Source organism: Thamnophis elegans, chromosome 17, assembly GCF_009769535.1.
Source record: "Thamnophis elegans isolate rThaEle1 chromosome 17, rThaEle1.pri, whole genome shotgun sequence".
Classification (NCBI taxonomy): Eukaryota; Metazoa; Chordata; class Lepidosauria; order Squamata; family Colubridae; genus Thamnophis; species Thamnophis elegans.
In genome coordinates this window covers 10,653,329-10,933,881 of record NC_045557.1, presented here as the reverse complement: position 1 = coordinate 10,933,881, position 280,553 = coordinate 10,653,329, and the positions used below count along the sequence as shown (strand labels likewise).

At 46.2% G+C, this 280,553-nt stretch overlaps 15 protein-coding genes across 21 annotated transcripts in view; 6 read left to right on the top strand and 9 right to left on the bottom strand.

Annotated features, from left to right (window-relative positions):
• Positions 1–3,843: 3,843 nt before the first annotated feature.
• LOC116520215 (cystatin-like) lies at positions 3,844–5,272 on the top strand. Its single transcript, XM_032234362.1, has 3 exons — positions 3,844–4,068; positions 4,477–4,602; positions 4,992–5,272. Exons 1-3 carry the CDS (start codon positions 3,844–3,846, stop codon positions 5,067–5,069), a joined length of 429 nt encoding a protein of 142 aa, XP_032090253.1. The 3' UTR covers positions 5,070–5,272.
• Positions 5,273–6,582: 1,310 nt separating this feature from the next.
• On the top strand, positions 6,583–11,456 carry LOC116520039 (cystatin-like). Its single transcript, XM_032234178.1, has 3 exons — positions 6,583–6,855; positions 7,264–7,389; positions 11,077–11,456. The coding sequence occupies exons 1-3, from the start codon at positions 6,631–6,633 to the stop codon at positions 11,152–11,154; spliced, it is 429 nt and encodes a 142-aa protein (XP_032090069.1). The 5' UTR covers positions 6,583–6,630; the 3' UTR covers positions 11,155–11,456.
• A 5,033-nt stretch (positions 11,457–16,489) lies between these two features.
• Positions 16,490–20,491, bottom strand: LOC116519975. The gene is made up of 2 exons (XM_032234098.1): positions 20,325–20,491; positions 16,490–18,376 (listed from the first exon to the last, which is right to left on the bottom strand). Exon 2 carries the CDS (start codon positions 18,344–18,346, stop codon positions 16,592–16,594), a length of 1,755 nt encoding a protein of 584 aa, XP_032089989.1. The 5' UTR covers positions 18,347–18,376; positions 20,325–20,491; the 3' UTR covers positions 16,490–16,591.
• Positions 20,492–21,110: 619 nt separating this feature from the next.
• On the top strand, positions 21,111–40,172 carry FRMD8 (FERM domain containing 8). The gene is made up of 11 exons (XM_032234192.1): positions 21,111–21,164; positions 23,714–23,795; positions 24,766–24,933; positions 27,041–27,142; positions 29,081–29,139; positions 31,516–31,682; positions 33,796–34,017; positions 34,442–34,565; positions 35,725–35,868; positions 37,178–37,364; positions 38,923–40,172. The coding sequence occupies exons 2-11, from the start codon at positions 23,714–23,716 to the stop codon at positions 39,039–39,041; spliced, it is 1,374 nt and encodes a 457-aa protein (XP_032090083.1). The 5' UTR covers positions 21,111–21,164; the 3' UTR covers positions 39,042–40,172.
• Positions 40,173–45,502: 5,330 nt separating this feature from the next.
• On the bottom strand, positions 45,503–54,464 carry LOC116520010. 5 transcript variants are annotated; one of them, XM_032234140.1, is made up of 3 exons: positions 54,343–54,464; positions 51,698–51,947; positions 45,503–48,207 (listed from the first exon to the last, which is right to left on the bottom strand). In XM_032234140.1, the coding sequence occupies exon 3, from the start codon at positions 48,164–48,166 to the stop codon at positions 46,445–46,447; it is 1,722 nt and encodes a 573-aa protein (XP_032090031.1). In that variant the 5' UTR covers positions 48,167–48,207; positions 51,698–51,947; positions 54,343–54,464; the 3' UTR covers positions 45,503–46,444. The 5 variants fall into 5 exon arrangements, with proteins under 5 accessions (XP_032090031.1, XP_032090026.1, XP_032090027.1 ...); XM_032234135.1 differs by lacking the exons at positions 51,698–51,947; positions 54,343–54,464 and adding exons at positions 48,350–48,555; positions 49,393–49,662; XM_032234136.1 differs by lacking the exons at positions 51,698–51,947; positions 54,343–54,464 and adding exons at positions 48,350–48,555; positions 49,495–49,662.
• Positions 54,465–67,878: 13,414 nt separating this feature from the next.
• On the bottom strand, positions 67,879–85,147 carry PRRC1 (proline rich coiled-coil 1). Of its 2 annotated transcripts, XM_032234153.1 has the most exons (10): positions 85,044–85,147; positions 83,432–83,494; positions 81,677–81,796; positions 79,753–80,148; positions 78,200–78,354; positions 75,682–75,784; positions 74,402–74,565; positions 73,625–73,728; positions 73,411–73,513; positions 67,879–69,308 (listed from the first exon to the last, which is right to left on the bottom strand). In XM_032234153.1, exons 3-10 carry the CDS (start codon positions 81,771–81,773, stop codon positions 69,099–69,101), a joined length of 1,332 nt encoding a protein of 443 aa, XP_032090044.1. In that variant the 5' UTR covers positions 81,774–81,796; positions 83,432–83,494; positions 85,044–85,147; the 3' UTR covers positions 67,879–69,098. The 2 variants fall into 2 exon arrangements, with proteins under 2 accessions (XP_032090044.1, XP_032090045.1); XM_032234154.1 differs by lacking the exon at positions 83,432–83,494 and having other exon boundaries at positions 85,044–85,146.
• Positions 85,148–88,014: 2,867 nt separating this feature from the next.
• Positions 88,015–96,210, bottom strand: RBM8A (RNA binding motif protein 8A). Its single transcript, XM_032233771.1, has 6 exons — positions 96,065–96,210; positions 94,258–94,317; positions 91,925–92,002; positions 91,671–91,807; positions 88,960–89,096; positions 88,015–88,417 (listed from the first exon to the last, which is right to left on the bottom strand). Exons 1-6 carry the CDS (start codon positions 96,129–96,131, stop codon positions 88,372–88,374), a joined length of 525 nt encoding a protein of 174 aa, XP_032089662.1. The 5' UTR covers positions 96,132–96,210; the 3' UTR covers positions 88,015–88,371.
• Positions 96,211–99,469: 3,259 nt separating this feature from the next.
• Positions 99,470–113,139, bottom strand: LIX1L (limb and CNS expressed 1 like). The gene is made up of 6 exons (XM_032233915.1): positions 112,682–113,139; positions 106,239–106,402; positions 105,245–105,385; positions 103,710–103,805; positions 102,523–102,600; positions 99,470–100,084 (listed from the first exon to the last, which is right to left on the bottom strand). The coding sequence occupies exons 1-6, from the start codon at positions 113,004–113,006 to the stop codon at positions 99,842–99,844; spliced, it is 1,047 nt and encodes a 348-aa protein (XP_032089806.1). The 5' UTR covers positions 113,007–113,139; the 3' UTR covers positions 99,470–99,841.
• A 196-nt stretch (positions 113,140–113,335) lies between these two features.
• On the top strand, positions 113,336–119,479 carry PEX11B (peroxisomal biogenesis factor 11 beta). The gene is made up of 4 exons (XM_032233917.1): positions 113,336–113,500; positions 117,143–117,258; positions 117,531–117,732; positions 118,794–119,479. The coding sequence occupies exons 1-4, from the start codon at positions 113,445–113,447 to the stop codon at positions 119,170–119,172; spliced, it is 753 nt and encodes a 250-aa protein (XP_032089808.1). The 5' UTR covers positions 113,336–113,444; the 3' UTR covers positions 119,173–119,479.
• A 1,871-nt stretch (positions 119,480–121,350) lies between these two features.
• Positions 121,351–135,167, bottom strand: NUDT17 (nudix hydrolase 17). Its single transcript, XM_032233755.1, has 8 exons — positions 134,912–135,167; positions 132,573–132,695; positions 131,568–131,751; positions 130,785–130,810; positions 129,144–129,239; positions 124,896–124,994; positions 123,264–123,403; positions 121,351–122,023 (listed from the first exon to the last, which is right to left on the bottom strand). The coding sequence occupies exons 1-8, from the start codon at positions 134,984–134,986 to the stop codon at positions 121,876–121,878; spliced, it is 891 nt and encodes a 296-aa protein (XP_032089646.1). The 5' UTR covers positions 134,987–135,167; the 3' UTR covers positions 121,351–121,875.
• Positions 135,168–136,628: 1,461 nt separating this feature from the next.
• On the bottom strand, positions 136,629–154,337 carry POLR3C (RNA polymerase III subunit C). Of its 2 annotated transcripts, XM_032234441.1 has the most exons (15): positions 153,917–154,336; positions 152,559–152,832; positions 150,700–150,955; positions 149,887–150,072; positions 148,587–148,675; positions 147,813–147,917; positions 146,657–146,749; positions 146,272–146,352; positions 146,092–146,143; positions 145,223–145,283; positions 142,586–142,736; positions 140,954–141,055; positions 139,930–139,979; positions 138,120–138,269; positions 136,629–137,068 (listed from the first exon to the last, which is right to left on the bottom strand). In XM_032234441.1, exons 2-15 carry the CDS (start codon positions 152,703–152,705, stop codon positions 136,990–136,992), a joined length of 1,602 nt encoding a protein of 533 aa, XP_032090332.1. In that variant the 5' UTR covers positions 152,706–152,832; positions 153,917–154,336; the 3' UTR covers positions 136,629–136,989. The 2 variants fall into 2 exon arrangements, with proteins under 2 accessions (XP_032090332.1, XP_032090333.1); XM_032234442.1 differs by lacking the exon at positions 140,954–141,055 and having other exon boundaries at positions 153,917–154,337.
• A 52-nt stretch (positions 154,338–154,389) lies between these two features.
• On the top strand, positions 154,390–175,572 carry RNF115 (ring finger protein 115). Its single transcript, XM_032234212.1, has 9 exons — positions 154,390–154,610; positions 159,866–159,924; positions 162,204–162,261; positions 166,036–166,232; positions 167,835–167,909; positions 169,519–169,600; positions 172,441–172,534; positions 173,614–173,729; positions 174,680–175,572. The coding sequence occupies exons 1-9, from the start codon at positions 154,515–154,517 to the stop codon at positions 174,809–174,811; spliced, it is 909 nt and encodes a 302-aa protein (XP_032090103.1). The 5' UTR covers positions 154,390–154,514; the 3' UTR covers positions 174,812–175,572.
• A 1,080-nt stretch (positions 175,573–176,652) lies between these two features.
• ITGA10 (integrin subunit alpha 10) lies at positions 176,653–224,684 on the bottom strand. Its single transcript, XM_032234324.1, is given in 34 exon segments — positions 176,653–177,362; positions 178,853–178,966; positions 180,148–180,246; positions 181,781–181,894; positions 183,187–183,279; positions 184,089–184,202; positions 184,623–184,707; positions 188,585–188,674; positions 190,120–190,196; positions 191,343–191,435; positions 195,024–195,165; positions 196,271–196,355; positions 199,316–199,433; positions 201,192–201,303; positions 202,131–202,272; positions 202,597–202,678; positions 202,680–202,764; positions 204,348–204,488; positions 205,451–205,499; positions 205,502–205,537; positions 205,540–205,642; positions 206,561–206,704; positions 207,887–208,035; positions 209,879–209,960; positions 209,963–210,025; positions 211,396–211,466; positions 212,948–213,052; positions 213,055–213,188; positions 216,367–216,515; positions 217,795–217,922; positions 219,381–219,418; positions 219,420–219,442; positions 222,649–222,737; positions 224,608–224,684. Coding segments are annotated over 33 exon segments (3,195 nt in total). The 5' UTR covers positions 222,733–222,737; positions 224,608–224,684; the 3' UTR covers positions 176,653–177,311.
• A 28,055-nt stretch (positions 224,685–252,739) lies between these two features.
• LOC116520280 (toll-like receptor 2) lies at positions 252,740–268,497 on the bottom strand. Its single transcript, XM_032234440.1, has 2 exons — positions 268,246–268,497; positions 252,740–255,776 (listed from the first exon to the last, which is right to left on the bottom strand). Exon 2 carries the CDS (start codon positions 255,742–255,744, stop codon positions 253,231–253,233), a length of 2,514 nt encoding a protein of 837 aa, XP_032090331.1. The 5' UTR covers positions 255,745–255,776; positions 268,246–268,497; the 3' UTR covers positions 252,740–253,230.
• A 10,918-nt stretch (positions 268,498–279,415) lies between these two features.
• Positions 279,416–280,553, top strand: part of LOC116519997 (ras-related and estrogen-regulated growth inhibitor-like protein) — a 6,381-nt gene continuing 5,243 nt past the window's right edge. Inside the window, exon 1 of the mRNA XM_032234123.1 lies at positions 279,416–279,852. Within this exon, the coding sequence (XP_032090014.1) occupies positions 279,738–279,852 (115 nt within the window). The 5' untranslated portion in view covers positions 279,416–279,737. The remainder of the gene's footprint in view (positions 279,853–280,553) is intronic.

Below are 280,553 nucleotides of genomic sequence, written 5' to 3'. Positions count from 1 at the left end.
GCTCTGAAATGCAGAATGCCTTTAATAAATGCTTCAAGCCATTCCTGACAGGGTGGAAGAACATCAGATGCTTCCTTTTGGAAGAATTTAGATGCAAGCCTTTTTTGCATTATAGCAATAGCAGTTAGACTTATATACCGCTTCATAGGGCTTTCAGCCCTCTCTAAGAGGTTTACAGAGTCAGCATATTGCCCCCAACAACAATCCGGGTCCTTATCTTGGTTGAAGATGCAAATTGACTAGAGTGATCTCACAATGTTTTATGATTCAGTTATTCTCTTTACAGGAACATGGTGGCTCAGGGGCTAAGACACTGGGCTTGTCGATCAGGAAAGGTCGGCAGTTCAGCAGTTCGAATCCCCAGCGCCGCCTAACAGAGTGAGCTCCTGTGACTGGTGCCAGTTTCTGCCAACCTAGCAGTTCGGAAGCAGGTAAAAAACGCAAGTAGAAAAATAGGATCCTTCTTTTCATTAAACTAAAAATTCCCAATTCCTGCAACCGTTCATTGTATGTTTTACCCTCCAGTCTCCTACCCATCCTGGTTGCTCTTCTCGGCACTCTTTTGTAGAGTCTCCACATCTTATTTGTAATGTGGTGCAAAGCTCAAGGAGAATAGGATGTGGAAATAAAGTTATTCTGCACAGCGAGAACATTATTCCTGCTGGCTGAAATATCCGCTTGGCACCTCATGCTAAGATGTGGGTTTCTGAATTAATCTCAACCAGCTACAATAATTGGCTCGATCACTTTATTAGCATGGCTTTCTAGCCTAACCACGTTTCACTGTATTAATCCACTCCAACCACACAGCTGTAAACCATGGTTTGCGAAGAAAAATGCCTGGGTTCAAACAAACCATGGTCCAGTTTCATGTGAAGGCTTCTCGCGGCCAAGAGAGGCAGGATTTCGATCTGAAAACCATAAAGAAGACACAGAAGTCCCAATGGTAAAATGGGTGTTACCCGTTGGCTAAGGCGGCCCAGGTGTACCATGGCAGCTGCAGGTGAGGTTGGCCTTTGCAAAAACAAGAACCATGATTATCCTGAGGAAGGCCACACCTGGAATGCTGCATCCAGTTTTGGTCCCCACGTTGCAAAAAAGAGGTTGAGGCTTTGGAAAAAGTGCAGAGAAGAGCAACTGAGATGATCAAAGGCCTGGAGACCAAAACATACGAGGAAGGGCTGCAGGATTCGGATCTGGCCAATCGAGGGAAAAGAAGGACTAGGGGAGGACATGATAACAGTGTTCCAGTATTTGAGGGGCTGCCACAAGGAAGAGGGGTTGTCAAATCATTCTCCAAAGCACCAGAGGACAAGAAACAATGGTTGGAAACTAATCAAGGAGAGATTCAACCTGGAATGAAGGAGGAACTTCCTAAGAGTCAGAACAATGAACCAGTGGAACAGCTTGGCACCAAAAATCGTGGGCCCTCCATCACTGGAGGTTTTTAAGAAGAGATTGGGCAGTTGTTTCTCTGAAATGGTATATGGTCTCCTGCTTGAGTAGGGGGCTGGACTAGAAGACCTCCAAAGTCCCTTCCAGCGCTGTTCTGATTGATTTCTTAGCCTGCCTAGTCATGCTTTTCAAGAGTAGCTTTTCCTCTTCTCCTTTTCTTTCCCTTCCTGGAACAACCAACCAACCAACCAGAATAGAGCTGAAAGGGAACTTGGAGGTCTTCTAGTCCAGCCCCCTGCTCACTACTGTGAATTAGTATAAGCACTACCATGGATTATTCTATGTGTTACGTTGGATTGTTGTAAAGTGTAAACCCTGCGGAATCAGAGGTGGGATACTCCGGGTTCGTTCCAGTTCAGCTGAACTGGTAGTGGGGGCGGCGGGAGGCCCCGCCCACCCACCCGGACGCCCCTCCCCATGCGCAGAAGCGTTGCACATGAGTGGGCAGGCGAGCACCAGCGAACCGGTAGTGAATTGGCTGGCAACTCGGTGCAGAATGGTTAGTCTAATCTCAGTTAAATTTAAATTGTAAATTGTAAATTTAATGAATTTATATGCCGCCCAATCCCGAAGGACTCCAAAATACAGGACTAAAAAGATAAAAAGTTAAAAATAAAGAAAGAAAAAAACAGATTTAAAAAGCAACACATCATACACTCAATCTAAGTGGGGCTGGACCTCATTTATGAGGTCAACACCCCGAGGCCTGCCGGAATAGCCAGGTTTTTGTGGCCTTTTGGAAGGCCGAGAGAGTGGGAAGGATCCGGATCTCTGGGGGAAGATCGTTCCACAGGGCCGGAGCAGCTACAGAGAAGGCCCTCCCCGGAGGAGTCGCCAGCTGGCATTGTCCGGTCGACAGCACCCGGAGAAGGCCCATCCTGTGAGATCTTATCAGACGTTGGGAGGTATGTGGCAGAAGATGGTCTTGCAGATATCCGAGTCCTAAGCCATGTAGGGCTTTAAAGGTGATAACCAGCACCTTGAAGCGTGTTCGTTTTCGGAGACCGATAGGGAGCTAGTGCAGCTCGCAGAGGATAGGTGTGACATGGGTGTATCTAGGTGTATCTAGGTATACCCGATATCGCTCACGCGGCTGCATTCTGGACCAATTGTAGTCTCCGAACACTTTTCAGGGGCAGCCCCATGTAGAGCGTGTTACAGTAATCAAGCCTTGAGGTGACGAGGGCGTGAGTGACCATTTGAAGTGCCTCCCAGTCCAGGTAGGGCCGCAACTGGTGCACCAGGCGAACCTGGGCAAAAGCCCCCCTGGTCACAGCTGACAGATGATGTTCTAGTGTCAGCTGCGAGTCCAGGAGGACACCCAAGTTGCGGGCCTTCTCTGAGGGGTGTAAGATTTCACCCCCCAGGTTAAAGGATGGAATATCTGGACTATCCTTGGGAGGCAGCATCAATAGCTACTCGGTCTTGTCAGGATGGAATGCAAGCTTGTTCACTCCCATCCAGGCCCTGACAGCCTCCAAGCACTGGCACATCACTTCCACTGCTACACTGAGTTGGCACGGGGCGGAGAGATACAACTGGGTATCATCCACGTATTGGTGGTATTTAATCCCTTGCTGGCGAATGATCTCACCCAGTGGCTTCATGTAGATATTAAATAGGAGGGGGGACAAGACCGAGCCCTGCAGCACCCCATATTTAAGGGTCCTAGGGTTCGACCTCTGTCCTCCAACCAACTCTGACTGCGACCTGCCCGAGAGGTAAGAGGAGAACCACCATATAATGGTGCCTCCCACTCCCACGTCTTCCAGCCGTCACAGAAGGATACCATGGTCGATGGTATCGAAGGCCGCTGAGAGGTCAAGGAGCACCAGGATAGAGGAGTGTCCTCTATCCCTGGCCCGCCAGAGATCATCGGTCAGCGCGACCAAAGCAGTTTCGGTGCAGTAACAAGGCCTGAAACCAGACTGAAAAGGGTCTAGATAATCTGCTTCATCCAAGGTCCGTTGGAGTTGAAAGGCCACCACCTTCTCAACAACCTTCCCTACAAAAGGGAGGTTGGAGACTGTTCGGTAGTTTTTAAGGATAGCTGGGTCCAGAGAAGGCTTCTTAAGGAGTTAAGGCAGCAAACGAGGCGGAATGGGGTTAAGTCCTGGGTGTGTTGGCTATCTCAGGGTTGGATCAGCAGGTCATGTGAACGCAGCTCTTATCTCCCCGTTATTGACAATAATTCACATTTGATCTCTGGGCAAATCTTGATGGGCAAATAAGCAGCAGATAAGGATCTGCAAACGTTACCAGGCTTCGCTGCCCTCCCTGGACTATATCTGTCCCCACCGTGCCAGGTTCGGTTCAGTGCGACTGTCGGGGTAGGCTGATTGCTCTGCTTGTGCCCTTGCCAGTCTCTCTCTCTCTCTCACCAGCCTCATGGCGTGCTCCCAGATGTCTTGCCCTCTCTTCCTCCTCTGCTCCCTCCTGCTGCTGCCCTCGGTGCTGCTGCAGGAGGTGGGAATGCCTGGGGGCGTTGTCGAAGTACCTGTCACAGGTGAGGGGGTGAAGGAAGCCGCTGCTTTCGCCGTGGAACAATACAACAAGGACAGCAAAAACGCCAACTATTTCAAGGAGCTGAGAATTGTGAATGCAAAGTCCCAGGTATGTGTGTGAGAGACCATCAGGGAAGGTGGGCAAACTCTGTTTAGTAAAGGATTATTTCCTGACAAACTGATCTTCTTGCTCTCAAACTACCAGACTTCCCCGAAAATAAGACAGGGCCTTCTTTTCTTTTGACCCCCAAAAGAAGCACTTGGCCTTATTTTTTTGGAGGTCTTATTCTTTTTGAGGTGCAGGAGGCAGTGAGCATGGTCACCTCATGGCTGCTGCTGTGCTCCAATATTTTCGGGGAGGGCTTATTATGTGGGGAGGGCTTATTTTCGGGAAAACAGGGAATATAATCCTTCCAGGGTTGCAAGTGGTGAAATTAAGCACGGTTCGTAAGGTATGTATCCTTCCTATTTTTGCTGCAATTACCTAATTCTCGTGGTACCTATTTTTTAAATCCAGGTGGTTGCAGGTGTGAAATACTATCTTACGGTGGAAGTGGGGAAAACCGTGTGTGAAAAGAGCAATGGGCCAATGACATTCAGCGAGATCCAGGAATGTGAACTGGCTCCACAAGATCAGCGAGAGGTGAGATTAGATGCCATTTCAGGAGTGTGAAGATCTGTCCGTGAATCTCAGAGACTCTGTGCCCAGACTTTCTTTGCATAGCACCTCATTTGGAAAACATTTACATGTCTGCTTTCCAAGCTAGATAAGGTCTGTGGTCATAAATACTCCTTTGAAAGACTGTTTACCAGGCCTTTGCTGATGGTGAATGAGGGGAATTCACATTCATTTAACAAAAGGGATTTTGTCGGGACCAGGACTCTGTCTGGGGCTTTTTGGGGAAGTCTAGGTCAGAACAGCATTTTTGTCAGCACATTTAATTTGTTTCCAAGAATTTTACCAGAGTTGATACACCCCAAATCTACTTTAAGCACTGACCCTCTGGGTATTTCTCTTTTGTTCCCTTCCAGAAACTGACCTGCGACTTTCAGGTCTGGTCCCGTCCTTGGCTGAAGGAGACACAGGTGGTAGGCTCGAGCTGTTTGTAATCTGGATGACCGAGGTGGACCTCACGGGCTGAGAACAACGCAGGCAAATTATTCTGCCAAGTGACCTCTTGGGCGCAGCCTGGTTTCTTCCAAAGAAGATCCCATGAGTGGCCATTCGCAAATCATGAATGAAATGATTCGTTGAAGTCCAAATTCACCTTTTCTGAGTTTCTGGAATTGTTCCATGACATACATGGGGGACCGTTTTCCCGCTCCTCAATTCCATCCCCTTTTCTATCCTCTTTGGGAAGACGAATCAAGATTTTGTTAATTCGGTTAGTCTTAATAAAGCTATCATCATGATGTCCAGGCGTGTGTTCCTTTCTTGTCCAAATCCCATCCAGCCTTCCTATTTTCACACCCACAGAACGATGACACTACGGCTTGGTCAAGAAAACAGGAGTGCAGAGAAGAGCAAGGAAGAAGATTAGGGGACTGGAGGCTAAAACATCGGAAGAACAGTTGCAGGAACTGGGGTGTGTGTAGTTTAATGAAAAGAAGGACCAGGGGAGACAGGATAGCAGTCTTCCAATATCTCAGGGGCTGCCCCAAAGAAGAGGGAGTCAAGCTATTCTCCAAGGCACCTGAAGGCAGGACAAGAAGCAATGGGTGGAAACTAATCAAGGAGAGAAGCAACTTAGAACTGAGGACAAATTTCCTGAAAGTGAGAACAATTAATCAGTAGAACAATTTGCCACCAGAAGTTGTGAATGCTGCACATCTTGATTAAGTCATGCTTTTCAAGAGTAGCTTTTCCTCTTCTCCTTTTCTTTCCCTTCCTGGAACAACCAACCAACCAGAATAGAGCTGGAAGGGAGCTTGGAGGTCTTCTAGTCCAACCCCCTGCTCACTACTGTGAATTAGTATAAGCACTACCATGGATTATTCTATGTGTTACGTTGGATTGTTGTAAAGTGTAGACCATGCGGAATCAGAGGTGGGATGCTCCTAGTTCATTCCAGTTCAGCCGAACCGGTAGTGGGGGTGGCGGGAGGCCCCGCCCACCCGCCCGGACGCCCCTCCCCATGCGCAGAAGCGTTGCACATGAGTGGGCAGGCGAGCACTAGCGAACCGGTAGTGAATTGGCTGGCAACTCGGTGCAGAATGGTTAATCGAATCTCAGTTAAGGCAGCAAACGAGGCGGAATGGGGTTAAGTCCTGGGTGTGTTGGCTATCTCAGGGTGGGATCAGCAGGTCATGTGAACGCAGCTCTTATCTCCCCGTTATTGACAATAATTCACACTTAACCTCTGGGCAAATCTTGATGGGCAAATAAGAGGCAGATATCTCCCCATTATTGACAATAATTCACACTTGACTTCTGGGCAAATAAGAGGCAGATATCTCCCCATTATTGACGATAATTCACACTTGACCTCTGGGCAAATCTTGATGGGCAAATAAGAGGCAGATAAGGATCTGCAAACGTTCCCAGGATTTGCTGCCCTCCCTGGACTATATCTGTCCCCACCGTGCCAGGTTCGGTTCAGTGCGACTGTCGGGGTAGGCTGATTGCTCTGCTTGCGCCCTTGCCAGTCTCTCTCTCTCTCTCACCAGCCTCATGGCGCGCTCCCAGATGTCTTGCCCTCTCTTCCTCCTCTGCTCCCTCCTGCTGCTGCCCTCGGTGCTGCTGCAGGAGACGGTAGTACCTGGGGGCATTATCAAAATACCCGTCACAAATGAGGGGGTGAAGGAAGCCGCCGCTTTCGCCGTGGAGCAATACAACAAGGGCAGCCAAAACGCCAATTATTTCAAGGAGCTGAGAATTGTGAAGGCAAAGTCCCAGGTATGTGTGTGAGAGACCATCAGGGAAGGTGGGCAAACTCTGTTTAGTAAAGGAATATTTCCTGACAAACTGATCTTCTTGCTCTGAAACTATCTTACTTCCCCGAAAATAAGACAGGGTCTTCTTTTCTTTCGACCCCCGAAAGAAGCACTTGGTCTTATTTTTGGGGAGGTCTTATTCTTTTTGAGGTGCAGGAAGCAGTGAGCGTGGTCACCTCATGGCTGCTGCTGTGCTCCAATATTTTTGGGGAGGGCTTATTATGCAGGGAGGTCTTATTTTCGGGAAAACAGGGAATATAATCCTTCCAGGGTTGCAAGTAGTGAAATTAAGCACGGTTCGTAAGGTATGTATCCTTCCTATTTTTGCTGCAATTACCTAATTCTCGTGGTACCTATTTTTTAAATCCAGGTGGTTGCAGGTGTGAAATACATTCTTACGGTGGAAGTGGGGAAAACCGTGTGTGAAAAGAGCATTGGGCCAATGACATTCAGCGAGATCCAGAAATGTGAACTGGCTCCACAAGATCAGAGAGAGGTGAGATTAGATGCCAAAATGCTGGTTATATTTTTGCAGCTGGATTGATGAAATCTGCCTCATCTCAGCTTAGCAACCACTTCTCTAAACCAAGTTTTAATGCTTAGCATGGATGATTTCTATTCATTTGTTGTTGTTAGTTGCAAAGTGGTGTCCGACTCATCGCCAGCGTTCCCTCTAAGCTGCGCGCGTGAGCGGCCGCGCAGGTAACAAAGAAACACCGCGCACAAGTTTCAAAGTGCAGCGCAGTGTTTTTTAATATCTTTAAATGTGACTGGAAATATCCCCCTTCCCTCCTTTCTGAACTCTGATTTCTGATTGGTGAAATCAAGGAAAACTCTGCCCGGAGACCGATGACGCTGCAGAAGGGAGAATTCCCATTGGTCCCCCACGTGTCCACTCAATTCCCTAACCAACTGCGCATGCGCATGTCACACACACACGCGCACACACACACACACAAAACGCACGGTCTTCCTCTCCCCAAAGACTTTCCTGAAGCCGGGGGGGGGGGGGGGCAGAAACAGCCTCCCCGCCCTCCTAGATGCCCTCTGGAAGTCAGAGACAGATCATGTCCGAACTTGCAGGTGGCCCTTTGGGGGCGTTTCTTGCCCCCTGCAGCCTCCGGGGGCTTCCCTGGAGCCACGTCCGGCTTCTCCGGGAGGCCGTGGGTGCTTCCGGAGACGGTGGTGGTGAGCCTCGGGGGTCCCGGGCGGCCGATGTGCGCAGGGCGCTGGGCTGGTTCCAGCTGCAGAATGTCAGAAATCTCCCCGTTCTGCCAGGCGGCTGCCAAAGGGAAGGGAGGGTTGGGGCGCTTCTCCCAACAGCCCAGGGCCGGCTCCTCTGCCTTCCTCGGCGGTTGGGAGAGCGCTGCGCCCCTTTCAGTCTCCCTGGGAGCCGCCAGGGCTGCTGCGGCTGGAGACGAGGCTGCTGGGGAGAAGTCAGCGGGGGGAAGGGGAGGAGAAGGGAAACTTCTGCTCGGGACGCCTTTTCCCTCCTCGCCCCCGGATCTCCCCGCGGCAGCAAAGGGTCCGTGTGTCACGGGGGCTGCCTGGCACCGATCAGCTGAGAGGCTGGCAAAGAAGCGGCTCTCGGAGGAAGAAGGCAGGGATGCTGGCTGGCATTCGCTTCCCTTCCTGTTCGCCGCTGCCTGCAGCCCTGGCCCCGCCTACACTGTAGGCTCTCCGGCTTGGGGAGGGGAGGGGTTGGACTACATGACCTCTAAGGTCTCTTCCAACTCTGATTCACTTAACAAGCGTGTTACTAATTTGAAAACTGCAGTGATTCACTTAACAACCCTGTTACCAATTTAAAAACTTGTGATTCACTTAACAACTGCATTACTAATTTAAAAACTGCAGTGATTCACTTAACAACTGTGTTAATAATTTAAAAACTAGTGATTCACTTAACAACCCTGCTACTAATTTAAAAACTAGTGATTCACTTAACAACCATGTTGATTTATAAATTAGTGATTCACTTAACAACTGCATTATTTAAAAACTGCAGTGATTCACTTAACAACCCTGTTACTAATTTAAAAACTAGTGATTCACTTAACAACCGTGTTACTAATTTATAAATTAGTGATTCACTTAACAAGCGTGTTACTAATTTAAAAACTGCAATGATTCACTTAACAACCATGTTACTAATTTAAAACCTGTAATGATTCACTTAACAACCATGTTTCTACTTTAAAAAGTGCAGTGATTTACTTAACAACCACATTACTAATTTAAAAACTGCAGCAATTCACTTAACAACCGTGTTAGTAATTTAAATACTAGTGATTCACTTAACAACCGTGTTACTAATTTAAAAACTTCAATGATTCACTTAACAACAGCATTACTAATTTAAAAACTGCAGCAATTCAGTTAACAACCATGTTACTAATTTAAGAACTAGTGATTCACTTAACAACCGTGTTACTAATTTAAAAACTGCAGCCATTCATTTAACAACCGTGATCCTAATTTAAAAACTGCAGTAATTCACTTAACAACCGTGTTAATAATTTGAAAACTGCAGCGATACACTTAACAACCGTGTTACAAATGTAAAAACTGCAGTGATTCACTTAACAACCGTGTTACTAATTTAAAAATGGCAGTGATTCACTTAACAACTGCATTACTAATTTAAAAACTGCAGCAATTCACTTAACAACCACGTTGCTAATGGAAGCGGAAGCGCAACAGCCAATGTTGGGGAAGGGGAAGGGGTGGCACTCGCCTGTTCTCGCCACCGCCACCCCTTTGCCCCTGGTAACGGCGACCGTTGTGCTGCTGCTTCCAGACGGGACGCTGGAGGAGCTGCTGGCGGGCAGGTGAGATCCCCGCCTAAAGACGCCGCCGAGGGCCTGGCAGAATATATCCCGCTGGAAGTGGCAGCGCTCTGGACCACGGATCCCCAGGAGAGATGCCGGCTGGAGCTGTGCAAGAAGCCCGCTTGGGTGGGGAGGGTGGGCAGCCCTTGCCCATCCTGGCCACCGCCGTCCCCTCGTCCTGGGCGGCTGTCACAGCACCCTCTCTAGCTGGTGTGGGGGTGGCTTCAGGCTGTTCCTGCCCTTCCCCTTTTGGCTGCCACTGCTTTTCTGCGGTGCCCAAGCTGGCCCAGCCCTGACTCGCTGCCCTAAACTCAGGGAGACCCTCTGCAGTCCCTCTCGTCTGGTTGGGATGCCAGCGAGAGTGTGTTGGGCTGAAGGAAGGAGGGATACTCTCTCTCTCTCTCTCTCCCTCCCTCCCTCCCTCCCTCTCTCCCTCTCTCTCTCCCCCCCCACCTCTCTCTCTAGAAACATATATCATGTTTGCAATAATTTACCTTTTTTTCTAAATAGGCACAGTTCCCTTACCGGAACCCTCGCTCACTCACTCAAACACACACACACAACCATTTTCCTCCATTCCAATTCGGATCCTATAAATCAATTGCTCTGTGAAACATCTGTGAAAAAAATTCAGGTGCTCAGACATGAAAATGTGCCGCTCAAACACTATACTTTTCCGCACACACTGAAAAAAAATTAGAGGGAACATTGCTCATCGCGACCCCATGGACAATGTTCCTTCAGGCCTTCCTGTCCTCTACCTTCCTCTGGAGTCCATTGAAGCTCTGGCTGACTGCTTAGGTGACTCCATCCATCCCCCTCCTTCTCTGCCGTTCCCTTCTTCTTCTTTTGCCCTCCATCATTCCCAGCATGAGGCTCTTCTCCAGGGAGTCCTTCTTCCTTCTCATCAGGTGGCCAAAGCTTTTGAGTTTCCTCTTCAGGATCTGGCCTTCTAAAGAGCAGCCAGGGTTGATCTCCTCTAGGACTGACCAGTTGGATGGCCTTGCCATGCAAGGGACTTGCAGGAGTCTTCTCCTGTACCAGAGTTCAAAGGCCTCCATTCTTCGGTGCTCAGCACTTCCTTATGGTCCAACAATTCATTAGTTCATTTCAGGAGTGTGAAGATCTGTCCATGAATCTCAGAGACTCTGTGCCCAGACTTTACTTGCACAGCACCTCATTTGGAAAACATTTACATGTCAGCTTTCCTCGTGCTTTTGGGGGAAGCCTGGCTCAGAACAACATGTTGTCAGCACATGTAATTTGATTCCAAAAATTTTAACAGAGTTGATACACCCTAAATCTACTTTAAGCACTGACCCTCTGGGTATTTCTCTTTTGTTCCCTTCCAGAAAGTGACCTGCAACTTTCAGGTCTGGTCCCGTCCTTGGCTGAAGGAGACACAGGTGGTAGGCTCGAGCTGTTTGTAATCTGGATGACCGAGGTGGACCTCACGGGCCGAGAACAACGCAGGCAAATCATTCTGCCAAGTGACCTCTTGGGCGCAGCCTGGTTTCTTCCAAAGAAGATCCCATGAGTGGCCATTCGCAAATCATGAATGAAATGATTCGTTGAAGTCCAAATTCACCTTTTCTGAGTTTCTGGAATTGTCCCATGACATACATGGGGGACCTTTTTCCCGCTCCTCAATTCCATCCCCTTTTCTATCCTCTTTGGGAAGACGAATCAAGATTTTGTTAATCCGGTTAGTCTTAATAAAGCTATCATCATGATGTCCAGGCGTGTGTTCCTTTCTTGTCCAAATCCCATCCAGCCTTCCTATTTTCACACCCACAGCACGATGACACTATGGGTTCTTCAAGAAAACAGGAGTGCAGAGAAGAGCAACAAAGAGGATTAGGGGACTGGAGGCTAAAACATATCAAGATCGGTTGCAGGAACTGGGTATATGTCTAGTTTAATGAAAAGAAGGACCAGGGGAGACATGATAGCAATCTTCCAATATCTCAGGGGCTGCCCCAAAGAAGAGGGAGTCCAGCTATTCTCCAAAGCAGCTGAGGGTAGAACAAGAAGCAATGGGTGGAAACTAATCAAGGAGAGAAACAACTTAGAACTAAGAAATTTCCTGACAGTTAGAACAATTAACCCATGGAACAATTTGCCTCCAGAAGTTGTGAATGCTGCAACACTGGAGGTTTTTAAGAATATGTTGGATAGCCATTTGTCTGAAGTGGTGTAGGGTTTCCTGCCTAAGCAGGGGGTTGGACTAGAAGACCTCCAAGGTCCCTTCCAACTCTGTTATTTTATATTCTAAAGCTTCTCACTAGAAAGACTTGCTTTGTCCAGCTGGGGGAAATCGAGGTCTTCCATGGGCTTTTGCTCTTCCATCTGTCATGGCTTCATCTCTCCTATTCAAGCGTCATCAGCTGACAGCCTGACATTAGCAACTGGGGAGGGGAAGACTGGAGTCTCAGGAAGGAGGAGGGGGATGGAAGCCCAGCTGAGCCTTGTGAGAAGTTCCGGACAGCCAAGTTAAACCATGATATGCAGAACTGGGAACCGAGCCCCTGTTTCCTAAACAATATACAAACCCCTGATTGGACATTTGCAGATAACTGGGGATGGCCGGGAGGGAAAAGGGAATTGTCCTTTGTGTTGTTTGCACAAGAAGAGCCCAGATTCAGCTTTGCTTCTTCTGCAACCATTTAAGCTTCCGTACTCTTGGCAAAAACAAACGGCCAGGAGTCTTTCTCTGCTAGGTGACGGAGTGGGACCGTTGACATCATGTGGTCCTTTTCGACTCATTGATGAAAGAAATGTCCTTCTGGGTTCGGCTCCAAGTGGGGAAAAAGACACTGGAGACATGGAGGCTGCTTGGAAAAATGGTTTATTGGTGGACGGGGCCACATGGCTTGAGCCCTGAACAGAAAAGGTGATCGCATGCTTCAATGTTGGTGGCGAAGAAGAGAAGGGCTGAGGGAGGGGCTTGCTAGGCTTTTTATAACCTGTTCAGTCCCACCTCTCTGTTTCCTGTTCCTGTGTAAGAAATGCATTCTGATTGGTTGTCAGACTCCCTTGGGGCATTGCAGGGGCAACTCTCTAGGCTGTGTTTTGAATTCAGGTTTGGTTGAGTTCTCAGATGCCATGTGGTCAGTTGGGGCCAATATTATCATGCTTTAATCCCAAACCGCCTGTAGCTGAAGTGGAGAAGCCTTTATTATGTAAAGTGGACTAGCTTGGCCTTCTTAAGTGGGGATGGGCAGGAAGCTACAGGCAGCTATTCTGTCTTTTAAAACATGTTTCTTTCTTTTCACATCCAGAGAAATATTCTGCCTTTTCAATATTTCCTAGGATATTTCATTTTTCTGGGAGAGGGCTGGGTGATAACTTCCTACACCATGACGGTCCCACCTTCGAGGAAGAGAAAAATATGTGAAACGAGGAAACGATTTGGTTTGAGTTTTTAAAAGATGTAGACCTTTTCATAAGTATCTCTTTTTGTAAATATTGTATTTATAATTTTTAAAATGTTTTGCCACGTTAAGGGAGTGAATTTAATTCCAGCAATTAAAATGTTGTTTTATCAACTAATGTAGTTTAGCAATAAGACATTTCTCCCTTGCTAAAGAAAGATTAAAAGATCAGTTTTTAAAATCTACCATTAAGGTGCTGGCAACTTTTAGCTATCAAATAGATTTTCTGCAGCTGGACCTCTTTCTAATCTGATCCTTCATTATACCTATAAATGCCACTTAGCCAATATATAGTTTTAGTTCAGGAAAGGGCAAATAATTACAAAACGGGGTAAACAATCCATGCAAATAATTCATCGATAGTCAATATTTACATTTGTACTTAAAAGAAGAGAGGAGAAAACCAGCCAGGCCTCACAAGCAAACTTTCCAATCTTTTTTTTAAAAAAAATAATCATTGTTTTGTTAACTTTGAGCTTAACCACAAAGTAATTAAAGTTGTACCCCTGCCAATATTTCTGAAGTAGTTGTGTTTGGAAAGGATAAAAATCTCGGTGCCTGCCCTGATCAGCCTTAAAAACCACTGGAAAATGAATTCCAGGCTATTACTTCGTAACAAAATCCTACAAGAAAAGTAAAAGTGAATTAAAATTCTTCATCAGTACAAATAGGACACTAGGAATCTCTCATACGATTGGCAGGGAAAGAAACAAAATATATTTGTGGGTTCTTTCTTTGAACCATTCCAAAGTTTCTCTGCAAACTCCCCCTAAATGCAGTTTAGCACAAATTTGGGGCTCAATTGTGGTCGTAACTTGAGGACTACATGTATATTTCTGTTTCTTTTCACATTGAAAAGAAGTCCCTCTGAGCTGAAGTGAACTTTTGCACACAAAAATGCACAATCTTGGCTCTTCAGAAGCAGCAATTACTGCAAAAGCAGATTTCTCTCTCTTTGGATCCAAAGTGGAAGATGGATCTCATATATTTTTAGCTCTCTTATTTACTTTACAGATGTGGGGGGGTTGAGTAAAGACATTGCTATTCCTCAAAAGGAATCTTTTTGTAAAATAAAATAAAAAGTTGCATGGACGGAAATCGGACAAAAGAAATCATTTTCTTCTGTGATTTCCATTAAAGTGTACCCAACTTCTGCTAAAATTTGCCTTAAGCGATTTGAGATGGTTAACTATCTCCCAAAAAATTGGCAACCTTGGGTCATCTCAAATTACTGGGAACAAACATTTCCCGATATATTCCTTCAGTTTCAATGAATAGCTAGGGCTGCAAGGAAAAATTACACATATTACATAACATTTAGCCCTCAATCTTGCTTCACCATATTCTCAAGTGTTCTTTATAGGCTCTGTAAAGGCTCTAGAGCAGTGTTTCTCAACCTTGGCGACTTTAAGTCCTGTGGATTTCAACTCCCAGAATCCCCCAGCCAGCATAGCTGGCTGGGGAATTCTGGGAGTTGAAGTCCATAGGACTTAAAAGTCGCTACGGTCGAGAAACACTGCTCTAGAGATTCACCACTTCGTTTTGTTGACCCTGATGTGCCCAATGCATGAATTTTCATCTCTATTGGTCTTAAGTTTACATCAACTTCATTTTTTATCTCCTCCTCTCCAAACTGTGTCACCATGAGCAAGAATTTTACAATTAAGCCAATTCTCTTTCGTTAATTTTACTGACTTTTTGAGTTAGGCGTGGTTGTTAACTTTGTCACACTCCTGTTTTGGGTGTGTGTGTGTGTGTTAAAGATCTGGCATAGGACAGAAAGACTACCCATCTTAACTTCTTACCAAACGTAAGTGCAACTCCTCGACTTTGAGTTTTTCAGACCTTCGTTAATAACAAATTAGCAAATTAAGTCAGGAATTCATTCATCTTGTTTAGTGTGTTTGGCTCAGGATACAAGAAATAAATAGATTTTGACTTTTGGGAATGCAAACAAACCACATTTGCAATGTCCCTGCAAAAGAAGACATATTTGCAAAACAATCTGCATGTTTTGTCTGTAATATTTGTATAATTTACATCTGCGTTTTGGTAACGACCCTATCATCTAACAACCTCAGCCTACAAAGCATCTTCACTTTTTACAATTTTGTGCTTTAAATTGTGGGCAATACATTCATTCAAACCTTTTATTCTACCTGTATAGCAAAAAATACAAAAGGATTCCGTGGCGGCTAACAGGTGTTGTGGGCCAGCAGGAGCCGTTGGAGCTGCCACCGGATTCCGACAGCGAGGGGCCCTATGAGTCGGCTCTGGAGGATGTGGAGGACCATGGACAGGGTTCCGACTCCGAGCAGGGCACAGAGAGACTGGTTGGCCACCAGGAAGCGCCTGAGCCTTGGACCAGTGGGGAGGAGACAAGGGAGTGTGTTCCTGACGTCAGCAGTGAGTTGTTCCTGGATGCCTGGCACCGAAGAGCTAATAGGCGTCAGGAACAGTTGCGCAAGTACAGGAGGTAATTGCACTCAGCTGGTGGTCATTAGGCTCCTCTCCAGACTATAAAAAGACTGCTTGTGCACACGCCCTTTTGCAGAAATCAACGCAGGAACTAATGTCGGAGAACATTATTGTGAGCTTGGTAGACTGGATTGCTGCCACGGCTTATCTGTGCCGGTTTGCTGCCAAGGACCTGTCTGTCTGTTAATTAAATGCCGTAACTTAGCTTTGGCTCGGAGTGTGTGTTGGTGTGGGACGAGGGGGGTCAGAACAAGAAAGTATAGAGCCCAAAACACAATAGGCAGGAACAGGTTTTTTAAAAAAAATACATGTGATTTTTTTTAAATATATCACACAATAAAGCATTATGCAAATTCCCAAATACTGTAAAATAAATAATAAAAAAAAAACACTACCCCAATATTTTTCTGTTTCTTCTCAGTAGATACATATGTATTTCTTGTTAGAACAAACATTTCTCGTTAGAGGAAACACCTCTTTCCAACGGGTCTCTAAAATTTACCGTGGCACGACAAAACCGCGGTCCACTAAAGCGCGCCCGATTAAAGCGCATCGCTGACGTCATCAGCAGCGCGACAACAGCGACCACGGAGAAAAAAGGGCGCTTTAAAAAGCGCTTTGAAAGCAAGCCGATTCACGTTAAGGTAAGGGTTAGGGTTAGGTTTAGGGTTAGGTTAAGCGTTAGGGTTAGGTTAAGGGTTAGCGTTAGGTTTAACGTTAGGTTAAGGGTTAGGTTTAGGGTTAGGTTTAGGTTAAGGGTTAGGGTTAGGTTTAGGGTTAGGTTTAGGTTAAGGGTTAGGTTTAGGGGTTAATTTTAGCTTTAGTGCTCACAGCGTGCTTTTTTCGTCGCGCTGTGATGACATCAGGTACGCAGTTTCATCGAGCGCGCTTTAGTCGACTGCGGTTTTGTGGTGGAACCAAATTTACTTTTAGGGACAGAAATTGGCACCGTTGTCTACGGGAGTTCCATCTGGCAGAAGAAGTGCTCAGTATTTAGACTGCAGGAGGGAATTGAAAAAAAAACCTGCACAATTTTTAACAGTTCTGAGTAGCATTCGACGCCGTTGACATTCAGAAAATACTTGGTCCATTTCTCGTGGGAAAGCAGATGCTGGAACTCTTCGTCGTCTCTGGAAGCGTCCACAAATTGTTTCAGGTTGTTGAACTGGATGAAGCACTTCCTACTGTCAATTCCCAGACCCTTTACACGCAAGTACGATATGCACGCTTCCACGTCACCCCAGCTGGGTGTGTCACTCAGGGCCATCCAGGTGAAGCAGGAAAACTCTTGCAGAGATGCCATCCACATCTCCAGGTAGTCGATGCAGTGACTGTAGAGGCGACGCACGGCCTCGGAGAAGGCATCACATCCGGCCTCCAGGCCCTCCTTGCGCTTGTCGGCAAGCATCCCCTTCACCGTCAGGGACATGAAGTTCTGGGCTCGACGGTCAAGCAGGATGGTGTGCACAGAGTCCAGCGTCTTCATCACCTCCACCAGGGAGTTATTTTCCCGCTCCATCTCCTCAATGTGCAAATGGAAGGCGTTCATCAGCGAGTGCATGTGCCAAAGGTAGAGCTCCCCGAACTCGTGCTCAAAGAAGCTCTTGAGCACGGCGGGCGGGTTGCTCTGGCCCAAGAAGAAGGACTTCAGGGCCGAATGCATCTGGAGCAGCTTCGTGATGCCCGGGAACAAGGAGAGCCAGCGGGTCCTGACGTGGGAGAGCAGCTGCTTGTATTCCACCTCCACAAAGTCACAGTATTCTTGCAGGGGCTCCGTCCGCACCGCATAGATGTGGAAGTACTGGTAGATCTTGAGGATGATGTTCTCAACGTCCACCTCGAGGGCGTCTGCTCCGTGGTGGATGCAGTTGTGCAAAACGTGGGCAGGGCAGTGCACCCCGATCAACGTCTCTCTCTGGAGGGATTTCTTCAGCCTGGTGAACACGGCCCTCGCCTCCTCCTCTTGCCCAATGTCACCAAACATGGTGTTGCAGTTGTCCCCCGCGAACGCCACACACTTCTGAAGCAACCTGTGTTTCTTAAGAGCTTTGACCAGAGAGTCTGAAAGATCCATCTCAGTGGGACTTTCCTGGAGTTCCAGGAGTTTGGTCTTCAAGCCACCGTTCCTGTAGTCGTAATATTGGATGAGTACCGGGACCATTTTCAGGGCCCTGTGGCTGCTGTCATCTATAGCCACCCCGCAGAAAGGGATGCCATGTTCCTCCAGGGCCTTCAGGTCAAGGCTCACTGGACGTTGGGCAAGCATGCAATGTTGAATCCCTTCTCTTTTGCTTTGGACATTGGGAAATTTTTGAGCTAGCTCTGCCTCCGAAAACAACTTTCTCAGCAAGTCCGAATTGTCACCCACTGATTTGTCAGCGTCATGATTCATGACAGCGCGGAATGCTAACTTGCTGTCGCTTGCAGTGACGGCCTCCTCCGTTTCGCTGTCCGGATCCACAAAGAAGTCTGTTTTGGCACACCAATTGTCCCGCCGTATGGCTTTGTTGCGCTTGTATGCTTTGAGTGCTTTCTTGTGTTTGTCGGAGGACATGTGATACTCCAGGTCCCCGGGACCTTTGTGTGCGACGGACACAAAGGTGCCAGGTTTGCAGACCAAACACTCCGCTTCATAGTCATCTCTACCTTTGCGGAAATCGGGATAATTGCGCCTGGTTTTCTCCGTAAAGAGGCATTTTCTTTTGGACATGGTTTTATCTTCGGGATGCGCCTTGGAATCCTGCAGGAAACAAAGCGCAGAGACAGGTTCAAGCTTGGAAGGAACGCAATATTGAATCTGTTAGGTAAGCTCCCCGTTGGGAGAGCAAGTGCGTTCAGAGAAGCGTTGTGAGAGTTGTGTTGGAGAACACACATACCAGCATACAGAGACACTGCAGTTTAAATAGGCTTTTACTTTCGTGGAAATAGAGGCATCAGAGTCCATCAAACATCCAAGTCATACACAGATAAGACAGTCAGTCATCAATGTCTTTCAGTTAAGGGATAATCCAAATAACATAGTCCAGTATCATACAATCAGTTCAGTACTCAAAGCTAGCAGTTGCAAAACTTACAATAGCTCACGGCACTTTCTAACAGCCAGCTTCCAAAACACTCAGATCAGATCAGCATCTAACAAACAGAGAGCTAACAGTCATTCTGGCTCCCTCTTATGGCCGATTGAGGAAAAACAGCAACCAATCACATTTTACAGTATGATTTAAAGAAACAGGTATAGCATTGTTACATGATTTATATATTGCCAACCCAACCGTTAGATTATATTCCTAACAGAATCATTGGGCTTGAAGTGACCACAGGGGTCTTCTAATCCAACCGCCCACCTGATTATCCAGTCTTATCTTTAAAAACCTCCAGTGATGGAGCATCCACAATTGTTGAGGATTACCTGTACAATACATTTCACTATAAGGATGGGCACAAGGAGTGAGCCTACAGGGGGAGCTCTCGTCTCACAATCAGGAGGTAGACCTTCTACCACTGCATCATAGAGTATTTTAACTTGCTGCCCCTGTGTCTGGTTTGCCAATTGCACAGTGGCAGATAGAGGACAGTGCTCTGGAGGGACACCGTCATGGCCCAGAGGATCACTGGTTGTGCTCTCCCCTCCTTGGGAGAGGTTTATAGCTCCTGCTGCCTTGAGAAAGTTCAAAACATCCTTAAAGATCCATCTCATCCTGCACACCCTTTTTTCGAACTATTACCCTCCGGCTGTTGGTACAGGACAATAAAAACAACAGCAAATCAACAGCTTCTATCCCAGTAACTATATTGAATTCTACTGTACAGTGTTATATTAATGCAATTTCAGGGGTTTTTAATTCAATTGTGTAGAATGTGAAGGGGGTGTGATTGTGTTTTATTTTTATAGTTTTACTGTACACTGAAGAGTTCATTGTACGAGGTGCAATGACAATAAACTAACCTAAACTAAACTGTGAGTTCAATCCTAGGGAGAGGCAGGTATTTCTCTCTCTGGGCACACTGAGGATGTATCTGCTGAACAGAACTCCGCATTGGCGACAGGAAAGGCATCCGGCCATTAAAACACTCTGCTAGCTTCATTCAGTTGCCCAGACGCTACCTCGATGCCAGGGATAATTATGAGAATGTTAAATGAAGAAGACGGTAAGAACTAGCACATGCATTCTCAAAAGTTTGCTCCTTTTAACCTTGGTTGCAAACCATCCAATAATAAATAAATAGTCATATTCTGAAAGCCCATTCATTCATTCATTCATTCATTCATTCATTCTCTCTCCCTCTCTCTCTCTCCCTCCCTCCCTCTTTGGCTCTGCACAATTGAGGTCACCCAAAAAAGCTTTTGCTTAGTTCAATGGTGTCCAAACGTGGGAACTTTAACTTGTGGACTTCAACTCCCAGAATTCCCTGGACACCCCTGCTTAGTTTATGGTTCAGGTTGTTTGATGAACCCAGCTTGGCGGATTGAATACAAGGCTAGTTTAAAAACAAAAAAAGGAGCCTTTATCTCTGTTTCTTGGAGGTCTGTTTGCATAAGCCCGGATGGGGTCACCAAGTGACAGCGGAGCTTTACCTGGTGGATTCCCCCTGCAGAAAAAGGGGCAATTCAGACACTGGGTTTCACGTGTTGTGGGAATGCAGGCCAGTCCGGGCAAGCGTGGGCTCATGAAACGAGCTCAACGTACCTTTTAGGACACCGATCCTCCCGGGAACCTGCAAAAGCCCAGAGGAAAGGCGGGCAGCTCAGCCGCTCACTGGCAACGCGCCGTCTACGAGAGCATCTTTTTTCCCCTTTTGGGTCTCCAACCTGGGCGACTTTACGGTTTGTTGGACTTCAGCTCCCAGAATCCCTCAGCCTTGTTGGTGACGGGGCTCCCTATGGCCACCTGCTGGCCGAGGAATTCTGGGAGTTGAAGTCCAACGACTTGTACAGTCGCCGAGCGGCTTTTCCAAATCCCCGCCCCGGAAGCTGCATGAATGCAAGGAGGGAGGGCCCGGACCAGCGCATGCGCGCTGACCGGCATCGGCTCCTAGTTTTTGCGCTGAATGGATGACGTCAATATAGTTCCGTTGAGGGGCAGAGCAAACCAACGCGTTGATTCTCAGGTCGCCGGGGAGGGGAGGTGGGCAGTTCTTCAATATAACAAATAAAGATAAATCATAACTAAAGGGTAGATGTTAAAGGGTCTCCAACCGTAGCCGCTTTAAGACTTGTGGACTTCAACTCCCAGAATTCCTCAGCCAGCAGGTTGCCATAGGAACCCGGTCTCCAGCGAGGCTGAGGGATTCTGGGAGTTGAAGTCCACAAAGTCTTCCAAGTTCCCTGTAGAAGTAAAACTTCCTGTTTCTGCACGGCTCTTCCTCCCTAAGTCCCGCCCAAAATGTCGTCATTGGGCGGAGGAGAAGGGGGGGAGGAGAGCAAGGAGCGCAGCCAATGATTTAACCGGGAAAAGGGTGACGTCACGTTGGGTAGGGAGGTGCCCATGGATAACTTCAAAAAAAGCTAAGAAGGAAGCGCGGAGGAGGTAGGAAAAGTTTGGCTTTTGTTCCTGGGGGGTCTTTGGTGGTTTTCTTGCAGGCGTTTCATGACCTAACTAGGGAACATCATCAGGGCTAGAAGGGAGGAGGAAGAGGAGGAAAAAAAGATCAAGGGTAGAAGACAGTGGGGTTTGTGGAGAGGAGGAGGAGGAGAAGAAAATGATGATCGGGACTAGAAGGGAGTGGGGTTTGTGGAGGAGGAGGAAGGAGGAGGAGGAGGAAGAAGAAGAAAAAAGAAGAAGGAGAAGAAGCAGCAGCTAGATAGGGAGGTTGAAGGGAGGAAGAAGGAGAAGGAGGAGGAGAGGGAGGAGGAGGAGGAAGAAGAAGAAGAGAAGGCAGCTAGATAGGGAAGTTGAAGAAGGAGAAGAAGAAGAAAGGAGGAGGAGAAGAAGATGATAATCAGGGCTAGAAGGGAGTGGGGTTTGTGGAGAGGAGGAGGAAGAGAAGAAGAGGAAGAAAGAAGAAGAAGAAGAAGAAGAAGAAGCAGCTAGATAGGGAAGTTGAAGGGAGGAAGAAGGAGGAGGAGGAGGAGAAGGATAAGGAGAAGAAGAGGACGGCTAGATAGGGAAGTTGAAGAAGGAGGAGAAGAAGAAGAGGATGATCAGAGCTAGAAGGGAGTGGGATTTGTAGAGAGGAGGAGGAAGAAAAAGGAAGAAAAAGAAGGCTGCTAGATAGGGAAGTTGAAGAAGGAGGAGAAGAAAGGAGAAGAAGAAGAGGATGATCAGAGCTAGAAGGGAGTGAGGTTTGTGGAGAGGAAAAAGGAGAGGAGGAGGAGGAGGAGGCGTCCTTGGTGACCTCTGAGTTTGGTGGTTTTCTGGCAGACATTTCATGACCCAGCTATGCAACACCATCAGTGCTAGTAGGGTTTTTCTTCCATCTGGTTTCATTCTCCCCTTTTCTTAGGATGAAACCTTTATTGCCATTCAACATTTTTATTTGATCCCAATATATGTGGGAAATACTTTCCTTGATTCCTTAATTAGTTTGCCTTGCCTTACAGCCCCCACTTAGTCTTGCTGCATCATGGGTATTCCCTTGCTGTTAATACAGGTAGCCCTCAACTTACGACCACAACGGAGGCCAACATTTCTGTGGCTAAGCGAGACGGTCGTTAAGTGAGTCTGGCCCCAATTTTACCGCCTTTCTGGCCACCGTTGTTAACGGAATCACTGTGGTTGATAAGTGAGGACCGTGGTTGTTAAGTGAACCTGGCTTCCCTTGTGGAGTTTGGTCGCAAAAAGGGATCACATGACCCCGGGACACTCTGACCGTCATAAATAGGAGTCCAAATCTCGGGGGAATGCTTCCACAGTCCTAGGTGTGAAAAATGGTCATAACTCGCTTTTTTTCAATCCTGTGATAACTTTGGTCACTGAATGAACTGTTCCAAGTCAAGAACTATCTAGAGTTGGAATTGTGGGCAATGCAGCCCTTGTTGTATCAGGTGGCATAGGTTTTCACACCACAATGTCCTGTTAAGTCATGTTCTGTTAATACCCATTTGAGCGTGGCACAAAACCTTCTGCCCTTGGCTGGGCTTAGAAACGAATACGTGCATGTGTTTAATTTTGTTCTCAAGCATGCAGTTTCTTTTTCTTATCTTTAATTTTTTTTACAGTTTTCATTTAAAAAAACAGTTTTTATTGAACATTTTATCTTTTAAAAACAGAAACACACAAACATGAAAAAAACAAGACAAACATAACAATATAAAATAGCTATGCAGCCTCTGCCAAAAAAGCCAACACAGTTCTAGGCTGCATCAACAGAGGGATAGAATCAAAATCACGTCAAGTGTTGATACCGCTTTATAAGGCCTTGGTAAGGCCACACTTGGAATACTGCATTCAGTTTTGGTCGCCATGATGTAGAAAAGATGTGGAGACTCTAGAAAGAGTGCAGAGAAGAGCAACCAAGAGGATTAGGGGACTGGAGACTAAAACATATGAAGAACGGTTGCAGGAACTGGGGATGTCTAGTTTAATTAAAAGAAGGACTAGGGGAGATGTGATAGCAGTCTTCCAATATCTCATGGGCTGCCCCAAAGAAGAGGGAGTCGAGCTATTCTCCAAAGCATCTGAAGGCAGGACAAGAAACAATGGATGGAAACTAATCAAGGAGGGAAGCAACTTAGAACTGAGGACAAATTTCCTGACAGGGAGAACAATTAATCAGCAGAACAGAAGTTGCCTCCAGAAGTTGTGAATGCCCCAACACTGGAAGTCTTTAAGAAGATGTTGGATAACCATTTGTCTGTAACGGTATAGGGTTTCCTGCCTAGGCAGGGGGTTGGACTAGAAGACCTCCAAGGTCCCTTCCAACTCTACTGTTGTATTGTATTGGAGTGAGCCTCCTGTATCAGCATTCATGTTTAGCCTTTGTAGTTCTCCCATTCTCCATTGCCTTCCTATCGGTTTTCACTTCTTGCAATAGTGTAATAACAGTTGTACTAACACTTACAATCATATTAATTGTTCCTATCACCATTTTATTTTCATTGTGGTCAATATTTTTTTTCTTTTCTTTTGGGTTACAGATGGAGGCGGACAAACTTATGGTCCCCCACATTGGGGACCAAGGCTCTCAGAGGAGTAGCGTCTCTTCCACCGGTCCTCGCGGTGAGTGAAAAGAAAATGCCCCCCAGCTCCCCCCCAAAGGATGTATGAGTAAAAATGAACATGTTCCTAAATGCACTTATTATATGGCATATTCATACATGGATGAGCAATATATGTTACCATTTGACTTAGATTAATAAAACACAAAGCGTGTTAAAAAAAGATCTATATTCAAAATCCAATGTCTAGGCCTGCGTGCCGGCTGCGGCCCGTGATGTGGTTGGATGCGGCCCAAGGGCCGTCCCGGGCTACCTGCGTTGCTTCGGTCCAGTCTACCCAGTGTGAAGAGGAAACATGCCAGCAGTTGTAATTAGAATGAATAGAATAGAATAAGAAAATTCAGAACAGAATAGAATAAAATAGAATTGGAACTGGGATTCAGAATAGAATAGAATTGTGATTAGAATGAATAGAATAGAATAAGAACATTCAGAATAGAATAGAATTGGAACTGGAATTGGAATGGGATTGGAATGGAATTGAATTCAGAATAGAATAGAGTTAGAATTAAAATTAATAGAATGGAATAGAATAAGAAAATTCAGAATAGAATAGAAAAGAATTGGAACTGGAATTGGAATGGAATGGGATTCAGAATAGAATTGGAATTAGAATGAATAGAATAGAATAGAATAAGAAAATTCAGAATAGAATAGAAAAGAAAATAGAGACTAGAATTAAAATAGAATAGGAATGGAATTGGAATGGGATTCAGAATAGAATTAGAATGAATAGAATAGAATTAGAATGAATAGAATAGAATAGAATAGAATAACAGAGTTGGAAGGGACCTTGGAGGTCTTCTAGTCCAACACTTCAAAGAGTGGTTCATTTTTAGTGATAGATGGATTTGTTGTTCTGTTGTTGTTGAAGGAATTGTGTGAAAATTAGGAAATTAAATCGGGTTGTCATGCTGTGTGAACACCGCAGCAACTGTCCTTTTTTCACTCTTCCTTTCTCTCCACTTTAGCCCAGGACGTCCTGGTTTACCTGGTGGATGACACTGTGGTGCGCCTGACGATGGACAACCTGCCCTCCGTCACAGCTCACGAGTTGCAGCGCATGGTCCTGGATGTGCTGAAGCTGCCCGAAAGCGCCCAAGAGATCTTTTCCTTGTGGCTCGTCTCCCCCTTCCTTGGTAAGAAGACTACGAAGACCACCCCCTGCCCCTCCCTTCCCGGAGCTTCACCCTCAGCGGAGCTTCAGCAGCCTTGCTGGTTGAGATGGCTTTGTGGTGTGTGCTCGCCTTGGAGGTCATCTAGTCCAACCCCCCGGCCAAGCAGGAGACCCAAGTCAGATCTGCGTGGCGTTTCTTTCGTGAGCTTCTGTATCCCTGCAAACGATGAAACAGAAGGTCACGAAAGAAAAAGAATCGGACCTCTTGTCGCGCTGCCGGTGTTGGGAGGCCAAGCGGCCTCGTGTCTCTGGTGCGCATGTGTGCATGCGTGTGTTCACGCATGTCTGTGCAAGTGCGTATATCCTTGCGTGCCTGTGAACGCTCGTGCGCGAGTGCACCTTTCAGTTTGGGCACTCGGTGTCTAAATGGAGAGCCCACAACTTCTGGTGGCAAGCGGTTCCACTGGTTCAGTGTTTCTCAACCTTGGTGACTTAAAGTCCCGTGGACTTCAACTCCCAGAATTCCCCCAGCCAGCTCTGCTGGCTGGGGGATTCTGGGAGTTGAAGTCCACGGGACTTCAAGTCACCAAGGTTGAGAAACACTGCACTGGTTAATTGTCCTCACTGTTAGGAAGTCTCTCCTTAATTCCAGGTGGCTTCTCTCCTTGGTTAGTTTCCATCCAATTTCTTGCCTTGCCTTCTCGTGCTTTGGAGAATAGGTTGAAACCCCCCCCTCCCCAACCTCTTCTTTATGGCAGCCCCTCAAATACTGGAATAGTGTTATCATGTCCCCCGCTAGTCCTCCTTTTCTCTAGACTAGCCAGACCCAAATCCTGCAGCCTTCAGTTCTTCGTATGTTTTAGCCTCCAGTCCCCTAATCCTCTTTGTTGCTCTTCTCTGCACTATGCTCAAAATAAAATTGAGCATAATTAGTCTGTTGCTTTTTCCAAAGTCTCATTTTTTTTTAATAATGTGGTGACTGTTGTGGCCCGCCAGTGAGCAGCAGAGCTGGCAGTAGATTCGGACAGTGAGGAGGGTTGGGGAGGAACTTGGGCCAGTCCTGGAGTCTGGGGAAGGCTCGGACAAGGGCTCTCTGTCGGAGGCAGAGAGGGGGCCAGGGCCGTATGCCAGTGATCAGCTGCCTTCAGAGTTAGACAGCAGTGAAGCAGAAGAACAGCTGAAGCCTGTTCCCAGTGTGCGCATGCGCAGAGCTGCCAGAAGAAAAGAACAACTCAGAAATCAGGGTTGACTTGGGAGTAAGGCCATAGGTGGACAGTGATTGGCCCCTCCCATAGGACATAAAAGAGGAGCGAAAGGGGAGTGGGCTTTTGCAGGATACAATTCCTTCGTTTGGTCGTTAGATTCCTTTCAGGAGTGTGAAGATCTGTCAGTGAATCTCAGAGACTCTGTGCCCAGAGTCTTTCCTTGCACAGCACCTCATTTGGGAAAATATTGACATGGCAGCTTTCCAAGCTAGATAAGGTCTGTGGTCATAAATACGCCTTTGAAAGACTGTTTGCCAGGCCTTGGCTGAATGGGAATGAGAGGAATTCCCATTCCTTTAATAAACGGGGTTTTGACTCTGCCTCCTGCTTTTTGGGGAAGCCTGGGTCAGAACAGTGACCAAAATTGGATGCAGAATTCCAGGTGTGGAAGCCTTACTAAGGCTTTATGAAGCACTACTCATACTTCATGTGACCTTGATGCTGTGCCTTTGTTTATAGCAATAGCAATAGCAGTTAGATTTATATACCGCTTCATAGGGCTTTCAGCCCTCTCTAAGCGGTTTACAGAGTCAGCAACTTGCCCCCACAGTCTGGGTCCTCATTTCACCCACCTTGGAAGGATGGAAGGCTGAGTCAACCTTGAGCCGGTGAGATTTGAACCGCCGAACTGCAGATAGCAGTCAGCTGAAGTGGCTGCAGTACTGCACTCTAACCACTGCGCCACCTCGGCTCTGTTTATACAACCAAGGATTGCAAGAGCTTTTGGGGCTGCTGCTGCCGCACACGGCTGGCTCACGTTTCAGCGATGATCGTCCCCCAGGATTCCTTGTGCGCTGCAAACTGGTTTGGGGGGCCAATGGAAGGGCGTGGTTATAAGCCCCCTCCTCTCTTTCTGTGTTGCAGGGGTTCAGCTGAAACCCAAACACCAACCGTACAAGATCTGCCGGCAGTGGCAGGAGCTGCTCTTACGGTTCACCAGCTGCCCCGTGGATGAGATCGTGGAAGGTACTTGCGGGGTCTCCCTGGGCAAAAGTGATGCGTGCAGAAGGCCCGGCTCTAATCCTTCTTTGGAAAAAGACAGAGAGCTTTCGCGCCGCTCTGCACCTACAAGCCCAGAGCAGGGGGCTCGGGCGCGATTTCATTGAGGGCCGCCTCAGGGTTGTGTTTGACCTCGGGAGGTGGGAGGGGCGTGGCCGGGAGTTCAATATCACCCATGTCGGGGGCACCTGTGGTGGTCAAGTGCTAAGGCAAGATTTTCCTCAGACCCTCCCTCCCTTCCCTCCTTCCTTCCTCCTTTCCTCCCTCCCTTCCTTCTTTTCCTTCCTTCCAACCTATCTCTCCTTCCGTCCCTTCCTTCCTTTCTTCCTTCCACCTTTCCTTCCTTCCACCCTATCTCTCATTCCTTCCAATCTATCTCTCCTTCCTTCCTCCTTCCCTTCCTTCCAACCTATCTCTCCTTCCTTCCTTCCTTCCTTCCTTCCTTCCTTCCTTCCTTCCTTCCTTCCTTCCTTCCTTCCTTCCTTCCTTCCACCTTCCCTTCCTTCCACCCTATCTCTCATTCCTTCCAATCTATCTCTCCTTCCTTCCTCCTTCCCTTCCTTCCAACCTATCTCTCATTTCTTCCAATCTCTCTCATTCCTTCCTCCTTCCCTTCCTTCCAACCTACCTCTCCTTCCTTCCTTCCTTCCTTCTTTCCTCCCTCCCTTCCTTCTTTTCCTTCCTTCCAACCTATATCTCCTTCCTTCCTTCCTCCCTCCCTTCCTTCTTTTCCTTCCTTCTAACCTATATCTCCTTCTTTCCTTCCTTCTTTCCTCCCTCCCTTCCTTCTTTTCCTTCCTTCCAACCTATCTCTTCTTCCTTCCTTCTTTCCTCTCTCCCTTCTTTTCCTTCCAACCTATCTCTTCTTCCTTCCTTCTTTCCTCTCTTCCTTCTTTTTCTTCCTTCCACCCTATCACTCATTCCTTCCAACCTATCCCTCCTTCCTTCCTTCTTTCCTCCCTTCCTTCCTCCTTCCCTTCCTTCTAACATGTATTTTCTTCCTTCCTTCCTTCCTTCCTTCTTTCCTCCCTCCCTTCCTTCTCTTCCTTCCAACTTATCTCTCCTTCCTTCCTTCCTTCCTTCCTTATTTTTCCTTCCTTGCTCTCCTTTCTTCTTTCTTCTCCTTTCTTCTTCCTTCCCTTCTTTCCTTATTTTTCCTTCCTTGCTCTCTTCAGAGCGGGGTTCCTACCGGTTTGGACCGATTCAGCCGAACTGATGGTGGTTTTCTGGCCTGGGTCGCCAGAACTGGAGTGATCCAGGCCTACCACGCCTCCGAACCGGTCCTCCGGTCAGCACAACATGTTTTTCTTCCCCTTTTTTATGTTCTACGCATGCACAGATCTATTTTTTGGTAACTGTGTACCCACTCACCATCCGTCCATCCGTCTGTCCATCCATCTGTCCATCCATCCATCCCACCCACCCACTCCCCATCCTTCTGTCCATTTATCCATCCATCTATCCATAAGGGGATCCCAGGACACTGGAACAGTCATAAATATGAGTCAATTGCCAAGCATCCTAATTCTGACCCTGGGGATGCGGCAACGGTTGTAAGTGCGGAAAGCGGTCACGGATCCATTTTCCAGGGACATTGGAACGTCACACTGTCACAAAATGAATGGTTGCACAGTTAAGTCAAGGATTACCTGTGGCTGATACGGTTGGAGGTTTATGGAGCATATTTACAGATAGTCCTTGACTTACAACAACAAAGTTTCTGGGGCCCTCGCTTGTCCGAAGATCACATGACACACACACACACACCCTTGCCAAGACACGACAACTGTCATAAATACCGGTCAGTTGCCAAGGGTCTAAGTTTTGATCACATGACCATGGGGATGCTGCAGTGGCTTTAAATCACAGCCTGTCCCATTTTTTTTCTCCCCGACTTTCTCGTAGACGAACCCTCACTTCAATTCCGCAGAAATATCTTTTTTTTGAGAAGGAAGGAGCTGCAGGTGAGTTCAAAGCGAGTCCGGCTGATCCTTACAAAATCCATTTATGGGTTTAGGGCAGGATGTGCCCCCCCCAACCCTTACAATATACCAACACCCCATAGGTTGAGCAGTTGTCAGTTCGAACGACTGTACAGTTTCCTAACGATGCCGTAACTGATTCATAAAAATTGAGCCAATGTTTTAATACAAAACCCAGTGATTTATTAACAGCTTCAGTAGGCAAGATTTATTCGCAGCCATTTCTTTTGCTTTGTCTATCTGCTTCTGAACTTCGCCCCTGTTCCTTTCCTCCCCTCACTCTGTGTCATAAATCACGTTACCCAATAGATACACCCATCTCAAACCAGCTACTGTAATCTGAGATCCGGCTCCGCAGACGGTAGGTGTGGAATGTCAACACAGAGAGTTGACATTTACAGCAGAAAATGTCAATGCTTCATTTCAGAAACCCAAATATCGTTTTAATCCTTGCTGAATAGAGCTTCATTTTCTTTGCTCTTAGAAGTCTTTTATTTATTTTAAAGAGTTTTATTATCTTTCAATTGCAAAAATAAATACTCCATCTTTCCTTAGGCAGTGCCTCGTCTGGGAACAAACACCTCTGTGCAACATCGTTCCTCTTTTGCCACACATTAACATTATTTCTCTAAGTTTAGTATTATAATATATTGAGCATTTAAACGTTATAGAACTCTCCATTTTTCTTTTTTCTGTCTTCTAATAATAGTATATCAACGTTGATCATTATTCTCATCATACACATACTAACAGTTTTATATCTTTATCTCAGTGTATTGTCTAATTTTTTAGCTTTCATTTCCAAACTCTTTTTTTTCTCCAACCATTGGTAAAATACTTCCCAAATCATATAATATGCAGTTTGCTCTTTCTCCTTAATTGCTAATGTTAATCTGTTCATTTCTGCACATGCTAATATTTTCCTTATCACCTTCTCATCAGTAGGGATCACTACACTTTTCCAATGTTGTGCAAATACAATTCTAGCTGCGGTTAATACATGAATGATTAATTTTTTTTAAAAAAAAGTCTTTTTAAAAAACCAGGTATGGTATGGTTAAAGGAGGCGGTGGCTCAGTGGCTAAGATGCTGAGCTTGTCGATCAGAAAAGATCGGCAGCTCAGAGGTTCGAATCCCTAGTGCCGCGTAATGAAGTGAGCTCCCGTGACTTGTCCCAGCTTCTGCAACCTAGCAGTTCGGAAGCAGGTAAAAAATGCAAGTAGGAAAATAGGAACCACCTTTGGTGGGAAGGCAACAGCTCTCCGTGCACCTTTGGCGATGAGTCATGCTGGCCACCTGACCACGGAGACGTCTTTGGACAACGCTGGCTCTTCGGCTTTGAAACTGATATGAGCACCTCCCCCTAGAGTCAGGAACGACTAGCACAAATCTGCAAGGGGAATCTTTATCTTTACCTAAGAGATATGGGGATTTTGGTTATTCCAAAAATTGGGGATTTTTCTACCCAAATCCTTGTTTGTTTTGGGGGTGCAGAGGGGTGTGGGTGACAGGGTAAATAAAACTCAGGGTTGTATAACTTTGGATTGTCTTTTTGCCATTATGGAATCATTAAAAAACCTAAATTTCACGATTCTTTGTATGACAAGAATGCAGGAAAGGGATGAATGGATACGTAATAGCAATAGCAATAGCAGTTAGACTTATATACCGCTTCATAGGGCTTTCAGCCCTCTCTAAGCGGTTTACAGAGTCAGCATATCGCCCCCACAGTCTGGGTCCTCATTTCACCCACCTCAGAAGGATGGAAGGCTGAGTCAACCTTTGAGCCGGTGAGATTTGAACCGCCGAACTGCAGAACTGCAGTCAGCTGAAGTAGCCTGCAGTGCTGCATTTAACCACTGCGCCACCTCGGCTCTTAAACACGTAAATTAAGGATATGTAGATATATCATTCACTTTGGATTGAACACAATTCATCCTGCGTTTAAAAGGTAAAGTTCCCCTCACACATACGTGCTAGTTGTTCCCGACTCTAGGGGGCGGAACTGTAACTTTGGACAGTCGCTAAACGAACTGTTGTAGGTCGAGGACTACCTGTGTTCACCTGGCGTGATGTTGCTAAGAGCCAAGGTGGCGCAGTGGTTAAATGCAGCACTGCAGATCAGCAGTTCAGCGGTTCAAATCTCACCGGCTCAGGGTTGACTCAGCCTTCCATCCTTCCGAGGTGGGTAAAATGAGGACCCAGATTGTTGGGGGCAATATGCTGACTCTCTGTAAACCGCTTAGAGAGGCCTGAAAGGCCTATGAAGCGGTATATAAGTCTACTGCTATTGCTATTGCTATTGCTATTGCTAGCTGATAACTTTTAAGGTTCTGTATTGATTTCCCCCCCCTCCAGATTCAGGATGAAGACGTTCTGCGGCTCTTGTACGAAGAGGCCAAGCACAACGTCCTGGAAGGGAGGTTTCCGGGTGATCTGGCCGATTGTGACGCATTGGGAGCCCTGGTTTGCCGAATCAACTTAGGCCCCTACAACCCGGAGCAGCACACGGCTTCGTTCCTGAAGTAGGTGGAACCCAAACGGCAAGTCAATTCTGTGTTTCTCAATAAAAGTTTCTTTGAAGCAGACTGGTGAAAAATTAAGTTTAGTTTAGTTTACTTTACACTTTACTTTACTTTTTACTTTACTTTATTTTTTACTTTACTTTATTTTTTATTTTACTTTATTTTACTTTTTACTTTATTTTACTTTTTACTTTTTTACTTTACTTTTTTCAGCCTGTTTGCCCTTGTTCTTATTGTCCTGTACCGGCTGCCAGAAGGTAATAGTTCAAAAAAAAAAAAAGGTGCCCAGGATGAGATGGATCCTTCAGAAATCTTTAAGAGTTAGAAATAATGGTGAAAAACATGTTCAGGCAGTCCTTGACTTACAACAGTTCATTTAGTGACCATTCAAAGTTACAGTGGCACTAGATAAAGTGACTTAGGACCATTGTCCACAGTTAGGGCCGTTCCAGCATCCTCATGGTCGTGTGATCAAAATCCAGATGTTCAGCAACTGACTCCTCTTTATGACAGTTGCTGGGTCCCGGGATCACGTGATCCCCTTTTGCAACCTTCTGACCAGCAAAGTCAATAGGAAAGCTGGATTCACTTAGCAACCATGTTGCTGTGGTGGTGCAGTGGTTAGAATGCAGCACTGCAGGGCTGCCTGCCAGCTGCCTGAAATTTGGCAGATTGAATCTCGCCAGCCTCAAGGTTGACTCAGCCTTCCGTCCTTCCGAGGTTGGTAAAACGAGGACCCAGATTGTTGGGGGAGCGAAGACGCTGGCTCTGTAAACCCCTTAGAGAGGGCTGGAAAGCACTGTGAAGCGGTACATAAGTCTAAGCGGTATTGCTATTGCCCTTCCTTCCTTCCTTCCTTCCCTCCTTCCTCTTTCTTTCCATCCTCCCTCCCTCCGGGTTAGAATGCAAGATTGCACGCTAATTCTGCCCACAGCCAGGAGTTCAATCCTGACCAGTTCAAGGTTGACTCAGCCTTCCATCCTTCTGAGGTTGGTAAAACGAGGACCCAGATTGTTGGGGGAGCGAAGACGCTGGCTCTGTAAACCCTTTAGAGAGGGCTGGAAAGCACTGTGAAGCAGTACATAAGTCTAAGCGGTATTGCTATTGCCCTTCCTTCCTTCCTTCCTTCCGTCCTTTCCTTCCTTCCTCTTTCTTTTCATCCTCCCTCCCTCCGGGTTAGAATGCAGGATTGCACGCTAATTCTGCCCACAACCAGGAGTTCAATCCTGACTGGTTCAAGGTTGACTCAGCCTTCCATCCTTCTGAGGTTGGTAAAACGAGGACCCAGATTGTTGGGGGGGGGGCCGAAGACGCTGGCTCTGTGAACCCCTTAGAGAGGGCTGGAAAGCACTGTGAAGCGGTTCATAACACTAAGCGGTATTGCTATTCCCCTTCCTTCCTTCCTTCCTTCCCTTCCTCTTTCTTTCCTTCCTCCCTCCCTCTGGGTCAGAATGCAGGATTGTAGGCTAATTCTGCCCACAGCCAGGAGTTCAATCCTGATCGGTTCAAGGTTGACTAAGCCTTCCGTCCTTCCGAGGTTGGTAAAACGAGGACCCAGATCGTTGGGGACAAGAAGCTGACTCTGTAAATGGCTGTAAAGCACCGTAAAGTGGTATATAAGTCTAAGTGCAATTGCTATCTTCCCTTCCTATCTATCTACCTACCTGCACAGTAGTTGGAATGCAGGATTGCAGGGTAATTCTGCCCATTGCCAGCAGTTCGATCCTGACCAGCTCACTCAGCCATCCATCCTTCCCAGATCAGTAAAATGAGGTCCCAGATTGTTGGGGACAATAGGCTGACTCTGTAAACCGCTTAGAGAGGGCTAGAAAGCACCGTGAAGTGGGATATAAGTCTAAGTGCTGTTGCTAACAACTGCAGTGATTCACTCAACAACGGAGGCAAGAAAGATCATAAAATGGGGCAAAATTCATTAAACAACTGTCTGACTAAACAACAGACATGTTGGGCTCAGCTGTGGTCGTAAGCCGAGGACTACCTCTATCGATTCTGTTCTCTTCTGAAAGCAGGGAGGGGGAGCAAGGACTGGGAACCGCTGGCCGAGGGGGAACTTCTGTTCTTTCATTTTGGTTTTTCCTTCCTTCCTTCCTAGAGAGAAGCTGGATTGCTTCCTGCCCTCCCACCTTTGCCACCGAGGCCACAAGCTCTTTGCCAGCCTTCGCAAACGGACCGGCTCCCATCCGCCCGTCAGTGAGCAGGGTCTCCTGCGGGCCTTTCGCGAGGTCCCAGAGGCTGGGGCTTGCGAAGAACACGCCACTCTGCTCAGGTTGTACCACGCCTACCTGCAAAAGTGCCACGAGCTTCCTTATTACGGGTAGGTTTGGGTGGCTGCGTGGAACCAGGAAGCCCAGGAGAAGTTTGGCAAGGGGTCAGTCACAGATCACGACTGACGCTCTTTTGTCCGTCTCTCTCTCTTTTTTCCTCTCTCTCTCTTTCTCTCGTTCTCCTTTCTTTCTCTTTCGTCTTTCTCTATTTCTTTTTCTCTTTCTCCCTTCTTTCTCTGTCCCTTTTGTTTTCTCTCCCTTTCTCTCGCTCTTTCTCTTTTTCTCTTTCTCTTTCTCCTGTATCTCTCTTCCTTTCTCTTTCCCTCCTCTTTCTTTCTCTCTTTCCTCTCCTTTTCTCTTTCTTCCTCTTTCCCTTCTTTCTCTTTCTCTCCCTTTCTCTCCTTTTTTTCTTTCTCTTCTTTCTTTCTCTCTCTCCTCTCTTTTTCTCTCTCTCCCCCTCCCCTCTCTCTGCAGCTGTGCCTTCTTCTTTGGGGAAATAGACAAGCCGGTTCAGGGATTGCTACATCGGGCTGGCCGCAAAGCCGTGACGGTGGCCATTAGCCTGGAAGGCGTCTATGTCATGGACACCAAAGAGAAGGTAAACTGGGAAGGGCTGTGTGGGGGTTGGCTGAGCCATTTGGGGGTCTTCGCCCTTTTTATTGATTTGACTTACCAGGTAGATGAGATGACCTGTTATTAGATTAGATTAACAGAGTTGGAAGGGGCCTTGTAGGTCATCTAGTCCAACCCCACTTCCAAGCAGGAGACCCTACACCATTTCTGACAGATGGCAGTCCAGTCTCTTCTTGAAAGCCTCCAGGGATGAAACTCCCACAACTTCTGAAGACAACTTCTCTTCCATGGGTTGATCTCACTTATTCAGTACAGGAGGCTCCTCGACTTACAACCCGTTCATTTAGTGATCAATGTTACAACAGCACTGAGAAAAGTGAGGACCGTTTTTCACACTTATGGCATCTCCATGATCGAAATTCAGACGCTTGGCAACCGACTCATATTTATGATGGTGGCTGGGTCCCCGGGGTCATGTGGTCCTCTTTTGCCACCTTCAAACAAGCCAAGTCAGTGAGGAAACCCGATTCACTTAATGACCCTGCTACTAACTTAACAACTGCAGTAATTTGCTTAACAACTGTGGCAAGAGAGGTCGTAAAACGGGGGCAAAACTCAATGAACAAATGTCTCACTTAAGAACCAAATTTTTTTAGTTAGTTTATTGTCGTTGCACCTCGTGCAACGAAACTAAATGCTCTCTTCAGTGTACATTACAACAGTAAAAATAAAACACAAACACATCCTCTTCCCATTCTATACAATTGAAATGAAAACCCCTGATATTGCCTTAATATTGCACTATACCGTAGAATTCAACATAGCTTCAGCTCTGGGATAGAAGCCGTTTTTCAACCTATTTGTCCTGGTTTCTATTGTCCTGTACCGGCTGCCAGATGGTAATAATTGAAAAAAAAAAAGGGTGCCCAGGATGAGATGGATTTTTAAGGATGTTTTGAACTTTCTTAAGGAGCGGGAACAATAAAGCTCTTCCAAAGAGGGGAGAGGACAACCACTAAACAAATGTCTCGCTCAAGAACTGAAATTCTGGGCTCAACAGTGGTCGTAGGTCGAGGACTACCTGGAAGGGTTTTCTTTTACATTTGGATGGCTACCAAGGCTCAGATCCTAGATGGGACAAAGTTGATGAAAGGCCCTTCTCTCGTTTCTGCCTTTTTCTGTAGTATGTCCTGCTGGGCCTGAGGTTCCAGCAGTTATCGTGGGATCACACAGTTCCAAACGAGGAGGAACCTATCCTGTGGTTGGAATTCGATGGGGAAAATGAAGGCCAGCAAGTGAACAAGTTGCTCAAGATTTACTCTAAGCAAGTATGTGTATGCTGGGGGAGCTATTTGAACTTTAATGGGTGTGTTTGTGTTTCCCATAGTAATTTACATTACAATTACCGTATTTTTCAGAGTATAAGATGCACCTTCCCCCCCCTAAAAAGGGTGAGAATTTGGGTGCGCCTTATACACTGAATGTAGCACCACCCACTGCCCCCCCCTTTTGGCCTCTGCCTCCCAGCAATTTACCTCCTTGCAGCAAACGGGGGAAATGGGGCTTACGGAGGCTGCAATAGGCCATAGCAATCCCGGCAGCCTGAAACAGCTGGTGAGAGGGGGGCCCCTGCTGAAACTGAAAGTGAAACTGGGAGGCAGAGGCAGATTTTTTTTTCTTGTGCTAATCAGGCTGTTTGCTGCAAGGAGGTAAGTCAAGAACTACAAATGCCTATAGAATGTTCAAATTATTAAGACTTGTTTTGTAAAGACTGCTTTATTATTGCTCTAGACAGCTTAACAAAATGAAGAAGCTTTTTAAAATAAATGCTCGATCTGAAGAGAGGCCCAGTGCTCCTGCATCTTCTTTTAAATAGCAGAGAATAACTGGACTTCCAGAAAGCCACATCAATTTTAACAGCATCTGTACAAGTATAGTCTGAAATGTAACACTACAAAGAGTGTATCTCGTCTGCACTGTTTGTTGCAAGGAGGCAAATTGCTGGGAGGCAGAGGCAGCTTTTTTCCCCCCTTGTTTTCCTCCCCAAAAACCCGATGCATCTTATACTTCGGAGCGTCTTATACTCCAAAAAATATGGTAAACCTATTTCCTGGGCTCAGTTGTCATCGCAATTTGAGGACTGCCTCTATCCTTTTTCCTTTCTCCTTTCTGGCATTCCACTTTTCTTCACTGTTCTCCAGCAGAGTGCTAGAATATACAGGCAGTCCTTGACTTACAACAGTTCGTTTAGTGATCGTTCCAAGTTACAGCGGCACTGAAAAATGTGATTTAACGACCATTTTTCGGGCTTACGACCGTTGCAGTCTTCCCGGGGTCACATGATCAAAATTTAGGTGCTTGAAGGCCGACTTGTATTTATGACGTTAGCAGCGTCTTGGGGGTCACGTGATCCCCTTTTTTTGCGACCTCCTAACACGCAAAGTCAATGGGGAAGCCAGATTCACTTAACAGCCGGGTGACTAATTTAACAGCTTGCAGTGATTCGCTTAACAACTCTGGCGACAAAAGTTGCAAAGTGGGGCAAAACCCACTTAACTGATGTCTCGCATGGCAACATAAAATGTTGGGCTCAATTGTGGTCGTAAGTTGAAGGCTACCTGCCATCTCTCTTTACAGGCCGAGCTGATGAGTAGCTTAATCGAATATTGTATTGAGCTGAACACATCTGCCAGGGGGCTGGATTCGGAGCCCGCCACGGCCGCAGTGCCCACGTCTGATCAGCAGCCGCCCAAAATTCAGCGACAGAGCAGTGTGCTCTGTAGCCGGATCCAGCGCTTAGCCACCATAGACTACGTTGAGGAAGGTAAGCTGGGGAAACTGTGGGTAGCTGTGAGAGGGATCTTGCAGTCTTAGTGGACAACCAGCTCAATAGGAGTCAGTTGTGTGCGGCGGCAGCCAAAAAAGCCAATGAAATCCTAAGCTGCATTAACAGAGGGATAAAATCAAGATCAAGGGAGGTGCTAATACCACTCTATAAAGCCTTAGTAAGGCCACACCTAGAATCCTTTATCCAGTTTTGGTCACCACACTATGAAAAAGAGGTTGAGACTCTAGAAAGAGGGCAGAGAAGAGCAACCAGGATGATGAGGGGACTGGAGGCTAAAACATACGATGAACGGTTGCAGGAACTGGGCCTGGCTAGTCTAGGAAAGAGAAGGACCAGGGGAGACAGGAGAGCATCTTCCAATAGTTGAGGGGCTGCCACAGAGAGGAGGAAGGAGACGAGCTATTTTCCAAAGCACCTGAAGGCCAGACAAGGAATAATATGGATGGAAACTGACCAAGGAGAGATTCAACCTGGAAATAAGGAGAAATTTCCTGACAGTGAGAACAATCAACCCATGGAACAGAATTTGCCTTCGGAGGTTGTCGGAGCTTCATCCCTGGAGGCTTTCAAGAAGAGACTGGACTGCGACCTGTCAGAAATGGTGTAGGGTCTCCTGCTTGGGCGGGGGGTTGGACTAGATGACCTACAAGGTCCCTTCCGACTCTGTTAAATCTGAATTTAAAAAAAAATGGAAACCAAATTTGTAAATAGGCTGTCTAAAATCCCAGTGTGCTCACGGGGCTAAAAAAAATTATTTGGCGATTGCCTGATTCCTGCCAATAGGATTTGTAAATTATAGTTCCCAGCTTTGCGCACCAACCGATATGTGGTCAACAAACCCTGGTTAGGCTGTGATGTATGAACCCAGACACTGATTGTTGTAGGGTTGGTATATGGCGTGGTGGCACAGTGCCTAGAATGCAGCATTGCAGGCTACTTCTGCTGACTGCCGGCAGTTCAGTTCTCACTGGCTCAAGATTGGCTCAGTCTGCCGTCCTCCGAGGTCGGTAAAATGAGGACCCAGATGGTTGGGGGCAAGAGGTTGACTCTGTAAACTGTTTACAGAGAGGGTTGTAAATCACCATGAAGTGGTATATAAGTCTTAAGTTCTATTGCTTATTGTTCTGCTATGGTATTCCTGCCACGGTGTCATAGTGGTTAGAATGCAGTATTGCAGACTAATTCTGCCCACTGCCAGCAGTTCGATTCTGACCGGATCAGCCTTTCATCCTTCTGAGGTCAGTAAAATGAGGGCCCAGGTTGTTGCGGCAATATGCTGCTTCTGTAAACCCCTTAGAGAGTGCTGTGTTGCAGACTAATTCTACCTACTGCCAGCAGTTCGATTCTGACCAAATCAAGGTTGACTCAGCCTTCCATCCTTCCGAGGTCCCAGGTTGTTGTGGGCGATGTGCTGACTATGTAAACCGCTTATAGAGGCTGTCAACACATTCTGAAGTGGTATATAAGTCTTAAGTGCTATTGCTTCGTGCTCTTATCTCTACTTATATGTGTCTCTGCTTCTTCCTTGCTCCAGGGAAAGAGATCAAGCGGGTGAAACCTCGTCGTACGACATCCTTCTTTGGCCGCCAGCTGTCGAATGCCCCTACCTCCTACTCAGCGGTACGGGCAGCTGAGAACTTAGAACAGGGCTGATCCCCATTTTTGTTCCTGGGGTAGAAAGGGGACCAGATCACTTTGGGGGCAAGTTGACTCAAAGGCCAGCAGCCTTGACTCCAGGTTGTACTTGCTGCTCTACCTCCAACTCCCCGTGTAGATTTCCTTACAGTGTCTGACTTCATTCCTGCGCTCAGTCTTACAAGGGTTGGGGCCATCAAGAATCTACCAAGCTACCTTAAATCCAGATGTTTGAGTTTGTTCCTAGTATTACAGCAGAGCTGCCGTAAGAGATCCGTTCTCCTTGCTTGCATAAGTGCCACGGTTACATTTCCCCCCTCCAAACTCATTTGGGCACGAGTCGTAATTCTCAATTGCTGATTTCTTCCTGCTTCTGTATGATTGGGGGGGGGGGGAGATTATCTCACAATCCCCATCTTGTGTGTGAATCAGAGTTGTTTGTAGCTCAAACCTTTGGAATGAGACTCTGTTTGAGGGAAGGGGAGGCATTTTGAGGTGGTGTGGGGGGCAGAATGATAAAATGACCCCTTTTCTTTTTTTTGCAATGGACTGTATATTTGAGGAGGGTCTCTTTCCTCTGTGCCTGGAAATTTCTGCGCTGTTTTGGGGGCTACTGGCTTCTCTTTTGTCCAACACCAAGAGAAATGCATCTGGGTGATCGCTGGTTTGTATCCCCCTCTGAATTTCTGTTTGGAAAAAAGAGTACCCCCCCCCCTTTAAAACAAACACCATTTCAGGCTCTTGTTTGTCCACCTGTTGACTTTTACCTAGGGAGGTGTTGCAATAAAAACAAGAATTAAAAAAACACACCTGCGTGACATTCCTTTGAATTGATTAGTTTCCCCGAGTGCTGGCACTAATTAAATTCATGTTTGGCTAAGCCACAATTAATTCTGGCTGCTCAGATTAGCAGAAAGGGTGTTTTAAAGGCTGATGGTGTGATGTGACCTTCCATTGCAGTCACGGGAAGTGGATAGGTCTACATTAACAAAATAGGATGTCTGTGTTTGGACATGTAGTAAGTTACAATTGGGGCGGGGGGAAGCATCACACAGCCAATATGCGTGTGTGTAATATCTCCACAGGGACGCAGGGGCTTGGTGGCTAAGACACTGAGGTCTATCAGAAAGGTCGGCAATTTGGCGATTCGAATCCCTAGCGCCACGTAACAGAGTGAGCTCCTGTTCCTTGTCCCAGCTTCTGCCAAGCTAGCCATTCGAAAGCATGTTAAAAATGCAAGATGAAAAGTAGGCGCCACCTTTGGTGGGAAGGGAACAGCGTTCCGTGGGCCTTCGGCATTGAGTCATGCCAGCCACATGACCATGGAGACGTCTTCGGACAGCGCTGGCTCTTTGGCTTTGAAACGGAGATGAGCACCGCCCCCTAGAGTCAGGAACGACTAGCACATATGTATGAGGGGAGCCTTTACCTCAATATCTCCATCCCACCCAAAATTAGAATGATAAAATAATGAGCAAAATTTCTACAAGCAGTGAAGTGTTTCAGAAAATGGCTGAGTTTCTATAACATGCTTACCATACTAAACCTAGACTTTGGTTTTCCACAATGTGCAGCATATATGAATTATGCAGGTAGTCCTCGACTTACAAGTTCATTTAGCGACTGTTCAAAGTTGCAATGGTACTGAAAAAAATGACTTATCCCATTGCAGCATCCTCGTCGTTATGTGAGTTACATTTGGATGCTTGACAACTGACTCACTTTTATTTGGGTTTGCAGTGTCCTGGGGCCATGTGATCCACTTTTACGACCTGAGAAGCAAAGTCCATGGGTTGTGAGGACAATTCATTGGAACAGTTATAGGGGCTTCCATCCCTGGAAGTTTTTAAGAATAGACTAGACAGCCACCTGTCTGAAATGGTCTAGGGTGTCCTGCTTAAGGGGCGGGAGTGGGTTGGACTAGAAGACCTCCAAGGTCCCTTCCAGCTCTATTCTGATTCATCCTTTTGCGCAGGAACTTTAGTTCTAGCCTCCTCTCACTGCTACCAATAACCATTTGTAAAAGAACTTCTTGTCACTTCAACCAAATGGAATCGAGGGTCTTTCTTTTCTAGTGACTCAGCTGGGGCAGGTCTGACACCGATTTTGAAAAGGATAAGGAATCATGCCCCGAAGGGGCAGCTGTGATTGGCATTACCAGGCATGCTGCAACTGTTTACAAACACTTGATGGGTGAGGATCCTTGTTGCTGTTCCCAAACTGGTCCACCAGAGGGGGGTGAGCAGCTGCTACAAATTTCTAGACTCTGCTAAAAGGCCATAAACCTCTGGAGTTTGCAGTCCTCAGGGTTGCCAAGCCTTCCGTTTAATGCTTAAGACAAGTTTGAAAAAAAGACTAGTATTGCTTTGGGAAATCCGCCTATAACCTGTGGACTTCGTGAAAGCAAAGATGGTTGAGGCTTTGGAAAAAGTGCAAAGAAGAGCAACTAAGTCGATTAAGGGCTTGGAGACAAAAAACTATGAAGAACGGCTGCAGGAATTTAAAGAATTCCTAGTTTAAAGAAAAGAAAGACTGGGGGGGGGGACACACGTGATAGCAGTGTCCCAGTATTTGAGGGGCTGCCCCAAAGAAGAGGGGTGGGGGTGGGGGTCAACTTATTCTCCAAAGCACCAGAAGGCAGGACAAGAAGCAATGGATGGAAACTAATCAAGGAGGGAAGCAGCCTGGGATTAAGGAGAAACTTCTTTGTAGTGAGAACAATTAGCCAGTGGAACAGGTTGCCACCAGAGGTTGTGGGTGCTCCATTATTGGAGATTTTCAAGAAGAGACCGGACAGTCACTTGTCTGGAATGGTGGTCTGCTTGAGCAGCGGGATGGACTAGAAGACCTCCGAGGTCCTTTCCCTCTCGATTATGATTAACCTTTTGCGCAGGAAGGCAGAGCTGAAGAACATCTGGGATGAGAAACGAAACATCTTCAAAGAAAAACCGGAAAGTCCAGTTGCCTCTTCAAAAAGCACAGCAGAGTTTGCGAAGCTCAGTTTAGGGGAGGGATGCAGACGTGGCAAAGATAATTGTGTTCTTCCTGCTTTGTGGAGCCCAGCTGCAGCCAGTAGCTCAAGGTATGGTGTGCAGGATGGACAGTCATCACTTCTGCAGATCACTTTGTGGTGACTCACCCAGAGGATGCAGAGCACGGGGCAGCATGCCTGATCTCTGCTGAAGGTGACGTGACCATAATTCACCTCCCAGTTTGCACGTCTTTCTGTCTGTAGATGATAAAGATGATTGGGGTGTGACAAGAGAGCTAGAATGGGTAGGATGTTGGAGGCGGCTGCCCAAACGTTAACAGAAGCAGGATTTCCCCTCCCAAGTTACTGGTTTACCTTGACAAAGATAGGTTTGCTCATCACTAGGTTAGTCCAATAGGGGCGTGGTGGCTCAGTGGCTAAGACGCTGAGCTTGTCAATCAGAAGGTTGGCAGTTTGGCGGTTCGAATCCCTAGCGCCGCATAACAGAGTGAGCTCCCATTGCTTGTCCCAGCTTCTGTCAACCTAGCAGTTCGAAAGCACGTAAAAAATGCAAGTAGAAAAATAACCACCTTTGGTGGAAAGGGAACAGCATTCCATGCGCCTTTGGTGTTTAGTCATGCCATCCACATGACCACGGAGTCGTCTTCGGACAGCGCTGGCTCTTCGGCTTTGAAACAGAGATGAGCACCGCCCCCTAGAGTCAGGAACGACTAGCACATATGTGCAAGGGAGGAACCTTTACCTAGGTTAGTCCAAGACCTAAAAAGCTGCATTCACAGGTCAGGCTAATCCTCCCCCGTTTTAACCAGGATTAGGTTGAGTGTATAATCTGCAACCAGCTCAGTCCAGTTTGTATTGGGCAAAACCAGAAAATGATGTAACACAGGAACAAAGTTGGATGTGTTATAGGAACTTAACCCGTGAATCAGAAATGAATTTTCTACAATTTTGTGTAGCTCATTTGCCAGAGGTACTTTCTACACAGAAGAAATTAGACTAGATTAGCATCAGAGGTTGGTATTCAGCAGGTTCTGAAGAACCGGGAGTGGAAATTTTGAGTAGTTCTGAGAACGGGTAAATGCCACCTCTGACTGGCCCTGCCCCCTCCTGAGTCTCAGCTGATTGGGAGGGAATGGGGATTCTGCATGGGCACCTTTCCCTGCCACACCCATAGAACCAGTAGTAAAAAAAATTGAATTGCACCACTGGATAGCATAATGCAGTGTTTCTCAACCTTGGCAACTTGAAGATGTCTGGACTTCAACTCCCAGAATTCCCCAGCCAGCATTCGCTGGCTGGGGTATTCTGGGAGTTGAAGTCCAGTCATCTTCAAGTTGCCAAGGTTGAGAAACACTGGCATCATGGTCTCTTCTATGGTTCTCTTTAAAATAAGATTGCATCATTTTTGGTCCAGTATATTGTAGGAACAAGTTCTCAATACAGGTAGTCCTCGACTTATGACCTCAATTAAGCCCGACATTTATGTTACTGAGAAATTTGCTAAGAGAGCTTAATCCCGTTTTACGACACGTTTCTTAAGTGAACCACTGCAGTTGTTAGTCACAATGGCTGTTAATTGAATCTGGCTGCCTTGTTGACTTTGTCAGGTTACAAAAGGGGATCACCTCTTCCTGGCACACCGCATGTGTCACCTGAGTCAGTTGGCAAGCCTCTGAATTTTGATCACGTGACCAGGGGATGCTGCAATAGTCATGTGAAAAGGGCTCCTATGTCACTTTTTTCAGTGCTGTTTTAAAACCGTGAACGGTCAGTAAGTGAACTGTTGTTAAGTCGAGAACTACCTGTATTTTAAGTCAGTATGTTATTTACCTGGGACATGACATGTTCTGGGAACAGAAGCAGCGCTGCATTTCCAGCCACCTGGATTTCGAAGTTAGGATATTGTATGAATCCATCCATTACCTGAAGCCAAGCAGGAGAAACCAGTCAGGGATTGAACAGCGTTTGTTGTTTCCATTCAGCACACACCACTTCCTGTTGGACTGTGTCACAGGCAGGCGGGATCCGAGTCCCAAATAGCATCAGAAGCAGCAGGTCTGGCCTCATCATAGAGGCCCCTGGGGAGCCCGTGACTCATCCCCCGGATCAGCCTTGCAGCTCCCAGCTCAGGGATACAAAATGTGCTTCCCCCCCCCCACCCTGGCTTCATCCTTTTGTATGATGTTTGGTGTGGAAACAACATCAGCTGTAAAGGATTTTAACACAAAGGGCTAGCATGTCGGCTTTTCAGCTTGCTCTTCCTTCTCCCCTTCCCTCCCTCTTTGGATTCGTAGGAAGAGAAGTCATCTTAAGCAGAAATGATCAAATGTATTTATTGTAAGGGCTCAAACCAGCTTGCAAGTCCAACTGACGCCTGAGTCAGCTACCTTGTGATCATAAACATCCATAAAACTTGGTATAGGTATTTGTTCCCTGCTTGTACAATGCATTTAACCCAATAGTATAGCCTTTATCGTCATTGTATATCATGGATACAATGGAATTGGGTTGTTTTGTTTTTTAAAATGAGATTAGATTAGAAATCTAATCTCCAATCAGATTAGAGTAGGGATTCATTGGTTAAACTTGGGAGCACTTTTTATGGTTTCCTGTTTATTTTCTATAAAGCCACATAAATAGGTTTAGTCAATAACTGAGCTAGGAAAATTGTACACACACGACATACGAGAAAAAATGCAGAAAGGATTCACCACCCCTTTATATTATGGGCTTAAAACACAGTGATGTGTGTTCACCAGACTCTTTAACTAATACACAATCTTTAACAGCCCCGCCCACTGCCTTCCAAATGTATAACTCCCATGGCCAGAGGAGCAAGGACAGAATCTTCTATCTATCTAAAAATGGCTGTGTGTATGCGTGTGTGTGTGTACACCAGCATAACTCTGGAACACCTCGAACAAATTTCAACCACACTTGGTACACAGATGACTTACTCTCTGGAAACAAATACTATGGGGGGTAAGATACCCCTAACACCCCTTTGGTGTGTGTGGGTGTGTGTGTGTTTCAGCATTACTTTGACTTGACACTACGGATGTAATTAATTCCTTTTCCTATCTAATGCAGGATTAGCATAAATAAATACCTGGGTTATCAGCTAGTACAGAACAGAATATCACAATTGGAAGGGACCTTGGACGTCTTCTAGTCCAACTCCCTACTCAAGCAGGAGACCCGACACAAATGCGAGACAAATAAATGGCTGCCCAATCTCTTCTTAAAATCCTCCAAAGATGGAGCGCCCACAACTTCTGAAGGCAATCCGTTCCAACTGGTTAATTGTTCTCACTGTCAGGAAATTCCTCCTTAGTTCTAAGTTGGATCTCCTTCTTGACAAGTTTCCACCTGTTATTTCTCCTGCCTTCAGATGCTTTGGAGAAAAGGTTGACTCCCTCTCCTTTGTAACTACGCCTCAGATATTGGAAGGTTGCTATCATGTCACCCCAGTCCTTCTTTTCAATAGGCTACCCAGTTCCTGAAACCGTTCCCCTAATCATCTTGGTTGCTCTTATAAATAAGCTATTTATAATAGCTTATACATAAGCTATTATCCGGGCTTATTATATCCCCGGATAATAAGCCCAATAAGCTTATTATCCGGAGAGGTCTTATTTTCAGGGAAACAGGGTAGCATGTCCACTTTATCCATCAGTGCAGCTATTAAGAAGTGAAAGAGCTATTAAGCTTGGAAATGAAGTCTCAGCTCCTAAAAGACTGCTGCTTTTCAGATGTTATTGAACCTTTACAGCAGAGCTCAGGGAGAAGATTCCAGATTGCAGAACATCTTGTTCTGCACTACCCTGTGAGGCTGCCAACTTCGTGACATCGCAAAACTGCCTTCGAAAGTAAAAATAACTTGAGAAAAAGAGTTCCCCCCCTTCAAATTTGCTATCCATCCCAAACCTGGTTCAATGGAAAGATGTATGAATCAGTAAAGAGGTTAAAGGCCACGACTAACAACAGAAACAGAACAACTATTACGGATACTTCTAATTATAGATGATATTCTAAGCAGGAATCTTCAAACCCCCCCCCCCCAATCCATGGAATGGCATCGGTCTGGGCAACACAATCAAGGAAAGCCCCATCCACGGGATGTAGGCAGCATGTGAAACCATACCCACTTCAGTCCACAGAAAAACCATTCTCCCCGGAACTGGTCCCTGAAGCCTCCAGGATGGGGGCTCAGCCAGGTTCACTTCAGGTTCCGTGGAACGCCGACACCCAAAAAGGTTGGGGGGCTGCTGCCCTAAAACTCTACTGTGCACAGACGGTACACCCCAAAAGACACATAGCCTTTCTCTTTAGAGCAAAGCATGCACAAAAAAATGTTTCCAACAGTTATTTTTAAAATTAAATGGTGGGCCGTTTGAACAGGCCCTTTCCTTGCCCCACAGGTCTCGTATCAATGAAAAGAAGTGCTCCATTCCATATTTATACTGTGGGAGGGAATTGCGAAGAAGAACTGGGCAATTTTTAACAGTTCTGAATACCATTCGATGGCTTTGGCCTTCAGGAAGTATTTGGTCCACTTTTGATGTGAAAGCAGATGCTGGAACTCCTCTTCATCGCTGGAAGCTTCCACAAATTTTTTCAGGTTGTTGAACTGATCAAAACACCTGATGTCATCAATCTCGACGCCTTTATCAATCAAATACGTGATACACGCTTCCACGTCACTCCAGCTGGGTGTGTCACTCAGGGCCATCCAGGCGAAGCAGGAAAACTCTTGCAGAGATGCCATCCACATCTCCAGGTAGTCAATGCAGTGACTGTAGAGGCGACGCACGGCCTCGGAGAAGGCATCACATCCGGCCTCCAGGCCCTCCTTGCGCTTGTCGGCAAGCATCCCCTTCACCGTCAGGGACATGAAGTTCTGGGCTCGACGGTCAAGCAGGATGGTGTGCACAGAATCCAGCGTCTTCATCACCTCCACCAGGGAGTTATTTTCCCGCTCCATCTCCTCAATGTGCAAATGGAAGGCGTTCATCAGCGAATGCATGTGCCAAAGGTAGAGCTCGCCGAACTCATGCTCAAAGAAGCTCTTGAGCACGGCGGGCGGGTTGCTCTGGCCCAAGAAGAAGGACTTCAGGGCCGAATGCATCTGGAGCAGCTTCGTGATGCCCGGGAACAAGGAGAGCCAGCGGGTCCTGACGTGGGAGAGCAGCCGCTTGTATTCCACCTCCACAAAGTCACAGTATTCTTGCAGGGGCTCCGTCCGCACCGCGTAGATGTGGAAGTACTGGTAGATCTTGAGGATGATGTTCTCAACGTCCACCTCGAGGGCGTCTGCTCCATGGTGGATGCAGTTGTGCAAAACGTGGGCAGGGCAGTGCACCCCGATCAACGTCTCTCTCTGGAGGGATTTCTTCAGCCTGGTGAACACGACCCTCGCCTCTTCCTCTTGCCCAACGTCACCAAACATGGTGTTGCAGTTGTCCCCCGCGAACGCCACACACTTCTGAAGCAACCTGTGTTTCTTAAGAGCTTTGACCAGAGAGTCTGAAAGATCCATCTCAGTGGGACTTTCCTGGAGTTCCAGGAGTTTGGTCTTCAAGCCACCGTTCCTGTAGTCGTAATATTGGATGAGTACCGGGACCATTTTCAGGGCCCTGTGGCTGCTGTCATCTATAGCCACCCCGCAGAAAGGGATGCCATGTTCCTCCAAGGCCTTCAGATCAAGGCTCACTGCATGTTGGGCAAGCACAGAGTTCTCGAGACTATCTGTCCTGGTCCAGGTGTTGGAAAATTTCTGCGCTATCTCTGTGTCAGGAAATATTTTTCTGAACAATTCAGACGTGCGGCCTGTTGTTTTGTAACTGTTGCAACTTGGGATGGTGTGCAAGGGTAGCATGCTGTCCGCTGCAGCAAGAGCATCCTCAGCTTTCGTGCCTGGAGTCCCCAGAAATTCGGTCAGCTTTGCAGACCAACTATCTCCTCCAAGAGCTTTCTTGTGCTTTTCGGAGGACATGTGGTAGTCCAGGTCACTGGCACCTTTATGTGCAACTGACACAAACGTGCCAGCTTTGCAGACCAAGCACTCCGCTTCATAGTCATCTCTACCTTTGCGGAAATGAGGATATTTCTGCTTCAGTTTGTCAGTAAAGACGCATTTTCGTTTAGGCATTTTCTATGTTGGGTGTGGCTCCCAAATCCAGCCTGGGAACACTGTAGCAACAAAGTACAAGAGCAAAGTCAGGATAAACGCTAACAATCAATACATTCAATCGATATATTCTATTTTGTATTAAATATTTATTCTACACACATTTAGTATGTTTATAATTAGAAATATATTTTTTTTGCTTACCAAAACTGATTTAGGCTGAAGGATGACACTTATTGAAGGTTAAGTCTAGCAGCTGTCTTAATTTTGATATTCAATGTCCAGAGAGTCATTCTTGAGACATTGTGCTCCTTAGCTTATTCTGATCAGTTTCAATTTTGAAGAAACGTCTTTTTGTTGTTCTTATTGTCACTTAAATAGTTACAAACAGCAACAAACATTTCACATATCTAGGGGAATAGAAGACAGATCAGATTCTCTAGTAACAGGAAGTGTTTCTGGCCTTGATCTTAGCACTTCCTAACTCTAGGATCTGGCTGGAAACTGACTTAAGATTCTCTGCTCCAAAACTGCAGACCTGCACCAAGCCACCCCGTCCTCCCACTCTTATGCTAGATATAAGATCCCACCTTTTTATTGCTAACATGGCCGTGGGCACAAGCAGATACTGCACTGCACGTGTAGCCATGGAGAAAAACGTGTATTTAAAGCCTGGACCTTCCTCTGCCAAATGCCTATTTCCCTAATGGGTACGCCTTGATGTGATCATCTTTATTACGATTTATTGTCTGCTTCTTTACAGGGGGAAGAAACAGTACTTGTAGTTACTTAGGTAACAATATTCAATGAAGCACAGTATGCATCGGCTCCCTTAAAGTTTGTTCCATGCCTTCAACCCTCCCTATCACGTTCCTTCTGTCCTGGCCTCTTTTCTGCTTTGTGATCCTTGGGGCTGACTGAATTCTTTCGCGTTGATCGTGGGGCCATCAAAGAGCTTTTGAGATGTTTTATGACAGTATTATTGCTAGACTCTCGAACGACAATGAATTAACGCAACACCGGACAACCACGCCAAATAGAAAAAGAGGTAAAGGAAAGGGTGCAAAGCCGTATCTGAGTGCAAACTCCAGACCATGGAACAAGGACACAGGGCTTTCTGTATTCCGTTTGCTGGCCACTTAGTGGCTGTCTGGATTCTTGCAAGCTAGCTAGGGCAGTCCCACAGATCCAGGCACTCCTAAAGAGGGTGTCCCTCTAGCCAACCCCCTTGCGCCTGTTAATCTCACCTCATAAAAGGCAGGCACACAGAGAAAGCTCTGGGTACCTTCTTTCCTTTCGGTGCCCTCCAAAAATCCTGGAATTGAACTCTCACGCATCCACACACTCACCCCACGCACAAGCCTGGATGGAGGAAAATTCCATGCAGCTCCAGGGAGGTGATGGTGATGGGGGGGGGAGGGGGGGAAGAGGAAGTAAAACAAGATCCGGCTGCTGATTCGCCATTTTGCAGATCCTCCCCCTCCAAGCCACCACAAATAGCCGCATCGTACAGAATTCAATCAAAAGGTGGGGGGGGGGAGCTGCCACCCTTAGGGTGAGTTTGCACATTTATATAATTCTGCGGTTGCTGTTCTGTTTGGAAAACCAACACATGCGCACACAGGATTGTTTTTTCCCCCCTGGATATATACAACACAGCGAATCTGGAACAAAGGGCGAGAGGCTGGATTTCTAAATCCCTCTAAATAAACAAAGAACAAAATATTGACTGTGTTTCTTTTTTACTTCTTACTTGACTCGGTCTTCCAGATGCCTTGTGCAACAGGTCACAGTCACAGAAACTGCACGCCCCACATCAATTAAGCATGGCCTTTAACCCTAGCCTGTGTATTATGTTTAGGCACCTGACGCCATTGTTTGTGCACAATGACACAAATACACATTTGTGCAGGCATACTGATTTGTAAGCCACGATTTAGGGCACACAGGAACATAGCTTCACTATTTGTTTAACAGACCTGGATAAAAACACTTGACGGCTTAATTCAGAATGCGATGCAGTATCTGGATTTAGATACCGTGTGTCCCACTATGGTTCACTTGGTTTTAGTTCGGTATTTTGGAAGCCGTGGCTCCTGGCTGAGTGTAGTATAATTTATCAAGGGAGGTGTGGTGAAGTTTTGTGCAGACTCAGAATTGTCAGCAACGTCATGGCCCACACGCCAGCCTCCTTAAACGTCTGCAAATTCAATCATCTCCAGGAACCTCCATCTGACATGGCTGCCCTTTTCTTCTTAGGACTCAGACTGCTGAAAAGGCAGAGCTTTCCATGACAGTGGAAAAGCACAAGCAATGAGTCATTATTTTCTGCGGCCATTTCTTTACAGCTAATTATCACCAAGAAATTAAAAGAGGCTTGCTCGTAGGGAGGAAAGTAATGGCAAATCTAGACAGCCTACTAAAAAGCAGAGGCATCACCCTGCCAACAAAAGTGCGCCTATTCAAGGCGATGGTTTTCCCAGTTGCCATGGATGTCTGTGAAGGTTGGACCATAAGGAAGGCTGAGACCAAATAATGGAGGCCTTTGAACTCTGGTGCTGGAGAAGACTCCTGCATTGAGTCCCTTGGACTGCAAGGCCATCCAACCGGTCAGTCCTAGAGGAGATCCACCCTGACTGCTCTATCATCTATCTATCTGTTTATCTATCTATCTATCTATCTATCTATCTATCTATCTATCTATCTATCTATCATCTATCTATCTATCTATCTATCTATCATCTATCTATCTATCTATCTATCTATCTATCTATCTATCTATCTATCTATCATCTATCTATCTACCTACCTACCTACCTACCTACCTACCTACCTACCTACCGCCTGTGAGTCCATTGGACTGCAAGGCCATCCAACTGATCTCCTAGAGGAGATCAACTCTGACTGCTCTTTAGAAGGCCAGTCCTGAAGAGGAAACTCAATGAGAGTTGAATGAGCCATCAAATGAGAAGGAAGGACTCCCTGAAGAAGAGCCTCATGCTGGGAACAATGGAGGGCAAAAGAAGAAGGGGACGGCAGAGAGTGATGTGGCTGGATGGAGTCATTGAAGAAGTCGGGGTGAGCTTCAATGGAGTCCAGAGGATGGTAGAGGACTGGAAGGCCTGGGGGAATGTTGTCCATGGGGTCACGATGGGTTGGATACGACTTCGCAACTAACAACACAAATTACCACCTCTGAGCTGCAATTGTCACAGAATATAAAACTGGATAAAATAATAAATGATAAAACTGAAGACAGAAAACATAAAGAAGTAAAATCATCCAAGTGAGAAAACTCATTGGCACCAATCCAATCAATCTCATAAACATCTGGGAAGGGAATTGAGATTTCTAAGGGAGGCCATTCCAACAGATGGAGGCCACCTCACAAAACTCTACCCCCTTCTTACTCTCCCAAGTGGAGGGGACTAAAAGGATCTCCAATAATAGCCAGTATTTGCAAACAGTGGTCTGAAAATACTTATGGAGCCTAATCTAATGAGTGGCTCTAAAAGGTCAAAACAGCATTCTGAATTGAAGCCCGAAACCTACCGACAGGCAATGGAGCACCCACAACATGGGTGTCTGAAGCAGCATCCAAGTAGCCATGTTTCTGTGTAATCTTCAGTGGCACATGGTGGCGATCTGATCAGGTGGTCATAAGGTCCAGCTCTGCACCAGGCAGAGTTGGGCATAGGACTCCTGCCATGGCCTCCATCGTCCATCCAGAAGGATTTCCATTTTGAGGACTTGCTGACAACGACACCCCATCTGAAGTTAAGGCTGGAGCACACAGGTGGTCCTTAAACAAAACGTACATCTGGTTAATATTTACCTTCATCCCATAGAAATCCTATCTGGCTTCTACAGCATACCTGGCCCCATGCAGATGGAAATTTTGATATTGATGTCCCAAAGGTGCTTTTTCAGGAAGGCAACTGGACTTTCTTGCCTCCTGAAAAAACACCTTTGAGAAAACCATGACCTGGATGACTGAGAATCTCCATAGAGATTGCTATTGATGGTAATGGTCCTCAAAGCAACTGCTATCCTGTTAAAATAGGGGTGAGGGAATTGACTCTTCAGGACCCCCCCCCCAAATGAGCTATTAGGGCAATCTCTTCTCACCTTCCTCACCCCCACCCCACAAATACCACACAGTAAGGGAAGAACAGTGAGAGCAATTAACCCATGGGACAGAAGTTGTGAAAGTTTCAACACTGGAAGCCTTCAAGAAGAGACTGGACAAGATCCCTTCCAACTCTGTTAATCTGTAACAAACCTTCTACCAAGACGCTGTGCCTAATCTCCAACTGTCATGTAAGAACAAGTACATCGTGGTATATGGTGTCAAAAACTATTCCGGACTCCTCCAATTCCTGTTCTAGATCCCAATGAAGGCCATCCACCTTCATTGGAGAAGAAGGAATCAGAAGAACAACAAAAAACTGGGAAATGCACCAGCTGAAGTGAAGAAGGAAAAGACATCAAACCTCATCATCCCGTTGTATTTCTTCGGGGCCGTCTAGATCAGTGATGGCAGACGGAGGGGCCAAACTGCAACCCAAAACCCGCTTATTTATCATAAAGTGCCAATACAGCAATTTAACCTGAATAATGAGGTTTTACTACCTAAAATAATGATAAAGGCAGCAGTTCAGCTAATTGTTCTAAGGAAAACGTGATAAATGCACTTTTATGCCCCTTCATTTTTTTCCTGCTTTTGAATTATGTTTAGGAACAATAAAAAAGAATTTTTTGTAACATCATTTATCTTCCCCTCCCTCTTTCCTCCCTTTCTCTTTCCCTCCATTTCTCTTCCCCTCCCACTTTCCTCATCTCCGTTTCTCTCCCCTCCCTTTCTCTTTCCCTCCCACTCTTTCTCTTCCCCCTTTCCCACCTCCTTTTTCTCTCTTCTCCCCTTTCTCTTTTTCCCTCCCTCTTTTTCTTCCCCCACTTTTCTCATCTCCATTTGTTTCTCTTTCCCTCCCTATCTTCCCCCCTTTCCCTCCGTTTCTTTCCCTTCCTCCCTCTTTCCGTGTTTCTTTCCCTCTTTCTCTTTTTCCCTTTCCCTCCCTCTCTTCCCCCACTTTCTCTCATCTCCCTTTGTTTCTTTCTTTCCCTCCCTATCTTCCCCCCCTTTCCCTTTGTTTCTTTCCCTCCCCCCACGTTTCTTTCCCTCCCTCTTTCTCCTCTCCCCTTTCTCTTTCCCTCTCTCTCTTTCCCCACTCTCTCTCATCTCCGTGTTTCTGTCTTTCTCTCCCCCTCGCTATCTCTTCCCCCCCTTTCCCTCCATCTCTCTTTCCCTTGTTTCTCTTTCCCTCCCTCTCTCTAGACTCTCTATAGATCCTTCCAAAAGGCCTACCATGAAGCATCAGAGATCTCAACCAAAGAAACAAGAATTTACATCACTGGGAGAATGATACAAGCAGGGAATAATAATAACAGAATAGCAGGAGTTGAAAGGGACCTTGTAGGTCATCTAGTCCACCCCACCCCCCAAAGCAGGAGACCCTACTGGAGTTAAAAGAAAATGCTGTTACAACCAAACGAAGGTGCTTGTGAGAACTGGGGTGCATTGACCCATAAGAAGAAAGATTGCCTAGAGTAGTGGTACCCAACCTGGGGCCCATGCCCCACAGGGAAGGGGGGGCAATTTGATTTTTAATGGGGCCAGTTTGAACCTTGTTTAAACCAACTTAATGGCCTTTTAGGCTTCACTTTTTAAGTAAATTAAGAATTATATGTCACACGTGGGTGGGGGCATCAGGATTTGAAAGATGCTTACCACCGGGCCTAGAAAAAAGTTGGGAGCAGGGGGTTGGATTAGATGACCTCCAAGGTCCCTTGCAACCTATCCCAATTCCGGACAAACGGCTGTCCAGTCTCTTCTAAAATCACTTCCAGCCCTTCGCCCGTTTTTTTTTTTAATCCCTTCCTCTTCTCCGGGTCAACTAAAGAGCTTTCGGTCACCCAAGTGCGAAGACTACAAAATGGGCGGTGAATACAGTCACCAGGTTCTCTTATGTCGTGTGTTTACATAACCCGAGAAGTCACCCGGGCTAACGGAGATATACCAGCCCCGCTTGAAATACGTAACAAACATTATTCCCTCATATATTGTGACTAAAGTTAAAAAGTGCAAAAAAAAAAAAAAATCTCCTCAGAAAAGGCCCGGAGCGGGGGGGGGGGCGTACCAGAGTTGCGCATGCGCGCTGCGGCCCTGCGGCATCCGGAACCTTCTCGCCTGCCAGAACTGGTTTGAACCGGTTAGAACCGCCCGCTCCTGCTCCCCCCTCCCTTCGCCTGGGTTCTGCTGCGACACAATCACCCCTTGTCCATTCACCGTCTTTCGCTCAGGGTTATCCCTCCGCGCCGCGTCAGCCCCGCCCTCCTTCCCCCCCCCATCTCGACGTTAAGATGGCGTCGGCGCCGACGGCCGAACACAAAATGGCCGCCGAGCTGTGTCGTCTCTACTGCTGCGGGATCGGGGAGGGGCTTCCTTTTGGTTCCCCCCCCCCGCCCCGCCTTCCCCTTCCCGGATTGGATTTCCATGCTTGCTATTGCATGAAGTTAAAATGCAACCAGGAGTCCAACAGGCTTTGAAGGATAATGGAGCTAAAAGAATTTAAGCACCTGCCATTGCAAACCCATAGGATTTAATGCATGGGTGTTCAAACTTGGGAACTTTTAAGACTTGTGGACTTCAACTCCCAGAATTCCCCAGCCAGCTCAGCTGCTCGGGGAATTCTGGGAGTTGAAGTCCACAAGTCCACATGTTGCTCGGTGGGGGAAAGATGTGTTAAGTGAGCTTTGCCTCACTTTACGACCTTTCTTGCCGCCGTTGTTAAGTGAATCACTGCAGTTAGCAACCTGGTTTTTGGTTGAATCCATTTGCCTGTGTTTGTAGGTTGCCAAAGTGACCCCCTGGGGGCATTGTGACCGTCGTAAATGTGAATCAGTGGCCAAGCATCCGAATGTCAGTCACATGACTCTGGGGATGCCGCAATGGTCATAAGTGTGAAAAACGGCCATGTCACTTTTAGTAACTTCGAACTGTCACTAAATGAACTAGTATGCATTAAAATGATCTGTTGGGGCCAAATTATCGGAACAATCTTGCATAAGGTTTCCTAAATTGTTTTGTACTCAAAAGATTCCGCAAATTGTGGTGGGAGGGGGCACAGCCAACACAAGAAACAGTATGAAAAATTTGTAACAATGTTTTGGGCAACTTGTATTAGTTTGGGAGGAAATAACGAATTAACAAACGAATCAACAAGTCCTCGCCAGTAGAGGGCCTTTGTACAGGGCGGGGCATAACCTTTTCCTAGGGGGTCACAGCAACACTTGTAATAACAACACAAATAATTCATACACCATTCGAAAGCCCATCAAAAACTGAGTTTATTGACACGATTTAATAGTCAGTATGACCACCATTAGCCCTTCGAACAGCATTCAAACGAGGTGGATAAGAACACAACAAATCTTCAAACAGTTCCGTTCGATTTTCCAGATTTTTCAACACAGTTTCCAAATTCATTCTCAAAGTTTCAACCGAATATCGATTTTGACCTTGCTCCTGAATCATCAGAGCTTCCACTTCATCCTTAATTATGGCCCCAATGTTCTCTGCCGGATTGAGATCTGGCGAATTTCCCGGCCAGACGTCATTGCCCCAAAATTCGACATTGTTGTCCTTTAACAATTGCTGAGTCGCATTTGCACGCATGCAAGGAGCTTTGTCATGAAGAAAGACAGCCTCACCAACCACCAAGACATTGTCTGGATCACTGAGAAATGGAATGACATTCTCCAATAAAATTTTCTCACAGAAATAACTGCCATCCCAGGATTCCCCTTTATCCTTCAAAACCCAATGCAGTTTCTTGGCTGTGAAAATGACGAAAATCCCGATGCAAGTCGGATTGCGAACGATTTGTCGATATCGTTCATGTTTGGCGATGTCGTCGACGTCTTTAGCCCAAATTCGATCGTTCTGGAAATTCGGTTTTCGAATGGCATAAACGAAGAATTCGTCAGATGGCGCCAAATGAAGAAAATCTTCCTCGGTCCATTCAGACAACCAATCGCACAACCAAAGCCGATCTTGAACGTGTGTTTGAGTTTTCAATGGTTTGCAAATGACGTGGAATGGCTTCAAACCTTCTCGTTCTCGATATCGGCCGATTGTCCTTTGATCAACTCGTTTTCCACGAATTTGAAGGATTTCTTGGGCCACTTTTCGGTTTCCTTTTCATTGTTTGCGACTGCCAGTTGCAATGATGGCTTTGCTTTCTTGGGACAGTTGCAGAGGACGCCCTTCTCCAAATTTTGTGAAACATTCTTGGGCTGTTTTGTTCCAATTATCAGTAACCCAATCCGGATGACGTTTCAATTTGTTTGCAATCCATTTTCGATTGATAAACGTCGCTCCAGCATCGCGAGCCTCTCGAAAGGCAATGCATTTTATTCTGTCAATGATCCTTTGTTCTTCCGAATCGAATTTTCCAGCCATTCTTAAAGCAAATTTAACATTTAATAGCTCATTCAATTCAGTTTTTTATGGGCTTTAAAATGAGGTGTCGCGGAAGTTGTAAACTGCTGTCGATCTTGCTGTGACCCCCTAGGAAAAGGTTATGCCCCGCCCTGTATGCAAGGGACTATTTTTTCTGAGGTAGGCAGTGGAAGGAGCTGCAAATTCCAGGATGTGAGATGTCCACCTATAAATAGTGGCTCGAGGCGTTCCGTTGTCAGAGCTGCAGGGAGGCTAGGACAGAGAGGAGGGAGGTTTTTTGCTGAGGGGATAACTAGACTTTAAAAAGGAAACTAAAACAGCCTAAAATCCTTTAAAAGGGATAGCTAAGGTTTTTTTAAAAAAAGCAACTGAGGCTTTTCTTCGATTAAAATACTCAGATACTTAGAGCTTAAAAAGAATAGGCAACCTAGGTAATTCTAAATTAAACCAGAAAATAGAAGAAGATGGAATAGAATTGAAGATTTCTTTTAAAATCCGAGGGACAAATTCCTGTAAAAGGGCTTTTATTTAAAAAAAAACCAAAACCAAACTCCCTCGAATCTGAAATGAAGGCAAACTGAAAAGATAAGAAGGCTTTGAAAGATCAAGAAAATTGAAGATAGAAAACAAGATATAATGGAAAACGGTAGAAAATTTAAAAAAAATACACCGTTCGACGTTTCAGCTTTAGAAGTTAAAATTAGCCATAGAGGAGGTAAAAAAAGAAAAGAGCATGGATGATGCGAAGTCTGCTTCAAGCAGAGTTGACCAAAAGGAAAGAGGAAAAAAAATGGAGGGTTTCTTTCAAAGAAGTGGCAACAAAGGTAACTATAAAAAAAAGGTGAGCGCCTTGTTGCTGAAGTAGGAAAAAACAAGACTTGAAGATTTTCTACAGAGGCAAGACTTAGAAGAGAGAATTTAGAAGATGAAGAGAGAAGGAAAAAAAGACGGGTAGGGAAAAAAAGAAGCAAAAATCCAGGCTAAAGAAGTAGAAAATTAGCGAAGAGGAAGGCAAAGGGAACAAAAAGGACTTTAAAAGTAGTATAAACAACCCTCTTGCTTGTTTAGTTTTGAGCTAAAGCCCTGCTGGTGAACCAAAAGCCTTTTCCAAGGGGGCATTGGTTTAAATTTTGCTTGCAAAGCTTTATATTGGTCAGGATGCTATTTAAAAGCAGTTTTGAAGATAGACGCCAAAAAAAAAGACTTTTTAAAAGCTGTTTTCTCAACTGGCGTGAAAACGAAGCTAGGAAGGCGGTAGACCCCCAAGAAAGGAAGCCAAAACCCATTGGTGAAGCAGGGAAGGAAAAGCAGGAAAAGCAAAGTAGAAGAGAGGGCATGGGAAGATCCCTTTAGAGATGCTTCTAGAACAAGCCAAGAATATCCTCTGTTAGGGGACCCATGACGAAGACCCGTAAAAGGCCTCGTGCGTTGTGTATCGTAGTTGGTAACCGCCTCATCTTATTGGCAACGTCTTTTTATTTAGGGCTGCGCTGGTCGTAAATTGGGTTTGTCCGTAAATTTGGGGGTTTATTCTCGGAGCTGCGGGGGGAGGCGGGGCTGTTGGTCTCTCTCTTTACAGGTGTACCGTAATGTCCTTAGTCGGCTGTTTGCTGGGAAGCTATTGGGCGGTCTTCGCAAGCCAACCAAGCCAGCAGTTCCTGTGCTTAAAAAGTAGCCATTGTTTCTGCTTGTTCCCTCTTCTCCCCCCCTTTCCTCCACAAGAAAATAGCTAGAATCCTTGAGGCTGTGTGTAAACCACCCTCCCCAGAATGGGTGAGTTGAAATCCCCTGGTGGGAACGACAGGATTTTGCAGGTAGAGTTATAAAAAGGGTGAAAAATTGTACTTGATTTGTAGCCATTTGCCGGGTGGATAGCTATTCTGGGTGGAGGGGTGGGCATTTGCAATGTTGTGTTGAGATTTTGTCCCTTCAGGTGTATGTAGAGCCAGAGGAATCCACAAAAAGTCCCCCGTGTGTTTCATAAGGAAAAAAAATGCCAAGGAAGTGACTTGAGGATGACTTGAATAACTCCAGTGTAAACAAGCAAAGGAAGGAACATAATGAAACCAGGCGTGGCGATGCAAACTTTTAACTCCTAGGAGGAAATGGCTCCTTGGCATCTGTAGTGGGGGAGGAACTGCGCAGGACCATAAGTCCCAACCTCTTGGTTGTAACCACCCTTTTTTTATTCCCTACAAGAGGGTTAAGTATATAGATGTTTATAGACAGCAAACATTTCATCTGGGAGTGTGTTCTGGGGGGGTGAGGGGTGGGGAGGATAAATGCCAGCTTCTCTCTAGCTTCTCTGCAGGTACTATAGCATCCTCTGGTGGCTTGACTTAGAAGTTGCTTGCTGCTCTTATGGCAAAGACCACCACCCTCCCTCTGAGGCTGGACCTCACTTTCCTGGGAAGAAAGGACAGACAGTGCCTAGAATTGGAAGTTGTTGTGGAATTGTGATCCATTTACGCAGCATTTGCAGAAGAGCTGAGAAGTTGAAAGCTAAGTTCTTAAGAGAAAAAAAAACAGTGTTTGATATGAAGTAGAGGGGGATTTTTAATTAACCAGTATTGGGGTGGGGAAGGGGAGAGAATAATTTTCTGTGTTTTTCTTAGATTATTTCTCCAGGATATCCATAATTTTTAGGTCTGGAAAAATAGCCTAGTCTGGCAAGTAATTTTCTGCAGTAGAAATTGAGACAATTGGAGGAGATTGGCCTTTAATGGCAAATGCTTATACATTTCCAGCTAAAAAAGCTGTGTTATGACTGAGCTGTAAAAAAATAGATCCAACTCCTACATTTCCTATTAAGGGGAGGAGAGAAGGAAAGCCCCTGAGGAATATACAGATGTGGATTTTTCTGAAAGGAGGAAGGCTTGGATATTTATAAAATCTGGGGCTGCAATGCCCAGGTAGGAAACTGAGAAGTGAAAGAGGAAATCATAATCTTTAGATATAGTAGTTTGTGGTTCTCTTTTGGCATCTTTTCCAGGTACTTAATATCTCTTAAAAGAGACTTCAGGGAGGAAAGACAACTGAATGATCTGATCCTGTGTGTGTATTCGTTCCGGGGTAGTTTGTATAATTTTTGCAAGTAAGATTCTGCTTTTGATTGTTTCCCTTTTTTTGTAATTCAAATCATTGGTTCTAAGAATGAGTTGCATTAATTCTGTTAAGAGCTTGAAAAAAAAAAGAATGATTAGTGATTATTGTAGACTTTTGAGTACCTAATTAATACAACAGTAATCATAACCTCCGTTGACTGCTCATAGCTCATGATGTATCTTGTCTTGTATTGGGGGTGGGGTGGCCTGGGGAACAACTCTTGTCTAGACCTTTTTCAGATCCGTCCTCAACATTAACCTGCTGAAAAAAAGCCTTGGCATCATAAAAAGCAGAGGGAGCAACATCGTTGCGAATGATAAAAGGCAGAAATACCCTAGATGGAAAAAGGTCCCAGATGTTTTAACAGGTGAAAAAGCCAGAATCTCTGCCAACAGGGGAAAAAAAGATCCACAAAGCTATAAGCAGTGAAGCAGGCAAATTTGAAGTGTATGAAATCAAATGTGAAATTTCTAACCTTATGGAAATGAGGAGCACAACACATTAAAACCCAGTGCATGAAGGCCTGTGTCTACAAATGCAAATATTAACCAATTAAGAGAATCTTCAGGGGAAACAAAATGGCAAAGGTGCTTTCTCCACCCAGCTGGCTTCAAAATATTTGATGTGTGAATGATTTCCTAAATCTTAAAATGGAATTGAAGAGAATAATGGAAAAAAAAGCATGGTAGAATTGGATCAATCTTCTTTGGGACTGGAGAGCAGGTGATTTGTGTTGGTTGTTTTGCCTCAGCAAAGGTTTGCTTCGTGTTCCGTCTGGGAGCTGAACTGGTAACAGATAAGTTTGACCATTTCTAAAAGAATTGCATATTGGGGGAAAAAGTGAGTTAAATGTTTATTTTCAGGGCTTTGGGAATGAAATCTTGGAATTCATAATGCATTATAATATACCCCTTCAGGTTTTAAGATGCTTCCTGGGTTGCCTGTGGCCCCCAGATACCTTCTACAAGAGCTACTACTCAGTTTATAAAGTCTCTTTTATCATATTCCTTGGCCTCGACTGCCTTGCCTCCTTGTGCTATAGAGGCCACTTCAAGTGGCCCTTAATTGCTGGTCCTTGCACGCAAAGGAAGGCATTTTGTGTAGCCCTTGAGTACCTGTATAAAGTCTTCAACATATCAAAATATTTGTACAGTAATGAAAATGTTCAGTGTTTGCCAAAGGGCTAGGAAGTTGTAATCTTTTTCACTGTTCAAATAAAACATGCTGTTTCTGGGTTCATTTTTAATTGTTACTGTGTGAATAGTTGGCATTTGGTGTGGGTGGGTGCGGGGTATTCTTCTTGATCTTTCAGAATCTTTCTCCTCCGTGAAACACCATCTGATCTCTATTGGACAAGAACAGGAAAATAGAGCTGAAGACTCTAAATCAGGCAGGAGGTTTTCTTTGCACAATGTTTTCCTCTCTTCTCTCCATCCTTGAGAAAAAGTAGAAAATCCAGGCGCTTGGCTATGCTATGTAGTCCTCTCCTAAGTAAGTGGTCTTCTCTGGGACGATTTCTAAAATACTTAAAAAACTAGACAAGTTGGGGAAAAATACTTAGAGGTTTTGGGGTAAGTAACAATATTCCTTTAACATATGTATGCTAACTTTTAGGAAGCTCCTTTCTATCCAAGTTTTTATCCTTTGCTCAGCTAAATTGGGTGACCTAAATTCATAAGGATCAAGTTTGTGCTTTAACAGTATGAATAACACAAGCTTCTATATTTAGAAATCTGCATGCCACTTAAATCTGCTTGCATCAGTCTCTTGTAACACTAGTGACATCTGTTCCAATTCCACCCATGGAAGGGTTTGGGGGGGGGATAGGGGCAACCATTTGTTTGGTGTTATGTTTCAGAGGCTTCTATTTGCGAAGTTCTCCAGGGTGCTATGTACACAACTCTTGCTCCCACCCTGTATGCAGTGCTTCCTGTGAAGGCTTGGCAGTGAGTTAACTCATGTAATCATGGCACAACTTTTTGGTGGCAGCTTGGTGCTTGTATGGGGGGAGGGCGGGCTCACTGTTTTGTTCCAGTTCTTTTTTTCAGACTCCACCAAGAGAAAACACTCTCTGTGATGCCCGTCTGTTCAGTTGGCAAGTAATGTGATGCGCAGTGTGCTTGATCTGCTTGTGTAGAGCATATGAACCCGGCTTTTCTTGGGCAGAGTAATAATACTAGTTGAAAGAGAGAATCCAGTTGATGAGTGACAGAAAAAAAAATGCCTGTGGTTTGAAAGGAGATTTCTGAGCATCCCATACAATCCTGCAGTGTAGCCAGTTCTTGTTTGGCTGAGAGACGAGTGGCGGTACTGCTTTTTAGGTAACCTGTGCAACTTTTTCTTCCGGGGGAGGGCTTGGGGGTGGGTACTGAAGCCTTTAGTTTTTTTCCAGATGCACCTTAGGCTCTAATTGACACAAGAAATCACAGCTCCAGGAAGCTTAACTGGCAAGTCACCTTCACATTTGTACCCAATTCCTGACCCGAAGTGGAATGTTTTGTTGTGTGGGTTTCTTCCTGTTGTATTTTCTTAACAGTTTTGATTCAAGAACACACAACACTCCAAAAAAATAACCCCAGCTCCTCATGAGGCGGCACAGAAGCCACTCCAGTAAGAATAGCCTTCCTGAAAACCCATTTTTTCTCTCTCTCCTTACGTGATGGGATTAATGGGGGGGAGCTGTTGGGGGCACCCTTGAAGGGGGGGGAGTTTAGATTGCTTTTCACAGATCAGTAGAAGGAACCTCCTCCTCCAGACAGGACTCTCACACTGCAGTGGACAGAAATAAAACAGGTGAACATATTTTTCTTTTCCATGCTGTGATATTACAAAGAGAGGAAAAAACAGGAGATGTTAACTGATCTCCATTCTGCCTCTGTAGTTTGTAACCCAGCTTCATGCTGCTGATCGGAGGGCATCTATCTTAAGACTGGTTCTGTAAGAATCCCATCCTTTGGGTGCTGAGGTATGAGAACCTGGTGTACTTAAAAGTCTCCGGTATCCTCATCAACAGGTGCTCCTTAAATGGACCCTGTAACAATATTACAACAGAGGCAGATGTTTTAAAATTACAAAAAATAAATAAATGGAATGAGACCGGCTTGTTTGGAATAATCACCAAACTTGTGCAGAAAAGATGTCTCAGAACCAGCCACCTTGCAGTTAAATGCAACAGGTTGTCCTCCTTTGATTGCCCCCAAATGCCTAACATTCCTTTAAAACCATGGTAGTAATTGCCAGTCTTATAGGGTGAAGGAGGGTAGGGGGCTGTACTGCAACCAGGTTTTTTTTGCTAAGAATTTTCCAGGAACAAGCTGTTCAACATGTAGCTCAAATCACCACAAAAAAACAAAAACACAGTTGACTTCATGCTAAAACTTGGATCCTGCCCAGGGCTGCTGTTCACAAGGTAATCTGTTAAAAACATATTTGAAAACCTCAGAGCAAATGTTGCCTGTAACTTGTAAAGTTGGAAGCCAACAGCACCCAGTTCAAGGAAGGTAAATTTTGTTTTTTACACTTTTCCTACGATGTTCATTGTGCCAGGCACAAATCGAGTAAAATCTCTATAAAGTGTGTTAGCAACAAAGAAAGTAACGAAGAAATGCCGTACCTTTTGAAACCGTAGCAACGAAGCCATCAATGTTTCCTGTCTTTGAGGGACATAATGTGGGTGGTGGTAGGGAGCCTGTTGGCCGACCTAGGACTTAGGCAGTGTAGGTGGCTATGGGTGGGGAGGGAGGGTGTTTGCAATTCTGCTAAGACTCTTTCAGGTCGTGGTACGTACGTGGTCAGAAGTGGAAGCAAGAAAAAAAAACACAAAAAAAGGTTTTTCTTTTCCTGAGAGAACAAATTGTGTTTTCTCAGGTTTTGCTTTTCACCTTGCTGCATGGCCCAAACCAAAAAAAAAAGCAAAAGGCATTGGTGGTTGGCACTCCTGGAGTCCAGGACGGGGTTCGAGTCCCTGCGATGCCCTTGCTTTAATCCAAATGCAGTAGGGTGTGTGTTTTGGGGTCCTTTTTTGTACGCTTTTGAAGTAAAAGATTCACTTCAGTTCTCATCGGAAGCCTCACGCAAGAGTTTCCAGTTGCATCTTGAACGCCAGCAAAAGAAACACCTGTTGGAACGGGATTGGCCGGCCTAATTCATCCCTGGGAGGAGATTTTGGCAAAGTTTGCCACAAGAGCAATGATGTGGCCTGAGGTTTTTTTTTTGGGGGGGGGGAGGTGGATTAGCTGCAGAACTTTTGAAGCAACACTTGAAAAGAGTCCCATTAGCATGGCCTCATCATGCTTGGTCCAATAATGCCATCCGCCTGCAGTGATATTCTTCTGTAATGTATTATTAATCTTATTTTATTAAATTGGTTGGAAAGGGAAGAAATTGAAACTGGACTGTAAAAGTTTGCTTGCTTTGCTTAGCTATTCTTTTGTTTTAGGAAATACAGGTAGCCCTTGACTTATGACCACAATTGAGCCCAAAATGTATTTTGCTAAGGGGGGGGGGAGGTTTGTGTTGTTAAGGGAGGTTTGCCCCATTTTTATAATCTCTCTTGCCTCAGGTGTAAATCACTGCAGTTGTTAAATTAGTCACACAGTTAAGTGAATCTGGCCTCTCCATTGATTGTCAGAAGGTCGCAAAAGAGGATCATGGGACATTGCAACTGTCATAAATACGAATCAGTTGCCAAGTGTCTGAATTGTGATCCTGGGGGATGCCAAAATGGTCGTAAATGAAAACAACATTGTAATTTCATACAAGTGAGTTAAAAAACTGACCCATCCAGTCAGAGGAGGCGTGGTCATCAATTACATAACTCAGTCTCCAGGCTAATGGACAAAGTTAACCCATGCTTGGATTCCCCAAGCAGCGCACATAGAAGGACCGTTCAGGTAAGTCGACGGTTGTTTCAGTCCCCGTTGTAACTTCAAGCAAGTCACTAAGTGAACTGTTGTAAGTTGACTACCTGTATAGCCTTTTTCTCAGCTTGGTCAGCCCCAGGTACGGGATAAAATAAAAAAACTGCAGGAAAATTGGGCAACGGGAAAATAATTTGCCTCCCAGAGTTGGGTGCTCCATCATTGGAGGTTTTCAAGAAAAGATTGGACAAGTATTTGTCACAATGATATACGGCCTTGTGCCTTGGGTTGGACTAGAAGACCTCTAAGGTCCCTTCCAGCCTTAGGATTCCATGCAATAACTCCAAAACCTGGATTGCAATGGCATTTTAACCCCATTTTCTAATAGTTGGGAGGAGTGGGAATCCTTCCACGTGCAATTTCAGAAGGCTTGCCGTAATACTTGTGTTCATTAAATTAACTTTAACTAAATTAACTAAAATTAAGTTTGCTTTTTGTGGGTCTTGTTAGGATACTTGGATCCCCATAATCTCATGTCTTACATTTGGATGCTGAACAACTGACTCACATTTATGACGGTCGCTGTGTCCCAAGGTCATGGGATCACAAGCCCGATTCACTTAACAACCAATGTGGAGAGAAAAGTCGTAAAGGAGCAAAACGGACTTAACAAATTTCTCACTTGGCATTGTATATTTGGGGCTGAATTGTGGTCATAAGATGAGGACCACCAATCAGTTTTTGGTTACTGTATTGAATTTAAAGCTATTTTTAAAAATTATAAAAAAAATATGTTTTCAGATATAGTTCTTTTTGTAATCCTTTGGTCAATGAAAGTCCACATTCACATGCTTTTATTAAACTTGGTGTTTAACTCTGGATTAAATGAATTCAGCCTCTTTTGTTAGTGCCGGATTGAATAATTTCTGTGTGCCCCAGAGACGGTCTCCTTTAATAAAGTTAAGTGTGTTGCCTAAACACAACCAGTGAGTGAAAGGAATATCTTGTTCGAAGTGAAAAGGGGGGCAGCATTCAGGTTTCCTAAATTATCATTTGGTCATTTCAAGATTTGTCCACGGGCAAAGAAGAGACTAAAAACTCTGGTATTAACACGACGTTTCTTTGACCCGATGCTAGTTTATGATTCACTAGGCCAGTGATGGGCAACCTTTTTGGCGTGGTGTGTCAAAAATCGGCAAAAAATCGAGCATAACTCGCGTTGTGTGTCACTTCGACAAAAACATAATTTGGGGCAATTTATAGTTTAAACTACAAAAATGTATAATTGCAATATATAATTGTATTTAATAAACCAAAAACAAATTATTTAACATACCTGCTTAGTAACTTCTTTGTTCATCAGTCGATTTCGTATGTTGCCCTTGATATTATTGAACTTGTTTGGGGTGCCATGAACCAGGGCTGTGGAGTCGGCTGCTTCCAGCTCCACGTCCTCATCAACATGCCGCTCCAGCCCGCCCCTGCTATGAATATTCCTAGTGACGCGAGGGCGAAGAATATGAATATTCATAGCGGGGGCGGGCCGGAGCGGCATGTTGATGAGGACGTGGAGCTGGAAGCAGCAGACTCCACAGCCCTGCTGTGAACTGAGATAAGTGTGGTGCGGTCGTAACCGACAGTCCCAGGAGTAGACTCTCTGTGCTGGCCTGACTGGAGAGAGGCGTGCACTGTTCCTGCGCTCCTCTCCTGCGGGTCCTCCCTCGCCGCACTGATGACGTGTGTGCGCACGGCACGCACGCCTTACCAGCAGCCCCTGCGCTCAGAAAGGGGCGGCGGCGATACAGTAAGTGAGTGTGGGCGGGGGAGATCACACGTCCCGCCCCCCCCCCGTTCCTCCAGCACAGATTCTTTCATCCTCGGCGGCCGTGCAGGAGCCGAGGATGAATCGCATGAAATCCTGTGCGTGTCACCCCAAATGGCTACGCGTGTCAGCACTGACACGCGTGTCATAGGTTCGCCATCACTGCACTGGGCGATAACCCGGCATTGCCCAAATATTTATAGGGGGGAATGTAATTTCTAATGTTGGCTTTTCCCCCTTACCAGTGGGAGCCTCCTTGTGGAGTACTGTGAAGCTGTTACCATGGCAACTCCACTGCTGTACAGTAGAAACCATTTTATGGCAGTACAGTACATTTGAAGGCACAACAGGCTGTATCTTAACAGAACACATACCCCAAGGGGTGTTTCCAGAGAGTAAGTCATTTGTGTATTGAAATTGTTCAAGGCTTTCCAGAATTATGCTGCAACACACACACACACAGCATTATGAAAGATATGAAGTTGTGACATCAGTTACTCCTTGACTTACAACAGTTCATTTAGTGACCAGTTGCAACAGACACTGAAAAATAATTTATGACCATTATTCACACAATCCCCATGCTCACGTGTTTTACTTGACAACTGGTTCCTATTTATGACGATTGCAGCGTCCCAGGGTTATATGACCATCTTTTGTGACCTGACAAGCAAAGTCAATGGGGAAGTCACTTAACTTATGTTGCCAATTTAACAACTGCCGTGACTCGTTTAACAAATATGGTAAGAAAAGTCAAAGTTTGTGGACAATCACTTAAACTTGAGCCAACTGTGCGGTAACAGCCCAAAAGCTAATGCAATCCTTGATTGTATACAGAGAGGCACAGAATCAAAATCACCCGAAATAAAACCTTAGTAAGGCCACACCTGGAATATTGCTTCCAGTTTTGGTCACGTTACAAAAACAAATTGTTGAGACTGAGAAAACTGCAGAGAAGAGGCAACTATGATGATTCAAGTGGAGACTAAAACAAGAACGGTTGCAGGATTTGGATTTGGCCATTCCAGACTAGGGGGGACATGATAGCAGTATTCCAATATTTGAAGGGTGTCGCAAAGAAGTGGCGGTCAATTTATTTTTCAAAGCACCAGAAGGCAAATCAAGAAACAACAGGTGGAAATTAATCAAGGACAAAAGCAATCTGGAATTTAAGATGAAACTTCCTAACTTGAGTACAATTAACCAGTGGAACAGCTTGCCACCAGAAGTTGTGGTTGCTCACTCAGTGGAGATTTTAAAGAAGAGACTCGACAGCCGATATATCTGAAATCTTATAAGGTCTCCTGCTTGAGCAGGAGGATGGACTAGAAGACCTCCAAGGTCCCTTCCAGCTGTCTTCTGATTGATAGATTATCTGCTGAAGATGCTTAAATGCTTTAAGGGGAAAAACAAACAACAGTTCTACTTGGAGCAGTATTGATTTAATTCTGATTTACATCAAAACAAGTAACATTCTTGGGAAAATATTAAGAAACTGGCTGGCTAGGTATTCTATATAAAATTGTATTTTGAAAGCCTCTAGAAAAAAGAGAAAAGATTAAGCAGTATAAATTTGAGAAGCTGGTACTAAATGTTATCAAAATATCATCTTAGCAGTTTATAAATAGGAATTGAGAGCATCAAAGTACAGAAATATGAGATAGAGAACAGAGACAGAAAAGGGATAAGAATTGGCTTTTTCAGAAGTCGCAATTATATCTAACTGCCAACAAAATGCAGTTTATCTGCTTGTATTAACAGTTGGCCCTACATCATCAGGAGATTGTTTTTCTTGAATGGACACTTAACACATAATGATTTATACTAACCGTCTGATAAGACGATTCTGAAATCTGATGGGAAGGCAATTCCCCTGAATAGATTTGCTGGAAGCAAAATGCTGAAAAGTTAAACCAAAACAAAACCTCTGGATCAAATTCGACCAAACAGTTCAATTGTTTTGAAAACAGCATTTTAAATTCCATGATTTGAACTGTAGGTCTGAACTAAATCAGTTTAAAAGGCCTTTGCGTAAAATGAACGATTTAAACTGGGGTCTCGTATAAAACTCACCTTTAAAAATAAAATCAAATAGTAAAGAACCCTGAATTACAACTATTCCGTAATGCCCTATTTTTGGAAGATCCCAAGAATGTTGCTGGATCGCTGTTAACTTTTTGCAAAATGTAGACAAATCTTGGTTGCATCCCTGTGATGAAGACAAGATGGGTACAAAATTTAAAAAGGGGGGTTATTTCACAAAGGCCAAATATTTATACCTGACTGTCGTCCATCCTTACAAACATCAAAACACCAAGAAATGGGATTTTCAGATTTTGGATTTCCAATTATTCCAAGTGGAATAATTCTCCGGCCCCAAATTACAAGACTTAATATATCAGCAGCTTTACTGTTTTAACTTGAAATGTGCACCTCTTTGAAAATGTTATTTTAGTGAATGCAACTTTCTCCAACCTGGTGCTTTTCCAAAATTGCTGGTCTGCAAACATGGAAATTCCAGCTCAACGCACTACAGGGTAGCACCAGGGTGGGAAACGGAGAGTAAACAGTGCCCCCCCCTGCCAAAACCATGCTTGTTGCTTCCATGGGTTCTCTTCAGGCTTGGGGAAGTTTCTGATTTTCCTTTCAAGCGGTCCTTGGGGGTAAACGCTGCTTGTACATCCCTGCGATGGCTTTGGCTGCGCTGTAGATCATCTGTTGGCGCGACATGCCGGTGAATGCCGCGTGCCAGTCGGTGCGGCTGACGTGCGGCAAGTTCCTGGCGATCACCTCGCCCACCGTCACCAACAGCCCCGACCACCGGAGGTTGTAGTCCGCGGGAGTCAAACTCTGCGCCTGCAAAAAGGAAGGAAGACGAAGGGTTAGTGGAGAAGCACGATGAGAGCTGCGGGCCTTGGGGTTCCTCCGTGTGCTTTACTCTGCGACGGTATTTGTGGGAGCTGGGAATGAGCAGAGAACCTGTTGGTTAGAGGGGAATGTTCTTAGGAGTACAGGAAATGCTCCATTCACAACCACAATTGAGCCCAAATGTTGTGTTGTTCAGTGAGACATTTGTCAAGTGAGTTTTGCCCCGGTTTACGATTTTTATTGGCACAATTGTTAAGTGAATCCCTGCAGTTGGTAAGTTAGTAAGGTAAAGGTAAAATGTTCCCCCTCGCACATATGTGCTAGTCGTTCCCGACTCTAGGGGGCAGTACTTATCTCCGTTTCAAAGCTGAAGAGCCAGCACTGTCTGAAGACGTCTCCGTGGTCATGTGGCCGGCATGACTCAATGCCAAAGGCGCATGGAACGCTCTTCCCTTCCCACCAAAGGTGGTTCCTATTTTTCTACTTGCATTTTGTTACGTGCTTTCGAACTGCTAGGTTGGCAGAATAGCAATAGCAATAGCAGTTAGACTTATATACCGCTTCATAGGGCTTTCAGCCCTCTCTAAGCGGTTTACAGAGTCAGCATATTGCCCCCAACAATCCGGGTCCTCATTTTACCCACCTCGGAAGGATGGAAGGCTGAGTCAACCCTGAGCCGGTGAGATTTGAACAGCCGAACTGCAGAACTGCAGTCAGCTGAAGTAGCCTGCAGTGCTGCATTTAACCACTGCACCACCACGGCTCTAAGAAACTGGGACAAGTCACGGGAGCTCACTCTGTTATGCGGCGCTAGGGATTCAAACCACTGAACTGCTGACTTTTCTGATCGACAAGCTCAGCGTCTTAGCCCCTGAGCCACTTGCTAAGTTAGCAACCTGGCTGTTAAATGAATCTGGCTTCCCCCATTGACTTTGCTTGTCAGAAGGTCGCAAAAAGGGATCAGATGATCCACACAGCAAAGGTCATAAATAGGAATCATTTGCCAAGCTTCTGAATTTTGATCATGCAACCATGGGGATGCTGCCACGATTGTTAAGTGTGAAATATTCGTCATAACTCACTTTTCCCTGCCGGGGTAACTTTGAACAGTCACTAAATGAACTATTGTAAGTCGGAGGACTATCTGTCTTGAAACGTGGGAGCAGACAGAGAATTTGGTTTATAAGAAACAGCCTGAAGTCGCTACCCGACCAAGTCTTCACTGCTGTGGTGGCTACACAGAACGTGTTGTTAAGTTACATCAGGGCTAACAACTGAAGGCAACATGGTGGCGTGGAATTGTCCAGTTGGGGAGTGGGATAACAAGGAGAGGTGTGTGTGTGTGTGTATGTGTGTCCGCGCTCAGTAGTTTTGGGTGTGGCCAAAGTCACAAAGACTCCTGACCAAACCATGTGTTGCAGCCACCCAAAAAACCAACACAGGTTGCATTATTACAGGAGTAGAATTAAAATCACCAGGTGATTGGGGCACTTTATATTGGACTGGTGAGGCCAAACGTGGAATAATAGTGTCCATAATACTAGAAAGATGTTGGGAAAACAGGAAAGGAAATATTAAACATATAAGTTAAAGAGCGAGACATAAAGAGGGGGGGAACATAGTTAGGATTAGATTAGGGAAGGAAATAAGAAATCATACCAAATTATATCTGGGTTTGCGGAAATACCATCCCAAGGAAACATAAACTGAGTTTTGAAATATGCCCCAACAACAATAGAATAAGAAAGGGAGAGAGGAGGAGAGAATGAAAGGAACACGTGGGAAAGAAGAAAGAGGTAAGGAGAGGAGGATGGAAGGGAGAGGAAGAGAAGGAGAGAGGATAGGAAGGGGAAGAGGAAGAGGAAGAGCAGGAGAGAGGTAAGGGGAGAAGGAAGGGGAAGGAGAGGAGAAAGGAAGAAAGTAGAGAAGGGAGGGAGGGAGGGAGGGAGAAAAGGGAGAGACAGAGGAGGAGAGAATGAAGACGGGAGAAAGAAGAAAGAGGTAAGGAGAGGAGGATGGAAGGGAGAGGAAGAGAAGGAGAGAGGGAAGGAAGGGGAAGTGGAAGAGCAGGAGAAAGGTAAGGGAAGAAGGAAGGGGAAGCAGAGGAGGGAAGAAAGTAGAGAAGGGAGGGAGGGAGAAAAGGGAGAGAGGAGGAATGAAAGGAAGACGTGGGAAAGAAGAAAGGTAAGGAGAGGAGGATGGGAGGAAGAGAAGGAGAGAGGATAGGAAAGGGAAGAGCAGGAGAAAGGTAAGGGAAGAAGGGAAAGGAGAAGAGGAAGGAAGGAAGTAGAGAAGGGAGGGAGGGAGAAAAGAAAGGGAAAATAAGGTGGCGTTACAACAGGAGGAAGGGATGGTAAATAAAGCAACCCAAACTGTATATTATAACCTATGACATGAAATAAATGTAAAGAATAATAATAATAATTATGTGAATATACACTTAAAATGGTATGTAAGAGAACAAAAAATAAAAATAATTCTGGAAAAAAATATGAAAAAGATGTGGAGACTCTGGAAAGGGTGCAGAGAAGAGCAAGAAAGGGGATTAGGGGACTGGAGGCTCAAACAGATGATGTGGGAACCAGGCATGTCTACACTTGGGAAGGGAAGGATTTAGGGGTGACATGATAGCAGTCGTCCGAGTGGTGCGGTGGCCTAGAGGCAGAGCTCTCGCCTCACAATCAAGAGGCTGAGAGTTCGATCCTAGGTAGAGGCAGATATTTCTCTCTCTGGGCACAATGAGAATATATCAGCTGAAAAAAAAACCCCTCCAGATTAGCAACAGGAAGGGCATCCGGCCAGGAAACACTCAATTCTATTGAGTTGCCCAAACTCCAGCCTGAAACAAGGAAAGACGCCACCTAGGACTAAGGAGGAACTTCCTAACAATGAGGACAAGTGGAACAGCTTGCCACCAGAAACTGGTTGCTTCTTCACTGGGGATTTTAAAGAAGAGATTAGACGGCCATTTGTCTAGAATGGTATATAGCATCTCCTCCTTCAGCAGAGGGTTCTTGGTCAAAGAAGCCACAACTGGCTGGTTCTCACGTAATATTAAACCATAGGTGATGGATGTACACCAGGGAACAAACCAGGTTTGACAATGTGGGCAGACCTTCCTAAGGAGTCCACTTTTACAGGCTGTTTTGACATTTTATTCACTAAGGAAAGAATGCAAACCAGAAGAGCAAAATCACATATTACAGATTTAACAGGGTTGGAAGGGACCTTATAGGTCATCTAGTCCAACCCCCCTCCAAGCAGGAGACCCTACGCCATTTATTAACAGATTAACAGGGTTGGAAGGGACCTTGGAGGTCATCTAGTCCAAACCCCCTCCAAGCAGGAGACCCTACGCCATTTATTAACAGATTAACAGGGTTGGAAGGGACCTTGGAGGTCATCTAGTCCAACCCCCCTCCAAGCAGGAGACCCTACGCCATTTATTAACAGATTAACAGGGTTGGAAGGGACCTTATAGGTCATCTAGTCCAACCCCCTTCCAAGCAGGAGACCCTACGCCATTTATTAACAGATTAACAGGGTTGGAAGGGACCTTGGAGGTCATCTAGTCCAAACCCCCTCCAAGCAGGAGACCCTACGCCATTTATTAACAGATTAACAGGGTTGGAAGGGACCTTGGAGGTCATCTAGTGCAATCACCTGCCCAAGCAGGAGACCCTATACCATTTCTGACAGATGGCAGTTCAATCTCTTCTTGAAGGCCTCCAGGAATGAAGCTCCCACAACTTCTGTCCCATGGGTTGATTGTTCTCCCTATCAAAAAATCCCTCCTTATTTCTATAATAGAAGCCCGTATTTTTTTTCTCCTTTAATTTATTCCAACGGATGCATTTTCCCCCCCAATTCTGAAAAGGACTGAATGAACCCTCTTTAGAATAACAGTCGCTTTTTAAAATTTCTTGCCTCACAAAAAAAAACAAAAAAAAAACAGCATTCCTTGTTAGAACCTGGTGTCAAAGTTGAATTTGCCGAAAAGCAAATAAAATAAAATAAAATAAAAATAGTTTTGAAATGGTCATCCCTGGGATGATCTGACTTTCCTGCTTGGGGGAAGAGAAAGACTCACCTGTTGTATGTATTCCACAGGTATGGGTGTGGCTTGTGTAAAGCTTTGCAGATGAATCCCGTGGACTGGATCCTCCAGGATCAGGCAGCCAATATCAAACCATCTGTAAGGATTTTTTTGGGGGGGGGGGGGGGAAGGGGGGGAAGATTTTAGATTTGGCTCCATCGTCTAACTCCCAATGATTCCCAGCTGCGTTTGAAGCCCTGCATCTTACTTGTCAGGGAGCAGTTCTGCAATGAAGCTCTCCACGGACACAGCTGGCTGCTTCTGGTGGATAACTCCGGTCCTCCGTAAACCATCCAGCCTCTCTTGGGCCCCCTAGAAGTCAAGGAAAATACCAAATCAAGGCAGAGCTGGCCACTTACTTCAACCACATCCATTAAACCAGAAACAAGGATTGGAAGACACCAAACCAAATGGCGATCCTGTTATGCGCTGCCCCAGGACCGAAACTGCCCAGCCAACCACTGGGTTTATTTCCATTCGGCGTATTTTGTACAATTTAAGCTTTATAGAAGACACCCAAGGATCAGGCAGAATGGATGTCCACGGAGATGCTCAGTCCTCCAACTTATGCTTGTCCCAAAGGTGTTTTTTTTTTCAGGAGGAAACTGGACTTTCTGGTTTTTCTCTGAAGAGGTTTCGCTTCTCATCCAAGAAGCTTCTTCAGTTCTGACTGGATGGTGGGGAAGGGAAGGATTGATCCTCCTTGCAGACAGCTGATCATTTGCATCCTTTGAGACAGTCATTGAGGCCACTTGGAGGTTTCTTCTATTCTATCCCTATTCAGAATTTTTCCATTCTATTCCTAATTCTAATTCATTCTTTCTATTCTATTCCTTTCTATTCAGAATTCTTCTATCCTATCCCTATTCAGAATTTTTCCATTCTATTCCTAATTCTAATTCATTCTAATTCTATGCTATTCTAATGGTAATCTTCTATTCTTCCCCAAATCTTTGGAAATTCCACCCTTTCCCAAACCACTCACTTTCAATCCAGCTGCGTAGCCCACAGGCTGGGGGGCTATGTTGGAGTGGCCATCTTCCCCCGTTACGGTAGCCATGCCAAAGACATCCTGGAATGCTTGTCTCACTGCAGCGACCTTGATCTCCTTCAGGGAAGTGACCACGATGTCCACCTCTCCTCCAGATTCTAAAAAGCAGAAACACCCAAAATTACATTGGTGCCCAAGACAAGGCCGAAACATTCTGGCCACACCGTAACTTAAGAAAATAGCCTTTAACGGAAAACACACTTGAAAACCTTGCCAAGAAAGGTCCCTTGAGTCAAAGCTATGGTTTTCCCAGGAATAATGGGTGGCTGTGAGTGTTGGACCAGAAGGAAGGCTGAGTGCCAAGAATGGATGCTTCCAAATTGTGCTGCTGCAGAAGACAATTCCTTAAACTAAGGGCCTCCAACCTTGGTTACTTTAAGATTTGTGGACTTCAACTCCCAGAATTCCTCAGTCAGCCATGCTGGCTGGGGAATTCTGGAAGTTGGAATCTAGAAGTCTTAAAGTTGCCAGGTTTTCTAGCTAGGGAATTCTGGGAGTTGAAGTCCAGAAGTCTTAAAACTGCCAGGTTTTCTAGCTAGGGAATTCTGGGAGTTGAAGTCCAGAAGTCTTAAAACTGCCAGGTTTTCTAGCTAAGGAATTCTGGGAGTTGAAGTCCACAAGTCTTAAAACTGCCAGGTTTTCTAGCTAAGGAATTCTGGGAGTTGAAGTCCAGAAGTCTTAAAACTGCCAGGTTTTCTAGCTAAGGAATTCTGGGAGTTGAAGTCCAGAAGTCTTAAAACTGCCAGGTTTTCTAGCTAAGGAATTCTGGGAGTTGAAGTCCAGAAGTCTTAAAAGTTGCCAGGTTTGCCGGCTGTGGAATTCTGGGAGTTGAAGTCCACAAGTCTGAAAGCTGCCAGGTTTGTTGGCTACAACCAGCAACTTTTAGTAAAAGAACCTATCACTTCACCTAAATTGGGGTCCCAACCCCTAGTCCATGGACCAGCACCGGTCTGCGGCATGCCAGAAACTGGGCCGCACAACAAGGGAAGCCCCATCCGTGGGATGCAGCCCACGTGTGAAACCACACCCCTCCAGTCCATGGAAAAAGCTCTCTCCACGCAACCACACCCTGTTGCCCAAAAGGTTGGGGTCCACTGAACTAAATGTAGTCGAGAGTCTTTCTTTCCTAAGGGACTTGACTGGGGCAGGACTGACAGTGAAGAGCCGGCAAAGTCCTGGTTCAGGGGGACACAATAAGTTGCAGCTTCCCTTACTGATATACGGGGCCATGCCAGGATCCAGCGTTGTGATCACAGTTTCCACCGAGTGTTTGGTTTTATCCAGCACCGACTTGACCACAGGATTGCCAGCCACGCCCTGGGGGGGGGGGGGAACAAATCTGGAAGTCACCAAACTTGGCTTGTCTGCCAGGCTAACATGAGCCCCCGAACATACCGTATTTTTCGGAATATAAGACGCTCCGAAGTATAAGCTTTTGGGGAGGAAAACAAAGAGAAAAAATCTGCCTCTGCCTCCCAACAATTTGCCTCCTTGCAACAAAACAGCAAACAGCAGACAAGATACGCTGTTTGCTGTGTTACATTTCAGACTATACTTGTACAGATGCTGTTAAAATTGATGTGGCTTTTTGGAAGTCTACGTTATTCTCTGCTATTTGAAAGAAGATACAGGAGCACTGGGCCTCTCTTCAGATCGAGCATTTATTTTAAAAAGCTTCTTCATTTTGTTAAGCTGTCTAGATCAACAATAAAGCAGTCTTTAAGAAATAAGTCTGATAATTTGAACATTCTATAGGCATTTGTAGTTATTGACTTCCCTCCTTGCAGCAAACAGCCTGATGAGCACAAGAAAAAAAAATCTGTCTCTGCCTCCCAGCAATTTACCTTCTGGAGCAAACAGGAAGTTTCACTTTCAGTTTCAGCATGGGCCTCCCCATCAGCCATTTCAGGCTGCAGGGATTGCTATAGTATAGCCCAGTGTTTCTCAACCTTGGCAACTTGAAGATGTCCGGACTTCAACTCCCAGAATTCCCCAGCCAGCATTCGCTGGCTGGGGAATTCTGGGAGTTGAAGTCCGGACATCTTCAAGTTGCCAAGGTTGAGAAACACTGGTATAGCCTATTGTAGCCTCAGCAACCCCCATTTTCCCCTTTGCTGCAAGGAGGCAAATTGCTGGGAGGCAGAGGGCAAAGGGTGGGGGCCGGTGGGTGGGTGGGGCTACATTCAGTGTATAAGACGCACCCAAATTTTCACCCCTCTTTTAGCGGGGGGAAAGGTGCGTCTTATACTCCCAAAAATATGGCAGTTGCATCTGTCCTTTGCTAGCATTCTAGATGGTTATTTGGGGGAAGAAATGGGATCTTCATCATCTCCTGAACCAGTAACAGCAGGATAGATTGGCCAGTGTTTCTCTGTCCTGCCCACTTAAATCAGTATGCAATTCAGGGGTGGGTTCCTGCCAGTTCTAACCTCTTCTATAGAAGAGGTTCCACAAATATACAGTGCCATTTAGAACCGGTTCCAGCTCCCTCCCCCCGTCCGTCTGCACATCATCAAGATGAAGAGCGAGAGGAGGAATTCTGGGAGTTGAAGTCCACAAGTCTTAAAGCTGTCAAGTTTGAACACCCCTGGTTTTTTATTTTTCTAAAGAGTTAGGGGTGCAAAGGTCTTGTAACTTTAAGCTTTAAGACTTGCATGGTTCAAATGCCAGAGTTCCTGAGCCAACATTTTGGTGGCTAAGCAAGAGCGTTGTTAAGTGAGTTTCACCACATTTTACAAGTTGGCCTTGCCCACCCAGTCACATGACTGGCAAGCCACTCCCACCCGGTCACATGGCTGGAAAGCCACTCCCATCCAGTCACATGGCTGGCAAGCCACTCCCACAAAGCAGGCCACACCCACAGAAGAGATTCTAAAATATTTGAAACCCACCACTGATGCAATTGCAAAAATTCCAACCCCCAGTACTGGTAGTCCTCGACGTACGACCACAAGGGAGACCCAACATTTAGGTTGTGAAGGGAGACATTTGTCAAGTGAGTTCTGCTCCACTTTACGACCTTTCTTGCCACGCTCTTAAGGGAATCACTGCAGTTGGGTTTAGTTAGTACACTTTTTCTCAACCTTGGCGACTTTAAGTCCTGTGGACTTCAACTCCCAGGATTCTGGGAGTTGAAGTCCACAGGACTTAAAGTCGCCAAGGTTGAGAAACACTGAGTTAGTAGCTTAGTTAAGTAAATCTGGCTTCCCCATTGACTTTGCTGCTCAAAAGTCGCAAGAGGGAATCACATGACCCCCAGACCCAGCGACGGTCATAAATAGGAACCCGAGGCCAAGAGACTGAATTTTGAACAGGTGACCATGGGGAGGCTAGAAATGTAGCTGGGAAAAACCGTCATGTCACTTTTTTCCCAGTGCCGTTTCAACTGAACAGTTGCTAAATGGGTTGTCATAAGTCGAGGACTAGTAGTATGAGTTGGACAGGCTGGCTGGGGAATTCCGGAAGTTAAAAGCCCACCTTTCTTAAAGTGTGCAAGTTTGAGAAACACGGGGTTAATCCTTGTAGTAACCCTGGCAAGTTGTTCGCTTGCCAGGGTTTATAGTACAGGCGTGGTAGTCCTTGACTTACAGCGGTTCATGTGCTGAGCTGCGCACGCATGCGCTGGCCTGCCCCTCATGCAGCTCTATTCCCCTCGCTTCCCTCCAGCCGGCCACCAAGCCGCAAAACTTGGGGACCACTGCATTACGTGGTCGCTAGAAAAGCACCGCTTACTTTTATGAAGCCCCAAAGTCCTCCCGCAGACGCTTCATTGTGCACCCCGATGTTTTGGGGGTCTCCATGATCCTCTGGAAAAGTGATGGAAGAGCCGCTGGGTAAGGTGGAGGTAGACAGAGGGACCGGCTGTGACAGAGGGCTTGCCAAAGGACCTGAAAATCAGAAGATATGCATGTTAAGCCATGATCTCCAATGTCTGCAGTGATTCTCAGCCATCCTGGTTGTCCCAAAAGTGCTTATTTCAGGAGACTACTGGATTTTCTGGTTTTTTCTTTTGAAGATGTTTCGCTTCTCATCCAAGAAGCTTCTTCAGCTCTGGCCAGATGGTGAGGAATGGACAGATTTATACTCCTTGCAGGGAGCTGGTCATTTGCATCCTTTTAGAAGATCGTTGAGGCCACTTGGAGGCTTATTTGTGTCTTCTTTAAAGACTTTTCGCTTATCATCCAAGAAGCTTCTTCAGCTCTGGCTGGATGGTGAGGAATGGAAGGATTGATCCTCCTTGCAGACAGCTGGTCATTTGCATCCTTTTAGAGGGTCGTTGAGGCCACTTGGAGATTTATTTGTGTCTTCTTTAAAGACGTTTCCCTTCTCATCCAAGAAGCTTCTTTAGCTCTGACTGGATGGTGGAGAATGGAAGGATTGATCCTCCTTGCAGGCGGCTGGTCAATGACCAGCATCCACCATCCGGTCAGAACTGAAGAAGCTTCTTGGATGAGAAGCGAAACGCCTTCAAAAGAAAAAAACAAGAAAGTGCAGTTGGGTCTTGAAAAAAGCACCTTTGGGACAACCAGGATGACTTGAGAATCTCTACAGACTGTTAGCTATGCAATTTGGGATGGACACCCTTGGAATGGGGTGGGAGTAGGAATGGATTTCCAGAGGGGGAAAATTGCAGACTACAGGAACCATTTGCACCACTCGGGTGACCCTGAGGATACAGCTAAGCCTCCAAGTGGCCTCAATGACCCTCTAAAAAGGATGCAAATGACCAGCTGTCTGCAAGGAGTGTAAATCCTTCCCTTTCGCACCATCCAGCCAGAGCTGAAGAAGCTTCTTGAATGAGAAGCGAAAGGTCTTTAAAGAAGACACAGATAAACCTCCAAGTGACCTCAATGACCCTCTAAAAAGGATGCAAATGACCAGCTGTCTGCAAGGAGTGTCAATCCTTCCCTTCCCCACCATCCAGCCAGAGCTGAAGAAGCTTCTTGGATGAGGTGAAATGTCTTTAAAGAAGACACAAATAAACCTCCAAGTGGCCTCAATGACCCTCTAAAAGGATGCAAATGACCAGCTGCCTGCAAGGAGGATCAATCCTTCCCTTCCCCACCATCCCATCAGAGCTGAAGAAGCTTCTTGGGTGAGAAGTGAAACATCTTCAAAAGGAAAATAAAAACCAAGAAAGTCCAGTTGTCTCCTGAAAAAAGCACCTTTGGGACATGACACCCCATGGTTTGAGCCAGGCACGGGTGTTTAGAACCCAGAAGGCCAAATAAGGCATTTCTTCAATTTCCATCCTCTTTGGGAGCAGGGAAAGCTTTTCTGCTTACCTGTGACAGGTAGAGCCGTGTAGGAGGGCATCAGAGGTGTCTGGGGCGCTCGTCCCGCATGGCCTTTCGTGATGTCATAGCTGGAAGTCATGGAAAAGCCAGAGATCGGAGGCCCAGCGGGAGGCACGGAAAACCCCGGCGGCCCGGGAGCACAGCTCGGCGGAGGCAAAGCTGCTGGAAACTGAGTCACGGGGGGACCAAAACCGGAGGTCATCGGAGCAGCGACGGGGGGCAGGCCGACGGGCCCAGGAGCGGGGTTTGTGCAAATGGCTGCCGGAGGCAAAAGGGAAGTGGGGGGTGCAGAAGGAAGGGAGGAGACCAGAGGGGTTGCGGCGGGAGAGAAGACGGAAGAGGGAAAAGGGGACGTAGGGGGGTCCTTTGGGACAGGGAGCGGGGCTGCAGTGAGGAGAGAAGAAACAGACAAAGGAAGGGTATTAAAATCATCTCCGGGAGACCCTTCCTTGAAGGGAATATAGAAATGGGAAATAGGGGCAGTCCTCGGGTTACGGCCACAATGTATGTTACTAAGTGAAACATTCGTTGAGTTTCGCCCCATTTTACAACTTGGCTTGCCACCGTTCTAATTTAAATCCACTGCATTTAAGATAGCAACGCGGTTGTTAAGGGAATTTGGCTTCCCCATTGACTTGGCTTGCCAGAAGGTGGCAAAAAAATTGATTTTTGTTATCCTGTACTCTTATTAATGTATTTGATCTCTTTTGCTAGTTTTCATTGTTTTAAATGTGGTTTTAAGAAGCGTTTCACTTAGCACAACATAAATTTGGGGCTCCATTGTGGTCCTAACTCGAGGACTATCTATATGTCAAATTCCCGCAGCGAGTCTCTCCTGTGTGTATGGAGATGGAAAGACTTATAAGATTCCCACAACGAAGGAATGGATGGGCCAGGATGGTGAAATTAAATTACCGTATTTTTCGGATTATAAGACACACCATAAAAGAGGGTGAAAATTTGGGCGTGTCTTACATACCAAATGTAGCCCCGCCCACCCACCGCCCCCCAACTTTCAGCCTCCAGGCGTCGCATTTTAAGGACACTGGACAGTTGAATACCGATGGATGCTGGAAGGTGTTGTGGCCCACCAGCAGAGCTGGCAGCCGAGTCGGAGAGTGAGGAGGTTGGGGAGGAAGATGGGCCAGTCCTGGAGTCTGGGGAAGGCTCTGAGGAGGGCTCTGTGTCAGAGGCAGAGAGGGGGCCAGGGCCGTCTGACAGTTATCAGCTGCCTTCGGAGTCAGACATCAGTGGGGCAGAAGAACAGCTGGAGCCTGTTCACAGTGTGCGCATGCGCAGAGTTGCCAGACGAAGAGAAGAGCTAAAGAACAGGGGTCGACTTGGGAGTAAGGCCACAGGTGAACGATGAAGGGCCTCACCCAGAGGAAATAAAGAGGAGCAAAAGGGGAGTGGAGTTTGCAGGAGACAATTAGTTTGTTTAATTGGTTGGTGACTCTCCGAGACTCCTGGCCAAGTTCTGCAGAGATCGGCCTGGCAGCTCTCCAAGCCAGAGAAGGTCTGTGACTGTAAATCCTCCTTTGAAAGACTTTGCTGGATGTGAATGAGCAGAATTCACAGCCGATTAATAAAAGGGGTTTTTGTCAGGACAAAGAGTTTCCTTCTGGCTCTCGGGAAGCCTCGCTCAGAACACCAGGGTTGAGATAGAATTTTTTTTTTCTTATTTTCCTCCCAAAAAACTAAGGTGTGTCTTATACTCCAGAGCATTTTATCCTCCAAAAAATATGGTACCTTGCTGAAAATAATGAAGTTGTCTAGGGTGGGTGGTGTGACCCACAATTGTTCAACCACCCTACCCCAACACACGTCGTTTGCAACTTTTGCTTTGCAGGGAAATCGGGAAATGTCTGGGTACCAACATGGAGAAGATGGGACACGGTCGGAGAAGGGATACCTCGTGAGACTGGGGGTGCAGGAGGAGAAGCAGCCCAGGTTGTGGTGGGTGGGGGGGTCGTGGGGGGCGTTGTCTCTATCCCGCTCTCTTCCATCATGGTTTTATTTCAGGAACACAATCCTGGGGGGAAAGGAATATCATAGTCAAAATAAGGAGAATCACAGAATCCAACAAGGCACAACCAAATCAATCGATAAACAAGGTACAGAACAGGAAGTCCTCGACTTACGACAGCTCACTTAGTGACTTGGAAGTTACGATGTCAATGAAAAAAGCAACGTTTTCATGACTGTAGCTGTGTCCCGAGGTCACCCTTTTGCAACCATAGGATAAGCTGAGTCGATGGGGAAGACAGATTCACTTAACAACCGGCTGACTGACTTCCCGGCGGCGGGGATTCACTTAACAATCGTGGCAAGAAAGTGGTAAAACAGGGAGAAATTCCCATCCAAAAATTTCTCATCCAAAAATTTAGCATCAAAAATTCAGGGACCACTCAAAGTTACATCATCACTGAAAAAAGCGACTGATTACCGTTTTTCACAGTTACAACTATTATAGCATCCCCGTGGTCATGTGATCAAAATTCAGATACTTGGCCACTGGCTCATATTTACGACGGTTGCAGTGCTTCGGGATCAAGTTTTGACAAAGGGTCAGAAGCAAATGGAGAAGCCAGATTCACTTTACAAGCCTGTTACTAACTTAGTAACTTCAGTGGTTATTTAACAACCATGTCAAGGAAGGTTGTAAAATGGAGAAAAACTCACTTAACAATTGTCTCACTTAGCAGCAGTAATGATGGTCATAAGTCATTATTCTTTACAAGATGGTCTGCTTTTAATCCTGGAGACTCTGCAGATAGTCCTTGAGTTACGACCATAACACATTAACAGAGTTGGAAGGGACCTTGTAGGTCATCTAGTCCAACCCCCTGCTCAAGCAGGAGACCCTACACCATTTCTGACAGTTGGCAATCCAGTCTCTTCTTGAGAGCCTCCAGGGATGAAGCTCCCACAACTTCTGAAGGCAACTTCTGTTACGTGAGCTGATTATTCTCACTGTCAGGAAAATCCTCCTTATTTCTAGGTTGAATCTCTCCTTGGTCAGTTTCCATCCATTCTTCCTTCTCTGGCCTTCAGGGGCTTTGGAGAATAGCTTGACCCCCTTCCTCCTCTCTGTGGCAGCCCCTCAAATATTGGAAGATGCTCTCCTGTCTCCCCTGGTCCTTCTCTTCCCTAGACTAGCCAGGCCCAGTTCCTGCAACCGTTCTTCATATGTTTTAGTCTCATAGACCATCCACAACTGTGAAAAGTCACACAACCAACACAATTTTACATGGCTTTTGTTTTGCAGCGGTTCATTAAATGAATGCTATGGTCATTAAGTGAATCCATTGCTCCCCTTGGCATAGTTATGCCCAAAAATTGGATGTGCCTGGGCTTGTGGTCATTGGAAGTGACCACATGACACTCCTAATGGCTGAAAATGTGGTTGTGTTGCCAAGGGCCCAAAATCCAGTCACATGAGTGAGAGGGGAGGGGATGGCAGTTGGAATGCATAGTATAACAGAGTTGGAAGGGACATTGGAGGTCATCCAGTCAAACCCCCTGCTCAAGCAGGAAAGGCTAATGCATTTCGGAATTCTGGATCTGGAAAAAAAGTCCCCTTTTTTTCCAGGTAGGTTTTAATTTCAACTGATCACAAAGTGAGTAAGTGAAGGACGACCTGGACTTAACTGGAAGGATCCCTCACCTGCCCTCCTGCTGGTTTCCCTGTTCACAGGATGACACCTTCCATTGTGCTTCAAAATTTGTCCTGGAGGAGAGGAAAAGAAAAAAGAGGGATAGCAAATCATCCTCTTTTAACCACCCCATAATCCCTTGGGGGGTGGAATCTGGGCAACTGAATGGAGCTGAGTATTTACTGGCCAGATGCCTTTCCTGTCGCCAATGCGGAGGTTTTTTTTTAGCAGATATATTCTCAAGGTGCCCAGAGAGAGAGAAAAATCAGCCTCTATCTAAGGATTGAACTCACAGCCTCCTGATTGTGAGGAGAGAGCTCCACCTCTAAGCCACCTCACCACTCAAGTCATCTTTTAGGCTTGCAGATGCAGACTAAAGTAGGACTAGAACTCAGGTCTCCCAGGGTTTTTTTTTTAGCCTTCTGATGCTTTAACTACTAGACCTGATGGTGGGACAACTAAAATACAGACACCCCACCACTTACTGGATACCAAAAATAACTCCTGCACTTCTGGCAAATAGTGAAATTATAAAAGAAAGAAAGAAAGAAAGAAAGAAAGAAAGAAAGAAAGAAAGAAAGAAAGAAAGAAAGAAAGAAAGAAAGAAAGAAAGAAAGAAAGAAAGAAAGAAAGAAAGAAAGAAGAGGAAGAGAGGAAGAGAGAGAGAAAGAGGAAAGAGAGAGGAAGGGAAGGAAAGTAAGAGAGAGAAAGAGAAAAAGAAAGTGAAAGAGAGAAAGGGAGGAAAAGTAAGAGAGAGAGAGAGAAGAATTAAGAGAGAGAGAGTGAAAAGAGAGAGAGAGGAAGGAAGGGAGGGAAAGTAAGAGAGAGAAAAAGAGAAAAAGAAAGAGAAAAGAGTGAAGGAGAGAAGGAGAGGAAGGGAGGGAAAGTAAGAGAGAAAGAGAAATTAAGAGAGAGAAATAAATGAAGAAAGACATGGAGTGGAAGGGAGGGAGGGAGAGAAAGAAAGAGATAAAAAGAGAGTGAGTGAGAATTAGGCCAGAGAAGGAGGGGGAAAAACCAGCAAAGAAAAAAAGAAAAAGGAAAGGTGGAAGAAATAAAGAGAATGAGCCCCAAAGAAAGAAAACATGAAAAGGCAAAAGAGGAAAAGAGAAGAAGAAAAAAAAAAAAAACGAAGGGAAGCCACAGAAAGTTGCAGGCCGCCCAAGAGAACTACGACTCCCGACATGCCACGGGGTACGGGAGGGGTGTGGGGGGAGGAACGGCTGTTCAGGCGGTCTTTGCCCCCGTGTGCGCACGCGCGCCGCCCGGCATTGCCACGTCTCGGCGATCTGCTCCGCCGCCCGGCGTCTGTACGTGAGCGTGCCTTCCCCCTCCCCCACCCGACTCCCCTCCCTCCCTCCCACCGCGGCGCTGAGGCCCCCAGGCGCGCGCTCGCGTGAAACGGGCGGGCACGAGGGGCGACACGAGCCCCCCGTGAGGGGAATTGCGGGAGAGGGAAGGGAGCGGCCGTGATGAGCCTCCCTCCCGCCCCCCCTCAAAGTTAAAACCAGACACGACCCTCACCCATAATAAAAACCATGTATCATAATGTGTGTTTCCCCCCCTCAGAGAAGATTCTTCCCCCAACCCCCCTGTGAAGGGAAGCCCCCCGCGCCGCCTCACCTCAGCCTCCCGCTCTGCGCCCGGTGCAAAATGGAGGGGCGGGAAGGCTCGGCCGGGGGGCCGCCTCCGCCGGCTGCCACGTTCGCTCGCCCCGCCACGAGGAGGAGGAGCCGCCGCCGCGGCCACGCCTCGATGCCTTCCCACGTTCAGGGAGAGAGAGGGAGGGAGACGCGCGTCAGGAGGCTGAAGAGAGAGAGGGAGGGAGGGAGGGGGAAGAAGACGCCACAGGACGCGTAGTCCTCGATTTACGTCCGCCATGGAGAGCCCCCCCCCCCATGTGTTATAACAGACCAGAGTTGGAAGCGACCTTGGAGGTTATCTAGTTCAACCCCATGCTCACGCAGGAGATCCTTACAGAATAACAGAGTTGGAAGGGACCTTGGAGGTCTTCTAGTCCAGCCCCCTTTGCTCAAGCAGGAAACCCTTACAGAATAACAGAGTTGGAAGGGACCTTGGAGGTCTTCTAGTCCAACCCCCTTTGCTCAAGCAGGAAACCCTTACAGAATAACAGTTGGAAGGGACCTTGGAGGTCTTCTAGTCCAGCCCCCTTTACTCAAGCAGGAGACCCTTACAGAATAACAGAGTTGGAAGGGACCTTGGAGGTCTTCTAGTCCAACCCCCTTGCTTAAGCAGGAGATCCTTCCAGAATAACAGAGCTGGGACCTTGGAGGTCATCTAGTTCAACCCCATGCTCAAGCAGGAGACCAATGGTTGTCCGGTCTCGTCTTGAAAGCTTCCAGTGATAACCTCATAACCTCTGGTGGCAAGCTGTTCCATTGGTTAATTGTTCTTACTGTTGGGGAATTTCAATAAATAAAATGTGTTCCATGGCCATTTTGAGCTCCCCTAAAATTAAGAAATGGGAAATATGTACTGAAATGAATAAAAGCAACACACACATGCAGCTGGTCAGCCTCAGCTGGTCCCCATTGGCCCACCTCGCAGGACTGTTGCGTTGCTATAGAAGACATTTGTTAGGGGAGTTTGGCCTTTTGGACAACCTTTCTTGCCCCCGTCATTAAAGGAATAGCTGGAATTGATAAAATAGGACTGCGGATGTTAAGCGAATCTGGCTTCCCCCTTTTCATTTTGCTTGTTAGAAAGTCACAAGAGGGGAGTATGTGACACCCCCCCCCCCCAGGAGACTGCAATGGCCATAATTATGAGTCAGTTTTCAAGTATCTGAAAATTGATCACGTGAGGGGATGTTCCAATGGTCGTTAAGTGTGAAAAATAGTCATAAGCAATAGCACTTATATACCATTTACAGTGCTTTCTCTAAGCGGCTTACAGGGTCAGCCTATTGAACCCAATAATCTGGATTCTCATTTTACCAAACCTCAGAAGGACGGAAGGCTGAGTCAACCTTGAGCCAGTCAGGATCGAACTCCTGACCGTGGCCCGAGTTTGCTTGCAATCCTGCATTCTAACCACTGGGAGGGAAGGAAGGAAGGAAGGAAGGAAGGAATAGCACTTAGACTTATATCCTGCTTTACAGTGCTTTATAGCCCTCTCTAAGCAGTTTACAGTCAGCCTCTTGCCCCCAACAATCTGGGTCCTCTTTTTACCCACCTCGGAAGGATGGAAGGCTGAGTTAACCTTGAGCCGGTCAGGATCGAACTGCCAGCAGTCGGCAGTCAGCAGAAGTAGCTGCAGCATTGCATTCTAAGCACTGTGCCACAAAGTGGGGAAAAGTCGTAAGTTGCTATTTTCAGTGCCATTGTAATTATGAATGTTCACTAAATGAACCGTTGTTAACTATCTGTCACCACAAGCAAAATTGAAGGAGCACCCCAAATTGCCAGAGGGAGACAGCCTTCCCATGATCAGCTGCACCCAAGTTGGCCCAACATGGCTTGCTCCATGGCCACTGATGTGCGATGATGGGCCGATTCCCACGACACTGGAACCCTGAGTCTCCAAGCAGAGTCTGTTCAGAGAAGCTCCTTACAATCCCAGGCAGGGAAGTACAGGTAGACCTTAAGTGCAGGGATTCACTTAAGAAATGGGGGAAGAAGTCGTAAAACGGGGCGAAACAACAAATGTTTCACTTAACAACATACATTTTGGGCTCAATTTGTGGCCATACACATGGCACATGGTAGACGTTTGAAATGGGCTCGTGAACAAGGAGTGGTACGTGTAAATCATGTTTATGCCATTTAGGGATTTATAATAATAAGGATGCTTTTGGCCTTTAGTCATGCCGGCCACATGACCATGGAGATGTTTTTCGACGGCGTTGGCTTCTCGGCTGAAACAGAGATGAGCACCGCCCCCTAGAGTCGGGAAGGACTAGCACATATGTGCGAGGGGAACCTTTACCTAATAATAAAGGCCAAGGAATTAAAAGAGGCTTGCTCCTGGGGAGGAAAGCGATGGCAAATCTAGTCAAGGCTGTGGTTTTCCCAGTTGCAATGGATGGCTGTGAAGGTTGGACCACAAGGAAGGCTGAAGAATGGAGGCCTTTGAACTCTGGTGCCGGAGAAGACTCCTGCATTGAGTCCCTTGGACTGCAAGGCCATCCAACCGGTCAGTCCTAGAGGAGATCAACCCGGACTGCTCTTTAGAAGGCCAGATCCTGAAGAGGAAACTCAAAGACTTTGGCCACCTGATGAGAAGGAAGGACTCCCTGGAGAAGAGCCTCATGCTGGGAACGATGGAGGGCAGAAGAAGAAGAAGGGGACGACGGAGAAGGAGGGGGCTGGATGGAGTCACCGAAGCAGTCGGCCTGAGCTTCAATGGACTCCAAGGGATAATAGAGGACAGGAAGGCCCGGAGGAACGTTCTCCATGGGGTCGCGATGAGTTGGACATGACTTTGCAACTAACAATAATAAAGGGTTAACACAGTTAAAAAAAAACATAGCCTTTTATTCTGAACTCTGCTTCAGAGATCCTTTATACCAGGGGTATCCAAAACTTGAGAACTTTGAAGACGTGTGGACTTCAACTCCCAGAATTCCCCAGCCAGCCGGCTGGGGAATTCTGGGAGTTGAAGTCCACACGTCTTCAAAGTTCCCAAGTTTTGGACACCCTTGCTTTACACTGTTTACAGGATTTAAACAAAAATTATGTTTACAATCACAGAAAAGAGGATGGGATTCAAAGGGTGCAAATCTCAAGTCACTTACTACAACAGTTCAAAGGGGGAGGGGGAATATAAAACGATTAGGCAAATCCAAAATTAAAACAGGTGGCAATTAGGGCAACTAAACGAGAACCTCTCCTTCCCTTTTGCCAAGACTCCATGCTACAGTAGCATTATCCGATTGCGCCCTCCCACATCTGAATCCAGTCTGTGGGTTAAACACCGACGGAGGCCTCGTTCAACGCCGTCTTCGATCAGGACTCCGGCTTCTTCTGCGGCCACTCCTAGGCAGAAACGGAGCAAGAGAATGTTAAATGGAGCTCGGTCTCTTGATACGATACAATATAATACAATAGCAGAGTTGGAAGGGACCTTGGAGGTCTTCTAGTCCAACCCCCTGCCTAGGCAGGAAACCCTATACCGTTCCAGACAAACGGCTATCCAGCATCTTCTTAAAGACTTCCAGTGTTGGGGCATTCAGAACCTCTGGAGGCAACTTCTGTTCCACTGATTAATTGTTCTCACTATCAGGAAATTTCTCCTTAGTTCTAAGTTGCTTCTCTCCTTGATTAGCTTCCACCCATTGCTTCTTGTCCTGCCCTCAGGTGCCTTGGAGAATAGTTTGACTCCCTCTTCTTTGGGGCAGCCCCTGAGATATTGGAAGACTGCTATCACATCTCCCCTGGTCCTTCTTTTCATTAAACTAGACATCCCCAGTTCCTGCAACCGTTCTTCATGTTTCAGTCTCCAGTCCCCTAATCCTCTTTGTTGCTCTTCTCTGATATTTGGAGAAGTTTTGTTTTTGGGACAAAACAAACCAATCTACCTTCGTTTTCCTTTCGGAGGCCCTCTGACAAAGCACCAGTCCACGCTGATAGGCTGCCCCATCAGATCCTGTCCATTCAGGCCCTCCATCGCTGCTTGGGCTTCTTTGTAGGTTTCGTATTCCACCAGCGTGTAACCCTGCGAGACGTTTTGGGAGAAGAGATAAAGGTGAGCGCTCACAAACGCCCGTTCCTCATTCGGCACAAAGGACTCATTCACGCATACCTTACTCTTGTAGGTCACTCCGTCCTGGCAAATGTAGGACTTATCTTTGACTTCCTTAGCCACGGCTTAGAGAATAAGTCACAGAATGGGCTGCAAACAAGGTTGGCTTAGTACAGGCAGTCCTTGATAAAAGGGGTTTTCGTCAGGACAAGGAGTTTGCTTGATGCTCTTGAGAAGCCTCGGTCAGAACATCGGGAGGGCCGTGCGTGCACGGACCTGTTTTTGTTGGCATGGGGCTGCAGGAGGCCGTCATAGCTGAAAACAGCCCGGGGGGGGGGGGCATGCGCAGCCTGCAGAATGTCAAGCTGGCCATGCCCACCGCACCCATCCCGAGGTCAAACACAACCCTGATGCGGCCCTCAATGAAATCGAGTTTGACACCCCGAGTGTCGAGCAATCAGCTAATGGTCATTTAAACTCAGCTCGGATAACAAACGCACTAAGGTTGTTGGACAAGCAGGGACAAAAACAGCCAGGGAAATGATTGGAGCCTAGGAAACAGGCACCTCGTCCACCAACAGGAGTGCTGATTTACCACCAGCCTATCCAGTACTTAGAAGGCGAGGGCTGGGTGAGCAGCAGCAGGAAACAACAGCCAACAACGTAAAAGCCAGCCATTAACCAAACTTGGTACGCAGATGGCTTACTCTCTGGAAACAAATACTGTGGGGGTAAGGCATCCCTAAAACACCAAGGTGTGTGTTTGTGTGTGTGTTCTGTTAAGATACAGCCTGTTGTGCCTTAAAACGGCTTCTACTGTACTGCCTTAAAATGGCTTCTACTGTACAGCGCAGTTGAGTTGCCATGGTAACGGCTTCACAGTACTCCACTGGGGGCTCCCTCTGGTAAGGGGGCAAATCCAACATTAGAAATTACGTTTGGTCTGGGATTGAGATTGAGATTTGTTTTATTTATATGCCGCCCTATTCCCAGCAGGGACTCAGGGCGGCGAACAACTCAAGGGGGAAAGGGAACACAAAAGTACAATACAAGCATTTAAAATAGCCAACAGCCACACAGGTCGAGAGGGGAAGGGAGCTCATCAACCCCAAGCCTGCCGACACAGCCAGGTTTTAACGGCTTTTCGGAAGGCCTGGAGAGAGGTGAGGGTCCGAATCTCTGTGGGGAGTTCGTTCCAAGGGCCGGAGCTGCCACAGAGAAGGCCCTCCCCCGGGTAGTAGCCAGATGGCATTGGCTGGTAGACGGAACCCGGAGGAGGCCAACCCTGTGCGATCTAATGGGTCTTTGGGAGGTAATTGGCAGCAGGCGGTCTCTCAAGTACCCAGGTCCAATACCATGAAGGGCTTTATAAGTGATGACTAGCACCTTGAAGCGTATCCGGAGACCGATCGGTAACCTGTGCAGCTTGCGGAGGATAGGTGTAACGTGGGTGTACCGAGGTGCACCCACAATCGCTTGCGCGGCTACATTCTGGACGAGTTGAAATCTCTGAATGCTCTTCAAGGGCTGCCGCATGTAGAGCGCATTGCAGTAGTCCAGTCTTGAGGTCATGAGGGCATGAGTGACTGTTGCGAGTGCCTCCCGGTTCAGGTAGGGACGCAACTGGTGCACCAGGAGAACCTGGGCAAATGCCCCCCTGGTCACAGCCGACAAATGATGTTCTAAGGTCAGCTGTGGGTTCTAAGGTCAGCTGTGGGATTATTTTTGAGGATAAATATATGGATTAGAATAAATAAATACTTGATGGATGATTGGTGGGATTATGCATAATCGAAAGTAGTGATGTATAAACAGAAGCAGTTGGTAAATTCTTTTACAGTGTAAAAATATTCAGAATAAGTGATTACATAAAGGTATATGGTTATTAAATAGACAATCGAGAATGCAAGGGAATTAGGTTCGTTGAAAAGAAATATTAATTGTAATTGAATATAAGTTTTACAATGAAAGTGAGGTATCTAGTTATATTAGATGGAAAATCTGTGATTGTATATGTAACTGAAAATATGGATGCACAAACGCTTGTAACCAAACGACATGCGGTATGTAATGGATGAGATTTTTTTTTAATTGAAAATTTTAAAAAAAACTTTTACAAAAGTTTACTTCCCTCCCCCTCCCCTCCCCACCCCAACCCCACCCACCCCAACCTTCCCCCCCCCTGACTTCCCAGAACCAATACAGGGTATAAATCTTTAACAAAAATATTCTAAAATAAACTTTTAAAAAAAGTTAATATCCTCTTTCATTTGAGCTTTAACTCCGATGAGAATTTTTTTATGTTGTCTTTTATGTTTAAAAATAATTTTTTTTTTAAAAAAAAGAATAAATAAATACTCAGGCAACGCCGGGTTATCAACTAGTCAATAGCTAAAAAGCCACATGCAACAGGTACTCTATAAATACCACGCCCGGAACAGCACACGCTCAGCTCAGTCCCCTGAAGATGGGCTCCAGCACGAGTCCAAACCCCGCAAGGCAAATTCTCTGATCCCGGTTGACCGACCCATATTGGATTCCGCGTACCTTCAGATATCCTGTCCGCCGGTCAAGATTCAAGTGGAGGTTCTTGATCTCCCCAAACTCAGCGAACTTGTCGTGGATGTCCTCCTCCGTAGCCTCCTCGTGGACCCCCGTGACAAAGAGGATCCAACCTTCTACCGCTGCGGCAAGAGAATGGGGCCAAAAGTGAGTCTCGAACCTAAGGCCCGTTTAAAACAGATAAAGACTTTTGACATGCCGAAAGGAAGGGGGGGGGGAAAGCAAGGGTATCATCTCACATCTCTGAGGTCCCGGTTCATCCCCGTCTTGCTCCACGCTGTCGTAATCCTCGCGAACTCGGGCTCTGGAACCTTCCTCTGTTTGGGAACGACCATTAGCAAAAAAAAGAGAAAACAGGTTTTAGATTAAAAAAGAGAAACAAAACTTATTTTCATTAATTTTTTTAAAACCTTGAATATATCATCTTCCATTAAACAGTGTGGGTAAAAATGTCTCCGTGCCATTACAATGGAGATTTACAATATTCATTGAATTGAGGATAATTCTCTAATCTTACAAGATTAATAATCAGCATTATCACTCCATTCATTTCTCCCTCTTAACATATCCTCTAATGAAAACATAATATATTGAGTATGGTCAGCTTGACAATCATATATAATCATCATATTGTTTACATCTCTATCTTAACATATATTATTTCACTAGTTTCCATTTATTCCTCACTTTTATTTTTTTCTCTCCAACCATCTATAAAATAACTCCCATCTCATATAATATTCAGTTTCTTTCTCTTTTTTTATAGAAAGTGTTAAATCTATTCATTTCTGCCCATTCTAATATTTCCCTAATCACATTCTCATCTGTAGGACTCTCATTACCTTCATTGACAGCTTTGTGCAAATATAATTCTAGCTGCACTTAATATATGTATTATTAAATATTTATTTCATTTGCTGTCAAAACATTTGACACACTCACATACTGGATGTAATTAAACACAAGTAGTAACTGTACGTGTTCCTGGAGGTATTGTAAGCTGGTTCTCACGTTCAGAGAATAGCAAATGAGAAAACTTATATACCGCTTCATGATGCTTTAACAGCCCTCTCTAAGCAGTTTACAGAGTCAGCCTCTTGCCCCCCCCCCCCCCAACAATTTGGGTCCTTATTTTGCCAACCTTGGAAGGATGGAAGGCTGAGTCTACCCTGAGCCAGTCAGGATTGAACTGCTGGCAGTCTGCAGAATTAGCCTGCAATGCTTCATTCTAATCACTGTGCCACCACGGCTTTAGGGATGGCAAAAGCAGTTTGATTTCTCACAGCTTGGCACTGGAGGGGAATGTGCCTTAGGAGAAACTCACAGGGATAACGCAGACAAGCATTTATTCTGGTCTAGAGTTGGCCAAGCACAAATTTTAGCTCTCTCCGTCCTGCCTGTACCTCATGTAGGCTGGGAAGGAACCTGTCACAAGCAGGTTCATATTTATTTATATCCCACCTTTACCAGTTTTATAAATAAAATGCCTTTATTACTCTAATTGGCAAACATACCTAATACCTAATACTCCTACCTCCCATTTTTCCCAAAACAACTGTTCTGACCGAGGCTTCCCAAGAGCATGAAGCAGACTCTTTGTCCCGACAAAAACCTCTTTTATTGATTTGCCCTGAATTCTGCTCCTTCATCTCCAGCAAAGTCTTTCAAGGGAGGATTTACAGTCACAGACCTTCTCTGGCTTGGAGAGCTGACAGGCCGGATATTTGCAAAACTTGGCAAGGAGTCTCGGAGAGTCAGGAACCAATTAAGTGAACTAATTGTCTCCTGCAAACTCCACTTCCCTTTCGCTCCTCTTTTATTTCCTCTGGGAGGGGCCATTCACCGTCCACCTCTGGCCTTCCTCCCAAGTCGACCCCTGTTCTTTAGCTCTTCCCTTTGCCTGGCAATTCTGCGCATGCGCACACTGTGAACAGGCTCCAGCTGTTCTTCTGCCTCACTGATGTCCAACTCTGAAGACAGCTGATAACTGGCATACAACCCTGGGCCCCTCTCTGCCTCCAACACAGAGCCCTCGTCCAAGCCTTCCCCAGACTCCAGGACTGGCCCATGTTCCTCCCCAACCTCCTCGCTGTCCGAATCGGCTGCCAGCTCCGCTGGTGGGCCACAACACCTACCAGCATCCATCGGTATTCAACTGGCCAGCGTCCTTAACAAAGAGCATGGTTAGCTTCAGCACATTAGTTCACTGATTCTTTAGCTGTTCCCTTCGTCTGGCAGCGCTGCGCATGTGCACATTGGGAACAGGCTCCAGCTGTTCCTCTGCCTCAAAGGAACAGCTGGAGTCTGACCCAGAGCCCTCATCAGAGCCTTCCCCAGAGTCCAGGACTGGCCCAGGTTGCTCCCCAACCTCCTCACTATCCGACTCGGCTGCCAGCTCCGTTGGCCACTGGCCAAAAGAATAACCACCCTGTGTGGGTAAGTTAGGCTAAGAGAGTGTAACTGGCCCAAAGTCACCCAATCGGTTTTCATGCCTAGGGTTGGATTGAAACACACCATCTCCTGGTTTCTAGTCCTCATGAACAGCTGCAGCTAAACCGAAAGAACAACTTACCTGACCCAAAGCCTCTGCCTTTTCTTTTCTTCGCCTTTTCCTTCAATTTGTGGATGCTTTCTGAAGAGAAACCAAATATAGTTGGATCAATTAACAGCAGCAACCAAGAATGGAAAGCGTTTAGCAAAGTGACTTTGAAAACACAATTCATAATGCAGGTACTTGACATAACCATTCATTTAGTGACTGTTTAAAGTTACAACAGCACTGGAAAAGGGATCTTATGACCATTTTTTCACAAAATTGTAACCATTGCATCATCCCCATAGTGATGTATTTATATCCATCCATCCATCCAATCCATTTCATGCATTCATAATCATGTTTATACATATCTTATCTAATTCATGCTTGACAAAATAAAATAAATAAAATAAAATGTGATTTACATTCAGATGCTTGATCAACTGGTTCATATTTATGACGGCCGCCTCCCCTTTTGCGACCTTCTGCAAGCAGAGTCAATGGGGAAGCCAGATTCATTTCACAACCGTTACTAATTTAACAATGGCAGTGATTCACTTAGCAACCGCGGCAAGAAAAGTTGCGAAACGGGGCAAAACTCTCTGAAAAATCTGCCACTTGGCAACATACATTTTGAGCTCAATTGTGGAAGTAAGTCAAGGACCACCTGAAATAGGAAATAGATTAGAAGTAAATACTAGGAAAAAAATTCTTAGTGGTAAGAACTGAACCGAGCTAAGAAAAGGGCCATTTCTCTACAATCACAGGACGACCTGAAAGAAAGGATCTTTGGTGGAAAGTAACAAAATTCAGAGTAAGCCTCTTAACTGTTAAACGCAAAATAGAATAAAAACGAAGACAAGAATCCAGAATACACAACAGAAAATAAGCCCATCCACAGAAGAGCGGGGAGAACAGCTTTTTAACTACAACATGGTTTTAACCTCAATATATAAAACATTAATAATTTTAAACCTTGGTGTTACATTTCTTTTACTTATTCCCTATTTATATTTCATATTTCTCAACCTTCCTCCGAGGGGCTCTGGGTGATGTACAATAAACTCAGAAGAGAGGAGAATAACAGAGTTGGAAGGGACCCTGGAGGTCTTCTAGTCCAACCCCCTGCTGAAGGAGGAAACCCAAGAGCCTTTCAGACCAATGGAGGAGAGCCCCAATGCAAATCTGACTACGTCTGGTCTGGAGAAAAAAAATTACTGAGGGATGTACGATCATATTTTTTTCAAATTAACCAGTGGAACAGCTTGCCACCAGAAGTTATGGGTGCTCCATCCCTGGAAGCTTTCAAGGAGAGACTGTACAGCCATTTGCCTTAAAATGTACAGGATCTCCTGCTTGGGCATGGGGTTGGACTAGATGACCTCCAAGGTCCCTTCCAACTCGGTTATGTGAAAGACTAAGCTCAAAATCTGTTCTCTCTCATCTAGTGCGCAGGTACACCGGTTGAGCTCTTGGAAGCTCCACAAAACAGCAGAGCTACAGCAGAATAACAGGGCTGGAATTAGTCCTTTGAGGTCATCTAGTCGAACCCCATGCTCAAGCAGGAGATCCTGTACCACAAACAAATGGTTGTCCAGGCTCTTCCTGAAAGCTTCCAGGAATGGAGATCCCATAACTTCTGGTGGCAAGCAATTCCACTGGTTCATTGGGAAATTTAAGTAAATAACCAGTAAAATGTGTCCCATGGCGCTTTAAGCCCTGGCTAGCAGCGCGCATGCGCAGATGGTCAGCCTCGAAGGCCTCAGCCGGTCTTCTACGGCCCACCTCGCAGGGCTGTTGCGACGCGGGGACTGGCTAAAAGGGAATGGCGTGAGACTCGTACCGTCGCCGTCCTCGTCCATGGCGAAGTCCTCGCCCCCAGCCTCGTGAAGGTCCAGCACGTCAGCCATGGTCGGTCCACTAAGCGAAATTCCTCCAAGGCGGCCGTCGAAATCGCTGCCTACAAATTCGCAAGGCGGGACGGGATAGCTTCCGGCCGGGACAGGAATTGCCAGCGCCTCCTGGGAAGAAGGGAGAAGGCGGTCCCATCAGCCATTTAGAGGAGGTCGACGTACAAGTCGGCAACTGAGTCTGCGCGGCACCTTCGGGGGAGCGTGGCTCCTGAGAAGGAAGCGCGATCTGGCGCCGCCACCTTGAGGAGGATTCTAATCGGAATAAGAGGGACGTCGCAGGCTGCCCCTTGCGGCGGCGGCGGTCATTGCAGCGTCGAATTCCTAATGGCCGCTTGAATTTGACTCGCTTGAAGTCAACAAGAGTTAGAACAGAATAACAGAGTTGGAAGGGATCTTGGAGGTCATCTAGTCCAACCCCATGCTCAAGCAGGAGATCCTATACCATTTTAAGGCAAATGGCTGTCCAGTCTCTTCTTGAAAGCTTCACAATGGGCAACTGGCATGTTCATTTAGTGTCCATTCAAAGTTACGACGGCACTGAAAAAAAGTGACATGATCGTTTTTCATGCTTACCACTGTTGGGGCATCCCCATGGCCACGTGATCAGAATTCAGACACTTGGCGACTGGCTCGTATTTATGACGGTCGTAGTGTCACTGGGTCCTGTGATCCACTTTTGCGACCTTCCGAGAAGGAAAGTCAATGAGGAAGCCAGATTCGCTTAACAACTGTGTTACCAAACTTATCTGTGGTGATTCGCTTAACAACCAGGTTACTGGCTTGCAGTGATTCACTGAACAACAGTGACACCAAGTCGTAAAATGGGGCAAAAACTCACTTAATAAATAAGTTTCACTTAGGGCAACAAACAGTTTGGGCTCAGTTGTGTCGTAACCTACCATTGAGCAGCAGCAATAGAGGAAGAAGCTGCAGGCATCCTGGAGGGTTGGAGTAACCCTTGAGTAACAAAGGCAAGACGCCATGCTTCTGGATTTTTCCCCAAGAAGACCACACATATAGAAAATATAAAATGACTAGCTGGATAGCCGTGCTTCCCGACAAAAATATGTGACTGGGCAATGTAGGAGAAATCTGGTTCACTCCGGTTCAATCCGTTGGCTCAGTGATTGAAACAGATAAGGGAATATCGCTCCTTCCGCCTTGAGTTCGGAAGCCGTTCCATAGGTGGAAGGTGTAGACATTTTGGTGAGGTACCGACGTTTAGTACTATAAGGAGTCCCAGACTGCTCCTGAGTGAAGGAGTGGAATGTCTGCCAGTTTGAACTGAGGTAACGAAATATGAAACGACTGGCAGTTGGAACAGAGTTCTTTTCAAGTGGGGAGGGGGAGTAGAACGTCTAACTCCTCAGCATCAGAGCGTGTTAATAATAATGTAAGAAATACTAATGATCTGAGGATCATTTTGAAAAATCCTTTCTTAGCGAGCACCTAGAAGCCAAGAGGACACATACAGGCCAAATTTCCAGTTTGTAGGCTTTACGGTTCTGGAGATTCCGTGATGAGTGGGTGGTACTTGGCTTTTATAGATATAGACGAGTGATGGCTTCACTTCTAAGCAATGGAATGAACAAGAGGAAGAACTTTTCCCAAATCTTGTTTATTACAGAAAAACTACGCATTACAAACAAAATCCTAAAACACACAAATCGTGAAAAAGGGCAAAGCGCCGAGGGGAGTATATTGTAGGCAATACTGCATGGATAATCTGGAGATTACCAATAGTTACAGAAAACAGAGAAGGAAAGCTGGCTGGTCAGCAGCAGAAGCAAGTACAGGATTCACATTTGGGTTGTGTGAAAACCGACAACTTATTCAGACTCAGTCTCTGGACCGATTCAGGCGAGAGAAATAACCCAAGTATAGTAACCTACCGGTTAGCCAGGCTAGTATGAACAATGCAAGAGACATTCATGTATTCAAAGGATTTAGTTACAAGCTAGCTTTATAAATGCTTTCAACATTAATACTGTGTAAACCATAGCTATGTATAAAATATATAAATATATATATATATAAAAAAAGAGAATATTGTTTTATTATTTCATGTATACAAATGGCAAGATACTGATGGCATGAAGACCAAATACAAAACAAAACCATTTTTTCTTAAGCCCGCTGATCACCGGCTAATATTTCCACCAATCAATCAAATCTTACGATAATCATAGACCAGGACAGACCACCATTTTGCAAATTGCTCTGTTTACCTTCAAAGTTTTTCATCTCTTATGCCAGGTTTCTGTACCGGATTGAGGCTTAGAAGCTTGTTTATACGTGACCAAAAAACAGCTAAGAATCAAACTAACCTGGCATGCAGGAGACTAATGCAGGGGTCTCCAACCTTCCTGGATGAGGAACTCTGGGAGTTGAAGTCCACAAGCCTTTAAAGTGGCCAAGGTTGGAGACCCCTGCCCTAATGTGTCCTAAGACTTTGAAAGTAAAACCGCGAACACAACAACAACATAAAATTAAGTCACGGTCCATAAAGGTAGTCATTGATTTACAACACTGGTGTAGGGACTGTTCAAAGTTAATGGCATTGAAAAAAAGGAACAACCAGTCCAGTTAAAATAGAATACTGGTGGTTGGACAGTAATGGAAAGAGGATGTTTTTAAGTGCTCTACTTATAAGTGATAAGCAAAGATGGTGTGTCTATCAAACTACTTTAACTGTAGGTACACATCTGAGTAGCATATAAAAGGTAAAGATTCCCCTCGCACATATATGCTAGTTGTTCCTGACTCTAGGGGACAGTGCTCATTTCCGTTTCAAACCCAGAGCCAAGTGCTGTCTGAAGACGTCTCCGTGGTCATGTGACCAGCACAACTAAATGCCGAAGGCGCACGGAACGCTGTTCCCTTCCCACCAAAGCTGCTCCCTATTTTTCTACTTGCATTTTTTACGTGCTTTCGAGCTGCTAGGTTGGCAGAAGCTGGGACAAGTCACGGGAGCTCACTCCGTTACACGGCGCTAGGGATTCGAATCACCAACCTTCTGATCGACAAGCTCAGCGTCTTAGCCCCCGAGCCACTGCGTCCCTGTGTAGCATATATCAATGCATTATACCCTAATAACAAACACTGGCATCCTTCTGTGGCAGAGTTACTTTTCTACTTAATACTGACAACTGTACAAATACCTGGATAGAATCAAGATTTGAGCAAAGATCTATTTCTCCCCCCCCTCAAAAAAGTTACATTATTAGTATGTTCTACAAAAAGTTCTTCTGCAGAGTGAAAAGATAACCAAGTATAAAATCTATACAGAATTTTCAACAACCTTTTTTTTAAAGAGTGCAATTTGATTCTCTGTTCTTGGAAAGCAAGGCATTGGAGGCTGTTTGATGAACTGGAGACAGTTCAGGTGATTGGAATCGAAGGCGAGTTCTGAACAAACTCGACGTTTGTTTGTTTTCCCCCCAAATGGTTAATTCAGGTTTCGTTCTCTAATGGGAGGACACCTTTCACTTCTTAGAACTAAAAATTAAGGCAATTGAAATTATTTTCAAATCCTGCACTAAAATCTCCCAAATGCAAACATCACCTTGCACAATAAAAATTAGGAAAAATCAGGTTGAACATGAGGCTTCCTTCGCACTGGTAACATTCCTTCTGACTTCTTTAGCAAACTACTGTGGGAAGAGAGAGTAGTTAAGAGGGGAGAGAAAAGAGCTACATGGGCCCTCCTAGCAGTTGGAAGAATGCATGTTCCCCAGCTGGCCAGCAGCCAACATCAGGATGTCTTTCTTCTCCTTGTGAAATCTCAGCTCCTTTCCGGCTAGCCGAGCTTCGTCCAGTTCACGCTCGGTCGAGGCCAGCTCCCTGGAAAGGGCCCCTGGGATGTTCTGCTCCCGGTTGACCCAATCCGTTGCCATCTGGTTCCGTATATCATCATCCAGAGCACGATGGGAGTAGTGTGACAGCACCTCCTGGTGGGGGAAGAAAGAGGACATGAATGAATGAATGGGGAAAGGAGGTCTTCCAGAAAGCAGAACCAGCTCTTGTGGCCCAGCAGTGGAGCTGGCAGCCGATTCGGAGAGTGAGGAGGTTGGGGAGGAACCTGGGCCAGTCCTGGGGAAGGCTCTGAGGAGGCCTCTGTGTCAGAGGCAGAGAGGGGGCAAGGGCTGTCTGACAGTTATCAGCTGCCTTCAGAGTCAGACATCAGTGAGGCAGACGAACAGCTGGAGCCTGTTCTCAGTGTGCGCATGCACAGAGTTGCCAGAGGAAGGGAACAGCTAAGGAACAAGGGTCAACTTGGGAGTAAGGCTACAGGGGGACAATGAATGGCCCCTCCCAGAGGAAATAAGAGAGTCTCTTAGACTCTCTGAGACCAAGTTCTGCAGATATTGGCCTGGCAGCTCTCCAAGCCAGATGAGGTCTGTGACCATAAATCCTCCCTCGAAAGACTTTGCTGGATGTGAAAGAGCAGAATTCACAGGAAATTAATAAAAGGGGTTTTTGTCGGGACAACAAGGAGTTTGCTTCATGCTCTCGGGAAGCCTCGGTCAGGACATCAGGAAAGAAGTCTCTCTCTCTCCAGTCAGGCAGACGGCTTCGTGCCGTAAACTGCCCTTCAAATAACTCGTACAAAAATATGGAACAGCAAGTGACTGTCATGGCTGCCATTCTGGTTTTGCTGCTGCTTCGCTTTGCCTTTTGCCAGCCTGGCATAGCAACGGTGGGAGGGGGGGAGGGAAGAGATTGGAATGTGTGTGTTGGGGAGGGATTGGGATTGAAGCAGAGCCGGCCCTGAGATGAGGAGCACAAGCAGAAGGCCAACAAAAGGAATGTGGCGATGGGAAAGGCTCGCACACTGGGTCCGTTTCCAAAACAACGATTGAGGATTTTCAATTGGATAGTGATGGATTACAGAAGGGGGGGGGGGAGGAGGCGAAAAGGAAAGTTAACTGCAGCGTTTTTGTGCCTAGCCGACCGATCCTGTCTGCTCTAATCTCTTAACTCAGTGTTTCTCAACCTTGGCAAATTGAAGATGTCCGGACTTCAACTCCCAGAATTCCCCAGCCAGCATTCGCTGGCTGGGGAATTCTGGGAGTTAAAGTCCGGACATCTTCGAGATGCCAAGGTTGAGAAACACTGTCTTAACTGCTTTATTGTCAGTAAAGTGCAGGTAGTCCTCAACGTACAACCCCAGTTGAGCCCAAAGTTTCTATTCTGTGAGACATTTTAATGTGAATTTTGCCCCCGTCTTTTCTTGCCGCAGTTGTTAAGTGAAACATCGCAATTGATATGTGAACAGTGCGGTTGTTAAGCGGAACTGGCTCCCCCATTGACTTTGCCTCTTGGAAGGTCGCAAAAGGGGAATCACACGACCTTGGGACATGCAGCAACAGTCGTAAGTATGAACCAGTGGCCAAGCATCTGAATTCTGATCAGGTGGCCATGGGGACGCGGCAACGGTCGTAAGTGTGAAAAACGGTCTTGAGTAACTTTTTTTCAGTGAGGTTGTGACTCTAAACGGTCACTAAGTGAGCTGTTGTAAGTCGAGGACTACCTCTATACTCCTGGGAAAAGAAAGGAAACCTTTGCTGATTACTTGACGCTAGGCAGAATCTGACTGTGACTGACGGAGGAATTGGAGCCACGTTATACAAAGAAGAGAAAGAAAAATAGTTTCTGGGCAAGTAAGTACAGGTAGTCCTCGACCTACGACCACAATTGATCCCGACATTTTGTGTTGCTAAGCAAGAAATTTGTTAAGTGAGCTTTGCCCCATTTTACGCCTTTTCTGGCCACATTTGTGAAGCGAATCATTGCAGCTGTTAAATCAGTAAGTCAATCTGGCTTCCCCATCAACTTCACTTGTCGTAAAGTCACAAAGGGGGACCCCGGGACACTGCAACCGTCGTAAGTATGAATCAGTCGCCAAAAGCCTGGATTTTTGGATCACGTGACCACGGGGAGGCTGCAAAGGCCGTAACGCTGAAAAGCTCACTTTTTTTCCAGTGCCGTCGTAACTCTGGTCACTAAACGAACTGTTGTAAGACGAGGACTACCTGTCCCTCGTTGCTAAAAGCCTATTCTCAATCTTTATTTCAATCAAGGATTGACAAAGGGAACTACGTCCAAACTAAAGATTCCTTCTGGCTTAAAGAAAGGGAGTAAAATCCACACATTTCTCCAAGCCGTTGGTTGCTTGGTTTTCTACAGAGACCAAAACGGCTTTTTTTCTGTGCTGCATTAAAAGAGAGGGAGGAGAACCTGCGGCTCTCCAGGTGGTCCTGAGTTCCAACAGTTTCAGGAAGCTGATAGCAAAGATGCTCGGCAATGCCAGGTGGCGCCTCGGCTCTTCTGTCCACCGCCAGGGACAGGCACAAAAAAAATCTGCAGGTCCCTGGAACGAACCTACCTGTCGTGAACATTGCCTCTCTCGCATGGCTTTCAGGCTGCCGTTCCAGTGGAGTAGCTGGAAAACTGTCATCAGTTCCTGCCAAGGGAAAGCAGGACAAATCTGAGCATTGTTATCAGCAGACAAAAGGCACGGCTCGGCGTTCCCAAAGCCATTCCATCTCCCCTTGAGCGTTGCTCCCCTTAATATTTGTGCCCTTCAGGTTGTTAACATAAAAGCTACTGAGTGATGCATCGTTCAACAATATGTGGAGGTTTCCCTTTTTTTTAAAAAAAAAAAAATCCAATTCTGATAATGTCAGTAACAGATTTTCGGTTTACCATCAAATGAATCCACTGTTAATTCCTGAAGCATTTATTATAAAGCAGAGGTGTTAAACTCTCTTGTGGCCCACCACTGGCCAGCAGAGCTGGCAACAGATTCGGACAGTGAGGAGGTTGGGGAGGAACCTGGGCCAGCCCTGGAGTCTGGGGAAAGCTCTGAGGAGGGCTCTGTGTCGGAGGCAGAGAGGGAGCCAGGGCCATATGCCAGTTATCAGCTGCCTTCGGAGTCAGACATCTGTGAGGCAGACGAACAGCTGGAGCCTGTTCCCAGAGTTGCCAGACAAAGGGAACAGCTAAGGAACAAGGGTCGACTTGGGAGTAAGGCCACAGGTGGACTTCCCCAGAGGGAATAAAAGAGGAGCAACAGGGGAGTGGAATTTGCAGGTGACAATTAGTTCATTCCTGCATTCCTGCCAAGTATTGCAGCCTCCGAAAGATATTGGCTTGGCCACTCTCCAAGCCTGATAAATTCGGTAATTGCGAACTATCTTGAAAGACTGTGCGCTGGAGAAGAATTCACTGTAAATTAAACAAAAGGGGTTTATCGGGATGAGGACTCAGCTTTGTGCTGCTCAGGAAACCTAGGTCAGAACAAACTCAATTTCATTAAGGCTGCATTAGGGTTGTGTTTGGCACCCCTAAAGGCATTGCAACCGGCTTTTATCTTAGGCTATCTGATGATATTTCAGAATCCCGAGTTGGTCCACAGATTAGGAAGAACAATAATAATCCTACATTTCCCTGCCAATTCCACCTCTCCTGCATATTTTGCACTTCCTCTTCACAAACAGTTACTCGGAAATTAAGCCAATAGGTCAGGTTTTAGCAGCAAAAGTCTGGTTCCGATAATCCAATTAAGAATACCTGGAACTCTAACATGGATTTCCCTTTGTTGGACTCCAACATGAAGCGGAAAGCACCAATTCCTGTACTTGGATTATCTGCTTCCTCTCTGTTGCCCTGTTGGAAAGACAAACATTGTAGGTTAGGTTGGATGAGAGTAAAAGGACCATCTTTTTTGTGCAAGGAGGATTCCTACTTTAAGAAGAGTTTTCACAGAGCCGTAGTTTTTGGAAGTTAGTTCTATAAATATATGAATATTCCATAGGCTGTGATGGAGGTAGTGCTTAACTTATGACTGGTTGCTTAGGAACATCCAAAGTTACAACTGGCAACCTCTCAAAAAAGGGGGACTTACAACCTGGATTTGAAGTTCGCTTAACAAATTTTATGGGTTCACTTAACAATTGTCAGGAGGAAGAAGTCAGGAACTATGATAGAATTCAAAATACCACAAATTGATTTCATGCTATTGATACATAAGAATCTGAACTACTAACGGTCAAAGCAAATTGGAACCAGATAACAGACTTGGGAGGGTGGGGAGGGGCTGAACTTAGGACTCTTACAGGAACAAAGAGACTCCAAACTGATGATGTGTTTGACCCTATTGTACACACACTTATAACTGGGAGAAATACACAACAATGGTTAAGTGACTTAGAGAGCCTAGAGAGCTGTTTAGAGGCCTTGCCAATAAAGGATTCCAGAAGGGTTCATAAAGATTTTTGATTTTTTTTTACAACTGTTTCCCTACTAATTACAGGACCTTCAAAAGCAGTGATCAGCAACTGGTGGTCCATGGATCACTGGTGGTCTGCAAGAAAATTTTAGTGGTCTGCAGAAAAATTATTTGCATTTTTTATATTGCACTAAGTCAGGGGTCCTCAGACTACGGCCCCTGGGCTGGATACGTGCAATGAACGCTTGTGTTGCTGCAGAGAGTCTCCCCCTTCGGGGTCTTTTTGTGGGGGTCAGAAGGGGACAGAAATTCTGATTTTTGGCTCTGCTTCAGCCTCCTGGTGTGGGGCTTTGGGCGAAGGCTGGAGGGAAGTGCTGCTGGTGGCGAAGGGCTGGAGGGCCTCGTTCCAGTGGGGCTGCATCACGGGTTGGAACTGGCTGACCATCTCAGTCCACTGAGCCTCCAGGCGCCAGGACCTGGCCTTGCACTCCCACAGGTCTTCCCTCTGCTTGGAAAGCCTATGCTCGTAGTCCTCAGTGAGGTGCTTCTGCTGAGCCTCCTTCTCGGTCAGATCCAATTTGAACTGTTTTGCCAACTCTTTCTCCTGGTGGCTGCTTAGCTCCAACAACTGCTTCCTGTTAGGGCCCTAAGGAGCCTGGAAGGGCAGGGAAGAGTGGCTAGGAGGGAAGGGGTGAATAGAGATCAGCAATGTGCCCCTTGACATTGAGTTGGCCACGCCCACCCAGTCACACACACCCACCTAGCCATGCCCACCCACCCAGTCATTAGGCAGATCATATTAGTGGTCCATGGGATTTAAAATTATGCATGTCCCTGAGGTCCAAAAGGTGGATGGCCCCTGTTCAAAAGCACTTACGTTAAAGCATGCCAAAGCCTCCAGGACACTTTTCTCAATAAAGTCATCCGTGATTCTACGGGATGGATGTTCATTGAAGACTGAATTCATCAGTGCAATTTTGGCAGCACTTCTCCTGGCTTCTGCTTTCGTCGGACAAAACTGAGGTGGGGTTGGAGAAGAATACAAGGCAGACATAAGAATGGAAGCTAACAAAGTAAGTTAACCAAGTTATCTCTAAATTATGCTTCAAAGGGCACTATAGAATTGCTGGTCTCTTTGATAGGTTGCAAGTGTCAGAAAGGTTTGGAAGCTCAGCATCCTAGAAAGAACCTCACAGGATGCTGAAAGTCAGCCCATATATTTACCAGGAGGGGGGGGGGGAAATGCCACAATAATATTTGTCAGTAAAATTAATTGGTTTAAAAGCAAACTCTAGGTACTTGATCCTAAAGACCCAGATCTATTTCCAAGGGTTCAGGCATTCCTGTTTATTTCAGATACCTGCTTCAAATCCCACAAACGGAATAATTTACCCCCCAAATCTCTGCGGCTTTAGGTTCTAGCTGTTAAGGCCAGGATTTGGAATAGCTGGAAATGACAGTATTTCTGAAATTTATTGCTGATATTATGCAGTTAAAAAGTGGCACGCACTTTGAATTTTTCACATTTATCCTGCAAAGCATTACTACAACTCATAGCTTGTCTTTTCATGGAAAGAAAGACTGTTCAAAACTATAGATATTTTTCATCAATTCCACCTGACTAGGATTCCATATTTTTTTTTCCTTTTTACGACCCTGTAATTCCTTGCTTTGGGGCAACTGAATGGAGCTGAGCGTTTACTGTCCAAATGCCCTTCCTGACGCCTACACGGAGTTCACAGCAGATATTTTCTCTTTGCGCCATGATGGAGAAATATCTGTCGGCAGCTAGAATTGAACTCTCAACCTTCCGAGTGGGAGGTGAGAGTATTTAGTTCAAATCTAAGATTCCATAAGTAAGACAATCTAACCTGAAAACTGCCGAAGCAACTTCCTCCTGGTAATGTAACATAGCAAATATAAGGAGGACTGTTGGATGGGACCATCTCGTAAACCACCAGAGCGCCATTTTTAAGATCAGCACCCCGGGATTGCTTCATCTGCCAGAATTCCTGAAGTGCTTCAACAACATTGACTGAAAATAGAAAAGGAGAGAGTCTGTAAGAATATTGACAATTATTTACACAGACATCTGCAGCCGAAAGCTTTCCCGATCATTGCTGCAATTGGAGGATCCAGCGTGCTATTGCAGAAACTGATAGTCCTCAACTTACAACCAGAATCGGGTTCACTCTCATAACTGCGGAACCAGGTTGCAAATGCCCCTAGGGAAATTCATCATAACCCGGAATGGTCGCTTAGCGATCGGCCATAAGTCAAGGACTGATTATAGTGTAGAACACTCCTCTAGGATGTCCACACAGCTTCTACAATTCATACACAGACACTACAATTTTTAAATAATAACTAGAAGATATTAGTACAGTCTTTTGGAATCAAACAGAAAACTCAAAAATAAGGATTACTAATCAACTGGAAAATGCTGGACATTCAGGTTGTCCGCGATGTACAACACAATTGAGCCTAAGATTTCTGTTGCTAAGTGAAACATTTGCTAAGTTAGTTTTGCCCCATTTTATGATTTTTCTTGTCACTGTTGTTAAGTGAATCGCTGCAGTTGTTAAATTAGTAACAGGATTGTTAAGTGAATCTGGCTTTCCTGTTGACTTTGTTTGACAGAAGGTCGCAAAAGAGGATCACGTGACCCCAGGACACTGCGACCGTCATTAATACGAACCAGTTGCCAAGCATCTGAATTTTGATCACGTGATCACGGGGAAGCTGTGATGGTCGTAAGTGTGAAAAACAGACATAAGTCATTTTTTTTCAGTGCGGCTGTGACCTTCTGACAAATTTTGGGTTCAATTACAGTTGTAAGTCAAGGATTACCTGCATGCTAAATATTTATGAATCCTAAGCAACGGAAGAAACACTAGCCTTTAACTGGAAAGTACAGCTCCTCCATCTATGAAAATCGCCCCGTGAAGCAGGAAAGCTTTTGATACCAAAAATAATAATCTAAAAATGCTCCTGAAAAAAAGCATTTCTTTTCTACACTTCCTGCTACCAAAGTGCAAATGTTTACAGTCAGAAGTTAAACTGTGTTATTTATAAACATTGTTTACTCTCTTGGTCCCAAACTCTCTGGTCTTTGCCTTGCGTATGACACACATCTGACTTGGGTATTTAAGAAGAAAGAGTAAATGATTCCATATGGCCTTGCAGGCTTTTCAGAGCCAGAAAACCAGCTCTAAGCTAAACTACAGACTGCCTGGCAAGCATTTACTGTTTAAAAATGTACAAAACAGCATCCATTGGGATGCTACTCAACAACAGCCACTCCAACAATTATAGCCAATGACCTCAATGTGGAAACAGTGGAAGTTTTTTTCTCCTTACAATTGTATAAAACACTTTAATATATATTTCCTCTATTCTTACATGTATTTCTTAAAACAATCAAATAGGTTTTGAGAAAATAATTTGAGAGAACTTTACAGAACAAATAGTTTGCAGTCCAAACTTGAATAAGCTTTCTTGTAGCCAAGTATAAGCAGAAACAAAGGCTATCATAAAATAAGGCTATTTTGAGAAAAGGATTTTATTAATAGAGAATTCTGAAAGATAAAAACCCTCCTTTTGCCAACTAAAATATACATAAAACTTTCAGGCATGAAGTCCCAGAAGTTAAATTATTAGATCCCCACAAAATATTACGTTTTAGCTGGTATAATTTTTGTGTGATGTTGAAAATATAAAGAAAATGTTCATAAATTATGCTGATAACAAAGTTAAAATCATCCACTCCTTTAACTGGCTTCCATCTTCAAAAAACTAGAGACTCCAATCAGCCTGACCTCAATACCTGGGAAGATCCTGGAAAAGATAACCAAGCAACAGACCTGCAAACACCTAGAAGCAAGCAAAGTTATAACCAGAAGCCAACATGGGTTTGTCCAAAAACAGATCATGCCAAACCTTAAGTCATTCTTTGACAAAGTGACTAAATTAGTAGTGGATTTCAGTAAGGCACTTGATAAAGTAGACCGCAACCTACTTCCTGGTAAGCTAAAAAAATGTGGGATAGACGGCATCACCACCAAATGGATTTGTAACTGGCTAACCAACCACACTCAACATGTAGCTTAATGGAACTACATGTACATAGAGATAGTGAAAAGAGCTGTGGAGTACCTAAAGGAGAGGAAACTAATCAAAGAAAGGACCACACTAGAACCCAAGGAAAAAGTTTCCTGACAATTAATCAGTGGAACAGCTTCCAGAATTGTGAGTGCTCAATCACTGGAAGTTTTTAAGAACAGACTGGACAGGCATTTGTCTGTAATGGCATAGGGTCTCCTGCTTGAGCAGGGGGTCAGACCAGAAGACCTCCAAGGTCCCTTCCTACTTTGTTTTTCTACTATTCTCTTAACTGAAGGTTTTTGCTCCAAACTCTCAGGAGGGAAACCCATGCAATTGTCAGGCGCAAAAGATCAGCTCCACATGTGAATGTTCAATTAAACAGATTTATTGTTACCCATGCCTTATTCACAGGGGTATTTTCAACTATAGGTAGTCCTTGATTTACAACAGTTCACTTAGTGACCGTTCAAAGTTACAACGGCACTAGGAATAATCACTTATGACCATTTTTCTCACGACCGTTGCAGCATCCCCATGGCCATGTGATTTACGTTCAGATGCTTGACAACTGGTTCATCATTCTAGCACCTGCTCAGAGTCACAGCATGGAAATTGGACTTGGTCTGTTTGTGGCTAGGTAGTCATTCTAGGCCAGGGATGGCGAACCTTTTCGGCACAGAGTGCCAAAAAAGTGACACGGAAATGTTGCATGCGCGCTTGTCAGGACTCAACTCCGGAAAAGCCGGACTTCTGGTTTCTAGCGTGCCTGACGATCAGCTGACTAGCGTGAATGTGCAGGCTGGTTTTTGGCACTGCCACACACATGAAGGGATCCTGCTCCCGAAAAGCCAAACTTCCGGGTTCTGGCACACATGCGCACCTGGCAATCAGCTGGCCTGCAGCCATGCGTGCACTAGTTTTCAGCACTGCCGCATACGTGAAGGATAGCTGATCGTTGCATGCTCATGCATACCAGAAACCCTGAAGACAAACAGGCAAGGCTGTTCATGCTTGGCGACATAGCTTTCGCGTGCCACTTTGGGCACACGTGCCACACTGCTCTAGGCTGCTCCTTCTTTTGCCTCTGCCACGCCTACATGTGGATTCAGGATTCGTAACAGTTTCCAAGCCTCTTCTAACAATAAAAAAAAATCACACCTGCTTTTTTTGAACCTAATGTGAAAATTCTTGAGATGCTTCACCAGTTCCCTTATGGTTGCCCATCATATTTCAGGAAGTACACGTTTTTTAAAGTATGGTTAACAGCAACTTGATGCCTTAGACTTATATACCACTTTACAGTGCTTTACAGCCCTCTCTAAGTGGTTTACAGAATTGGATCCTCATTTTACCCACCCCGGGAGGACAAAAGACTGAGTCAAACCTGAGCCTGGTGAGATTTGAACTGCCAAATTGCAGGCAGCTGGCAGGCAGCAGAAGTAGCTTACAGTACTGCACTCTAACCACTGCGCCACTGTGGCTCTATATGTATATGCCTGCATTCCTCTAGCCAAGTAATCTTGTATTGAGTAAATCGTCTCTTCCTTACTAGTTATAAACATGAAAACGTAATAAAATAGAATAACTACCCAAAGTCAATAATGCAGTCTTGTTTCACAATGACTCGCATGAAAGCACTATTATTAAAGCAAGATCTCACATCAGACTGACAGAAACAAAAGCCTTTACTCAGAAGCACAGAGCTGCATCAAACAGCCTGCCAGGAAAGGAAACCTGCAATTACAATACAAAAATTTTAAAAACTCACAATTATAGGGTCCAACTTTCTGCAATCTTCAGTAAAAACCACCAAACTCTTCTTGAGATGGTCCTCTTAAAAAAAACTACAACGATGAAGAGTCACCCATAAATCAACTTGGCAGGAGTGAGTCCATACATGCTTACCTCTCTATTCTCATCTCTGCTGCCTTTATCACCAACAATGAAATGCACCCTACTCTCTATCTCAGGAGAACGGTCTCCACATTTGATAGCCCTATGGTCAGAAAAATGCCCAACATACGATCAGAAACGCAGCACAACTATTTAATGTTACACATGTTGAGAGCAGCAAAAATTGTAATTGCACAATATTGGAAAAATTAGGAAATTCCTACATAATGAAAACAAAATTAGATGGCGGAAATGGATATGTTAACGTATAAATATATAACAATAAAGGATAAAGAAGATACAGAATATTTCTTAATATGAGATTTTAGTTTAGTTTAATTTAGTTTAATAACATTGTTTTACAAATGGCTGGACTAGAAAGGTAGAAATTAGAAGTTGGAAGAATACCATCTTATACAAGTAAATGTTGTTACTATTATTGATATTATGTATAAGTAAGTTGACCCAGACAATACAATGTTTATTAAACACTCATTTATGTTAAAGAAAAATGTATAAATAAAATTCATGGGGAGGGGGGTAGAAGTGCAGCACACCAATGAGAAAAGTACTCTGCGGATGTTCAGAGGCACAGCCTTCATAAATAAACCAATGACCCCCTGCTCTAGGTCTACGACAACTCGCCATGGCCAACTCACCATGGGACAACTCACCACAGCCAGCTCTCCACAGGACAAGACTTACACTAATATTGTAGAAATAAGTCAAATAGAATCATTAAAGGATGCCAAAAGAGGTGCAAAATAAAATGTGAATGACAAAATCTAAAGTATTTTTAAAAACATTTGAAATAATTAAATTGTTGAACTGTGCTGCAATTGAGTTGTCCCATCCCACCCTGCTCCCACTTCTCTAAGGCTAAGCCATTACAGGTAGTTCATGACTTACAACCATCCATTTAGTGACCAAAGTTACAACAGTATTGGGGGGGGGGAGGAAGCAGCTAACCCCTTTTTTCATACTTCTGACCATTGCAGCATCCCCCCAGTCACGTGATCCAAATTCAGAAGCTTGGCAAACTGGTTTGTACATACGACCCTTGGTGTGTCGTAAGTCAAGAATTATCTGTAGGCAACGTAGAATAGAAATAGAAATAAGAATAGGAATAGGATAGAATAGGAATAGAGAGAATAGACTAGAATAAAATAGGAATAGAATAATAAAATAGAATAGAATAGGAGAGAATAGATTAGACTAGAATAGGAAGAGAGAATAGAATAGAATAGGAATAGAATAGAATGCAAAATGGAACAGAACAGAATAGGATAGGGCACAACAGAACAGAATAGAATATAGAATAAAGAATAGAATAAAATGCAGAATAGGATAGGACAGGACAGAATAGAATTCTGAATAGAATAGAATATGGAATGGAACGGAACAATATATAGAATAGAATCAATATAGAATAGAATCAAATTCTTTATTGGCCAAGTGTGATTGGACACACAAGGAATTTGTCTTTGGTAGAAGGAATTACAGGCAGTCCTTGACTTACGTTTCATTTAGTGACATTCAAGGTTACAACGGCACTGGAGAAAACACGCCCCATGCAGCATACCCCGAGGTCATGGGGATCAAAATTCGGACGCTTGTCCACCAGTTCACAGCTATTGACAGTCGCAATGTCCCGTCCTCATCTTTGCAGACCTTCCGACAAGCCAATGTCAGAAGGGGGGAAGCCAGATTCACTTAACCAGGGGACTAACTTTTAAGGACTGCAGGGATTGACTTAACAACACTGGTAAGAAAGGTGTTCACAAAAAATGGTCGCAAAACACCCTTCACGTGAGCACCCTTGTTCAGTGATGGAAATTTGCTCTGTGTGTGTTTGTGTGTGTGTGTGTGTGTGTCGGTCGTAAGTCGAGGACTACGGGTATTTGACAGTTCTCCAGACTTTCCCCCCTAACCGTTTGTGTGTGTATGTGTGTGTCCTCATGTGTGTGTCGATCGCTGTCATAATTCGAGGACTACTGGTATCTGATGGTTCTCCAAACTGCAACCCCTGTCCCCAGGGCTCGATGTTTGTGTGTGGGGGGGGGGATCGCGGTCGTAAGTAGAGGATTGCCGGTATCTGACGGTTCTCCAGACTCCACCCTTCCCCGTGTGTCTAAGTCGTAAGTCGAGGACTGCTCCCCAATTCGGCCCCTGTCGCGGTCGTAAGTCGAGGACTACCGGTATCTGACGTGTCTCCAGACTCCCCCCCCCCCCGCTCCCCCTTTGGCCCCTCAGCAACCCGGCCAGGAAACGAAGCTGAAGAGAGCCGGCCTTCGGCAGGAGGGTGTCGGCTCCTCACCGCGGCCGTATCCCTGCGTGTGCTTAGCGAAGCTCCGCACTACGGCCTCCACGGCCTCCCTCAGGACGGCCGGAGGGCCCCCCGCGGCTCCCGGGGGGCTGGCGGGGGCAGCGGCGACCGTCACTCCGGGCAAGAGGGAGGGCGGGAGCGGCGGCGGGGGCGGCGGCGGCCCCAAGGTGAGCGTCAGCCCGAGCGGCGGCGGGGGCGGCGGGAGAGGCGGCGCTGAGGCGGCCGAGGGAAGCGCCCCCGTCGTCACGCCGGGCCGCAGCGAGCGCAGCGTCCCTCCGACGCCCGGCTGCAGCCGCTGGACGCGGAGCGACTCCATCCCCTCCGTTGCCGACGACCAAAGCGAAGAGACGCGGAGTCGCCTCACGGGCGAGCTGTCAGTCAAGCTCTGGCCGGAGACCAATGGCAGAGCGCCTTTTCGGGCAGGAGACGGGCTTCCCCGCCCTCTTGCCCAATCGCCGTCGTGAGTCTCTCGAAAGCCAAGTGACGGACGAGTTGGGGTTGGGAGGCTCCTTGGCGAATGACTTAGCCAATGGAGATCGAGGACAGAAACAGGCGGACGCTCCTGGCCTTACGTCACATCTTTCATCAGCGGGAGCCAATCGGAAGCCTCAGATAAATTTGACCCACACGCGCTCCCGTAACGGAGGCGGAATTGGAGGTGTTTACCTCTCCTGCGAGGGCCCGACAGACGGGCGAGGGTTCAGGCTGAGGCTGCCCGGTTCGGTCCAGCCTTTCCCGCCCCTCGGCCTCCGCCATGGATTCCTGGGTCCGTTTCAGCGCCCAAAGCCAAGCCAAGGAGCGAGTGTTCAGGTTTGCACGAGCAAAGGGCGGTGGGTGACAACCCCGGGGAGGACTTTGCAGGGAGTCCTCGACTTACGACCGCCATTGACCCCAACATTTCTATTCAGGGAGACGTTGGAGTGAGCTTTGCCCCGTTTTAAGACCTTCCTTGCCACGGTTGTTAAGTGAATCACTGCAGTCGTTAACTTAGCAACAGTTTATTAAGTGAATCCGTCTTTCCCCATTGACTTTGCTTGCCAGGAGGTCACAAAATGGAAACCCGTGATCCTCAGACTGTGACCGCCATAAATGTAAGTCAGTTGTCGAGCGTCTGACATGATCACGTGACCAGGGGGATGCTGCTATGATCATAAGTGTGAAACAACAGGCGTAAGTCCTTTTTTTCAGTGCCGCTGAAATTTCGGACAGTCCCTAAATGAATTGTAAGCTGGGACACTGCAACCGTCATAAATATGAGTCAGTTTCCAACTGTCTGAGTTTTGATGGTGTGACCATACAGATCCTCCAATGGTTGTAAGTGTGAAAAATGGTCATAAATCTTTTTTCAGTGCCGTCATAACTTTCATAACGGTCACTAAACAAACTGTTGTAAGTCAGGTTGCTGCAACCGTCATAAATATGAATTAGCTTCCAACTGTCTGAATTTTGATTACATGACTATGGGGGTGCTAAAGCGGTCGTAAGTGTGAAAAATGGTCATAAGCCATTGTAACTTCGAATGGTCACTAAATGAACTGTTGTATGTCAAGGACTACCTGTAGTTTTAAAATCCATGGAAAGCATTGGGTTTAAGTTGAATTCATCTCAGCAGGTATCAAATAAAAGAATATTTGTAGCTCAAGACTGAACTTTGGGGTGAATTTGGCTGTTTTTCTGCAGAAGTTTCGTTACCAAACTACTTTAAAGCAGTTGCCCCACTTTTCATGGCAAATATGGGCTTGCAGATAACTAGGGTGCGGTCATAATTCTGGCAACACTTGCTTTCTCATTTTTCCTCTTGAGGTTGTTGCTGTTCTCACCCCATGGGTGAAAAAGGCGGTGCTCTTAACTACGTCATCTAAATATTTACCTCTTGCCCCATTCACACTCTGTTGCTTCTTCAAAGAGAGCTTTTGGGTGGCTGCCTTGGAAAAACTTTGGGTGTCTGTGATTAATTGGAAACTGAGGCAATGAAGACAGCATAAGGATCAGTAATGAGGCTGTCAAACCTTATGCTCAGAGATGATAGCAAAAATGCTGCATTTCGTTCCTAAAAGTGGGTCCTTAATTTCCTCCTTTCCGCAGAGGTGATATTGTTTACTTATGTGCACAGAGGGCAAGAGAATAAGAGAGAATTTAAAATAGAATGTAAGTAAGTCATATGCTAAATTTTCCTTCTATTATTAGTCATATATTGTGGCAGGTACGTGAAAGGCAAATCTATTATGCCATGTCTTTATTAGAAAAATTGCTTTTTCCAAAATTACTTTTTCCATACTACACATGACTGATTTTTTTAATATCTAGAATCATATTTGTCCAATTTTTCAGAATAATTCTTTTAGCAATTGCACCAGAGGTGGGTTTCCAAATTTTTTACTACCAGTTTGCTCGCTTACGCTGCTTCTGCGCATGTGGAGAAGCGCCCGGCTCGCACAATCTGGGAGCAACCCACCACTGAATTGCACATACTCTATGCCAGTGGTCGCCAACCTTGGCAACTTTAAGACCTGTGGACTTCAACTCCCAGAGCAAAGCTGGCTGAGGAACTCTGGGAGTTGAAGTCCACAAGTCTTAAAGTTGCCAAGGTTGGAGACCACTGCTCTATGCAACTTAAGTTCTTGAACAAAACTCAGATTCTATATTTCTGGGAGGGAAAGAATAAATTTCATTCCTACTTCCAAAGACACATAGTAAAGGATGCCCTATTTAAGGTCTGGGGAAAAAAAAAACCCATTACATGAAAATCCCAATCTGGTTATCAACGATGGAGGCAATGACATATCCAAATACTATAGATCTTAGCAAAATGGTAAGTTATGCAGAACTCTTAGATGAAAAAGGAGAACTAAAATTAGTACAAGATCTGAAAACTCAAGGAATAAATATGGAATGGTGGCCCTATTTACAAATTAAAACAAGATTTAAAAAAGATCGAGAACATGGAATGGAATTAGATAAAATATGATTACTAGATTATATAATTTTCTTTTAAGATATAAAATGGAGGAAGAGACGGTAAAGGAGACAATGATTAGCTGGGGAATACAGTTTGGCCATAATATAGTTAGAAAAATGGGATAAATTATGGGAAAGAAATTATAAACTTGCAACAGCAGCAACATATAAAAGAGATTTCCCTATAAATCTACTTATACATTTATTAAAATATTGTTCCAATAGGACACCCCCTCAATTTTTTTATATTGCCACTAAGAAAATATGACACCCATCCTTTAAGAACATTCTTTGCTGCATTCAATAAAATCAAAATTACTTCTTTTTTTTTTGGCTAAATAGTTTTCAGTTTTAAATATGATGAAAACAGTTTACAACATTTGCTATAATTGATGTGCCATTATCAGATATATATCATTTTTTTGTTTTCATACATAAATGTTAGTGATTTCAGTTTTCAAACTTTTTTTAAAATTTTGGATGGAAATACAATGTTGATTTGGAAATTCAGAAATGGGAGTTTAGCAGAAGAGGAAAGATCACAGGTTTCCTTGACGCAAGTGAAGTATCTGTTCTTATTGAGCTTGTCAAGACATGCTTCAGTTGCAATTATATAACCACTGCAATAAATTGAGGAAGCAAAAATTTCATCCAAAGTCAATAGAATTCCTTGAAGCAGCAGTCACCCACTGGTGGTCCGTGAGAAAATTTTGGTGGTCCGCAGAAAAATTATTTGCTTTTTTTATATTGCCCTAAATCAGGGGTCCTCAAACTACGGCCTGGGAGGGATACATGCAATAAATGCTTGTGTCGCTGCAGAGAGTCTCCCCCTTCGGGGTCCTTTTGTACAGGTTGGATGGGGGCAGAAATCCCAACTTGGGGTCTGCTTCAGCCTCCTGGTGGGGGGCTTTGGGCGAAGGAGGGAGAAAAGCTTCGCTGGTGGCGAAGAGCCGGAGGGCCTCGTTCCAGTGGAACTGCATCACGCCCTGGAACTGGCTGACCATCTCAGCCCACTGAGCCTCCAGGCGCCGGCACCTGGCCTTGCACTCCCGCAGTTCTTCCCTCTGCTTGGAAAGCCTATGCTCCTAGTCCTCAGTGAGGTGCTTCTGCTGAGCCTCCTTCTCGGTCAGATCCAATTTGAACTGAGCTGTTTTGCCAACTCTTTCTCCTGGTGGCTGCTTAGCTCCAGCAACGGCTTCCTGTTGGGACCCTAAGGAGCCCAAGCGGGGAGGCGAGGAGTGGCTGGGAGGGGAGGGGCGAGCAGAGGCTGGCGAGGCACTCCTCGATGTGAGTGACATTGAGTTGGCCATGCCCACCCAGTCACATGCCCACCTAGCCACGCCCAGCCGGTCATTAGGCAGACCATATTACTGGTGCATGGCATTTAAAATTATGAATTTAGTGATCCCTGAGGTCCGAAAGGTTGGAGACCCCGCTTTAGCTGACAAATCTTGGTTGAGTCTCTTTACTGTTTTTCCCCCTGTATTCTGCTAGAGCTGCCCAATATGCTTGCACCCTACTGGGCTACGCCCTGCAGAAGAATGGAGCTGGGCCCGATTTCCTCGCTAGGATCAAGCAGCTGGAGGCTCATCTGAGTTTGGGACGCAAGCGTAAGTGTGAAGGGGGTTGATTGGGGCGAGAGGACAGAGCTACAGCGGGCATTTTGGCACTGGCAGGGCAAGAAGGTGGGCGGAAGGGGAGTGAGAATTAAAATTATAATACAAATAATGAAATTATCAAAAGAAAATTGATGAGAATAACAAAAAAGAAGCAATTGCTTGCCAATCCACCCAGTATATTTCAAGGAGTGCCCCCATTGGCGAGCGGTGGAAATAAGCCAGAGGGGTTTGTGCCCATCCGTGACTCCGGCCTTCCTTTCCAGTATTCCGGCTGGGGAACTCTGCAGATGCTCTGGAGGCGGCCAAAAGAGCCATCCACCTGTCCGATATTGTCCTCCGTTTCTGCATCACCGTGAGCCACTTAAATCGGGCCATGTACTTCGCCTGCGACAACATCCTCTGGGCGGGGAAATCGGGCCTCGTCCCGCACATGGACCATGAGAAGTGGAGCCAGCGGTCATTCAGGTAAGGTGCCACACCCCTCCCTCCCTCTCCACCTCCCTCCCAGAGAGATTTGTCCTCTGCTTGAGGGCTCCGGGTGTTGCCTGGGTATTTATTTATAAGTCTGGACCAAACGTAATGTTTCTGATTTTGGATTTTCCCGCTTACCAGAGGGAGCCCCCTTGTGGAGTACTGTGAAGCCGTTACCATGGCAACGCCACTGCTGTACAGTAGAAGCCATTTTACAGCAGTACGGTAGAAGCCATTTTATGGCAGTACGGTAGAAGCCATTTGAAGGCACAGCAGGCTGTATCTTAACAGAGCACACACCCCAAGGGGTGTTACGGGTATCTTACTCCCACAGTATTATAACACATAAAAGAGGCCTTGGTAATTTTTTTATAATAAAGTTATTGTTTTTTTTTAATACAACTAACATATTTACGAACAAAGGGTTGTCCAGGTTTTTTCCTCTCACATCCTCTTTTGTACATAATCCATTTTACATCATAAATCTATTTCCAATTTCAGGTTTATTATTCTCTTTCCATATTTTCCATTTTAAACTTATTTTCTTCTTATTGCATAAATAATATCATTAATCGGCCCTTCAGAGTTATACCAGATTATGTCATGATTCCTCTTTTCATATATTTTACCCTAATGAGACCATCCAATTATATTTTTTCATTTTTAGTTCCTTTTTCTTCTCTTCCTGTTCTTCTATTCTTTTGTTCTTCAATTAAGCCCCATCCATAATACTAATTTGACTAAATTAACAGGGTTAATCCCCCCCATTTTTTCATCATAAACCTATTTTCTTCTTAGTATCCAAACAATATCACCAATTCCCCTTTCAGATTTAAGCCAAATTAGCCTTTCCTCTTTCATCTATTAGCCTATTTTACTGTAAATTACGTAGATACTCAATGTCAGTTTTTACATAGAAAACATTTAGCTTAACAATTAGCCTTGGTCATTTTATGCGAGGATTTTAAAATATTAGGTTGACTTTGGGAGAAAAAGAAATCCACCTAAGATTTCAGGATTTTTCACTCTCTGCGCTTCCCCCTCCCACCCCCCAGATATTATCTCTTCGCGCTGATTATGAACTTGAGCCGGGATGCCTATGAGATCCGTCTCCTGATGGAGCGCGAGACCAACTCGAAATCTCAGAAAGGAAGCTGCAGAAATGGCCCGTCCAGCCCGGGGGAGGACCCCAACCATCGCTTCCAGCAGCTGGCCCTGAAGCTGAAGCTGCAGCTCGCTCTCCTGGCGCAGGTGCTTCGCAACAACCCTCCCCTCCTCCTGGACCTGATGAAAAACGCCTGTGACGTTTTCATCCCTTTGGACAAACTGGGCATGTACAAGACCAGCTCGGGCTTCGTGGGGCTCTGCGGCCTGACCTCGTCCATCCTTTCCATCCTCGCCATCCTCAACCCGTGGCTGAAGCTGAAACCTTGAACGGTGGCTGAGAGGGCTGGCTAAGCTGAGCCGCTTCCTCTCCTAAATTCCCAGCTCCGGAAACTAGCTTGGGGGTGCTAATTCTCAGCCAGGCAGGCGCTGCTTGAGATGCGGAAGTTCCTCTGAACTTGAGGGGTGGGGGAGATGCAGGGGGGGGGGACACTCTTCTTTTGTCACTCTTTGAGCCCAGGAGGTGGAGAAGCAACTCTGGTAATGGACCTTGTGGGGAGCCGTTAGTATTTGGGGTTATCAGGCTAGGGATAACTAGAGTTTCAGTCTTTCTGTGTCTTATTTATTTAGGAAGAAATGAATAAATGAAAACTACACTAGCCACATTGTAGGTGAATGATGATCTCCCTGACAGCTATGACAAAGTTTTGTTGCTTCTTACTTAGAGATTGAGTGGTTAAAAAAACAGTTTGTTCCTTGTGTTCAGGGCCTTTCGGCTTTTAATAGTTGGGCGTGAACAGAGGTCTTGAGAATGTGAACAATGTTTGGACCAGTGTTTCTCAACCTTGGCAACTTGAAGATGTCCGGACTTCAACTCTCAGAATTCCCCAGCCAGCGAATGCTGGCTGGGGAATTCTGGGAGTTGAAGTCCGGACATCTTCAAGTTGCCAAGGTTGAGAAACACTGGTTTGGACACTAGGCTGACTCACACTTGTTAATGGGGGGATCTGACTTGCAGGTCAATTTGGGGATCTATGCCACTGTTTACTCACCTTGAATTATTTTCCTTGTTCAAAAAAGAAAAATGTTTTTAAATAAAGGTAACCACTGAAATTAAGTAGTGAGGAGTTAAATGCAACCCATTTTTTTCTCATAAAAGGTCAAGGTTCCCCTCGCACATCTGTGCTAGTCGTTCCCGACTCTAGGGGGCGGTGTTCATCTCCGTTTCAAAGCCGGAGAGCCAGCGCTGTCCAAAGACGTCTCCGTGGCCATGTGGACGGCATGACTCAACACCGAAGGCGCACGGAACACTGTTTCCTTCCCACCAAAGGTGGTGCCTATTTTTCTACTTGCATTTTTTACCTGCTTTCGAACTGCTCGGTTGGCAGAAGCTGGGACAAGGAACGGGAGCTCACTCCGTTATGCAGCGCTGGGGATTCGAACAACCGACCTTTCGGATCAACAAGCTCAGCATCTTAGCCCCTGAGCTACTGCGTCACTTTTTTCCCCCTTATAGATTTTGTTTTTATGATATGTTGGTCACAAGAAGGTAAGTCGAGTTGTCATGGTTCCACTTCCTACAACTTTACCTGGATGGCTGAAAATCTTCACCAACATACTTTGTAGGATACAGGCTGGCCTCGACTTACAACAGCTCGTTTAGTCACCAAAGTTACATCATCACTGAAATAAGTGACTTATGACTGTTTTTCACACTTTATGACCGTTGCAGCATTCCCCCACTGGCCCTGTGATCAAAATTCAGACATTTGGCAACTGACTCACATTGATGACGGTTGCAGTGCACCAGGGGTCGCGTGATCCTCTTTTGCGACCTTCTGACAAGCTAAGTCAATGAGGGAAGCCAGATTCGCTTAATGACCGTGTCCCTAAATTAAGATGTGCACCGTTTCACTTAGCAACTGTGGCAGGGAAGGTCGTAAAATGGGGCAAAATTCACTCCACAAATGTCACACTTAGCACCGTACATTTTGGCCCCAATTGTGGTCATATGTCGAGAACTATCCGTATTTGGTTAGTGTGTAAAATTTGATCCGTGTTTTTTTTAAGGCAGATTTTCACAATTGTCTTTTGAAGATGAATGAGAAGTGAATCTATTTTCACAAAATGACCTAAAGAAACTCAAATGATAAAATCGCTTTTAATTGCTCCTAAATCAGGAGTCTCCAAACCCCAGACTGTGGCCCCTTCAGAACCGGGCCGTTCAAGTAGGAGCGCATGTAGCTCCCTTTGAGTGAGTGGCGGGCACTCGTGCGCGCATGCGTGAAGCTCCATTTGTGCGCGGAGCGGGCTTCATGTGCTTTACAGCCCTTAACAGTTGCTAAACCTCTGACCTTTGATCGTGGAGATGCTGCCACGGTCGTTAAGTGTGAAAAAGGTCACATCCCTTTTTTCAGTGCCTTTGTAACTCAGCCGTCACTAAATGAACAGTTGAGGGTCAGCGTTTCCGACGGATACCCTAATTAAATCATGAGCCTCAAGCCAAGCTTCAAAAGAAACCCAGTCATTTTATTAGGAGCTTCATGTTGGCATGTTCCAAGTGAGAACTCTGACCCCACATAATTTATGGCCCAATTATGACCCTTTTTCTCCTCCTAGCCCCCAGGGTGTGTTATTAATCACATTCCCCAACCGGAGAAATTTTGTGGGTTGTAGAGATCACTCCCCTCTGGCCGCTGTGGATAACCCTGGGAGACAGCCTTGAGAGAGATATGTCTGGGATGTGCTTCTGTTTGTGGCTGCCATCGGTTTCTCATCCCCCTTGCCTATGGCAACTCAAGAGCAGGCCAGAGTTGATTTGCAAGTTGACACAGGAGTAACTGTAATGGGAAGAGTTGTTATCTTTTGGCAACTGAACAATGACCGGAACAGTTTCTTCTGGTCTCCAAAACAAAAACCAAGAATTTTTTGTTCATTGGAGCGAAATATTGCCAAGAGGCATGGGCTGGACCGGGGAGTGCTTCCCAGGGATTGATCCTCCTACTTTCCATGCGTTTGAGCATCCTTGACCGCTCAGAGGGAGGACTTGTTCAGCCACTGCCGGAGGGCGTACCTGGTCCCGGTGCTGACACGCTCCACGTTTTCCCCTTGTGCCGTGGGCAGGAAGGCGGCAGTGGGGATCACCAGGGTCTTGGCAGAGCCCTTCTCCAGTTCGATGACGCTGCTCAAAATGAAAAATGAGATGCCAGAAGAATTTTATAGGTGGGGAAGGGGAGCAATCTGCCCCTCATCTCCTCCACCCCAAATATCTTGCTAAGACAAAAAGAGACCCATGCACATTTGTTCAAACGAGGAGTAAGAAGCTGTTAATTCAACAGAGGTCTCAGTGTTGTGGGAGTCAGGGTCAGCATCAAGGCAACCTGAGAGCTCCGAGGGGGGAGGAGGGAGAGAGAGAGGGAGACAGAGAAAGAGAAAGAGAGACAGAGACAGGGAAACAGAGAGAGAGACACACACACACACAGAGGACAGACAGACAGACAGACAGAAAGAAGCGGAGCCTGGGCTGTCCATCAGCCCTCAGATGCAGAGTCAACAACCTCCAAGTCTGGAGGTGGCTGATGAGGAAGAGGAGGAACAGCTGGGACCAGTGCCTGATAGCTGATAGGCAGAGGAGAGGAGAGCAATGGAAATCTATGGGCCGGTCCTTGGGACAGAAGAGCCATCGCTGCTAGTGAAGCCCCACCCGAGCTCTGGGGATAAAAGGCAGGGGGCGGAGATGAATAGATGGGACAGAGGAGAGGAGAGCAGTGGAGATCTATGGGCCGGTCCTTGGGATGGAAGAGCCACCGCTGCTAGCGAAGCCCCACCCGAGCTCTGGGGATAAAAGGCAGGGGACGGAGATGAATAGATGTGACAGAGGAGAGGAGAGCAGAGGAAATCTATGGGCCGGTCCTTGGGACAGAAGAGCCACCGCTGCTAGCAAGCCCCACCTGAGCTCTGGGGATCAAAGGCAGGGGGCGGAGATGAATAGATGTGACAGAGGAGAGGAGAGCAGAGGAAATCTATGGGCCGGTCCTTGGGACAGAAGAGCCATCGCTGCTAGTGAAGCCCCACCTGAGCTCTGGGGATCAAAGGCAGGGGGCAGAGATTAATAGATGTGACAGAGGAGAGGAGAGCAGAGGAAATCTATGGGCCGGTCCTTAGGACAGAAGAACCACCGCTGCTAGCAAAGTCCCACCCGTGCTCTGGGGATGAAAGACAGGGGGCGGAGATGAATAGATGTGGCAGACGACTATTCATCTCCCTGCTGGACGGACTTGTTAGCCCGCGGTGAGAGAGAAACATTTTGCCGGGGCTGCCGGCGTTCCTAATAAAGGAATCTTTGGAGTTCACTTCAGAGGGTTTTTGTTGTGCTTGTGGAGCTGGGTCAGAATGCCGGGATGCTCTTCCCTGCCACCTACCTGATGGTGGGTGGGGCTTCCCTGCCCACCCCTGGGGTCTCCCCTTCTGCTCCATCCTCCGTCGCCGCAATGGATGCTAGGGTGGAGCGGTCCAACCAAGCGACAGCAGCGACCTCAGCTTCATTGGGTTTCAGCCTGGCCTGGCAAAAGATCTGGATCAATATGCAACTGAGGCAGGCTTCCCTCACCCTCCCCATCCACACATCTGCACTGCAGTTGTGAAACGGATAAACCGGTAACAATATGGGGATATCACAGATGAGGGAAAAGGGACCTGGATTCCCATGTTGTCAGACCTCAACCCATGTTTTCTTTTTGGCTTCAGGCCTGCCACTCTTTCTACTGTGGGAAAATGGGAAGTTGGATGCTATGTAGCCATAATAACATTCTTCTTAGAAAGCCAAGGTCATCCTTTGTCTCTGCACCTGGCCGGAGACGGGACGGGAAGAATCTGTCTTGGTGACACTGGAAGATGGGACCATGGGATGGACTTGTGGGTGTGAGGGCAGGATCTTGAGCTTTCAACTGGGTGGGGAAGCTTTCAAATCCGGGTTTTCCCAGATGGGCCAACATGGCTCTCTTCATAAATTGTAATTTTAGGAACCCACCTTCCTTCCTTTCCTTCCTCCCCCACCCCCCAGTGGTTGGAATGCAGTATTGCAGGCTACTCTGCCCACAGTCAGGAGTTTGTCAAGGCTGACTCAACCTTCTGTCCTTCGGAGGTCAGTAAAATGAGGACCCAGATTGTTGGGGGCAAGAGGCTGACTCTGCAAACCGCTTAGAGAGGGTGTAAAGTACCATGAAGTGGGATATAAGTCTAAGTGCTATTCCTTCCTTCCTCTCCAGTGGTTAGAATGCAGTATTGCTGGCTAACTCTGCCCACTGCCAGCAGTTTGATCCTGACCGGCTCAAGGTTGACTCAGCCTTCTGTCCTTCCGAGGTGAGTAAAATGAGGACCCAGATTGTTGGGGGCAAAAGGCTGACTCTGTAAACCGCTTAGAGAGGCTGTGAAGTCCCATGAAGTGGGATATGTCTAAGTGCTATTCCTTCCCTTCCTTCCTTCCTTCCTTCCTTCCTTCCTTTCCTCCTTTCTTTCCTTCCTCCCCAGTGGTTAGAATGCAGTATTGCAGGCTAATTCTGCCCATTTCTAGCAGTTTGATCCTGACCGGCTCAAGGTTGACTCAGGCTTCTGTCCTTCCGAGGTTGGTAAAATGAGGACCCAGAGGCTGACTCTGTAAACCGCTTACAGAGGGTTAAACATTGTTCACATTGTAAAATATTGTGAAGCGGGATATGTCTAAGTGCTATTCCTTCCTTCCTTCCTTCCCTTGCGTTCACTTCCTTTCTTCCTTTCCTCCCTCCCTTCCTGTTAGAATAAAGTATTGCTGGCTAACTCTGCCCACTGCCAATAGTTCAATGCTGAATAGCTCAAGGTTGACTCAGCCTTCCGTCTTCCGAGGTGGGTAAAATGAGGACCCAGATTGTTGGGGGACAAGAGGCTGACTCTGCAAACCGCTTAGAGAGGGCTGTAAAAGGACTATATAAGTCTAAGTGCTGTTGCTACTAAGAGCAAGAAGACTCTTCTGCGGCAGACCCCTCACGATTGGCACCTGGCCAGCGTGCCCCACTCACCTGGAGCTCCTGGTGGCTCTCGCGCAAGGCCAGGTGCAGGAAGACCACGATGTGATGGCGCTGGGGCAACCCCTGGCTCAGCCGCGGAGGGTACACAGACTGCAGGGGGACGACAAGACAAGGTCGGATGGGATTGCAAAGGTGGCGGATAACTGCAGCTCGGGGGGAGGAGGAGGGGGGAGGTTCTTGTGGGTCGGTTTCCAAACATTTTGTTGCGCAACAATACAAGACCCAATTTGATTGGAATTCCGGGGGGCGTGGCCTGTTGCCGAGGAGGGCTCCACCGAGCTCCTCAGAGATCTGGTCTGTATATCTAAATAAGATCATAGATAGCACCCCTTTCTGGCTAAGAAAGGGGCAGGGAGAATAGCCCCGTAGGTTAGGATCTAATCGTAAACCACAGCCTTTTTTCTTTTTTGGCTGTGGAAAGAGATTAGTTCCGGCCGAAGCGGAGCTCTTATCTCCAGCCATTTCTTCTCAGCTGCCTTTTTTTTTGGCAGCCCCAGACAGGCTAGCCCCCCCCCAGGACAAGACAAAGTTTTTTTTTCAAGCTAGAATTGATACGGGCGGGTCCCACCCCTGTGAGATTTATGTTTTCAGTACTATCGTAAATACCAGCACCATTCGTCTTAGAGACTTCTTTGTCTAATTAGACCTCAAAATGGCGATTTCTCTCCGTGGATGATTGATATACTTAGCCGGTGTTATCTTCCTGCAGACTGCTCCTTAAGAAAATAAATTTTTCTTTTTTGGAAATAGAGGGGAGCGAAGCTCTGCTTACTTGCTTATTTATTATGCCATCCAAATCAAAGAAGCGTCTTGCTACAAAAGAATTTAAAGAATTTTCATTGGAAACACAGCCTTTGTCTCCTATGTCTTCTGTTGAGGAACTTTTAACACAGGAATATCTCCTTAAAATGCTTAACGCTTTTAAGAAAGAAATCAGGGAATTTGTATTGGAATTATTTGATGATTTACAATCTAAAGTTAATCAAATGAAGGCGAATACTTTTGCAGCTGTGTCTGCCCTGTCAGATTACTCTGCTGAAATAGAAAACAAATTGGAAAGTCTGGAGAAGGCTAATTTTAATTTGACTACCAATATTCAAATTTTACAAGAAAAAATTAGAAATAACGAAGAACAGCTTATGATACTAAATTTTAATAGGAAGGCATTTGCAATTAGAGTCAGAGGATTCCGTGAAAAGAAGCAAGAGAATTTAAAACAGACCTTTGCTGAAGCCTTCAGCCACGCGCTGGGAAGCCCGGGACTTAACTTTGATTGGCAGATTCGGAAAATCTATCGCCAGAACTCATTGATAGCGGAACAGCGACAGCTCCCGAGGGACATAATTATATATTTCTCTACAAAAGAATCTAGAAACGCGATTGTGCAAAATTTTTATAATAACAGGCTCCGAATTGATGACCAGGACCTGATTGTCTTCAAAGAGATTCCTTTCCAGATATTGAGAGCAAGAAGGGACTACGCCTTTTTAACTAAAGAGCTTAGGAGTCAACAGATTCGATACAGATGGGAGGCCCCTGCCGGCATCACGGTTACATTTGAGAATCAAAGATTTCGTCTTAACTCTATTTCGGAGGCTCAAGATTTCTATTGTAGGATTCTGAAGGCGGGACTTCCTGACGCGCTCGGAAGAGAGGAGAGACAAGCGGAAGGAGAAAGCAAACGGCTGGCCATGCGGCTGCAAGATGGAGGGGGTAGCCCCTCCTCCCTCGGAGAAGCAGAAGAACGCAGATCGAGAATTTAGATACTTCAAAAGACTTCCTAAAGTTGAGGACTGAATGGGGGTTTGAGACCTCTCTCCGGTAGAAAAAGTGGACTAATTTTTATCAGAAGGGAAAGCTGGACGAAACTACTTTGAGCTAGATTCTAAAGTAACGTTAGCACAAATTTGATAGTGGTTAAAAGAATGCGGAATGATTTATGTTGTTTAAACTTTGTTAGATGGGACTATTTTAAAATAGAAGGTTAACTGACTCTTGCTGAAAGTATTATTTGAAAATGATCCATGCTATTTAACTTTTATTTGAAGGGAAAGTTGGTTGTTATAGTTACTTTTTAAATAAACGCTAGTATAAATTTGATAGTGGTAAACATTAGACAAGCAAGAGATGAGGGTAAAATGTATGTGGAATGAATTATGTTATTTGTGGTAAATACCAGACAAGCAAGGGAAGAGGGCAAAATTTACGTTGTTTAAAGCTTATTAGAACAGGAAGCCGCTTGGGATTATCTTAAGATAACTGTAAAAAGAATGCGGAATGATTTATGTTGTTTAAACTTTGTTAGAAGCGACTACCTTAAAATAGAAGGTTAACTGACTCTTGTTGAAAGTATTACTGGAATATGTGGAATGATTCATGCTACAAATCGCTCTGAGCTATATTTTAAACAAATGTTAGTATAAATTTGATAGTGGTAAATATCAGACAAGTGGGGGATGAGAGTAAAATGCATGTGGAATGAACTAAGTTATTTAAATTCTACTAGAAGGGGAAGTCGGTTGGAATTATCTTAAGATAGAAATTGATTCCTGTGTAAAGTAATATCTGATCTATGTTGCTTAACTTTACTAAGAAGGGGAAATCTGGTTAGATTATTTTGAATTACGGTTTGAAAAAGGGGTAAAGAAAGATCATTCACGTTGTTTAAATTTTACTAGAAGGGAAAGTTTGATTACTTGTCTGTAAAGTTATATTTGAATATATGGCAGGAACTATGCTGCTTAAATCTTATTGGAAGGGATCATGAGGTTTAGGAAGGGAACGGGAGAGTCTACAGAAGATCGGGGTAAATAGCAAAGAAGTAAGAGACGAGAATAAAATATAGATAGAATGATTTATACTATTTAAGCATAGATAAAGATGGGGGGCTGAGATCAACACAAAGAATGGTTTCTTTTTTTTTTCTTTTTTATATATTACTTTTATTTTTTAATCCATATGTATACAAGATATTTTAGATAGAAGGTAGTGCCAGGTGTGGGCCCTGGGAAGCCGGGAGGATTAGGGATGGGGATTGTGGGGGGTGGGGTGGGGGGGGGGTTAACATAATCTTAATAAGAACAAGAATGTATTTATATACGGTGGTTCCTTTTTTTTTTATTATTATTATTATTATTATTATTTTTTTCCTTGGTTCATTTTACATTTATTAGATCAAACAACACTCGAATAAAGGCATACACCAAGGAGGGAGGTAGAGGGAAGGAAGAGGGAGGAGTAAGGAAGGAGTAAGGGGAATGTAAGGAGTATGTAAGGAGGGTGTCTGGGGAGTAAGGGGAGAAGGAAGGTTTGAGGGGAAAGGGAAGTAGGAGGGGAGTGTTAGAGGGAGAAAGGAAAGTTGGAGGGGGTAGATGGGGTGTATGGAGGATGCAAGGGTTAGGTGGGCTTGGGAATGATGAGTTGTGTTTCCTTTTTATTTGTTCGTTTTATTCCTTTTTTCCTTTTTTTTTTTCTTCTTTTCTTATAGTAAATACCCTGTGTATAAATGATTGCAAATGGAATGTGAAAATTGAAAATTGAATAAAATATTTTACAAAAAAAAAAAAAAAAAGACCCAATTTGATTGGAGGAAGAGAAGAGCCATCGGCCACGCTGCCACCCGCCACGCTTGTTGAGTTCATCGACGCCTGGTGCTCCACAAGCAATTCCATCGACAGACACATTCACTTAAAGGTCAAGGTCAAGGTTCCCCTCGTGCATCTGTGCCAGTCGTTCCCGACTCTAGGGGGCGCTGCTCATCTCTGTTTCAAAGCCCAAGAGCCAGCGCTGTCCGAAGACGTCTCCGTAGTCCTGTGGCCGGCGTGACTCAACACCGAAGGTGCATAGAACGCTGTTCCCTTCCCACCAAAGGTGGTTCCTATTTTCCTACTTGCATTTTTTACCTGCTTTCGAACTGCTAGGTTGGCAGAAGCTGGGACAAGTCACGGGAGCTCACTCCTTTACGCGGCGCTGGGGATTCGAACCGCCAAACTGCCGACCTTTCTGATCGACAAGCTCAGCGTCTTAGCCCCTGAGCCACCGCATCCATCGACCTACAACCAGCCTATGAAACCCTCAGAATTCACTGACCTTCAATCCATCTACGCAAACCCCTCCCCCAAACCAGCACTTCACTTCCCAATGACCCTCACCTGACTTGGCCTCCCCCATTCCCAAGACCCTCACCTGATGTGACCCACACTTGAGCCATCCCAAGACCCCTCTTGGGGGTCCTCTTACCTCCCATAGGGCCAGCAATTGCCAGGAGAATTGCCCCCCATCCTTCAACTGCAAGCCGGTCTCTTCCTGAACCTCCCGCAGCCCAGCATCCAGGAGCTGAGAAAGGAAGAAGGGTGGGGAGAAGAGGCAGGTCCTGAAATCGGTGGGCAATCGGGGCAGCTGCAACTCAGAAGAGGGTCTCTGGCCGCAGGCCGGGGATCCCTCTTCTGACCCACTTGGAATCCTGTTTTAAAAAGTTTTATTATTTCATGCGTAAATGTTTTGAATGCAGTGCATTGTCAGGATACAGAGAAGCAAGGGCAATATATATATGGTGTGTGTGTGTGTGTGTTGTATTAGTGCTGATAAATAAATAAAGGGAGACTAGTATAGATCTATTTCAAGCTATTTAGCTCTCATCAGCTAGCCATGCCCTTACTGGGATTAGAACCTGTGCTGTATTGCATCTTAGGCAGATGTGTTAACCACTAAGCCACAAGATTCTCCTCCTTATCAGCTGAGCCGGGGTGATAGGTATCTATTTAGAGTTACAATCCCCGGTATGCCCAAATATGGGAGGAAGTTCACTACTTCCATTCTCTGTCCATCGGCTCGTCACAAGAGACCATCCAGACAGAAACCCAATATTAATGGATGGTCTCTTGTGATGAGCCGATGGACAGAGAATGGAAGTAGTGAACTTCCTCCCATATTTGGGCATACCGGGGGTTGTAACTCTAAATGTGTGTGTGTGTGTGTTGCATTTGTGCTGATAAATATATATATATATATATATATATATATATATATATATATATATATATATATATATATATATATATATATATATATCAGGGTTTTATATCTATATATATTCACTATGGAACAGAAGTTGCCTTCGGAAGCTGTGGGAGCTTCATCTCTGGAGGCTTTTGAGAAGAGACTGGACTGCCATCTGGTCTCCTGCTTGGGCAGGGTTTTGGACTAGATGACCTCCAAAGTCCCTTCCAACTCTATTAATCTGAATCTAAGATGCTCAAAGGCCTGGAGACTAAAACCTATGAAGAATGGTTGCAGGAACTGGGCTTGGCTGGTCTAGGGAAGAGAAGGACTAGGGGAGGCAGGAGAGCATCTTCCAATATTTGAGGGGCTGCCCCAGAGAGGAGGAGGGGTTCAAGCTATTCTCCAAAGCACCCGAAGACCAGAGAAGGAAGAATGGATGGAAACTGACCAAGGAGAGATTCAACCTGGAAATAACGAGGAATTTTCTGACGGTGAGAACAATCCACCCATGGAACAGAAGTTGTGGGAGCTTCATCCCTGGAGGCTTTCAAGAAGAGACTGGACTGCCATCTGGTGTAGGGACTCATGCTTGGGTGGGGGGTTGGGCTAGATGACCTCCAAGGTCCCTTCCAACTCTGTTATTCTGTATTTCTATGAGTTGGCCGCAGCTATTCTTTTTTTAATCTTTGGCCAAGAGAGAATCCCTTCCCCTTCAGGCCTTCTCCTGTAAGGCTTTCAGGACTGCAGGTGGGTTAGAAGCTTGTAAGATACTGGCCAGATTCCCCCCCCCCCCCCCCAAAGGCTCCATACAGTCATTTCTGGCCTTTGGTTCCCTCTGGATTCTCCCTTTTTGATTTTGATTTTAAAAAAATGCCTTACCTCTTCTTCTGGATCAATATGGCCGCCTGCAAGGGAGAGAAAAATAAATCCAGTTTCTTCCCTCACCGGGTGATTCTAAAAACCCTCCTTGTGGTTAGAATGCAGTATTACAAGCTAACTCTGCCCACAGTGAATAGTTCGATCCTGACCAGCGACTCATCCTGCCCTCCTTTCGAGGTGGGTAAAATGAGGACCCAGATTGTTGGGGGCAAGAGGCTGACTTTGTAAACTGCTTAGAGAGGGCTGTAAAGCACTGTGAAGTGGTATATGTCTAAGTGTTATTGTTACCTTCCTACCTTCCCCTCCCTCCCTCCTTCCTTCCTTCTTCCTAAAAGTTGACTCATCCTTTTGTCCTTCTGAAGTCAGTAAAATGAGGACCCAGATTGTTGGGGGCAAGAGGCTGACTTTGTAAACCACTTAGAGAGGGCTGTGAAGCGCGGTGAAGCAGTATATAAGTCTAAGTGTTATTGTTACCTTCCTCCCTCCCTTCCTTCCTTCCTTCCTTCCTTCCCTCCCTCCCTCCCTCCCTCCCTCCTTCCTTCTTCCTAAAGGTTGACTCAGCCTCCCATCCTTCCAAGGTCAGTAAAATCAGAACCCAGATTGTTTCTGGGGTGGCAAGAGTCTGACTCCGTAAAACCGCTTCGAGCGGGCTGGAAGAATATTCTCCTGTGAAGCAGAATATCAGATATTGCTATCCTTGGTGCTACGGGGGTCTTTACGGCCTTCCCATCCTCTCGCACCCGATTCCCCCCCCCCCTCCGCCCCAGATTTGGTTCTTCTTACCAGGAGGCACCCAAGTATTGGGGAAGATGCTTAGCGTCCTCGTCCGACGGGTCAACAAAACTTTTCCGCTGGCCGACTCCAGGAGGACAGCCACACCGACATCCACCCCCCGGCGCAGAGTCTCTGTGGGGAGGGAAGCCCTTTGCTCTGGGGTCAAATGCTTGATGGGGCAGAAGTGGGGACGCTGGAAAAGAGAAAAACTCTGGATCCTGGAAGTGGAAGATTTCACACTCATAATGCAGGGAGGCCTCGAGTTACGACCGCTCGCTTAAGAACCGTTCAAAGTCACGATGAATGGGGGGGGGGGAATGACTGCAACACACTTTCAAAGTAATGATTGACACCTCACCCTTGTGGTCATGTGATCACATCTGGGGCCCCCCGTCAACTGGCTCACATTTACAACCAGTTGTTGCGCCGTCCCACAATCGCATTTTGCAACTCAATGTTTTCCCACCATTGGATAAGGTGGATCAGCCTGACCAGCCTGTGATATATTTTAACGGCCTTGGTGAGAATGGTCATAAAATGGAGTCCCGTCAGGTGGTGACTCGGTTTACAACCACAGTAAACCACAGGTCCTTGCCTTACGACCATAATTCAGCCCAGGGTTGATGCTGCTCGGTGTGAAATCCGTTAAGTGAGTTACGGCTCTTCTTGCCGCGTTGGTTAACTGAATCATTGCAACTGTTAAAATTACCAACCCGGTTGTTAAGTGAATCCGGCTTCCCCATGGACTTTGTTGTCAGGAGGTCGCAAAAGGGGATCACGTGACCCCTCCCCTCGACATTGCGACCATCATAAAAGTGAGTCATCGGCCACAAGTATCTGTATGTAAAATACGCGGCCCGGGGGATGCTTGCAATGGTCGTAAGTGTGAAAAACTGTCCCTTTTTTTCAGTGCCATTGTAACTTTGGGCAGTCACTAAATGAACTGTTGTAAGTCGAGGACTACCTATATAAAATTCTCAGGGCCATTAAAGGCATGACAAACCCCCCTCGTACCTTCAAGAGGAGTCCCGTGGAGCTCGGAAACTCCCGGTCAGAAACGAGGAACTGGAGAGGTTTTAATGCGCAATGTACGACAACGGTATCTTCGTGGGGCGGACAGTAGTGGCCTACGATGCTCTGGAAGCGAAAGAGAAACTGTGCTCATTCCTGAACCACCCTCTCTTCTGACTGAGGCTTCCCAAGAGCAGGAAGCAGAGTCCTTGTCCCAACAAAAAACCCTTTTATTCATTTCCTGTGAATTCTGCTCGTTCGCATCCAGTAAAGTCTTTCAAAGGAGGATTTACGGACACAGACCTTATCTGGCTTGGAGAGCTGCCATGCCAATATCAGCTTCCCAAGAGCCCAAAGCAGAGTCCTTGTCCCAACAAAAACCCCTTTTATTCATTTCCTGTGAATTCTGCTTGTTCGCATCCAGCAAAGTCTTTCAAAGGAGGATTTACGGACACAGACCTTATCTGGCTTGGAGAGCTGCCAGGCCGAGATCTGCAGAACTTGGCCAGGAGTCTCAGAAAGTCCGGAACCAATTAAGCGAATTAATTCTCTTCTGCAAACTCCACTCCCCTTTCGCTCCTCTTTTATTTCCTCTGGGAGGGGCCATTCACTGTCCACCTGTGGCTTTACTCCCAAGTCGACCCCTGTTCTTTAGCTGTTCCCTTCATCTGGGAGCTTTGCGCATGTGCACACTGGGGACAGGCTTTTAAAGTTTTTAAAGTTTTTAAAGAGATTGGACAAGCATTTGTCTGAAATGCTATTGGGTCTCCTCCTTGAGCAGGAGGTTGGGCTGGATGGCCTCTGAGGTCCCTTCTGATTGATACTTATGAAGCAGAGAAGCAACATAGCATATATCAGGGGTTGCCCCCAAAGAAGAGGGAGTCAAGCTATTCTCCCAAGCACCTGAGGGCAGGACAAGAAGCAATGGGTGGAAACTAATCCAGGAGGAGAAGCAACTAAGGAGAAACTTCCTGACAGTGAGAACAATTAACCAGTGCAACAGAAATTGCCTCCAGAAGTTATAAATGTTCCAACACTGAGGTTTTTAAGAAGAGATTGGATATTCATTTGTCTGAAATGGTGTAGGGTTTCCTGCCTAAGCAGGAGGTTGGACTAGAAGACCTCCAAGGTCCCTTCCAACTCTGTTATTCTATTCTATTCTGTTCTGCATTCTATTCTATTCTATACTCTGTTCTGTTCTATTGTCAGTGAGGACAATTAACCCGTGGAACAGCTTGCCTCCAGAAGTTGTAAATGCTCCAACACTGGAAGGTTTTAAGAAGATGTTGGATATTCATTTGTCTGAAGTGGTGTAGGGTTTCCTGCCTAAGTAGGGGGTTGGACTAGAAGACCTCCAAGGTCCCTTCCAACTCTGTTAATCTATTCTATTCTATACTGTTCTGCATTTTATTCTATTCTATATTCTGTTCTGTTCTGTTCTATTGTCAGTGAGGACAATTAGCCAGTGGAACAGCTTGCCTCCAGAAGTGTGGGTGCTCCATCACTGGAAGTTTTTAAGAAGAGACTGGACAAGCATATGGGTCATAGTTACAATCCTCAATCATAAGATAGAACAAGTGGTAAATCATAGATACCAATAGGAGGAGGTAGTAGGAAGGGTAACAAGATGAAGAAGGATAAAAGCAGCACAGCCTTACTACATGGGTAAACAACTTCAGGCCTAAGTCAGAGCTATGGGAATTAAATGTTCAGCAGAGTGATGGCACTCGGAGGGGGGGGGGGACTATCTTTGTGTCTAATTGTTCCAAGGGGGAATGGTGTAGGGCAGGGGTCCCCAAACTTGGCAACTTTTAAGACTTGGGGACTTCAACTCCCAGAATTCTCCAGCCAGTGGTTGGAGAATTCTGGGAGTTGAAGTCCCCAAGTCTTAAAAGTTGCCAAGTTTGAAGACCTCTGCTGTGGGGCCTCCCGCTTGGGGGGGGGGGGGGTTGGAGTAGATGACCTCCCAGGTCCCTTCCAACTCTGGGAGTTGAAGTCCCCAAGTCTTAAAGGTTGCCAAGTTTGAAAACCTCTACTGTAAGGTCTCCCGCTTGGGGCGGGGGATGGGGGGTTGGACTAGATGACCTCCCAAGTCCCTTCCAACTCTTTTGTTAATCTGAATCTTAAAAAATCAAGGCGTTATAAAGTGATATTATTCTAATCCAGTGTTTCTCAACCTTGGCCGCTTGAAGATGTCCGGACTTCAACTCCCAGAATTCCCCAGCCAGCTGGGGAATTCTGGGAGTTGAAGTCCGGACATCTTCAAGCGGCCAAGGTTGAGAAACACTGTAAATCTAATCCATTGATGGGCTCTTGGGGCTCGCCCTCCCCGCCCCTGCTACCTGCTCGAAGCGGGCCCGTTGCGGGAAGCCGCCCGCTCTGCAGACGTGCACCGCCACCCTCCTGCCGGCCAGCATGTTGACGGGTGGGGGGGGAGCCGATCGGGGCCCTTCGGCGCAGGAAGGACGAGCCGCCGCTCCGACTCGCCTCCCGCGGGAATCTCGGCTTCCAACAGCCGGGCTGGAAACAGAGGTGGCCCTCTAGCGGCCGTTCCCAGGCGCTACACAGCCTTTCTCCTGGTTTGGAGAGCGCCCTCTAGCGGCCCACCACGACTTTCTTTTTGCGAAAGGACCCGGTCCCGCCGATTGGTTCGCTCTGCTTGGTTTTTTTGGGGGGCGGGACCCCAAGTTGATTCCTGGAGCCTCAGTTCCTGGGATGGACACCTGGGGGATAAGGCCGCTTGCTTGAGCAAAGGGTTGGGCTAGATGACCTCTAAGGCGCATTGCGAGCTTGTACGCTCGATGTCCTGCGTGCTTTCCCCCCCCTTCTCCGTTGACCCTTAGTTTCTGCATTTAGAAGTGCCGGTCGTTCTCGACTTACAACAGCTCACTTAAGGACCACTCTAAGGGACAATGGCAATGAAGACGATGAGGGGACCGGAGACTAAAACATAGGAAGAACGGTTGCAGGAACTGGGCAGGGCCAGTGTAGAGAAAAGAAGAATTAAGGGGGACATGATACCATCTTCCGGTATTGGAGGGGCTGCCCCAAAGAAGAAGGAGAGGGAAGGGGAGGGTCAACTTATTCTCCAAAGCACCGGAAGGCAGGACAAGAAGCAATGGAGGGAAACTAACCCAGAAGAGGAGCAACCTGGAATGAAGGAATAGTGAAGGACAAATGAACCAGTGGAACAGCTTGCCACCAGAAGCGGTAGATGCTCTTATGCCTGGAGGTTTTCAAGAAAAGACAGGCAACAAGATAAATTTTATAAAATGCTCCATACTAAGTTAGTACATTGGGACTATAGATCAGTGTTTCTCAACCTTAGCAACTTGAAGATGTCTGGACTTCAATTCCCAGAATTCCCCAGCCGCTGGCTGGGGAATTCTGGGAATTGAAGTCCAGACATCTTCAAGTTGCCAAGGTTGAGAAACACTGCTATAGATCTTGCATATTATTGGGCGACTGGAACGGTGTTATGGATACCAAGAAAGAGAAGAATGGTCTCCGGCAAAATATTCAAATGCGAGCGAAACTATCTAAGTCCTTTTTTGACAGGATGGACGATTTTGAATTGAGAGACATCTGGCGAGAAAGGAATGCAGAAGAATACTTCACATTATAAACTGGAGTGGAGAAGATGGATTGACTATACTCAAAATAAATATGGGACTAAGAAATTCCAGATAGCTTATGACTGAGGCAACAAGGAATGACATAATCTGTTTAGAGTTGGCCTAGCAAAGAGGAGTTAAAGCTCAAATGAAAGATGATATTAACTTTTTTTAAAGTTTATTTTAGAATGTTTTTGTTAAAGATTTATACCCTGTATTGATTCAGGGTGGGGGGAGGGAAGTAAATATTTGTAAAAGTTTTTTTTCCAAAATTTTCATTAAAAAAAGAAAAGACAGGGCAGCCACTGAAACGAGAGAGACCCGGGGTGTCAAATTCACAGAGTTTGTGACGTATCGCAACTTTCCCCCTCCCCTAAACCAGGCGGTGGGCATGATGAGCGTGTGATACATCCGGCTCATGGGCCACAGGTTTCTCACACACACACACACACAAACATGGTATAGACTTTCCTGCTCGTGGAGGGAGTTGGACTGCAATTGTAAACATGAGCCGTTGCCAAGCATCCAAATTGTGAGCATGTCACCCCAGGGGTAGTGCAAACGTTATTTAGTGCGAGCGCAGGGGATACCTGTACTTTCTCCAAGGCCCCTGTAACTTTGATCAGGCGTTAAAACAATCCGGCGTCAGCCAAGGACGACCTTGATCCTCTCAATTCACACATTTCCTTCATCAAAAATGACCACCACACGAAAGCCGGACTTTAAATATATATATTTATATGAAAACAAAACCAATGAGACTTTAAAAATGAGAAGACGGGATTTCCCGAGCTCCAGCCGAGGGCTCAGTGCCTGATGGTGCTGTTGATGTAGGATTCCAAAATAAAAATGGTTTCGTCCACTTGATTTTCACTGGCGTCGAGCCTTGAATAAAAGAAGAAAATACAATCTAAATGAAGGGAGATCCTAATACCACTCTATAAAGCTTTAGTAAGGCCACACCTACAATCTTGCATCCAGTTTTGGTTCCCAGATTCTAAACAAAACGTTGAGACTCTAGAAAGAGTGCAGAGAAGAGCAACCAGGATGATGAGGGGCTAAAACAGGGGTAGTCAACCTTTTTATACCTACCGCCCACTTTCGTATTTCTGTTAGTAGTAAATTTTTCTAACTGCCCACCGGTTCCACACTAATGGTGATTTGTAAAGTAGGGAAGTAGCTTTACTTTATAAAATTTATAAAGCAGAGTTACAGCGAATTCCTACCGCCCACCATGAAACCTGGAACACCCACTAGTGGGAGGTAGGGACCAGGTTGACTACCACTGGCCTAAAACATCCGATGAACGGTTGCAGGAACTGGCTAGTCTAGGGAAGAGAAGGACCAGGGGAGACAGGAGAGCATCTTCCAATATTTGAGGGGCTGCCACAGAGAGGAGTTAGGGGGTCAAGCTATTCTCCAAAGCACCTTTGAAGGCCAGAGAAGGAAGAATGGGTGGAAACTGACCAAGGAGACATTCAACCTGGAAATAAGGAGGAATTTTCTGACGGTGAGAACAATCAACCCATGGAAGAGAAGTTGCCTTCGGAAGTTGTGGGAGCTTCATCCCTGGAGGCTTTCAAGAAGAGACTGGACTGCCATCTGTCAGAAATGGTGTAGCGTCTCCTGCTGTAATGTGGGGACCAAAACTGGATGCCTCATTCCAGGTGTGGACTTAGTAAGGATTTATAAAGCGGTACTAAAACTTTGTGCGATTTTGATTCCTCTCATCTAACGCAGCTGTGCTCGCTTGTTCGGTCTTCCTAGCCTGCATACGTGGTCAGTGTTTCACCACCACCACCACCACCACTGGAGGCTGGATTTGGAGAGTGGAATTCGGTCAACTTTGGCTGGGGGAATCCCAGGCTGGAGACCCCATGGATGGAGGGGCTTCAGATGCTCCCCACCCACCCACCCCGACCTGGGCCATACTCACTTGTTGACGTTGTGCTTGAGGGTCTCCAGCTGCTGCCGTTCGGGTGCCGTGATCATTTCCTCGATCTCCTGCAGCTGCGCCTGCTCAGCCCCCGTGGCCTGGACCGAGGCGAGGATGGCTTCCACCCGTTGGCTCTTCTCCAGCAGACGCCTGCCACGAGGGAAAGGCCCACGGTCAGAGAGTCTCGCGACTTCGCTCGAATCACCGACACCGCGAGGCCGACTTCAGCAAATGGCATTTAATGACTCCCGTAATCCCTTGTAGAGTGTGGTCTGGGCAATTGAATAGAGCGGAGTGTTTCCTGGCCGGATGCCTTTCCTGTTGCCGATGAGGAGTTTTGGGTTTTTTTTGCAGCAGATATATTTCTCATTGTGCCCAGAGAGAGAAATATCAGCCTCTTACCTAGGATTGAACTCACAGCCTCCTGCTTGTGAGGCGAGAGGTCCACCTCTGGGCCATTGCCCCACCCAGGTGATTACAGCAGATACACCAGAGATACAAAACATTCCATGAGAAATTTTGCTTTTGTGGATCAGATAGATTTGTCATTATAGAAGCGGCTAGTTATATACTAATATGTAAAAGCAAAAAGTTGGAGGCTGGAGTATTTCATCTACTTTGCTAAAAAGAGTCAGAAGTCAATGCCTTTTTTTTTCCTTCCCCCCCCCCACTTGTACCTTACACTTTCTTTTCCCCTCTCTTTCTTTCCCTTAATTCCTTATTTCTATTTTTCTTTGTATTTTATATATAAAACTAGCCGATAACCTGCCGTTGCCTGGTAGTTATTTATAGGGGGGGGAAATGTCCGCACCAAACATAATTTCTAACATTGGATTTTCCCCCTTACAAGAGAGGGAGCCCCCTTGTGGAGTACCGTGAAGCCATTACCATGGCAACTCCACTGCGCTGCACAATAGAAGCCATTTTACGGCAGTACAGTAGAAGCCATTTCAAGACACAACAGCCTGTATCTTAACAAAACACACACCCCGAGGAGTGTTACGGGTGTCTTAGATAGATAGAGATAGATAGATAGATAGATAGATAGATAGAGAGAGAGAGAGAGAGAGAGAGAGAGAGACAGACAGACAGACAGACAGAGAGACAGGAAGATAGATAGATGATAGATAGATAGATATAGATGATAGATAAATAGATAGATAGATAGATATAGATATAGATATAGATATAGATATAGATGATAGATAGATGATAGATATAGATAGATGATAGATAGGTAGGTAGGTAGGTAGGTAGGTAGGTAGGTAGGTAGGTAGGTAGATAGATAGATAGATAGATAGATAGATAGATAGATAGATAGATAGATAGATAGATAGATAGATAGATAGATAGATAGATAAATAGATGTTGCAATTGTGCTGATAAATAAATAAGCACAATTGTAACACAAATGTAACAAGGCAACATAATAAAAATGGCTTTCTGCCTTGATGGCTCCCAGAGTGAGCCAATAGACAGAAAAGGGGAGCAGTATGCTCCCTCCCATATTTGGGCATACCAGAGGGTGTGACACCATACACACATACATACATACATACATACATACATACATACATACATACAGTATATATAAGAATAAAATAAGATGATAAATAAAAAAGATTACTTAAAAAAAATTAATGAGAGCCCTAACAGTTCTCCCAGACAAAGAATTACAAAGGAGGCTGTGCCAGCTCTCCCCACAACTGTCTCTCTCCCACTTATGGATGGAGGACTCTTATGGCTTCAACCATCATCACACAGACTTGGCTTCAAAGGTATGAATTGTATCTCCGGCCTCCCGATTTACCTGTTCTCCTTGGTCTCGTGGAGTCGCCGTTCTATCAGGTTGGCCACACACTGAAAGGGAGGGGAAATAGAAGAACAGAGTTGGAAAGGGACCTTGGAGGTCTTCTAGTCCAACCCCCTGCTTAGGCAGGAAACCCTATACTATTTCAGACAAATGGCTGTCCAACATCTTCTTAAAAGCTTCCAGAGTTGGAGCATTCGCAACTTCTGGAGGCAGGTTGTGATTAATTGTTCTCGCTGTCAGGAAATTCCTCCTTAGTTCTAGGTTGCTTCTCTCCTTGATTAGTTAGCAATAGCAATAGCAGTTAGACTTATATACCGCTTCATAGGGCTTTCAGCCCTCTCTAAGCGGTTTACAAAGCTAGCCCATCACCCCCAACAATCTGGGTCAATCTTAACTCCCCCACAATCTGGGTCCTCATTTTACCCACCTTGGAAGGATGGAAGGCTGAGTCAACCCTGAGCCGGTGAGATTTGAACCGCTGAACTGCAGATAGCAGTCAGCTGAAGTGGCCTGCAGTACTGCACTCTACCCTCTGCGCCACCTCGGCGCTCTAGTTTCCACCAGAGGAAGTGACTGTGTCAGTACAGGCCCATAAAAGCTCTGTACCCAACAGGAGGTCAACCGCAATTGAGCCCAAAATCCATATTGCTAACTTGAGATATTTGCTAAGTGAGTTTTGCCTCATTTTACAAGCTTTACTCGACACAGCTTTAAAACGAATCCTTGCAGTCGTTAATTTAGTTAAACCCGGTTGTTAAGTGAATCGGGCTTCCCCATGGACGCTGCTTGTCCGAAGGTGGGCATAGGGGATCACGTGACTCCAGGACACTGCAATGGTCATAAATATGAATCAGTTGCCAAGCATCTGAATCAGTGTTGCATTCGCTGGCTGGGGAATTCTGAGAGTTTAAGTCCGGACATCTTCAAGTGGCCAAGGTTGAGAAACACTGATCTGAATGCTTGCCGTGAATGCAGCCTGTCTTAAGAGAAGCTTAAAAAAAAGGGAAAGCGGGATGCCAACCTTGTAGCAACGCTGGAGCAGCAGACGAGCAGACGAGAGAGTATTAACGGTGTACAAGTAGAAAGTCCGGGAAGGGGCGTGATCTGGAGTTTTGGGGATTTCCTGGTTTGGGGAGGAAAGCAAAGCCAGATAAAGAGATTAAATTTGCTAGCATTGATACATCACTGCAGGTAGTCCTCGACGTCCAACAGCTCATTTAGTGACTGTTCAAAGTTACAACGGCGCTCTCAGGTTTCCTAAAAATGCCCTAATTGATCCGTGAGCATCGAGCCAAGTTTCAATACAAAATTCGTCATTTATTAGGAGCACCGTAGGCAAGATCTTTTCGCAGTCAAGTCTAAGCTTTGTTTGAGTTATAGCTGAGCTTTACTCGTTCCTCCCCTCAGTCTGTGTCATAAATCACATTCCCCCATGAGGTGCACCCCTCCCAAGCCTGCTGAAGTAATCTGAGATCCGACTTCAGCCGACAGTATGCGTGGAATCCGCTCCCCCCCCCCTTCTGTCACTATGACAACTTTAGGAGTTGACAGGCGTTGAAAAAAAGCACAGGACCGTTTCTCACATTTACACCGAGCCATAGTGATGCAGTGGTTGGGATGCAGCATTGAAAGCTGGCTCTGCCCACAGTCTGGAGTTCAATCTTGACGGGATTAAGATTGACCCAGATTGTTGGGGGTGATAGGCTGGTTTTGTAAGCCGCTTCGAGAGGACTGTAAAGCATTGTGAAGTAGTATATACCGTATTTTTTGGAGTATAAAGCACATTCCCCCCCCCCAAAAGGGTGAAAATTTGGGTGTGTCTTATACACTGAATGTAGCCCCGCCCACCTGTCAGCCCCCATCCTGCCTCCCAGCAATTTGCCTCCTTACAACAAACACCTGTTTCAGTTTCATCTTCAACACAGTCTGATTAGCACAAGTAGCTGATTGTGGTTGGATCGGCCTCTCAATGATCAGCTGTTTCAGGCTGCAGGGATTGCCATTGCCTATTGCCACCTCTGCACATCCCATTTTCGGCCTCTGCATCCCATTTTCGGCCTCTCCGCGCCCCATTTTCCACCCGTTCTGATCCCCACCGCCTGGAACAGGCAGAAAATGGAATGCAAAGGCCGAACATGGGGCATGCAGAGGTGGCAATAGGCTATGGTAATCCCTGCAGCCTGAAACAGCTGATCGTTGGGAGGCCCAACAATCAGCTGCTTGTGCTAATCAGGCTGTGCTGAAACGGGCTGTTTGCTGCAAGGAGGCAAATTGCTTGGAGGCAGATTTTTTTTTCTTGTTTTCCTCCCCAAAAGCTACGTGTGTCTTATACTTCGGAGTGTCTTATACTCTGAAAATACGGTGAGTCGAAGTGCTATTGCTGTCTTGCCTCCTAAAAGTTGCCCCAATAAAAGCAGCATCAATTTGGCTCCCACATACAACTTCTAGATGGGAATCCATGGCAGAGTCCATGCTCTCTCTTTCATGACAAGGGGCACTGACCTTCACTCAAGAACCCCCTGGCCAACCTGCAGCCTGAGAAGGTTTGCAAGGAATCTCACTCCCGTCACTGGCTCAGCAGGCCACCTCAATTTCCAGGTGAACCCTCTCGCCGCTTGGCGTTTGTGCTGGGCGATATGGGGAGAGCCTGTACCTGCAGAGCGACGATATTGGCCGACAACATTTTGTACATCATTTCTTTGGCTTCTTTGGCCGGGATCATGGCGAAGTCCTCGATCTGCTTCTGTTCCAGGTGCCTCTTTCTTAATAAGAGGCGGAAGATGCGGGCACAGCGGGACCCAAATCTGTATCCAGGAGGGAAGTGAAGAGGAGCCAGGGCAGTGAAAAAGTAATGAACCCATTTTCTCCTGCACTGGAAACTTTCATAAGCTGGAGGACAGGTATCGTGTTCTCTCTCTGTTTCTCTCTCTCTCTTTCTTTTTCCTCTCTCTCTCTCTTTCCTCTTTTCCTCTTCCTCTTTCTTTTTCCTCTTTCTCTCCCTTTTCCTCTCGTTATTTTCTCTCTCTGTTTCCTATCTCTTTTTCTTTCATCTTCCTTTCTTTTTCCTCTCTCTCTATTTTTCCCTCTTTCTCTTCTCCTCTCTTCCTCTTTCTCTCCCTTTTCCTCTCATTCTCTTTTCTCTCTCTCTCTTTTTCCTATCTCTTTTTCTTTCATCTTCCTTTCTTTTTCCTCTCTCTTTCTCTATTTTTCCCTCTTTTTCTCTCCCTCCCTCTCTTTTTCTCTCTTTTCCTCCCTTTCTATTTCCTTTTCCTCTCTCTTTCTCTTTCTTTTTCCTTTCTCTCTCTTTTCTTCCTTTTATTTCTTTTCTCTCTCTCTCACACACACACACTTACACACACACACACACCTTTCTCTTCAAACCATTTCTTGCCGGTCACATCCACCCAACCCACTAGAGTGGGGAGGCGAGGAATGCTGCGGCTCCTGTCCCCTAAGGAAATATATCTGGTGGGACCCAAAAGAAGAGCCTTCTTCGTGGTGGTTCCTTCCCTCTGAAACATTATCCCTCCGGAAATTAAACTGGCCTCCACTCTGACCCTCTTTCAGAAGACCCTGAAGACGTGGTTCTGCCAGCGGACATGGGGGACGCAGAGTGAGATAGTGCCTAGTAAATGGTTGATATGAGTTTGTGCTGTTGCCAAGAGGGGCGGGGAGGAATAGGGGAATATTACTGATTATTTTACTATTTTTCATTATTTTTATTTTTTCTACATTGTGTTTTTATTATCTGTAAGCCACCTAGAATCGCTGTGAGCATGTAAGCGGACGTATAAATTGTCTAAAATAAACCAAATAAATAAACAAAGCTCAATAGTCCCAGGCCCAAAGATTAAGTGAAGTCACCAAAAAGCTACCTCACTAACCCACTGCTATAGCCGCTGGCTATGATGCAAACACAGTCAGTATTTGAAATCTGTGGTGGGAGAGGAAGTTATAGGCAAACTGGTTTCCTCCAAAAAATATATATAGTTTTACAGGTTAAATTAGAAGGAATTTGTGCATTATGTTTCCCACTTCGTTTTCTCTACAGACCAAGTAAGCACTAATAATTAATTCCCACAACACGGTCAAACTATTTACTAAGACTGTATTACTATTATTCTTCTCATTTTCCTATTATCTATCTCCTTTTCTACTTATGACTACAACTTTGTTGCTTGTATCTTTACGATTTATATTTTTATTTAGTTTCCTAGTACGATTCATGTTGATTGCTTATTTAGTATACTATGACTAGCACTAAGTGTTGTGTCTTCTGATTTATGATGAATGTATTTTTACGATCACTATGATCATGATTTATCATTTAGAGCGTTTATGTACACTGAGAGCTTATGCACCGAAGACAAATTCCTTGTGTGTCCAATATACATTTGGCCAATAAAGAATTATAAGCTATGCTATGCCATGCCATGCCAATCCTGTTCTATTCCATTCTATTCTTCTATTTCATTTTCATTTCATTCCATTCCTTTTATTCTATTCCATTCCTTCTATTCCATTCCATTTTTTCTTTTCTTTTCTTTTCTATTCTATTCCATTCCATTTTTGGTATTCTATCCTATCCTACTCTATTTCATTTTCATTTCATTCTATTCAATTTATTCTATTCTGTTCTATTCTATTCCATTCTTTCTTTTCTATTCTTCTATTCCATTCTATTCTTCTATTCCATTCCATTTTTTCTATTCTATTTCACTTTTATTCCATTCTATTCTTCTATTCCATTCTATTTTTTTCTATTCTATTCTATTCTATTTCATTTCATTCTATTCCGTTTATTCTATTCTATTCTATTCCATTCCATTCTTTCTTTTCTATTCTTCTATTCCATTCTATTCTTCTATTCCATTCCATTTTTTCTATTCTATTTCACTTTTATTCCATTCTATTCTTCTATTCCATTCTATTTTTTTCTATTCTAGTCTATTTCATTTCATTCTATTCCGTTTATTCTATTCTATTCCATTCCATTCCATTTTTTCTTTTCTTTTCTATTCTGTTCTATTCTTCTATTCCATTCCATTCTGTTCCGTTCCATTCCATTATTCTATTCTATTCTATTCTACATGAATCCTGCTGAATTATTTGTGTGCTGGTTGGATTGCTGCAAACTCTTACAGGTTTTGCAGAATCTCTCTGTCTTGGACGAACTGAAATCTATTGAATGAGCAGCTTTGGAGATCAACTTGAATCAGCAAAAAAAGAAAAAGAAACACAGAAGAACTTTCCAGTGTGGAAAGAGGAGCAAAGAAAGACCTTGTCTTACCTTTCTTGCACAATGGATTCCAGGGTTGCAGTGGCTAGAGAGGTGAGGCCCTTATGAAGATCTTTTTGGAAGAATGTTAAGGAAAAAGACGCCACAAGAATGACCCTCACCCTCCGCATTGGCTGAAGTTTAAAAGAGCCAGGAGACCCTCAAAAAGTATCTGCTCCATTGTTGAGTAATAACTGTTCTGACCTAGGCTTCCCAACAGCACAAAGCTGACCCCTCACCCCCTATAAAACCTCTTTTATTTAGGGGGAAAGGGAATTCCTTTCCAGCAAAGTCCCGGCCAACAGTCTTTCGAGAGATTCCAGAACTACAGACCTTTATCAGGCTTGGAGAGCTGCCAGGCCGATATCTTCCAAACACCATGCTGTAGCAGTAATTTCTTGGCAAGAAGTCAGGAGCCGATCTTCACCGAAATGAATTGAACTAATTGTGTCCTGCAAATTCCCCTTTCGCTCCTCTTTATTCCCTATGGGAGGGGCCATTCACCATCCACCTGTGCCTTCACTCACGAGTCGACCCCTGTTCTTTAGCTGTTCCCTTCGTCTGGCAGCTCTGCGCATGTGCACACTGGGAACAGGCTCCAGCTGTTCTTCTGCCTCACTGACGTCTGACTCTGAAGGCAGCTGATAACTGTCGAACAGCTCTGGCCCCCTCTCTGCCTCCGACACAGAGCCCTCCTCAGAGCCTTCCCCAGACTCCAGGACTGGTCCATGTTCCTCCCCAACCTCCTCACTGTCCGAATCTTTCTTTGCTAGGTGACTGAGTGGGACGGTTGACCCTGGCCTTCTGGCATTATTACCCCTGTGGCTCCCTCCGGAGTCTGAGACTGATCTTCGTGGCACAGAATGGCTGCCAAAGGATACTGATCACATACATCCCTCCACCGCTGTCGCCCGATTTCCCAACGAACTCCAGCTGCGGAGAGAATAAAAGGCTTGGAGATAAACGGTTTGAATGAAGGGAGATCCAAAAGACGCAGTGTTCCTGATGCGTTTTTTCAAAAGGCTAGTAAAATTTAATTTTAGAAAATTTAATTTTCTTACCGGGTCATCTGCTAATAAGGTTAGGTACTGATCAAGAATCTGCTTGGAGATGTTGTAACCGGTCGGAAGTAATCGGAATATCTTAAAAAAGAAAAGATGGAGCTGTCAGATCCGTGAATCTGCCGTTATTCAGGGGAAGGGGGCACCCTTGATTACATTTAAAATTTATTCCTTTCCTCCCCATGTATCCTGTAATCCAGTGATGGCTAACTTTTTTGTCTTCATGTGCCGAAAACGTGCATGCCTGCCCCTATGCCCGCAATACAATGAGTGCGCAACACACACACACACAATATGCGCTCCTCCCCCTGTACATGAGCTGATCCTTACCTCCTCGGGCCGTACAATTAAACCCCCTCGACTTGAAGTTTAAACGGCAGCTCACCTCATTGGAAGAGAGCGGCTGAGTGTAGGGGGCATTTGAAGAGGTTGTGACTTCACTCATTCGCAACATTGTCCGGACAATTTCGCTACTGGTCTGTGGAGGCAGAAGAAAAGTTAGGAGGTGTAATAGAGGCCAGTCCCTTGTCAATCAATCAGAATAGAGATGGAAGGGACTTTGAAGGTCTTCTAGTCCAATCCCCTATATCAGGGGTCAGCAATCTGCGGCTCTGGAACCGCGTGTGGCTCTTTCATCCCTCTGCTGCGGCTTCCTGTCGCCGGTCGGCTCCATAATTGATAGGGCTGCCCGTTAGGACAGGAAGAGGAAAAAGGATGCTGCGCTAGGAGGAGACTCTATGGTGGGGGAACCGGACTTCCAGTCAGCAAAGGAAAAAAGATGCCACACTAGGAGGAGACTCTATGGTGAGGGAATCGGACTTCCAGTCAGCAAAGGAAAAAAAAGATGCCGCACTAGGAGGAGACTCTATGGTGGGGGAACCGGACTTCCAGTCAGCAAAGGAAAAAAGATGCCGCACTAGGAGGAGACTCTATGGTAGGGGGAATCGGACTTCCGGTTGGCTCCAGAATTGAATGGGGGGGGGCTTCCATTTAGGACCTTTGTGGCTCTTTGAGTGTTTAAGATTGCCGACCGCTGGCCTATACCCTTTTAGACAGGTGGCTGTCCAGTCTCTTCTTAAAAGCCTCCAAGGATGAAGCACCCACAACTTCTGGTGGCAGAACCAGAACTGAGAATTTATAAAGCAGCACTAATATTCGCACGGTTTTGATTCTAGGCCTCTGGTTTGAGTTTGGATTGTGGAGTACTGAGAAGCCATTACCATGGCAACTCCACTGCGCTGTACAGTAGAAGCCATTTGAAGTCAGTACAGTAGAAGCCATTTTAAGGCACAACAGGCTGTATCTTAACAGAACACCACCACCCCCGGAGGGGCGTTAGGGGTGTCTTACACCCCCACCCCAGTATTTTTCTCCAGACAGTAAGTAATCTGTGTAACAAATTTGGTTGAAATTGCTCCAGGCGTTCCAGAGTTATGCTGGGAACACACACACAGACACACACAGACAGAGAGAGAGAGAGTGAGCGCCATTTTTATATATATAGAAGAAGTAATGAATAATCTGAGGAAGATGCTACTCACCTGGTCCATCCTGTTGGCCACAGCGCTGACGATTGCTTGATCCCGGAAGTGCTGATGGAACCGGTCGATGTTGACTTGCCAGAAGATCCCACTGTCTGCAGAAGGCTGAAGTGGGTCAAGTGGAGATTAAAAATCAGAGTCTCTCAGGTAGGATATCAGCAAGCCTAATCCAATCATCGCCCCAGTCCAAACCCTTTGATCATCATCATTTAATGATCCCACAATCCCCCGTGGGGTTGAGTCAGGGCAACTGAATGGAGTTGGCACAGTGTTTAATGGCCAGATGCCCTTCATGTCACCAATGCGGAGTTTTGTTCAGCAGATAAGAGTCTTCTAACATCCAACTCACATCGGTCACCGTACCACTCTAGTCCAGACCCTTTGATGCAAACTCTCAATTTGCCAATTTACACATACAGGTAATCCTTGAGTTACAACCACAATTGACCCCAGGCATTGATGCTGATAATTGAGACGTTTGTTAAGTGAGTTTTGCCCCATTTCACGTCTTTCTTGCCATAGTTTAGAATATAGAATAACAGAGTTGGAAGAGACCTTGAAGGTCTTCTAGTCCAACCCCCTGCTTAGGCAGGAAACCCTGCACCACTTCAGTTGTTAAGTGAACCCCAAAGGTCGGGGACCACTGCTTTATAGGATAGTTCCCTCTGCCATCTGCCACTGGAATCGATCCATCGCTTATTCTGGCATCTGCATTCTACCACCCAGTTTTCCTCCCATCTTAAGTTGTCCTGGAAGCAGTGGCCACGCTTCTACCTCTTCGCTTCCTGTGTCTTGTTTGAATCGCTTTCCCCCTCTTTCATCCTCCTCCTTGGCGTTGTCTGAATGCTTCCGCTTTCCCTTCCCTGTTGACCGAAAGAGAAAGTGTATTTCTTGCAGCACGAAATGCGTCTCTTCCTTCCCTCCCCCAGGAATACTGTTGGCTTTGAACTGCATCTGTTATTCTCGGGTGAAATTCCTACAAGCGGAATCCTTGGTTGCAAAGATAAAGTCCTATCTTTATTGTGGGGAAAAAACAGGAACTGCGGACTGGATCAATGATGTCAGCCCAGGCGTATAATGATATTTACAGGATTCTTTATGTGAGAGGCAGAGTAGTACATATAAGATTAACAGAGCTTAGATGATAAATTTCGCTGTATAAGGCAGGAAAGACAAAATTCAATGGAACAGAACACAAACCAGTGGAACAGCTTGCCTTCAGAAACTGTGGGTGCTCTATCACAGGAGGTTTTTTAAGAAGAGACTGGATAAGCATTTGTCTGAAATGGTATAGGGTCTCCTGCCTGAGCACGGGGCTGGTCTAGAAGACTTCCAAAGTTCCTTCCATATTCTATTCTATTCTATTCTATTCTGTTCTCTATTCTATTTTCTTTTCTCTTCCCTTCTATTCTCTATTCTTTTTTTCTATTTTCTATTCTATATTCTATATTATTCTATTCTATTCCTATTCTATTCTATTCTGCATTCTATTCTATTCTGCATTCTGTTCCTTATTCTATTCTGCATTCTGTTCCTTATTCTATTTTATTCCTATTCTATTCTGCATTCTATTCTATTCTATTCCTTATTCTGTTCCTTATTCTATTCCTATTCTATTCTGCATTCTATTCTATTCTGCATTCTATTCTATTCTATTCCTTATTCTGTTCCTTATTCTGTTCCTTATTCTATTCTATTCTGTATTCTATTCTATTCTGCATTCTATTCTATTCTATTCCTTATTCTATTCTATTCCTATTCTATTCTGCATTCTATTCTATTTCTTATTCTGTTCCTTATTCTATTCTATTCCTATTCTATTCTGCATTCTATTCTATTCTATTCTGCATTCTATTCTATTCTATTCCTATTCTATTCTGCATTCTATTCTATTTCTTATTCTGTTCCTTATTCTATTCTATTCCATTCCTTATTCTGTTCCTTATTCTATTCCATTCCATTCCTATTTCATCTCCCATTGTTTCTAAAATATTTCTAGAGGCTCTCAATGCCACCTGTACCTCGTTGGTTTAATTCCATCATCGCAAGCTACCTACACAACTCAGCTCCTCACCTATCAGGTTCAGCTTTGGAACAGCATACATCTCCTTCTCATTAAAGGCCAACATCGGCATGGGAGACGGCTGTGTTTCGGTAGATTCGGAAGCTTCGGGCGGCGAAGGGCATCTCTGAACAAAATGCGTATCTGCCAGGCACGTAAAGGTGGCAGAGACTTCGCTGTAATCCATTGTTTTCCCATCTGTGAATAAAGACACAAGGAGCCTTTTCATGGGGGGCTTTGCAAGCAGTGCTTTCCCTATAGAGAAACCCACCAGATGTTCTGACCGAGGCTTCCCAAGAGCATGCAGACAAAACCTCCTTTTATTAATTGACTGTGAATTCTGCTCCTTCACCTCCAGCAAAGTCTTTCAAGGGAGGATTTACAGTCACAGACCTTATCTGGCTTGGAGAGCTGCCAGGCCGAGATCTGCAAAACTTGGCCAGGAGCCTCGGAGGGTCATGAACCAATTAAGTGAACTAATGGTCTCCTGCAAACTCCACTCCCCTTTCGCTCCTCTTTTATTTCCTCTGTCCACCGTCCACCTGAGGCCTTCCTACCAAGTCGACCCCTGTTCTTTCGCTGTTCCCTTCATCTGGCCACTCTGTGCATCCGCACACTGGGAACAGGCTCCAGCTGTTCTTCCGCCTCACTGATGTCCGACTCCAAAGGCTGCTGATAACTGTCATATAACTTTGGCCCCCTCTCTGCCTCCGATACAGAGCCCTCCTCAGAGCCTTCCCCAGAACCAGGTTCCTCCCCAACCTCCTCACGGTCCGAATCTGCTGCCATCTCCGTTGGTGGGGCCACAACGCCAGATCCACTCACCTTCCATTGTCTCAGTCAATCGGTCAGCCACCTTCTTCACTAGGGCACTCATGGTCATTCTGCCATTGAGCAGCAACTCCTCCACAATCAGTTCCCCTGTGTCGCTATAGAGAGTTTTAGCCGTGTAGATGTAACGGGGGTAGCGAAGGATCCGCACCATTCGGCTGCACTGGGCTTCATACTCTACCAGGCCTCGCTTCTGCTGCTGGAATGTCACCAGGTTGTGTTGGATGAGCACACAAAGCCCTTTCCGGACCTGCAACAAGGGAGAGGAAAGGAAACTTGATGTGTACTTTTCTACAGAGTGCAGGACACATCCGTGGCAACCACACCAAGATTTCAAAGCTGTCTTTCCTCTCAAAACGGAGGGGAGTAAGCAATGGAGTATCACAAGGTTCCATCTTAGGCCCAGGGCTCTTCAATATCGTCATACACGGCTTAGATGAGGGAACAGAAGGGGAACTTACCCAATTTGCAGATAACACTAAGCTGGCAGGAGTAGCCAACAGCCTAGAACAGTGTTTCTCAACCTTGGCAACTTGAAGATGTCTGGACTCCAACTCCCAGAATTCCCCAGCCAGCGAATGCTGGCTGGGGAATTCTGAGAGTTGAAGTCCAGACATCTTCAAGTTGCCAAGGTTGAGAAACACTGCCCTAGAAGATAGGCTCAAGATCCAGATGGATCCTGACAGACTTTTGAACCCTGGGCCCTAGCTAACAAAACGAAATTCAGTGTAGAGAAAAGCAAAGTCTTAGGCAAGAAAAACTGAAAGGACACAGATAGAGACCGGGTGAAACCAGGCTTAATAGCAGTGACTGAGAGAGGGATCTTGGAGTCTTAGTGGACAACCAGCTAAATAGGAGCCAGCAGCCAAAAAAGCCAATGCAATCCTAAACTGCATTAACAGAGGGATACAATCAAGATCACATGTAGATCACTAGTATCACTCTATAAAGCCCTAGTAAGGCCACACCTAGAGTACCGCATCCGGTTTTGGTCACCACGCTATAAAATGGATGTGGAAACTCTGGAAAAAGTGTAGAGAAGAGCAACCAGGATGATGAGGGGACTGGAGACTAAAACATACGATGAATAATTGCAGGAACTAGGCCTGGCCTAGGGAAGAGAAGGACCAGGGGAGACAGGAGAGCATCTTCCAATATTTGAGGGGCTGCCACAAAGAGGAGGGGGGTCAAGCTATTCTCCAAAGCAAATAATTCAAGCAGTCCAGAGGAATGCCAGGAATGCAGGCCACAACTAACAACACTATAGGAATTCAGCATTTGTAAACGCCCCTCCCAACTGTGAAGGGAATCGGGGCCCTTTCCTTCCTCGTAAGCTCTCTGTGAAGTTCCCAAGAGATGACCTAATTAATTTATGAGCCTCGAGACAAAGGTGAAAAAAAAATTAGGATCAACATCTTGGCATGATCTTCTGTACCAACTAGAAATATGAGATCTGACTCTGGCCGAAGGTATGCATGGAATCCTCCTTCGAATGCCAACCTGATAACAATGGCAACGCTTTACAAGTTGACAGCACGCAACCCCCATTGCTCTCTTCTGCGTTCGGATGAGGAGGGGTTGGGCCTGGGTCTTTATGTCATCTCCCTCTCCCTTGGTCTATCTCTTCCCTGCTTGGACAATCCTGACTTTGCCCTTCCCCAGTTTCCTTCACAGCCAATGGAGTCACTCTCCTGCTCTCTGTCAGCTGTTCATCTTCCATGTCAGACTCCGGAGGGGGGGGGGGGCAGGACAATTCCACTCAGGATTGCTGAGTGTGAGTGGGACCATGGGTATTTAATCAGTTGAATTTAGGCTAGCCTATTATGCAAAAGTAAAAATAATAATCAATCTACCTGGTCAAGCGACATGCCTGTGTTTTGGGAAATCATCCATAACATCTGTCCGCCCATACGGATGAGCTGCATTCCAACCTTTTCCACAATTTCTCCAAAATGTTCACAGAGCAGGAGAGAGCAAAGCTTGATTTCAGCCTGGGTCATCTTGCTGGACAAAGATATCGGTGTGTATAATTGGCGGCAATAAAATGTACGAGCCCCTCCGAATCGGTAAACAAATCCAGCGAGGAGGCGCAAAATGAGACTTCAGTGGAAGTCACTGCCTCTGCACCTGAAAAGAGAAAAGCTTTACACATTCAGAGTCTAATAATTGGATCTCAGTGATAGGAGAACATGATTAACAGAGCTGGAAGGGACCTTGGAGGTCTTCTAGTCCAACCCCGTTTAGGCAGGAAACCCTACACCACTTCAGACAAATGGTTATCCAATCTCTTCTTAAAAACATCCAGAGTTGGAGCATTCACAACTTCTGGAGGCAAGACGTTCCACTGATTGATTGTTCTCGCTGTCAGGAAATGTCTCCTTAGTTGCTTCTCTCCTTAATTAGTTTCCACCAGAGGAAGTTACTGTTTCAGTACAGACCCATAAAAGCTCTGTACACGACAGGGAGTCCTCAAGTTACGACCACAATTGAGCCCAAAATTCATACTGCTGAGTGAGATATTCGTTACGTGAGTTTTGCCTCATTTTACAAACTTTTCTCGCCCCGGTTGTTAAATGAATCGTTGCAGTTGTTAATTTAGTTAAATACGGTTGTTAAGTGAATCGGGCTTCCCCTTGGGACTCTGCTTGTCGGAAAGGTGGCCAAAGGGGATCACGTGACTCCAGGACATAAATATGAATCAGTTGCCAAGCATCTGAATTTTGATTGTGGGATCATGGGTGTGCAGCAACAGTCCTAAAAACGGTCCCTTTCGTCAGTGCCGTTGTAACTTGGAATGGTGACTAAATGAATTGCTGTAAGTCGAGGACTACCTGTACAAAAGTGTGCAAAAGTGTTAGACAGGTGTGCAAAAATGTTGCGAATTGAATGCTTTGAGAAAGAGAAGCGTTAAATAACCCAAGAAGAAGAAAAATGGAGAGGATGTTTTCTCCTGCCTTCTTTCCTATCACAAATGCCACTCAGGCCCCCTCCCCACATCCGACCCACACCCACTGGAGTAGGACGACTGCCTTCCTCCACCCCTCTTCCAGCCCTGCACAGCCTCTCCTTTACAGCTAGTCCTCGACTTACGGCCACAACGGATCCTGACATTTCTGTTGCTAAGTGAGACATTAAGTGAATTTTGCCCTTTTTTACAACCTTTTTTTGCCACATTTGTTAAGAGAATCCCTTCCGTCGTTAAGTTACTCACACGGTTGTTAAGCGAATCTGGCTTTCCCCATTAATTTTACTGGGCAAAAAAAGGGGAGATCACGTGACTCTAGGCCCCTGCGGCCGTCATAACTACGGATCACTTGCCAAGCGGCTGAATCTTGATCACGACGTGACCACGGGGCGCAAGTGCGAAAAAAACGATCCTTAAGTCCCTTTCTTTCAGTGCCGTTGAACGGTCACTAAACGAACTGCCATACGGGGAGGACTCCCTAGAGACACCTTCTCCTCGGTTTTTTCCTCGGCCGGAGACCTTCAACGTGCAGGCGGGGGGAAAGAAAAAAAATCACCCCAAACTTCTTTTTTTCCGCTTCTTGACGGTTTCTCCGCCTAGGCCTCAAGCCTTTCCCTCGGTCCCCATGGCGACGGAGTCCCCGCCGGAAGCGCCTCCTTACACACTGGCCTATCGCGGGGCTCGGCTCGACAGGGGAGGCGGGCCCGGAAGCGGCGCGGCTAGAGCGGCTCACCCGGCTTCGCCGCTGGCCGCTCTAGACCTGCGTGGCTCGTTGGCTGTCTGTCGGCCCAAGCGGCGCTGTTTGGCTTTTCCAAGCCCGGCGAAGGCTTCGGCGGGGCGGAGGATGGCGGAGGCCTCTTCGGCTGCCGCGACGGCCGCCGTCGCCCAGCACCGCTTCTTTTGCCACAGCTGCAAGGGCGAGGTCAGCCCCAAGCTGCCGGTGAGCCCCGGGATTCTCCCCCCCCGCCCGTTGCGGGAAAGACCTGGTGGGGGAGGGGTGACACGGGTTGGTGGGGGGAGGGGAGGGCTGGATCCCCCTTGTAAACGAGGGGAGGGGCGACGGGGCACCCCCCTCCCAGCGAATTCCCCCCCCTTAATCCCTCCCTGCTGCGCCCCAGGCCGGAGGGGGATTAATGGGTGGGTGGAGGGCACAAGCCTCGTTCCCCAACCTGGCGCCCCCCAAATTTGGGGGGTGGGATGCTGGAGGGTCCAAAGAATCCGAAGGCGGCGGCAGCAGCAGCTTGGAAAAGGCGAAGGGTTTTTTTTGGTAACAGAGCAAGAATAACAGGGTGGGAAGGGACCCTGGAGGTCACCTAGTCCGACCCCGCCTACTGAAGCAGGAGGCTCCAGGCAGGTAAGTCCTCGATTTACGACCAAAACGTCTGTTGCTGAGTGAGACCTGTCTTAAGCTGAGTTAGGCCCCGGCTTTCCTTGCCTTGTTTTGTGAAAGCGAATCGCCGCAGTTGGTCAGTTGGTAATAGACTAGAATAAGAATTAATTAGAATAAGAATTAGAATAGAACAGTGTTTCTCAACCTTGGCGACTTTAAGTCCTGTGGACTTCGACTCCCAGAATTCTGGGAGTCAAAGTCCACAGGACTTAAAGTCGCCAAGGTTGAGAAACACTGGAATAGAATAAGGAATAGAATAGAGACTAGAATAAGGAATAGAATAGAATAGGATTCAGAATAGAATAAGGAATAGAATAGAATGGAATAGAATAAGAGAAAAGAAGAATTGAATTGAATTTTTTATTGGCCAAGTGTGATTGGACACACAAGGAATTTGTCTTTGGTGCAGATGCTCTCAGTGGACATAAGGAGAATAAAATACATTCATCAAGAGTAAAAAGTTACAACACTTAGTGAGAGTCAAAGGTTAGTAATAAGCTATCAAATCGTACCAGGAAACAAATAAAACAATATAAATTGTAAAGATACAAGTCACATGGTTATAGTCCTAAGTGGGAAGAGACAGATACTAGGAAGGAAGAGAGGAAGAATAGGAATACAGTCTTAGTAGGTAATAATACTTAGTAGGTAAAACCCGGTCACTAAGTGAATCTCGCTTCCCCATTGACTTGGCTCAGTTGCAAAGGGGATCGCGTGACCCCCAGGACACTGCAACCGTCATAATAAATAGGAGCCCATTGCCAAGCATCTGAGTTTGGATCGCGGGACGATGTGGGGATGCGGCAAAAGTTGTGGAAAAGGCTCCTGAGTCACATTTTTTTCAGGGCTGCGTTGTGGCTTTGAACGATCATTAAGCGAACTGTAGTAAGCCGAGGACTACCTATAGCAGAGTTGGAAGGCACCTTAGAGGTCTTCTAGCCCAACCCGCTGTTGAAGCAGGGGACTCCAACCTTGGTAACTTTAAGACTTCAAGTCCCAGAATTCCTCAGCCAGAAAAGCTTGTGGACTTCAACTCCCAGAATTCCTCAGCCAGCAAAGCTTGCGGACTTCAACTCCCAGAATTCCTCAGCCAGCAAAGCTTGTGGACTTCAACTCCCAGAATTCCTCAGCCAGCAAAGCTTGTGGACTTCAACTCCCAGAATTCCTCAGCCAGCAAAGCTTGCAGACTTCAACTCCCAGAATTCCTCAGCCAGCAAAGCTTGTAGACTTCAACTCATAGAATTCCTCAGCCAGCAAAGCTTGTGGACTTCAAGTCCCAGAATTCCTCAGCCAGCAAAGCTTGCGGACTTCAACTCCCAGAATTCCTCAGCCAGCAAAGCTTGTGGACTTCAACTCCCAGAATTCCTCAGCCAGCAAAGCTTGTGGACTTCAACTCCCAGAATTCCTCAGCCAGCAAAGCTTGCGGACTTCAACTCCCAGAATTCCTCAGCCAGCAAAGCTTGCGGACTTCAACTCCTAGAATTCCTCAGCCAGCAAAGCTTGTGGACTTCAACTCCCAGAATTCCTTAGCCAACAAAGCTTGCGGACTTCAACTCCCAGAATTCCTCAGCCAGCAAAGCTTGTGGACTTCAACTCCCAGAATTCCTCAGCCAGCAAAGCTTGTGGACTTCAACTCCCAGAATTCCTCAGCCAGCAAAGCTTGCGGACTTCAACTCCCAGAATTCCTCAGCCAGCAAAGCTTGCGGACTTCAACTCCTAGAATTCCTCAGCCAGCAAAGCTTGTGGACTTCAACTCCCAGAATTCCTTAGCCAACAAAACTTGTGGACTTCAACTCCCAGTTTTGCTGGCTGAGGAATTCTGGGAGTTGAAGTCCACACGTCTTAAAAGTTGCCAAGGTTGGAGACCCCTGCTCTATAGCACCCTGGACCAACAGCTGTCCCATCTCTTGAAAAACCATTCTTGAAGTACGGTTGCAGGAATTGAGTATGGGATCTTCATCATCATCATCATTCTAACCATGGTCTATCCATGGCAGGATGAAGGCTTCTTCCACATATTTCCAACCAATAAAATCCTGAGCTTTCTTTGCCAATTGGGTCCACCATACTTGCTGAGTCTTCGATCCGTCTAGCTTTAGATCTCTTTCATGGACGCTTATTAATCCAGGGGGATCCATTCCACGACTGCCTTGGTCCCCCTGCCATCAGTTCTTCCTGGTATGGGACCACTCTGTTTCCATTTCAATTCTTTTACTCTCTTGATGGCATTGTATACTTTCATTTGTTTTGTAATCCATGTGTAGGTCTTTCTATCTTATCTAGTTTTTCGATGACTCATTGTGCCACTTACCAGTTTTTGTGTCGGTTCTGAGGTTAATGTCCACGTTTCACCAGCATATGTTAGAGCAGGTGGCACACACTGATCGAAACCTTTTCGGGCATGTTGTTAGTTGCAAAGTTGTGTCTGACCCATTGTGACCTCCTGGACCGCATTCCTCCAGGCCTTCCTGTCCTCTACCATCCTCTGGAGTCCATTGAAGTTCACGTCTGCTGCTTGGGTGACTCCATCCAGCCACCTCCTTCTCTGCCGTCCCCTTCTTCTTCTTTTGCCCTCCATCGTTCCCAGCATGAGGCTCTTCTCCAGGGAATCTTTCTTCCTTCTCATCAGGTGGCCAAAGTCTTTGAGTTTCCTCTTCAGGATCCGGCCTTCTAAAGAGCAGCCAGGGTTGATCTCCTCTAGGACTGACCGGTTGGATGGCCTTGCAGTCCAAGGGACTCAATGCAGGAGTCTTCTCCAGCCCCAGAGTTCAAAGGCCTCCATTCTTCAGCCTTCCTTGTGGTCCAACCTTCACAGCCATCCGTTGCAACTGGGGAAACCAGAGCCAAAGGCTTAACGAGAGGTGGTTCTTGAAAATTACCTTTAGCTTGGTGAATGCCTGTCAACCACCTTTAATCAATTTTCTTTATTATATCACCTTCCATTGAGATCCAAAAGAAGCACCAGGGTAGACATGATAGCAGTATTCCAGTATTTGAGGGGCTGCCCCAAAGAAGAGGGGGTCAGCCTCTTTTCCAAAGCACCAGGAGGCAAGACAAGAAGCAACGGATGGAAACTAATCAAGGAGGGAAGCAACCTGGAATTAAGGAGAAACTCCCTAACAGTGAGGACAATTAGCCAGTGGAACAGCTTGCCACCAGAAGTTGTGGGTGCGTCATCAGTGGAGGTTTTTAAGAAGAGACTGGACAGCTATTTTGTCTGCAATGGCACGAAATTAAAATCATGGGAGGCTGACAATGCAGCCCTATTATCAATGCAGGACTCTAATTTCAAAGCATCCCATTCAATTCTTGTCTAATCCAGTGTTTCTCAACCTTGGAAATCTTTAAGATGTGTGGACTTCAACTCTCAGAATTCCCCAGCCAGCTTAAAATTGCCAAGGTTGAGAAACAATGGCCTAGTCCATTGATGCCGAACTTTTTCGACTCTATAGGGCACTGCACACCAGAACAACTAGACACAATGACAGTTTTTCCCCGAATGCCATCACTCTGCTTAACAACTAATCCCCACAACACTGTCATATTATCTACTAAGGCTGTATTACTATTATTATTCTCTTCCTTCCTAGTATCTATCTCTTCCCACTTATGACTATAACCATGTTGTTTATATCTTTCAATTTATATTGTGTTTGTTTCTTTCCTAGTACAATTTGATTGCTTAATAGTAACCTTGACTGTCACTTAAGTGTTGTGTCTTTTTATTCTGGATGAATGTATATTATTCTCCTTATGTACACTGAGACAAATTCCTTTGTGTTTCCAATCACCACTTGGCCAATAAAGAATTCTATTTTCGGCGCCGAGGGCCAAAAAGGCTGCGTAAAAACATTGCACGATCGTCGGGGTCCACGCTCTGGAAAAGCCAAACTTCCCGGTTCTAGCGCACATGCGTTCCCAACAATCAGCTGGCCGGCGTGACTGTGCACACCAGTTTTTGGCACTGCTGCACTCATGGATAGCTGATCCTCGCGAGCGCATGCGCACCAGAAACCTGGAAGACAAACAGGCAAGGCCACGTGTGCCGAGCGACATGACTTCGTGTGTCACTTTGGGCTCACGTGCCATTGATTTGCCACCATGGAAATGTCTGCTTAGAATTCTCCCCGTTAGGCAGGATGTTTTAAAACAGTTCATTGGAACTTGCCTGTCCGTAGTACATAGGATTATCCCATGTCCCACATTCCGAGATGATAGAGAACAGGTCATTCCCAGGGCCCAAGCAGATAAGGTCTATGCCGGTTTAATCTGATGACCTAGTTCACTGGGTCAGCAACCTGTGGCTCTGGAGCTGCATGTGGGTTCTTTCATCCCTCTGCTGCGGCTCCCTGTCGCTCCAAATATGCACCACAACCGCCAATGTGCGGCACCCGGCTGAGCCGATGGATTCTACCTTGCTCTAAAACAGTGTTTCTCAACCTTGGCGACTTTAAGTCCTGGGGACTTCAACTCCCAGAATCTCCCAGCCAGCACAGCGGGCTGGGGAATTCTGCGAGTTGAAGTCCCCAGGACTTAAAGTCGCCAAGGTTGAGAAACACTGCTCTAAAATCTGTAACCTGCTTTGTTCTCCATGAAAGATACTCTTGGAAAAAGCAATGAACCAATAGTCTTCCTTTGCTGATTAAAACTTAAGCGGGATGGGTGATGTGTGGTTATTATGGGCTGAAATCTCATGGCCCCATTTCTTTCTTTCTTTCTTGCTTTCTTGCTTTCTTGCTTTCTTGCTTTCTTGCTTTCTTGCTTTCTTGCTTTCTTTCTTTCTTTCTTTCTTTCTTTCTCGGCAGGAATACACATGTCCCCGGTGTGAATCTGGATTTATTGAAGAAGTAACAGATGATTCCAGGTAATTTTCCTGACAAGCAACAACAAGATGCCCTTGTATAGATGTCCTCCTCTCTTCTTCTGAAGGGAGTTTGTCAACCTCAGCCAGTTTAAAACAATGTGCGATTCTGGCAGTTGAAATCCAGGCTACTGGTCCTCCTCAGCTTATGGCCACATTTCAGCCCAAACTTTTCGTTGCTGAGTGAAACACTTGCCCTGGTGAATGTCGTTTCATTTTATGACTTTGTGTGCCACGGTGGTTAAGTAGCAATAGCAATAGCAGTTAGACTTATATACCGCTTCATAGGGCTTTCAGCCCTCTCTAAGCGGTTTACAGAGTCAGCATATCGTCCCCAACGACAATCCGGGTCCTCATTTCACCCACCTCGGAAGGATGGAAGGCTGAGTCAGCCCTGAGCCGGTGAGATTTGAACAGCCGAACTGCAGAACTGCAGTCAGCTGAAGTAGCCTGCAGTGCTGCATTTAACCACTGCGCCACTGCAGTTGTTTAGTTAGTCACGCGGTTGTTCAGTGAATCTGATATCCCCGTAGACTTTGCTCGGGCAGGAACCTGCGCAGATCGGGGAAAGGCCCCACTCCCCTCACATACGTGGCAGAGGCCCGAAGACTAACTGGGTGACGGGAGGTGCGCGGGCATGCAGGGTGGAGGTGGGCAACAGCTGGCGTACCCACAAAGGGGGCTCTGTGTGCAACCTGTGACATGCGTGCCATAGTTTTGCCATCGTGGTCCTATCAGGTCGGAATGGGAGAACTCACTGCAGGGACAATTCAATTTAATTATTTAAATAGTTAAAACGTTATTTTATTATTATTTTTAGCTTTTTTATTATTATTTTACAAACATACAAAATACACACACACACACACACAAACAAACAAAACTTAGACGTACACTACACTTACACAATACAGTACGAACAGGAACTTCCTGTTCTTTCTAATAGCAATTACAAATTAACTTCATTTATTCTGGATTCTTTCCTCCATCCACCTATACCATTTATCCCATATCTGGTAATATTCTCTCTCTTCTTTTCCCTGAATTTCTTTTGTTAATTTGTCCATTTCGGCACAGTCTATAACCTTTCTTATTATTTCATCTTCGCTTGGTATTAATTTATTTTTCCATTTCTGAGCGAAGGCAATCCTCGCCACCATAATTATGTGTAAAATCAAATACTGGATTTCTTTTTTATATTTCGCAATCATTAAAAGAGAGCCGAGGTGGCGCAGTGGTTAGAGTGCAGCACTTCAGGCTACTTCGGCTGACTGCAGTTCAGCTGTTCAAATCTCACCGGCTCAGGGTTGACTCAGCCTTCCATTCTTCTGAGGTGGGTAAAATGAGGACCCAGATTGTTGGGGGCGATATGCTGACTCTGTAAACCGCTTAGGGAGGGCTGAAAGCCCTATGAAGCGGTATATAAGTCTAACTGCTATTGCTATTATTCCTAGTAGAAAAACTTCTGGTTTCCATCTATTTTGACTCCTGTTAGTGGCTCTAGCCAATTTTTAATCCTTTTCCAAAATGTTATTTTAATTTTTGTCATTCACCTTTCATTCTGTCCCTCCTTGGGAATCCTTCCTTTCATGATTCCATTCCACCATTTCTACAATATTAGTTTGTTGTGGCCCTGCAGGAGCCGTTGGCCACCAGGTGGCGGCAGAACATTGGATCAGAGGGAGTGTTCAGGGAAACACTTGGGAGTTGTTGCAGGATGCACCCCGTCGAAGGGTTACTCGAGGGAAGTAACAACTGAGTACTTACAGGAGATGATTGCGAGCAGCTGTTGCTCATTGGGATCCTCTCCTGAGTATAAAGAGACTGCTGGTGCCACGCCCTGGTTGCAGAAGTCAACCCGTTCCTGTTCTAGTGTTTGTTCTTGTTCGAGTTCACACATCGAGAGAAGCTAACTTGGATAAGTGGCTTGCAGTGTTTTGTGAGTTATAGGACTTTTGCCAGAGCTATTATCTTTGTTTATTTGGGCTTGCAGCCAACAAGAGCTTGGACTGATTAAAAGAAACCTTTTGAGTTACGTGGCTTTTGGCTTTCGTTCTTGGACGGAGAAGGGGGGATCAGAACATTAGTCTAACTCTTGTCCCATGGCAAGGTATTCTAGACCCCTAAGAGTTCGTTCCCTGGTAAGTTGGTGACCAGGGAAGTGGGAATTTCTGGGAGTGAAAGCCCACACATTTTAAAAGTCCCCAAAGTTGGGAATCCCTGTTCTTTTTAAAGTCCTGGCGTCCTCCTGCAACCTTTTTTTTTTTCCCCTCTCTCTCTAGTTTTTTAGAAGGCAACAGCAGTGGCAACGACGAAAGTCCTTCCACCCCATTTGCAGAGGTGAGTTTACCTGTTCTTTTTTTTTCTCTTCAGCTTTCTACAGCTGTGTCGGGGAGGGGTCCTTCCCTGTCCATTCCCACCCTTGAACAACATTGATCTGGTTTGGTGTGTGGCTCTTTTGAGGTGACGTAGATTTCTGGGGGAAACCCTAGTTTGAAAAAGACAGGGGTGCGAAAAAGAAGCCATTGGACATTTGAGGAAGTGTAACTCTTAATGTGATGCTTAAAACTAGATAAAGCTTTGGGTCATTTTCCTTATTAATCAGTCAATAAATACAGATAATGCTCAGGATATGAGCCAGCCGTGTGCAGCAGCTGCCAAAAAAGCCAACACAGTTCTAGGCTGCATAAACAGGGATAGAATCAAGAGCATGTGAAGTGTTGATACCACTTTATAAGGCCTTGGTAAGGCCACACTTGGAATACTGCATCCAGTTTTGGCCGCCGCAGCACTGCAAACTTTGACATCTATATATATAAAAGCAAAATAGATAGAACAGAATAGACTAGAATACAGAATTGGGTAGAATAGAATTAGAATAGAATAGAATAGAATAGAATAGAAAAAATAGAATGGAACAGAATAGTATAGAATACAGAATTGGGTAGGATAGAAAAAGAATAGAATAGAATAGAAAAAATAGAATGGAACAGAATAGTATAGACTACAGAATTGGATAGAATAGAATTAGAATAGAATTAGAATAGAATTAGAATAGAATTAGAATAGAATTAGAATAGAATTAGAATAGAATTAGAATAGAATAGAATGTAAAATATAGAATAGAGTAGAATAGAATAGAATGTAAAAAGTAGAATAGAATAATACAGAATAGAATATAGAGTAGAACAGAAGAGAATAGAGTAAAATATAGAACAGAATAGAATGTAAAAAGTAGAATAGAATAATATAGGATAGAATAGAAGTATAGAATATAGAGTAGAATAGAATAGGGGAATAAAATATAGAATAGAAAGTAAAATATAGAATAGAAAGTAAAATACAGAATAGAATAATCACTTATTGTCACGTTGTACAACAATTGGCGTACATTAAAATGAAATTTTGTTGCCTCCAGCTCGCAAAGGGTTAACCACCTCCAATATATGCTACATAACCACGGCAGAAGAAAGAAATACCAAATTATGCCCATGCCCACCTAGATGATAGTTACATTATAATTAGCGGCCTGAGCTCCCCCAGCCACTTTGGTTTGAACCTTATCATTAGTCCTGGCTGTTTCTCCTGCTGTGCCTTGGCATTGCCTGTGTGGCCACGCAGATCCTTCAATTGTGAAATTCAATTTGGAATCTTGTCATTTAAATATCTCTTCTATCCTTTCGGATGGATCCGGAAGGCCCGCTGAGCGTTCACACTTGTGGAGATGGCTGGTGCCAAGGCCAGCTAGGTCGTTAGTTAGTTAGTTAGCAGTTAGACTTATATACCGCTTCATAGGGCTTTCAGCCCTCTCTAAGCGGTTTACAGAGTCAGCATATTGCCCCCAACAACAATCCGGGTCCTCATTTTACCCACCTCGGAAGGATAGAAGGCTGAGTCAACGCTGAGCCGGTGAGATTTGAACAGCCGAACTGCAGAACTGCAGTCAGCTGAAGTAGCCTGCAGTGCTGCATTTAACCACTGCGCCACCTCGTCGTGCGAGTGGCCGAATGTCACCTTACGGGGTTTTTTAGGGGGAACCCCAGTGGGTCAAAGGATGAAGATGCCTCCTCCTCCTCCCTTCGGCCTTCAAATCAACCACGGGCCCCAGCAAACATGTCCGTGGCTTTGGTGACCACCTGAGTTGGATTGCAGACAGTCCTTGACTTACGACCACGCTGGCGCTTGAAATTTCTGCTCTATCTAGAAATTCTGAATAAGCATACTGAAATAATTATGTCTTGATCCCTTTGGGAGTTCTGGCTCAGAGCAATTCAGATGTTTGGATCTGTAGGCAGTCCTTTTAAAAATAAAGCTATTTCCCCCCACCTCCATCCGTTGATTCTGAATTTAGCCCTTGGACTCAGCGTGTCAAGCCACGTCACCCTTGACCTCAAGCCACTGCTTTGCCTGAGCTCATCTTTCATTTCAACTCAACTGGTTCAGTCGCGTTGCTTAATGTCGTCTTGGTCACAAAAGGGGGAAACTCCCTGGCCTATCTTAGGCGAGGCTGATACGGATACAGATGATCAAAGTTGGAAGGGACCTTGTAGGTCATCTAGTCCAACCCCCCAGCCCAAGCAGGAGACCCTACACCATTTCTGACAGATGGCAGTCCACTCTCTTCTTGAAAGCCTCCAGGGATGAAGCTCCCACAACTTCCGAAGGCAACTTCTTTTCCATGGGTTGATTGTTCTCATTGTCAGAAAAGTTTTCCTTATTTCTAGGTTGAATCTCTCCTTGGTCAGTTTCCATCCATTCTTCCTTCTCTGGCCTTCGGGTGCTTTGGAAAACAGCTTGAACCCACTTCCTCCTCTCTGTGGCAGTCCCTCAGATATTGGAAGTTGCTCTCATATCTCCCCTGGTTCTTCTCTTCCCTCGACTAGCCAGGCCCAGTTCCTGCAACTGTTCATCATCTGTTTGAGCCGCAAGGCCTTTGATCATCTTAGATAGATTCAGATTAACAGAGTTGGAAGGCACCTTGTATGTCATCTAGTCCAACCCCCCCCCCCCCCCGCTTGAGCAGGACACCCTACACCATTTCTGACAGATGGCAGTCCATTCACATGGTTGGGCTTTGGAAGGGCTCCAGAACTGTATCTTCCTTCTGCTTATGGAACTCTTCTGGCTTTAGAGTCAGGGTGAGTCAATCAGAATAGAGCTGGAAGGGACCTCAGAGGTCTTCCAGTCCAACCCCTGCTCAAGCAGAAGACCCTCTACCGTTCCAGACAAGTGGCTATCCAACCTCTAGAATTCACCATAATGCAGTCAAAGGTAACTAGTGTTTTAGACTTTAAGCAAGCTAACTTCAACAAACTAAGACAGTGTTTCTCAACCTTGGCAACTTGAAGATGTCCGGACTTCAACTCCCAGAATTCCCCAGCGAATGCTGGCTGGGGAATTCTGGGAGTTGAAGTCCGGACATCTTCAAGTTGCCAAGGTTGAGAAACATTGCGCTAAGAGATTGACTAGGAAGGATTCCATGGGTGGGATAGTCTGAAAAACAAGCTTATAAAAGCCCAAACAAAAACAATACCACAGAAAAAGAAAAACAAGAGACTCCAGAGCAGACCAGCATGACTACACAAAGAGCTCATTGCCAAGTTAAGGCACCAACAGGACAAGTACAGATAGTCCTTACGACCACGACAACACACTTACATTGTTAAGTGAGAAATTCGTTAAGTGAATTCAGCTCCGTTTTGCGACTTTCCTGGCCACATTTCTTAAGTGAATCCCTGCAGTTGATAAGTTAGTCACTCGATTGTTAATTGAATCTTGCTCCCCCATTGACTTGGTTCGTCAGAAGGTCGCAAAAGGGCATCACGTGACACCCCCCCCCCCCCCCGGAAGACAGCCATGGTCATAAATACGAGTCCGTTGTCAAGAGTCTGAATTTTGATCATATGAGGATGCTGCTGTGAGAAATGGTCATAAGTCACTTTTTTCAGTTCCATTGTAACTTTGGACGGTCACTAAGCGAACTGTTGAGGATTACCGGTATAAAAATTTGCTTTCTGGTAAAGAAAATCCTGCTTTTCCCCTCAGGTGGAATTTTCATTATGCCTCTAAGCCGGTTCTGACTCTTTCCCTAAACTTTCCATCTCTCTCCCTCAGTTCTGGGACCAGCTGGATCGTTCCATGGTCTTCCCATTCCTAAGCAGCTCTCTGGACCACAATGGCCGGGACAACGAGAGGGGCCACCAAGCCCATGCAGATCTTTGGGGACCAAGCCGACCCCCGCGACTGCCTATGGCCCGGCGGTATCGGCCCCGCCTCAGCACACGGCCCGATCGGTCACCGGCCATTGAAGGGTAAGAACCGAAGGGGCGAGTCCAGCTCTCCGTGCGGAAGAGAGAGAGACGGCTGTCCAGCTGGTCAGAGAAGGGGGTGGGGGGCGTTATTTCCCTGAGCGAAGGAAAAACAAGGATAGCCTCAAAACCAGTAGAGGGAGTCCTCAACGGCCGTCTATTGAGGCCAACGTTTCTGTTGCTAAGTGAAACAATTGTGAAGGGAATTTTGCACCCGTTTGACAACTTTTCTCGCCATGTTTGCTTAGTGAATCTTTGCCATTGTTGAATTAGTAACAAGGTTGTTAAGTGAATCTGGCTTCCCCACTGACTTTGCTTCCCAGAAGGTCTGTGTTAGAATGAACTAGCCGATAACTCGGAGTTGCCCCGGTATTTATTTATAGGGGGGAAATATCCTGACCAAACGTCATTTCTAATGTTGGATTTTTCCTCTTACCACAGGGAGCCCCCTTGTGGAGTACTGTGAGTTACCATGGCACCTCCACTGTGCTGTACAGTAGAAGCCATTTTAAGGCAGTACAGTAGAAGCCGTTTTAAGGCACAACAGGGTGTATCTTAACTGAACACACACCGAGGGGAGTTAGGGGTGTCTTATCTCCACATATTTGTCTCCAGAGAGTCAGTCATCTGTGTACTAAGTTTGGTTGAAATTGCTCCAGGCGTTCCAGAGTTATGCTGGAACATGCACACACACACACACACACACACACGAACAGCTGTTTATATAGAAGATAGAAGAGCTGGATGGAAGGGACCTTGGAGTTTTTTCTAGTCCAGCCCTCCTGCTCAAGCAAAAGCCCACAAAAAAGGATCATGTGACCCTGGGGACACTGCAACCGTCATAAATGTGAACCAGTTGCCAAGTATCTGAATTTTCATCACCTAATCATGGGGATGCTGCAAAGGTCATAATTGTGAGAAATGGTCCCAAGCAGTGGTGGGTTTCAAAAATTGTTGGAACCTACTCTGTGGGTGTGGCCTCCTTTGTGGGAGTGGCTTGCCACCCATGTGACCGGATATGAAATTATGAATTAGTACTTAGGTCGGTCCAAGTAGCTGTTCAGAAACTCTGGCATTGAAGCATGCAAGTCTTAAAGCTGTCAAGTTACAAGATCCTTGCCAGTGGTGGGTTTCAAAAAAATTTGGAAGCTCTTCTGTAGCTGTGGCCTGCTTTCCGGGTCCACTGGTGGAACCTCTTCTAACCGGTTCGGTAGATTTGACGAACCGGTTCTACCGAATAGGTGCAAACTGGTAGGGACCCACCTCTGGTCCCAAGTCACTTTTTCTCTGCTATTTTGACTTTGTAACTGTTGTAGTTTTCATTGCGATCCTACGTGGGCTCTGACAGCCAGCTCCGCATTGTGTATCCAATATTTGTCATTTTGGTCTTTGTCAAAGGGTGTGTGTGTGTGTGTGTGTGTGGCGCTTCTTGCGTGGCATAAGGTGAACTTGTTTGGTTGCCAGAAAACCATCTTGTGGTGTTAACAGATTGGGCTTCCTCTCGGCCAGGTGGCAACTTCCGTGAGTACAGCTGCTCCTCTCTTACCTGTGACTTTTTTATCTGTTGTTCCCACCTGACAAACCATCACACATACTCCGGAGCAGAATAATCCAGCAGATCTTCGCCGGCTTCTTTGCAAATTCAGCCGTTCCTGGATCGCCTCCTCCGTCTTTCTCCTGGTGAGTGGCGTCCACTCTTGGCGACAATTGTGTTGCCCTCAAGGGCTTGGATTCAGGGGTGTGGGGAACATGTGAAGTTGGGGTTGTCCTGGGACCTTTTCAAGACGCTTCTCAGGTCTGACCCCGGGAAGGGAGGGCTGGGAGCTTCAAGAGGGAAGATGGTTTGAAGCTCAGGCAGGCAATTTCCCTCCTCTTCGTCTCCGGGTTTTTGATCCTGCTCTCGGCTTGTCTTTGCGGAATGGGAGGACAACTCGCCATGGCCAACTCACCCCACAGGATAACTCGCTGCGAGACAATTCAACAATTCAATTATTTAAAATAATTTTTAAAAAAACATTTTAATTTTCGTCCTTCACATTTCATTTTGTCCCTGGAATGGTGCGGTGGCCTAAAGGTAGAGCTGTCACCTCAGGAGGCTGTGAGCTTGATCCTAGGTAGAGGCAGATATTTCTCTTTCTGGGCACAATGAGAATATATCTACCAAACAGAACTCCGTGCTGGCAACAGGAAGGGCATCTGGCCATTAAAACACTCTGCTAGCTCCATTCAGTTGCCCAGACTCCACCCTGCCAGGGATTATGGGATTGTTAAGCGATGATGATGATGATGATTAGTGCCTTTTCCCTGGAGTGTTGCGGTGGCCTAGAGGTGGAGCTCTCGCCTCACAATCAGGAGGCTGTGAGTTCAATCCTAGGTAGAGGCATATACTGTATTTCTCTCTCTGGCCACAATGAGAATATAACTACTGAACAAAACTCCGCATTGGTGACAGGATGGGCATCCGGCCAGTAAAACACTCTGCTAGCTCCATTCAGTTGACCCACACTCCACCCCGCAAGGGATTATGGGGTTGTTAAATGATGATTTCCTTTTTGTCCCTCCTTCGGCATCCTTTCATGGTTCTGCTCACTATTTCCTTGACATTAGTGTGACTCTTGTCCCACAGCGAGTTGTCCTGTGATGAGTTGGCTGCATAGCCGTAGACCCGGAACGGCGGGCTGGAAGCTTGTTGAGGGAAGATGGCTTGAATCTCAGCCAGGCACTTCCCTTCCTCTCCATCTCCGGGTCTTTGGTCCTTCTCCGGGCCTGGCTTTGAACTGGACAACCTCCCCTATTTCACAGCTCCCGCATCCTGGTTATCCTTGGAGGATTGTGCTGACCATTGCAGCTGAACCCCTTCCCCCTGGGACCCGGAACTACTTATCCTATCCTGTTTCCCCCAAAATAAGACCTCCCCGGATAATAAGCTCAATCGGGCTTTTGAGTGCATGCGCTAAAATAAGCCCTATCCGAAAATATGGCAACACAGCAGCAGCCACGAGGTGACCACGCTCGCCGCCACCTGCACCCCAAATATAATAAGGCCTCCCCGAAAAGAAGGCCAAAGTTTTGTTTCGGGGATCAAAAGAAAACAAGACCCTATTTTCAGGGAAACACGGTAGTGTCTTTTTCTTATTAGGAGTTGCAGAAAACCTGGGGGGGGGGGGCAGCCAAGAGGGCTGGAAGTCCTTGTCCACCATGTGGGACTTGTAAGCTAAGGGGTGGGGAAAGCAGCTCTTTTCCCCCAGGCCTCCCCCCGTTGAGCTCCCTTTTCTTTCCCTCCCTCCAGGGGAGGCATGCAGGGCAGGCTGCATTCTAGCTTTGGGGACTACGCGTGGGACCAGAGCGGCCTCGATGCTGTCTTGACCCAGGTAAAGGCACCGGCCAGCGGGCCCCGGGCGAGGCTGCCCTTCTCCTCCGGCAGGGACACCTGTGGGGCAATGCTGGGCCTTCTCTTCCCTTGTGGCAGTCTCCCTTTGCTTGTCCACCATCGCCTCACCCGGTCCCGTCTCTCTTGCTGGCCATTGCAGCAAAAGGGAATGAACCTGCGTCATTTGGAGCTCAGCGTTCAAAGGAGACTCACTGTTCTGACCAAGGCTTCCCAAGAGCCTGAAGCCAACTCCTGGTTTTCCTGGCAAAAAACCCTTTTATTAATTGACTGTGAATTCTGCTCATTTGCATCCAGCAAAGTCTTTCAAGGGAGGATTTACGGTCACAGACCTTATCTGGCTTGGAGAGCTGCCAGGCCGATCTCTGCAAAACTTGGCATGGAGTCTTGGAGAATGACGGACCTAATTGTCTCTCCTGCAAACTCCACTCCCCTTCTGCTTCTCTTTTATTTCCTCTGGGAGGGGCCATTCATCATCCACCTGTGGCCTTCCTCCCAAGTCAACCTCTGTTCTTTAGCTGTTCCCTTCGTGTCTGACCACTCTGTGCATGCGCACACTAGGAACAGGCTCCAGCTGTTCTTCCGCTGCACTGATGTGTTCCGAAGGCAGCTGATAACTGTCAGATGGCCTTGGCCCCCTCTCTGCCTCCGACACAGAGCCCCCCCCTCAAAGCCTTATGTTTATTTCTAATTTGGTATGATATACAAACTCATTTATTTGGGCTTAGTGTTATATGACAATCAAACCACTGGTTGTTTAACTAACTGAAACCATTCTGGTTTAACGTTGCCCTTTAAGGCAATCTGTTGTCGCTGCAGGCTTTTTAAGATCAGATCTTAAAAGGATGGCTACCAGTCAAATTCCCCTGCAATACAGGTAGTCCTCAACCTACGACCTCAATTGAGCCCATAATTGAGAAATCAATTATCAATAAGTGAGAAATCGGTTAAGTGGGTTTTGCCCTGTTTTACAATGTCGCTTGCCACGTTTGCTAAGTGAATAGCTGCGGTTCTTAAATTAGTTACACCATTGTTAAGTGAATCTGGTTTCCCCTTTGTCAGGTCACATAAGGGGATCAGGGTGCCCCCCCCCCAAGGACACTGGAGCCATCACAAATGTGAGCCAGTTGTCAAGCATCTGAATGTTAAACGTGGCCTTGGCGATGCTGCAGTGTGAGAAATGGTCACAAGTCACTATTTCGGCCCTGTCGTAACTTCGAACGTTCACTAAGTGGACTGTGGTAAGTCGAGGACTACCTGTACAATTTTGATCTGCTGGGAGCAATGTTGAGGGGACGTTGGTTCAACCAGAACTAGAGTCTTTGTCTGGTTAACGTCCTGGAAGAACTGTGTAGGCCCTCTTAGGATTTTGAGCAATGTGCTACAGTAGAGTCCTACTTGATTGTTGAGAACCAAAGATCTGGAAGCTTCTGGACCAAAGATGCTTTTTGTTTTCAAGAGGCAACTGGACTTTCTGTTTTTTTTTCTTTTGAAGATGTTTTGCTTCTCATCCAAGGAGCTTCTTCAGCTCTGACTGGATGGTGGGCAAGGATATATATTCCTTGCAGACAGCTGGTCATTTGCATCCTTTTAGAGGGTCGTTGAGGCCACTTGGAGATTTATTTGTGTCTTCTTTAAAAGCGTTTTGCTTCTCATCCAAGAAGCTTCTTCAGCTCTGACTGGATGGTGGGGAAGGGAAGGATTGATCCTCCTTGCAGGCAGCTGGTCATTTGCATCCTTTTAGAGGGTCGTTGAAGCCACTTGGAGATTTATTTGTGTCTTCTTTAAAGATGTTTTACTTCTCATCCAAGAAGCTTCTTCAGCTCTGACTGGATGGTGGGGAAGGGAAGGATTGATCCTCCTTGCAGGCAGCTGGTCATTTGCATCCTTTTAGAGGGTCGTTGAAGCCACTTGGAGATTTATTTGTGTCTTCTTTAAAGATGTTTTACTTCTCATCCAAGAAGCTTCTTCAGCTCTGACTGGATGGTGGGGAAGGGAAGGATTGATCCTCCTTGCAGGCAGCTGGTCATTTGCATCCTTTTAGAGGGTCGTTGAAGCCACTTGGAGATTTATTTGTGTCTTCTTTAAAAGCATTTTGCTTCTCATCCAAGAAGCTTCTTCAGCTCTGACTGGATGGTGGGGAAGGGAAGGATTTATATTCCTTGCAGACAGCTGGTCATTTGCATCCTTTTAGAGGGTCGTTGAGGCCACTTGGAGATTTATTTGTGTCTTCTTTAAAGATGTTTTACTTCTCATCCAAGAAGCTTCTTCAGCGCTGACCGGATGGTAGGGAAGGGAAGGATTGATCCTCCTTGCAGACAGTTGGTCATTTGCATTCTTTGAGAAGGTCATTGAGGCCACTTGGAGGTTTATCAGTGTCCTCAGGGTCACCAAGTGGTGCAAATGGGTGTGGAAGGACCCATTTATCTGAGGACACAAATAAACCTCCAAGTGGCCTCAAAGGCTCTCTAAAAGGATGCAAATGACCAGCTGTCTGCAAGGAGGATAAATCCTTCCCTTCCCCACCATCCAGTCAGAGCTGAAGAAGCTTCTTGGATGAGAAGCCAAACGTCTTCAAAGAAAAACCAGAAAGTCCAGTTGCCTCTTGAAAACAAAAAGCACCTTTGGGACAACTATGACCTGGGTGACTTGAGACTCTCCATAGACCTCCTGCCTTCTGAAGGAAGGTGCATTTTTTCAAAGCTTTGGGCAAGTGCCTGATTCCCCTGCAGCTTGCCTGGGAGGAGCCCTCCACCAGCTCTCCCCAGCACCCACAGCCTTAAGGCCTCTTCTCTTGCGTAACCACCACCTCCTCTCTTGCAGCTTATGGGACACTTGGAAAATACAGGGCCTCCCCCAGCTGAGAAGGAGAAAATCTCCTCCCTCCCAACAGTGACCGTCACTCAGGAACAAGTGGGTAAGTTTTCGACACTTTCGGGGGGCTTCTCCAAAGCCAGTTTGACAAGGCTTTCCTTTTCTTTCCCTTTTTCCTTTGCTTCCCTTCCCTTCCCTTTTCCTTCCCGCCCCTTTCCTTTCCCTTTTCCTTTCCCTTTTCCTTTCCCTTTTCCTTTCCTCTTTTCCTTCCCTTCCCTTCCCCCTTTTCCTTTCCTTCCCTTTCCTTTCCCCTTCCCTCTCTTTCTCTCTCTCTTTCTTTTCTTTCTATCGCATGCAATACACACATATGCAATAGCAATAGCAGTTAGACTTATATACCGCTTCATAGGGCTTTCAGCCCTCTCTAAGCGGTTTACAGAGTCAGCATATCGCCCCCACAGTCTGGGTCCTCATTTCACCCACCTCGGAAGGATGGAAGGCTGAGTCAACCCTGAGCCAGTGAGATTAGAACAGCCGAACTGCAGATAACAGTCAGCTGAAATGGCCTGCAGTACTGCACCCTAACCACTGCGCCACCTGGGCTATTTTCTATTTTCTGGGAGGATGTCTTGAGCAGGGAGATCAAACTCGATTTCCTTGAGGGCTGCATCAGGGTTGTGTTTGTCCCCAGGGTGAGTGTGGCCAGGATGAGTGTGGCCAGTTCAACGTCACTAGGGGGCGCCTGTGGTGGCCCGAGCACTCTGCCAGCGAAAACAAGTTCCCGGGATCCATTTTTGGCCGCGACTGTCTCCTGCAGCCCTCTGCCAGCGAAAACGGAGCTCGGGAGCAACCTGCAGGCCGGATCCAGCCCCGAGGCCTTGAGTTTGACACCCCTGGTCTTAAGGGCAACTCCAAGGCTGTGTTTCAAAGGAAGTGGGCGCTCAGGACCCCTTTGAGGATAAGCAGCTCCACCCAACCCCGCCCTCCCGCCCCCCATTGCAGATTGCTAAACTTTATCCCATATCTTTTTTCTCTTGGGATGCTTTTCTTTCTCTTGCTTTTCCCGCGAGTGGCAACCCCAACGCCATATCGTTTCCCCACTTCCCACCATCCCTCGCTTTTGGCTTCCTGAGCCTGGGAGAAACTCCTGGCCGCTGGCACTAACGTTTCACCCTCCCGCAGATACAGGTTTGGAGTGCCCTGTGTGCAAAGAAGACTACACCGTGGCGGAGCAGGTCCGGCAACTTCCGTGCAATCACTATTTCCACAGCAGCTGCATTGTGCCATGGCTGGAACTGGTGAGTCTCTGCTCGGGCAGATGGGATTGGGAGGGGTGTGTGTGGGCATTAATCCTGGCTCTGGGACAGGAAATCTGAGGTGCCACCACAGCAAGTAGCACTAGCACTTACACTTCTATCCCGCTTCACAGTGCTTTACAGCCCTCTCTAAGCGGTTTCCAGAGTCAGCCCATTGCCCCCAACAATCTGGGTCCTCATTTGACCCACCTCAGAAGGACGGAAGGCTGAGTCAACCTGGAGCTGGTCAGGATCGAACTGCTGGCAGTCAACACAGTTAATCTGCAATACAGTATTCTAACCACTGGGTCACCATGCCTGTCTTCCTTCCTTCCCTCCTTCCCTCCCTCCCTCCCTCCCTCCTTTCCTTTCCTTTCCTTGCTTCCTTCTCTCTTTCCTTCCTTTTTCTTTCTTTCACAAACAATAGCTCTTACATTTATATAACGCTTCACAATGCTTTTCAGCCCTCTCTAAGTGGTTTACAGAGTCAGCCTCTTGCCCCCAACAATCTGGGTCTTCATTTTACCCACCTCAGAAGGACGGAAGGCTGAGTCAACCTTGAGCTGTTCAGCATTGAACTATTGGCAGTGGGCAGAGTTAGCTTGCAGTACTAATGATAGGAAAGGGAAGGGGGAAATAGCCCTTAAACTTACATACTGCTTTACAGTGCTTTTCAGCCCTCTCTAAGCGTTTGACAGAGTCGTCCTCTTGCCCCCAACAATCTGGGTCCTCATTTTACTGACCTTGGAAGGACGGAAGGCTGAGTCAACCATGAGCCTGGTGAGGTTCAATCTTGCCAAATTGCAGGCAGCAGAAGCAGCCTGCAGTACCGCCCTCTAACCACTGCGCCACCGTGGCTCTGTATCTGAACCACTAGAAGCCACAAAAAGACAGCATTCCTCCCTCCAGTCGCTCACACGCGTGCTTTTTTCCCCTCCTTTCTCCTTCGTCAGCACGACACGTGTCCCGTCTGCCGGAAGAGCCTGAACGGGGAGGATTCCGCTCAGCGGGCCCCAACCACAGAGGCCTCCACGAGCAACTCCTTTAGCAGCCCAAGCCACCTGCATGACCGATGGACTTTCTGAAGGCTTCCCCAAGGGCCGCTGGGAGAGAGAGAAAGAGAAAGAAGGGCAAGCAACGGAGCCTGTCGCCTTCTTGGCTACGGATGTAAATTGTACGATAACTCAGCCACACCAAGCGAGAAGAGGGAAAGCGGGGCCCGAGTGGCCCTTCAACACCCCCCCTCCCCATCGAAGCTTGCGCCTCCCCCCCCTTCTGAAAAAAAACGGTCACCGAGGAAACACCTCTTGAACTTTTCAGGTCTGAAGAGGCCACGTTTAGTGGTTGCAGGGTGGGAGTGGTGTATATTAAAGCTTATGGACTTTCCCCCCCTCTGATATCTGTACTGATTGCTGGCTGGCTGGCTGGCCGTCCACATAACGTCCTTTCCTGGACATGGAAAGGGAACACAAACCTCGGGAAAGAGCCTGAAGGCCTGGCGTGCTTTAAAACGTGGCGTGGCTGGAAGGGGCTGGGTGGGGCTCCCTCTACGTTTGGCCAATGGTGTCTTGGGTTCAGAAGGGGGAGAAGGGAAGGGGAGCCCCCCACCCTTCCACCCACCCCTTCCCTCACTCCAGGTTTCTGTGGAAGCACACAGGCCAGGCTTCTCCACGCGAGGAAAGTGTCCCTCTGACTGGATTCCTTTCCTTGGACTGAAATATCCACTGGTCCAGTTTGCCCCTTGTGGTCAAACGGACTCCATTTGTCTTTCACACCAGAAATGATTTTGCCACGTATTCCTCAATATCGAGAACGCAAATACCATTACTTAAAATATCAAGAAGAATGGCTTGTCTCTTTTTGTTTCTTTTTGTCCTCCCCTTCTCTTCCAACTTTCATGCACCGCCGTTGTTTTCCTGGGCTTTTAAACCTCTCGGATCGGGTCCAAACTTACTTACTTCCTACTCTACCAGCCCAGGGGGGAGGTGGGGGGGGGAAACCCCTCCTTAAAAAAAGCCGGATCAGTGTCTCGCCTTCCAAGGGCAAGAAAGTGAGGCGGGCAGGCGACTTAGCCCAGGGTCAGGTTGAAAAAGAGAAAAAATATTTTTTGTAAAAACAAAACCCACACAGAGGCAAGGAAAGAAAGAATCATCGTCGGCAGCTTCACAGTTGTAAAAGTGTGCCTTTTGCTATCGAATAAAGTCTTTAATAAGAAACAAGACAGTGAAGGTAATATTTTTGGCAGGACGTTTGAACCGAGATTTTTAAGGGCAGGTTGGCCGCTTTGCAGGCTGCCTTCAGGGCCGGCACCATTAAGCTCATGGACAAAGGGCCTCTTCAGGCCCAGAGAAAGTTGGAAAATCCTTTGTCGCCGTAGAATTCTCCCTGAGTCTTGGTTACCCATGAAGGTGTCTCTCCAGCAGCCAGCGGAGCGTATTAGCCGATTCGGACAGTGAGGAGGTTGGGGAGGACCCTGGGCCAGTCCTGGAGTCTGGGGAAGGTTCTGATGAGGGCTCTGGGTCAGAGGCAGGGAGGGGGCCACAGTTATAGGTCAATTATCAGCTGCCTTCAGAATCAGACATCAGTGAGGCAGATGAACAGCTGGAGCCTGTTCCCAGTGTGCGCATGCGCAGAGTTGCCAGATGAAGGGAACAGCTAAAGAACTTGGGAGGAAGGCCAGAGGTGAATGAATGAATGGCCCCTCCCAGAGGACATAAAAAAGGAGCGAAAGGGGAGTGGAGTTTGCAGGAGACCATTAGTTCGCTTCATTTGTTCGTGGCTCTCCCAGACTCCTGGCCAAGTTCTGCAGAGATCGGCCTGGCAGCTCTCCAAGCCAGAGAAGGTCTGTGACCATAAATCCTCCCTTGAAAGACTTTGCTGGATGGGAATGAGCAGAATTCACAGTCAATTAATAAAAGGGGTTTTTGTCGGTACAAGGAGTTTGTTTCACGCTCTTGGGAAGCCTCCGTCAGAACACTCTACAGGATGAGCTTCTCTTTGTGCCAGTTCAGAAAGACGTAGAGATATCTGCCCGTTTACCCCTTCCAAGTGTTTTTCCATTTGGCTGCAGTTGGCCAGGGAACCAAGAGGCTGCCGTTGAGAACTGGAGGGCCTGGCTGGAAATTGGCTGGTGATTGCAATTCCCCTTATTCTGTGTTGGCTGAGGTTGCTGGGCGTTGGAGTCCAGCCACACACTGCCCATTCAGGTTTTGATTGTAGCTCGAGAGGAAGCCTGCCTTCGCTCTTGTTTCTGTTATTCTAGGCCTTGAGGGAGCCAAAGATCGTGATCTCCCAGGTCTTTTGTTAACTTTTAGGAGTTCTGGATATGGAGAGCCAATTGTTTAGACAAAAGTGTGGGGGGGGGACACCCAACTACCACCACCCTGTTTTTTTGCTAACATTGGGGGGCTAGAGCTTAACCCTCTTCCATACAATGCTTTAAAAAAACAAATTCTTGTGGAGCAGTCTGAATGTCTCTGGTCCGAAGGTGGTTAGGACAGAAAAATTACAGCTCCCCTTCTGGGTTTTAATGCACAGATGCTCTTCCATCTTGGGCAAAGAGTCTTGGTTCGACTGACTTGGGTTTTATTCTTCTTTTTCATCTTCCCCGGGTTTTTTGTGTATAAAAAATCCAACCTGGGGTTGGGATGAAGAAGGAAGCAGAAAAAAGAGGTTATTAGATTGCAGAGAATTGGAGGTTTTTCAATCTTTCAGTTCTGAAATTTCAGAATCCAGCTGCAACGCCATTTTAAGCTTTGTTTCCCACTTTTCAGTGGGAAAATGTTCGTGAATTATATCGGCTAAGAAAAGTTTTTATTCCCACCCACCCTTAGAATTAAGAGTGAGGAATGGCATTTCCCCCACATTCTCTCAAATTTAGACTCTTAATTTTTCACAACCTGTGGTAAATTAAGTGCAAAATTAACACAGGTAGTCCTCTACTTACAACCATTCATTTAATCACCCATTCAAAGTTACAACAGCGCTGGGAAAAAAGTGACTTAGGACCAATTTTCACACTTAACGGGCATTGCAGCATCCCTGTGATCACACAATCAAAATTCAGACGCTTGGCCATTGACTCGTATTTATGACGGTTGCAGTATCTTGCTGATCACTTTTGGTGACTTTTCTGAGAAGTCAATGGGGATGCCAGATTAACTTAACAACCGTGTCAATAGCATAATCACTACAGTGATTGGCTTAACAACTGTGGCAAGAAAGGCGAAATTCATTTAAGAAATGTCTCAACAGAAATTTTGGCCTCCATTAGTTCCAAGGTTGATTCTCTCCTTGATTAGTTTCCACCCATTGCTTCTTGTCCTCCCCTCGGCTGCTTTGGAGAATAGCTTGACTCCCTCTTCTTTGGGGCAGCCCCTGAGATATTGGAAGACTGCTATCATGTCTCCCCTGGTCCTTCTCTTCATTAAACTAGACATACCCAGTTCCTGCAACCGTTCTTCATACGTTTTAGCCTCCAGTCCCCTAGTCCTCTTTGTTGCTCTTCTCTGCACTCTTTCCAGAGTCTCCAAATCTTTTTTACATCCTGGCGACCAAAACTGAATGCTGTATTCCAAGTGTGGCCTTACCAAGGCCTTATAAAGCGGTATTAACATTTCACGTGATCTTGATTCTATCCCTGTTAATGCAGCTTAGAACTGTGTTGGCTTTTTTGGCAGCTGCTGCACACGGCTGGCTCATATTTAAATGTTTGCCCACTAGGACTCCAAGATCCCTCTTACAGTTACTACTATTGAGCAAGGTACCACCTATACTGTACCTGTGCATTTCGCTTTTCTTGGCTAAATGTAGAACCTTACTTTCCCTGCTAGCTAAGCTCAGCGGAAGAAGCTTGATTCCTTAACGACTGCTTGATTCCTTTCAACTGATTCCTGCTTTGTATTATATGTGGTGGACATGTCAAAAGGCAAAAACAAATATTGGACAAAAATGCACACCTGGTTGGAAAAAAAACGATAAAACAATATATAGATCTGAAACCTGAATTATTTTTTTGCTGAGCATACTACCGGAAAAATACGATAAGAGGGAAAATATATTTGATTTTACATGTACCAACTGCAGCTGACAGGTGCCTGTCCGTGTGGATCCCATCAGATTCTTACCTTCCATAAGAAAAGGATGACCACGGTGAGCAGCAGGAGACCACCAAGGATGCTGCCAATCAGAATCCAGAGGGAAAGAGGGACCAGTTTGGACTGGATTATCTCTAAAACAACCTGCAGGGAAATCAAACTCGTGAAAAGGCAGTGATTCTGAAGACTTTAGCAATAGCACTTAAGAGTTATATATCGCTTCACGGTGCTTTCCAGCCCTCTCTAGGCAGTTTAGAGGGTCAGCCTCTTACCCCGAACATTCTGGGTCCTCATTTTACTGACTTTGGAAGGATGGAAGGCTGAGTGAACTTTGAGCCAGTCAGGATCGAACTGCTGGCAGTGGATAGAGTCAGCCTGCAATACTGCATTCTAACAGGAAGGAAGGAAGGAAGGGAAAGGAAAGGAAAGGAAAGAGAAAAGGAAAGGAAAGGAAAGGAAAGAAGGAAAGGAAAGGAAGGAAGGAAAAATAGCAATACCACTTAAATAGCATTTAGACTTATATACCACTTCACAGAGCATTACAACCCTCTAAGCAGTTTACGGAGTCAGCCTCTTGCCCACAACTATCTGGGTCCTCATTTTACTGACTTTGGAAGGATGGAAGGCTGAGTCAACCGTCAGCCAGTCAGAATCAAACTGCTGGCAATGGGCAGAGTCAGGCTGCAATACTGCATTCTAACAGGAAGGAAGGAAGGAAGGATGGAAGGAAGGATGGAAGGAAGGAAGGAAGGAAGGAAGGAAGGAAGGAAGGAAGGAAGGAAGGAAGGAAAAATAGCAATACCACTTAAATAGCACTTAGATTTATATACCACTTCACAGTGCTTTCCAGCCCTCTCTAAGCCGTTTACAGAGTCAGCCTCTTGCCCCCAACAATCTGGGTCCTCATTTGCCAACCTCGTAAGAACAGAAGGCTGAGTCAATCTTGAGTCCGTCAGGATCAAACTCCTAGCAATTGGCTGCAATAATGCATTCTAACCACTGTTCCGGCGGGCAGGCAGGCAGGAAGACAGCAATAGCACTTAGACTTATATGCCACTTCACAGTGCATTACAGCCCTCTCTAAGCGGTTTACACAAATCAGCCAGGTGTTGGGATCAGCCAGGTGTTGGGACCAGGTGAGGGGGAGGAATCAAGTGGGAAGGTAACCTCGAGTCCTTGTGCAGCCACAAGAGATATAAGCCTGGCCCACAGACACATAGACACACACACCCCATCTGTTGGTTTCGAAGGGAAGCTAAGACTACGATAAAAGTTGTCAATTTGAACCTTCCACATGGTTGATCTGTGTCAGTCTCGTTTCTTACCTGTCGCTGGTGGGCAGCTTTTAGTAGAAGAAACAGATTGTCTTCTTCTTGAACATTCAGGGTAATGCTACTGATTATCTTCACTGTCTTGAATTTAGCCTAGATCCACAAAATGAAGTGTGATGAGGGTCCCAGAAAATTAAGAGAACATCCTTATAGCAATAGCACTTAGAGTTATATACTGCTTCACTGTTCTGACCGAGGCTTCCCAAGAGCATGAAGCAGGCTCATCGTCCCGATAAAACCTCTTTAATTTAGGTGAAAGAGAATTCGTCTCCAGCAAAGTCCCGGCCAAGAGTCTTTCAAGAGATTTCACAACTACAGACCTTTATCAGGCTTGGAGAGCTGCCAGGCCGATATCTTCCAAACTCCACGCTGTAGCAGCAATTCCTTGGCAAGAAGTCAGGAACAGATCTTCACCCGAATGAATTGATCTCCTGCAAACTCCACTCCCCTTTCACTCCTCTTTATTCACTATGGGAGGGGCCATTCACCGTCTGCCTGTGGCCTTACTCCCGAGTTGGCCCTTGTTCCTTGACTGTTCCCTTCCTCTGGCAGCTCTGCGCATGCGCACACTGGGAACAGGCTCCAGCTGTTCCTCTGCTTCACTGATGTCTGACTCCGAAGGCAGCTGATAACTGTCAGACGGCCCTGGCCCCCTCTCTGCCTCCGACACAGAGCCCTCCTCAGAGCGTTTCCCAGACTCCAGGACCGGCCCAGGTTCCTCCCCAACCCTCCTCACTCTCTGACTCTGTTGCTACCTCTGCTGGCCATTGGCAGGCCACAACATTCAGGGAGGGCGAAAAATGGGCTTACTGGAAGTTCTGGGAGTCTGGAAATGGGTTCGTTTCCAGCTTCTGGAACCCGGGGGAGGCTGTTTTTGCCCTCCCGGAGGCTTGAGAAAAGCCCCTGGAGCCTGGGGAGGGGGGAAACGCTCCTCCCCCACTGTGGGTAGGCCATTGCGACGCCCACCTAGCAACCGGGCAGAGCGCCAATTGCTAAAGTTTTTCAATTCCATCTGTGGTATGAAAACCATAGTTGCTGCAAAGCTTCATGCTAGGCCTGCAGCCATCTTTTCTTTTGGGTCTTGGGCCTGCCACACTTTCTATTATTCTACTATGCCTTTTCTATGGTGGGAAAATGGGAGGGGGGAATTGTACAGAGTTAGATGACATGTAGCCATAACAACATTCTTTCTAGAAACCCAAGGTCATCCTTTGTCTTTGCACCTCTGCACCTGACCGGAACTGGATGGGTGAAATCTGTCTTCATGGCAGTGGGAGATGGGATCATGGGATGGACTTGTGGGTGTGGGGGGGCAAGATCTTGAACTTTCGACTGGGTGGGGAAAACCGGGCAGCTTTCAGATTCGGGTTTCCCCAGATGTGCCAACATGGCTCTCTTAAATAAATTGGAACTTGGAGCAATACTTTGCCTTGGACTCTGATTTAATTTTGGGTGCTATTTGGAGCCTGGAGACTTCAGTAGCTTCACAGGCTGTGCTAATAAAGCCACGGATGGTCGAGATCGAAGAGAAGATTCCTTGCTTCACACACACACACACACACACACACACACACACACACACGAACCCAAACGCATACAGCGCAGGAGGCACCGCAGCTGCACTCACCTTCCGGAAAAACTCGTTCCGGACAGCTCTGAGCAGGTGGATGGTGACTTCGGAGCTCCTCTCGAGGCGTTTCAGCTGGCAGGCTACCACCTGGCAGCCGGCGTTGGTACAATTCTGCAGGGGAGAAAAAGCACCGGGGCTTTTAACCCAGAATCTACTTGAAGAAAAGGTGATGGCTGGGCTCATAGAACATGCTATGCCCAAAGAGAAGCAAACGGATCCCCTCTTAGGGATGGTTTTATTCATCTAAGAGAGTGGTTGCCAAGTTTGGCAACCACTGATCTAAGAGGCTCTTTATTATGAAGGCTGGATTCCCACAACATGCCAAAGGAGAAAGAAGGGTAGGGCAGCCTGATTTGGCTTGAATGCTACTACTCTGGGTCACTTCCAACTCCGAAGGCAGCTGATATCTGTCAGACGGCCCTGGCTCCCTCTCTGCCTCCGACACAGAGCCCTCACCAGGCTCCAGGACTGGCCCATATTCCTCCCCAGCCTCCTCACTGTCACATCTGTCACAAGTCACTCTCACAAGAGTGCAGAGAAGAGCAACAAAGAGGATTAGGGGACTGGAGGCTGAAACATATGAGGAACGGTTGCAGGAACTGGGTATGTCTAGTTTAATGAAAAGAAGGGCTAGGGGAGACATGATAGCAGTTTTCCAATATCTCAGGGGTTGCCACAAAGAAGAGGGAGTCAAGCTATTCTCCAAAGCACCTGAGGGCAGAACAAGAAGCAATGGGTGGAAACTAATCAAGGAGGGAAGCAACTTAGAACTGAGGAGAAATTTCCTGACAGTTAGAACAATTAATCAGTGGAACAGAAGTTGTGAATGCCCCAACACTGGAAGTCTTTAAGAAGATGTTGGATAGCCATTTGTCTGAAATGGTATAGGGTTTCCTGCCCAGGCAGGAGGTTGGACTAGAAGACCTCTAAGGTCCCTTCCAACTGTTATTCTATACGAAATAAATAAATATTTATTTAGTTGCAGGAACTGGATATGTCTAGTTTAATGAAAAGAAGGACCAGGGGAGACATGATAGCAGTATTCCAATGTCTCAGGGGCTGCCCCAAAGAAGAGGGAGTCAAGTTATTCTCCAAAGCACCTGAGGGCAGGACAAGAAGCAATGGGTGGAAACTAATCAAGGAGAGAAGCAACTTAAAACTAAGGAGAAACTTCCTGACAGTGAGAACAATTAATCAGTGGAACAGAAGCTGCCTCCAGAAGTTGTGAATGCCCCAACACTGGAAGTCTTTAAGAAGATGTTGGATAGCCATTTGTCTGAAACGGTATAGGGTTTCCTGCCTAGGCAGGGGGTTGGACTAGAAGACCTCCAAGGTCCCTTCCAACTCTGCTGTCGTATTACATGTATTACATCTTAATCACAGAACCAAACATGTGGACTTACCACTCTGTCTGTGTGCTCCAATTCTTCGGGATGCAGTGGAATCACACTATTAGCTGCTCCGAATTCGGTGCGATTCGGCAAGCTGCAGGTCATCTTAGTGTTAAAAGAATAAAGCATCAAATTGCTGCTTGGATTGCAGTCTCCACCCCCACCCCACCCCGGCAAATTGAATGTGGGCTATTTTTTCTGATGTTTTTTTATGCACCCAAAACGCCCTCTCTCAGCGAATTGGTAGTAAACTGGCTAGGAACCCACCACTGATGCAGAGCCCTCTCTGTGGGCATGCATGCCGTTTTGCCAGCTGCACTTCTGGTTTCCGGCACTGGCCTGGAAAACGGCCCCAAACAGGCTGTTTTTGGGGGGCGGTTTTGGCCATTTATTGTGTCTAAAAAACTGTTTTTTGCCCATTTTTCAGGCTATATTTTTTTTGGCCCATTCCAGACCATTTCCAGGCTGTTTTGAGGCTGTATTCAGGCAGTTTTGGCTCAAAAAATGGCCTGGTTTTTTTGGCCATTATTGTGCTGTTTTTCGGTGCTCTGGTGCCTTTCTAGAAGCCCAAGGTCATCTTTTGTCTCTGCACCTCTGCACTTGACTGGAACCAGCTGGGTGGAGATGCCAGCGTGGGCGAAGAAGATTGAACCATGTGATGGATTTATGGGTGTGGGGATAGGATCATGAACTTTCAACTGGGTGGAATCCTAGGAAGCTTTTAGATTTGGGATTCCACAGTTTTGTTGCCAACATGTCTTATTGAATTGGAACTTTAAGGATAGCTCTGCCTTGGACTCTAATTTAATTCTGCATGATATTTGGAAGGCTGATACCTTGGTGACGGAGTTGCGGCTTATCTAGGAAGAGATCTGGTGGGCCGTGGGAACTAACTCATCACTGAAGCCACTTACATTGTCTGCAATAATGCGTGTCACCCAGAGGAATTCCCTCCCTTGATAGCCGGTGGCGGGAAATGCCATCAGGAGCGAAAGATTAGACACCGCGTAACAGGCAAGGTTTTGTATCTGCAAGGACGAGAAAATCAAAAATTGGGAACGTTTTTAAAAATGGGGATGTGAAAATTCTGGGTTTCCCCCCCCCCCCCTATTTTAATTTCTCCTTTGGGACAAGGTGGATGAAATCTTCAAATGGTGCACAGAGAAAGCGCTTGATGTACAGGTAGCTTTCGACCTTTGGCCACAATAGAGCCCCAAATTTCCGTCGCTAAGTGAGACGCTTCTTCAGTGAGCTTTGCTCCTTGGGCCGTGGAAAGAGTTGGCCATGATAAATTCGCCATGGAGAGAGTTGACTGCAGTGAGTTGAAAGGGGCAGCGCCTGTGTCCAAGGCGCCAGTGCTGGATCCTGGCCTCCTCCCAGCTCACCCCCACTCAGCCAGAGGCCCTGAACCAAAGTTGTCCCTTCCTCCTCCTTTTCCATGTCTTTACTTTGATGGTTGTCCGAAATTCTGGGCTCATGTCGCTGGGAAATGTCCCCACAGGATGTACTTCATATCGGTTCAAGGTAGACTCACTAAAACGAAAGAAAAAATAGAAGGACCTAAATCGGAGTCATGGTTTGAGTCTGAAGTTCACAGTACGGTCCCCATTTTCATTCATTTCTTTCATTCATTCATTTATTGAATTTCTAAGCCTTGCCCAATCCCGAAGGACTCCGGGTGGCTTACAGAAATGAAAAATATTAAAAAAGAATTAAAACAATAAGACACAACAAAATGAAAAAGAAGCACAACATGCACCCAATCAAAGGGAGGGGGGCTGGACCTCAATCAAGAGGTCAACAGCCCCAGGCCTGCCGGAAAAGCCAAGTTTTAATAGCTTTACGGAAGGCCATGAGAGTGGGAAGGGCCCGGATCTCTCGGGGTAGCTCGTTCCATAGGGCCGGAGCAGCAACAGAGAAGGCCCTACTCCGAGGCGCTGCCAGCCGGCATTGTCCCGCTGAAGGCACCCGGAGAAGGCCCATCCTGTGCGATCTTATTGGTCTTAGGGAGGTATGCGGCAGAAGACGGTCTCGCAGGTATCCGGGTCCTAGGCCATGTAGGGCTTTAAAGATGATAACCAGCACCTTGAATCGTGCTCGGAGACCAATGGGAAGCCAGTGCAGCTCGCGGAGGATAGGTGTCCTCCCCTTACAATCACAGCAGAGCCCAAAATTGACATGGGAAGGGACACATTTGTGAAGTGAGTCTTGCTCCATCTTACCACCTTTCTTGGCTCAGGTGTTAAGACCTTGCCACCGCACTTCTTAAAGTTAGTATCATGGTTGTTACTGGCTTCCCCGGTGTCATAAGGTCACAAAAAGTGAGCCCATGAGCCCAGGGCTCTGCAATCGTCATAAACACGAGTCGGTTGCCAAGCTTTTGAAATTTTTTTCTCTCCTTTTTATTCATAAAGTATTCATGCAAGTCAAGCTGCCTATGCGCGCACACCAGGGGTGGCTTCCTGCCAGTTCTAACCTCTTCTATAGAAAAGATTCCACAAATCTACGGTGCCGTTTAGAACCGGTTCCAGCTCCCTCCCCCCGCCCGTCTGCACATCATCAAGATGAAGAGCGAGAGGAGGAATTCTGGGAGTTGAAGTCCACAAGTCTTAAAGCTTTCAAGTTTGAACACCCTTGGGGGGGTTTCTTTTCTAAAGGGTTAGGGGTGCGAGGGTCTTGTAACTTGATAGCTTTAAGACTTGCACACTTCAGTGCCAGAGTTCCTGAGCCAACATGACTGGAGGAGGAATTCTGGGAGTTGAAGTCCACAAGTCTTAAGGCTTTCAAGTTTGAACACCTCTGGTTTTTTTTTCTAAAGAGTTAGGGGTGCGAGGGTCTTGTAACTTGACAGCTTTAAGACTTGCGTGCTTCAAATGCCAGAGTTTCTGAGCCAACATTTTGGTTGCTAAGCAAGAACGTTGTTAAGTGAGTTTCACCACATTTTACAAGTTGGCCACTCCCACCGGGTCACATGGCTGGCAAGTCACTCCCACAAAGCAGGCTACAGCTACAGAAGAGGTTCTAAAAAAATTGAAACCCACCACTGGCGCACACTGACCCACTGCTCTGTTGTGGCCCACCGGCAGCCAGCTAGAGCTAGCAGCAGAGTCCGACAGTATTGAGGTTGGGGAGGAACATGGGCTAGAGGGTTGCGAAAAGGTCAGACAAGGGCTTTGCATTGGAGGCAGAGAGGAAGTTAGACAGCAGGGAGGCAGAAGAACAGCTGAAACTTCCGAAGGCAACTTCTGTTCCATGGGTTGATTGTTCTCAGAAAATTCCTCCTCCTTTCCAGGTTGAATCTCTCCTTGGTCAGTTTCCATCCATTATTCCTTGTCTGGCCTTTGGGCACCCTGTTTGTTTGTTTGTTTGTTTGTTTATTAGTATTTATAGGCCGCCCTTTTCCCTGAGGGGACTCAGGGCGGCTTACATAAAATAAGGAAGGGAGGGTACAGACAATAGACGCAAACAATACATAGAAGTAAAATAATAAGCAACATTCATTCATCATTCGGGTGGGGACAAATTATCTTTATCCCCAGGCCTGACGGGCTAGTCAGGTCTTAAGGGCTGTGCGGAAGGTCTGGACGGTGGTGAGGGTACGAATCTCCATGGGGAGATCGTTCCAAAGGGTCGGAGCTACTACTGAAAAGGCTCTCCTCCGTGTAGTTGCCAGTCGGCACTGACTGGCGGATGGAACTCGGAGGAGGCCTAATCTATGCGATCTAATTGGTCGCAGGGAGGTGATTGGCAGGAGGCGGTCTCTCAAGTACGCAGATCCACTACCATGGAGGGCTTTATGAGTGACAAGTAGCACCTTGAAGCGCACCCGGAGATCAACAGGTAGCCAGCGCAGCTCGCGGAGGATAGGTGTTATGTGGGCGAACCGAGGTGCACCCACAATCACTCGCGCGGCCGCGTTCTGGACTAGCTGAAGTCACCGGATGCTCTTCAAGGGCAGCCCCATGTAGAGCACATTGCAGTATTCCAGCCTAGAGGTCACAAGGGCCCGAGTGACTGTTGTGAGGGCCTCCCGGTTCAGGTAGGGTCGCAACTGGCGCACCAGGCGAACCTGGGCAAATGCCCCCCTGGTCACAGCCGTCAAATGGTGGTCGAAAGTCAGCTGTGGATCCAGGAGGACTCCCAAGTTGCAAACCCTCTCTGAGGGGTATAAAGTTTGACCCCCCAGCCTGAGCGATGGAACACTGATCGAATTATTGGGAGGAAAGCACAACAGCCACTCGGTCTTCTCCGGGTTGAGTACAAGCTTGTTAGCCCTCATCCAGTCCATAACGGCCTCAAGATCCCGGTTCATCACGTCCACCGCTTCATTGAGTTGGCACGGGGCGGACAGATACAACTGAGTATCGTCCGCGTATTGATGGTATCTTATCCCGTGCCTCCGAATGATCTCACCCAGCGATTTCATGTAGATGTTAAATAGTAGGGGGGATAAGACCGAACCCTGCGGCACCCCATATGTTAGGGGCCTAGGGGTCGATCTCTGCCCCCCCCCCACTAACACCGACTGCGACCTGTCCGAGAGGTAGGAGGAGAACCACTGTAAAACAGTGCCTCCCACCCCCACCTCCCGCAGTCGTCGCAGAAGGATACCATGGTCGATGGTATCGAAAGCCGCCGAGAGGTCGAGGAGAACCAGGATGGAGGCATGGCCTCCATCTCTGGCTCTCCAGAGATCATCAGTCAATGCGACCAAAGCGGTTTCTGTGCTGTAGCTGGAGAGTAGCTTGACCCCCTCCTCTCTGGGGCAGCCCTTCAAATATCAGAAGATGCTCTCCTGTCACCCCTGGTCCTTCTCTTCCCTAGACCAGCCATGCCAAGTACTTAACAGATTAACAGAGTTAGAAAGGGAGCTTGTAGGTCATCTAGTCCAACCCTCCGCCCAAGCAGGAGACCCTACACCATTTCTGACAGAAGGCAGTCCAGTCTCTTCTTGAAAGCCTCCAGGGATGAAGCTCCCACAACTTCCAGGGGCAACTTCTGTTCCATGGGTTGATGGTTCTCACTGTCAGGAAATTCCTTCTTTGGAGAATACCTTGACCCCTTTCTCTCTGGGGCAGCCCTCAAATATTGGAAGATGCTCTCATGTCTCCGCTGGTCCTTCTCTTCCCTAGACTAGCCAGGCCCAGTTCCTGCAACCGTTCATCATATGTTTTAGCTTCCAGTCCCTTCATCATCCTGGTTGCTCTTCTCTACCCTCTTTTTCTAGAGTCTCAATGTCTTTTTATTTACTGTGGTGATCAGAACTGGATGCAGGACTCTAGTTGTGGCCTTACTAAGGCTTTATAGAGTGGTATTAGGACCTCCCTTGATCTTGATTGTATCCCTCTGTTAATGCAACTTAGGATTGTGTTGGCTTTTTTGGGACACACACACACACACACGGACTCACCTGGTCAGGAAGAGGTCAGGCTCATAAGAGACGAAGGAGGTGAGCTGGGCAATGTTGTCCGTCAGCGTTTGATTTAACTCACTGCTGTCACTACCCAGAAGAAAGGAAGAAAAAGGTCTTTTAATGGGTTGGTGGAAGCCCTTCTCAAGACAGGACAAATCAGGGTTTTCACAGTCAAAAGCCTCAAATGTTGAATTCCAGGTACAGGTAGTCCTCGACTTATGACCACAATTTGGGCCCAAGCGCCAAAGCAGAGAAAGCAAGGGAGGGGAAGTAAGAGTTAGAAGAGAGGGGAAGAAGGAGGAGGAGAGAGGAAGAGTGGGGGAAAGAGGGGGAGGAAGAAAAGAGGAAGGAGAGGAGGAAAGAAGGAGAAGAGAGGAGGAGTGGGGGAAAGAGAGTGGAAGAAGAAGAGGAAGGAGAGGAGGAAAGAAGAAAAGAAGGAGAGGAGGAAAGAAGAAGGAGAAGAGGGGAGGAGTGGGGGAAAGAGAGGGGAAGAAGAAAAGAGGAAGGAGAGAAGGAAAGAAGAAAAGCAGGAGAGGAGGAAAGGAGAAGAGAGGAGGAGTGGGGGAAAGAGAGGGGAAGAAGAAGAGGAAGGAGAGGAGGAAAGAAGAAAAGAAGGAGAGGAGGAAAGAAGAAGGAGAAGAGAGGAGGAGTGGGGGAAAGAGAGGGGAAGAAGAAGAGGAAGGAGGGGAGGAAAGAAGAAAAGAAGGAGAGGAGGAAAGAAGAAGGCAGAAAAGGGAGGTTGAAACTGTGTTTTCTATATTTGTAAGAAGATAGGGATAAATGTTAAGAGTTAATAGATAAATGTTAATAGTATTTACAACAATGTATATTTGGGAATGTATTTAAAAGGAAAAAATAAAAAACTTTATGCAAAACAAAAAAATTGGGCCCAAGCGATAAATTTGTCCAGTGAATTTTGCCCTGTTTTATGGCTTTTCTTGCCATATTTGTTAAGGGAATCACTGCAGTTATTAAGTGAGCCACCAGGTTGTTAAGTGAATCTGGTTTCCTCGTTGACTTTGCTTGTCAGAAGGTCGCAAAACGGGATGACGTGACCCTGGGACACTGCAAGGGGCATAAATGTGAGTCAGTTGTCAAGCATCCAAATGTAAACCATAAACGGTCATAAGTGAGAAAAACTGACCTAAGTCACTTTTTTTCAGTGCCTTTGTAACGGTCACTAAATGAACTGTTGTAAGTTGAGGACCACCTGTATTTCCCCTTTTGGACTAACTTATTTGATACTTCCCAACATTTTGCCACTGCAGTACTGCAGGCCACTTCAGCTGACTGTGATCTGCAGTTCAGCGGTTCAAATCTCACCGGTTCAAGGTCGACTCAGCCTTCCATCCTTCCGAGGTGGGTGAAATGAGGACCCAGACTGTGGGGGCAAGTTGCTGACTCAATTTGCTAAAAAATCTGTAAACTGCTTAGAGAGGGCTGAAAGCCCTATGAAGCGGTATATAAGTCTAATAAATAAATAAATAAAATAAATAAATCGTCTTCCTTAATCCCCCAGCCCCAGTTCTCACCTGCTGGCTGTCAGTTTCACCTGCACTTTGTTCAGGAGAGAGGAGCAGCTGAATTCGAACTCGAGGGCAAAGGCCACCTGCGAAGGAAAAGGAATAACAGAATAACAGAGTTGGAAGGAACCTTGGAGGTCTTCTAGTCCAACCCCCTGCTCAAGGAAGAGGCCCTATACAATTTGAGACAAATGGCTGTCCAATCTCTTCTTAAAAGCCTCCAGTGTTGGATCACCCACAGGTTCTGGTGGCAAGCCGTTCCACTGGTAATTGTTCTCACGCTTACGAAGTCCCTCCTTAATTCCAGGTTGCTTCTCTCCTTGATTAGTTTCCACCCATTGCTTCTTGTTCTGCCTTCAAGGGGTTTTGGAGAAGAGCTTGACTCTCTCTTCTTTGGGGCAGCCCCTCAAATATTGGAAGACAGCTATCATGTCACCCTAAGTGTTCTGACCCAGGCTTCCTTAACAAGCATGAAGCAGAGTCTTAGTCCCGGCAAAACCTGTTTTATTTACCCGACTGTGAGTTCCTTTCATTCCCAGTCCGCAAGGCTTGGCAAACAGTCTTTCCGAGGAATGTTTATCCACACGACCCTTATCTCGCTTGGAGAGCTGCCAGATAACTAGTTTCCAAACGCAGGGCAAGGCAACCCTTGGCACAGAGTCTCTTATAGTCACTAACAGAACTTTCTGCTCTTGAAACGACCGAAGGGACGGATTGTTTCCTGCAAAAGCCCCCTCCCAATTCGCTCCTCTTTTGTCTCCTCTGGGAGGGGCCAATCACCTCCAAGGTGTGGCTTTACTCCCAAGTCGACCCTGTTTTCTGAGCTGTTCTTGTCTTCTGGCTGCCCTGAGCATGCGCACACTGGGAACAGGCTCCAGCTGTTCCTCTGCCTTGCTGCTGTCTAGCTCCCACTCTGCCTCCGATGGAGAGCCCTCGTCGGAGCTTTCCTCAGCCCCCAGGACTGGCCCATGTTCCTCCCCAACCACCTCACTGTCCGACTCTGCTGCCAGCTCCACTGGCTGCTGGCACAACGCTTACACCTTGAGTTGCACAAGTGGTGGGTCAGTGTGCACCCACAAGCAGCTTGGCTTGCACGAGTGGCGGGCTGACATGCAAATGTGGGAGCAGCAGGCCGCCGCTTCCACAGCCCAGTTCCCCCCTCTCCCCCTCCCCGCCAGACCACCAAGCCGTAAAGGTTGGTGACCTCTGCTCCAACTGGCCTGTTTGCTCACCTTTGCCGAGGACCGGAAGACAGGATAACCCACGCTGCACATGCGGGCTTGAGCGGAAGAAACCGAGCACTCCATTTTCACGGGGTTCTCCCCCTGTGGGGGAAGGAAGAAAAGCTAGAATAAACTTGATTTGGGCATCTGGGGAAGTTTGGGACAGTGTTTCTTTTTATCGATTTTTATCTCGTTATTTTATAATGAGCAGTGGTGGTGCAGCGGTAAGAATGCAGCACTGCGGGCTAATTCTGCTGACTGCCAGCAGTTCGATCCTGACCGGTTTGACTTAGCCTTCCATCCTTCCAAGGTCAGTAAAATGAGGACCCAGATTATTGGAGTCAAGATGCTGACTTTGTAAACCACTTAGAGAAGGCTCTGATTCTGTCCTGTCCTATTGCCATGCTGGAGCAGTAGTTGCAATGCAGTATTGCAGGCTAAATCTGCTTTCTGCCAGCAGTTCGATTCTGACCGGCTCAAGGTTGACTCAGTCTTCCATCCTTCTGAGGTCAGTAAAATGAGGATCCAGATTGTTGGGGGCAAGAGGATTTCATTTATTAAATTTTCATTTATTAAATTTATAGGCCACCCAATCCCGGAGGACTTGGGCCGCTTACAATGAAAGAAGAAAAAAAGAAAAGCAAAATAAGTAAAAAAAATAGTTTAAAATACACAACACACATACGATCTAATCGGGGCTGGACCTTAACATTAAGTTCAACAGCCCCAGGCCTGCCGGAACAGCCAGGTTTTAACGGCTTTCCTGAAGGCCATGAGAGTGGGTAAGATCCGGACCTCTGGGGGTAGCTGATTCCACAGGGTCGGAGCAGCCACAGAGAAGGCTCTCCTCCGGGGGCCTGCCAGCCGACACTGTCCGGCTGATGGTATCCGAAGGTGGCCCACCCTGTGGGATCTTATCGGCCGTTGGGAGGTGTATGGTAGTAGGCGGTCACGCAGATTGACTTTGTAAACTGCTTAGAGTGAAAGTACAGTGAAGCGGTGTAAAAATCTAAGTATAATTGCTATTTATTTCTAATTTCCATGTTCCTGAAAATATATTCCCAAGCCAACTATCTGTAACTAGGTTCACACACCAAGTTAAACTTGAAGCCATGAAAGAAATACAACCTGCAGGGGAAACCCAACAATGTTAAGACTCTGTCAGAGTTTGCCAATTGCAGGGCTGAACCTGTTTCCAAACTTCAGCTGAAATCTTGCTTCTGCAGTAAATAATGAAATGCTCAAGGAATGGATAGAATAAATATAATATGGGATTTAATTTTAATGATGGAATGAACTAAATAGACCTGCTGGGACTTCAGTTATTAGAGGCCAATTCTTTGTTTTTGTAAGTAACCAAAGTCATTACTTTCAACAAATTTTGGAGCACTTTCAACCTCTTTAGAAAGTCCAAGGGATGATGGATAGATGATTTTTTAAATTGTTTTGATTTGCTTTTTCTTATCCCTGTCTTTTTTTTTAAAAGCATAGCAATTAAAGTATTGAAGCAGGCAAGAGACGATGGATGGATGATTTCTCTTTTTTGTCGTGGTTCTGATTTGCTTTTCCTTTTCCCTCTCTTGTCTTTTTTTTAGGTAGGTGTTGTGGCCCGGCAGGAGCCGTTGGAGCTGCCACCAGACTCCGACAGCGAGGGGCCTTATGAGTCGGCCCTGGAGGATGTGAAGGACCCTGGACAGGGTTCCGACTCCGAGCAGGGCGCAGAGAGACTGGTTGGCCACCAGGTGGCGCCTGAGCCTTGGATCAGTGGAGAGGAGACAAGGGAGAGTGATCCAGAAACCACCTGTGAGTTGTTCTGGGATGCACGCCGTCGAAGGGCTACTCGGCGTCAAGAACAACTACGTAATTACAGGAGGTAATTACGTTCAGCTGATACTCTTTAAGCTCCTCTCCAGATTATAAAAGAGACTGCTTGTGCCACGCCCTTCTTGCAGAAGTCAACGTTAGGGACTAACGAGAAACAAACTTGGCAGGCTGGATTGCTGCCAGAGTTTGTTTGCATTGCTGCCAAGGTTTGTGGGACTTGCTGCCAGAGTGCTTATCTCTTTGTTTATTTGGCTTTCAGCCAACGAGAGTCTGGACTGATTAAAAAACATTCTCATTTACGTTTGTCTCGGCTTTCGTTCCTGGACGGAGGAGGGGGGTCAGAATAGGTAGGTGGCATGATTAGAAGTCAGATAGGAAAGAAATAGAAAGTTGTTTAACAAACATTTAAAAGCTAGAATAAGTGATAGAAATAAGAGACGGGGGGGGGGGATATTACTGCATACATTTTTATATAAAGAAATGAAAGCAATAACCAGAGAAAACATGGAATGATTGAACAATGATAGACTACAACCTAATATAAATGTGTATTATTATTATTAGAAATACATAAGTTGATTGAATGTAATAGTTATGTGTTCTGTCCCCCCTTCACGGCTCTTAACAAACGGCAAGCAGACAAACTTAAAAGGAAGTCTTTTTATCAGTTCTCGGCTCAAACTGGCTTCGAGCCCAAAAGTAACATAAATACAGTCTCTGACTAGATAACGGAATGAAAAACAAAACAACTCTTACAAGCAACGCACTTCTCCAAGTGTAGCCTTGAATCAGGGTTACAGGAAACACCAAAGCACTTATCCAAGTGTATCAAGCAACGTTGTATGCACGAAGGAACGTTGACTCCTGCGACTAGGGCGTGGCAGCCTCCATCCTTTTATCTCCAAACCTGCCTCTAACAAGCCCCAGCTGCATAATGAATCTTGTATCCCGAAAAGACTCACAGCAGACATCTGCTGAGTCACAACAGTTATGATTAACTTTTATTAGTTTTGTTTGTATTAGAATGTATGACACCCAGGTGCCACACCATTCACGCATTGATTTGAGATATTTATTTAAAAAAAACAGAAAACTTAAAAATAAAAATAAAAAGTGGAGGGGAAAGGAGCCCAATTGTGGAAGTTGAATTGAATTGAATTGAATTGAATTTATTATATTTGTATGCCACCCTTTTCCCCGAAGGGGACTCAGGGCAGCTCACAACTCAAGTCAAGGGGGAGGGTACAAATAAGGAATAAAAAGACAGTCAAAAACAATACCATAGTTTAAAAGCACACAACAACCATACCATTCGAGGAGGGGACAAGACTCATTAGCCCCAGGCCTGTCGGAACAGCCAGGTTTTAAGGGCTTTGCGGAAGGCCTGGAGGGTGGTGAGGGTTCGAATCTCCACGGGGAGCTCGTTCCAAAGGGCCGGAGCAGCCACAGAGAAGGCCCTCCTCCGGGTGGTTGCCAGACGGCATTGGCCAGCGGATGGAATACGGAGGAGGCCTATCTGTGGGATCTGATCGGTCTATTGGAGGTAATTGGCAGCAGGCGGTCTCTCAAGTACCCAGGTCCAATACCATGAAGGGCTTTATAAGTGACGACTAGCGCTTTGAAGCGTATCCGAAGACCAATAGGCAGCCAGTGCAGCTCGCGGAGGATAGGTGTAACGTGGGTGAACCGAGGTGCACCCACAATCGCTCGCGTGGCTGCATTCTGGACAAGCTGAAGTCTCCGAATGCTCTTCAAGGGCTGCCCCATGTAGAGCACGTTGCAGTAGTCCAGTCTTGAGGTCCGTTGGGCTCCGTTGTCCGGCCATCCCATTTAAAACCATTCCTTGGGTTAGGGGCCCCACCATACCTTCAGTCCAAGGCTGGAAAAATGAAGACTTCTGGAAAACCAGATCTGGAGGGTGGTGTTGTAGGCGTTTTCTTTCTTGTTCTCTAGAAGGACGTCAATCACCATCTTCCGCTTCCCTTTACGGATGACATGAGGCTTCTGCCTGCAGTGGGGAAAATTTGATGACAACCCTGTGACTTGCGAGAAGAGTGCAGAGAAGAGCAACCAGGATGATTAGGGGACTGGAGGCTAATGTAAAGTTTCCCAACGATGCCGTAATGAACACATAATAAGAGCCAATGTTTCAATACAGAAACTAGCGATTTATTAACAGCTTCATTAGGCAAGATTTATCCGCAGCCATTTCTTTTGCTTTGTCTATCTCAGTGTTTCTCAACCTTGGCAACTTGAAGATGTCTGGACTTCAACTCCCAGAATACCCCAGCCAGTGAATGCTGGCTGGGGAATTCTGGGAGTTGAAGTTCGGACATCTTCAAGTTGCCAAGGTTGAGAAACACTGGTCTATCTGCTTCTGAACTTCGCCACTGTTCCTTTTCTCCCCGCACTCTGTGTCACAAATCACGTTGCCCAATAAATACACCCATCTCAAACCAGCTACTGTAATTTGAGATCCAGCTCCGCCGACGGTATGCATGGAATGTCAACAAGGGGAAGTTGACATCCGGCTCCCCTCACTTTTCAAAAGGAGTCTGTGCGAGCAAAAACAATTTGAGTACAACTATAGGATTCAAGGCTACGTCCTCCCCCCAGGTTTGATTGGATTTTTTTTCGTGGAATCTTTCTATAAGTCGATCAGCCTGGATATTTCTACTCTTTACCCTTTACTCTTTACTCTTTAAGAACAGTTGCAGGAACTGGGTATGTCTAGTTTAATGAAAAGAAGGACCAGGGGAGACATGATAGCAGTCTTCCAATATCTCAGGGGTTGCCCCAAAGAAGAGGGAGTCAAGCTATTCTCCAAAGCACCTGAAGGTAGAACAAGAAGCAATGGGTGGAAACTAATCAAGGAGAGAAGCAACTTAGAACTGAGGAGAAATTTCCTGACAGTGAGAACAATTAATCAGTAGAACAACTTGCCTCCAGAAGTTGTGAATGCTCCAACACTGGAAGTCTTTAAGAAGATGTTGGATAACCATTTGTCTGAAGTGGTATAGAGTTTCCTGCCTAAGCAGGGGGTTGGATTGGAAGACCTCCAAGGTCTCTTCCAACTCTGTTATTCTATTCTATATTCTGGATCCGCTCCTTACCTGGATCCACTGATATCCATTTCGGCTTGTAGCACCAGGTCTGTTACACACTCATCGTCCTCACCACAGTCTTTGAAAAGGGGATCTGGAAAAACAACCGATTGGTTCTGTACAGTTTTTTTGCCTCCCTCCCCCCCTTCTTAAAGATACACATCTGATTCTCTGACATCTGAGAAATATCTAAATAGGAGTGGCTCAAACTAGGAGTCATCAGCATTTTTCCTTAGTGTTCATCCCTCTTTATTACTAACAAAACTATTACTAACCTAGGTAAGCATGAACAATTGCTTGCAAATGCTATTCAAAGTATGCCGAAATTATTGCTTAGGTATTGAACTATGAAAATTATGCAATCCATTCTTCTTTAGTTCGAACCTAATGTATAGAGAAAAGTATGTCAAGACATGTCATCTAGAAATATTGATCAACCAGGGTGGCGCACTGGTTAGAATGCAGTATTGCAGGCTAATTCTGCTGACTGCCGACTGCCAGCAATTCGATCCTGACTGTCTCAAGGTTAACTCAGCCTTCCGTCCTTCCGAGGTCAGTAAAATAAGGACCCAGATTGTTGGGGGAAAGAGGCTGACTCTGTAAAACACTTAGGGAGGACTGTAAAGCATTGTGAAGCGGTATATAAGTTTAAGCGCTATTGCTATCTTCCTTCCTTCCTTCCTTCTTTCCTTCCCTCCCTCCCTCCCTGTGGTTAGAATACAGGATTGTAGTCTAACTCTGCCCATTGCCAGCAGTTCGATCCTGACCAGCTCAAGGTTGAATCAACCTTCCATCTTTCCGAGGTGGGTAAAATGAGGACCCAGATTGTCAGGGGCAAGAGGCTGACTCTGTAAACCTCTTAGAGAGGGCTGTAAAAGCACTGTGAAGCGGGATATAAGTCTAAGCGCTATTGCTGTCTAAAAAGGGAAAGTTTCCCTTCTGACTTTGAAGTTTTCATATTCACATTGGATTTAAAGCCTATGTTTTCCTGTTTTCAAACCCTAACCACACCTGTTCACAAACTTTATTCCAGCTGCTCAGGTTTTGCAAAAATGTTCTTAATTGTGAGCAGCAGAGGTCTTTAACCGAGTCTTTCTCAACCTTAGTACCTTTTTAAAGGTGTGGACTTCAATTCCCAGAGAGTTCACATTCTGTGGATGTGGAGTCAAAGCGCTACTTCTTAGTTACAGTTAGTCCTCGAATTACGACCATAACTGAGCCCAAAATGTACGTTGATAAGCGAGACGTTTGTGAAATGAGTTTCGCCCCATTTTAAGGCCTTTCCTGTCCCAGCTGTTAAGTGAATCACTGCCGTTGATAAATAGGTAACCTGGTCAGTATGTGAAACCCCATTGACAGAAGGTCACAGAAGGTGATCCCGTGACCCCAGCGCACTGCAACGGTCATAAACATGAAGCAGTTGCTAAATGGATGAATTTTGATCACGCGATCAGAGGGATGTGCAAAGGTCGTAACTGTGAAAAGCAGCCATAACTCACATTTTCCAGTGCCATTGTAACTTTGAACAGTCACTAAGCAAGCTGTTGTAAGTTGAGGACTTCCTGCGTAAGACTCACAGACTGCTGTATTGTATTTGCCTTTATTCTATCACTTCCTGAATGGGCAGATTGTTCCGTAAATCACAACCTTAGTCCCAAAAACCTTCTTTTATTTATACAGCTGTAAATTATGGTCATTCACAGTCCACAAGGCTTCACAAACAGCCTGTGAAGATTCCGACAGATGTCTGCTCGAGTTGCCACAGTCTTTCAGGGGAATGTTGATAAACACCCACCTTATCTCTCTTGGAAAGCTGCCAGGGACCTAATTGCCAAATGCAGAGCAAGGCCAAACTTAGCACATTTGGAGTGCCTCCCGGTCAAGGTAGGGCCGCAACTGGTGCACCAGGCGAACCTCGGCAAAAGCCCCCCCTGGTCACAGCTGACAAATGATGTTCTAATGTCAACTGTGGGTCCAGGAGAACCCCCAAGTTGCGGGCCTTCTCTGAGGGGTGTAAGATTTCACCCCCCAGGTTTAAAGGTGGAATATATGGACTATTTTGGGGGGGGGGGGCAGCATCCAAAGCCACTCAGTCTTGTCAGGGTTGAGTGCAAGCTTGTTCATTCCCATCCAGATCCTGACAGCCTCCAGGCACTGGCACATTACTTCCACCGCTTCACTGAGTTGGCACGAGGCAGACAGATACAGCTGGGTATCGTCCGCATATTGATGGTATTTAATCCCGTACCTACGAATGATCTCACCCAGCGGCTTCATGTAGATGTTAAATAGGAGGGGGGACAGGACCGAGCCCTGCGGCACCCCGTATTCAAGGGGCCCAGGGGTCGACCTCTGTCCTCCGACCAACACCGACTGCGACCTGCCAGAGAGGTAAGAGGAGAACCACCGTAAGACGGTGCCTCCCACTCCCACCTCTTCCAGCCGCCGCAGAAGGATACCATGGTCGATGGTATCGAAGGCCGCTGAGAGGTCAAGAAGCACCAGGATAGAGGAATGCCCTCTATCCCTGGCTCGCCAGAGATCATCGGTCAGTGCGACCAAAGCGGTTTCAGTGCAGTAACCAGGCCTGAAACCCGACTGAAAGGGATCCAGATAATCCGCTTCATCCAAGGTCTGCTCAGAGGAACTAATTGCTTCCTGCAAAAGTTTGCATCCCATTCGCTCCTCTTTTATGTCTTATGGGAGGGGCCAATCATCTCCAAGCCTTACTCCCGAGTTGTCCCTGTTTTCTTAATTGTTCTTGCCTTCTGGCAGCTCCGCGCATGAGCACACAGGGAACAGGGTCCCACTGTTCTTCTGCCTCGCTGGGGTCAGACTCCGGAGGCAGCACATAACGACCAGATGGCCTTGGCCCCCTCTCTGCCTCCAACACAGAGCCCTCGTTCGAGTCTTCCCCAGTCTCCAGGACTGGCCCATGTTCCCCACCCCCACCCCAACCTCCTCACTATCCGAATCTGCTGCCAGCTCCTCAGGCTGCTGGCGGGCCACAACACAGTTTATGTCACGCATCCGTGTGTGAAGATCACATTTCACTTACTAGTTTCTTAACAGTGGTGGGCAGCTTCTCATCCAGTACAGGCCCAGGCAGCTCAGTTTCACTCAGTCCAAACTTCATGGTGATGGTGACCGGCCGGAGGTAATCTGAGGTGTCCTGAGGGAAAAAAAATAGACCTGAGACCTTTTGGAGAACTAACATCGGCCCTGAAATTCCTAGGATGCTTCCTTCCCCTTTAAAATAGATGGGTTCCTCACAGACTGCGTAAATGCAGTTCAGTTTTTCTCTGTGTTTTCCAAGCATGATGGCAGGAGTGATTTTTCTCTCACTCATCCCACCACTCTGAGTGAATGTCAGCAGTTTTAAGATGTGAGGACCTCAGCTCCTAGAATGCAACTTTCAGATGTGTGGACTTGGGATGGGGATTTCTGGGAGTTGAAGTCCATACGTCTTAAAGTTGCCAAAGGGACTGGACTAAGTGACCTATATGTTTGCGACAGTGGAAAATATCTGTGGTTCGGGTGTAGGATGAGATTGTAGGTTCATTCTCCAAGCTTGTGGGTCCGCTTCCAAATGTTTCTGTCAGGGTTCCGAAGGATGCCCTGATTAAATCATGAGCCTTGAGCCAAGCTTCAAAAGAAATCCAGTTATTTATAAGGAGCAGCCTGTCGACACGTATGCAAGTGAAGCCAACTCAGACCCCATGTAATTTACGGCCCAGTTATGACCCTGTTTCCCCACACACACACCCCAGGGTGTGTCATAAATCACATTCTCCAATGGAGCACTTTTGTGGACTGTAGCGATCACTCCCCTGGCTGCTGTGGGTAACCTGGGAGACAGCCTTGGGAAAGATATGCCTGGAATGTGCTTCTGTTTGTGGCTGCCGTACTGCTTCGCCAGTTTCCCATCCCCCTTGCCTATGGCAACTCGAGAGCAGGCCAGGGATGCTTTGTGAGTTGACAATTTCAATGCCAGACTAGTTAACATCTTCAGTGGGATTTAGGGGATGTCAGTGTTCTTCTGCTTATAATGGCTCCCAGTAGGTCTTGTGACGAAGAGATTGTGTCAGATGAGAGTCTTGTGATGAGTCAGGTTGGGTTGCATTGAGTGAGCTTCTTGCGATGGATCTTGTGAAGGGATCAGGTGTGGATCACATCAGGTGAGGGTCTTATAATACAATAATACAATGCAATACCAGAGTTGGAAGGGACCTTGGAGGTTTTCTAGTCCAACCCCCCTGCCTAGGCAGGAAACCCTATACCGTTTCAGACAAATGGCTATCCAACATTTTCTTAAAGACTTCCAGTGTTGGGGCATTCACAACTTCTGGAGGTAACTTCTGTTCACTGATTAATTGTTCTAACTGTCAGGAAATTCCTCCTCAGTTCTAAGTTGCTTCTCTCCTTGATTAGTTTCCACCCATTGCTTCTTGTTCTATCCTCAGGTGCTTTGGAGAATAGTCTGACTCCCTCTTCTTTGTGGCAACCCCTGAGATATTGGAAGACTGCTATCATGTCTCCCTTAGTCCTTCTTTTCATTAAACTAGACATACCCAGTTCCTAATGGGTCATATGTGGGTCACATCACATAAGGAACTTGTGATGGGTCTTGTGATGGGAAGGTCATGTCAGGTGATGGTCATTGGGAGGTGAAGTGCTGGTTTTGTATGGGTGGCAAGGGTTGGTTGAGGGCAGAGGTAGTATTCAGCCAGTTTGGACTGGTTCAACTGAACCAGTGTGGAAATCGCGGGTGAGCCTCCACCCCCCACCCATCCGCCTATGCCATCCTATTTAGGCACGTTGTCAAGCCGCGTGCATGCTTGCAAGCCCCACACTCTAAAAGCATGTACGCAGGAGGCCGATCACATGTGCTGCCAAAGGGTGTGTGAGTGAAGCACGCACCTGCGCTCACATTTGCAAACCAGTCGGTAACATAAGTGAACACCACCCCTGGTTGAGGATCGTTGCCGTCACTTGATTGGCTATGTGATTTGAATTCTGAGCGGTTCAAAGTCTGGTTGCGCCTGTTGAATCAAATTGATGGTGGCGTGCCAGGCTTCGATGAAGCTACGTGGCAGGTGGTAATGTGGCCAATTATTCTTGCATTGCTCCAATCGAATCGGTGTTGTTCGGTATCAGTGGGAGCAGAGAACTGTTTGGAAACCAACACACAAGCTTGGAGAAAGAACCACCACTTCATGATTTATAGTATAATATATTGTAGTCTAATTTATAGTATAGGGATGGCGAACCTATGGCATGGATGCCAGAGGTGGCACACATGCCTTTGCCAGCTGGTCTTCTGGTTCCTGGCCTGCCCATGCGCTGCCAGCTGGTCTTGACGGAAAACGGCCTGAAAACGGCCTGAAAATCAGCCCCAAAAAGGCCTGAAACCGCCCCAAATTGGCATGTGTGTGCTGCCCAGCTGGTCTTCGGGTTTTTGGCGCTCCAGCATGTGCCCATGCACACTCATGCATGCGCATTCCGGTTTGGGCGCTTGGTGCCGAAAAAGTTCACCACCATTGATCTATGCCAGTGTTTCTCAACCTTGGCAACTTGAAGTCCTGTGGACTTCAACTCCCAGAATTCCCCAGCCAGCTATGCATAGCTGGCTGGGGAATTCTGGGAGTTGAAGTCCACAGGACTTCAAGTTGTCAAGGTTGAGAAACACTGATCTATACATTCTTTCCAATTCACATGATTTCACGATTAGGATTCTTCAGCTGAGGAAGAAATTCATTGGAAAGAAGATGGCTACAGCAGGCACATGCTTCATTCACAGCCCTCTTTAGCCAACCACCAGGCGTTTGAATCAACCATGTCCACAGAGAGAAACCCTTGCCGCACTCACAACGACATGGAAGCGAGCAGTTGAGCACGCCGTCCTGCCCACGGTGGCCCGAGTCCTCTTCTGCAGCAGCTTTTGGGAAGTGCTGTCAAGACCGCCCTCGTGCGAAGCTTCCTGTCATCCAGAGAGATGTTGTATTTTATACCTAGGATCAAATGGTAAAGGCAGAGTGGTTGCAGTGGCTGAGAGGTGGAGCTCCCGCCTCACAATCAGGAGGCTATGAGTTCAATCCTAGGTAGGGGCAGATATTTCTCTCTCTGGGCACAATGGGAATATATCTGCTGAACAGAACTCCGCTCTGGCAACAGGAAGGGCATCTGGCCAGTAAACACTGAGCTCCATTCAGTTGCCCTTCCTCTCCATCACTCCCTTGGCCACATTCCTCAAGGCTGCCTAACTTTGGTTCAAGTCATGTAACGAGGTGGACAGTAAGAGAAACATTGAACTTCTGGTTTTGGGAGGCACTTACTCAAGTGGCTGTCCTGGGGACCCAGAGACCGCGAAGACACACTGAAACAGAAGTTGGCTGTCACGCAGAGAGATTCCTTCCCGTTTTCTCTGGCAGTTTTTCTGGATCACGTTGATGGAGGCAGGGTTGACTGAGATGGATGCATTGATCTGCACGATTCTCCTGGATCTGATTCATTGCCAACAAAAATAATTGTAACCGCAAAGGACATACCGGCTTTCACAATCTAAGCACTGTAATTGGGTATAATCTATATTACTGCCATATAGCAGAGTGCTTCACTATTGGCAACTTTAAGATGTGTGAACTTTTAAAAAGAAGATTGACTTCACAATTGGCAAGACAGATAAGACTGTTTTGTTACTGGAAAGATACAGGTTGACAATGAAAGTTGGTAATAAAAAAGTAGATTTTTTATTATTGATGATTAATAAGTAAGAACTTTGTAACTCCTAGATTGTTTTAGATTGTTATTAAATGTTTACTCACTAACAATTAATTAACCATAAATAATAATAATGAAATAATAATGGATACAGCGTAATGATATATACATGAATTGACAATTTAGTAAAAGAAATTTGGATATAAATTGTAAATTGTGACATGGGAAAAAGACCTACAAATTTTATTAACAAATTTTCATTTAGATCTTGTTATAAAGGTGTAAGGTTTTTTTTGGGGGGGGGGCTGATGAGAAGAGATGGGGCATAAATGGTAAATGATTTTTTAGCCAATTATAATAACAACAAGGAAATGTTAATGGTCATTGTTTAACAATATATACATGCTCTGATATTGGCCAAAGTAACTTAGATATAAATTTTAGTCAGTGAGTTGGGGAAAAAAAGGGGGGGGGGAGGCTTAGAAATTTATTTATTGACTTTTACTTAAAGATGCTATAAAGGTGTAATGTTATTGAAGGATTTTTTGAAATAGCTAATGAATGCCATTATGCGGTTGTGTCTTTAAGTATGAATGATTTGAGTTAAAGGCATGTTCAAATAATTGTAGTCAAATGAGAATTGTGGTACATTGATAGTAAGATATACAAAGATTTTTGACTTAAAGCGTATAATCTAATTTGAACTATAATGACTGTGAAAGAAATGCACGAAAGTATCTGTAACCCATCGACACGCTTTCTACAAGATGTAATGAAGGATGATACTTTTTTGTGTGTTTTTGTTCAATTAAAATTTTTAAAAAATTCAAAAAAAAAAGATGTGTGAACTTCAACTCCCAGAATTCCTTGGCCAGCATGTTCCACTAACTATTGTGCTGGAGAAGACTTCTGTGAGTCCCTTGGACTGCAAGGGGATCCAACCAGTCAGTCCTAGAGGAGATCTGCTCTTTAGAAGGCCAGATCCTGAAGAGGAAACTCAAGACTTTGGCCACCTGATGAGAAGGAAGAAGGACTCCTGGAGAAGAGCCTCATGCTGGGAACGATGGAGGGCAAAAGAAGAAGAAGGGGACGGCAGAGAAGGAGGGGGCTGGATGGAGTCCCCGAAGCAGTCAGCCTGAGCTTAAATAGACTTCAAGGGATGGTAGAGGACAGGAAGGACTGGAGGAACGTGGTCCATGGGGTCACGATGGGTCGGACATGACTTGGCAACAATTCCACTAGTTGTTCCATATCAAGGTAACCCTTGTCCCATGGCGAGCTGCCATGCAGCGATTCTGCACCAGCGTTACTCACCCGCCCCTCTGAATGGGATTCCTCTCCCCTGGTCCTCCACCCAGCCCCTCACCTTAAGACCACTGCAGCATCCTGAGCCCCCACAGCCAGATCCACCAGGCCGTCCCCATCCATGTCGATCTGCCCATCCAAACTGCGGCCGAAATAGCGGAGGCCCAAATGAAGCGCTGTGGATTCGATGCGCTGCCAAGGGAAGAAAGCAACCGTTTTTTTTTGGGGGGGGGGGACAGCCTTAGGCACTTGTGGCTGCCTTTTTTAAGAGCCTTTTTTATTTTACCAAGGGTGTGACTTAATGCTAGATCCATAGAGGCAAAGTAGAAGCGAAGCCAGTTCTGAAGTTTACCCTGCGTAGCAAAAAAAACCACCCTTTTTCTTGTAAACCCACCAGGCTTATATAGTACAGGGTTATGACCGCAAACCTGTGGCCGCAGAGGTGGCAGGCAGAGCCCTCTCTGCAGGCATGTGTGCCATCACCAGCTGCTCTTCGCAGGTACCAGAGCAACGGGAAACGGCCGGAAAAATAGCAAAAGGCCATTTTCCGGGCCATTTCTCCCTGTTTTCCGCCTGTTTTTCTGGCTGTTTTCAGGCTGTTTTTCGGTCCAAAATGGCCTGAAATGGCCCCCCAAACAGCCTGAAAATGCCCCCCAAAACAGCCAAAAACGGTCCCCAAAACAGCCTGAAAACGCCCCCCAAAACAGCCTGAAAATGCCCCCCAAACAGCCTGAAAACGGCCCCCAAACAGCCTGAAAATGGCCCCCCAAAACAACCTGAAATGCCCCCCAAACAGCATGACTCAATGCCAAAGGCGCCCAGAGCACTGTTCCCTTCCCACCAAAGATGGTTCCTATTTTTCTACTTGCATTTTTTATGTGCTTTCGAACTGTTAGGTTGGCAGAAGCCAGGACAAGGAACGGGAGCTCACTCCGTTACGTGACGCTAGGGATTCAAACCGCCGACCTGCCGACCTTTCTGATGGACAAGCTCAGCGTCTTAGCCACTGAGCCACCATGTCTGTGCCAAATGATGGAACTGAATTTGCTCCATTCAACCAGGTTGGAAGACTTTTGCAGATACATAACACTGAATTAAAAATCCTATTAAAGCGAAAGTAGAAACTGAAAGTGGGAGATGCTGACGCTCACTCACCTGTTTGAACGTGGCAATACAGTTGTACGGTAGCCGTGGTACAAGTAGACTGCCCCCTGTGGTTGTTCTCCAAGGGGGCACCCACAACTACGTCGTTAAGCTGTCGTGATTAAGATCCGGAACAGCCAGGATGGCGTAGCCAAAGCGGGCATCCTGAGGTTTGGGGTCAGGAAGGAGGGTCCCATTGAGGGTCAGCAGTGACTTCAAAAGAGAAGGAGAGAAAGAGAGGGAAACGCGTTAAAAGTAAATACATTCCTTTCGTCTGTCTGCATCCACTCATATCAGGAAAAGAATTGTTCTATCTCTATCATCTCTATCTCTATCTATCATCTCTATTTCATCTCTATCATCTCTATCTCTCTCTATTTCTACCTCTCATCTCTATCTCTCATCTCTATCTCTACTCTCTACTCTCTACTCTCTACTCTCTACTCTCTACTCTCTACTCTACTCCGGGTGTCTATGGAGATTCTCAATCATCCAGGTCCCGGTTCTCCCAAAGGTGCTTTTTCAAGAGGCAACTGTACTTTCTGGTTTTTTTTGAAGATGTTTCGCTTCTCATCCAAGAAGCTTATTCAGCTCTGACTCTCCCCATTATCCAGTCAGAGCTGACGAAGCTTCTTAGATGAAAAGCAAAATGTCTTCCAAGAAAAATGTCAGAGTATGCACAGCGTGACTACAATTTTGAGACAACCCAGGAGTAAAATACAGAGGTTTTGTCTTTCAAACAGTGGTTTATATCCAGGACTTATATATACATACACATGTCAGGAAAATACTAGGCAAGCAATCAATCTATAATTCTAAACAGAGAACTACAATGGAGAGAGATATACGAGGAGAGAGAGACATCCTCACATGGCCTCCCTTATATATACAGCTTGTTAAAGTGGCAGTAACCCTGCTGACTCATCCTCATGTCATCATCTCAGTTTACAGCCTTACAGCAGCTTGTCAGCTATTAAATCATCATTACCCTGACAAACCCCCCCACCCCCAGAAAGTCCAGTTGCCTTTTGAAAAATCACCTTAGGGTGATTCCGGGAGGGGGGGGTGTCTTTCAGAAATTAAAAACCCAATACAAACTCCGATGAACCCCTGCCCCTCAACAGCACTCACCTGGCCAACCTTGTAAAGGTAAACACACCCTATTTCTTTGTTCTGTGGGCCCAGGTACATGGGGGCAGCCACCAGCAGGACATCTGTGATGCCATCCCCATTCACGTCCACGGGGCAAACTTCACTCCCAAAGTAGGAACCGATCTGCATGAGATAATGAAGACTACGTCAACCCTGGCAGATTCACACAAGTTTTCTTGCCACTGTTGTTAAGTTAGCCACATGGTCGTTAAGTGAATCTGGCTTCCCGCCCTCCCCCCCATTGACTTTGCTCATCAGAATGTTTGCATGACCCCGGGAAACAGTGTTGTGGCCTGGCAGCGGAGCTTGCAAGCAGATTCGGACAGTGAGGAGGTTGGGGAGGAGCATGGGCCAGTCCTGGAGTCTGGGGAAGGCTCTGATAGGGTCTCTGTGTCCTAGGCAGAGAGGGGGCCAGGGCCGTCCGACAGTTATCAGCTGCCTTCGGAGTCGTAGATCATTGAAGCAGAGGAACAGCTGGAGCCTGTTCCCAGTGTGCGCATGTGCAGAGCTGCCAGGAGAAGGGAACAGCTAAGGAACAAGGGCTGACTCGGGAGTAAAAGCACAGGTGAGTAACCGAGGTGACTCGGGAGTAAAAGCACAGTGAACGGCCCCTCCCAGAGGGAATAAAGAGGAGCAAATGGGGAGGGGAGTTTGCAGGAGACCATTAGTTCACTTCATTAGTGTGAAGATTTGTCTGTGACCCCAGAGACTCCTTGCCAAGTATTTTCCGGTACAGCATTTGGAAGATATCGGCCTGGCAGCTCTCCAAGGCTGATAAGGTCTGTGGTTGTAAATCCACCCTTGAAAGACTGTTTGCTGGGATTTTGCTGGATGTGAACGAGAGGGATTCACGTGAGCTTCATAAAAAGGGGTTTTGCTGGGACAAGGAGTCTGCTTCGGGATTTGGTGAAGCCTAGCTCAGAACACACCCAGCAACCGTCCTAAATATGACCCAGTTGTCAAATACCCAAATGCAAATCATGTGATGCTACAATGGTCGTAAGTGTGAACGATGGTTGTGTCACTTTTTTTCCAGTGCCGTTGTAACTTCCGTCACTAAGCAAACTGTTGTAAGACGAGGACCGTCTGAATTCAGCAGCTAGAAAATCCAGACACATAAACAATGTTCTCACACACCTTTCATGCAGCAACACTGCTAGTTGGTCACAAAACACACACACACACACACACACACACACACACACACACAGACACGTCTTCTAGCATCTCCTGTTTCTGTTGTAAACGGTTTCTGCTAAAAAAAAAGGTGCAATGATTGACATTTGCATTTTGCGAGTCCCTTACCTGGTCCCCTGTCAAGGCCTGAGAGATGGATACGTCGCCATCTCCATCCATCTCAAAGAGGATAACTTTCCCCTTGTGCTGGAAACGGGGGGCGCTGGCCAGATAGAGCCTTCGGCCACTCCGGAGTCTGATGGAAGAGACCGTATAGCCTGAGAAAGGGAAAGAAAAAGAAAAGAAAAAAAGAAAATGACAAAGAAATTCTGGTCTTTGACCACGGATCTTATTTTTAGAACAGAGTTGGAAGGGACCTTGTAGGTCATCTAGTCCAACCCCCTGCCCAAGCAGGAGATCCTACACCATTTCTGACCAGTCTCTTCTTGAAACTTCCAAGGATGAAGCTCCCACAACTTCTGAAGGCAACTTCTGTTCCACTGATTGATTGTCCTCACTGTTAGGAAATTTCTCCTTAATTCCAGGCTGCTTCTCATCCTTGATTAGTTTTCATCTATTGTTCATGTCCTGCCTTCTGGTGCTTTGGAGAACAATTTGACCCCTTCGTCTTTGGGGGCAGCCCCTCAAATAGACTATGGAAGACTATTCTCCTGTCTCCCCTGGTCCTTCTCTTCACTAGACTAGTCAGGGCCCAATTCCTGCAACTGTTCTTCGTATGTTTAGCCTCCAGGTCCCCTAATCCTCTTGGTTGCTCTTCTCTGCACTCTTAACAGAGTCTCAACATCTTTTTTGTATCATTGTGACCAGAATTGGATGCAGTATTCCAGTGTGGCCTCCCCAGTGTAGTATAAAGTGGTATAGCACTTCTCGTGATCTTCACCTGGGAGTGATTATGGTAGATACTTGGCACAAGTCTTTAAAGTAAAGGATGTAAAAGCATTTTGAATTGCTGGAATTTAAAAACATCATGTTTTGAGTGAAAGTACTTCCAAGATGATCGAAAAGGGGCATTTTAAAATCCCAAACAGCTATTATGCATGGAACGATTATTTCAAAGTCGAAGTGCATTCAAATTGGTTCAAATTCAAAATATTTTTCACGGTGCTTTCTTCCCATGAATTAGAATCCAAAAGAAAAAGAAGTTAAGAAGAGTATGTGGTACCTGGATGAATCAGGAATTATAGCCCAACAAAGTTTGAGAATACAAACTCTCCTTACTGATTTTAGGTATAATAATAATTCCTTTCTGTGAGAAGGGAGATTATTTAAGCATAGTTTTACAAGTTAATACCCCCGCCCCAAAATAAAACCATAAAAGACTCAAAGTATTTTCCTTGTAAACAAAAGGCCATAAAAAACATTCTGTGCTTCTTTAGTTAAAAACCCCCTGGGCAATATCTACTGAAAAAAATATGGATTCTTTATTACCTTTTAGAATGGAAGAGGTGTTACAAGCTCAGATAGCCTTTAAAAGAAATACTGGAATACACTTGGAATACGGCATCCAGTTTTGGTCACTACGTTACAAAAAGGAAGTTAAGACCACTTAGGAACAAGTAAAATGGAGAGCAACTAAGATGATTTTTAAAAAAAGTTTTTTGCACTCTGCAAACCTCCCAAAAATGGCCCGTTTTTTTGAGAAAACGCCCCCCTTTTTTTCCCCAAAAAAGGCATGAATAGCCCTTAGGACGCCCCCCAAATGAGCAAAAACCGGCGCATTTTGCGCGAAAATGGGCCCATTTTTTTGTCAAAAAGGGCATGGATAGCCTTTAGGAAGCTTATAGAGTGCTGCTGGGGGGGGGGGGCAAAAAAACAGCCCATTTTTTTGCTCATTTCTGCCCTCCCCAGCCCCCAGGAGCTCTCTGGAAGCCTCCTAAAGGCTTGCATGGCCATTTTTGCAAAGGGGGTGGAGTTTCGGGAGGCAAACAATGCTGTATTCAGTGTATAAGACGCATCCAAATTTTCAGCCGCTTTTTTGAGGGAAAAGGGTGCGTCTTTGAAAAATACGGTACTTCTCAGAGATAGGGGACGACCACCATTGGAAACAGAAAAGATGGGTTAGCTCACCCCTTCGTCCTGACCGTCTGCTGTTTTCCTTACCCAGATAGGCCGCGTGGTTGTTCAGCTTTCGCGGGAACTCTCTTGCAAAAGCTTCCCGGGGGGGGATGACCCGTCCAGACCGGCCCCTCCTTGAGCACGGGCACCGTCCCAGTCGTAGGCTCCCACCATCCCAAAGAGAATTCCATCCTGCCAGGAGAGAAGCAACGACAATAGCAGTAGTACTTAGACCTATATCCCTCTTCACAGTGCTTGACAGCCCTCTCTGATCAGTTTACCGAGTGAGCCTCTTGCCCCCCAACAATCTGGGTCCTCGTTTTACCCAACTTGGGAGGATGGAAGGCTGAGTCAACCTTGAGCCGGTCAGGATTGAACTCCTGGCAGTGAGCAGAGTTAACCATCAAGATTGCATTCTTAACCACTACACCCCACGGCTCTTAGATAGATGTAGAACTAGATGGATGGATGGATGGATGGATGGATGGATGGATGGATGGATGGATGGATGGATGGATGGAAGGAAGGAAGGAAGGAAGGAAGGATGGATGGATGGATGGATGGATGGATGGATAGATAGATAGATAGACAGACAGACAGACAGACAGACAGACAGACAAATATAGAGATAGATAGCAATAGCAATAGCACTTAGACTTATGTATCGCTTCTTAGTGCTTTCCAGCCTACTCTAAGCGGTTTACAGAGTCGCCTCTTGCCTCCAACAATTTGGGTCCTCATTTTACCCACCTTGGAAGGATGGAGGCTGAGTCAACCTTGAGCCGGTGACATTCGAACTCCTGGCAGTCAGCAGAATAAGCCTGCAATACTGCATTCTATCAATGTGCCACCATGGCAATAGAATAGCGTAGCGTAACGTAGAATAGACTAGAGTAGAAAAATGAAGAATAGAATAGAATAATGTAGAATAGAATAGAAATAGAATAGAAATAGCACAGTTATATATTGCTTCACAGTACTTTATAGCCCTCTCTAATTGGTTTACAGAGTCAGCTTCTTGCCCCCAACAATCTGGATCCTCATTTTATCAACCTTGGAAGGATGGAAGGCTGAGTCGACCTTAGGAGGAAGGAAGGAGGAAGGAAGGAAGGAAGGAAGGAAAAAAGGAAGGAAGGAAGGAAGAACACTTAGACATATCCTGCTTCACAGTGCTTTTCCAGCCCTCTCTAAGCAGTTTACAGAGTCATCCTCTTGCCCCCAACAATCTGGGTCCTCATTTTACCCACCTCGGAGGACGGAAGACTGAGTCAACCTTGAGCCTGGTGAGATTCGAAGTGCCAAATTGCAGGCAGCCGGCAGTCAGCAGATGTTAGCCTGCAGTACTGCACTCTCACCACTGCGCCACCCCTGGACACCACAGCCCTCCAGACACTCAACCTACTCAAAGCAAAGGCTGCTTGGCTTCCAGACTGTAAGCCGCCTGGAGTCCCCTGGGTGCGAATCGGGCGGCTGTATGAATTTGCTTTGTTTCAGTTTACACAGATATCAAATAGCACTTAGATTGATTTCCGCTTCACATTTGGAAATGATTTGTCTCTTACCTCCAGCAAGTGGGTGGAGAAGCCCACCTGAGACATTTTCCAGCTCAAAAGAGTTATACTCGCGGGTCCCTGTGTTTGAAGAGAAGAAAAGGGGGGGGGGGAATGTCACCTTCTTGATATCAAGTTGGGCTAGATGACCTCCAAGGTCCCTTCCAACTCTGCTCATCTGTTAATAAATGGCGTAGGGTCTCCTGCTTGGGCAAGGGGGTTGGGCTAGATGACCTCCAAGGTCCCTTCCAGCCCTGCTCATCTGTATGAAAGTTACTCTCCTGCTTGAGAAGGGGGTTGGGCTAGATGACCTCCAAGGTCCCTTCCAACCCTGCAAACATATTACCGGAGGCCAGTTTATCAGAAAAGGATGATAAATAGCTTTCTTGGTTATTCCCGTGGCAGATGTGTCTGCCCAACTCTGTGTTTGGTGAAAGGTTGAAAGGTTCTTTAAACCTTGGGTGTGGTAGCACTTTCACCCTTCAAGGCTGGCCCATCATTTGTGGGGGGGGGGACAACACTGGGGGCGGCTTCCTGGATTTGTAGCTCCTGCTTGAAGGGCAGGTGTCCACTGTGACCAGGAAGTCTTTTCACACACATCAGTGGTGCTCTTTTCCTAGATTGGGAGAGGTAGCTTCGGACAGTCATTCACACCCAGGGTCACTTCGCAGCTGACTACTACAAATGTACTTCACATGGGTCATCACTGTGCCCCTGAAAAGATGTTGAGACTCTGGAAAGAGTGCAGAGAAGAACAACAAAGAAGATTAGGGGACTGGAAACTAAAACATGAAGAACAGTTGCTGGAACTGGGGTGTGTGTAGTTTGATGAAAAGAAGGACCAGGGGAGACATGATATCAGTCCTCCAATATCTCAGGGGCTGCCACAAAGAAGAGGGAGTCAAGCTATTCTCCAAGGCACCTGAGGGCAGGACAAGAAGCAATGGGTGGAAACTAATCAAGGAGAGAAGCAACTTAGAACTGAGGAGAAATTTCCTGACAATGAGAACAATTAATCAGTGGAACAACTTGCCTCCAGTTGTAAATACTCCAACACTGGAAGGTTTTAAGAAGATGTTGGATATTCATTTGTCTGAAGTGGTATAGTCTTTCCTGCCTAAGCAGGGGGTTGGACTAGAAGACCTCCAAGGTCCCTTCCAACTCTGTTATTCTATTCTATTCTGTTCTGTTCTGTTCTGCATTTTATTCTATTCTATATTCTGCTCTATTCTATTCTGTTTATTCTACTCTATTCCTATCTTATTCTATTCCTATCCTATTCTATTATTCTATTCTATTCTCTCTATTCCTATTCTAGTCTGTTCTCTCTAATTCTATTCTATTCTATTCTATTCCTTCAACCAGAATTACTAGAATTGCAACTGTGTTGGACTTACTGTATATATACCCCAGCAATGGTTACTTACCCTAACAGAATGACCAAGTTGGAAGGGACCTTGGAGGTCTTCTAGTCCAACCCTGCTCCGGCAGGAGACCTTATACCCTTTCGGACAAATGTCTTCTGTTCCCCTCCCCCAGATGCTAACGCCGCATCCTTTTCCATCACCTTCAAGGCTGAAGATCCGATCGCCTAAGGAGTCCACAATATCGTTGAGGGCCGCCTCATCAGTCACATTGAAGAAATACTTCTCGTCGGGGTCGCTGGCGATGTATTAATTTCGTTGATGAACGAGTTGGGATCTTTCTTCCGCGTATATAGTGGCCCAAGACCTGGGGGGGGGGACCGAGACATCATTTCAAGACTTGGATGGAGGCGAATCAAGGTCTGAGAATCATTGTCTCCACTAGATAATTGATGGTCAAGCTGAAACTAAATTAATCAAGTAAAAAACTGCAAACGGGAAAAAATCCCTTTCTCAAACCCCAAATAGGTTACCTAGACCTAATCCACATATCAAAGGATGCAGTCTGCAAAAACAGAGTTAATTAAATTAGGTCCCCCCAAGAAACTGCATGTTCACAAGAATATAACATGCCTAAACACAGACATGGGACTCTCAAATGTCACCCTACAATCAGCACATGATACCCCTTAAAAAATCTGCTGCTGCAACCCTATTTCTCTTCAACATGCCCCTAAAGGCAAACTTGTTTGCTTTTAGAAATGATAGGATAGAATAGCAGAGTTGGAAGGGACCTTGGAGGTCTTCTAGTCCAACCCCCTGCTCGTGCAGGAAACCCTACATCACTTCAGACAAATGGTTGTCCAACCTCTTCTTCAAAACCTCCAGTGTTGGAGCATTTACAACTTCTGGAGGCAAGTTGTTCCATTGATCAATTGTTCAGGAAATTTCCCCTTAGTTCTAAGTTGCTTCTCTCCTTGATTAGTTTCACCCATTGCTCAAGTGCTTTGGAGAATAGCTTGACTCCCTCTTCTTTGGGGCAGCCCCTGAGATATCAGAACACTGCTATCATGTCTTCCCTGGTCCTTCTTTTCATTAAACTAGACATACCCAGTTCCTGCAACCGTTCTTCATATGTTTTAGCCTCCAGTCCCCTATTCATCCTTGTTGCTCTTCTCTGAGCTCTTTCCAGAGTCTCCACATTTTTTTTTAAATCGTGGTGACCAAAACTGAATGCCGTATTCCAAGTGTGGCCTTCCCAAGGCCTTATAAAGTGGTATTGACCCTTCACGTGATCTTGATTCTCTCCCTCTGTTGATGCAGCCTAGAACTGTGTTGGCTTTTTTGGCAGCTGCTGCCCACGGCTGGTTCCTATTTAAATGGTTGTCCACTAGGACTCCAAGATCCCTCTCCCTCTCCAAGATCCCTCTCTAGTTACTACTATTGAGCAAGGTGCCACCTATTCTTGGCTAAATGTAGAACTTAACTTTATGAAAATTTACTCTTTCCTCACAGATGTCTGGATCTCATTTTGTTTATTCTTGTGCAACTCCGGCTCAAATCAAATTATTCTTCTGACAATTTATTTTCTTTCTTTCTTCTTTCTTCCTTCCTTCCTTCCTTCCTTCTTTCCTTCCTTTTTTTCTTGCTAAGTAAACATAGATATTTTCTGCTCTTGTCACCTCGAGGCTGGATTATTGTAACGCGCTCTACATGGGGCTACCCTTGAAGAGCGTTCGGAGACTGCAGTTAGTTCAGAATGCGGCTGCGTGGGTGATAATGGGTGTGCCTAGGTACACCCACGTTACACCTATCCTCCGTGAGCTGCACTGGCTGCCTATTGGTCTCTGGACTCAATTCAAGGTGTTGGTTATCACCTTTAAAGCCCTACATGCTTAGGGCCAGGATACCTTCAAGATCGCGTGCTGACACATACCTCCCAGCGACCAGTAAGATCACATAGAGTGGGCCTCCTTCGGGTGCCGTCGGCCAAACAATGTCGGCTGGCGGGCCCTCGGAGGAGAGCCTTCTCAGTGGCTGCTCCGACTCTTTGGAACCAGCTCCCCCCGGAAATCCGGACCATACCCACTCTGATGGCCTTCAAGAAAGCCGTAAAAACCTCGCTGTTCCAGCAGGCCTGAGGCTGTTGACCGCACTATTGAGGTCCGGCCCCGACGAGAATGAATTTATGATGGATGATCGTTGTTTTAAACTGTACTGTTTTTATGTTTTTATATTCTGTTGTAAGCAGCCCGGAGTCCTTTGGGATTGGGCGGCATATAAAAGTTTAAATAAATAAATAAATAAATAAATAAATAAAATGATGCGTTTTTCCAGATCCAAGATACCTGGTGTCAAAGTTATGTTAACAAAATAAAGTTGCACTCAAACTGCTGGCTAAATTAAGCAGAATTTAATTTATAAACTATATTGGAACTCTCTTCCTTTTGCTCGCCTACAGATGGACAGCCACACCCACTGTGTGCTCATCCCTCCATCTACTTGACACACTTACCGCGATGGCATAACGTGGTCACGTTCCGTTCCTCGCACTCTTCCAGGGGCATCTTAAAGTTCCTCCCCATCGTGGGACTCCCCATCGGTCAGCACATCATACAGCTTGGTAGCCCCTTCTCTCCCCCTCTTTCAGGGCTGAAGGGCCTCTGTGCTGCGGGCAGAAGCCAGAAAGAAACCAAAACTTTGGGGGGAAAGCTTTTCTGCCTGACAAATCAGTGCCTTGATCCTGGGCTACAGCGTAGATCTCATAAAGCCACAGGTCTGGTTTAGCGATGTGACGAGGTGCCTTGGTAAAATTTGGACCACGTTGTGCATTAAAAGTCTGCTGGTGTGGGAAAACCTTATGGCAAATTTTCAATCAAAGTATCAATTTATCAATTATCAAATAATCAGTCAAAAGCACAAGGAGCTCACCGGTGAGGACAACCTTCATGCACGCATCTAATTTAACAATTGTGAATCTTTGTACAAACTCATCTAAATTGCACTTCTCTACATTTGATAATGCACTGTTTCAAATTTTAGAATTGTCTGCCTGCCTGCGTGCCTGCCCGCCCGCCCCGCCTGCCCGCCCATCCATCCATCCATCCATCCATCCATCCATCCATCCATCCAATCCATCTAATTATCCATCCATCCATCTAATCATCCATCCATCCATCTAGCTAATCCATCTAATCATCCATCCATTCATCTATCTAATCCACCTATCCATCCAATCATCTATCTATCCATCTAATCATCCATCCATCCACCTAGCTATCCATCCATCCATCCATCCACCCACCTACCCACCTATCCATCTAATCATCCATCCATCCATCCATCCATCCATCCATCCATCCATCTCACAGAGGGGCTATATCTTATGAAAACTCTATGGTGAATATTAATGAAGGAAGGAAGAAGTAAGTTTTCTACTGGAAAATTGCTTGTGGAAGCCTTGTACGTTGGGCAAATCCAAGAAGCTTCTTGGGTGAGAAGCAAAACGTCTTCAAAGAAAACCCAGAAAGTCCAGTTGCCTCCTTTGGGACGACAAGGACCTGGAGGACGGAGAATCTCCATAGACTTTCGGCCTTCTCTTTCGCCTCCCAGCACCTACCAGGCCTTGTGGATGGCAGAAGCTGTCCGAGTTTCGAGTCCTTCCTGCCGGCTGATATTTTGGGCAGCTTCGATGACCTCCTCTGCCCGTCTTGTAATCCTCAGGGTCCACTCATGAACCGCAACTTCGCTGTACTGCAAGACTCCAACCTGCGAAGCCATGAGGAAAAGGGACCCTCTTGAGTCTTTGGAAGAACGGAGGGGGTTCAATGAGGCCTCAATCTCATTAAGGCAGCTTGGTCTATGCTAACTTCCCCAATAGCATCTCTTTTCCAGAGATGATGGTGTGGGCTCATGTCCCACTGATAATGAACCTTAAAAGAACCACAAGAAACAATGAAAAAGCAAACTCTGCACTTTGATATGGCCCAAGGGCTACTTTCTCTATATAAAAACGTGTCTGTGTGTGTCTCTGTCTCTGTGTATTCCAGCATAACTCTGGAACGCCTTGAGCAATTTCAACCACAACTTGGTACCAGATGATTTACTCTCCGGAGAAAAATATGGTGGGGGGAACACCCCTAACACCCTTCGGGTGTGTTCTGTTCAGGGGTGAAATGCTGAAGTCTGCTACCAGTTTGGGCGAATTACTAATGGAACCAGTAGTAAAAAAAAATGCTAAAAAAGTTTTTAAAAAGTTCCGACAATCAGTTGTGCGACAATCAGCTGTGCTGCGCAATTTCTAGTGAATATAAGTGCGGCACAGTTGATTGATGCACAGCTGATCGTCGGAACTACCAGTTTGCCTCGAACAGGTAGCATTTCACCCCTGGTTCTTTTAAGATAAAGCCTGTTGTGCCTTAAAGTGGCTTCCACTGTACTGCTGTAAACTGGCTTCTACTGTGCAGCGTGGTAGAGTTGCCTGGCAACAGCTTCACAGTACTCCACAAGGGGGCTCCATCTGATAAGGGGTTAAAGCCAACATTAGAAATTAGGATTGGTCTGGACATTTTCCCCCTATAAATAAATACCCGGGCAACGCTGGATATTGGCTAGTCCAGGGGTCGGCAAACTTAAACACTCAAAGAGCCATTGGACCCATTTCCCACAGAAAGAAACCACCGGGCGCCACAAAGGTCCTAATCGGAAGCCCCTGTTCAATTCTGGAGCTGACCGGAAGTTCAGTTCCCCCACCATAGAGTCTCCTCCTAGAGTACTTTTACTTTTCCTCTATCTGTCCTAACCGAAAGCCCTATCAATTGTGGAGACAACTGGAAAACCCTCCCCTTGCCATAGAGTCTTCTCCTGGCGCACTGTGCTTCTCTGCCCCCTCCCCACCAGAAGCTCCTCTCAAAATTGTGGCGCCGACAGGTGACGGAGCCACAGCAGAGGGAGGAAAGAGCCACATGCGGCTCCAGAGCCGCAGTTTGCTGACCCCTGGGCTAGTCAATAAATAAAGATTGAGACTGAAATAGCAAGCAAAGCTCACCTGGATCTGCTCTGGATCAATGAAAAATTTGCTGAGAATGTTGCTAAGAAAATTCTGCACCTCATACCATGGGTAAATGCTGTTGGAGCCATCCAGGACTATCACAATGTCCATGTAGGTTGAACATCCTGCGCAAAGGGTCAGAGAACAGCGGCAAAGGTCAGACAGTGGCAAAAAGGGATCCTCCAGAGTACAGGAAGTCCTGGACTTACGACAGTCCATTTAGTGACCGTTCAAAGTTACAACGGCACTGAAAAAAGTCTTTTCATGACCCCATAATCCCTTGCGGGGGGTGGAGTTTGGGCAGCCGAATGGAACTGAGTGTTTACTGGCTAGATGCCCTTCCTGTTGCCAATGCGGAGTTATATCCAGCAGATATATTCTCACTGTGCCCAAAGAGAGGGAAATATCTGCCTCTGCCTAAAGATCGAACTCACAGCTTCCTGATTGCGAGGCGAGAGCTCACCCTCTAGGATCCACCGCACCACTCAGTGCTCGGTTTGAAACTGGTGCAATGCAAAATATGTTAGAGCTCTCTTCCATGTTTCCTCCACAGCAAGTCCGCCATCGGAGGGGGGGAAACCCCCCAATGCCGGGATTGTTGGAACAATCCCAGCCATTCTGATGGATTTGGGCCACCACTGGCCATTCCCAGGAGAGTCACGGCACGTGAGGCTTTCTAAAAAACCCAGGATGTGTTTGTAGCCACTTAGGTCATCCCTCCTGTGGAAAGCATGATGGGCCTGACTCACAGGAGGCCAGGGATGACTGTAAAGGGAACCTAGAGCCAGCCGTGAGTGATTGGAGTCCCACCCTCCAGCTTGGCTGGCTGAAAGTCCCTTTGATGAAAGACAAAAGCTTATCCCGCTTCATTTCTACCGTGTTTCCCCCCAAAATAAGAGAGGGTCTTATTTTCTTTTGACCCACGAAATAAGCGCTGGTCTTATTTTCAGGGGGAGGTCCTAGTATTTTTGATGGTGCAGGAGGCGGCGAGCATGGTCACCTCATGGCGGCCCTGCTGTGTTGCATTATTTTGGGGGGGGGAGATCTTATGTTGGCGCATGCGCTCAAAAGCCCAATTGGGCTTATTATCCAGGGAGTTCTTATTTTCGGTGTAAACGGGGTTTCTTAGACATCTTTATTTCCTCTGGGAGGGGCCATTCATCCTCAACCCGTGGCTTTACTCCCAAGTCGCCCGCTGTTCTTTAGCTGTTCCCTTCATCTGGCAGCTCTGCGGCAGGTACACACTGGGAACAGGCTCCAGCTGTTCTTCTGCCCCACTGCTGTCTGACTCTGAAGGCAGTTTGATAACTGTCAGCGGCCCTGGCTCCCTCTCTGCCTCCGACACAGAGCCCTCCTCAGGGCCTTCCCAGAACTCCAGGACTGGTCCATCTTCCCTCCCCAACCCTCCTCACTGTCCGAATCTGGCGGGCCATAAACAGTTTCTAGCACACCACAGAGGAACCTGTAGAATTAGCCGAGGGTGTGTGTTGTCTTCCAAAGTTAACTTCCAAGGAACAAGAGGCCAAACTTACTCTGAGCTGGTTGGGGCAATGTTTTCCATCAGACGGAAAATCTGTCCAAGCTGGTGCACATCCCTGTGCTATACAGGGATGTACCGCATTCTGGACCAGAGGGGAGCGCAGGCCTGGCGGGAAGAGAGACGATCTTTATGGGAACTTGGATGGCTTCAGAGATGGTATTCAGCCAGTTCAGACCAATCACTCGAACCGATAGCGGAAATAGTGGGTGGGCCTGTTCCGCCTGCCCTGGCTCTGCGCTCTCCTATTTAAGCGCGTTTTGAGGATGGTTGCAATGCGCAGAAGGAAGGTGCACAGTTTCGCAATGTGCAAGCATGAAACGGGCAGATAAGCGCGAAGTGGGCATGCATGGGCGAACCGGTGTAGCAAAATGTGAAACCCACCGCTGAGTGGCTTTCCTCGCTGTCTGTGGGGTTGCCCCGCTGGGCCTCCCTTACCTGACTGTAGCCTCCCTTGAGAAGGAGCGTGAACCCGACAAAAGCGCGCCGCCAAAACCGCAGCGAGAAAACCGCAAGATCAAATCGTGCCCACAGCAGCACGCTGAAAAACCGCGCCCACAAAAGCGCGATTAGGGTTAAGGTAAGGGTTCGGTTCAGGGTTAGGGTGAGGGTTAGGGTTATTACGTTGTTTTTGCGTTGTTTGTTGATGGCGCGCTTTTGCAAGCGCACTGTTGTCAGGGCGCTGTTGTGGGCGCGATTTCGACATCGCTGTTTTCTCGCCGCGGTTTTGTCGGCATGCATTTGTCGGTGAACCGAGAAGGAGGGTGCAGAGAGATTTGGGGGGGGGGATGTCCCACAACTGAAAGTCACGTAGTCCCCTTTTGCAACCTTCTGACAACGGGGAAGCCAGATTCACTTAGCAACCATGTTACTTACATCGCCTGCAGTGATTCACTTAACAACTGTGGCAAGAAAGGTCGTGAAGTGGGGTAAAGCTCACTTTAACAAATGTCTCACTTAACAACTGAAACTCTGGGCTCGATTGCAATCATAAATAGAGGACTACCTGTAGAGACTCAGAGTGACGTTACCTTAACAGGTCTTTGGTTAGGACCTGAACTGTTAAGTTTTTAGCAATCCCAGACTGTGAATTGAATTGAAGATTGAATAATAATAATATTGTGGGAAACCCAAAGAGAGGTTAGCCGAGGATTCAGTCTGTTGGGTGAAAGGCAAGCCTTAAAATCATCAGTAGGAAAGTTGAGGGGGAGGACTTGGGGTGAATAATTAGGCATTGAGGAGCCAAAGGCCTCTTGGCAAGGGCTGCCCTAACACTAGCCATGGATCCCAAGATCCAACATCCTGTTTTCCAAATCTGAGCCAATACTTTGGAATGTCACCGAAACGAAACTGGATAAACTTTTTCGCACTCCTGGACAATCCATTAAAAGCGAGAAAGGCAATTGTGGAAAGAGGCTCCCTTGTGAATTGTGCTGCATTTAGAGATGCATCCTACGTGCTCCTTCTCTGGGCCCAATTCAACAGTTCATTGTTCATTTTATTTACTTACTTACTTACTTATTTATTTACTTATTTAATCAAGCATGAATTAAATAACAGATATAAGCATAGACGTGATAGCAATAGCAATAGCAGTTAGACTTATATACCGCTTCATAGGGCTTTCAGCCCTCTCTAAGCGCTTTACAGAGTCAGCATATTGCCCCCACAGTCTGGGTCCTCATTTTACCCACCTCGAAGGATGGAAGGCTGAGTCGACCTTGAGCCGGTGAGATTAGAACCGCCGAACTGCAGATAACAGTCAGCTGAAGTGGCTGCAGTACAGCACTCTAACCACTGCGCCACCTCGGCTCTTTATGATTATGAATACATGAAATGAATAGGAATACAAGAGAAAATTAGGACAGGGACGGAAGGCACGCCTTGTGCACGCCCCTTAAAGACCTCTTGGGATTGGGGTGAGGTTGACAGTAGACAGTGTGAGGTTGAAGTTTTGGGGGTATGGGGAAGAAACCACAGTGTCAGGTAGAGCATTCCAGGCATTGACCACTCTGTTGCTGAAGTCATATTTTCTGCAATCAAGTTCAAAGCTCATTATTTATTTAAACAGTCCATCAATCAGAATGGAGTTGGAAGGGACCTTGGAGGTCTTCTAGTCCAACCCCCGCTGCTCAACCAGGGACCTTCTACCATTCCTGACAGATGGCAGTCCAGTCTCTTCTTGAAAGCCTCCAGGGATGGAGCTCCCACAACTTCCGAAGGCAACTTCTGTTCCACTGGTTAACTGCTTCTCACTGTCAGGAAATTCCTCCTTATTTCCAGGTTGAATCTCTCCTTGATTAATTTCCATCTATTATTTCTTGTCCTGGCTCTTGGTGCTTTGGAAAATAGCTTGACTTCTTCCTCTCTGTGGCAGCCTCTCAAATATTGGATACTCATGTCTCCCCTGGTCCTTCTTTCCTTTAGACCAGCTATGACTTCAACCATTCATATGACCTTCAGAGTACTAGCCAGATAACTGCAATGAATATAAATCCTCCCATTCCTCACCATTCTGTCAGAACTGAAGTAGCTTCTTGGATGAGAAGTGAAATGTTTTGAGGGGGGGAAAAACCAAAGCCTTTGAAAAACATCTTTGGGGTATTCGCAATGTTATTTGCTTTGTCATTTAGGACCATGACAGCAGCGTTCCGATATCTCAGGGGTTGCCACAAAGAAGAGGGAGTCAAGACATTCTCCAAAGCACCCAGGGCAGGAAAAGAAGCAATGGATGGAAACTAATCAAGGAGAGAAGCAACTCAGAACTCAGGAGAAACTTCCTGACAGTCAGAACAATCAATCAGTGGAACAGAAGTTGCCTCCAGAGGTTGTGAATGCTCCATCACTGGAAGTTTTCAAGAAGAGATTAGATATCATTGGTCTGAAGTGGTGTAGGGTTTCCTGCTTAAGCAGGGGGTTGGACTAGAAGACCTCCAAAGTCCTTTCCAACTCTTGTTATTCTGTTATTTCAGTCTAGATTTTTAGATATTGTAAAGCTGGGCAAACTCAGCTTATTGATTATTATCCATCAGTCAGAATACTATGGGGCAAATAGGCCGCTCCAGCAACAAGGTTGAACACGTTGTGTGAACAGTTTACATTTATAACAGAAATGTGTCCAACTCATTCTGTTCTACTCGAGGCTGTTCTTCCAGCGACCTGGTGAAGCCTCACCATTTAATGGGTTGGCAACTGAAATTCCTGCAGCAGAGTTCGCTTTTTATAGCTCTTGTTCTTTTTTTTCTTTCTAAATGTGGTTGGGTATGTGCTTTATTTAAAAGAAGAAAGAAAAACATAGCATGGAGAGTGCTTACCACAAACCCGTCATCTTTGTTAGCGATCAGCGTCATCCCAAAATGCATGTTTTTAATTTGCCTGGAAATATTCCGCAGACTCATGTCACCTAGTTGGGATCAGAACGGGGGGGGGGGGGGGGGGGGAAGGAAGGAAAGGAGAGGAAAAAGGAGGGAGTGGAAAAAAGGAAAATGCAATTGTTGGATAACGCTGAAAAGTGCATCTATCATGCTTTCTAGCAGGGACACGGTGGCTCAGTGGCTAAGACGCTGAGCTTGTCGATCAGAAGATCGGCAGTTCAGCGGTTCGAATCCCTAGCGCTGCATAATGGAGTGAGCTCCTGTGACTTGTCCCAGCTTCTGCCACCTAGCAGTTCGAAAGCATGTAAAAAATGCAAGTAGAACAATAGGGACCACCTTTGGTGGGAAGGAACAGTATTTCAGGTGCGTTCAGCATTTAGTCGTGCCGGCCACATGACCACGGAGATACGTCTTTGGACAGTGCTGGGCTCTTCGGCTTTGAAATGGGGATGAGCACCGCCCCCTAGAGTCGGGAACGACTAGCACATATGTGCAAGGGGAACCTTTACCTTTACCTATCATCCTTTCTCCTATATAATTACTGATGTGCTTCAACCTGTCTGATTTTAGCCCCCTCCGCCTATCTGCTTCACTCCACGAATTTGATTCCTTTTAGTTTTGCTCACCACACTATAAAAAAGATTTTAAAACTCTAGAAAGAGTGCAGAGAAGAGCAACCAGGATGATGAGGGCCCTGGAGGCTAAAACAGACGATGAACGGTTGCAGGAACTGGGCCTGGCCAGTCTAGGAAAGAAAGGACCAGGGGAGACTGGAGAGCATCTTCCAATATTTGAGGGGCTGCCACAGAGAGGAAGAGGGGAGTCAAGCTATTCTCCAAGGCCAGACAAGGAATAATGGATGGAAATTGAATGAGGAAGATTCATCAACCTAGAAATAAGAGGAATTTTCTGACAGGGAGAACAATCAACCCATGGGACAGAAGTTGCTTTTGGAAGTTGAGCTTCATCCCTGGAGGCTTTCAAGAAGAGACTGGACTGTCATCTGTCCAGAAATAGTTGTAGAGTGTTCTGCTTGGGCAAGGTTGGACTAGATGACCTACAAGGTCCCTTCCAACTCTCTAATTCTGTACTCAATAGTTGCCCCCCCCACACACAAAAAATGAAGGAGATTTCAAGGCACAAAGCCCTGGAAGGGTTGGGGATGGGGTGGGTGGGTGGGTGGGTGGGTGGGGGATGATTGCAGCCTATGTGCAAAGAGCCTGACACTGTTGATCACAGCTATGAGTCAACAGGAGGAGGCAGCTGCTAAAAAAAGCAAAGACATTTTTAGTTAATTTCCAATTCATAGGAAGAAATAATTCCACAGTTTTCTGCCTTGGTCAAAACCCCACCTCCACTTCTGAGCACCACATTTTAAAGAAGCAGCTGCACGAAGGCATAAAACCTTGAAACAGAAAAATGTCCTAAGAGCAGTGTGTCAGCACAGCTGTAGTGAGGGGGCTCTCCCTTATTAGCTGATTAGAGATTAGGGGATGCTTGGGTGGGTCACGGAGGGGAGCCCACTTAAATCCAAGGTTCGAACCTCTCTCCTTCCCTTTTGGAGTTAGGAAGCCCCCCCCCCCTGCCCCTCCTTTTGAAGGAGATGCCTACTCAGTGCTACAAAAGATTAGCACTGAATAATAGAATAACACAGTTGGACGGGACCTTGGAGGTCTTCTACTCCATTACTGGGCTGGCCCTAGAGTGGAGTGGGAATGGAGATTTTGCAGTATCCTTCCCAGACCACGCCCACCAAGCCACACCACGCCCACCACACCCACCAAGTCACACCCACCAAGCTACACCACACCCACCAAGCCACGCCACAGAACCAGTAGTAAAAAAAATGAATTTCACCACTGCTCTGAATGCATATGGTGGAGGGTTCAAAATGTGTACCTATATTGACTTTAGTGCATGTTGATTTTTCCTCTCTCCCACAATGCACTTGTAAGACATCACCTTTCCGTCTTCTTCGGTTCCGTCCCAAGGGCGCCCACCAACATCCTATTGAAAGAAGCATCTGGGTTAGAAAGACTTGATGAAATTAAACCTCATCCAAAACTAGAAATAAATCAACATGAGGCACACTGGGCAAACACAAGAGGATTAAAATGGGAGGAATTTCTTCTTCTTCTTTTTCTTTTTCTTTTTCTTCTTCTTCTTCTTCTTCTTTCTTCTTCTTCTTCTTCTCTTCTTCTTCTTCTTCTTCGTCTTCTTCTTCTTCTTCTTCTCTTCTTCTTCTTCTTCTTCTTCGTCTTCTTCTTCCCCATCCTCCTCTTCTCCTTCCTCCCTTCTCCTCTATCTATCTATCTATCTATCTATCGATCTATCTATCTATCTATCTATCAATCATCTATCCATCCATCCATCCAGCTACACACACACACACACACACACACACACACAACTGTGTGTACCAGATAACTCTAGAACATCTTGTGCAATTTCAACCAAACTTGGTACACTTCTGCGTCATCATCATCCTCCTCCTCCTATATATAAAAATGGCTCTGAGTGTGTGTGTGTGTGTGTGTGTGTGTGTGTGTGTGTGTTCCAGCATAACTCTGGAATGCCTCGAGCAATTTTAACCAAACTTAGTACGCAGATGACTTACTCTCTGGAAACAAATACTGTGGGGTTGGGGTGGTAAGACACCCCTAACACCCCTTGGGGGGGGTGTTCTGTTAAGATACAGCCTGTTGTGCCTTCAATGGCTTCTACTGTAACTGCCATAAAATGGCTGTACACACGTACAGCACAGTGGAATTGCCATGGTAATGGCTTCACAGTACTCCACAAAGGGGCTCCCTCTGGAAAAGGGAGAACATCCAAGATTAGAAATTATGTTTGGTCCGTACATTTTCACCCTATAAATAAATACGGGTTATGCGGCTACTCCACTATAAAATTGCAATTGTACCATGAAAACTATAATCTGGGGACACCCAGAAGGGACGCCCCCCCCCCAACCCATTTCTCAGGTCGGCAGGCAGAGAGGGCTCTTAAATGAGCCTAGGTCACTCATGTAGGCGTGTTTCATGTTGGATTTTGGACCAGCCCGTGAGAATAAAAGAGAACGAAGTTTTTGAACAGCTTGATCTGTTTTCACATGTGCACAAGAAGATAATCCAGACATACCTCCCCATTTCTACAAATTCACCATCCAAACATATTGTCTTTTCATTTGCAATTCTCCTGATCCTTTCATTGCTGCCAAAATGTAACCCACGTATTCCTCCTGGCTTCCAGTAACAAGACACATTTATTTATCTTAGGGAGAAAAAGGTATGCCTTGATGAAAACTGTGGGGTTTTGGTTGTTGTTGTTGTTCATTTGCGTGGGATCTCTTTGGTTACAACTGCAACATTTGTGTTCTGCCTAGGCTTCCTGTGACAGTAAAAAAGCACATGCTTAGTCCCAAAAAACCCTTTTTTAATTTCAACAGCTGTGAATTATGTTCATTCACAGCCCGTAAGAGTCACAATAGTTTGTAAAGAGTCCGACAGAAGTCTGCCAAAGTCTTTCAGGATAAAGCTGATAAGCAACCACCTTTATCTCCCTTGAAACGCTGCCAAAGACCTAATGGGCATTAGCTTTGCAAGGCTACAGAGAGCAGAGTGTCAAAACGGAGTTTCAGAGTTTAAAACCGACCAGAATGAACAAAGTTGCTTCCTGCCTCCTCCTTTAACGTCTTATGGGAGGGGGCCAATCATCTCCAAGCCTTACTCCCGAGTCACTCCTTTTGTCTGTTCTTGCCTTCTGGCAGCTCTACACATGTGCACACTGGGAACAGGCCCCAGCTGTGCAGAGCTGCCAGGAGAAGGGAACAGTTTAGGAACAAGGGCTGACTCATGAGTAAAGCTGGCAGATTACTGTAACGCGCTCTACATGGGGCTGCCCTTGAAGAGTGTTCGAAGACTTCAGCTGGTCCAGAACGCAGCTGCGCGAGCGATTGTGGGTGCACCCAGGTACACCCACGTCACACCTATCCTCCGCGAGCTGCACTGGCTACCCATTAGTCTCCGGACCCGCTTCAAGATGCTGGTCGTTACCTATAAAGCCCTACATGGCATCGGACCTGGGTACCTGAGAGACCGCCTCCTGCCAATTACCTCCCATAGACCGATTAGATCTCACAGGTTAGGTCTTCTCCGGATTCCATCTGCCAGCCAATGTCGGCTGGCGACTCCCTGGGGAAGAGCCTTCTCTGTCGCAGCTCCAGCTCTCTGGAACGATCTCCCCGTGGAGATCCGGACCCTTACTATCCTCCCGGCCTTCCGCAAAGCTTTTAAGTCCTGCTGCTCCAGCAGGCCTGGGGCTTTCGAAATATCCAGCCCACGGAAACTGTGACTGTTGTGTATTTTAAAGTGTTGTTTTGTTTATTTATCCCCTTCCCTTGTTTATTGTAAGCCGCCCGGAGTCCTTCGGGAGTGGGCGGCATACAAGACCAATAAACATAAACATAAACATCAAACATCAAAGCCACAGGTGGACGGTGAATGGCCCCCTCCCATAGGGAATAAAGAGGAGCGAAAGGGGAGGGGAGTTTGCAGGAGAGAATTAGTTCAATTCATTCAGGTGAAGATCTGCTCCTGACTTCTTGCCAAGGAATTGCTGCTACAGCGTGGAGTTTGGAAGATATCGGCCTGGCAGCTCCCCAAGCCTGATAAAGGTCTGTAGTTGTGGAATCTCTCAAAAGACTGTTGGCCGGGACTTTGCTGGAGAGGAATTCCCTTTAACCTAAATAAAAGAGGTTTTATCAGGACGAGGAGTCGGCTTCGTGCTTTTGGGAAGCCTGGGTCAGAAAAGGGCCTTTTTCTCATCTGCTGGACACTAAACTTCGATTTTCTTCCCCTGCAGATCCCGTCTTCAAGCTGAACACCAGGTTCCCGCCAGCTTGTTCCTGTGATTTCCTACTATGTGACTCATCCCATTTCCTGCCCCATCTGCGGAACCCATTCATCAGCTCCATCTTAAACCTTGCGGCTTTTTGCCACAGTGGGACAGCTGCCCAAACGGCCTCCAAGCATATTTCCTGCTCTGGATTGATCTTTGGATCCAGATCACCGGTTGGGAGCCGTTGCTGCGTGCTCTCCCACCTGCGTTCATCCTTAAATTATTTCCAGAGGGAAGGTTGCCAGTTGTTCCGTTGTACTTGATTAAATGTTTCCCAGAACAGCTGGTGTTTGACTGGGGAAATCCGCAAGACAACTCAAGAGTGTCCGTCATGATTCAAAAAGCAGAACTGAAGGTTGTCGAATGCCCCAAAAATTGGATGGCAGGAAAATTCGAAGTGCATTTTCAGTAAGTGACAAAGAGCTACTCCGATCAATCAGAGTAGAGCTGTAAGGGACCTTGGAGGTCTTCTAGTCCAACCCACCCCCCCCTGCTCAAACAGGAAACCCTATTAACAAATGTTTCACTTAACCACAGAAATTTTGGGCTCATTTGTGGTTGTAATACGCGGACTAACTTTATTCCACGCATTTGATAGTCCACAAGAGTTCACTGGCTTTTGCGTCTTTGAAATATTGTAAGTGTTTTTATTGTTGACTAGCCGATAACCCGGCGTTGCCCAGGTATTTTTATTTATAGGGGGAAAATGTCTGGACCAAAGGTAATTTCTAATGTTGGCTTTTCCCCCTTACCAGAGGAGAGTACCCTTGTGGAGTACTGGGAAGCCGTTACCATGGCAACTCCGCTGCGCTTTACAGTAGAAGCCATTTTACAGCACAACAGGCTGCATCTTACAGAACACAGACCCCGAGGGGTGTTAGGGGTGTCTTAAATCCCACAGTATTTGTTTCCAGAGAGTAAGTCATCTGTGTACCAAGTTTGGATGAAATTGCACGAGATGTTCCAGAGTTAGCCTGGCACATACAGTTGTCTGTGTGTATGTGCATCCGTGCGTGTGTGGGTGTAGATGGATGGATGATGGATGGATGGATGGATGGGTAGGATAGGATAGGATAGGATAGGATAGGATAGGATAGGATAGGATAGGACAGGACTGGACTGGACTGGACTGGACTAGACTAGACTAGACAGATAGATAGACAGACAGACAGATAGATATGGATGGGGAGGAGGAAGAGAAGGAGGAGGAGGGAGAGGGAGAGCGAGAGGGAGAAGGAGACGAAGGAGAAGGAGAAGGAGAAGGAGAAGGAGAAGAAGAAGAAGAAGAAGAAGAAGAAGAAAGAAGAAGAAGGAGAAGGAGTAGAAGAAGAAGAAGAAAGAAGAAGAAGAAGAAGATTCTTGGGTGTAGGGAGGACAGAAAACCAATAACAACAACCAAAAGAATAAAACCAAAAAAAAAAGCTGCAGGGACTCACCATTTTTGCCCTTGAGCTGTGAACTGCAGGACTTTGTAGCCGAACTGGGCTTCCTGAGGCCCACGAAAGATCTGAGGTCTCCTCACTCAATGTTAAAGCAGATGATCCGACCTTGAGGGAGGGAAAAAAAGACACCCGCCGCCATTTTCTTTTCCTTTCACGCACAACAGGAGACACTAATTCAGTTTTAGAGGGGCATCGGAAGGGAATGCATTTACGCATTGTTTGCAATGTGCAAAGTGAGTGGGTCAAGCTTAGCAGCTTCCCAAAAGCTAAACGGGAGGACTGGGTTAGTTCTTGAATCTGGGCTAGAAGGAGAAGTCGAAGAAAAAGAATCTGGAAGAAGAAAATGGCAGAGATACGTCCATGAAGTAACCGGGATTCAAACTCATTGATTTTTTTTTTTCCTGAACCCAAACACTTTTGGGTGAAACTTTCGCTCTTTCTCTATCCCACGTTACACCTATCCTCCGCGAGCTGCACTGGCTTCCGATTGGTCTCCGGATACGCTTCAAAGTGCTAGTCGTAACTTATAAAGCCCTTCATGGTATTGGACCTGGGTACTTGAGAGACCGTCTGCTGCCAATTACCTCCCAAAAACCCGTTAGATCACACAGGGTCGGCCTCCTCCGGGTTCCGTCCACCAGCCAATGCCACCTGGCTACTACCCGGGGGAGGGCCTTCTCTGTGGCAGCTCCTGCCCTTTGGAACGAACTCCCCGTGGAGATTCGGACCCTCACCTCTCTCCAGGCCTTCCGGAAAGCCATCAAAACCTGGCTGTGCCGGCAGGCCTGGGGTTGATGAGTTCCCCTTCCCTTTCGACTTGTATGGTTGTATGATTCTTGTTTATTTAATCACGTGTATTGTGTTTTATGTTCCCTTTTTCCCCCTTTGAGTTGTTCGCCACCCTGAGTCCCTCCCGGAGAAGGGCGGCATACAAATAAACTAAATCTTAATCTTAATCTTAATCTATCTGTGCGTGTCTCTCTCCCTTCCTCCTTCTCTCTTTCTTTCCCCCTCTTTCTCTTTCTTTTCTCTCTTTCTCATGCTCTTATTTATTTATTTCTGTTTCTTTTTCTTTCTTTTTTTCTTTCTCTCTCTTTCTCCCTCTCTCTTTCTCTCTGTTTTATGTACAAAAGTATGTAAGATGCTTTGCTAATCAAAACCAGTACATTGCATTATGTCTTTGCAAAAGAAAGCAATATAAGTGCATTGGCTTGAAACAATTCTGTGTGTTTGTGTGTGTGTATGTGTGTGTTTCCCTCTGTCTCTGTCTCTCTTCTCTCTGTCTCTCTCTCTATCTGTTCTCTCTGTCTCTCTCTCTCTCTTTGTCTCTCTATCTGTTTCCCTCTGTCTATCTCTCTCTTTCTTTTGTCTCTTAACCGACCAGAATGAACAAAGTTGCTTCCTGCTCCTCCTTTATGTCTTATGGGAGGGGCCAATCATCTCTCTCTCTCTTTCTCCATCTTTCTCTGTGTGTGTCTCTATCTCTGTCTCTCTCTGTGTCTCTGTCTTTCTCTCTTTCTCTCTGTCTGTCTCTCTGTCTCTCTCTGTGTGTGTCTGTTTCTCTCTGTCTCTCTGTCTCTCTGAATCTCTCTCTTCCCCCGCTCTCTCTGTTCTCTCTGTGTGTGTGTGTCTCTCTCTCTCTGTGTTTCCCTGTCTCTGTCTCTCTCTTTCTCTGTCTCTGTCTCTGTTTGTCTGTGTCTGTGTGTGTGTGTGTGTGTTTCCCCGTCTCTGTCTCTCTCTTTCTCTTTGTCTCTCTCTCTCTGTGTCTCTCTCTCTGTCTTTCTCCATCTTTCTTTCTGTGTATCTGTCTCTGTCTCTCTGTGCCTCTATGTCTTTCCCTCTGTGTGTATGTATGTGTGTGTGTATTTGTCTGTCTATCTCTCTCTGTATCTCCCTCTTTCTCTCTCTCTCTTTCTTTGTGTCTGTGTGTGTCTGTCTCTCTCTCTGTCTCTCTCTCTGTGTCTCTAACCCCTCTTTTTCATAAAAGCATTTGAGGCGATCTCCAATTGAGCTCATCCACAGCTCGCTTCCTCAACAACAGCCCAGTGTGTGGAAAAGAGCAGACCGTCTAAGGCTCCTGCAAAAGGATATGTAAGGGAAGGGTGTAGCCCTCCCCTCCGCACAATGCCACCTCTGTCCACAGCGCCACAGTCTCCAAACTCCAGAGGAAAACAAGGGAAGTGAGCTAGAAGGGCGGAGGGTTGCGGCTTGAAAATCTAAATTCTACATATAAATAGTTGGGGATTCTTGTATATAAACCCAGGCCTACTTTCATTTGAACTTCCACCACAAGTTTGAGCACTGAGCTTTGTAAGGAGTTCGTCTCACTGAATGTATCGTCGCTGTCGGGAAGGAATCTTTGGCTGCCTCTTAAACCCACCGCCTCAAAGCATTTCCCTGGGCCCCAAAGTTTAATGAAACCAAAAAAATATTGTATGCCTGTTTGTCTTGGTCAAATAGAGGGAGTCCTCGACTTACAATGGTTCATTTAATGACCGTTCAAAATTACAAGGGCACTGAAAAAAAGTGACTTGTGGCTGTTTTCCCCACTTATGAGCATTTCAGCATCCCCTATGGTCATGTTATTTATATTAGGATGCTTTGACAACTGATTCACATTTATGACGATTGCAGTGTTGGAGGGGTTGTGTGATTCCCTTTTGCAACCTAGGCTGGACTAGAAGACCTCCAAGGTCCCTTCCAGATCTACTTCTATTATTTCTATTTCTATTTTCTTCTATTTCTTTCTATTTTTATTTCTATTCTATATATTCTCCTATTCCATTCAATATATTATTCCATTCCATTCATTTTCTATTCTATTCCATTCCATTCCATTCATTTTACATTGTGTTCTGTTCTGCTCTGTTCTGTTTTATATTCATTTTGTTATTATTATTCTATTCTATTCTATTCCATTCCATTCATTTTACATTGTGTTCTGTTCTGCTCTGTTCTGTTTTATATTCATTTTATTATTATTCTGCTCTATTCTATTCTATTCCATTCCATTCATTTTACATTTTATTCCATTCCATTCCATTCATTTTACATTGTGTTCTGTTCTGCTCTGTTCTGTTCTATATTCCTTTTGTTATTATTATTCTACTCTACTCTACTCTACTCTACTCTACTCTACTCTACTCTACTCTACTCTACTCTACTCTACTCTTACCTTCTGACAAGCAAAGTCAATGAGGAAGCCAGATTCATTTAATAGCCATGTTACTAACCTAACAACTGCAGCGATTCACTAACCAACTGTGGCAAGAAAGGAGGTATAATGGGGCAAAATTCTCTGAACCAGTGTCTTGCTTAGCAACAGAAATTTTGGGCTCAATTGTGGTCATACGTTGAGAACTATCTGTAGAACCTCATCCTGTTCTATCTTGGTTGAGCATCTCAGAGGACGCCGGGGAGTCACCAGGAGAAACTGCTGTCCAAAACCTTTGCCAGACCAATTCTCGAATACAGCTCATCCACCTGGAACCCACACTGTATATCGGACATTAATACAATTGAGAGAGTCCAGAGGTATTTGACGAGAAGAGTCTTCCACTCCTCTGCTCACAACAGAATCCCTTACGCCACCAGGCTCTAAATTTTGGGCTGGGACAACCTGGAACTACGCCGCCTGTGATATCACCTAAGCACAGTACACAAAATTGTCTGCTACAACATCTTACCTGTCAACGAGTTCTTCAGCATCAACCACAATAACACACGGGCAAACAATCGATACAAACTCAAGGTCAACTGCTCCGAACTCGACTGCAGAAAATACGACTGAGTGGTCAACGCCTGGAATGCTCCACCTGACTCCGTTGTTACATCCTCAAACCCCCCACAGCTTCAACCTCAAACTGTCCACCGTGGACCTCACCCCAATCCTAAGAGATCCGTAAATGGGGCATGCATAAGCGCACCAGCGTGCCTACCGTCCCGGTCCTACTGTTCCCATTTATTTGTACTCATTTCATTTGTTCATGTTCATGTTTATACGTATACCTGTTATCTTGTACATGTTTAAAGAACAAACAAATAAATAAAATAAACATTTGGAGGGCCAAATTCTACAGCTCTGCCCGGAGATCTCTGAAAATCTTGACTGGGAGAGCAATGGGTCATGACTCATGTCTCATCCTATGTTCACTTAACCCAAAGGAAGCACATGGGCTGTAGGCTTGCACCGCCATCCAGATGAACGTTCAGCCATTTTGTCTGTAGCCCTGTGTGCCACACCACCTCAAAAGTTCCACTTGGGGACTTTCCCTGACCTGGATCCCATCCTCAAGTGGCCAGCTCTGAAAGAGCAACACCTATATTTTTGCTATTTATTTATTTATCTTATTTTAATTTATTTATTTTATTGATGTGTTTGCTTATTTACCACAGTTTTCAATCACCCACCCGTCTCCCTCAGAGAGAACCTAATATTCAAGTGGCCAGCTCTGAAAGAGCAACACCTACGTATATTTTTGCTATTTTTTATTTTTTTTATTTTAATTTTATTGTTTATTTACCAGAGTTTTCAACCATGCATCTCTCTGTCTCAGAGAGGACCTAATATTCAAGTGGCCAGCTCTGAAAGAGCAACACCTAAACGTTTGCTATTTATTTATTTATATTTATTTTATTTTATTTTATTGATTTGTTTGTTTATTTACCACCATTTTCAATCACCCATCTCCCTCAGAGAGAACCTAATACTTAACTGGTTATCTCTGAAAGAGCAACGTTTGCTATTTATTTATTTATTTATTTTAAATTTTATTTATTTTAGTGATTTGTTTGTTTATTTACCAGAGTTTTCAAACACCCATCCCCCTCAGAGAGAACTGACTACTCAAGTGGCTATCTCTGAAAGAGCAACACCTAAACATTTGCTATTTATTTATTTATTTATTTATTTATTTATTATTTTAAATTTTATTTATTTATTTTATTTATTTGTTTGTTTATTTACCAGAATTTTCAAACACCCATCTTCCCTCAGAGAGAATCTAATACTCAAGTGGCTATCTCTGAAAGAGCAACACCTAAACTTTTGCTATCTATTTATTTATTTATTTATTTATTATTTAAAAATTTATTTATTTATTTTATTGATTTGTTTGTTTATTTACCACAGTTTTCAATCACCCATCTCCCTCAGAGAGAACCTAGTTGTTACATACTGACAGCCAAATAGTAGGCTCCACCAAGGTCCTCCGTTCCGGCGGGAAAAATACTGAATGCTGATTGGCCGAGCCGTTTGATAGCTCCCTATAAAAGGGCTAGCTGTCAAACGGGCTGTAAATAGTTGTCTAATAAAGAGCTGTTGTTTGTCACTGAAGACTGAGCCTGTCTCATCCGTTCACCCAATCTAACACTAATGCTCAAGTGGCTATCACTGAAAGAGCAACGCCTAAACTTTTGCTATTTATTTATTTTAAAATTTTATTTATTTTTGATTTTATTGATTTGTTTGTTTATTTACCACAGTTTTCAACCACCCATCTCCCTCAGAGAGAACCTGATTCTCAAGTGGCCAACTCTGAAAGGGCAACACCTACACTTTTGCTATTTATCTTTATTTTATTTCTTTTATTTGGTTTGATTGTTTGTTTATTTACCAGAGTTTTCAATCACCCAACTCCCTCAGAGAGAACCTAATACTGAAGTGGCCAGCTCTGAAAGAGCAACACCCAAACTTTTTGTTGTGGCTCGGCTGGAGCCTTCGGAGCTGTTATCAGACGCTGACAGCGAGGGGCCCTATGAGTCATGCTTGGAAGAGGAGGAGGGCTCTGGACAGGGGTCTGACTCCGAGCAGGGCTCAGAGAGACTAGTTGGTCCCCAGGTAATGACTGAGCCTTGGATCAGTTGGGAGGAGACAAGAGAGGCTGAGCAAGAACCCTCCTGTGAGTTATTGCGGGATGCAGGAATAATGAGCAGCTGTTGCTCGTTAGGGTCATCTTCTGCAGATAAAAGACAGATGGTGTCACGCCTTAGTGGCAGAAGTCAACGTCGTTCGTGGTTCATCGTTTGTTCGTTTGTTCGTGAGTTCAGTTTCGAGATTCAAAGAGGCACTTGGATAAGTGATTTGCTTTCTGTAAATCTGGTTTGCTGTAAGAGCTTTTTGTTTTTGCTTTTGCTGCGTAACCTTTTTGCCAGAGACTTTATCTACGTTTATTTTGGGCTCGCAGCCAGCGTGAGCCAGGACTGATAAAGATATTTCCTTTGAAGTGCTGTCTGACTATCATTTGTGAACAAGCAAGGAGTGGGGGTCAGAACACTTTTGCTATTTATTTATTTATTTAAAAATATTTATTTATTTTATTTGTTTGTTTGTTTTCCAGAGTTTTCAATCACCCAACTCCCTCAGAGAGAACCTAATACTAAAGTGGCCAGCTCTGAAAGAGCAACACCCAAACTTTTGCTATAGAAGCATCCGGGCAGGTAGACAGAGCCTCCCGCTGCCACTACTACCAGTTCGACCGATCCGGGCCAAACCGGCAGCAATCTACCGCTGATTATAAAGTGCTGTTAAACTTCACATGATCTTGATAATTCTATCTCTCTCGTTGAGATCATTTAGAAATCAAAAATAATCCATGCAGTACAATTTGCATTGCTTTTATTTGGAAGAGGACTACTATTCCTCCCCCCTTTCCTTCTGTGTGCGTGTGTGCACCTATGCACCTTCACGGCAATCAAAACTATACAATGTCATGCTTTTCTTATAAAGCAATAAAATTAACGTTGAGCAGAATTAACTTCGGCCCTCCGCAACAGTCCTACTTTCTCCTGTGGCCTCTTGGGGAAATTAACTGCCTTCTCCCCGCTTTATACAATCATGCTTTCAGAAGCGTTCTATGGGATTAAGGATCTTTGTGTTGCTTTCCCCAGAAAGAAAAGAAAGAAAGAAAATAAAGATTCCTTCCAAAGTTAACCACAGAGAGCTATTAAGTATGCAGCCACTGCTGTTCGCTTTGCATGCCCCGTGATGGTTTTCCCACAAAGTACTGATTTTCTCTGCAGAGGGAATGAAATGTTGGCGAAGGAAGCGAAGCCCCGGTTTAATTTAGGAAACCCATTTCAAAGGGGGCCAAGCCCGCTGACCGCCTGCATCCATCTTCAGCTGCAGAGAGTCCAAAAGGCCTGACCATGGGTTGCATCCACCCAACGCACTAAGCCACAACAACTCAGCAACTTAAGGGAACATATATCTGCACCCATTGGTCTTTTACTAAGGTGACCAGACGTCCCACTTTTGGCGGGACAGTCACGATTTTGCACAATTTGTCCCGCGTCCCGCGGCATTCTTAAAGAGTCCCAATTTTTTAAAAAAATTTATCTTTACCAATGTAAAGAGGCTGCAAGGCCGTGGCAGATACGGGCCTCCAGCGGGTCTTACTGATTTTCTAGGATACGTACAAGTTGCCCACTACGTCCTCCATATTCGGGGAGAGACACTTGCTCCCGCGCAGCACGATCACGCCGCAGGTTTTCAAAGCCACACTCTTGATTGGCTCGCAAACAGCCGGATGGTATTTTGTCCCTTCTGTCTCCCCGTTGCTCAGAAAAGCAATTTCAGGAAGGTCCTTTGATAGCAGGCAGGTTCTAGGACGCCTGCCGCCACCAAAGGACCTTAGGTTTAGGTTTTTAGGTTTTATTGGGATTTATATGCCGCCCTTTTCCCTGAGGGGACTCAGGGCGGCTTACAACCACAGGGGAGGGGAAGTGCAAGGTCAAAACAAAACACTTTGTGAACAAAAGAAAAATAATAAAACACAACTTTCATTCAGCAATCAAACACTCGGGCGGGTAACCTTCCCGGATTTGCTTTTACCGACTTGGTTAAGGGATTACTTGCTACCTGAATATGAACCAGCCGTGTGCAGCTGCCTCCAAAAAAGTTAATACAATCCTGGGTTGCATAAACAGAGGCACAGGATCAAGATCACGTGAAGTATTATTAGTACCGCTTTATAAAACCTAAGTAAGATCACACCTGGAATACTGCAACCGATTTTGGTCATCATATTACAAAAAAAAAGGCACAATGGCCAAGAGGCAGATGTAGAGAGAGATAAAGATCTTAGAGAGAAATATGGGAGACAAGTCAAAAAGAAAAAAAAGCATGACAATTAAAGTATTGAAGCGGGCAAGCGATGATGGATAGATGATTTTTCGCTTTTGGTGTTTTGATTTGCCTTTTTTTTGTAGGCAGGTGACATGAATAGAAGTTAGGTATGATAGAAAGAAAAAGTCTTTTGACAAAGGATGACGTGATTAAAAGTTAGAATAAGAGATAGAAATAACGGAAAGGGGGAATATCAGTGTACACACTTTTATATAATAAAATAAGAGCAATAATAAGAGAAAAAATAGAATAATTGAATAATGACAGAATGCAACTTTATATAAATATGTATTACTAATATGTGTGTGTGTGTGTGTGTGTGTGTGTGTATATATATATATATATATGTTATATTTATGCTGATAAATAATATTTATTTATCATATACATATTTATCAGCATAACAGGGGTTGTGACACTAAATACATACCTATTTCCCTGGCTCAGCTGATAAGGAGGAAAACCTTGTGGCTTAGTGGTTAACACAACTGCTTAATATGTAATACAGCACAGGTTCAAATCCCAGTAAGGGTATGGCTAGCTGATGAGAGCTAAATAGCTTGGAATAGATCTATACTAGTCTCCCTTTATTTATTTATCAGCACAAATACAACACAAATGTAACAAAGGCAACAGTAAACATATATATATATATATATATATATATATATATATATATATATATATATATATATATATATATATATATATATATATATATATATATATATATATATATGTTTTCTGAGGTTTTCGCGGGTGTTAGTATGTAGGTCTCTAGTTGTTCGGGTTTTCTCCCGTGTAGAATTGGAGATGTCTTGGCGACGTTTCGACGAATATATATATACTGGTTGGAAGTAATAACTATGAGTAATGCTATTCGTTTTATTTGTATTAGAATGTATGACACCCAGGTGCCACACTGTTCACACATTGATGTTTGCAAAAAAATAAAATATATAAAAATAAAAGGCACAATGGGTAAAACAGAATGAGTACATATCAGCTGTGAACTCTGCACTGGTGACAGGAAAGGCATCCGGCTAGTAAAGGTTCTATTCAGTTGCCCCAATTTTGCTCTGATGCAAGGGATTATGGGGTCATTAAAAGACATAATACTACAAAAAAAAAGATGTTGAGATTTTGGAAAAAGTTCAGAGAAGTGCAACTAAGATGATTAAAGGCCTGGAGAGTAAAACATAGGAAGAATGGTTGCAGATCTTTGTAGCATGATCATCATCTTCTTTTAATGACCTCATAAATCTCTTGCGGGGTGGAGTCTTGGCAACTGAATGGAGCTGAGTGTTTACTGGCCAGATGCCTTTCCTGTCGCCAGTGCGGAGTTTTGTTTGGCAGATATATTCTCATTGTGCCCAGAGAGAGAGAAATATCTGCCTCTACCTAGGATGGAACTCACAGTCTCCAGACTGTGAGGTGAGAGCTCCGCCTCTAGGCCACCGCACCACTCTGTAGCATCCCCATGATCATGAGATCAAAATTCAAATGCTTGGCAATTCAGTCATACTTATGACCGTTGCTGGGTCTTAACGCCAAGTGATCCCCTTTTGCGACCTTCTGACAAGCGAAGTCAATGGAGGAAGCCAGATTCACTTAGTAACAAAACAAGGGAGTTTTGCCCCATTTTACGACCTTTCTTGCCATGGTTGTTAAGTGAACCCTTGCCATTGATAAGTTAGTAACACAGTTGTTAAGTGAATCGGGCTTTCCCCATGGACTTTGCTGGTCAGAAGGTCTCTGCTGTGACCCTGGGACACAACAACGCTCATAAGTACATGCCAGTTGCCAAGCATCTGAATTGTGATCACGTGACTGTGGGAAAGCTGTAATGGTCGTTAAGTGTATCAAACCGACCCTCACTCTGCCAAGGACCTAGGAGTCCTCATCTCAAATGATCTGAGCCCCAGAGCTCACTGTAACAGCATTGCCAAAGAGGCATTAAGAGTTGTTAACCTAATTTTGTGAACCTTCTTCTCCGGTAATCTTGTATTGCTAACTAGGCCATACAAAACCTTTGCCAGACCAATCCTCGAATACAGCTCGTTTGCCTGGAATCCACACTGTATATTGGACATTAATACGAGCAAGCGAGTCCAGAGGTATTTCATGAGAAGAGTCCTCCACTCCTCTGCTCGCAACAGAATCCCTTACGCCACCAGTCTGCAAATGTTGGGCTTGGACAACCTGGAACTACGCCGCCTACGGTCTGATTTAAGAATAGTACATAAAATTATCCGCTACAACGTCCTACCTGTCAATGACTTCTTCAGCTTCAACCACAATAACACACGGGAAAACAATCGATACAAACTCAAGGTTAACCGCTCCAAACTCGATTGCAGAAAATACGACTTCAGCAACAGAGTGGTCAATGCCTGGAATACTCCACCTGACTCCGTTGTTACATCCTCAAACCCCCCCACAGCTTCAACCTCAAACTGTCCACCGTGGACCTCACCCCATTCCTAAGAGGTCCGTAAATGGGGTGTGTATAAGAGCACCAGCGTGCCTATCGTCCCTGTCCTATCGTTCCCATTTATTTGTATTCATTTCTTTCGTTTATATCCATGTTTATATTTATGCCTTCTAGCTTGTACCTGTTTGACAAACTAAATAAAATAAAATAAATAAACGAAGTGTGAAAATGGCCCGTTTTTTCACTGACGTAACGTTGAATGGTCACAAAACAAACTGTTGTGCATTAAAAAAAACTCAAGCTGTTTTCAGCACCATGACGCGACTCTGAGGGAAGGATCGTACCCGTCCATTCCGGGAGAAATGGAGCTTGTTGGGGGGCAGGGAGTGTGTTGTTGTCTTTGCTTTCAGGCTCCACAACGTTTGAGGAGGCTTTGTGAACAGAAAGATCATTCGGCGGCACTCATGCATATATTCTGAATCAAAGTGGCTCAGCGCAACATAAGATCCCTCCCAACTCTCCCGAACAGGAGGGGGAGCGCGGCCAAAATCTGTTAGACAAACGTGGCTGCCAATGAGGTATGTCTCCACCGCTTAGAGACACTCAGGGACCAGAGGTGGGTTCCTACCAGTTCGCACCTATTCGGTAGAACCGGTTTGTCAAATCTACCGAACTGGTTAGAAGAGGTTCCACCAGTGGACCCGGAAAGCAGGCCACACCTACAGAAGAGGTTCCAAAAAATTTTTGAAACCCACCACTGGTCCTTGGATATGATTATTCTACACTATCATGCTCCTATTTATAAAACTCAGTGCCTCTGTGAAAGGTAAGGATGACTACTGCGCTTGTGGTGCAATCAGAACATTGCGTGTGTTGAAGTTGTTTTAATGCAAACCAAAGATGCCTTTTAAAAAACAAGTTGACATCCTATTCTTATGCATGCCAGGGCTGTGTGGGAGGTAATTTAAGGTGGTTCTGACAAGTGTCGTCGGCATCTTCATATCCGGTCACATGGGCGGCAAGCCACTCCCATCTGGCCACATGGGCAGCAAGCCACTCCCACAAAGGAGGCCACACCCACAGAGTAGGTTCAAACAATTTTTGAAACCCACCACTGTCGGGGACCACACTAACTATGGGGAGGAGGGGGATACTCAGAGAAATCATGATAGTGGCCACAATTGCATGAAGGCAGCCTCCTCTTCTCTTCCTCCTCCTCTCCTCCTCATTCTCTCCCCTTCCCCCTCTTCTTCTTTCTCCTCTCCTCTCCCTTCTCTTCTTCTCTCCTTTTCCTCTTTTTCTCTTCTTTCCTCCTTCTCTCCCCCCTTTCTTCTCCTCTTCCTCCTCTCCTCTCCCTTCTCCTCCTCTCCTCTTCTTTCTCTTCTTATTCTTCTTCTCTTCTCCTCTTTGCCTCTTCTTCCTCTCCTCTTCCTCTTCTTATTCTTCTCTTCTCCCCCTTCTCCTCTTTTCCTTTTCCCCTTCTTCTCTCCTTTTCCTCTTCTTTCTCCTCCTCTTATTCTCTCCTCCTCCCCTTCCCCCTTTCTTTTCCTCTTCCTCTTCTCTTCTTTCTCTTATTCTTCTTCTCTTCTCCCCTTCACCCCCTTCTCTTCTTCTCTTCTTTTCCCCCTCCTTCTCTCCTCTTCCTTTCCTCCTCCTCTTACTCTCCTTCCCCTCCCCCTGCCTAGTCTTCTCCACCCCCTCTTCTTCCCCCTATTCTTACCCCCCCATTCTTTCTCTTCCTCTCCTCCCCTTCCTAGTCTTATCTTCCTCCTTCTCTTCTCCTCCACCCCTTCCTCCTATTCATCTCTCTTCTTCCTATTGTTCTTATCCTTCTCCTCCACTCCTTTCCTCCTATTCTTTCCCCCTCCTTCTCTTCTCCTCCCCTTCCTAGTCTTATCTTCCTCCTTCTCTTCTCCTCCACCCCTTCCTCCTATTCCTCTCTCTTCTTCCTATTGTTCTTATCCTTCTCCTCCACTCCCTTTCTCCTATTCTTTTCCCCCTCCTTCTCTTCTCCCCTTCCTAGTCTTATCCTCCTCCTTCTCTCCTCCTCCTCCTCCTCTTCTTCTCTTCCTCCCCCCACCACCTCCTACTCACTCTTGGCTAGGCAACCCCATCACACACAGAGTTTATAGATCAGCCATTACCTTCTTCCTGGATGTTTTCTTTGATTTCCTGGTTTGGGCCCCATCTCTGCCCTCCCCAAGCTTTTAGGGTTCATTTAAAAAAAAACAATTTTGAAAGCACATTTAATGCACATACTTTTCTTAAAACTCTCAAACGCCATCACTGAACTTTCACATAAATTGTCTGCAAAAACAGCGTAGTTCCAGTGTAGCAGAAAAGATGTCCTTTCTATAAAGTTTTATATGAAAAATAAAACAAGATTTGCTTCCATCTGGCCTGCTCGCATTGTGCAAACCTTCAATTCTAAATTACCTTGTTGAAGGAGGAGAGAGAAAAAAAATCTCAGCCCCAGTTTTGATTTCAAGAGAAATGGATCCCAACTGGAGTCCCTTTATTTATTTTCTTTTTTTGAAAAAAGAAACTCCCCTCCAGTTTTCCTTTGGTTCAGCATTATGTTTGGGGGTGGGGGTATAGTCACTGTCTAGTTCAGTGTTTCTCAACCTTGTCAACTTGAAGATGTCTGGACTTCAACTCCCAGAATTCCCCAGCCAGCGAATGCTGGCTGGGGAATTCTGGTAGTTGAAGTCCAGACATCTTCAAGTTGACAAGGTTGAGAAACACTGGTCTAGTTGCTGTTTAAAGAGGGACGCGGTGGCTCAGGGGCTAAGGCGCTGAGCTTGTCGATCAGATAGGTCGGCAGTTTGGCGGTTCGAATCCCTAGCGCCGCTTAACGGCGTGAGCTCCTGTTCCTTGTCCCAGCTTCTGCCAACCTAGCAGTACAAAAGCATATAAAAAATGCAAGTAGAAAAATAGGAACCACCTTTGGTGGGAAGGGAACAGCTCTCCGTGCGCCTTCGGGGGCGTTGAGTCACGCCGGCCACATGACCACGGAGAAGTCTTCTGACAGCGCTGGCTCTTTGGCTTTGGAACAGGGATGAGCACCGCCCCCTAGAGTCAGGAATGACTAGCACATATGTACAAGGGGAGCCTTTACCTTTTACCTTAGTTTACCTTTATAAAATAAGTAATGCTTTTATCTATCCATAGCTACTCTTGCTCCAGTTCTCTTGAAATCAAAACAAAGATTTTATTTGGATGAGTAAACTCTGGATTGAATCGGTGACTTTTTACTGTGGACTTTGACACAAGAACCAGCCCATATCCAGACGCGTACAGGTAGTCCTCGAATTACGACCCCAACATTTATGTTGCTGAGTGAGGATACTTGTTAAGTGAGTTTTGCCTCATTTTACGACATTTCCTGCCACATTTGTTAAGTTAATCATTGCAGTTGTTAAGCGAGTAACCAGGTTGTTAAGTGAATCTGGCTTCCCCATGGACATGGCTTGTCGGAAGGCGGCAAAGAAGGGGATCACATGTTTCCGGGACCCAGCAACGGTCATAAGTACGAACCAGTGGCCAAGCATCTGAATTTTGATCACGGGACCGGTGTGTGTGTGCTGCAGTGGTCACAAGTGTGAAAAAATGGTCACAAGTCACTTTTTTTAGTGCCGTTGTAACTGTGGTCACTAAATGAACTGTTGTAAAATGAGGACTACTTGAACTATCCCCAACATCAAGGGGTCTGTAACTCAAGATAGCAAGCCTGATCAAGCCCCATTTAGCTCCATCCAAGTGGCTTCGTTGTATGTTTTTAAGGACCCTACATTTTAATTTAAATTAAATAAAAAATTCCAGGATGCTCTTTTAAAAAAATAATAATAATCTCAGATTAGGTTACTCTCTGACAATTCACACTCCCAGGATTTCCCTTTGGTCTCCCATCCAACTCTTACTAAAACCAAATTCTGTATACATTCTGAGCACAAGGAAAAAAACAGCACTCTGTGTGTGTGTGTGTGTGTGTGTGTGTGTGTGTGTTAATGAACATTTAGGCTATATATTGAAAACCAACACTAGGCTGTATGTTTAAAATTTAAAATAAAAGAAAGAACTTGCATTGCTGGAAGAAACAGACACATTCAGCAATGTTTTTAACCAAATTCCTTACACACCGAATCGATCTATCTATGGTATCTATCTATCTATCTATCTATCTATCTATCTATCTATCTATCTATCTATCTATCTATCTATCTATGAGAGACCGCCTTCTGCCAATTACATCCCTGCGACCAATAAGATCCCATAGACTAGGCCTCCTCCGTATCCCATCGGCCAGCCAGTGTCGGCTGGCAACCACAAGGAGGAGGGCCTTCTCAGCAGTAGCCCCGGCCCTTTGGAACGAGCTCCCCGTGGAGATTCGTACCCTCTCCACCGTCCAAGCCTTCCGCATAGCCTTGAAGAACTGGCTCGCCCGTCAGGCCTGGGGATAAGAATAGTTGCCCCTCCCGAATGATGAATGTATGTTGCCTACCATTTTATTATATGTTTCTTTCTTGATGTTTGTATTCCCCCCTTCCCAGTTTTATGTGAGCCGCCCTGAGTCCCCTCAGGGAAAAGGGCGGCCTACAAATTCTAATAAAACTCTAAACTCTAAAACTCTATCTATCTATCTATCTATCTATCTATCTATCTATCTATCTACAGTATCTATCTACGATATCTATCTATCTACGGTATCTATCTACGATATCTATCCATCTACGGTATCTATCTACGATATCTATCCATCTATGGTATCTATCTATGGTATCTATCTATGGTATCTATCTATCTATCTATCTATCTATCTATCTATCTATCTATCTATCTATCTATCTATCTATCTATCTATCTATCTATCTATCTATCTAGCTGTGTGTGTGTTTGTGTGTTCCAGAATAATCTTTATTTATTTATCTTCTTCTCCTTTCTTATCTTATCTTATTCTTATATATTACCTTATCTTTCTTATATGTATATAAAAATGGGTGTGTGCGTGTGTGTGTGTTTTGTGTGTATGTTCCAGCATAACTCTGGAACGCCTTGTGCAATTTCAACCAAACTTGGTACACAGATGACTTACTCTCTGGAAACAAATACTGTGGGGTTAAGACACCCCCTAACACCCCTTGGGGTATGTGTTCTGTTAAGATACAGCGTGTTGTGCCTAAAAATGGCTTCTATTGTACTGCCGTAAAATGACTTCTACTGTGCAGCACAGTAGAGTTGCCATGGTGACGGCTTCAAAGTACTCCGCATGGCGGCTCCCTCTGATAAGGGGGAAAATCCAACATTAGAAATTATGTTTGATCTGAACATTTCCCCCCTATAAATAAATAAATACCCGGGCAATGCCAGGTTATCATCTAGTCTTACATAAAAATGCATGAAGTGCCAAAGAAAACAGCAACTGAAGCCTAAAGAATCATCAAGGATTTCCAAAACCTTGGACTTCTTCCAACAATAAAGCATTTTTTCCTGACATTGTGTTATAATCCTTAGAATAACTCAGTCCGAGTTTGCTTAAGGGCAGAAAAGCAGCAGCAGCAGCTGGCTTTTCACCCCAGGGGAGTCCTCGACATATGACCAACACGGAGCTCAAAATATCAGTTGTTAAAGTGAGACGTTTGCGAAGTGAGTTTTGCTCCATTTATATTATTTAATTTATTTGGGAAAATGTATGTAGCCGCCTACCCCCTCACGGCGACCCTTAGGTTGCATACACAAAATAAAACACAAGGAAAAGAAAAGTAATAAGAAATAATAATAAAACAATAACCTTCCCCCAAAGGTTTTATGATCTTTCTTGTCCCCGTTGTTAAGTGAATCGCCGCAGTTGATAAGTCAGCCACCTGGTTGTTAAGCGGATCTGTTTTCCCCATGGATATTGCTCATCGGGAGGTCGCAAAAGCGGGTCACACGACCCTCCAGCCGTCATAAACACGAAGCCATTGAGTTTTGATCCCGTGACCCCAGTGTGAAAAATGGCCCTGAGTCCCTTTTTTCCCAGTGCCGTCCTAACTCTGAACAGATGCTAAATGAAGCATCGTAAGTGGAGGACCTTACTCCCTGTACTGGGGATTGAGGAAATCAATTTCCCCCGCGCTACGCACCCTTAAGCAAAACAACAAATGAGAAAGACGCACAAATTTACCCCCAAGGTTGCAAAGGAAAGACGCTCTCCGGCTTGAATCAGATTCCTTTGCAAAAAATATAAGATTATTTTTAATGTAAACCCCACACACACACTCTCTCAATAAGGAATTAGAGACCCCCGAAGCCAGCAGACCTTCCCCACTTTCTGAGCAGCACACACAAACACACAAAGACACACACACACACAGCCTCCTCCAACTGGGGGATTCCACTGTTGAAAAAGGCACCCCAAACTTTTGGGAAGCGCTCCAGGTGACCTACCTGGGAGGAGGGGGAGGAGGAGGAGGAGGAGGAGAGGGCTGGCCAAGGGTCCCATCTTATACCGCAGGGTGGCCGAGCAATCTGGGCATTGCCAATCCTGGGCGACTGTCCGTTGCTTCTAACCAAGGCATTTCAAAGGTTGCACTGTCTTCGGATGGTTTTTCTTAACACGCCACCCAAAAATTTCTCCCTCCTTCAATCCTGGAAAATGTTTGGATTGGCCAGTAAAAATAAGCCTTCCCCATCCCACCCTCAGTGGGATGCAACTTGTTTTTTTAAAAAAAAAAAAAAAAGACAGAGAGAGAGAGAGAGAGAGAGAGAGAGAGAGAGAGAGAGAGAGAGAGAGAGAGAGAGAGGAGGGAAAACCCTGTATTTTGCAGATGCCGAAATTACAAAGCTGGCCAAGGGAGAGAAGGAAAGAAACCCCAGCATTAAAAACTTCCAACTCCAGCAAAAGTTTTCGTTCTGATCGCAGAGCAAGCGACGTCTCCGACGAATTATCTCGATCGAAGAAACTTTACAGCAGTGGTTCCCAAACTTGGCAACTTTAAGACTTGTGGACTTCCAACTCCCAGAATTCTTTCAGAGCTGGCTGGAGAATTCTGGGAGTTGGAAGTCCACAAGTCTTAAAGTTGCCAAGTTTGGGAACCACTGCTTAACAGCAACTCAGAGCAGTCTCAAATTTCACACACTTCGCGCCCCACAAACGCACAACTGGCAGGTAGGTTAACCATCCCCAAGGAGCGAGTTGTTCGTAATAAACTTGATTTTCCCAAAGGACCCGAGAAAACAGCAGATGGAAACTCATCCGGGAGAGTTTTGCCCCGTTCGACGACGCTTCTCGCCACAGTGGTGGATCGCTGCAGTTGGTAAGTCAGCCGGTTGTTAAATGAATCGGGGGCTTCCCCATGGAGTTCCCTTGTCAGAAGGTCGCAAAAGGGGAGCGCGTGACTCTGGGAAACAAGGCAACGGTCGTAAGTAAAGAACCAGTCGCCAAGCATTCAAAATGGGATCACGTGACTGTGGGGAAGGCTGTGACGGTCGTTAACTATGAAAAATGGCCGTAAGTCACCGTGACCCCTGGGACGCTGCAGCTGTCATAAATACGAGTCGGTTGGCAAACGGCTGAATTTTGATCACACGACCACGGGGATGCCGCCATAAGTGTGAAACACGGTGATAAGTCACGGTCATAAGTGTGAAGCACAGTCATAAGTCACTTTTTTCAGGGCTGCTGTAACTCTGAACAGTCACTCTACAAACTGCTGTAAATCCAGAACCAGAACTTTTGTTATCTGACTCTGTAACTCGAATTTCGTGACGTATAGTAGAGATAGTCCTCGGTTAGTGACACTGAAAAAAGGGACTTATGACCGTTTTTCACTTATGATTCACTTACTATCTTGACAATGGCAGCGATTCACTTAACAACAAGAAAGGTTGTAAAGGAGAGAAGAAAGGAGGGATGGAAGGAGGGAATGTAGGAGAGAAGGAAGGGGGGAAGGAAGGGGGAAAGGAAGGGGGAAAGGAAGGAGAGAAGGAGAGAAGAAAGGAGGGAAGGAAGGAAGAAAGGAGGGAAGGAAGGAGAGAAGGAGAGAAGAAAGGAGGGAGGGAAGGGGGAAGGAGGGAGGGAAGGAAGGAGGGAAGGAAGGGGAGTAGGAGAGAAGAAACAAGGGAAGGAAAGAGGGAGGGAGGGAAGAAGAAGTAGGACCGTTGTAAGATAAGATGGATCTATGGGATGGTAAGAAAGCAATTTTCAAGTATATTGTCAACTGTAGGGAAAAAATTGTTATAAATACGTATTATTAATAACAGTGATGAGATCATATAATTGTGAATGTACATATGAAATTGATAAAAAAAATAAAAAATTAATTTAAAAAAAAAGAAAGGTTGTAAAACGGGGCCAAATTCACTTCACAAATGTCTCGCTTAGCAATGGAAATTTTGAGCTCCATTGTGGTCGTAAGTCAAAGGACTCCGTGCATTTGCACTTTTTTTCACAATCGTCAAATATGTGTGATTAGGAGAAAATGGCAGAGCCACAAAACTAATCAGAGGATCAGACATATAAAGTAACAACAAGAGTTGGAAGGGACCTTGGAGGTCATCTAGTCCAACCCCCTGCTGACGCAGGAGACCTATACTAGGGATTCGAATCGCTGAACTTTCTGATCGACAAGCTCAGTGCCTTAGGCCACTGAGCTGCCTAGTCACAAAAAACCCAACACTTTTCAAGGAGTTTTATCTGCGTGTTGAACTGAATTTGAAGTCCGCAAGCTTTTAAGTAACACAGGTCTCTTCACCCAGTTAAACCCACCCTGTGCTGCTCCAAACTTTGCAGAAAGTCTCTTGGGGATAACTTTTGCTTGCCGAAAGAAAGTAAAGTTTCTTTTAAACACGCACACACACTTGTGCTTCTCAATTTTGTGTGTTTTTGCTGACAAGCTTTGGTATTTATCCTCAAATTGCAAATTCCTGTGCAGGAGGGGGAAAAATATTTTGAAGATTTCTTTGTGGAGTACAAGTAGAGGTTTTGTGCAACTGGAACCCTAAATTAGGAATTGGCCACAAAGTTCAGATCTCGAGCAGGAAATTGGGTCTTGAACTAATTTATTTTTCTTCCAAATTCAAGTCCAGCCCAATCCAAACGCCCCCCCCTTCCCCTTTTTATGAGAGATATTTGGGACAGATAAGTTTTGCTAGGTCAGCCTCAGTCAGCAGTGGGATTCACATTTGGTTACCACGGGTTCGGCACAGGCGTAGACGGCACTTCCACGTATGCCTCTGGACTTCTGTGCATGCACTTTGCTTGCGTGCGCATCTCCCGCGCATGCACCCAGCCTCAAAAATATGCCTAAATCGGACAGTAGGCGGACAAGCCCACCTGTGATTTCCATGACTGGTTCGGGCGAAGTGGTCCAAATCGGCTGAATACCACTTCTGGCCTCAGTCCCCTTGCAGAGGCAAGTTGGGTAAAGAGTAGAAATATCCAGGCTGATCGCTTTATAGAAAAAAATCCATGCAGAAAATCCAAACAAGCCCGGGGGAGAGGACGTAGCCTTAAATCCTATACTTGTACTCAAATTGCTTTTGCTTCGCACAGGTTGCTTTAGGAAAGTGAGGGGAGCCAAATGTCAACTCCTAAAGTTGTCATGGTGAGGGAAGGGGTGGGGGAGCACATTCCACCATACTTTCGGCTAAAGTCGGATCTCTGATTACTGCAGCAGGCTTGGGAGGGGTGCACCTCATTTGGAAATGTGATTTATGACACAGACTGAGGGCAGGAATAGGGGTAATGTTCAGCTATAACTCAAAGTTCAGATCTGACTGCGAAAAGGCCTTGCCTAATGGTGCTCCTAATAAATGACTAGTTTTGTATTGAAATTTGGCTTGAGGCTCATGAACCCATTAGGGCATTTTTTTTTTTGAAACCTGACATACTTTTCCCCCCTTTTTTGAAACCTGACATACTGGACTTCCCCCTTGTTTTTTTTGGGGGGGGGGGCTTCAGAGGCCTCCTTGGTTTGAGTCTGGAGCAGAATAAGGGGTCCCAACACTCTCCGACCACTTCAAATCTGTCTTCAGTTCCAAACCCCTCACTTTAAGAAAGATTGAGAGAACTTGGAAGATATTTGACTCCCCCTCCCACAATTCCTGGAAGTGGGGTCTCTGTTTTCTCCATTAAAAATCCTTGAGGAGAACCCGGACGATACACCATTAAATGGGAAAAGTGGGGGGGGGGAGGGAGGAAAACAGAAAAGAAAGTACTAAATATACAAGTATATATTCAAGATAGATATTAAGGGGGGGAAATATAGAATTAGTATTAGATTAGTGAAGGGAGAGGAATAAGAAATGATACGAAACTATATTTGGGTTTACGGAAATACCATCCCAAGGAAACTTAAACTGAGATTTAAAAGAGACACCTATAACAACAGAAAGAGAAAGGGAGAGAGGAGGAGAGAATGAGAGAAAGACGGGGGAAAGAAGAAAGAGGTAAGGAGAGGAGGATGGAGGGAGAGGAGGAGGAGGAGAGAGGGTAGGAAGGGGAAGAGGAAGAGTAGGAGTAAGGGAGAGGTAAGGGAAGAAGGAAGGGGAAGCAGAGGAGGAGGGAAGGAAGTAGAGAAGGGAGGGAGGGAGAAAAGAAAGGGAAAATAAAGTGGTGTTAAAACAGGCGGATGGGATGGTAAAGAAAGCAATTATAATCTTTTAAATGGAATCATAAATGTATAAGAATGACAAATGTAAACAAGAAGAATAACTATATGAATGTATACCTATAATTGTATGTAAGAGAATTAAAAAAAAACTTTTCAAAATAAAATCCTTGTTGGAAGCTTATTCGCTGTAATAAATTTTCATTTTTTAAAACCCTTTTGATAGAACGTGAGTACGGGTAGTCCTCTAGATACAGCCGCAATTGGTCCCAAAATTTCTCTTAAGTGAATTCTGCCGCATGCTAAGATCTTTTTTGCCACCGTTGTTAAGTGACTCACTGCAATTGTTAAGGGAGCCACCCGGTCGTTAAGTGAATCCGCTTCCTCCATGGACTTTGCTGGTCAGAAGGTGACAAAAGGGGGAATCAAGTTACAGCGGAACACTGCCACCGTTGTAAGTATGAACCCGTTGCCAAGTGTCCACGGGGAAGCTGCGACGGTCGTAAGTCTGAAAAACGGTCACTTTTTTCAGTGTCAGAGTAACTTTGGTCACTAAATGAACTGTTGTAGGTCGAGGACTACCTGTGCAAGGCATTTTAACCCCCACCCCCCAAAAAAGCAATTTTAGAAACCAAAACAAAACCTCTTCCTCCCTCTCTCATTTTAAAATACAGGTAGTCCTCAACTTACAACGGTTCATTTAGCAACAATTCAAAGTTACAACGGTGCTGAAAAGGGGACTTATAAACCATTGTTCACACTTACGACCGTTTGCAGCATCCCCCGTCACGTGATCAAAATTCAGACGCTTGGCCGTTGACTCGCATTTATGACGGTGATCCCCTTCTGCATCCTTCTGACAAGCCAAATCGAGGAGGGGGAAAGGCGGATTCACTTAACACCTGTTACTCATTTAACAACTGCAGTGATTCACTTAATAACTACGACAAGAAAGGTCGTAAAAAGCTCGTTTAACTAATGCCTCAGTGACAGAAATTTTGGCTCACTTATGGTCGTAAATGGAGGACAATCTGCTGTTGGGATTATTCCTAGAGCCACAATCAATCCAATATTTTATCCACTGCTGCCATCTGCTGGACATTTAGCATTGCGTATTTATTATTTTATTCCCTTTATAGAAAGAGATGCTGAATCAGGCTCACTGCCATTGGCTCAGGAGCACATCCTGTCTGTTCATTGGCCAGCAAGACAGCAGGGCCTGTGTCTTCTTTCAGGACTTTTTCACACTTCCTGGCCTGGCCTGCAGCCCTGAGATTTCCAGGGGTCTCATCCAGAACCTGGACAGCGTTTTGCCCCCTTCAATTGTTTGATTTCTGCCAAGGTCAATGAGATGCCGGCACTGGCATGGCATAGTAATTAGCAATAGCACTTAGATTTATATCCCGCTTCACAGTCCTTTGCAGCCCTCTCTAAGCCACAAAGTCACAATCTGGGTCCTCATTTTACCGACCTTGGAAGGACAGAAGGCTGAGTTCAATCAGGATTGAACTGCTGGCAGTGGGCAGAATTAGCCCGCAGTGCTGCATTCTGACCAATGGGAAGGGAGAGCGGGAGGGAAGGAAGGAAGACAGCAATACCACAAAGACTTATATCCCGCTCACAGTGCTTTTACAGCCCTCTCTAAGAGGTTTACAGAGTCAGCCTCTTGTCCCCCAACAATATGGGTCCTCATTTTACCGACCTCGGAAGGACGGAAGGCTGAGTCAACCCTTGAGCCAGTCAGCATCGAACTGCTGGCAGTCGGCAGAATTAGCTTGCAATTCTGCATTCTAAGCACTGCATCACCAAGGCTCTTAAATTAAAATCATTGCGAAATGCTGAACATTCCAGAGAAAAGAGACAAAACAACAATTAAAAAAAAAAACTTTTAATTATAAAAACAAGGATAGTGATAACACAAGTAAACCCCCCCCCACTTACAATAGTTCGTTTCATGACCAAAGTTACGAACACTGAAAAAAATGACTTATTCACACTTATGACTGTTGCAGCATTCTCCATGGTCATGGCAACTGATCCATGTTTATGACGGTTATAGTGTTCCGGGGGCACTCGATCCCCTTTTTGTGACCCTTTGAGGAGTAAAATCAAAGGGGGAAAGTGGTACGACTTTGCCACAGCAAACCATGATTCACAGCTTCTCGATATATTATATTCTTAGAAACAAATGCAAGGTTTCTAATGTGCCTCTCCCACTTAATTTAACAGATTAGCAGAGTTGGAAGGGACCTTGTAGGTCATCTAGTCCAACCCCGTGCCCAAGCAGGAGACCCTACACCATTTCTGACAGAGGGAAGTCCAGTCTCTTCTTGAAAGCCTCCAGGGATGAAGCTCCCACAACTTCTGTCCCATGGGTTGATTGTTCTCCCTGTCAGGAAATTCCCCCTTATTTCCAGGTTGAATCTCTCCCTGGTCAGTTTCCATCCATTCTTCCTTCTCTGGCCTTCAGGGGCTTTGGAGAATAGCTTGACCCTCTTCCTCCTCTCTGGGGCAGCCCCTCAAATACTGGAAGATGCTCTCCCGTCTCCCCTGGTCCTTCTCTTCCCTAGACTAGCCAGGCCCAGTTCCTGCAACCGTTCATCAGATGTTTTAGCCTACAGTTCCTTCATGTGGACTAGATGACTTCCAAGGTCGCTTCCCGTTATTCTGTCATTTGGTTAACCTTGAGCACATGGGAAAGGAAAACCAAGAAAGAATAAGATGACTGGAAATCCTCTTTGTATAATGATACTGACAGGCTGGTTCTACACAACACGCTTAACCTGGGTCTAAATTAAGTCAGTTTGAGGATTGCGGACAACATATTGAATCATAAACTAAACCAATATTATCTTAGCGAAGATTCAAATAGAGAAACAAGCCTCTTTTGCCTGCTGTGAGAACAGAGTCATAGCAATTCACAAGCCACGGTTTACAGCCTGTGTGTGCATCTGTGAATCCAGCCATTGCGGCTTCCTGAATAAACCACGATTAAACACAGATGTTAAACTCGTGGCTTAAACTCAGTCCTGTTTAACATGCTGGAACACCGTCTGCATTGGCCACATTCTCCATTTCGAGGCGGTCGTCAGCCATGTTGCTTTTTCTCCGAGTCACCTGAGCCGGAACCTCCTTTGGGTCCGTCTTGATGACCTCAGCCCTCCCCAGGACAGACGTCAGCTGCACCCAGAAGAAGGCCTGGAGCCCGGGCTCCGAAGGCCACTCTAAGTAGGTCCTTCTGCTGAGCATCTTCCTCAGTCGGCAAAACTTGTTGGGCAGCGTTTGTGGGTCGATGGCTTCCTTCACTACCAAGACGACGTCCTCGAAGCTCAGCCCCACCGCCCGCTGGTGGGCGAAGTAGAGCTCGTAGTTGCACCAATCACTGTCGACGAAGCTGCGCGAGAGCACAAAGATGATTTTGTGGCTGTTCTCGATATTGTCGATGATGTTGTCGATGATCCAACGGCCGGGCGTGAAATCCCGCTCGTGAATGCAGACACGGTACGGGGGAGTCGAGGCCTCCAGCCTCTGGAGCAGTTCCCGCCTGACCCAGTCCGCATCGGAGCAGCTGTACGAGATGAAGGCGTGGTAGGTGAAATCCCGCAACGGCTGGGAGCGGCTGGCCCGATATTTGGAGCGCACCACTTGGACGGTGGCCTTGAGGTACCAGACAACATTGAACCACCAACACAGAACCATGACGACCACCAGCACAACGGCTGTGATGGAGACGGCAATGACTACTACCACCATGATGCTACACTGGGTCAGCCTTGGGGCGTAAGCAATCACCGCTGTGTCGCGCAGGGGCTCGGGGTGATAACAGGTCCATCCGCCGGGCCAGTCCACAATCTGCAACTTGCCCTTCGTCAGGGTCTCTTGAAGGAAGCCGTAGAGGTCACAGACACAATGGTAAGGGTTGTTCCCCGCTTTCAGCTGCGTGAGCTCTGGCATATTCACGAAGGAACCTCTGCCGATGATACCGAAAGAGTTGCCGTCCACCGTCAAAACCCGGAGACTGGGACATCTCCATTTGGTCGGGATGAACTTGATCTTGTTCCCGCTGAGCCGCAGCTCTTGGAGGTCCATAGCGACCTCGAAATATTCCATCTCAAGGCGTTCCAACTGGGAGTAGGACAAATCCAGGAACCGCAACCTGGTGGGAAGGCACTGGAAGATCCCCGCCTTGACGACGTTGTAAGACAAATCCAACCAAACAAGACTTGGGCTCCAAATACACGGCAAATCCTTACAGTTCCTGATTCGATTGTGGCTTAGATCTAGATTGGATAGCCGAGGCCAGCTGGATGTCAGCTTGGAGACTGTGCTGAGGTCGGTTAACTCGTTGTTGCTAAGATTGAAGTGCTCCAGGCTGGGCATGATTCCTTGATACAAACAGCCTTCATTGTAGATGTATTCATTCAACAAGCGGTTATTCGAAACATCTAGAAGTACCACGTTCCTCATTTCCCCCCAGGCGTCGCAGGGCACAAAGTTGAAGTTGACATTGAGGATAGAAAGGTAGGTTATCCTGCCAAACCAAGTAAAAGTCCAGTCGAAACGCAAAATATCGGGGCTGCTGATGTCCTTCAGCAACAAGCGGCGGAGGGTCAGGTTGGCGATGCCGGATTCCGGAAGCTTCCACTCGGGAGAGCGGGCAAAATCGATAGCAATGAAGGAGAGGTCCCGCACACGAGACTTCTGGACGTTTAAGAGGACCAAACGCAGCAGGTTCTCATTGAATTTCCCCCTGTAGAAGACCAGCTCGTCCACCTGGATCTCAGCCAAGCCGGCAAAGAGGTCTACCAAATCGGTGTAGTAGGTGAATTCAAAGAGGTTACGGAAACGGAGGTACCGGAGCTGCTTTCCTTTCAAGTCATGGAGCATAACAGGCAAGGCCTCCGGGTTCTTGTCCAGAGCGATATCGCACCACAATTCTGTGGTGTTGAGCTTAGAGAAGGCCCCTTCTTGATACTCTGTCAAACTGGAAGCAGTTTTGAGGAAAAATTTCTCCAGCGGGATGTCCTTCAGAGGAGCAAAGTCTTCACGTCCCACTGTGGAAACAACAGGGCCGCCCAGGGACAACTCTCTGAGGTTCTTCAGGGAGCTGAACACCCCGTCCAGCCTTGAGAGACGATAGAGGTTGTTGGAGACCGAAAAGGCAGTCAACTGCTTCAAAGGCCTCAAAGCCAGCGAAGGGATCTCTCTCAAGGAGTTGTTGAAGAGGCTCAACTTCTCCAGAAGCAGGTTGGACGCGAAGGAGTCGTTGGCGATCGAGAAGATGTGGTTATAACCCAGGTCCAGCTCTTTCAGCCGAGTCAAGGACGAGAAGTCCGCCGAGCCGATTTGTTGGATCTTGTTGTAGGAAAGATCCAACTTCTCCACGGTGCTGGGGAGGTCCTGAGGGACTTGGAGCAGCTTCTGACCTCGGCAAGGAGCAAACGTGTTGGAGACAATCTGGCAAGGGGACATCACGGGACGCTGGGCCCGGCCCAGGAATACCAAGCACAGAACCAGGGCGAGGCCGGCCGATGGCGATGGTCTCATGCCACTTCTTCACATTTTCTAATTCTTCTTTCCTAGGTAGAAGGAGGGGGGGAAACAAAATTGACAGCGGTCAATTTTCATTTTCCTCAGGGAGAGAAAAATCTTCCCTTCCATGTTTCCCTCACAATCAGGATTACATTCAGTGGAAATAAAGGATCATACTCAGGGGTGGAAGGGGGAAATGGGTCCCTAAAGCCCCCGCAAAGCTTTTCCTTAAACAACCCAGGATACAAAATAAAACACAAGAAGAGGCAGCTTGGCCCACACCTGGGGCCATGTTGTGGCCCTCCAGCAGATCTGGCAGCAGAGTCGGGCAATGAGAAGGTTGGGGAGGAACATGGGCCAGTCCTGGGGAAGGCTCGGACGAGGTCTCTGCGTCGGAGGCAGAGAGGGGGCCAGGGCCGTCTGGCAGTTATCAGCTGCCTTCAGGGTCAGACATCAGTGAGGCAGAAGAACAGCTGGAGCCTGTTCCCAGTGTGCCCATGCACAGAGCAGCCAGACGAAGGGAACAGCTAAGGAACAGGGGTCTACTTGGGAGTAAGGCCACAGGTGGATGATGAATGGCCCCTCCCATGGGGAATAAAAGAGGAGTGAAAGGGGAGTGGAGTTTGCAGGAGACAATTAGTTCATTCCTGCATTCTTGCCAAGTATTGCGGCTGTCAGGCCTGCAATTATATTCCTTTTAGAATTTTGGCCTGCCACACTTTCTCTTATTTCATTATGCTGTTTCTTTAGTATAGTTGATGGGAGGGGGGAATAGAAGGAGTAGGATTGTGGAATGTATTGTTATCATTCTTTTCTAGAAGCCAAGGTCGTCTTTTGTCTCCGCACTAGTACACCTGACCGGAAGCAGCTGGGTGTGGATGCCAGCGTGGAAGAAAAAGATTGGACCATGTGATGGATTGTGTGGGTGGGGACAAGATCATGAACTTTTAACTGGGTGGGATTCTGACGTCATTTCCAGAATTGGGATTAACACAGATGTGCTAAGATGTCTGCTTTATTAAATTGGAAATTTAAGGATCGTTTTGCCTTGGACTCTGATTTAATTCTACATGATACTTGGAACGCTGACAGCGGCGTCTGAAAGATATCAGCCCGGCCACTCTCCAAGCCTGATCAACGTCGGTAATTGGGAACTCTCTTGAAAGACTGTGGGAGAGGAAAGACTTTTCTGGAGAGGAATTCACTGCCGATTAAATAAAAGGGGTTTATCGGGACAAGGACTCGGCTGGGGAAGCTAGGTCAGATCAGGCCGTCAAAGAGATACTGGAGACCTGCCGTGGCCCATCTTTCCCCATCTTTGTGACAAGGAGGGGCGTAATCTGGCTAATTGGTCTGTTTTATGAGCCAGAAAAGGCCCTCGGTTTGCCTGCCACGGGAGCAATTTTGTGCCAACTCAGAAAGCTCAGAGTGCCCAAGGAGCTGCTGATCCAGTTCTGAAGAGGAACTATTGAGAATGTCATTTGACCCACCGTAAACATCTAGTTTGGCACAGCAATCAAACAGGAGAAGGACAGACTTCAACAGATAGTTAGGACCGCAGAAAAGAACAGTTGCAACCAGCCTGCCTTCCACGGAGGACCTGCCCATCTCACAGGTCAGAAAGGGGCCTGAGAAAATATCTGCAGACCCTTCTCATCCTGGACGTAAACTGTTTCAACTCCTCCCCTGAAGACAACACTATAGGGCAGTGTTTCTCAACCTTGGCGACTTTAAGTCCTGTGGACTTCAACTCCCAGAATCCCCCAGCCAGCATAGGGATTTTGGGAGTTGAAGTCCACAGGACTTAAAGTCGCCAAGGTTGAGAAACACTGCTATAGGGCATTGCACCCCAAAACAACTAGACACAGTTTTCCTCCCATGCCATCACACTGCTGCACAACTAATTCCCGCAACACTCTCAAACTACTTAGGGCTGTACTACCACTACTACTACTGGTATTATCCTTCTCCTCTTAACTCTTACCTATTTCCTTACTTTCTTTCAACTCTAGCTTTGTATCTTGTGATTTATATTGGCTATTTAAGTATCCTAGTATGATTTATGTTGATTGCTTGCTTAGTATCCTGCGACTATCACAAGTGTTGTATCTTATGATTTATGGTAATTGTATTTTACGATTATGGTCTTGATTTTATCACTTTGTGGTTGTATGTACACTCTGAACGTCTCCACCGGAAACAATTTCATTGTGTGTCTAATGACACTTGCCAATAAAGAATTCTCTTCCATTCCATTCTATAATTCTCTTCCATTCTATAATAATATTCTAGATTTTTCTTTTTTCTGTTCTGTTCTGCTCTATAATTCTGTTCTATTCTATTCTATTCCTATATCCTATCCTATCCTATCCTATCCTTCTACTCTACTCTACTCTTATTCTATTCTATTCCATTCTATATTCTCTTCTCTTCCCATATCCTATCATATCCTATCCTTCTACTCTACCCTATGCTACCCTACCCTACCTCACTCCTTTCCACTCTTATTCTATTCTATTCTATTCCATTCCATTCTATTATTCCATTCCACTCCATTCCATTCCATATTTTCTATTCTATTCCACTCCATTCCATATTTTCTATTCCATTCTATTCTCTATTCTATTCCATTCCATTCCACTCTATTCCATTCCATATTTTCTATTCCATTCCATTCTCTATTCTATTGTATTGCATTCCACTCTATTCCATTCCATATTTTCTATTCTATTCTATTCTATTCTATTATTCTATTCCACTCCACTCCATTCCATATTTTCTATTCCATTCCATTCCATTTTCTATTCTATTGTATTCCATTCCACTCTATTTCATTCCATATTTTCTATTCTATTCTATTCTATTATTCAATTCCACTCTATTCCATATTTTCTATTCCATTCCATTCCATTCTCTATTCTATTGTATTCCATTCCACTCTATTCCATTCCATATTTTCTATTCTATTCTATTCCATTCTATTATTCTATTCCACTCCACTCCATTCCATATTTTCTATTCCATTCCATTCTCTATTCTATTGTATTCCATTCCACTCTATTCCATTCCATATTTTCTATTCTATTCTATTATTCTATTCCACTCCACTCCATTCCATATTTTCTATTCCATTCCATTCCCTATTCTATTCCATTCCACTCTATTCCATTCCATATTTTATATTCTTCTATTCTATTTCTATTTCTATATCCAAGCCTATTCCACCCTATCCTACTCTACATTCCACTTTACTCTACATTCAACTCCAACCCACTCCCATTCTCTCCTCCTGAGCTGCTCTTCCCTGGCAGGAGAGCTCCAAGAGACACTTCAGAGGCTGGCTTGTTCCCAAAGGGGCAAAGTTGATCCCTGCTTGTTTACAGTGACTGATAAAGCCAAGATCATGTTTACAATAGGCGGGGCAAGACTTGCTTCCAAGTCCTGAGTGATCTTCCAGTGAGTGAACAATGGGAAATAACTGAGCCTGCCTCAGCTCCAGGAACTCCAAAACCAATGGTGAAAGGTCCTGCCATCTTTGGCTTGGCACCTTGGCTGGCATCCTGGCTTCCTGGTCTCCATCAACTATTGGAGGGGGTGGGGAGGAGAGGAAATAGCACTAGCAATAGAATTTAGACTTATACACTGCTTCACAGTGCTATTCAGCCCCTTTTTAAGCGGCTTACAGAGTCGGCCTCTTGTCCCTCAACAATCTGGGTCCTCGTTTTACCCACCTCGGAAGGGTGGAAGGCTGAGTCAACCTTGAGCCACTCAGGATCGAACTGCTGGCAGTGGACAGAGTTAGCCTGCAATCCTGCATTCTAACCACAGGGAGGGAGGGAGGGAGGGAGGGAGGAAGATAGCAATAGCTCTTAAACTTATATACTGCTTCAGTGCTTTGCAGCTGTCTGTAAGTGGTTTACAAAGTGGTTTACAGAGTCAGCCTCTTGCCTCCCAAAATCTGGGTCCTCATTTTAGGTAGGTAGGTAGGTAGGTGGGTGGGTGGGTGGGTGGGAGGGAGGGAGGGAGGGAAGGAAGGAGGGAGGGAGGGAAGGAAGGAAGGAAAATAGCAATAGCTCTTAGACTTATATACTGCTTTACAGTGCTTTACAGCTGTCTCTAAGTAGTTTACAGAGTCAGCCTCTTGCCCCCAACAATCTGGGTCCTCATTTTTCCCATAAGGATGGAAGACTGAGTCAACTTTGAGCCCATCAGGATTAAACTGGTGGCAGTGGGCAGAGTTGGTCTGCAATCAATGGTGGGTTTCAAAAATTTTTGGAACCTCCTCTGTAGGTGTGGCCTGCTTTCCGGGTCCACTGGTGGAACCTCTTCTAACCGGTTCAGTAGATTTGACGAACCGGTTCTACCGAATAGGTGCGAACTGGTAGGAACCCACCTCTGCCTGAAATCCTGCATTCTAACCACTGGGAGGGAGGGAGGGAGGGAAGGAGGAAGGAAGGAAGGAAGGAAGAGCACCTAGAATTATATCCCGCTTCTCACTGTTTTCCAGCCCTCTCTAAGCTGTTTACAGAATCAGCCTCTTGCCCCTCAACATCTCAGAAGGACGGAAGGCTGAGTCAACCTTGAGCCGGTCAGGATCGAACTGCTGGCAGCCAGCAGAGTCAGTCTGCAATACTGGTCTCTAACCACTGTGCCATCACGGCTCCTAATGGGCACTAAGCATGCACTGGGGGTTAAGATGAGAAAAAGGGAGGGAGAAGTGACAGGCTTGATGGAAACCAGAGGTGTGAGAAACCAGTCTAATCCAGTCTTTAAGGCCGGCGTAGCTTGGGAATGGAATGATAATTGCAGGAAACATCCAAGTGAGTTGCCAAAATAGCTAGTCAAAATAACTAGGTGGCACGCCACTGGGTGTGTCTATTTTAATGAAAAGAAGGACTAGGGAGACATGATAGCAGTCTTCCAATATCTCAGGGGTTGCCACAAAGAAGAGATAGTCAAGCTATTCTCCAAAGCACCTGAGGGCAGAACAAGAAGCAATGGGTGGAAACTAATCAAGAAGCGAAGCAACTTAGAATTGGGGAGAAACTTCCCAAAAGTGTGAACAATTAACCCGTGGAACTGCTTCCCACCAGAAATTGGGAAGGCTCCAAACACTGGAGGTTTTTAAGAAGAGCCAGAATAGCAAAAGCCCTTAGACTTATATACCGCTTCACAGTGCTTTTACAGCCCTCTCTAAGCGGTTTTGCAGAGTCAGCCTCTTGCCCCCAACAATCTGGGTCCTCATTTTACCCACCTCGGAAGGATGGAAGGACGAGTCAACCTTGAGCCTGGTGAGATTCGATCTGCCAAACTGCCGGCAGCCGGTGATCAGCAGAAGTAGCCTGCAGTACTGCACTCTAACCACTGCGCCACTAGCCATTTGTATAGAATTGATAGGGTCTCCTGCTTGAGCAGGGGGTTGGACTAGAAGACCTCTCGAGGTCTCTCCCCATTCCGTTCTTCTATTCTGTTCTGTATCCTGTTCTGTTCCTTGGTTGACAATGAATTGGTCAAGGGGGGATGAAGGGCCAGGATGAAGAGGCAAAGTTTGTAAACTTTTGCGTGGGAACTTTCACCCTAACCTTCCTTCGTTTGCAACTGATAATCCTTAGTAAAAGAACCTCTGACTTCAACCGAAGGGAGTCGAGAGTCTCTCCTTTCTAAGGTCCCAGCTGAGGCAGCTCTGACAGATCCTGGGAAACAGTTCAGATGTATCTTGTCCTTGGACAAGAAATGCCCAACTAGTTCTTGCCGTCGTAGATGATTAATTGCTGAGGATGGGAAGCTAATTCCTAAAGATACACCATGTTTTGTCTGGCCTTTATATACAATGCAAGCAGTCCTCGTTTAGCGACGGTTACAGGCAGTCCTCAGCTTACAACAGCTCACTGAGTGACCGTTCAAAGTTAGAACAGCACGGGAAAATGTGACTTATTTATGAACGTTTTTCACAGTTACGGCTTTGGCAGCCTCCCCAAGGTCACGTGCTCAAAATTCAGATGTTTGGCAACTGATTCGTATTTATGACAGTCGCAGTGTCCCAGGGTCATAGGGCCGCCTTTTGCGACGTTCTGCCGAGCACAATCAAGAGGGAAGCCAGATTCCCTTAACAACTGGGTTACTCGTTTAACAACGGTAGCAATTCACTTAACAACTGAGGAAAGAAAGGTCGTAAAATGGGTCAAAACTCCATGGGTCGTTTAGCAACAGAAAGTTTGGGCTCAATTGTCATTGTAAGTCAAGGAATATGTATGTATGTACGTGTTTATATGTACATCTATACATATTATATTATTAACAATAAAGAACATTAAGAAAACTAAGATCATGGCATCTGGTCCTCTCAATTCCTGGCAAATAGCTTGGGAAGAAATGGAGGGAGTGACAGATTTTATTTTCCTGGGCTCCAAGATCACCGTAGATGGGGACGGCAGCCAAAGAATTAAAAGAGGCTTGCTCCTGGGGAGGAGAGAGATGACAAATCTAGACAGCATCTTAAAAAGCAGAGACATCCCCCTGCCAATCAAAAGTGCCTCTAGTCAAGGCGATGGTTTTCCCAGTTGCAATGGATGGCTGTGAAGGTTGGACCATAGGGAAGGCTGAAGAATGGAGGCCTTTGAACTTGGGTGCTGGAGAAGACTCCTGCATTGAGTCCCTTGGACTGCAAGGACGTCCATCAGGTCAGTCCTAGAGGAGATCAACCCTGACTACTCTTTAGAAGGCCAGATCCTGAAAAGGAAACTCAAAAGACTTTGGCCACCTGATGAGAAGGAAGAAGGACTCCCTGGAGAAGAGCCTCATTATGGGAACGATGGAGGACAAAAGAAGAAGGGGACGGCAGAGAAGGAGGGGGCTGGATGGAGTCCCCGAAGCAGCAGACGTGAACTTCAATGGACTCCAGAGGATGGTAAGAGGACAGGAAGGCCTAGAAGAACGTTGTCCATAGGGTCTCGATGGGTAGGACACAACTTTGCAACTAACAACAACAGCAACACACACACACACACACCCTGCAAAAATGAAGCCTAACTTTGTATCTGTCTGCCCCGTGCCAACTCAGCGAAGCAGTAGAAGTGATGTGCCAGTGCCTGGAGGCTGTTGGAGTCTGGATGGGAGCAAACAAGTTGGCACTCAATCCAGACAAGACCGAGTGGCTTCTGATGTTCCCTCCCAAAGATTGGCTAACTGTTCCATCTCTCAGGCTGGGGGGTGAAATTATACGCCCCTCAGAGAGGGTTCGCAATTTGGGAGTCCTCCTGGACCCACAGCTGACTTTAGAACACCATCTGTCAGCTGTGACCAGGGGGACCTTTGCCCAGGTCCGCCTGGTGCACCAATTGCGACCCTACCTGGATCGGGAGGCCCTTCAGACAGTCACTCACGCCCTTGTGACCTCAAGACTGGATTATTGTAATGCGCTCTACATGGGGCTGCCCTTGAAGAGTGTTCGAAGACTCCAATTAGTCCAGAATGCAGCCACGCGAGCGATTGTGGGTGCACCTAGGTACACCCACGTAACACCTATCCTCCGCGAGCTGCACTGGCTACCTATTAGTCTCCGAATCTGCTTCAAGGTGCTGGTCGCTACCTATAAATCCCTACATGGCATCGGACCTGGGTACCTGAGAGACCGCCTCCTGCCGATTACCTCCCTCAGAACAATAAGATCGCACAGGTTGGGTCTCCTCCGGATTCCAACTGCCAGCCAATGTCGGCTGGTGACTCCCCGGGGGAGAGCCTTCTCTGTTGCAGCTCCGGCCCTCTGGAACGAGCTGCCTGTTGAGATCCGGACCCTTACCCTCCCGGCCTTCCGCAAAGCCACCAAGTCCTGGCTGTTCCAGCAGGCTGGGGGGAGCTGAGAAGCATCTACCTCCACGGAAATTGTGAATGTTGGTTTTGTTTTTAATATGTTGTCTTTGTCTTGTTTTCCCCCTTTCCCTTGTCTTTTGTGAGCCGCCCGTGCATGAGTGATCTTGAATATATTGAATTTGATCATTTGATCATCTAACCATCTAGTTTCCTCCTTCAACATTCTTTGCTTCAACTATCAGGAACAAATGGAAAAAAATGCAACTCCCTGCCAAAATGTACTTTTCCTGAACTCTGTGTGCACCTGCAAAAGATCATCCAATCTCCACCCACCCACCCCCACTTGTGGAATCCATTCTTTAGGCAGAACAGGTCACTCCCCCACCCACCCCAAAAAAAAGGTATTGGGAGGCGGGGATTTACCCAGCCTGGAGAAAGGGAGAAAGCATGTACAATGAGGCGGAATTAAAGAGCATTCACACAGGTTAATCACCCATTTTACCGTCTCTCTAAAATGAAACCGAAAGCTAACATGGAAATAAAGATTTCTGCCTTAAAAAATATGTCCGGAAACAAACAGGTAGTCCTCAACGTACGGCCACAACTGAACTCGAAACGTATGTCGTTGAGAAATTTGTTAAGTGAGCTTGCTCTATTTTTACGACTTTTCCCACGTTTGCTAAGGGAATCCACGCATTTCTTAAATTAGTCACACGGTTGTTAAGCGAATCGGGCTTCCCCCCCCCAATTGACTTTGCTGGTCCGAAGGTCGCAAAAGGGGATCACGTGATCCTCGGCACAGCAACTGTCGTGTGAGTCAGTTGTCGAGCACCCAAATGTAAATCACAAGGATGCTGCAACCGTCGTAAGTGTGAAAAACGGCCGTAAGTCGCTTTTTTCAGTGTCGATGCCCCGGCGCTGTGTCCGACATAGAGGCAGGACGCGTCCCGCCTCTATGGCGGACACAGCGGCGGGGCGTCCGAACACCCTTCCACTGTGTCCGACATAGGGCGGCTTTTGCCCACTTGCCTCACCAGCCATAAACCTCACCGCACGTCACTGAATCCAATAACCATGATCTCCTATGCAACACAGATAATACTGAGGTCTAGCAGCTTATAAGCTCACCAATGATTTTACTGTGCATTTTTTTTTTACAAACTGGGTAACACTCGTGCAATAGGCCCAAGCCAGCTAGGAGCACTTGGTTACAACTACCCATTCATGAACCAAAGGCACTTTGAACATGCATAGGGGCATTGTTGTCTAATCCACAGGCAAACTTTTCTCAAAAGCCAGGCCTAACAGAGACTGATGTGCTCTACGAACAAACTAATGAACGAACGAACTATAGAAAACATGTTGAGACCATGGAAAAAGTTAAGAGAGGAGCAACTAAGATGATTGAAGGTCTAGAGACTAAAACATATGAAGAACAGTTGCAGGGGATGTCTAGTTTAATGAAAAGAAGGACTAAGGGAGACATGATAGCAGTCTTCCAATATCTCAGGGGTTGCCACAAAGAAGAAGGAGTCAAGATATTCTCCAAAGCATCCAAAGGCAGGATTAGAAGCAATGGGTGGAAACTAATCAAGGAGAGGAGCAACCTGGAATTCAGGAGAAACTTCCTAACAGTGAGGACAATTAACCAGTGGAACAGCTTGCCACCAGAAATCGTGGGTGCTCCATCACTGGAGGTTTTTAAGAAGAGACTAGACAGTCACTTATCTAAAATAGTATAGGTTCTCCTGCTTGAGTAGGGGGCTGGACTAGAAGACCTCCAAGGTCCTTTCCATCTCTATTCTATAACTAAAGCTAGATGCAACAGCTGAGACACAACGCAATACACTAGTTTATCTAAAACAAACAAATCACATACTTTAAAAGGAGACTCAAAACTAAGAGAGATAAATAATACACATCACTTTGGAATGCAAGATTAAACAGGCTCCAAGGGATTTGGGGCTCAGACTGGGAAGAGAATTATTCTGTCGATGCGTTGTGTGAACTATCACAATATGCAGCTATCCTAATACTTTAGCATTGCATGTCCTGTGAACACAATATTTACGAACCAGGTAGGGCAGGGCTCAGCAAAGTGCGGCTCTGGAGCCGCATGTGGCTCTTTCCTCCCTCTGCTGCGGCTCCGTCACCGGTCGGCGCCACAATTTTGAGAGGCGCTTCTGGTGGGGGGGGGGAGAGAAGCACAGTGTGCCAGGAGAAGACTCTATGACAAGGGGGGGGGGGGTTCCAGTTGTCTCCACAATTGATAGGGCTTTCGGTTAGGACAGGTAGAGGAAAAAGGACGCCGCTCTAGGAGGAGACTCTATGGTGGGGGGAAATTGAACTTCTGGCCAGCCCCAGAATTGAACAGGGGGCTTCCGGTTAGGACCTTTGTGGCTCCCGGAGTTTTCTTCTCTGTGGGAAACGGGTCCAAATGGCTCTTTGAGTGTTTACGTTTGCCGGGCCCTGAGGTAGGGTGTTGTGGGAACTGGCCTCAGTATGTCTGCATGCTCTAAGTCCTCAACTTACAACAGTTCATTTGGCTAAAATTGGCAACAGCACTAGAAAAAGTGACTCACGACCATTTCTCAAACTTATGACCGTGGTCGTAATAAATTGCATCTCAGTGGGTTGCAATGGTCACACATCCCTGTGTGAGCACATGCAACTGACTCATGCTTATGACGGATGCAGTATCATATTTGTTGCATCCCTGTGTGACCACGGGTAACTGACTCATATTTATGACGGTTGCAGAGTTTCAGGCTCATGTGATTGAGTGGGACCTCCTGAGGAGCTAAATCCACCAGATTCACTTAACAACCAAGTTGCTGACTTAACAACTGCAGCCATTCACTTAAGAACTGTGGGCAAGAAAGGTCGTAAAATGCGACAAAACTCACTGGACAACTGTCTCGCTTTGCAACAAAAATGCTGGGCTAAATTGTGGCCATAAGCCGAGGACTACCGTACCTGTATCTACATGCCCATACAACATTAAAGACACCCCCTAGAAGAGAGGCTCCCACTTCATTCAGACATAACCGACTTTACCTACTTGGAAAAAAGAAAATACGCCATCAGAGCTAGATATAATCAGAAAAGGGTTGGCCTGTGCAGAAGCAGATCGGCTCACTCTTGAACTTAAAAATAAAGGGGAACAGGGAAGATGAGGTGTATAAGGAGGACTGGTAAGGGGAGAGAGAAGGAGAAAGGAAGGGGGAGTAGAGTAGAAAATGATGGAGGGAAGACAGGATATAGAAGAGTCGGAAGTAGAGGAGAGAAGATAGGAAGAGAGGGATAGGAGAGAGGGTGAAGGGGGAAGATGAGGTCTATAAGGAGGAGTGGTAAGGGGAGAGAAGAGAAGGAGAAAGGAAGGGGAAGCAGAGTAGAAAATGATGGAGGGAAGAAAGGAGGTAGAAGAGTGGGAAGCAGAGGAGAGAAGAAAGATAGGAAGAGAGTGATAGGAGAGAGGGGGAAGGGGGAAGATGAGGTCTATAAGGAGGAGTGGTAAGGGGAGAGAGGAGAAGGAGAAAGGAAGGGGAAGTAGAGTAGAAAATGATGGAGGGAAGAAAGGAGGTAGAAGAGTGGGAAGCAGAGGAGAGAAGAAAGATAGGAAGAGAGGGACAGGAGAGAGGGTGAAGGGGGAAGATGAGGTCTATAAGGAGGAGTGGTAAGAGGAGAGAGTAGGAGGAGAAAGGAAGGGGAAGTAGAGTAGAAAATGATGGAGGAAAGACAGGATGTAGAAAGGGGGAGGAGAGAAGGGGGAAAAAGTGTCGGATAAAGTATAAATATGGTGTATGGAGAGCAGAAGAGCCAATAACAGGGTTTTTCTTTTTTTCCCCTTCCTTGGCATTTGATAGTAAGATGAATTGATGTAAGTACTTAATAATACAACTTGATATTGGCTATGTAATAGTATACATGTGATTATATGCTATGAAAATGGAAAAATAAAAACTTTTTATGACATATTTTTAATCCCAAATTACTTCCTTCCAACTTCGCAAAATGTAACCAAATTGTACAATAAAAAGACTATTAACAAAAATAAAGGGGAATCAAGAATATTTTGAAGCCTGGAACAGATTTTATGATTGGCATAAGACAAAGTGACAAGACTGGGGGAAAAAACTGTATATATTGTGACTGGACAGAAGGAGAGATAATGCACTAAGTAGGCTAATAGTTAATGGTTGAGACTAATTGTGTATAATGTGAATGTATGGTCACTTCCACTCCGCGGCACTGCATTGTTTTAAATGTAAAAATAATAAAAATATATTTCAAACAAAAAAAAAAATGATTCACAAAGTTCCAAGTTTTACCATACCTGAACCCAGCGAACTGTGATTCATGGAATTAAAAAAAAGAGGGAAGGGAGGGAAGGAAGGAAAGAAGGAAGGGAGGGGAATAGCAGAATAAGAGAATAACACACTTGGAAGGGACCTTGGAGGTCTTCTAGTCCAGCCCCCCTGCTCAAGCTAGGAGACCCTTTACGATACCAGACAAGTGGCTGCCCAGTCTCTTCTTAAAAGCCTCCAGTGATGGAGCAGCCATGATTTCTGGTGGCAAGCAGTTCCACTGGTTAACTGTTCTCACCCTCAGGAAATTTCTCCTTAGTTCCAGGGTGCTTCCCTCCTTGGTAAGTTTCAACCGGAATAGAACTGGAAGGGACCTTGGGCCGCCGGGTCGTCCACTAACCTGGTTCAGCATGACGCGGGAACGCGGCTCAGACGCCCGCAGAAAGACCCCCGCAGTCCACGCGTGTCCGGACGAATCACTTTTCCCGGGTGCAAAAGTTTTCCGCAGCGCAAAAAGTTTTTGGGCTTTCCCGGGGAGCAGCAGAGATGTCGCTCGTCCCTAGGCGTCTCTTTCCGCTCTGGGCTTCTCGGGCGATGCCGCGCCCGCAGCTTCCCCCCCCCTCCCCACTTCCCCGCAGAGGAGCTGCCAGGCGCGCCGAACCCTCCCGGCGTTTAAAGCGCCCGCCCGCATTCCAGGCTCTTTAAACTCCCAGGGAAGGGGCGAGGCTCCCTCTTAAAGGGACAGCGCCTTCTTTTGCGCCTCTTGGACAGGAACGTGAAGGGATCTGGTCAGGCAATAGCAGCTGGAAGGGGTCTTGGAGGTCTTCTAGTCCAGCCCCCCCTGCTCATGAAAGGTTGTCCAATCTCTTTTTTTTTAATTGAAATTTTTTTAAAAAAAAAACCTTTTACAAATGTTTACTTCCCTCCCCCCCCTCCCCACCCAAACCCCACCCCTCCCAACCTTCCCTCTCCCGACTTCCCAGAACCAATACAGGGTATAAATCTTTAACAAAAATAATCTAAAGTAAACTTAAAAGTAAAAAATTAATATCCTCTATCATTTGAGCTTTGCTAGGCTAACTCTAAACAGATTATATCATTCCTTGCTTCTTCAGTCATAAACTATCTGGAATTTCTTATTCCCATATTTATTTTGAATATAATCAATCCATCCTCTCCATTCCAGCTTATATTTCTCATTTGAGTGGTCCTTGAGGTATGCTGATATTTTAGCCATCTCTGCTAGGTTTGTTACTTTCAATGTCCATTCTTGAATAGTAGGCAAATCTTCCTTCTTCCAGTATTGCGCCACCAACAGTCTTGCTGCAGTTATTGTGCAAAATCAAGTTAGTCTCTATAACTGTACAATCAGTAATTATACCTAACAAAAATAACTGAGGGGTTAACTTCTTAAAGATCCCCAGTGATGGAGAAGGAAGGGAGGAAGGAGAGGTGTGGATGGAAGGGGATGGATGGAAGGAAGGAAGGAGAAGGTGTGGATGGAAGGGGAAGGAATGAAGGAAGGAATGAAGGAGGGAAAGAAGGAAGGAAGGAGAAGGTGTGGATGGAAGGGGAAGGAAGGAAGGAAGGAAGGAAGGAGAGGTGTGGATGGAAGAGAAAGGAAGGAAGGAAGGAGTAGGTATGGATGGAAGAGGAAGGAAGGAAGAAGGAAGGAGAAGGTGTGGATGGAAGGGGAAGAAAGGAAGGAAGGGGAAGGAAGGGCAATAGCAGAATAAGAAAATAACACAGTTGGAAGGGGCCTTTGAGGTCTTCTAGTCCAGCCCCCCTGCTCAATCATGAGACCTTATACCCTTTCGGACTTAACAAATGTGGCAAGAAAGATTGTAAAACGGGGTAAAACTCAGCAAACGTCTCACCTAGCCACATACATTTTGGGCTCAATATTGTGGCTGTACGTGGACTACCCGCAGCAATTCACTTAGCAACTGTGGCAAGAAAAGTCATAAAACGGGGCAAAACTCACTTTGCAAACATCTCGCTCAACCCTAGAAATTTGGGGGGGGGTCCCTTGTGGTCATACACGGAGGCCTTACCTTTGCATGAAATAAAATGCAGATGCGTCAAACCATGTTAAGAAAAATAAGGGCTGTTTTAGTTACAAGACTCTCTGGCCACGTGCAGAGTGCCTCTCCGGAGCATGAGCAAAAGGGCCATTCTGGACAGAGGGGGAGTCTAATTTCTTCCCTCTCCCCCCGCCCCATTGCCCCGCGGGGGTTGTGAGTTTCACAAATATGTGAATGCAGCCATTGTGCATTGCATACCTGCAATCCTTTCTGCAGATTGTTAAGGAGCCAGGCAGCTGGAGGAGCAAGTTTGTTTGTTGTTCTCTCTCTGTCCTGGACACTTGGCCCATTCCAGGAAACCCAGAACAGGCCCTCATTCCCCAAAGGGCGAGGCTGGCACTCCCTCCCTCTCTTAAAAGAATGAAGTGGGGGCAGATTTAAGGCTGATGGCTGGAACCCTGGCTCAACCGCAGCCACTGCCAGAGGGACCTACGATCTCCTAGTAAACCACCACCAAAACAGGAGCCAGCCGTGTGCGGCAGCTGCCAAAAAAGCCAACACAGTTCTAGGCTGCATCAACAGAGGGAGAGAATCAAGATCACGTGAAGTGTTAATACCACTTTATACGGCCTTGGTAAGGCCATACTTGCAATGCTACATTCAGTTTTGGTCACCAGGATGTAAAAAAGATGTGGAGACTCTGGAAAGAGTGCAGAGAAGAGCAACAAAGAGGATTAGGGGACTGGAGGCTAAAAAAAAAGGAAGAACGGTTGCAGGAACTGGGTAAGTCTAGTTTAATGAAAAGAAGGGCTAGGGGAGACAGGATAGCAATCTTAAAATATTTGAGGGGCTGCCACAAAGAAGAGGGGAGGGTCCACTTATTTTCCAAAACGTGGGAGGTAAAAAAAAAAACTAATCAAGGAGAGAATCAACCTAGAACTAAGGAGAATTTTCCTGACAGTGAGAAAATTAACCAGTGGAACTGCTTGCCTCGAGAAGTTGTGGGGGCTAATTCTTCTTTTCTTCTCTCTCCTCTCCTCCCCTCCCCCTCTCTTCTGTATTCTATTTTATTATTCTTATCCTATTATTAATTCTATCCTATTCAATATTCTATTCTATTCAATATTCCTTTCTCCTCCTCTTTTCTTCTGTATTCTATTCTTATTCTTATCCTATCCTTTTATTAATTCTATCCTATTCAATATTCTATTCTATTCTATTCCAATATTCCCTTCTCCTCTTCTCTTCTGTATTCTATTCTAATTCTTATCCTATTATTAATTCGATCATATTCAATATTCTATTCTATTCTATATTCCCTTCACCTCCTGTCCTCTTCTGTATTCTATTCTTATTCTTATCCTATCCTATTATTAATTCTATCATATTCAATATTCTATTCTATTCTATTCCAATATTCCCTTCTCCTCTTCTCTTCTGTATTCTATTCTATTCTTATTCTTATCCTATTATTAATTCTATCATATTCAATATTCTATTCAATATTCCCTTCTCTTCTGTATTCTATTCTTATTCTTATCCGATCCTATTATTAATTCTATCCTATTCAATATTCTATTCAATATTCTATTCTCCTCTTCTCTATATTATCACAGAGAGGGCTATATGTCTAAGTGCTATTGCTATTATCCTATCTTGTCATGTCTTCTCTTCTCTTCTAGTCTGTTTTCTCCTGTTCTTTGCTTATTCTGCCTTCTGGTACTTTGGAGAATAAATTGAACCCCCTCTTTTTTAGGGCAGCCCGTCCAGTAATGGAAGACTCTTTATCATGTCCCCCCTAGTCTTCCTCTTCACTAGACTACACATCCTCACTTCCTGCAGCCGTTCATGCTGGCTTCCTTCCAAGTCCCCTTGCTCTTTTCTGCGCTCTTTCTATTCCCCATGGGTTGCCCTTCGCTCCGTAGTCCATCTTCTGTGGGTTTCCTCTCTTGGCAGTCCTGTTTCAATGTTGCTTCATGCGCTGTGCAATTCCAAGAAGGGGATTAGTTCAACCACCAGGCTGAGCTTGTGGAGTGAAGGCAGCTGGTGCTCAGTGGCTCAGGCTGACGTTGGCTTCCTCTCGTTGCGCCCAATTTTGAGTCACCCACTGTGTGTCACTCCTCCTCTTCCCCAAAACATTGGACCGGGCTGCAGAGACCGTAATCTAATTTAGTAATTGAATAGGATGGCATGGTGGCCGGGGTGGATGGCTGGGTGGGCCCACCGGCGATCTCCGCTACTGGTTTGCCTGAACCGGGCTGAACTGGCTGAATACCACATCTGGTTCTCCATCACTGGAGGCTTTTAAGAAGAGACTGAACAGCCATTTGTCCTTGGTGGTATAAAAACTCCTGCCTTGAGCAGGGGGTTGGATTAGAAGACCTCCGAGGTCCCTTCCAGCCCTATGGGTTTTCTTTTATTTCCCCTTTCCTTCTTTTCTCTCCTCTCTCTTCTTTTCTCCTCTCCCCTTTTCTCTCCTCTCTTCTATCTCCCCTTTCCTTCTTTTCTCTCTTCTCTTCTCCTCTTCCCTTCTCCTCCTCTCTTCTCTCCTTTTCTTCTATCCCTTTTTCTCTCCTCTATTTCCCCTTTCCTTCTTTTCTCTCCTCTCTCCTCTTCTCCTCTTCCCCTCTTCTCTCTCTTCTTTTCTCCTCTCCCCTTTTCTCTCCTCTCCTCTCTTCTATCTCCCCTTTCCTTCTTTTCTCTCCTCTTCTCCTCTTCTCCTCTCTTCTCTCCTTTTCTTCTGTCCCTTTTTCTCTCCTCTCCTCTCCTCTATTTCCCCTTTCCTTCTTTTTTCTCCTCTCTCCTCTTCCCCTCTTCTTTCTTCTTTCCTCCTCTCCCCTTTTCTTTCCTCTCCTCTCTTCTATCTCTCCTTTCCTTCTTTTCTCTCCTCTTCTTTTCCCTTCTCCTCTCCTCTTCTCTCCTTTTCTTTTGTCCCTTTTTCTCTCCTCTCCTCTATTTCCCCTTTCCTTCTTTTCTCTCCTCTCTCCTCTTCCCCTCTCCTCTCTCTTCTTTTCCCCTCTCTCCTTTTCTCTCCTCTCCTCTCTCTTCTTTTCCCCTCTCCCCTTTTCTCTCCTCTCCTCTCTTCTATCTCCCCTTTCCTTCTTTTCTGTCCTCTCTTCTCTCCCTTCCCTTTCCTCTTCTCTTCCTTTCCCTCTCCTCTCCTTTTCTCTTTGCTCTCCTCTCTGTCCCTTTCCCCCTCCCCTCCCCTCTATTCCACTCCAAACACATGTAGTGTATTAATCCATTTTCAGGGCTAACACAGTTCCCTGAACAACCATGGAAGCCACAGACTATCCGGTGGGATCCCGGAGGTCATGTAGTCCAAGCCCCTGACTACTACAAGGATCCACATTTACTGTTAGGCAACCCAATTCAGTTTGGTTCAGAACTACAACGAAGGGAAGAGAGGTATTTTTGGTATCGGGGTTGGAAACATCCCACTAGGGATCGGGAGACGCTGAGGCTCAAACCCAACGGGAGCCAGTTCTTGCCTCTCAGCCCCAGGGAGGAAGTAATGGCAAAGCCCTCCTGAATTCCTGCCAAAAATACTGCAGGGAATTGTCTAGACCAGTGTTCTCCAACCTTGGCAACTTTAAGACTTGTGGACTTCAACTTCCAGAGTTCCTCAGCCAGCAAAGCTGAGTCCACAAGTCTTAAAGTTGCCAAGGTTGGAGAACACTGGTCTAGACAATTCACTAGGAGTCACGACCGACTGGAAGGTGCACAAATACACACACACACACACACCCCACGTAGGAAAGCCAAACCGTGGGTTAAGTAAATTGAGTCAGGTCTGCAGAAGGTCACGGACTCCAGGTCACAGCCACGACCACAAGAGGGAAATTTTAGCCTGGTTGTGTGGGCAGAGATGATGAAACCTGGAGTAGGGGGATTTGAGGCAATTCTTTAATTGTGAAAGGAGAAGGACTCAGATGCCGAACGCTTCCTGCTCGAAGTTCAAAAGCTCGTTCATTTCTTGGCACGCCGTGTGCAATCAAAACAGCCAGCCAGATGTTTCATTTTTAGCTCGCCATTAAGAGTTGACGTAGTGAGTCAAATAGAGTTGCGAAAGATCAATGTTTTGCTTCCACTAAGAGCAAAAGTCCTTAAACTTACATCCTGCTTCACAGTGCTTTCACGGGCCTCTCTAAGCAGTTTACAGAATCAGCCTCTTGCCCCCCAACAATCTGGGTCCTCATTTTACCCACCTCGGAAGGACGGAAGTCTGAGTCAACCTGCAATACTGCATTCTAATCACTGGGAGGGAAGGAAGGAAGGAAGGAAGGAAGGAAGGAAGGAAGGGCAATAGCATTTATATATTGCTTCACAGTGCTTTTACAGCCCTCTCTAAGCCGTTTACAGAGTCAGCATATTTGCCCCTAACAATCTGGGTCCTCATTTCACCGACCGCGGAAGGACGGAAGGCTGAGTCAACCTTGAGCCGGTCAGGATCGAACTCCTGGCAGTGGGCAGAGTTAGCCTACAATGCTGCATTCTTAACCACTGGGAAGGAATGAAGGGGAGGGGAGGGAGGAAGTTGTTCCTCTGAACCCGTTCCAGGTTGATGGCCCGGAAGGGGTGGGAGAAGAGGGGATGATTTCGTGAGAAGAGCGTGCATATTGGTGCACGAATGCGCTTAAGCCTGCCCCCTGTGCATGCATAGAAGGGACACAAAGTCCAGCTGGCTGGTGGGAGGCGCGCACGCACGCACGGTGGAGCTGAACTGGGGCGCAATGGCTGGCTGCAGAGAAGGCTGTGCGTGCCACATACTAATTCAGACAAATGGCTGTCTAACATCTTCTTAAAGACTTCAAGTGTTGGGGCATTCACAACTTCTGGAGGCAACTTCTGTTCCACTGGTTAATTATTCTCACAGTCAGGAACTTTCTCCTCAGTTCTAAGTTGCTTCTCTCCTTGATCAGTTCATTAATCAAGTTAATTAGGTCAACTTGGAGTTTGCAACGTTGGCGATTTTGTGATCCCTGGAATTCGCTTTTGCGGGGAACCTGCAATCTGTTCCCTCCAGGCTGAAGTGAGGTGTATACCCCAACCCTGAGGAGGAACCTGCAGAGGCCTCAATTCTGAAATACCCAGCCAGCCTCCTGAAATTGCCTACGGAAACTAGTTTCCAAACCAGTCTCACTGCTAGGACTTCTCCCAAGAACTCGGAAAATTACAGCAGTCCTAAAGGTAAAGGTTCCCCTCGTACATCTCTGCTTATCGTTCCCGACTCTAGGCGGCGGTGCTCATCTCCGTTTCAAAGCCGAAGAGCCAGCGCTGTCCGAAGACGTCTCCAGGGTCATGTGGCCGGCATGACTCAATGCCGAAGGCGCGCGGAATGCTGTTCCCTTCCCACCAAAGGCGGCTCCTATTTGTCTACTTGCATTTTTTAACCTGCTTTCGAACTGCTAGGCTGGCAGAAGCTGGGACAAGTCACGGGAGCTCACTCCATTACGCAGCACTAGGGATTGGAACCGCCAAACTGCCGATGTTTCTGATCGACAAGTTCGGCATCTTAGCTGCTGAGCCACCGCCTCTAATCCAAGCGATGCCCTTTCGCCAGTCACAAAGAGCCTTTCACACCGGGTGCCACTGTAAAAGTGGGCGTCTGTCTTACCTGTCCTCTACCTGGTCTCCCAGGTGGATGCGAAGAGCTGGCGGGAGAGTGGAAGAACTGGTCCTCCAGGGGAAGGAGGGCTGCAGAAGCCGCCCCACTCCAGAATCGGCTAAGGAATACCTGGCATTCCACCCACCCACCCGGCACTCCGAGTCCGTCCTCTTTATCCGGAGTCACGTGGATGCTGTTACATGAAACCAGAGGGATCCTTCCATAGCGGAATAAATTCTTTTAAAAGATTCTTTGATTAAAAGATAATCAGGAGATCGGCCAACTGCAAAACGAGGCACCCCAGCTGAACGCATATAGGGGGTCCTCGACTTACAACAGTTCATTTTAGTGATTGTTCAAAGTTACAGCGCCTGAAAAAGGGGACTTCGGACCACTTTTCACATTTAATGACTGTTTGCAGCCTCCTCACGATCATGGGATTAAAATTCAGAGCCTGGGCAATGGATTCATATTTACGACAGTCGCAGTGTCCCGGGGTCACGACATCCCCTTGGGCGACAAGCAAAGTCGATGGGGGGAAGCCCGATTCACTTAACAACTGCGTTACTAACTTAACAACGGCAGTGATTCGGTGAGCAACTGCGGCGAGAAAGGTCGTAAGATTAAAACTCGCTTCACAAAGGTCTCGCTTTAACAGCAGACATTTTGGGCTGCACTGTGGTCATAAGTCGAGGACTAGCTGTACACTCTTAGCTGTATGTTTCCCTGAGGTTCATTTCCCAATGGCCTTGTGGATTGGAAAAATAGAATATCAGAGATCATCTAGTCCAACCCACTGGTCTTTTTACTACTACCGGACTTATCAGTAGTAGAAGAGGGGATCACGTAGCTGGTTTCCACCCTTCTGCTCAAATGTTTAAGCTTTAGAGCTGTGGTGGCGCAGTTAGAGTGCAGCATTGCAGGCTAACTCTGCCAACTGCCAGGAGTTTGATTCTGACCGGCTCAAGGTTGACTCGTCCTTCCGAGGTCGGTAAAATGAGGACCCAGATTGTTGGGGGCAAGAGGCTGACTTTCTAAACAGCTTAGATATGTACTGTAAGTACTATTGCTATCTACCCACCTACCTTCCTTCCTTCCCAGTGGTTAGAATGCAGGATTGCAGGCAATGTTCCCTCTAATTTTTTTTCAGTGTGAGCGGAAAAGTATAGTGTTTGAGCTGCACAGTTTCATGCCTGAGCACCTAAGAGAGCAACAGTTTGAACTGCTGTCAGAATTTGCTCAAGTTCCACATAGGAATCAGAAACTGATCTTTTCCTTCTGACCCAAAATTGGTTTCTTTTGCTTTCTAAGATTTCCTCACTGCAATTGGACTGGATCTTATTTTCCCACTCAGTTTCTTTGTCTTTCAAGTCCTTATTTTGGGGGCATTGAAGATTATTTTCCTTCTGTAATATGATGTGAGATTTTCTCCTGATTTCTCCTTCTCCTCGCTCTGGGTTACCCCTGCCGCCGCCTCCACCTCCGCCGCTTTCCTACTAGTTCCCGCGGCCTCATGGCTCCTCAAAAGCACGGCAGAGGAGGAAGGGGGAGGGATAACGCGGGGGCCAGCTCAGGTGCTCCGCGTGGAGGGAGAGGCACCACTGCCATGGGAGGCTCATCAAAACAAGTCTGGGAGGTCCTTTGCGGGCGGCCAGTTCTAGCCGCCTGCAAAGGACTTCCCCCATTTGCTTTTGATAGAAATCTCTACGCGGCAGTTAGAAACTGCTGCGCGGGGGTTTCTTGCCACGTGCGTGGCCGCGCAGCCGCGCACCTTAGAGGGAACAGTGATTGCAGGCTAACTCTGCCCACTGCCAGCAGTTCGATCCTGACTGGCTCAAGATTGACTGACTCAGCCTTCCGTCCTTCTGAGGTCGGTAGAATGAGGACCCAGATTGTTGGGGGCAAGAGGCTGACTCTGTAAACCGCTTAGAGAGGGCTGTAAAAGCACTGTGAAGCGGGATATAAGTTTTATTGCTCTTTAAGATGCCCTTGTAAACTGGCCAGAGAACCTTCTCATTTTCAACACATCTCATTTCTCCTTCCTGACCCCCAGAGGGCGCTGCTGCCCCATCCTCCTTCCAGGACCACAGCCAAAAGCTGCTGAGCTCCAGCGGGATCCTTTTGGAAGATGGAAGATTTCTTCTCACCCAGGATCAATTAATCCAGTGGATTCCCCTTGTGGACACGTCAAGAACAAGGGGGGGAAATGTCAAGGAGGCAGTTGGTCCACCAAAGAGAGAAGATGGCCAGGAAGGAACAAGCAGTAGAGAGAGAAAGCAGAGCCAAAGTCAAGAGGGAAGGCAGATTCGCTTAACAAATTTAACAACTGCAGTGATTCACTTAGCAACGGCATCAAGAAAGGTCGTAAAATGGGGCAAAACTCACCTTTTCTGGGCCCCCTATTTTGCGCTCCATGCTGGTCATAGATCGAGTACTTCCTGTATTTCAGATAAATGGCTGTCCAGTCTCTTCTTAAAAGCCTCCAGTGATGGAGGGCCCACAATTTCTGGTGGCGGGCAGTTCCACTGGTTAATTGTCCTCACTGCAATTCCAATTCCAGATTGCTTCTCTCCTTGATTCGTTTCCATCTGCTGTTGCTTGTCCTGCCACTCTGGGGCTTGGGGAAAATAGGTTGACCCTCCCCTCTTCTTTGGGGCAGCCCCTCCAATACTGGAAGACTGTTATCATGTCTCCCCTAATTCGTTTTTTCCTTTGGCCAGAGTCCATGCCTACAACCGGTCCTCATGATGTTTTAGCTTCCATCCCTCTAATCATCTCAGTTGCTCTTCTCTGCATAGCATCTACCAGCCTTTTCGGTTAAAGACCCCCATCTTCTCCCCCTCTGGCCATGCTCTTTTCAACCTCTGCCCCCCTCTCCTTTCCTTCTCTCCCCCTCCCGCTTCCTCTCTCTCCCTCTCTTTATCTATGTCTCCCTCCTTTTCTCCCTCCCCCTTTCACTCTCCTCCTCGCCTCCTCTCCCTCTCCTTCTCTCCTCTTCTCTCTCCCCTTTCCTCCCCCTCTCATCTCCTTATCTCTCCCTCCCTCTCTCCTCTCTCTCTCTCTCCCTTCCTCCCCTTCTCCTCTCCTTATCTCTCTCCCCTCTCTCCTCTTCTCTCTCTCTCCCTTCCTCCCCTTCTCCTCTCCTTATCTCTCTCCCCTCTCTCCTCTTCTCTCTCTCCCCCTTCCGCCCCTTCCGCCCCTTCGCCTCATCTCTCTCTCCCTCTCTCCTTAGCTCTCTCTCCCCCTCCAGCTTTCTGTCTCTCCCTCTCCTCCTCCTAATCTTTCTCTCTCCCTCTCTCTGCCTCCCACTTTCTCTCTCCCTCTCTCCTTCTCTTTCTCTCCCCTTTCCTCCCTCTCCCCTCTCCTTCTCTCTCCCCCTCCTCTCTCTATCTTCTTCTCTCTCCCTCCCTCTGTCCTTATCTCTCGCCCTCTCTCAGCTCTCAGCCCCCTCCCACTTTCTGTCTCTCCCTCTCACTCTTTCTCTCTCCCTCTCTCTTCTCTCTCTCCCCCTTCCTCCCTCTCTCCTCTCTTTATCTTTCTCTCCCTCTCTTTATCTCTCTCTGCCTCCCACTTTATCTGTCCCACTCCTTCTTTCTCTCCCCCTTCCTCCTTCTGTCCTTATCTCTCTCTCCCTCTCCCTCTCCCTCCCACTTTCTCTCTCCCTCTCTCCTTCTCTTTCTCTCCCCTTTCCTCCCTCTCCCCTCTCCTTCTCTCCCCCCTCCTCTCTATCATCTTCTCTCTCTCCCTCTCTCTCCCCCCTCCCGCTTTCTGTCTCTCCCTCTCTCCACCTCCTCTCACTCTTTCTCTCTCTCTTCTCTCTCCCCCTTCCTCCCTCTCTCCTCTCTTTATCTCTCTCTGCCTCCCACTTTCTCTCTCCTTCTCTTGCTCTCCCCCTTCCTCCTTCTGTCCTTCTCTCTCTCCCACTCTCCTTATCTCTCCCTCCCTCCCCCTTTCTCTCTCTCTCTTCCCTCTCCCGCTATCTCCCTCTCTCTCTCACCCACACCTCCGCAGCAGCGCCTCAGCCACCTGCCCCCCTCGCGCCCCCCAATCCCTGCTCGGCTCACGTGCCTCGCAGCGGCCGCACCTGGGTCCTTGCGCGAGGCGGGGCGACTCCGCCCTCTCTGGCCGGAGGCTCCTCCCCCCGGTATAAAAAGGCCGGCCGGCTCCGCGTGCAGAGCCAGACTTGCCGGGCAGCAGGTGGCGCCGCCAGGTGTGTTGCTCCTCCTCCTCCTCCCTCGCCCGCTACTCCGCCGCTTTGCCATGTTGGTGCAACTCAAGACGGCTTTCCGGCAAGCCGGGAAGATGCCCGGAGGGATGTTGCCCAAACTGGAAGCCAACGTCCTGGTCATCGGGGCGGAGAAAGTGGGGAAATCGGGTAAGTGGCCGCCGCCGCCGCTCCGGAGCGATCTCTTGGGTCCAGCGCCGGAGCTGCCCCATTCGCTCTGACTACAACGCCTATCCTCCCCAGCCAGCGTGGAAAGGCGACTGGACCGCGTCTCTTCACCGGGCGGGAACCCATCAATCAGGATAGAGCTGGAAGGGGACCTTGGAGGTCATCTAGTCCAGCCCCCTTGCTCAAGGAGGAGACCCTTAGAGAATGACAGAGTTGGAAGGGATCTTGGAGATCATCTAGTCCTGCTCCCTTACTCAAGGAGGAGATCCTTACAGAATAAGAGTTGGAAGGGATCTTGGAGATCATCTAGTCCTGCTCCCTTACTCAAGGAGGAGATCCTTACAGAATAACAGAGTTGGAAGGGACCTTGGAGGTCTTCTAGTCCAGCCCCCTTGCTCAAGGAGGAAACCCTTAGAGAATAAGAGTTGGAAGGGACCTCGGAGGTCTTCTAGTCCAGCCCCTTTGCTCAGAAGGTACCTTGGAGGTCATCTAGTCCAGCCCCCTTGCTCAAGGAGGAAACCCTTAGAGAATAACAGAGTTGGAAGGGACCTTGGAGGTCATCTAGTCAAGCCCCCTTGCTCAAGAGGAGACCTGCTATACCATGCCAGACAGGTGGGCTGTCAGTCTCTTCTTGAAAACTTCCAGTGTTGGAGCATTCACAACTTCTGATGGCAAGCTGTTCC

Excerpts from the sequence above, each read along its gene's own strand:
- LOC116520039 (XM_032234178.1), top strand. The coding sequence starts at position 6,631 with ATGGCGCGCTCCCAGATGTCTTGCCCTCTCTTCCTCCTCTGCTCCCTC. Across the intron at positions 6,856-7,263 it reads TTGTGAAGGCAAAGTCCCAG|GTGGTTGCAGGTGTGAAATA; the intron begins GTATGTGTGTGA and ends TTTTAAATCCAG. Across the intron at positions 7,390-11,076 it reads CTCCACAAGATCAGAGAGAG|AAAGTGACCTGCAACTTTCA; the intron begins GTGAGATTAGAT and ends GTTCCCTTCCAG.
- LOC116519975 (XM_032234098.1), bottom strand. The coding sequence starts at position 18,346 with ATGTCCAAAAGAAAATGCCTCTTTACGGAGAAAACCAGGCGCAATTAT.
- RBM8A (XM_032233771.1), bottom strand. The coding sequence starts at position 96,131 with ATGGCTGACGTGCTGGACCTTCACGAGGCTGGGGGCGAGGACTTCGCC. Across the intron at positions 94,318-96,064 it reads CATGGACGAGGACGGCGACG|AAAGCATCCACAAATTGAAG; the intron begins GTACGAGTCTCA and ends GTTTCTCTTCAG. Across the intron at positions 88,418-88,959 it reads CCTCCGAAAGGAAAACGAAG|GAGTGGCCGCAGAAGAAGCC; the intron begins GTAGATTGGTTT and ends GTTTCTGCCTAG.
- FRMD8 (XM_032234192.1), top strand. The coding sequence starts at position 23,714 with ATGGAGGCGGACAAACTTATGGTCCCCCACATTGGGGACCAAGGCTCT. Across the intron at positions 27,143-29,080 it reads CGTGGATGAGATCGTGGAAG|ACGAACCCTCACTTCAATTC; the intron begins GTACTTGCGGGG and ends ACTTTCTCGTAG. Across the intron at positions 34,566-35,724 it reads TCATGGACACCAAAGAGAAG|TATGTCCTGCTGGGCCTGAG; the intron begins GTAAACTGGGAA and ends CTTTTTCTGTAG.
- LOC116520010 (XM_032234140.1), bottom strand. The coding sequence starts at position 48,166 with ATGCCTAAACGAAAATGCGTCTTTACTGACAAACTGAAGCAGAAATAT.
- NUDT17 (XM_032233755.1), bottom strand. The coding sequence starts at position 134,986 with ATGCTGGCCGGCAGGAGGGTGGCGGTGCACGTCTGCAGAGCGGGCGGC. Across the intron at positions 129,240-130,784 it reads ATATTGATCCAGAAGAAGAG|CTCCTGGATGCTGGGCTGCG; the intron begins GTAAGGCATTTT and ends TTCCTTTCTCAG. Across the intron at positions 124,995-129,143 it reads AATTGCTGGCCCTATGGGAG|TCTGTGTACCCTCCGCGGCT; the intron begins GTAAGAGGACCC and ends GTCCCCCTGCAG.
- LOC116520280 (XM_032234440.1), bottom strand. The coding sequence starts at position 255,744 with ATGAGACCATCGCCATCGGCCGGCCTCGCCCTGGTTCTGTGCTTGGTA.
- LOC116520215 (XM_032234362.1), top strand. The coding sequence starts at position 3,844 with ATGGCGTGCTCCCAGATGTCTTGCCCTCTCTTCCTCCTCTGCTCCCTC. Across the intron at positions 4,069-4,476 it reads TTGTGAATGCAAAGTCCCAG|GTGGTTGCAGGTGTGAAATA; the intron begins GTATGTGTGTGA and ends TTTTAAATCCAG. Across the intron at positions 4,603-4,991 it reads CTCCACAAGATCAGCGAGAG|AAACTGACCTGCGACTTTCA; the intron begins GTGAGATTAGAT and ends GTTCCCTTCCAG.
- RNF115 (XM_032234212.1), top strand. The coding sequence starts at position 154,515 with ATGGCGGAGGCCTCTTCGGCTGCCGCGACGGCCGCCGTCGCCCAGCAC. Across the intron at positions 162,262-166,035 it reads CTTCCACCCCATTTGCAGAG|TTCTGGGACCAGCTGGATCG; the intron begins GTGAGTTTACCT and ends TCTCTCCCTCAG. Across the intron at positions 167,910-169,518 it reads CCTCCTCCGTCTTTCTCCTG|GGGAGGCATGCAGGGCAGGC; the intron begins GTGAGTGGCGTC and ends CCCTCCCTCCAG.
- LIX1L (XM_032233915.1), bottom strand. The coding sequence starts at position 113,006 with ATGGAGTCGCTCCGCGTCCAGCGGCTGCAGCCGGGCGTCGGAGGGACG. Across the intron at positions 102,601-103,709 it reads AATCCATGTTAGAGTTCCAG|GAACTGATGACAGTTTTCCA; the intron begins GTATTCTTAATT and ends TTCCCTTGGCAG. Across the intron at positions 100,085-102,522 it reads AGAGGCAATGTTCACGACAG|GAGGTGCTGTCACACTACTC; the intron begins GTAGGTTCGTTC and ends TTCCCCCACCAG.
- POLR3C (XM_032234441.1), bottom strand. The coding sequence starts at position 152,705 with ATGACCCAGGCTGAAATCAAGCTTTGCTCTCTCCTGCTCTGTGAACAT. Across the intron at positions 146,144-146,271 it reads CCTTATTAGCAGATGACCCG|CTGGAGTTCGTTGGGAAATC; the intron begins GTAAGAAAATTA and ends TTCTCTCCGCAG. Across the intron at positions 141,056-142,585 it reads CCAATATCGTCGCTCTGCAG|GAAATCCCCAAAACTCCAGA; the intron begins GTACAGGCTCTC and ends TCCCCAAACCAG.
- PEX11B (XM_032233917.1), top strand. The coding sequence starts at position 113,445 with ATGGATTCCTGGGTCCGTTTCAGCGCCCAAAGCCAAGCCAAGGAGCGA. Across the intron at positions 113,501-117,142 it reads GCCAAGGAGCGAGTGTTCAG|AGCTGCCCAATATGCTTGCA; the intron begins GTTTGCACGAGC and ends GTATTCTGCTAG. Across the intron at positions 117,259-117,530 it reads TCTGAGTTTGGGACGCAAGC|TATTCCGGCTGGGGAACTCT; the intron begins GTAAGTGTGAAG and ends CTTCCTTTCCAG.
- PRRC1 (XM_032234153.1), bottom strand. The coding sequence starts at position 81,773 with ATGATGGAAGAGAGCGGGATAGAGACAACGCCCCCCACGACCCCCCCA. Across the intron at positions 73,729-74,401 it reads GCTACGCAGCTGGATTGAAA|GGGGCCCAAGAGAGGCTGGA; the intron begins GTGAGTGGTTTG and ends CTTGACTTCTAG. Across the intron at positions 69,309-73,410 it reads CTGTGGAATACATACAACAG|GCGCAGAGTTTGACTCCCGC; the intron begins GTGAGTCTTTCT and ends TCCTTTTTGCAG.